Raw genomic sequence first — 252256 nt, forward strand, 5'->3', positions numbered from 1 at the left:
GAAGAACAAGCCTCTTAATATTAATGAATTAGATCTACATATTTGTAATAATAAATTCCTGGTCTCTGTTGACAATATCATCTCTAATTTTGATGACTACATCCCTGAATGTTAGGAAGAGTCAGTCCATTTCTCAAATATGAAACTGTTACCTAAACTGGATGACAAAAGTGCCGATGAAGACAGGGCCGAATTCTGCTAAGAAGATCGCATCACACTGTGGGAAGGAAGGAATGACAAAAGTATGCAAAATTACTGACATTCTCATCTGCTTGACAGTAAACACAACTTTAAACTATTATAGAGGGCCCAGATAAATGCTGAATAACACGAACAGTTCAACATTTTACTCACGAAGGTCACAATTGTTATCGCTAAAGTCGTGAATTCAGTGCTGTTTCGATCAGTGAGTTCCTCTACAAATGGTTCTGTAAAGGTGGCTACAAGATTCACAACTGCTGTGGGAGCTTCAGTTGTAGCCGATGTGGATTGGGCACTCGCAGTGGTGATAGTTGTTTGTACAGGAGTTGCAGCTGTGGTATTCGTTGTGGGTGCCACTGTTGTTGAATTTGATGAAGGATTACTTTCTGCAAAAGACATATATGGAAATCAACACTGTATAGTAAGGTACACTTCTGCTTTGGTTGTGTCATGATAATTGGGATTGCATGTGTTTTTTTGTCCACCCAGTAATTTGTTAACACATGCACACACAAAGGGATAAATCAGTAATAATTTAGACAGCAAACTCAAGAGTTGCGAATGGTATAGTAACAACCCCACAGACCCATTATGTATCAGGTCATGAAACTGGGATGGTCATTTTCAGATGATAATCATGAATTAAATAGTTCTGGTAACATATGTACTACAAGAGGATACTGTATTCTTGTTGACTAAGAAGAAAAAAGTTTTCTTGGATCCTTGGCTGCAAATTTGCCTCAACCATATCTGAAACAATTTGGAAAATTCTAGGTGGACTGTTGACTTACCGAAGACTTGGATGGAGCCAGGTACAATAGTGATATTGAAGGTGTTGTTGGTGTTGTTCACAGCTTCTACTAATGTGTTCTCAACACTACTAGTGTCTGGTACACCATCAGGGGAAGCAGTCTGGTTGAACTCAAGCCCCACCTCTGCTACAGTGCCATTTGCTTGTGTTGTGCCTTGAATTGCCGGTCTGCATCAAAGAAGAACAAGCCTCTTAATATTAATGAATTAGATCTACATATTTGTAATAATAAATTCCTGGTCTCTGTTGACAATATCATCTCTAATTTTGATGACTACATCCCTGAATGTTAGGAAGAGTCAGTCCATTTCTCAAATATGAAACTGTTACCTAAACTGGATGACAAAAGTGCCGATGAAGACAGGGCCGAATTCTGCTAAGAAGATCACATCACACTGTGGGAAGGAAGGAATGACAAAAGTATGCAAAATTACTGACATTCTCATCTGCTTGACAGTAAACACAACTTTAAACTATTATAGAGGGCCCAGATAAATGCTGAATAACACGAACAGTTCAACATTTTACTCACGAAGGTCACAATTGTTATCGCTAAAGTCGTGAATTCAGTGCTGTTTCGATCAGTGAGTTCCTCTACAAATGGTTCTGTAAAGGTGGCTACAAGATTCACAACTGCTGTGGGAGCTTCAGTTGTAGCCGATGTGGATTGGGCACTCGCAGTGGTGATAGTTGTTTGTACAGGAGTTGCAGCTGTGGTATTCGTTGTGGGTGCCACTGTTGTTGAATTTGATGAAGGATTACTTTCTGCAAAAGACATATATGGAAATCAACACTGTATAGTAAGGTACACTTCTGCTTTGGTTGTGTCATGATAATTGGGATTGCATGTGTTTTTTTGTCCACCCAGTAATTTGTTAACACATGCACACACAAAGGGATAAATCAGTAATAATTTAGACAGCAAACTCAAGAGTTGCGAATGGTATAGTAACAACCCCACAGACCCATTATGTATCAGGTCATGAAACTGGGATGGTCATTTTCAGATGATAATCATGAATTAAATAGTTCTGGTAACATATGTACTACAAGAGGATACTGTATTCTTGTTGACTAAGAAGAAAAAAGTTTTCTTGGATCCTTGGCTGCAAATTTGCCTCAACCATATCTGAAACAATTTGGAAAATTCTAGGTGGACTGTTGACTTACCGAAGACTTGGATGGAGCCAGGTACAATAGTGATATTGAAGGTGTTGTTGGTGTTGTTCACAGCTTCTACTAATGTGTTCTCAACACTACTAGTGTCTGGTACACCATCAGGGGAAGCAGTCTGGTTGAACTCAAGCCCCACCTCTGCTACAGTGCCATTTGCTTGTGTTGTGCCTTGAATTGCCGGTCTGCATCAAAGAAGAACAAGCCTCTTAATATTAATGAATTAGATCTACATATTTGTAATAATAAATTCCTGGTCTCTGTTGACAATATCATCTCTAATTTTGATGACTACATCCCTGAATGTTAGGAAGAGTCAGTCCATTTCTCAAATATGAAACTGTTACCTAAACTGGATGACAAAAGTGCCGATGAAGACAGGGCCGAATTCTGCTAAGAAGATCGCATCACACTGTGGGAAGGAAGGAATGACAAAAGTATGCAAAATTACTGACATTCTCATCTGCTTGACAGTAAACACAACTTTAAACTATTATAGAGGGCCCAGATAAATGCTGAATAACACGAACAGTTCAACATTTTACTCACGAAGGTCACAATTGTTATCGCTAAAGTCGTGAATTCAGTGCTGTTTCGATCAGTGAGTTCCTCTACAAATGGTTCTGTAAAGGTGGCTACAAGATTCACAACTGCTGTGGGAGCTTCAGTTGTAGCCGATGTGGATTGGGCACTCGCAGTGGTGATAGTTGTTTGTACAGGAGTTGCAGCTGTGGTATTCGTTGTGGGTGCCACTGTTGTTGAATTTGATGAAGGATTACTTTCTGCAAAAGACATATATGGAAATCAACACTGTATAGTAAGGTACACTTCTGCTTTGGTTGTGTCATGATAATTGGGATTGCATGTGTTTTTTTGTCCACCCAGTAATTTGTTAACACATGCACACACAAAGGGATAAATCAGTAATAATTTAGACAGCAAACTCAAGAGTTGCGAATGGTATAGTAACAACCCCACAGACCCATTATGTATCAGGTCATGAAACTGGGATGGTCATTTTCAGATGATAATCATGAATTAAATAGTTCTGGTAACATATGTACTACAAGAGGATACTGTATTCTTGTTGACTAAGAAGAAAAAAGTTTTCTTGGATCCTTGGCTGCAAATTTGCCTCAACCATATCTGAAACAATTTGGAAAATTCTAGGTGGACTGTTGACTTACCGAAGACTTGGATGGAGCCAGGTACAATAGTGATATTGAAGGTGTTGTTGGTGTTGTTCACAGCTTCTACTAATGTGTTCTCAACACTACTAGTGTCTGGTACACCATCAGGGGAAGCAGTCTGGTTGAACTCAAGCCCCACCTCTGCTACAGTGCCATTTGCTTGTGTTGTGCCTTGAATTGCCGGTCTGCATCAAAGAAGAACAAGCCTCTTAATATTAATGAATTAGATCTACATATTTGTAATAATAAATTCCTGGTCTCTGTTGACAATATCATCTCTAATTTTGATGACTACATCCCTGAATGTTAGGAAGAGTCAGTCCATTTCTCAAATATGAAACTGTTACCTAAACTGGATGACAAAAGTGCCGATGAAGACAGGGCCGAATTCTGCTAAGAAGATCACATCACACTGTGGGAAGGAAGGAATGACAAAAGTATGCAAAATTACTGACATTCTCATCTGCTTGACAGTAAACACAACTTTAAACTATTATAGAGGGCCCAGATAAATGCTGAATAACACGAACAGTTCAACATTTTACTCACGAAGGTCACAATTGTTATCGCTAAAGTCGTGAATTCAGTGCTGTTTCGATCAGTGAGTTCCTCTACAAATGGTTCTGTAAAGGTGGCTACAAGATTCACAACTGCTGTGGGAGCTTCAGTTGTAGCCGATGTGGATTGGGCACTCGCAGTGGTGATAGTTGTTTGTACAGGAGTTGCAGCTGTGGTATTCGTTGTGGGTGCCACTGTTGTTGAATTTGATGAAGGATTACTTTCTGCAAAAGACATATATGGAAATCAACACTGTATAGTAAGGTACACTTCTGCTTTGGTTGTGTCATGATAATTGGGATTGCATGTGTTTTTTTGTCCACCCAGTAATTTGTTAACACATGCACACACAAAGGGATAAATCAGTAATAATTTAGACAGCAAACTCAAGAGTTGCGAATGGTATAGTAACAACCCCACAGACCCATTATGTATCAGGTCATGAAACTGGGATGGTCATTTTCAGATGATAATCATGAATTAAATAGTTCTGGTAACATATGTACTACAAGAGGATACTGTATTCTTGTTGACTAAGAAGAAAAAAGTTTTCTTGGATCCTTGGCTGCAAATTTGCCTCAACCATATCTGAAACAATTTGGAAAATTCTAGGTGGACTGTTGACTTACCGAAGACTTGGATGGAGCCAGGTACAATAGTGATATTGAAGGTGTTGTTGGTGTTGTTCACAGCTTCTACTAATGTGTTCTCAACACTACTAGTGTCTGGTACACCATCAGGGGAAGCAGTCTGGTTGAACTCAAGCCCCACCTCTGCTACAGTGCCATTTGCTTGTGTTGTGCCTTGAATTGCCGGTCTGCATCAAAGAAGAACAAGCCTCTTAATATTAATGAATTAGATCTACATATTTGTAATAATAAATTCCTGGTCTCTGTTGACAATATCATCTCTAATTTTGATGACTACATCCCTGAATGTTAGGAAGAGTCAGTCCATTTCTCAAATATGAAACTGTTACCTAAACTGGATGACAAAAGTGCCGATGAAGACAGGGCCGAATTCTGCTAAGAAGATCACATCACACTGTGGGAAGGAAGGAATGACAAAAGTATGCAAAATTACTGACATTCTCATCTGCTTGACAGTAAACACAACTTTAAACTATTATAGAGGGCCCAGATAAATGCTGAATAACACGAACAGTTCAACATTTTACTCACGAAGGTCACAATTGTTATCGCTAAAGTCGTGAATTCAGTGCTGTTTCGATCAGTGAGTTCCTCTACAAATGGTTCTGTAAAGGTGGCTACAAGATTCACAACTGCTGTGGGAGCTGCAGTTGTAGCCGATGTGGATTGGGCACTCGCAGTGGTGATAGTTGTTTGTACAGGAGTTGCAGCTGTGGTATTCGTTGTGGGTGCCACTGTTGTTGAATTTGATGAAGGATTACTTTCTGCAAAAGACATATATGGAAATCAACACTGTATAGTAAGGTACACTTCTGCTTTGGTTGTGTCATGATAATTGGGATTGCATGTGTTTTTTTGTCCACCCAGTAATTTGTTAACACATGCACACACAAAGGGATAAATCAGTAATAATTTAGACAGCAAACTCAAGAGTTGCGAATGGTATAGTAACAACCCCACAGACCCATTATGTATCAGGTCATGAAACTGGGATGGTCATTTTCAGATGATAATCATGAATTAAATAGTTCTGGTAACATATGTACTACAAGAGGATACTGTATTCTTGTTGACTAAGAAGAAAAAAGTTTTCTTGGATCCTTGGCTGCAAATTTGCCTCAACCATATCTGAAACAATTTGGAAAATTCTAGGTGGACTGTTGACTTACCGAAGACTTGGATGGAGCCAGGTACAATAGTGATATTGAAGGTGTTGTTGGTGTTGTTCACAGCTTCTACTAATGTGTTCTCAACACTACTAGTGTCTGGTACACCATCAGGGGAAGCAGTCTGGTTGAACTCAAGCCCCACCTCTGCTACAGTGCCATTTGCTTGTGTTGTGCCTTGAATTGCCGGTCTGCATCAAAGAAGAACAAGCCTCTTAATATTAATGAATTAGATCTACATATGTGTAATAATGAATTCCTGGTCTCTGTTGACAATATCATCTCTAATTTTGATGACTACATCCCTGAATGTTAGGAAGAGTCAGTCCATTTCTCAAATATGAAACTGTTACCTAAACTGGATGACAAAAGTGCCGATGAAGACAGGGCCGAATTCTGCTAAGAAGATCGCATCACACTGTGGGAAGGAAGGAATGACAAAAGTATGCAAAATTACTGACATTCTCATCTGCTTGACAGTAAACACAACTTTAAACTATTATAGAGGGCCCAGATAAATGCTGAATAACACGAACAGTTCAACATTTTACTCACGAAGGTCACAATTGTTATCGCTAAAGTCGTGAATTCAGTGCTGTTTCGATCAGTGAGTTCCTCTACAAATGGTTCTGTAAAGGTGGCTACAAGATTCACAACTGCTGTGGGAGCTGCAGTTGTAGCCGATGTGGATTGGGCACTCGCAGTGGTGATAGTTGTTTGTACAGGAGTTGCAGCTGTGGTATTCGTTGTGGGTGCCACTGTTGTTGAATTTGATGAAGGATTACTTTCTGCAAAAGACATATATGGAAATCAACACTGTATAGTAAGGTACACTTCTGCTTTGGTTGTGTCATGATAATTGGGATTGCATGTGTTTTTTTGTCCACCCAGTAAATTGTTAACACATGCACACACAAAGGGATAAATCAGTAATAATTTAGACAGCAAACTCAAGAGTTGCGAATGGTATAGTAACAACCCCACAGACCCATTATGTATCAGGTCATGAAACTGGGATGGTCATTTTCAGATGATAATCATGAATTAAATAGTTCTGGTAACATATGTACTACAAGAGGATACTGTATTCTTGTTGACTAAGAAGAAAAAAGTTTTCTTGGATCCTTGGCTGCAAATTTGCCTCAACCATATCTGAAACAATTTGGAAAATTCTAGGTGGACTGTTGACTTACCGAAGACTTGGATGGAGCCAGGTACAATAGTGATATTGAAGGTGTTGTTGGTGTTGTTCACAGCTTCTACTAATGTGTTCTCAACACTACTAGTGTCTGGTACACCATCAGGGGAAGCAGTCTGGTTGAACTCAAGCCCCACCTCTGCTACAGTGCCATTTGCTTGTGTTGTGCCTTGAATTGCCGGTCTGCATCAAAGAAGAACAAGCCTCTTAATATTAATGAATTAGATCTACATATGTGTAATAATAAATTCCTGGTCTCTGTTGACAATATCATCTCTAATTTTGATGACTACATCCCTGAATGTTAGGAAGAGTCAGTCCATTTCTCAAATATGAAACTGTTACCTAAACTGGATGACAAAAGTGCCGATGAAGACAGGGCCGAATTCTGCTAAGAAGATCGCATCACACTGTGGGAAGGAAGGAATGACAAAAGTATGCAAAATTACTGACTTTCTCATCCGGTTGACAGTAAACACAACTTTAAGCTATTATAGAGGGCCCAGATAAATGCTGAATAACATGAACAGTTCAACATTTTACTCACGAAGGTCACAATTGTTATCGCTAAAGTCTTGAATTCAGTGCTGTTTCGATCAGTGAGTTCCTCTACAAATGGTTCTGTAAAGGTGGCTCCAAGAGTCAGAAGTGCTGTGGGAGCTGCAGTTGTAGCCGATGTGGATTGGGCACTCGCAGTGGTGATAGTTGTTTGTACAGGAGTTGCAGCTGTGGTATTCGTTGTGGGTGCCACTGTTGTTGAATTTGATGAAGGATTACTTTCTGCAAAAGACATATATGGAAATCAACACTGTATAGTAAGGTACACTTCTGCTTTGGTTGTGTCATGATAATTGGGATTGCATGTGTTTTTTTGTCCACCCAGTAATTTGTTAACACATGCACACACAAAGGGATAAATCAGTAATAATTTAGACAGCAAACTCAAGAGTTGTGAATGGTATAGTAACAACCCCACAGACCCATTATGTAGCAGGTCATGAAACTGGGATGGTCATTTTCAGATGATAATCATGAATTAAATCATTCTGGTAACATATGTACTACAAGAGGATACTGTATTCTTGTTGACTAAGAAGAAAAAAAGTTTTCTTGGATCCTTGGCTGCAAATTTGCCTCAACCATATCTGAAACAATTTGGAAAATTCTAGTTGGACTGTTGACTTACCGAGGACTTGGATGGAGCCAGGTACAATAGTGATATTGAAGGTGTTGTTGGTGTTGTTCACAGCTTCTACTAATGTGTTCTCAACACTACTAGTGTCTGGTACACCATCAGGGGAAGCAGTCTGGTTGAACTCAAGCCCCACCTCTGCTACAGTGCCATTTGCTTGTGTTGTGCCTTGAATTGCCGGTCTGCATCAAAGAAGAACAAGCCTCTTAATATTAATGAATTAGATCTACATATTTGTAATAATAAATTCCTGGTCTCTGTTGACAATATCATCTCTAATTTTGATGACTACATCCCTGAATGTTAGGAAGAGTCAGTCCATTTCTCAAATATGAAACTGTTACCTAAACTGGATGACAAAAGTGCCGATGAAGACAGGGCCGAATTCTGCTAAGAAGATCACATCACACTGTGGGAAGGAAGGAATGACAAAAGTATGCAAAATTACTGACATTCTCATCTGCTTGACAGTAAACACAACTTTAAACTATTATAGAGGGCCCAGATAAATGCTGAATAACACGAACAGTTCAACATTTTACTCACGAAGGTCACAATTGTTATCGCTAAAGTCGTGAATTCAGTGCTGTTTCGATCAGTGAGTTCCTCTACAAATGGTTCTGTAAAGGTGGCTACAAGATTCACAACTGCTGTGGGAGCTTCAGTTGTAGCCGATGTGGATTGGGCACTCGCAGTGGTGATAGTTGTTTGTACAGGAGTTGCAGCTGTGGTATTCGTTGTGGGTGCCACTGTTGTTGAATTTGATGAAGGATTACTTTCTGCAAAAGACATATATGGAAATCAACACTGTATAGTAAGGTACACTTCTGCTTTGGTTGTGTCATGATAATTGGGATTGCATGTGTTTTTTTGTCCACCCAGTAATTTGTTAACACATGCACACACAAAGGGATAAATCAGTAATAATTTAGACAGCAAACTCAAGAGTTGCGAATGGTATAGTAACAACCCCACAGACCCATTATGTATCAGGTCATGAAACTGGGATGGTCATTTTCAGATGATAATCATGAATTAAATAGTTCTGGTAACATATGTACTACAAGAGGATACTGTATTCTTGTTGACTAAGAAGAAAAAAGTTTTCTTGGATCCTTGGCTGCAAATTTGCCTCAACCATATCTGAAACAATTTGGAAAATTCTAGGTGGACTGTTGACTTACCGAAGACTTGGATGGAGCCAGGTACAATAGTGATATTGAAGGTGTTGTTGGTGTTGTTCACAGCTTCTACTAATGTGTTCTCAACACTACTAGTGTCTGGTACACCATCAGGGGAAGCAGTCTGGTTGAACTCAAGCCCCACCTCTGCTACAGTGCCATTTGCTTGTGTTGTGCCTTGAATTGCCGGTCTGCATCAAAGAAGAACAAGCCTCTTAATATTAATGAATTAGATCTACATATGTGTAATAATGAATTCCTGGTCTCTGTTGACAATATCATCTCTAATTTTGATGACTACATCCCTGAATGTTAGGAAGAGTCAGTCCATTTCTCAAATATGAAACTGTTACCTAAACTGGATGACAAAAGTGCCGATGAAGACAGGGCCGAATTCTGCTAAGAAGATCGCATCACACTGTGGGAAGGAAGGAATGACAAAAGTATGCAAAATTACTGACATTCTCATCTGCTTGACAGTAAACACAACTTTAAACTATTATAGAGGGCCCAGATAAATGCTGAATAACACGAACAGTTCAACATTTTACTCACGAAGGTCACAATTGTTATCGCTAAAGTCGTGAATTCAGTGCTGTTTCGATCAGTGAGTTCCTCTACAAATGGTTCTGTAAAGGTGGCTACAAGATTCACAACTGCTGTGGGAGCTGCAGTTGTAGCCGATGTGGATTGGGCACTCGCAGTGGTGATAGTTGTTTGTACAGGAGTTGCAGCTGTGGTATTCGTTGTGGGTGCCACTGTTGTTGAATTTGATGAAGGATTACTTTCTGCAAAAGACATATATGGAAATCAACACTGTATAGTAAGGTACACTTCTGCTTTGGTTGTGTCATGATAATTGGGATTGCATGTGTTTTTTTGTCCACCCAGTAAATTGTTAACACATGCACACACAAAGGGATAAATCAGTAATAATTTAGACAGCAAACTCAAGAGTTGCGAATGGTATAGTAACAACCCCACAGACCCATTATGTATCAGGTCATGAAACTGGGATGGTCATTTTCAGATGATAATCATGAATTAAATAGTTCTGGTAACATATGTACTACAAGAGGATACTGTATTCTTGTTGACTAAGAAGAAAAAAGTTTTCTTGGATCCTTGGCTGCAAATTTGCCTCAACCATATCTGAAACAATTTGGAAAATTCTAGGTGGACTGTTGACTTACCGAAGACTTGGATGGAGCCAGGTACAATAGTGATATTGAAGGTGTTGTTGGTGTTGTTCACAGCTTCTACTAATGTGTTCTCAACACTACTAGTGTCTGGTACACCATCAGGGGAAGCAGTCTGGTTGAACTCAAGCCCCACCTCTGCTACAGTGCCATTTGCTTGTGTTGTGCCTTGAATTGCCGGTCTGCATCAAAGAAGAACAAGCCTCTTAATATTAATGAATTAGATCTACATATGTGTAATAATAAATTCCTGGTCTCTGTTGACAATATCATCTCTAATTTTGATGACTACATCCCTGAATGTTAGGAAGAGTCAGTCCATTTCTCAAATATGAAACTGTTACCTAAACTGGATGACAAAAGTGCCGATGAAGACAGGGCCGAATTCTGCTAAGAAGATCGCATCACACTGTGGGAAGGAAGGAATGACAAAAGTATGCAAAATTACTGACTTTCTCATCCGGTTGACAGTAAACACAACTTTAAGCTATTATAGAGGGCCCAGATAAATGCTGAATAACATGAACAGTTCAACATTTTACTCACGAAGGTCACAATTGTTATCGCTAAAGTCTTGAATTCAGTGCTGTTTCGATCAGTGAGTTCCTCTACAAATGGTTCTGTAAAGGTGGCTCCAAGAGTCAGAAGTGCTGTGGGAGCTGCAGTTGTAGCCGATGTGGATTGGGCACTCGCAGTGGTGATAGTTGTTTGTACAGGAGTTGCAGCTGTGGTATTCGTTGTGGGTGCCACTGTTGTTGAATTTGATGAAGGATTACTTTCTGCAAAAGACATATATGGAAATCAACACTGTATAGTAAGGTACACTTCTGCTTTGGTTGTGTCATGATAATTGGGATTGCATGTGTTTTTTTGTCCACCCAGTAATTTGTTAACACATGCACACACAAAGGGATAAATCAGTAATAATTTAGACAGCAAACTCAAGAGTTGTGAATGGTATAGTAACAACCCCACAGACCCATTATGTAGCAGGTCATGAAACTGGGATGGTCATTTTCAGATGATAATCATGAATTAAATCATTCTGGTAACATATGTACTACAAGAGGATACTGTATTCTTGTTGACTAAGAACAAAAAAAGTTTTCTTGGATCCTTGGCTGCAAATTTGCCTCAACCATATCTGAAACAATTTGGAAAATTCTAGTTGGACTGTTGACTTACCGAGGACTTGGATGGAGCCAGGTACAATAGTGATATTGAAGGTGTTGTTGGTGTTGTTCACAGCTTCTACTAATGTGTTCTCAACACTACTAGCGTTTGGTACACCATCAGGGGAAGCAGTCTGGTTGAACTCAAGCCCCACCTCTGCTACAGTGCCATTTGCTTGTGTTGTGCCTTGAATTGCCGGTCTGCATCAAAGAAGAACAAGCCTCATAATATTAATGAATTAGATCTACATATGTGTAATAATGAATTCCTGGTCTCTGTTGACAATATCATCTCTAATTTTGATGACTACATCCCTGAATGTTAGGAAGAGTCAGTCCATTTCTCAAATATGAAACTGTTACCTAAACTGGATGACAAAAGTGCCGATGAAGACAGGGCCGAATTCTGCTAAGAAGATCGCATCACACTGTGGGAAGGAAGGAATGACAAAAGTATGCAAAATTACTGACATTCTCATCCGGTTGACAGTAAACACAACTTTAAGCTATTATAGAGGGCCCAGATAAATGATGACTAACATGAACAGTTCAACATTTTACTCACAAAGGTCACAATTGTTATCGCTAAGGTCTTGAATTCAGTGCTGTTTCGATCAGTGAGTTCCTCTACAAATGGTTCTGTAAAGGTGGCTCCAAGAGTCAGAAGTGCTGTGGGAGCTGCAGTTGTAGCCGATGTGGATTGGGCACTCGCAGTGGTGATAGTTGTTTGTACAGGAGTTGCAGCTGTGGTATTCGTTGTGGGTGCCACTGTTGTTGAATTTGATGAAGGATTACTTTCTGCAAAAGACATATATGGAAATCAACACTGTATAGTAAGGTACACTTCTGCTTTGGTTGTGTCATGATAATTGGGATTGTATGTGTTTTTTTGTCCACCCAGTAAATTGTTAACACATGCACACACAAAGGGATAAATCAGTAATAATTTAGACAGCAAACTCAAGAGTTGCGAATGGTATAGTAACAACCCCACAGACCCATTATGTATCAGGTCATGAAACTGGGATGGTCATTTTCAGATGATAATCATGAATTAAATAGTTCTGGTAACATATGTACTACAAGAGGATACTGTATTCTTGTTGACTAAGAAGAAAAAAGTTTTCTTGGATCCTTGGCTGCAAATTTGCCTCAACCATATCTGAAACAATTTGGAAAATTCTAGGTGGACTGTTGACTTACCGAAGACTTGGATGGAGCCAGGTACAATAGTGATATTGAAGGTGTTGTTGGTGTTGTTCACAGCTTCTACTAATGTGTTCTCAACACTACTAGTGTCTGGTACACCATCAGGGGAAGCAGTCTGGTTGAACTCAAGCCCCACCTCTGCTACAGTGCCATTTGCTTGTGTTGTGCCTTGAATTGCCGGTCTGCATCAAAGAAGAACAAGCCTCTTAATATTAATGAATTAGATCTACATATGTGTAATAATGAATTCCTGGTCTCTGTTGACAATATCATCTCTAATTTTGATGACTACATCCCTGAATGTTAGGAAGAGTCAGTCCATTTCTCAAATATGAAACTGTTACCTAAACTGGATGACAAAAGTGCCGATGAAGACAGGGCCGAATTCTGCTAAGAAGATCGCATCACACTGTGGGAAGGAAGGAATGACAAAAGTATGCAAAATTACTGACATTCTCATCTGCTTGACAGTAAACACAACTTTAAACTATTATAGAGGGCCCAGATAAATGCTGAATAACACGAACAGTTCAACATTTTACTCACGAAGGTCACAATTGTTATCGCTAAAGTCGTGAATTCAGTGCTGTTTCGATCAGTGAGTTCCTCTACAAATGGTTCTGTAAAGGTGGCTACAAGATTCACAACTGCTGTGGGAGCTGCAGTTGTAGCCGATGTGGATTGGGCACTCGCAGTGGTGATAGTTGTTTGTACAGGAGTTGCAGCTGTGGTATTCGTTGTGGGTGCCACTGTTGTTGAATTTGATGAAGGATTACTTTCTGCAAAAGACATATATGGAAATCAACACTGTATAGTAAGGTACACTTCTGCTTTGGTTGTGTCATGATAATTGGGATTGCATGTGTTTTTTTGTCCACCCAGTAAATTGTTAACACATGCACACACAAAGGGATAAATCAGTAATAATTTAGACAGCAAACTCAAGAGTTGCGAATGGTATAGTAACAACCCCACAGACCCATTATGTATCAGGTCATGAAACTGGGATGGTCATTTTCAGATGATAATCATGAATTAAATAGTTCTGGTAACATATGTACTACAAGAGGATACTGTATTCTTGTTGACTAAGAAGAAAAAAGTTTTCTTGGATCCTTGGCTGCAAATTTGCCTCAACCATATCTGAAACAATTTGGAAAATTCTAGGTGGACTGTTGACTTACCGAAGACTTGGATGGAGCCAGGTACAATAGTGATATTGAAGGTGTTGTTGGTGTTGTTCACAGCTTCTACTAATGTGTTCTCAACACTACTAGTGTCTGGTACACCATCAGGGGAAGCAGTCTGGTTGAACTCAAGCCCCACCTCTGCTACAGTGCCATTTGCTTGTGTTGTGCCTTGAATTGCCGGTCTGCATCAAAGAAGAACAAGCCTCTTAATATTAATGAATTAGATCTACATATGTGTAATAATAAATTCCTGGTCTCTGTTGACAATATCATCTCTAATTTTGATGACTACATCCCTGAATGTTAGGAAGAGTCAGTCCATTTCTCAAATATGAAACTGTTACCTAAACTGGATGACAAAAGTGCCGATGAAGACAGGGCCGAATTCTGCTAAGAAGATCGCATCACACTGTGGGAAGGAAGGAATGACAAAAGTATGCAAAATTACTGACTTTCTCATCCGGTTGACAGTAAACACAACTTTAAGCTATTATAGAGGGCCCAGATAAATGCTGAATAACATGAACAGTTCAACATTTTACTCACGAAGGTCACAATTGTTATCGCTAAAGTCTTGAATTCAGTGCTGTTTCGATCAGTGAGTTCCTCTACAAATGGTTCTGTAAAGGTGGCTCCAAGAGTCAGAAGTGCTGTGGGAGCTGCAGTTGTAGCCGATGTGGATTGGGCACTCGCAGTGGTGATAGTTGTTTGTACAGGAGTTGCAGCTGTGGTATTCGTTGTGGGTGCCACTGTTGTTGAATTTGATGAAGGATTACTTTCTGCAAAAGACATATATGGAAATCAACACTGTATAGTAAGGTACACTTCTGCTTTGGTTGTGTCATGATAATTGGGATTGCATGTGTTTTTTTGTCCACCCAGTAATTTGTTAACACATGCACACACAAAGGGATAAATCAGTAATAATTTAGACAGCAAACTCAAGAGTTGTGAATGGTATAGTAACAACCCCACAGACCCATTATGTAGCAGGTCATGAAACTGGGATGGTCATTTTCAGATGATAATCATGAATTAAATCATTCTGGTAACATATGTACTACAAGAGGATACTGTATTCTTGTTGACTAAGAACAAAAAAAGTTTTCTTGGATCCTTGGCTGCAAATTTGCCTCAACCATATCTGAAACAATTTGGAAAATTCTAGTTGGACTGTTGACTTACCGAGGACTTGGATGGAGCCAGGTACAATAGTGATATTGAAGGTGTTGTTGGTGTTGTTCACAGCTTCTACTAATGTGTTCTCAACACTACTAGCGTTTGGTACACCATCAGGGGAAGCAGTCTGGTTGAACTCAAGCCCCACCTCTGCTACAGTGCCATTTGCTTGTGTTGTGCCTTGAATTGCCGGTCTGCATCAAAGAAGAACAAGCCTCATAATATTAATGAATTAGATCTACATATGTGTAATAATGAATTCCTGGTCTCTGTTGACAATATCATCTCTAATTTTGATGACTACATCCCTGAATGTTAGGAAGAGTCAGTCCATTTCTCAAATATGAAACTGTTACCTAAACTGGATGACAAAAGTGCCGATGAAGACAGGGCCGAATTCTGCTAAGAAGATCGCATCACACTGTGGGAAGGAAGGAATGACAAAAGTATGCAAAATTACTGACATTCTCATCCGGTTGACAGTAAACACAACTTTAAGCTATTATAGAGGGCCCAGATAAATGATGACTAACATGAACAGTTCAACATTTTACTCACAAAGGTCACAATTGTTATCGCTAAGGTCTTGAATTCAGTGCTGTTTCGATCAGTGAGTTCCTCTACAAATGGTTCTGTAAAGGTGGCTCCAAGAGTCAGAAGTGCTGTGGGAGCTGCAGTTGTAGCCGATGTGGATTGGGCACTCGCAGTGGTGATAGTTGTTTGTACAGGAGTTGCAGCTGTGGTATTCGTTGTGGGTGCCACTGTTGTTGAATTTGATGAAGGATTACTTTCTGCAAAAGACATATATGGAAATCAACACTGTATAGTAAGGTACACTTCTGCTTTGGTTGTGTCATGATAATTGGGATTGCATGTGTTTTTTTGTCCACCCAGTAAATTGTTAACACATGCACACACAAAGGGATAAATCAGTAATAATTTAGACAGCAAACTCAAGAGTTGCGAATGGTATAGTAACAACCCCACAGACCCATTATGTATCAGGTCATGAAACTGGGATGGTCATTTTCAGATGATAATCATGAATTAAATAGTTCTGGTAACATATGTACTACAAGAGGATACTGTATTCTTGTTGACTAAGAAGAAAAAAGTTTTCTTGGATCCTTGGCTGCAAATTTGCCTCAACCATATCTGAAACAATTTGGAAAATTCTAGGTGGACTGTTGACTTACCGAAGACTTGGATGGAGCCAGGTACAATAGTGATGTTGAAGGTGTTGTTGGTGTTGTTCACAGCTTCTACTAATGTGTTCTCAACACTACTAGTGTCTGGTACACCATCAGGGGAAGCAGTCTGGTTGAACTCAAGCCCCACCTCTGCTACAGTGCCATTTGCTTGTGTTGTGCCTTGAATTGCCGGTCTGCATCAAAGAAGAACAAGCCTCTTAATATTAATGAATTAGACCTACATATATGTGTAATACTGAATTCCTGGTCTCTGTTGACAATATCATCTCTAATTTTGATGACTACATCCCTGAATGTTAGGAAGAGTCAGTCCATTTCTCAAATATGAAACTGTTACCTAAACTGGATGACAAAAGTGCCGATGAAGACAGGGCCGAATTCTGCTAAGAAGATCGCATCACACTGTGGGAAGGAAGGAATGACAAAAGTATGCAAAATTACTGACATTCTCATCTGCTTGACAGTAAACACAACTTTAAACTATTATAGAGGGCCCAGATAAATGCTGAATAACATGAACAGTTCAACATTTTACTCACGAAGGTCACAATTGTTATCGCTAAAGTCGTGAATTCAGTGCTGTTTCGATCAGTGAGTTCCTCTACAAATGGTTCTGTAAAGGTGGCTCCAAGAGTCAGAACTGCTGTGGGAGCTGCAGTTGTAGCCAATGTGGATTGGGCACTCGCAGTGGTGATAGTTGTTTGTACAGGAGTTGCAGCTGTGGTATTCGTTGTGGGTGCCACTGTTGTTGAATTTGATGAAGGATTACTTTCTGCAAAAGACATATATGGAAATCAACACTGTATAGTAAGGTACACTTCTGCTTTGGTTGTGTCATGATAATTGGGATTGCATGTGTTTTTTTGTCCACCCAGTAAATTGTTAACACATGCACACACAAAGGGATAAATCAGTAATAATTTAGACAGCAAACTCAAGAGTTGCAAATGGTATAGTAACAACCCCACAGACCCATTATGTATCAGGTCATGAAACTGGGATGGTCATTTTCAGATGATAATCATGAATTAAATAGTTCTGGTAACATATGTACTACAAGAGGATACTGTATTCTTGTTGACTAAGAAGAAAAAAGTTTTCTTGGATCCTTGGCTGCAAATTTGCCTCAACCATATCTGAAACAATTTGGAAAATTCTAGGTGGACTGTTGACTTACCGAAGACTTGGATGGAGCCAGGTACAATAGTGATATTGAAGGTGTTGTTGGTGTTGTTCACAGCTTCTACTAATGTGTTCTCAACACTACTAGTGTCTGGTACACCATCAGGGGAAGCAGTCTGGTTGAACTCAAGCCCCACCTCTGCTACAGTGCCATTTGCTTGTGTTGTGCCTTGAATTGCCGGTCTGCATCAAAGAAGAACAAGCCTCTTAATATTAATGAAGTAGACCTACATATGTGTAATACTGAATTCCTGGTCTCTGTTGACAATATCATCTCTAATTTTGATGACTACATCCCTGAATGTTAGGAAGAGTCAGTCCTATTCTCAAATATGAAACTGTTACCTAAACTGGATGACAAAAGTGCCGATGAAGACGGGGCCAAATTCTGCTAAGAAGATCGCATCACACTGTGGGAAGGAAGGAATGACAAAAGTATGCAAAATTACTGACATTCTCATCCGCTTGACAGTAAACACAACTTTAAACTATTATAGAGGGCCCAGATAAATGCTGAATATCATGAACAGTTCAACATTTTACTCACGAAGGTCACAATTGTTATCGCTAAAGTCTTGAATTCAGTGCTGTTTCGATCAATGAGTTCCTCTACAAATGGTTCTGTAAAGGTGGCTCCAAGAGTCAGAACTGCTGTGGGAGCTGCAGTTGTAGCCGATGTGGATTGGGCACTCGCAGTGGTGATAGTTGTTTGTACAGGAGTTGCAGCTGTGGTATTCGTTGTGGGTGCCACTGTTGTTGAATTTGATGAAGGATTACTTTCTGCAAAAGACATATATGGAAATCAACACTGTATAGTAAGGTACACTTCTGCTTTGGTTGTGTCATGATAATTGGGATTGCATGTGTTTTTTTTGTCCACCCAGTAATTTGTTAACACACACACATGCACACACAAAGGGATAAATCAGTAATAATTTAGACAGCAAACTCAAGAGTTGCGAATGGTATAGTAACAACCCCACAGACCCATTATGTATCAGGTCATGAAACTGGGATGGTCATTTTCAGATGATAATCATGAATTAAATAGTTCTGGTAACATATGTACTACAAGAGGATACTGTATTCTTGTTGACTAAGAAGAAAAAAGTTTTCTTGGATCCTTGGCTGCAAATTTGCCTCAACCATATCTGAAACAATTTGGAAAATTCTAGTTGGACTGTTGACTTACCGAAGACTTGGATGGAGCCAGGTACAATAGTGATATTGAAGGTGTTGTTGGTGTTGTTCACAGCTTCTACTAATGTGTTCTCAACACTACTAGTGTCTGGTAAACCATCAGGGGAAGCAGTCTGGTTGAACTCAAGCCCCACCTCTGCTACAGTGCCATTTGCTTGTGTTGTGCCTTGAATTGCCGGTCTGCATCAAAGAAGAACAAGCCTCTTAATATTAATGAATTAGATCTACATATGTGTAATAATGAATTCCTGGTCTCTGTTGACAATATCATCTCTAATTTTGATGACTACATCCCTGAATGTTAGGAAGAGTCAGTCCATTTCTCAAATATGAAACTGTTACCTAAACTGGATGACAAAAGTGCCGATGAAGACAGGGCCGAATTCTGCTAAGAAGATTGCATCACACTGTGGGAAGGAAGGAATGACAAAAGTATGCAAAATTACTGACATTCTCATCCGGTTGACAGTAAACACAACTTTAAGCTATTATAGAGGGCCCAGATAAATGCTGAATAACATGAACAGTTCAACATTTTACTCACGAAGGTCACAATTGTTATCGCTAAAGTCTTGAATTCAGTGCTGTTTCGATCAGTGAGTTCCTCTACAAATGGTTCTGTAAAGGTGGCTCCAAGAGTCAGAAGTGCTGTGGGAGCTGCAGTTGTAGCCGATGTGGATTGGGCACTCGCAGTGGTGATAGTTGTTTGTACAGGAGTTGCAGCTGTGGTATTCGTTGTGGGTGCCACTGTTGTTGAATTTGATGAAGGATTACTTTCTGCAAAAGACATATATGGAAATCAACACTGTATAGTAAGGTACACTTCTGCTTTGGTTGTGTCATGATAATTGGGATTGCATGTGTTTTTTTGTCCACCCAGTAATTTGTTAACACATGCACACACAAAGGGATAAATCAGTAATAATTTAGACAGCAAACTCAAGAGTTGTGAATGGTATAGTAACAACCCCACAGACCCATTATGTAGCAGGTCATGAAACTGGGATGGTCATTTTCAGATGATAATCATGAATTAAATCATTCTGGTAACATATGTACTACAAGAGGATACTGTATTCTTGTTGACTAACAACAAAAAAAGTTTTCTTGGATCCTTGGCTGAAAATTTGCCTCAACCATATCTGAAACAATTTGGAAAATTCTAGTTGGACTGTTGACTTACCGAGGACTTGGATGGAGCCAGGTACAATAGTGATATTGAAGGTGTTGTTGGTGTTGTTCACAGCTTCTACTAATGTGTTCTCAACACTACTAGTGTCTGGTACACCATCAGGGGAGGCAGTCTGGTTGAACTCAAGCCCCACCTCTGCTACAGTGCCATTTGCTTGTGTTGTGCCTTGAATTGCCGGTCTGCATCAAAGAAGAACAAGCCTCTTAATATTAATGAAGTAGACCTACATATGTGTAATACTGAATTCCTGGTCTCTGTTGACAATATCATCTCTAATTTTGATGACTACGTCCCTGAATGTTAGGAAGAGTCAGTCCTATTCTCAAATATGAAATTGTTACCTAAACTGGATGACAAAAGTGCCGATGAAGACGGGGCCAAATTCTGCTAAGAAGATCGCATCACACTGTGGGAAGGAAGGAATGACAAAAGTATGCAAAATTACTGACATTCTCATCCGCTTGACAGTAAACACAACTTTAAACTATTATAGAGGGCCCAGATAAATGCTGAATAACATGAACAGTTCAACATTTTACTCACGAAGGTCACAATTGTTATCGCTAAAGTCTTGAATTCAGTGCTGTTTCGATCAGTGAGTTCCTCTACAAATGGTTCTGTAAAGGTGGCTCCAAGAGTCAGAACTGCTGTGGGAGCTGCAGTTGTAGCCGATGTGGATTGGGCACTCGCAGTGGTGATAGTTGTTTGTACAGGAGTTGCAGCTGTGGTATTCGTTGTGGGTGCCACTGTTGTTGAATTTGATGAAGGATTACTTTCTGCAAAAGACATATATGGAAATCAACACTGTATAGTAAGGTACACTTCTGCTTTGGTTGTGTCATGATAATTGGGATTGCATGTGTTTTTTTTGTCCACCCAGTAATTTGTTAACACACACACATGCACACACAAAGGGATAAATCAGTAATAATTTAGACAGCAAACTCAAGACTTGCGAATGGTATAGTAACAACCCCACAGACCCATTATGTATCAGGTCATGAAACTGGGATGGTCATTTTCAGATGATAATCATGAATTAAATCATTCTGGTAACATATGTACTACAAGAGGATACTGCATTCTTGTTGACTAAGAAGAAAAAAGTTTTCTTGGATCCTTGGCTGCAAATTTGCCTCAACCATATCTGAAACAATTTGGAAAATTCTAGGTGGACTGTTGACTTACCGAGGACTTGGATGGAGCCAGGTACAATAGTGATATTGAAGGTGTTGTTGGTGTTGTTCACAGCTTCTACTAATGTGTTCTCAACACTACTAGTGTCTGGTACACCATCAGGGGAGGCAGTCTGGTTGAACTCAAGCCCCACCTCTGCTACAGTGCCATTTGCTTGTGTTGTGCCTTGAATTGCCGGTCTGCATCAAAGAAGAACAAGCCTCTTAATATTAATGAAGTAGACCTACATATGTGTAATACTGAATTCCTGGTCTCTGTTGACAATATCATCTCTAATTTTGATGACTACGTCCCTGAATGTTAGGAAGAGTCAGTCCTATTCTCAAATATGAAACTGTTACCTAAACTGGATGACAAAAGTGCCGATGAAGACGGGGCCAAATTCTGCTAAGAAGATCGCATCACACTGTGGGAAGGAAGGAATGACAAAAGTATGCAAAATTACTGACATTCTCATCCGCTTGACAGTAAACACAACTTTAAACTATTATAGAGGGCCCAGATAAATGCTGAATAACATGAACAGTTCAACATTTTACTCACGAAGGTCACAATTGTTATCGCTAAAGTCTTGAATTCAGTGCTGTTTCGATCAGTGAGTTCCTCTACAAATGGTTCTGTAAAGGTGGCTACAAGATTCACAACTGCTGTGGGAGCTTCAGTTGTAGCCGATGTGGATTGGGCACTCGCAGTGGTGATAGTTGTTTGTACAGGAGTTGCAGCTGTGGTATTCGTTGTGGGTGCCACTGTTGTTGAATTTGATGAAGGATTACTTTCTGCAAAAGACATATATGGAAATCAACACTGTATAGTAAGGTACACTTCTGCTTTGGTTCTGTCATGATAATTGGGATTGCATGTGTTTTTTTGTCCACCCAGTAATTTGTTAACACATGCACACACAAAGGGATAAATCAGTAATAATTTAGACAGCAAACTCAAGAATTGTGAATGGTATAGTGACAACCCCACAGACCCATTATGTATCAGGTCATGAAACTGGGATGGTCATTTTCAGATGATAATCATGAATTAAATCATTCTGGTAACATATGTACTACAAGAGGATACTGTATTCTTGTTGACTAAGAAGAAAAAAGTTTTCTTGGATCCTTGGCTGCAAATTTGCCTCAACCATATCTGAAACAATTTGGAAAATTCTAGGTGGACTGTTGACTTACCGAAGACTTGGATGGAGCCAGGTACAATAGTGATATTGAAGGTGTTGTTGGTGTTGTTCACAGCTTCTACTAATGTGTTCTCAACACTACTAGCGTTTGGTACACCATCAGGGGAAGCAGTCTGGTTGAACTCAAGCCCCACCTCTGCTACAGTGCCATTTGCTTGTGTTGTGCCTTGAATTGCCGGTCTGCATCAAAGAAGAACAAGCCTCTTAATTAATGAATTAGACCTACATATGTGTAATACTGAATTCCTGGTCTCTGTTGACAATATCATCTCTAATTTTGATGACTACGTCCCTGAATGTTAGGAAGAGTCAGTCCATTTCTCAAATATAAAACTGTTACCTAAACTGGATGACAAAAGTGCCGATGAAGACAGGGCCAAATTCTGTTAAGAAGATCGCATCACACTGTGGGAAGGAAGGAATGACAAAAGTATGCAAAATTACTGACATTCTCATCCGGTTGACAGTAAACACAACTTTAAGCTATTATAGAGGGCCCAGATAAATGCTGAATAACATGAGCAGTTCAATATTTTACTCACAAAGGTCACAATTGTTATCGCTAAAGTCTTGAATTCAGTGCTGTTTCGATCAGTGAGTTCCTCTACAAATGGTTCTGTAAAGGTGGCTCCAAGAGTCAGAAGTGCTGTGGGAGCAGCAGTTGTAGCCGATGTGGATTGGGCACTCGCAGTGGTGATAGTTGTTTGTACAGGAGTTGCAGCTGTGGTATTCGTTGTGGGTGCCACTGTTGTTGAATTTGATGAAGGATTAATTTCTGCAAAAGACATATATGGAAATCAACACTGTATAGTAAGGTACACTTCTGCTTTGGTTGTGTCATGATAATTGGGATTGCATGTGTTTTTTTGTCCACCCAGTAATTTGTTAACACATGCACACACAAAGGGATAAATCAGTAATAATTTGGACAGCAAACTCAAGAATTGTGAATGGTATAGAAACAACCCCACAGACACATTGGGCCCTAGTTTGCTGGCGCAGCGCAGGTGGCGCAAGGTAGCGCAGCTGGTCTAATGCAAGTTTCGACCAGCGCAGCCTAGCGCAAAGTCAGATTGGGAGATTTGTAGATCGCGCTGCGCTGAGATAGGCGTGGCCGCGCAGCAGGGGGAGGCGTCACAGATTCAGCTTGGTGCAGTGGAAGTTTTGTGCGAAAATGTCTCGCCGAGGTTGCGCTGAAAGCTCGCCACCTCCAACCAGGTCTACTCTCAGCGCAGGGCGGAGCGCAGCAGGTGCAGTGGAAGTTTGGCTGACTGACCTGCAGTGCACACACGTCACCAAGACCTCACAGGCAGATCTCCACAGTTCCAGACACATTTCAATGCAATAAATATCCACAATAACCACTATTTAATGCAACTAATGGAATCAACAGTGAATTTATATCTATATAGATTGTCCCGTCACATCTGACGTCAGATCAAAGCAGAGATCAAAGGCTGTCGGCGCGTAAAGGAAACTCCACCTGAATTAACACAGCAGGGACGAACTGGCACTGAAAAGCAGCTGTGGATGTCCCAAGCAGGACTGAGGGTGGATGACTGCATGTCGCTGCCGTGTTGAGATACCACTCTGCCCTTGTGATGATCGCTTTATTTATTTATTTATTTACTTAATAATTCATTAGAGCGAGCGACCGCATCACAGCCGTAATGAAAAACAAAACACAAATCATCATCTCTCTTAGTCCACCACAACAGCCTCTGTATCAGATAGTCAGTATATAGCCTACTACAGTACTCTCTATCACAGAAAAAAAAAGAGAAAAAAAGAGACGGACAGAGAGAGAGAGAGAGAGAGAGAGAGAGAGCGTCCTTTACGCTGATTTCATCCTGCATGGTGTTTGTTTATGTTGTGATTAGTGTAGCCTACACCTCTCATCTTGCTTACACAGAGTTTGAATAAATGTGAGTTTCTTTATTAGTTTATTAGTTGTTGTTTCTTACATTGGGCAGCCGTTCTCAGTGTATCAGATCAATCCTGGTTAAGTATATTAGTAAACTCATTATTGGTCACTCTGAGCTCGGACCTCCGGACCGCACAGCTGTTTCCTCCTGGGAGAGGTTCGGCCTCTGGCGTCGCTGTTTCCTCCGTCCATGTCCAAGTATAAAATGACAAACTTGCAGCGCACATCACCCGCCGCGCAGTTAAAGGTGAGGAGAGGAGCTCATTTGATTGGTGAAGATCTGACTCGGCTGTGTCAAACCCACTCCACGCCTTTCTCTCCTCCTCCTGTCTCCCTCCTGCCCTCTCTCCTCCCTCTTCGCCGTTTGCGCCGGTGGGAGGGACGAGGGGAGGGTTTACGCTGGTCTAAGTCTGACTGCGCGGCCCACCAATCTTGCGAAATGGACCTGGTCCACGCCCCGTTGACGTGGCGAAGCTGCGCTGAGCTTAGACTTCGCTCGGTCAAGGAAACTAGGGCCCATTATGTAGCAGATCATGAAACTGGGATGGTCATTTTCAGATGATAATCATGAATTAAATCATTCTGGTAACATATGTACTACAAGAGGATACTGTATTCTTGTTGACTAAGAAGAAAAAAAGTTTTCTTGGATCCTTGGCTGCAAAGTTGCCTCAATCATTTCTGAAACAATTTGGAAAATTCTAGGTGGACTGTTGACTTACCGAGGACTTGGATGGAGCCAGGTACAATAGTGATATTGAAGGTGTTGTTGGTGTTGTTCACAGCTTCTACTAATGTGTTCTCAACACTACTAGCGTTTGGTACACCATCAGGGGAAGCAGTCTGGTTGAACTCAAGCCCCACCTCTGCTACAGTGCCATTTTCTTGTGTTGTGCCTTGAATTGCTGGTCTGCATCAAAGAAGAACAAGCCTCTTAATTTTAATGAATTAGACCTACGAATATGCCATACTGAATTCCTGGTCTCTGTTGACAATATCATCTCTAATTTTAATGACTACATCCCTGAATGTTAGGAAGAGTCAGTCCATTTCTCAAGTATGAAACTGTTACCTAAACTGGATGACAAAAGTGCCGATGAAGACAGGGCCGAATTCTGCTAAGAAGATCGCATCACACTGTGAGAAGGAAGGAATGACAAAAGTATGCAAAATTACTGACATTCTCATCCGGTTGACAGTAAACACAACTTTAAGCTATTATAGAAGGCCCAGATAAATGATGACTAACATGTTTTTCAAAGGATGTTAAATCGAAAGCAACTGAACTTAGTTATTTGTCTAGGAAGACGTTTCACCTCTCATCCAAGAGGCTTCATCAGTTCATGTACGCAACTGACCAGGCTGGGACTGGTCCAACTATCTGGTGTGGAGACTCACTATTTAACCTCTTGTGTGGGCGTTCACAAGGGTGATGATGTCACTGGTTCCCTTTTGTGCTCCAAGTGCCAACGACAGTCGTTGGAGTGACAGTCGTTGGTGGGAAGTTGGTTTCGACTTCGTTAGTGCCCTATTGTGTTCTAACGACAGTCGTTGGAGTCACTTGCCACTTGTGAACAGTGGTTGTTCTTTGAGGCTAGATTGTTGTTCAATTTTCAACAATCTAGCCTCAAAGCACAAAAGGGAACCAGTGACATCATCACCCTTGTGAACGCCCACACAAGAGGTTAAATAGTGAGTCTCCACACCAGATAGTTGGACCAGTCCCAGCCTGGTCAGTTGCGTACATGAACTGATGAAGCCTCTTGGATGAGAGGTGAAACGTCTTCCTAGACAAATAACTAAGTCCAGTTGCCTTCGATTTAACCTCCTTTGAAATACTATGACCTGGGCAAATGAGAATATGCACCGGCTTGATGACTAACATGAACAATTCAACATTTTACTCACGAAGGTCACAACTGTTATCGCTAAAGTCTTGAATTCAGTGCTGTTTCGATCAGTGAGTTCCTCTACAAATGGTTCTGTAAAGGTGGCTCCAAGAGTCAGAGCTGCTGTGGGAGCTGCAGTTGTAGATTGGGCTGTCACAGTGGTGATAGTTGTTTGTACAGGAGTTGCAGCTGTGGTATTTGTTGTGGGTGCCACTGTTGTTGAATTTGATGAAGGATTACTTCCTGCAAAAGACATACAGTATATGTAAATCAACACCATATAGCAAGGTAGACTTTTGCTTTGGTTTTGTCATGATAATTGCGATTGCATGTGTTTTTTGTCCACCCAGTAATTTGTTAATACATGCACACACAAAGGGAAAAATCACTAATAATTTGGACAGCAAACTCAAGCATTGTGAATTGATAGAAACAACCCCACAGACCCATTACGTAGCAGGTCATGAAACTGGGATGGTCATTTTCAGATGATAATCATGAATTAAATCATTCTGGGAACATACTGTGTACTAAAAGAGGATACTGTATTCTTGTTGACTGAGAACACAAAGATTTGCAGCTGCAACTGTGGAATCTGTAGTGTGTGCCAGTGTTGTTGAATTTGATGTAGTATTTAATCCTGCACAAAATACGTATTGATCAAAATAGTAAAGACAAATTTAAAAGAACACAATATATCCAAATGTTCTTGCTTTTATCATATACATCACAATATGATGTTTGGATAGGTAGTATGTCACCCTCAAGTCTTGCTCCTTTTGTTTCATGATCATTAAAATTCTGTGTAGTGGTTAAAAAGTTATTAGTAGTAGTAATTTTGACTTACCATCTATTTGTATGGAGATAGATATAACAGTGACATTAAATGTGTTGTTTGGGTTATTTGCAACTTCCACGAATGTCGCTACAACAACATTAGCCTGTGGGATCTCTCCAGTTTCAGCATTTTGGTTAAACTCAATCCGGACCTCTGCCACAGTATTGTTTGCAGTTGAATGTTCTATATCTGGCCTGCATCAAAAGCACATAAATCATAACATTGACCATAGATGCAATTATTTGTACTTTGGGTTTCACTCAGAAATATAATTCTATTACCATATTGACCCGAATATAAGACGATATTTTTTCCGCCGAAAAAAGTCTGCAAAAGATGGGTCGTGATATTTATATATGCAAATCAGCAGGTGACACCAAACAAAGTCTGCCCAAGCAAGACAGAGCCAAGCAGGAAGTCACACAAAGAAACACGAGAAAATCCGGTCAACTTTCAAGATTAAAATTTTCAATATAAAACATCGCAATTGATGTCTGTGCGTTTATAGCCGATTTGTGTTTATTTAATCTAAACAGAGCACGAGAGAGATCAACACACACACACATACACAAAGGCTACACATTCACAATACACAATACACAACATGTACACACACACATACATACAAACACACACATACTGTAGCTGAGGGGCAGAAGCGCTTGTTGACCGGCACGGACAAATGCGTGCCTGGTGTGAACGGGAACATTTTTCTTTGATTTTGTCTTAAAAACCTACTTTTCCAAAAACAGGTCTTGAAAAAGGGTGGTCGTCTTATATTCGGGTCAATACGGTATTATTAGTTAATGCTTTGCTGTTCATCACCACGATCATGCAAGTGAAGCAAAGCCAAATGAACTCTGTAAGATGTCGGTAAATGTTACCTAAACAGTATGACAAAGGCGCCAACAAAAACTGTCCCAAATTGTGCTGCAAAGATGGTATCACACTGTGGGATGGAGGCAAATGGGGAAAAAAATTAAAAATATACTATTGACCATTAAAAATATAATATTGACTCATCGAGCTTCGGAACAACTTAAAAACACAGTCATCGGGAATTATACAGAGTAATATGATTGTTGTACTCACTGCTTTTACCACACTTGTTTCAAGCGTCTTGCATTCAGTGCTGTTATGATCAGTGAGTTCCTCTACAAATGGTTCCGTCAAGGTTACTGCAAGAACCACAACTGCTGCAGGAGCTGTAATATTAGTATTAGCAGTCGTTTTTGAACCTCCAGTTGTTGGTGAGTCAATTGGCGTTGATGCTTCAGTTTCTGTTGATGTAGCCGTTGTTGTATTTGTTTGTCTTACAGTTGTCATTTGTGCAGCTGCTGATGTAGTAGCCAGCCCAATGCCGACTACTACTAAAGATGAAAAAAAGTATGATTAAAGTAATGTTTTGTTTTTATTGACATTTTGTCACCTTTATTTCTGCATTATATTCACCACTTACTTACCTGTACATGCAAGTACAAGCAAACTTGCTAGGGTGGGTTCAAAACCCATTTTGCTTCCTCTGTAACCTGAAAAATTTAATAGGACAGGACCCAAAAATTATACAAAATTAAAACATTTTAAAATATGTATATACATATCTTGACATACAAAAATATGTGGGTTTTTTTCATACAGTAAATAAAATCACACACAAACATGTCTGTGTTGATTGCCTTTATTGTCCCTTGGTGGAAATAGATAGATAGATAGATAGATAGATAGATAGATAGATAGATAGATAGATAGATAGATAGATAGATAGATAGATAGATAGATAGATAGATAGATAGATAGATAGATAGATAGATAGATAGATAGATAGATAGATAGATAGATAGATAGATAGATAGATAGATACTGTAGACAGACAGACAGACAGACAGATTTTGTACTTCATGCCACAAAAAGAAAAGAAAAAGGACATTGGTCTGCTTTTCACCGCCAGTAGCCTGATAGCAATATAACATCACCAGAGGGGTGTACTGCGAAGCGAGTTTAGTGGGTTAGCGAGGTATATTGTGTTGTGTTTTGGAGTGGGGGGGGTTTCGGAACAGCAGTGTGTGAATGGAGAGCTGTCCCCCAACGGGGTGTGTTCAGGCGCACTTTGCAATTTTCGTGCACAGTACAGCCTGGCGTAAGCCTGCCTCCGTCCCTCCATCCCTCCGGCCCAAGTGGCAAAGAGGGAGGATATGGATAATCAGTAAAATTAATGATTTCACTTTGATGTGGCCAAATAGTAAATTGATTTCAGTGTTTCACCTGTAATATGGCAGTGTCACCCAAATGCAACTCTTGAATAGGCCTACGCTGTTTTCACATTTAAAAAGGTCTTTGTATTGTCTTTGGAATATAAGATTTTACAGCACCTAAAAAAAAACCACTGTAGCCTATTTGCATAAGCACACAGAGCCTTGCTTTCAATAAAACTCACATTCTATAATTGTGATATGAAAACAATATAAAACACAATTTAAAAATTACAGTTGTTGTTGCTCTAGTTTTTTTTTTGTTTAAATGGATAAAGCTTCATATTTAAAAGTAGCGCAATGTTCAGCTGTCAGAAATTAAAAGCAGCCTCCTCTCTTGTCATATTTGCAGCAACAGTGTTGCTTGAGGCTGCGATCGTGCTTTTTTGTATCGCAGAAGTACAATCATATGACACCAAGCGCCCCCTTTGATGTGAACGCTCACACAGCACAAAGCTGAGAGCCGGACTTACATTGTAACAAACCAAGTTGATATGAACTATGTTGAGCCTCCTTCGCAGTACAGAGGCCTGTACTGCTGTGTGCATGGCAGGATTAAAAAGTGCAAATTTACAAGAAAAGGATTTCTTTTCCTTTTCTTATTTTATATTAAAAACTCCAACCCAGTATTGGGAAAATTTGCCACGAAGTCATATTATACAAGTAACAAACACAAACACATACAATGCACTCACAATAAACAGAAAATAAATAAATATATCTAAATAAAACGGAGCACCAAAAAAAAGAAGGTAACGCTTTATATTAAGGTCTTTGTAATAATTGTAAGTTAATAGGTAACAAGGTCCTTATAAGATGCTTATTAGCATTATTTTGTGTTTATAAGACCATGTAAGTGTTAATAATGCTATTATAATATAGTTAATATCAGACTGTAAGAGATTTACAAGAACAAGCCTCATGAGTAAGTGTTCATAATAGTATTACAAACACATACTAACTCAATTAACCCACCCATTGTCTTTGTCACGCCTTTATTAATCTTTTTTTTGTTTACTTTAGTAATATTAAAATTACTTTAGTAACATTAAAATGTACTTTATTGCTCATCTATTATCAGTTAACTATCAGTTAACTATGCTGGAAACACTGGACTCTTCAGTTAGTGATATGCCTTGCCTTGCCCTGCCCTGCCCTGCCCTGCAGGTCGGTGGTGTCGCCCCGTGAAGTCACAACAGCACAGAGGCAGGGCTGTGCACATCTTTACAAAAAAAAAAAACGGAGTAGTTCCACACAATGAATTACTGCTCCTCTCTGACATTAAAGTTTCCATAGTGCTATGTTCAGCTGAGCCTGACGTGACACGTGACTAGAGCATAGTCATGTGTCACGCAGCCTATGCGATTTCGAAATCGTGTTTTATCATATCGCAATTTAATTGCAAATGCAATTAATCATTCAGCCCTAATATATAGAGGGTATGCGTTTACATCACATTGCCCTGGACAACGCTCCTTTCGTTCGGACTGAGTGGCCAATCAAACATCCCTCAACATGGTGAAGGAGCGGTGGACACAGAGAAACCGGGTAAAACATGTAGTATCAAAACAAATTGAGTTCAGAAGGACTCGACAATCCGTACATTACATTGTGTGTTTTAATTAATCCTGTAACACACACAGTGTGACCGCGGTATGCAGAGTGACAGACAGGCTCATTGTTCATGTACAGAGGGACGAGATTACAGCTGTTACTGTTGTCCCGACACTTAAAGGGATAGTTCAACATTTTTGAAAATTGGCCCATCGCCATGATCCCCCTAGTAATAGCAGTAGGTTCGTTACCTTTAATTGTTGGTCCAAGCTGCTTTTAGATCGGGGGAGAAGAATACCGAGCGGCGCAGCTACACTACGGAGGCTAATGGAATTTCTTGGTTTTGCTCATCAAACTCAGCAAATACACAACCAAAAAACTCAAAAACGCTGTGGTGGACAAGTTGTGACCTGCACATTCACCACGCTATGAGATAATAGCGGAAAGTTGCGAGATGGAGTTGTTTTAGAGGCAAAGTCGGACTTTACACTCTAGACAGCTGCTCGGCGGAGTGATTTCAAAAGCGCCTGTTTACTGCAGATACGTCCGTATACTACGGCACTGGCTGAGGTGCGCACACTGTGTCCCTCCGACCAGTGGTTCACTGAAGAAAGTAGTTCCGAGTATTTTCTTCACTTCTCTTAACTTTCCGCTATTATCTCATAGCGTGGTAAATGTGCAGGTCACAACAGATTGTCACAGAAAATAAAATAAAAATCATCACAAATAATAAAATGGAAAATTTAGATTTAGATTTAGAATTTTCGGTCGTATTTGACTGGTTACCTGCGTCATTACGTAGGTTTAAATGTGTCAGCATGTGTCAGGCAGCGGCCGTAGAAACCACTCGAAGTCTAGTTGTATTTCAGAGGAGAGGCAGCGAGTGTGGTGCTTTGCCTCTGTACGCCGAGGGAGGCTGAGGCTACGCTGCCTCACTGCCTCACTCTACTGAGTGTGAGCGGCACTTACGTTCAGTTGCTTTCGTGAATTGTAAACAAACAGTCGCCCCCTCGGTTTTAGCTTCCAGCAGTCTAGTGGCTAATTCAACAGCAGTGATGGATAACTGTACCGGAGAGGCTGAATAACTGCATGAGCTTCATTTGAGGAATAAACGGCAGCTTTTACCTGACGGACCGACGCCTGAGCTACGGTAGCTAACAGCTAACAGCTAGCAGGTTACAGACTTTCTCTTCCCTCCCTCTCTTTCTTTATACACGCACACACAGCCTGTCATGTTGTAAACCTTGTAATAACAGCTTGTTGAGTACAGTTAACACTATTGTTGCTTCGGTTTGAGTGTGGATTAATTGTTAACGGTTTGTTGTGTAATGTGAGCGGTGGTCATCGCGTCCTGATGAGTTGGGTTTTAATAACAGCTGATAACGGAACTGTGTAGATGGCGTGGATTGTGATGAGAAGGTGTTGCACATATTTTAAGACTTATCTGTGCAAACCATTGTGCAAAACCTGTTTGTTGTGACTTTTTGCGTGATAAGATGATTTGCCGAATTCTTCTTCCATTCCTGCAGCCTTTTGTCTCAATGTTAACGATGGCAAAATGTCGAGATATTTTATTACTTTATGAAAATAAATGTCTGTGAGTTAAAAAGATGTGGGCGCATTTCTGACTTGATTTGGCTTTTCGTGCATTTGGTTAAAGGAGTATTATCGCAAAATTCGGCCACTAGATGGAGCCAGGCGGAGCTTATCAGATATAAACAAGTGGGCAGCTGTCAGAGAGAGAGAGCAGCCTCGTTTAGTCCCCCCCGCCCCCCCTCCTTCTCCCTCCCCCCTCCTCCTCCCTCACCAGGCCGAATGAACGTGCAATCGCGGGAAAAAGAAAACTCGCTAGTGGAAGCGGCAGCTCTACGTCGCGCACAACCACAACAACGACAACAACAACTGAAACGTCCTCCTCCTTAATAACGCTGAGAGGACAGCTGAAGAAAGACACAGGGACGTGGAGACAAAGTGTTCTACCAGCGATTCAGTGACTGTGAGAACCCTAACACTGCTACATTACTTACTGTTGCATATTTGTCCGGTTCGGAGGTCGGATTTGCGAGTTCCGAGTGCATTTTAACGCAGCAAGCGCCGGGCCGGCTTGGATCATAACAAAGACAAATGCTGCATTTGCCCCACGGACACTATACTGTTGGCGATTTTTTTTGTAAATTTACTTATGGCTCCCCCCGACCCATCTTTTGCATATGTCAGCTTATTTTATGCTATTACTGCTGTATTTGCGATAATGCTCCTTTAAACACATATAAGTAACAGGAGAGAGAGAGAGAGACGAGGAGAGAGAGAGAGGTCCACTGGGTGAGCTAGATTAACTTTTAACGGGAGAGAGAGCGGCGCACCGCGCTGTCAAAGCTCGTCTCAGCAGAAATGTGTGCTTTCAATATAGACACGAACGAGTCATTCAGGAATAATTTCCAACTCTATGTATGTTAGTGTTATTTTTTCCTAAGTAGTGGCCCATCCAAAATTACTGTGGCCCGTCCAAAATTGAAATCCTGTCACCTGACACCTGTGTGAGCGCACATTCTCAGCGATGCAGCGGGTGCGCAACTGGATGAGGACAACTATGGCACAGCAGATACTGTCAACTGTGTCGCTTCTGTACATCGAGAGCAATAACCAGAGGTGTGGACTTGGACTAGAGACTTGAGACTTGACTTGGACTCGAGTCCCGATTTTGATGACTTAAGACTTGCTTGATCAAATCAAAAAAAGACTTGGACTCGCTTGGGACTTGATGCCATAGACTTGAGACTCTACTTGGACTTGAGAGCAAATACTTGAGACTCTACTTGGACTTGAGAGCAAAGACTTGAATTCAAGTCAAGTCACAAGCAGCACAAATATTAAAATATTTTAAAAAGTGTCACATCAATGTTATACTGCAGCAGCCAGCCAGAGACATTCCTATAGAACCCAGTCCTGTTATCAGTCTTGGCTGTATAATTAATGCCAACACACTAATGCCTACCACACATAAAGATAATCTGGCTGATTTTGCCCCGATTTTCCCCCTTCGGACCAAAGACAAAAATTGCCCGATTATCTTGGCTCTTAAGAGTATTTTATGAGATTCTCCTGTGGTGTGTGGTGTTTTAAGATTTAAATTCTCCGAACAATCGGCTTGTAAAACGGTCGGCGGCGACAATCGTAAATATTAAACATGTTCAGTATTTACAATTGTTGGTCCCAACAATTGTGACCGTTTGGATCAAAAATCGGCTTGTGTGTGGGGGAACCCGACAATCCTGAGTCACCGTCTCTGCTTCTTTATGTAACCAATAAAGAAGCAGCTGACTGCAGCACACGTAGCATAACAAACCAGTGTGGCTAACGGCTCCATGGCATGGATCTATATAATACATCCATGCACCATGGCTACCATCAACAGACTACGTCAGATCACGTTTGATCACGAAATTTCTGGCGTGTTACTGTACGTCAATTTTAAATAGCTTTATTGGCATGAGAAGGCAGTGCTTATATTGACAAAGCATATCACAATAGAATATTAATAAAAATAAACAGATGAATAAGTGGCAGAACATTAACAATAAAATATAAACAACTTAACAATTGAGGCGTGGTCATGATCTCTATGTATCATTAATTATAATCGATTTGTTTGGGACTCGAAACAAAAGTCTTAGGACTTGGTTGGGACTTGAAAAAAAATCTTAGGACTTGGTTGGGACTTGAAAAAAAATCTTAGGACTTGGTTGGGACTCGAAACAAAAATCTTAGGACTTGGTTGGGACTCGAAACAAAAATCTTAGGACTTGGACTTGACTTGGGACTTGAGAGCAAAGACTTGAGACTCTACTCGAGACTTGAGAGCAAAGACTTGAGACTCTACTTGGACTTGCAACATAGGGACTTTCTCCCACCTCTGGCAATAACTACGGTAAAAGGATTTAACCCTGAAGAAATAGTTGAGAAATATGACACAAACGCCCCGTGGCGTATGCTAAGAACATTGATTAATTGATTATGGGCTACTACACCAGCAAAAAACAAAAACAAAAAAAAACAAGTAGAGAATGAAAGGAATCATTCTACTGCATCTCATTTTGATGATAATCAAAATTTATATATCTGCCTATGGGTAAAAACTTTCTCTTTTTTTTTGTCCCTTAGCTTCCCCATTCCTACTGTCCTAGCGCCGCCTATGAAAGTACCTTTACCTTTACCTTACCTTTACCTTCCCATTTCCTGTCGTTGTGCTATTGAATAAAGGAAATAAAAAGCCAAAAAAATATACTTTGAAAAAATTTCAAATTTCAACTGTAAAGTGTTATTGCAGGATATCGAGACTTAGATTTTTTTTTAAATGTCATTATGAAAACATGTGATGTAAATGTCCTTATTCCTCATTCTCAGAATTTGAATTGCTTTTGATGCAAATGGACCAAGAGTGGAAAAGAGCAGCTGCATTGTAAACTGTTTAAATGTTTCAATGGAATTAAGAATTTAAAAAAAATTAAAGTGTACTTTTTTCCCCCCCAAATGCCTGTTCTAGGTGATTTTGATTTTTATACATTTTTAGTAAAATGTCTATTTACTCGACAGCCACAGCAATGAACAAAACAATTTTGGGCTTCACTGTTGAAACATTTGTATTATTATGCATTTTTTTCTTCACGTTTTATCAACCATGACCACAAATTGGTCATTACAGATGTGGAAGTTGTGAAAAACATTGTTAACCATTAATAAATGCATAATAAAATATTTATTAGACTTAATAAGGCATTGTTCTCGCTTTATATCTGGTAGCTGCAAAAAGCATAGTTAACTTTTTTAAAACAAAAAATTATTATTAAAGGTATAATAATGCATAATAAAATATTTATTAGCCTTAATAAGGCATTGTTCTCACCTTAATATAAAGCGTTACCAAAAAGAAATACTCAAGCATAAAATTACTTACTAGACAAAGTAATATCCAGTGTCCTCTTCTTGTGTGATGCCACCACTTTGCTGAGATCTTTTATACTTTGCTAAAGAATGAAAGAATGTGACAGTGACACATTTGATTGGTATGTTGTGATACACATACAAAACTGGGTGTTGTACCCACACTGATAAGTACAAATATTTCTGTACAGCAAATGTTTTCATGTAAGCTACATTTACACAACTTTAACATGCCCTAGAAAATAGTTGTCTCTAACAGTAAAAATACACCACCCTGGACGAGCAGTGTGATACTAAGGTTACACTGTTCTATTTTTTTTATTATGCAGTGACAACATAAATGAATTCACCTGTTTCTTTAGTCACACCTGGATGGAACCTAACCCTTGATAAATAAGACTGGTTAGTTTCTCAATACCCAAGTGTGAAGACAGTTTAGCGATTTTAGCGTCCCTGTTTTCTTCTTCTTTTTTTCTTTTCACTTTTTATACTTTACTACCTAGCTACATTTTAATGGACATTGTATTTTTTACATTATTTAGCCGATTAATTTCAATTTTGTTGTTAAACCTGTCGTGCATAATAAAATACAGAGTTGTCATAGATAAACCACTTCGTAGAACTGTAAATAGTTGGAATTAGCTCCGCCTTGGCCATCCAAAAAAACTTAAATGCTCTAGAGTTATGTATCAACAGTGGCAATGAATTAATAATATCTGTTTTGTTTTTTTGTAAAATTTCTTATATCATTAAATTCTAAGAAAAAATATCAATAAACCCTTCAATCAATTTGGAAATATCATGTTTAAAAGGATGGTTCAATCACAGCAAAAAAACAACAAATAATTTCTGGGACTCTCACCCAGCCCAACCACATAGTTATCATTTCAAAGGTTATTAAATATTTATTTTCACAGCCACACCTGGATTCTTATCCACCATTTTACCATACATCCTTGTACTTGTTATTATTTAAGCAATATGTCACGAAAGGCCGTGGTATGCTCATTATACCACGGCTAGGGTGCGTTCTTCTCGAAAATCCCCTTAGCGTGGTATAGCGTATATCACGGACTCAGGGGTTGCGTTAACCAAATATTTTCCATCACTGACCGTTTTTTTAAAAACGGTGACGGAAAAACCTGAAGGCCATCCGTCATTTTGACAGATTGCAATTCACACCTATGGCCATCTGGCCAATAGCATTTGTTTACAATGAAGCCAGCGGATAATCAATAAATGGAGCGGTGGATAACGTTATATAACATATACGATGTCACGAAGTCCTTATACGGTGAGAATTAGATTAAAAAAACTCACAGCTGGCTGGTGCCCTTTCAGTAGAAAACGCTGTAGTACTCCAGGCCTATGTGGCACTGTAGCGCTGCCACACATAAACACCAACAACAGAGAAGAAGACAGAAAGCGTCTTCGCAGTATTCAAACTCCAAACATTGGGCCTGTCCCATTTCTCCACACTTGGCTCAGTACGCACACACTTTGGTGACGTTTTGCCGGCGGAACGTATTTGCATATAGTGTGCAAGCATGGATTAAGTGGCCAAGCGTGTGGGGGGATATTTTAAAGCAATCGGGACATACTTGACAAGTGCAGCCTGTGCCATTGCGCACAGTAGCACAACTACGACACACACACACACACACAGCACAGCAACAGTTTTAATAAACAGTGCTGCTGGATCACAGTCTCATGATCTACTCCAAAAGTGTCTCTTTGCGTAAGATTCAAATCATAAATGTGTAAGACCAACTCTGTAAGTAAATAAAACAAACAAGAAAAACGAAAAAAATAAAATAAAAACATGAACAGAGTATGATGAATATAAAATATGACATTAAAAAGTCATAATTATGAGATAGAAAGTTCATTTCATTTTATTGAAATTAATTCAATCGCATTTCCTAAACGTGGCTTGTGGCTCCTGGTGATGGCGGACTTCACCGTGGTGCATTGTGGGATTTTTACTTGGCCAAATACCGCTCGGATGCGGTCTTACCTTAAAGCAGAAGTGAGTGATCCGGTCGTTTTCGCTAATGCTGCGTTCCAGGCAGGCTTTTGAAATCGTAAATTACAGCTTCAAGTCACAACTTACGACTTTGTAGCGTTCCAGGCAACCCAATCGTGTTTTTCCGACCTGTTTTACCGGTGAAAGTCACTATAACGGCCACTCGTAACTTCCGACCGGTGAACTCGTACCAGATCGAACTGGTACCACTTCACGGTCGGAAAAATACGAGTTTCCTTGAACGCACCATAACAGTCCTCGTCGCTACGTCACCACATTCACGGCGTTCCTTGGCTGCACACACAGCCCTGCATGCCGTTCTCTCTCCTCATTGGATAAAAACTGTAGGATACGATAAATGTTTTCTCTTCGGCTCAGAGCAGAGCAGAGGGACTGAGAGACCCGTGTTTCAGTCCAAACACTCTATGTAAGTTAAGATTAAGATGCTTTTATTGTCATTGTATATCATACAACGAAATTTCCATTTGAGGCATTCCCAGCTAAGTACCCGTAGCAGCATTTAAAATAATGTTAATAATAATAATAATTCATCCTAAAAGCCAAAGCAATAAATAATAACAACAATAAAAACAAGAAAACATACATAATATAAAGTGCAGTGTGTCAGTGTGTTGCCACAGTCCATCTCAGGCTTCCAGCAGGGCTTTCACTGCCCTGGGGAAGAAGCTGTTTCTCAGGCGATCAGTTCGTGCCCTCATGATCCTGAGTCTGCCAGAGGGGAGGGTGTCAAAGAGACATTGTCCTGGGTGTGTCATGTCAGACCTGATTTTTTCGGCTCGGTTCCTCAGCCGGGCCGAGTAGATCTGTTCCAGGGGTGGGAGGGGGGCGCCGATGACCTTTTGAGCTGTTCTGGTTATACGCTGCAGATCTCTCCTTTCCTCCATGGTGCAGCTGGAGAACCACACTGTGCAGCCATAACTTAACACACTCTGTATGGTGCACTGATAGAAGTTGGTGAGGAGCTTCTGTGGTAGTCCAGTTTTCTTGAGGGTGCGCAGAAAGAAAAGTCTCTGCTGGGCCTTTTTCACCAGCTCTTTGGTGTTTACTTTCCATGTCAGGTCCCTTGAAAGATGAACACCCAGATACTTGAAGCTCCCCACCTGTTCAACTTCTTCTCCACTAATCACCAGACTGGCATGTGTTACTGTTCTGTTGTTTTTCCTCCTGCAGTCCACAACCAGCTCCTTCGTTTTTGCAGTGTTGAGGAGCAGATCGTTGTTCTGACACCAGGATGTGAGGGCCTGGACCTCTTCTCTATAGGCTGCCTCATTGTTGTTGGTTATCAACCCCACCACTGCTGTGTCATCTGCAAATTTGTATATGTAATTTGTTTTAAGTAAGTGATTGCTGTCGGAAGATATAACTATTTAAGACTTATATTAACACAAATATATCACTCACTTCTGCTTTAAGTGTGGGTAAAGTGCAAATCAAGCGTGCTGCACTTTCAGTCGTTGGAGAAATGGGACACACTTGCGCACTGACACTAAGCCCATGAACGCGTACGTCAAGTGCCCAAGTGTGTAAGTGTGATCGAGTGTGCATATTGGGACAGGCCCAGAATAAGTGGATTAAGGGCCGGATTTACTAAGATCCCAGATAGCGGGCGCTATATTGTTTGCGCCCGCTATAATATTGCGAGTTTGGTAAAACAGGTGATCTACTAAGAGTAACCCGCTAAATGAAAACACGTGCAAACCGCAATATGTAAATGAGGGTTTTTCGCATGGTAATCGTTTCCGCCATGGAGAGAGTGGACAGAGAGCTGGACGGACGAAGGGACAGAATGACATTTGATCCGATGCATACAATGACAGCATGTGTTTTCATCTCTCTCGCGCTCTGTTTAGATAAATGAACACAAATCGCTACAGGGCCCAACTCGTCATATAGTGACGAACAGGCAGCAGCTGCAGCGACAATCACACACCTAATATGTGTGTGCCGCCCATGATCCAGTGGATTAATAGAGAGCTCAGGTGGGACACACGGATCTAAACGCTCTGACCACTGACCAGAGGGATCAAAGACGGGTGAAGGCAGCGATGACGTGTCTCAGTCCGGGACCGGGACTGAGAGACGGAGCTGAGCAGCCAGGTGAGAGGAGAGGAGAGGAGCGCACTGCAGGACAGACGTGCCCCGTGCGTAACGGTGCGTAAAAGACTTTTAACACGGCTGAAAAACTGTTAGAGAATTACCCAGACATGAGGAAATGCAGAGATGTAAGATCACGGGGCTCTGACAGGTATCAAATCAATAAACGCATACGTTTTGGCAAAGTTGTATCAATTAGTACATGGTTTTCAGACGTGGTGAATAAAGACGCAAAACAGCCACCGCAATCTCTTCCTGGTTTGGTAAATCACATTGCACGCGCTAAATAAATCTATTTGCATCTACTCCTCCCAGTATTTTGCACGTTCTGGCAGAAACGCCCATATTCATCAAGGCAAACACGCTAAATCGATCGCACGTGCTATTCTGCCCGTGTGAGGGACGCAATCCTCGGTGCGTCCGGTTAGTAGATCAGGTTCCACATGTGTTTGCGCGTGCAATCACGTTTGCACACGTTTTAATACACGCAAACCTTTAGTAAATCCGGCCCTAAGTGTTGACTGTGAGTCGTGTCAGTGCAAATATGGCGATCGATAATGATTTAACGGGCAAGATTCATCTGCAGTGTCCGAGGGGCTGACAGTAGTCAGCCGTTGTTGTCAAGTTACGTCCATAGACTGTAGCTGTAGGCTACATAGCGGTGTGTTTCAGTAGCCTACAGGTAGAGCGGTCGGGGGTATGACATCATCGTCTCAGAAAAGATCCGTTTTGATATGCAATGCTTAAAGCAGATATCAGTGGAATGTTTTTGTTAATATAAGTCCTAAATAGTCCTATTTTCCGTCAGCAATCACTTACATGAAGTATTTCAGCCTAAACACGAGTCTCTCCGTCACTCTGCTCTGCTGTAACCCGAGGAGAAAATTTTCCTTGTGGGATACAAGTGTTATCCAATGAGGAGAGAGAACGGCATGAAGGGCTGTGTGTGCAGCCAAGGGATGCGCGTGAATGTGGTGACGTAGCACGAGGACCAATTGATGCCTGACAAGGGCGGGGGCTGCTAACTCATGGTGCGTTCAAAGAAACTCGTACTTTGTGTTTTTCCTTCCTGTGAAGTCATACCAGTTCGATCTGGTACGAGTTCACGGGTCGGAAGTTACGAGTGGCCGTTATAGGGAACTTTCACAGACAACAGGATGGTAAAAACACGAGCTACGGGTTACCTGGAACGCTACCAAGTCGTAGTTGTGACTTGAAGCTGTAACTTACGGTTTCAAAAGCCTGCCTTGAACGCAGCATTAGCCGAAACGGCCGTGAAGCTGATATCTGCTTTAATAAAAGAAAGGTCTAGTTGCTTCAGCTGGCCTTTGAGACCTGAAAATGTACAACCCAGTGGAAAGAACTTAAATTTAGTGGCCACACTTGCCACATATAACTCTTCTAAAGGTAACATTATGCCTTCTTTTAACTCTTTCGCGACCATTGACGAGTAAACTCGTCACAGCCTGCCGAACGTTCACGACCATTGACGAGTAAACTCGTCAAAACCGTTTTTTTACAGATTACGATAATAGACACTCTGAGGTACCCTGTGTGTGAATATGGTAGTCCTCTGATATGTAAAACTGTTTTAAACTAAAACCAAAACATAATGTTTTTTATAAACTGTGTGATCTTGGTTTTGTTTGAGTAATCGGTCTCCTTGAATGCTGCTCTGTGGACAGCGTGCAGCGCTGTGCGGCTGTCGGCTACAGTGTTGCGACTTTCTCGCTGAATCTGGCGACTTTCCAAACCCTCTTTTGACAAAACCGACCAACGAAAAATCTGGCGACTTTTCCCGGTGCTTTTACAAACGTTTCTGGTTTGGAGACACGGATCTGAAAGCCCGTTATCACAGCTGTTTTCAACGTGCAGCAGCGGGCGCTGAGCAGCGGGGGCTGTGACCGGCCGCCCCCGCCCCAGAGCACTCAGCGCCGGCCAGTCACACAGCAGTGTCACGGAGCTGCTGCGCTGCAGCCAGAGACCCACACCGCTGCACCGCTGCACTCTACGCTGCCATCCCCCCCCCCAGATTTACCTACAAATATATTTATTTAGCCGTAGAAATGATTTGGGAGACGCCACACTGCAGAGTACCGGTAAAATGAGCAGATTGCCACTTGACACAAAAGTGCGTTTTTCTCTGAAACTAGAGCGGGAGCTCCGTTTTTGGAGAAACCCAGCTCTCTTCTTCTCCTTCGTACTCACGAACGAAACGGCGGAAAAACTCGCCGTTTTTTTGAGGAGCACGTTGTAAAGTCACTCTTCAACCACGTGAAAACCGTTTGTTTCTAGGTGATGTACAGAGTTCAGTTCGACGTGAGATAAAAGGTAAACAAATAGCCAAAAACATGTGGTCCTGAGCAGATGTGCTGAGGAATTAGTGTGGTCGCGAAAGAGTTAATGTATTTTGCCTGCCCTGGCATTGTTTTTAACACTTAAAGCTAAGTGTGGATTTGTCCTGTTTGAATTTATTCTGCGTCTGGCTGTGGGGGGGGTGACCCTCATTCCGAAGGACCGCCATTCCGAAAATTTCCAAAGTCCGTCATTCCGAATTTCCGAGGGGCCGCCATTCCGAAGGTGTCAATCGCGATGTTTTATTTTGAAGGGTCAGGGTTAGGACCGGATTCTCTTGTGTTTCTTTGCTTGACTTCCTTGCCCATCTTGACGTGATCGCTCACGGAAAATAGACCAGGGGCCGTATTCACAAAGCATTTTATCTTACCGCTAGGAGTGCTCCTAACTCGCACTAAAAGTTTTTATGTAGGAGTTTTTTCTTAAAAGCTATTCACAAAGCCGCTGAGACCTACTCTTACTAAGGATAAATCACTAAGAGCAAACTAAGAGTGACGCCCTGGTGACGCCCCGTTGCTATGGATTACGTCAATTCTCATGCACGAATTCGAGGCGCTCAACACGGTGATTGGTTGTTGAGTGCCGGCAGCAGCACCCCCCCACCCCCCCCCCCCCCCCCCACACACACACACACACACTTTTTTTTTTTTTTTTTGCCGTCAGGTCCGACGGGGCTTGCTTCGAGTCCAAACCACTCTCTCCGCTGCCAAGTTGGGCTCTGAACTTTCTGTCTTTCTCTCTGCCATCTGCATCTTTCTGCTACAGTTTTTGTCGCGTCTCACTTTCACTTTCAGCAGTGAGTGACGCTGTGCAACTGCAACTCCTATGAGGGCCAGTGCGCCCACTCGCAAAGCAGCCGCTGGTTTTTTTTCTTCCCACATTTGAATATTAATTTTCACATTCGTTAACAGCCCTAATATTATATGGTGATCATGATAATGATGAGAAAAGAAAATGCATTAGCCACATTTGTGGCCTATAGCAGGATTCAAACCCAGGCTGACAACAAGTTTAGTTTACGGAAGGAGCTGCCCTATCACGTGAGCTATTACTAGATGTATGTGTCTAGCTCACCCCCCAACTTTTTAAAAATATTTTTGGCTCACATCAGCATGACTGCATCGCAGCGGTCGCAGTTACCTCGGTCCGACCGTTGTGACGCCTATATTGGACAGTCCGTCACCGTCACTACTCCCGTTTTATAGCGAAAATGTTGTAGATGACAAAAAAAAAAAAAAAAAAACACCGACAAAAAGGCACTTTGGGCATCAATGGGCAAAGGGGCAGGTGCTGCTTACTAAGTTAGGAGTCCTCACGAGGACTTTTAAGCTCTCCCAGACTTAGGAGCTACTTTTAGGCCTAAAATACTTTGTGAATTACTCTTATTTTAAAAAACTAGGAGTCCTAAATTTAAGACTGACACGCCCACTTTTTTTAGGAGTTGCTCCTAAATTCGGCCCTTAGGAGCTACTTTGAACCTTAAGATTCTTTGTGAATACGGCCCCTGATGAAACGATTGCTGCAGGACGCGAGAGAATTTTGTCTGCATTCTGGTTCCGGTCTTCTAGCGTATCCGGAAATTCACCAAAGTAAAAGTGTTCACCAACATAAAACAATAAACTTGAACTACAACGAAAGAAAAAGGTTTACTTACTGGCTCGGGATTTTCTTGTAAATTATAGTCCTTAAATTAAAAAGTTTAACCGCATTTTATTAGCTTTGGTGCTTTTATTTTGACGGAAAGGCCTGGCGCCCTCGCCCTGGTTCCGGTTGCTTACCAAAACAGCGAGTCAACGGCCCCAGACTAGCACACGGTGTTGCGCCGGACAAAATTACCACTACGCCGGCTGCGCCGCCCAGCACCACCCTGCACTGCGCCACGAAATTAGAGCCCTTTGTGTGTATTTGACATAATACATCAAGGAATGAAAACCTTAACTGGACTGGTATTGAGACAGCAATGGAAAGTAGAGACAAATGCCTGGAAAAAGATAAATCCAAAGAAAAAAAAAAAATGTTTAACAAATTATTCATTTCAATAATGGCTTGAATTTGTTCCATCAACTATTACTTTATACTGTTTTATTTGTTTTATTTTATTTTTTTCATGGTTCGATGACAATACAAAAATCAAACATAGTTTCTATGTACTTCACCCTGCCTTACCACATAGTCATCATTAAGGAGTGCCCAATGTTTGTTTGTTTTTTCAGAGGCACACCTGGATCCTAATCTATGGTTACAGTCAATTCTGGTTTTCATTGCTATTTGTTATTGTTGTCATTACTTCTTACTTATTATTACTTATGAAACAATGGCACTTATTTATACAGTACAATTCATTAACTACTTTTACTTAGGGATCTGAATACTTCCAGCAGGTTGTGAGTAAACTGCAGTGAATCTGTAGGTAAGTGGACTATGGGCCGGGTTTACTAAGAGTGAGTATTCAACACCAGAAACACATCATTTTCTCACGGTTTATTAATAGCCTGCAGGCCATCTCCTCATGATGCAGGTTCTGAGACTCCTCCTCCTCTTTTATTGTGTTAAACAAAGTCACTAGATTTTGGTAATGTAAGGCACAATTAAGGGTAACGCTTTATAATAATGTCCTTGTAATAAGCATTAGTTATTATGTAAGAAGGCCCTTAGAAGTCCTTGTAGGATGCTTATTAACATTATTATGTGTTTATAAGACTATAGAAGTGTGAGATTTATGATACTACTACTACTAATAATAATAATTCAATTGATTTGTATAGCGCTTTTCAAGAAGAAGTAAGGCGGGAGTTGCAATAGACAGGAATTACAACTACTTGTGAAAATCACTGTTTTTTTGGGGGGGATTTTTTTGTAGCTGAAATACAAGAAACGGAGAAGATTGCTACTGGATTAAATCGAGAAGTTATTTAAGCCCATGAACGCGCACGTCAAGTGCCAAAGTGTGTAAGTGTGATCGAGTGTGCATATTGGGACAGGCCCAGAATAAGTGGATTAAGTGTTGACTGTGAGACGTGTCAGTGCAAATATGACGATCGATAATGATTTAACGGGCAAGATTCATCTGCAGTGTCCGAGGGGCTAATGTAATGTCCTCTCTGAAGAGGGAAATGTAAATGAAGAGACAGGACACGGTTGAACCCTTTGCCAGCTTCAATACAAGTGCAAAAACATAATATATACATTTTACATTCTCATGTATTCATTAATACACAACACTACACGAGAATAACCTTACTGATAAGTGATAATGTACACATACACAGTATTCTCTCAGACTTTTAACACACGCACACACAGTGTTTACTCAGACCTGAGAATCTGCTCCGGAAGCCACAGGTGGCTAGTTAGCTTAGCTACTCGACAATGCTACACCAGCGATACACAACAAAAGATACAGAATAACACTTTCAGCGACTCTCTACTTTCCGTCCGGGCACTCATGAGTTATAAACAAAATATACCTACGACCACATTACACAATTACCCTGTTTATCGTACCTGAAGAGGGAAATGTAAATGAAGAGACAGGACACGGTTGAACCCTTTGCCAGCTTCAATACAAGTGAAGCATCGAGCGGCAAGGGCTCCCCCTTCAGGCCTGTAGGCAAAACTAATCGATCATCGAAAACACATCCTCTTAACCTCACTGCACTGTTATGAGCTTTCTGCCTTTGAACATGTACTCTTAAACACATTTCTGTCAGGACCACTATGTCAAAATAATATTTATTTACTTGCACAGTTTAGTTTGGCGGTATGGTACTGTTCTGGGACCCCCTGCTCTTCCACGCGCTTGCGTGGAAAGCCTGAGGCAGGAAGAGCACCTTCCTGCCCTTCACGAGCCATCATGAACGGCATAAGCAGGGAGCGCAGCAGCAAAGAAAACCCAGACAGAGCAGAGCAACCAACAAGATACAATGACAGGAGGAGCTGGGGTGGAGGTGGGTTGCAAAAAAGCCGGCAGAGGAAGCAGCAGCAGCAGCAAGGGAGGTGATGTCGGGCTAGAGTAGTTTAAATAGCGCGCTCTGAATGCAGTTCCCCAATAGGAAGCAGCCACGGAGAGTCAGCTGAGCCATCAGCTGATCTGCACAGGTGAAGACAGTTAGGCTGTGCTGATTAAGAGCTTGACGTCATGGCCTGCCAGAACTAACGCTACGCTTAATTTCTGTCAGGACCACTATGTCAAAATAATATTTATTTACTTGCACAGTTTAGTTTGGCGGTATGGTACTGTTCTGGGACCCCCTGCTCTTCCACGCGCTTGCGTGGAAAGCCTGAGGCAGGAAGAGCACCTTCCTGCCCTTCACGAGCCATCATGAACGGCATAAGCAGGGAGCGCAGCAGCAAAGAAAACCCCCAAAACGACCACACCGGCAAATCCTGGAACCTCTGCTAAGAGATGCCAGGAAGCTATCTAGGATGGAATTAATTTTTGCCTATAAAATTTAATAGGGAATAAGCCACACGCTACCTCTTAATAATTATTATGAATAATAATAATTATAACAACATAGATGTAACCAATCATGACCATGAATGAATATTAAATCAATTTACAATGAGAGGCTCATGGCTTTTTGAGCATCTAGAATGACTCTATTGCCGGCCGCAGTAGCAAAGAAAATCCCCCAAAACGACCACGCTGGCAAATCCCTGACCCTCTTGCAACAAGAGATGCCAGGCTATCTCGGGTGGAAATAATTTTCCTGTAAAATTTAAAATAGGGAATAAGCCACACACAATAATAATAATTATTAACAACAACAGACTATAGAATCATGCCTATGAATGAATATTTATTAAGTCAATTATTTACAATGAGAGGCTCATGGCATGACCCCCTGCTCTTCCACGCGCTTGCGTGGAAAGCCTGAGGCAGGAAGAGCACCTCCCTGCCCTTCACGAGCCATCATAAACGGCATAAGCAGGGAGCGCAGCAGCAAAGAAAACCCCCCAGAACAACCACGCAGGCAAATCCCTGACCCTCTAACAATAAGAGATGTCAGGAGGCCATTTAAGTTGGAAATAAATGAAGCCCCTTTAAAAGGGAAATAGACAAAGAACCCCCCAAAACCCAAGAAGGGAGCTGTGTCGGTGAATAATTCCACGCAAAATATGATTTTGTATGATCGCTATGGAGGTCGAAACCCAGCGCAAATTAGGCAAGGCAAGGCAATTTTATTTGTATAGCCCGTTTTCACAAACAGTTTGTCTCAAAGGGCTCTACATGGCGTCGTAACAACATCCTCTGCCCTTAGACCCTCACATCGACTGAGGAAAAACTCCATGGAAAAACCCTTTTAACAGGGAAAAATCGGAGAAACCTCAGGGTGAGCAACAGAGGAGGGATCCCTCACCCAGGACGGACAGACGTGCAATAGATGTTGTTACAGACAACAGACAAATTAAGAATAAAGCAAACCGTTCCTTGTGTGACGCTCCGACCGCGTGGCAGCAACGCTCCACAGCCGTCGTCATCAATGGAACACCTGTGTGAGACGCCGTCCCCGCCTGCCAGGTGCAGCCCCGGCGGAGAGAGGGAGCCCCCCTCCCCCGCCGCCGCAGACGGCGTCCCCTGCCCCAGAGGTTCGCTGAAGCCCCACGACACGTCACCGGGCCAGCCGCCGCGGGTCCGCATCGCGGACGGGGGAGACGACATCGGGAGCAGCGGGGCGAGCACGAACACGAGCGGCGATCCTTCCCTCATGCAGGAGCCAGTCTTGCAAAAAAGCCGGCAGAGGAAGCAGCAGCAGCAGCAAGGGAGGTGATGTCGGGCTAGAGTAGTTTAAATAGCGCGCTCTGAATGCAGTTCCCCAATAGGAAGCAGCCACGGAGAGTCAGCTGAGCCATCAGCTGATCTGCACAGGTGAAGACAGTTAGGCTGTGCTGATTAAGAGCTTGACGTCATGGCCTGCCAGAACTAACGCTACGCTTAATTTTAATCACTTTTTTAACCCATGAACACATATTTTTAATACCTTAAATGAATTATGAGTTTTTAACCCTTTTTAATATCATTTTAACACGGCAATAATTGTAATGAACTGTTTTACCTCCTTTTACTCTAATTTCACTAACATATTTATTAGTATTTATTTATTTATTCTGTTTTTTAACCACACAATCACTCACATATGAATTCACACTATCACACTGACAGTAGTCAGCCGTTGTTGTCAAGTTACATCCATAGACTGTAGCTGTAGGCTACATAGCGGTGTGTCTCAGTACAGGTAGAGCGGTCAGGGGTATGACATCATCGTCTCAGAAAAGATCAGTTTTGGGTGTTTTCGGACCACAGATATGCAATGCTTAATAAAAGAGAGTTCCAGTTGCTTCAGCTGGCCTTTGAGACCCGAAAATGTACAACCCAGTGGAAAGAACTTAAATTTAGTGGCCACACTTGCCACATGTAACTCTTCTAAAGGTAACATTATGCCTTCTTTTAATGTATTTTGCCTGCCGTGGCATTGTTTATAACACTTAAAGCTAAGTGTGGATTTGTCCTCTTTGAATTTATTCTGCGTCTGGCTGTGGGGGGGTGACTTCATTCCGAAGGACCGCCATTCCGAAAATTTCCAAAGTCTGTCATTCCGAATTTCCGGGGGGCCGCCATTCCGAAGGTGTCAATCGCAATGTTTTATTTTGAAGGATCAGGGTTAGGACCGGATTCTCTTGTGTTTCTTTGTTTGACTTCCTTGCCCATCTTGACGTGATCGCTCGCGGAAAATAGACCAGATGAAACGATCGCTGCAGGACGCGAGCCGGCAGCGTGTCTGGTGTGTGTGAAGGACACAATCGGTTAACATGGGCCGTGGGAGTGGGTTTAACACAACCAAGTCAAATGTTCACCAATCAATAGAACTCCTCTCCTCGCCTTTAAATGCGCCGCGGACGAGGCACAGTGCAAGTTTCATTTCACCATGGAAGAAGGAGACAGCAGTGTTACAGCCAAACTTCTTCTTCTTACATTAAATAGTGGTTGTTGTGGTTGTTTATTGCATTTAAATGTGCCTGACATTCTGGAAACATGCCTGTGAGGTCTTGGTGACGTGTGCGCACTGTGCGCCGATCAGCTAAGTTACCGCTGCGCCACCTGCACTTGGCCTGCGCCGAGAGTAGACCAGGTTAGAGCTGGCGGGCTTTGGTGCACCTTTGGCACAAAATTGTCACTGCCCCAAGCTGAATCTGTCGATACCTCCCCCTGCTGCGCCGCCACATCCATCTCGGCGCAACTCGGTCTACCAAATTACCAAATTCACTGCACATGGTAGCCTCGCATCACCAGGCTCTTCACCAAAGTAAAAGTGTTCACCAACATAAAACAATAAACTTGAACTACAACGAAAGAAAAAGATTTACTTCCTGGCTCGGGATTTTCTTGTAAATTATAGTCCTTAAATTAAAAAGTTTCACCGCATTTTATTAGCTTTGGTGCTTTTATTTTGACGGAAAGGCCTGTCACCCTCACTCTGGTTCCAGTTGCTTACCAAAACAGCGAGTCAACGGCCCCAGACTAGCACACGGTGTTGCGCCGGACAAAATTACCACTACGCCGGCTGCGCCGCGCAGCATCACTCGGCACTGCGCCACGAAATTAGAGCCCTTTGTGTGTATTTGACATGATACATCAAGGAATGAAAACCTTAACTGGACTGGTATTGAGACAGCAATGGAAAGTAGAGACAAATGCCTGGAAAAAGATAAATCCAAAGAAAAAAAAAGAAATGTTTAACAAATTATTCATTTCAATAATGGGTTGAATTTGTTCCATCAACTATTACTTTATACTGTTTTATTTTATTTTTTTCATGGTTCGATGACAATACAAAAATCAAACATAGTTTCTATGTACTTCACCCTGCCTTACCACATAGTCATCATTAAGGAGTGCCCATTGTTTGTTTGTTTTTTCAGAGGCACACCTGGATCCTAATCTATGGTTACAGTCAATTCTGGTTTTCATTGCTATTTGTTATTGTTGTCATTACGTCTTACTTATTATTACTTATGAAACAATGGCACTTATTTATACAGTACAATTCATTAACTACTTTTACTTAGGGATCTGAATACTTCCAGCAGGTTGTGAGTAAACTGCAGTGAATCTGTAGGTAAGTGAACTATGGGCCGGGTTTACTAAGAGTGAGTATTCAACACCAGAAACACATCATTTTCTCACGGTTTATTAATAGCCTGCAGGCCATCTCCTCATGATGCAGGTTCCGAGACTCCTCCTCCTCTTTTATTGTGTTAAACAAAGTCACTAGATTTTGGTAATGTAAGGCACAATTAAGGGTAACGCTTCATAATAATGTCCTTGTTAAGCGTTAGTTATTATGTAAGAAGGCCCTTAGAAGTCCTTGTAGGATGCTTATTAACATTATTATGTGTTTATAAGACCATAGAAGTGTGAGATTTATGATACTACTACTACTACTACTAATAATAATAATTCAATTGATTTGTATAGCGCTTTTCAAGAAGAAGTAAGGCGGGAGTTGCAATAGACGGGAACTACAACTACTTGTGAAAATTACAGGGTTTTTTTTCTGGGGGGGGGGGTTTGTAGCTGAAATACAAGAAACGGAGAAGATTGCTACTGGATTAAATCGAGAAGTTATTTTAATTCCCACTGTTATACATCACTTTATTAAACCAACACTAAGTAACTTTTCAACCTTCATAAAATATTTTCATAACTTTTGTGATGATACATCGACTTACAACAAGTTGAATGACACCTCTATCGTGGTCTGAGGGGGTCTGTATCTCTTTCTCTGGCACTAAGCAGCTTTGAGGAGCATGGTAGGAACCCGGCTCTCACTTTACTTTCACTTTCACTTTTGCGAGTCACAACAAGGAGGGAACAGGCAAAACGGCAATTTAGCAATGGATTATGTTTGTGTTTTCACTTTGAAATGATCCACTGGAAACAGAAACTTAGTTTTGATGTCTTCTGTTAATTTTAATGCAGGATATTTACAGGGCTTCACGCTAGTGTTCATGGGAAATGGAGTCTTCCTTCAGGCAAAACACTACAGCTTTGGTCCACAGGCGCCGCCAAACTCAACCAAAACTGAAAGTTCTTTAGTACTGCTTTAAGTTTTATACATTTTCCATGCAAGAAAGTAACTGTTTAGATCCCCAATATGCAGTTAGTTGTGAAATTACCTCTCTCTGGAAAATTATTAATTAAGCGAAACTCACGGTGCGACGGTCCATCACCTGCCGGCTATGCAGCAAGGCTACCGCCGAACGAGCGGACACAGAGTCAGCAGCCGGGCTGCTGAGGTGGTCGGCCGGCTAACCTGCGTCGTCATCCTGGGGGAGAAAACGAGCACCTCAGTAACCCAGCTGCTCATTTATTTTAATTAATCTCTTCCATTAATAGATTCATCTTTTATATCTTGTGTGTTTTTGTCTAGCTAACAGAATACAATTGTATATTGTATGTGATATATATGTGATCTGATTAATCCAGGTGTGTCTGAGTAGTCACAATGGTCAGACACAACTGGATTAATCAGTTTGTCCAATAATGTAAGACAGGAAATAAAGGAGCAGCATTAAGTTCAGGAAGTAGTGGAGCTGTGCATAGAGCCCATAATTATGGATGCATATGGAATATTGGTTGATGTTTTTCATAATCAATAAATATGAATTAATGTGTCACAAGGAACATAATTGAAAAGAAAATAACATAGGCTACTAACAGCCATAGCCTCATCAACGCTTGAAAAAATGCCATTGTGAACATTATGAACACCACCACCACCTGCTGAACAGACAGAATATAGCAGAATATAGCCTAAACAAATGAACTGTCATTACTTCAAAAAAGTATGTCTGTGTGTGTGTGTGTGTGTGTGTGTGTGTGTGTGTGTGTGTGTGTGTGTGTGTGTGTGTGTGTGTGTGTGTGTGTGTGTGTGTGTGTGTGTGTGTGTGTGTGTGTGTGTGTGTGAGTGAGAGGGGGGGGTTGATTCTCTCTCTCCCTCTCACACACACACACACACACAGTGTATGTTCACAATGGCATTTTTTCAAGCGTTGATGAGGCTATGGCTGTTAGTAGCCTATGTTATTTTCTTTTCAATTATGTTCCTTCAATGAAGTTCTCTTTGGAGTTCAGTCGTGATTCTGTGTTGGTTTCTAAAAAGGAACATTTATCCACAAGTGTGTTCAGGAAGAAAACAGACACAAACTATTTTTTTGATTTTTCTAGTTATCACCCCCCAAGTCTTGGAAAGGTTTGCCCTTCAGCCAATTTTTACGCTTGAGAAGGATCTGCAGCACGAACGCCATTTTTGAAGAACAAGCTATGGACCCTTGCTCTCGTTTTAGAGCTAAAGGATAATGACCTTCTTGAAGAGTGCTTAGGCTACATAGAGCAAGGGGGATTGACAGGAAATCTTTGTTTTCACCAACACGCCCTAAATCTAATCTATCTCGACTCGTATGTGCTACCACCGAGGTTAAGAAATGCGTCACAAGACACTTTTAACCAGTGTAACTATTCCCTTTTACTGTCGCAGAAGAAGGAGGAACATGGACAGACTCATACAGCCATCAGAAAAGTTGTGTGAAACTCAAAGAAACTCAAGGTGCGGACTGTGATGAGAAGTGGTAGTCTACCGGAGAATATTGACATGTTTACGCCAGGAGAGGTGGCATCGTCCTTGTTTAGATGTGCTCTCTCATTACATGACGGTGCCGCTGTGATGTTCTCCAGTACCAATACAGGCCGTGATTTCATTTTTAAAGGAACTTGAGGCAAGATTTGTGAAGAAATACACAAAAACACAAGTTTTTTAGTGCTAATGGGTGATGAAGCGTTCAAAACCAAAAAGAATGAGCCCACTCACGTATCTCTCAGTTGCCTTGAACAGGCTGTGTGCTGCATAATGCGCTGCAATTCTGGGTCTGAATTTCCCGCGCTGTCCTGCGGATGTGATGTCAAATGCATGCGCGCCCTCTACGGCTTTGGCTTGCGATTGCTTGCGATTGCTTGCGACCAGCGGCGGTCGGCGGATGTCTTGCAGCCTAAACAGTGATGTGAGCAGCGAGTAAAGAAATAACGTCACTTTCTTAAGTTTTAATATTTTTTCATGCAAGTAAGTGACAGTTTAGATTCCCAATCTGTGGTCATTTTATCCAAATAACGGCTATAAGTAGATTTGCTCCGACGTTTTCGGAGAAGTGGAGAGCCACGGTGGGAGCAGCTGAGCAGCACCAGCCGTCACAGAGGCAGCAGCCTGCTGAGCTCATCGGCCAGTCAACCTCCGTCCTCGTCCCGGGGAAGAAAACAAGCTGGCAACTTTCGGAAACCGAAACTAGGAAATGCTTGGCGAGTCGACCACTAAATAATATAAAAATAACTATAAAGAAAAAATTATATATTTATCGAAAATGGACCCACTAACAAGTGTGGGTAATGTAGATTCATTCACATTATCATGATGAAAAAGTAAAGTTATGAGGAAAAAAACGAGAAAAAAAATGTATTTTTTATAAAAGCAAAAATGGGAAATAACAATGAAATGAAATACAAAACAGCCCAAATGTTTTTACTCGTACATAGTAAAATTGAAGAAAATGGGTTTACGGAGGAGTCTAACCTCCATCAGAGCCAGGTGTGTGCCCAAATAAAGGCAGAGCAATGTCAGTGCAGGTCAAATTTGCACATTGCTGCCACTCTCTTCCGCAGCCACTGCATGTGAGACAAAATTGAATGGGTTTGCTCACCAGCTGTGTGCTTGGTTGTGACAAAGTGAATAAGATTAAATCATTTACACAAGGAGCCCTCAGGTGTACTATTTTCTTGTGTGATTTTCACAATGTATTTAACCTTCCATCCTTCTCTTAAGCCTTCAAATACTTGTATATTATCTTGAATGACAAATCTGAATCACTGACCCTATTGAGAACAACTGACGGAGAAAGTCGGTTTGATGAAATGATGAGACAGGATCCAATTGGCTGTATAGATCATCAGTGCCTTTAATGGAAGTCTATTCCTTATACAGCAATACGTACATGTTTTCATATCCACTTAAAATTAGGTTTTTTTTTTATCATCTTGAAGATTTATCATTTCCTTCTAAATGTAAAATACATTACAAAAATACAGACAGGCTCACAGAATACACATACATTGGATAATTTTAAAACATATAAATAAGAAAGTGACTGGATTATAATACAGGACATTGTACAGACACTGTATGTTTCATCTTCATGTTAAATGTTTTCCTTACTGAAATTCTTCCTCTGTCAAAATACTACTTTTATTTGTATTATAAATGTTATAACTTTTTTTTTCTTTTTTTCTTTTTACAAAACATTGTGTTTAAACTGCATTTGTAATTTAAATAAGTAGCATCATGGTTTTATTTATCATTTCTCAAATTATTGGCCTATAAATTTGCTGATTTGATAATGTTTTCATTTCAGTAGATCAGATGTAGATCTCAGTTGTCTTTTTCATGTCTGATCGTTATGGACAATAGAAAAGGTTCTAGCAAAGGATCTTGCTGATTGACTCTCCTGTATTTGCTAATGCAATAAATCTCTGTCATGAAGGAGTGTGGTGACTTGTTAAATACAATATCTGGTTCTCTCTCATTCCAAACCATATAACATTTGTGATCCTCCTGGATCTTCAATGAGAACAATGTCCTTATTCATTCCAGTGATAGGAGTCATCTCCTAACTAGATTTCACCTGGACATCAGTGCCAACACTATTGCTGGCTTGATAACAGCCATGATGTCAGCACCAGGCAGAAAGCAGTGATGAGACTGACACTTTTGTGGCTGATTGCACCCGACACGTCTGTAAATCAAATGGAAATTTTAAAAAATTGCTTTAACAAATGGTTATGTGCATGATATAACATTTTGATAATTTATCATTCAATAGTACTTACCTGTGCCATCCACAGACACGGAAGAAGCCTCAACATTGAAGGCTGTGATATTTGAAGCTGCATTGATCAACACATTTCCAATCTGAGTGTTATTAGGAACAGATGTAGATGCAAAGCTAACATCCATGTTGTTTATGATGGATCCATTACTGCAAAAGAAAGTTTAACAAAATGCATTAATTCATTTGAATTAAGTTCAAACAAATTCACAGAGATTCAGTCAACAACAATTGCAAATTACCTGAATGACACCACAGTCAATGAGCGGAATGAAGAAAATGCTTGTTGGTAGAAGGGTTCAATCTGCAGACATAAAAATAGTTAATACATTTATTGTTTTTTTTGTGTGTAATATTTCCCATCCATTATGATCTTGCATGATCAGGAATAATTAATATTGCTGAATTGTAATTATGTTTGCATGAGACTAAATTGTTTTTGAAACAATGGCATACAGGCTACGTCCATGAATTGCTTTTCATTCAAGATGCAGACTTACCGTTGACTTTATCAGTGAGGCTCGAGTTGTAAATGCTGCAGATGTTGAAATCTCCAAGTCACTTGTAAATGTCTCTCCAACAGACCTGAAAGTCAACCGCCTTGTTGTGATTGCTTCAGCGGTCATTGCTGCAGGTGTGGTTGCGAGAGTTGTTGTGTTTGTAGACACAGCTGTAGTGTTCGATGGTGGCACTGCTGTAGTATTTGAAGTTGGTGCTTCTGTAGTGTTAGAAGTTGGGGCTGCTGCTGTTGTTGTTGTTGTTATTGTTATGTTCCTTGCTGTTCAAAACAGGAAAGCCAACAATTTTATGGCGTGTGAAAAATAATCCTGTAAACCCCTCCCTCTTATTGTCGTAGGACATACAACTAGCATGGCTATTTTCATATGAAATTCAGAATTATATCATGTTGTCCTAGGGGAATACAAATTAAGATACAAAAAACTCTTTGGATTGCTGACTTAAACAACAGAAATGTCAATTCTGTTGTAGCCCAATAATTTGTAATAACTATAAGAGTAAATTATTGTTCACTTACCAAGTACTTGGATGGACTCAGCTTCAACTGTGAGATTGAAGGTGTTGTTTGGGTTATTCACAGCTTCTACTAATGCTTCCGTAACAGCATCATTCTGAGGGATGTCTTCAGCTGAGGCAGTTTCGTTGAACTCAATCCCCACCTCTGCTTCAGTATTTTCCATTCGTGTTCTGGCTACAGCACGTCTGCATCAAAAAAAAAAGAAAGAAAAGAAGGAAATACCACTTTAGATTATTAAATTTACTCAATTTAAAATTATTCTATTTTTGGACAAGGAAAGTCTCCCAAACTTCTAAATGTTACCTAAATTCTATGACAAAGGTGCGGATGAAAAGAGTGCCAAATCTATCCCTGTAGATTACATCATACTGTAGAGAGGAAGACAAATAGACAAAATATTTCAATACAAATTAATAATATAATATACTTAAATTTAATAGAAATGGCAAAATTAGTTAATGCAGCATGAAAAGTTATGACTAATGTGACCATTTTAACAATACTTACAACTTGTACAATTCTTGCTTCAAGAGCCTGAAATTGTGGACTGCTTTTGTTGTTCAGTTCTTCTACGAATGGTTCTTCTATGGTTGCAGCAAGAACCACAACTGGTGGGGGAGCTGGCGCTGTATTGGTTGTTGGTGCTTCGGTTGCTGTGGATCCAATATTGGTTGTTGGTGATGCGCTTGCTGTGGATCCGCTATTGGTTGTTGATGCTGTGGTTGATGTGGATCCAGTATTTGTGGTTGCTGAGGCTGCTGTTGCTGTGGATCCAGTATTGGTTGTTGGCGCTGCGGTTGCTATTGATCCAGTATTGGTTGTTGGTGCTGTAGTATTTGAAGTTGGTGCTGCTGTAGTGTTCGAAATTGGGGCTGCTGTTGTTGCTGTTGTTATGTTTCTTGCTGTTCAAAATAGGAAAGCCAACAATTTTATGGCAAGTGAAAAAGAATCCTAGAAACCCCTCCCTCTTATTGTAGTAGGACATACAACTAGCATGGCTATTTTCATATGAAATTCAGAATTATATCACGTTGTCCTATATGGGAATAGATACAACTCTTTGAATTGCTGACAGAAATGTAAATTCTGTTGTTGCCAAACAATTTGTAATAACCATAAGAGTAAATTATTGTTCACTTACCAAGTACTTGGATGGAGTTAGTTTCAACTGTGAGATTGAAGGTGTTGTTTGGGTTATTCACAGCTTCTACTAATGCTTCCGTAATAGCATCATTCTGAGGGATGTCTTCAGCTGTGGCAGTTTCGTTGAACTCAATCCCCACCTCTGCTTCAATATTTTCTATTCGTGTTCTGGCAGCAGGTCTGCATCAAAAAAAGAAAAAAAAAGAAAAAGGAAATACCACTTTAGATTATTAAATTTACTCAATTTAAAATTATTCTATTTTTGGACAAGGAAAGTCTCCCAAACTTCTAAATGTTACCTAAATTCTATGACAAAGGTGCGGATGAAAAGAGTGCCAAATCTATCCCTGTAGATTACATCATACTGTAGAAAGGAAGACAAATACACAAATATTTTAGTACAAATTAATAATATGATATACTTCAAATTAACAGAAATGGCAAAATTCGTTAATGCAGAATGAATAATTATGACTAATGTGACCATTCTAACAATACTTACAATTTGTACAATTCTTGCTTCAAGATCCTGAAATTGTGGACTGCTTTTGTCGTTCAGTTCTTCTACGAATGGTTCTGCTATGGTTGCAGCAAGAACCACAAATGGTGGGGGAGCTGGCGCTGCTGTTGTGGGCTGAGTATTTGTGGTTGGCGCTGCAGTTGGTGTGGATACAGTGTTGGTTATTGGTGCTGCGATTGATGTGGATCCAGTATTGGTTGTTGAGCCTGCAGTTGCTGTTGATCCAGTATTGGTTGTTGAGGCTGTGATTGATGTTGATCCAGTATTGGTTGTTGGTGCTGCTGTTACTGTTAATCCAGTATTGGTTGTTGGCACTTCGGTAGCTGTTGATCCAGTATTGGTTGTTGGTGATGCGCTTGCTGTGGATCCACTATTGGTTGTTGACACTGCCGTTAATGTGGATTCAGTATTTGTGGTTGTTGACGCTGCAGTTTCTGTGGATCCAGTATTGGTTGTTGGCGCTGAGGTTGCCGTTGATCCAGTATTGGTTTTTGAGGCTGCTGTTGCTGTTGATCCAGTATTGGTTGTTCGTGCTGCGGTTGCTGTTGATCCAGTATTGGTTGTTGGCACTGCGGTTGCTGTGGATCCAGTATTGGTTGTTGGCGCTGCGGTTGCTGTGGATCCAGTATTGGTTGTTGAAGCTGCAGTTGATGTGAATCCAGTATTTGTGGTTGTTGAGGCTGCAGTTGCTGTGGATACGGTATTGGTTGTTGGCACTGCTGTTGCTGTTGATCCAGTACTGGTTGTGGAGGCTGCAGTTGCTGTGGGTCCAGTATTGGTTGTTAGCGCTGACATTGCTGTTGATCCAATATTGATTGTTGAGGATGCAATTGCTACTGATCCAGTATCGGTTGTTGGCGCTGCCGTTGCTGTGGATCCACTATTGGTTTGTGAGGCTGCAGTTGCTATGGATCCAGTATTGGTTGTTGAGGCTGTGGTTGCTGTTGATCCAGTATTGGTTGTTGGCGCTGTGGTTACTGTGGATCCAGTACTGGGTGTTGAGGCTGCTGTTGATGTAAATCCAGTATTTGTGGTTGCTGAGGCTGAGGTTGCTGTGGATCGAGTATTGGTTATTGGTGCTGCGGTTGATGTAAATCCAGTATTTGTGGTTGTTGAGGCTGCAGTTGCTGTGGATCCAGTATTGGTTGTTGGCACTGCGGTAGCTGTTGATCCAGTATTGGTTGTCGGCGATGCGCTTGCTGTTGATCCAGTATTGGTTGTTGGCACTGCAGTAGCTGTTGATCCAGTATTGGTTGTCGGCGCTGCCGTTGCTGTGGATCCGATATTGGTTGTTGGCACAGCGGGTGCTGTTGATCCAGTATTGGTTGTCGGCGATGCGCTTGCTGTTGATCCAGTATTGGTTGTTGGCACTGCAGTAGCTGTTGATCCAGTATTGATTGTTGGCGATGTGCTTGCTGTTGATCCAGTGTTGGTTGTTGGCACTGCGGTTGCTGTTGATCCAATATTGGTTGTCAGCGCTGCGGTAGCTGTTGATCCAGTATTGGTTGTTGGCGCTGTGGTTACTGTGGATCCAGTACTGGGTGTTGAGGCTGCTGTTGATGTAAATCCAGTATTTGTGGTTGCTGAGGCTAAGGTTACTGTGGATCGAGTATTGGTTATTGGTGCTGCGGTTGATGTAAATCCAGTATTTGTGGTTGTTGAGGCTGCAGTTGCTGTGGATCCAGTATTGGTTGTTGGAACTGCGGTAGCTGTTGATCCAGTATTGGTTGTCGGCGATGCGCTTGCTGTTGATCCAGTATTGGTTGTTGGCACTGCAGTAGCTGTTGATCCAGTATTGGTTGTCGGCGCTGCCGTTGCTGTGGGACCAGTATTGGTTGTTGGCACTGCGGTTGCTGTTGATCCAGTATTGGTTGTTGGCACTGCAGTAGCTGTTGATCCAGTATTGATTGTTGGCGATGTGCTTGCTGTTGATCCAGTGTTGGTTGTTGGCACTGCGGTTGCTGTTGATCCAATATTGGTTGTCAGCGCTGCGGTAGCTGTTGATCCAGTATTGGTTGTCGGCGCTGCGGTAGCTGTTGATCCAGTATTGGTTGTTGAGGCTGCGGTTGCTGTGGATCCAGTATTGGTTGTTGGTGCTGCAGTTGCTGTGGATCCAGTATTGGTTGTTGGCACTGCAGTAGCTGTTGATCCAGTATTGGTTGTCGGCGATGCGCTTGCTGTTGATCCTGTATTGGTTGTTGGCACTGCAGTAGCTGTTGATCCAGTATTGATTGTTGGCGATGTGCTTGCTGTTGATCCAGTGTTGGTTGTTGGCACTGCGGTTGCTGTTGATCCAATATTGGTTGACAGCGCTGCGGTAGCTGTTGATCCAGTATTGGTTGTCGGCGCTGCGGTTGCTGTGGATCCAGTATTGGTTGTTGAGGCTGCAGTTGCTGTTGATCCAGTATTGGTTGTTGGCGCTGCGGTAGCTGTTGATCCAGTATTGGTTGTCGGCGCTGCCGTTGCTGTGGGTCCAGTATTGGTTGTTGGCATTGCGGTTGCTGTTGATCCAGTATTGGTTGTCGGCGATGCGCTTGCTGTTGATCCAGTATTGGTTGTTGGCACTGCAGTAGCTGTTGATCCAGTATTGGTTGTCGGCGCTGCAGTTGCTGTTGATCCAGTATCGGTTATTGACACTGCCGTTGCTGTGGATCCAGTATTGGTTGTTGAGGCTGCGGTGGCTGTTGTTCCAGTATTGATTGTTGGCGATGCACTTGCTGTGGGTCCAGTATCGGTTGTTGACGCTGCCGTTGCTGTGGATCCAGTATAGGTTGTTGGTGCTGCAGTTGCTGTGGATCCAGTTTCGGTTGTTAGCGCTGCGGTAGCTGTTGATCCAGTATTGGTTGTCGGCGCTGCAGTTACTGTTGATCCAGTATTGGTTGTTGGCGCTGCGGTAGCTGTTGATCCAGTATTGGTTGTCGGCGCTGCAGTTGCTGTGGATCCAGTATCTGTTGTTGGCGCTGCGGTAGCTGTTGATCCAGTATTGGTTGTCGGCGCTGCAGTTGCTGTGGATCCAGTATCTGTTGTTGGCGCTGCGGTAGCTGTTGATCCAGTATTGGTTGTCGGCGCTGCAGTTGCTGTGGATCCAGTATCGGTTGTTGAGGCTGTGGTTGCTGTGGATCCGGTAAGGGTTGCTGGCGATGCGGTTGCTGTGGATCCAAAATTTGTGGTTGTTGAGGCTGCAGTTGCTGTGGATCCAGTATTGGTTGTTGGCACTGCGGTAGCTGTGGATCCAGTATTGGTTGTCGGCGCTGCGGTAGCTGTTGATGCAGTATTGGTTGTCGGCGCTGCGGTAGCTGTTGATCCAGTATTGGTTGTGGAGGCTTCAGATGCTGTGGGTCCAGTATTGGTTGTTGGTGAGGCGCTTTCTGTTGATCCAGTATTGGTTGTCGGTGCTGCAGTTGCTGTTGATCCAGTATTGGTTGTTGGCGCTGCCGTTGCTGTTGATCCAGTATTGGTTGTTGGCGCTGCCATTGCTGTTGATCCAGTATTGGTTGTTGGCGCTGCCGTTGCTGTTGATCCAGTATTGGTTGTTGGCGCTGCCGTTGCTGTTGATCCAGTATTGGTTGTCGCCGCTGCGGTAGCTGTTGATCCAGTATTGGTTGTCGCCGCTGCAGTTGCTGTTGATCCAGTATCGGTTATTGACGCTGCGGTTGCTGTGGGTCCAGTATCGGTTGTTGAGGCTGCAGTTGCTGTGGATCCAGAAAGGGTTGTTGGCGATGCGGTTGCTGTGGATCCAGTATTGGTTGTCAGCGCTGCGGTAGCTGTTGATCCAGTATTGGTTGTCGGCGCTGCGGTAGCCATTGATCCAGTATTGGTTGTCGGCGCTGCAGTTACTGTTGATCCAGTATCGGTTATTGACACTGCCGTTGCTGTGGATCCAGTATTTGTGGTTATTGAGGTTGGGGTTGATGTGGATCCAGTATTGGTTGTTGAGGCTGCAGTTGCTGTTGGTCCAGTATTGGTTGTTGGCGCTGCAGTTGCTGTTGATCCAGTATTGGTTGTTGGCGCTGCGGTAGCTGTTGATCCAGTATTGGTTGTCGGCGCTGCTATTGCTGTTGATCCAGTATTGGTTGTTGGCGCTGCCGTTGCTGTTGATCCAGTATTGGTTGTTGGCGCTGCGGTAGCTGTTGATCCAGTATTGGTCGTCGGCGCTGCAGTTGCTGTTGATCCAGTATCGGTTGTTGGCGCTGCGGTAGCTGTTGATCCAGTATCGGTTGTTGGCGCTGCGGTAGCTGTTGATCCAGTATTGATTGTCGGCGCTGCAGTTGCTGTTGATCCAGTATTGGTTGTTGGCGCTGCCGTTGCTGTTGATCCAGTATTGGTTGTTGGCGCTGCGGTAGCTATTGATCCAGTATTGGTTGTCGGCGCTGCAGTTGCTGTGGATCCAGTATCGGTTGTTGGTGAGGCGCTTACTGTTGATCCAGTAATGGTTGTTGGCGCTGCTGTTGCTGTTGATCCAGTATTGGTTGTTGGCGCTGCCATTGCTGTTGATCCAGTATTGGTTGTTGGCGCTGCCGTTGCTGTGGATCCAGTATTGGTTGTTGAGGCTGCGGTTGCTGTGGGTCCAGTATCGGTTGTCGCCGCTGCAGTAGCTGTTGATCCAGTATTGGTTGTCGGCGCTGCGGTAGCCGTTGATCCACTATTGGTTGTCGCCGCTGCAGTTGCTGTTGATCCAGTATCGGTTGTTGACGCTGCCGTTGCTGTGGATCCAGAAAGGGTTGTTGGCGATGCGGTTGCTGTGGATCCAGTATTGGTTGTCGGCGCTGCGGTAGCTGTTGATCCAATATTGGTTGTCGGCGCTGCAGTTGCTGTTGATCCAGTATCGGTTATTGACACTGCCGTTGCTGTGGATCCAGTATTTGTGGTTATTGAGGTTGGGGTTGATGTGGATCCAGTATCGGTTGTTGGCGCTGCGGTAGCTGTTGATCCAGTATTGGTTGTCGGCGCTGCAGTTGCTGTTGATCCAGTATTGGTTGTTGGCGCTGCCGTTGCTGTTGATCCAGTATTGGTTGTTGGCGCTGCGGTAGCTGTTGATCCAGTATTGGTTGTCGGCGCTGCAGTTGCTGTGGATCCAGTATCGGTTGTTGGCGCTGCGGTAGCTGTGGGTCCTGTATCGGTTGTTGAGGCTGTGGTTGCTGTGGATCCAAAATTTGTGGTTGTTGAGGCTGCAGTTGCTGTGGATCCAGTATTGGTTGTCGGCGCTGCAGTTGCTGTGGATCCAGTATTGGTTGTCGGCGCTGCGGTTGCTGTTGATCCAGTATTGGTTGTCGGCGCTGCGGTAGTTGTGGATCCAGTATTGGTTGTCGGCGCTGCAGTCGCTGTGGATCCAGTAATGGTTGTTGGTGATGTGGTTGATGTTGATCCAGTATTGGTGGTCGGAGCTGCGGTAGCTGTTGATCCAGTATTGGTTGTCGGCGCTGCAGTTACTGTTGATCCAGTATTGGTTGTTGGCGCTGCCGTTGCTGTTGATCCAGTATTGGTTGTCGGCGCTGCGGTAGCTGTTGATCCAGTATTGGTCGTCGGCGCTGCAGTTGCTGTTGATCCAGTATCGGTTGTTGGCGCTGCGGTAGCTGTTGATCCAGTATCGGTTGTTGGCGCTGCGGTAGCTGTTGATCCAGTATTGGTTGTCGGCGCTGCAGTTGCTGTTGATCCAGTATTGGTTGTTGGCGCTGCCGTTGCTGTTGATCCAGTATTGGTTGTTGGCGCTGCGGTAGCTGTTGATCCAGTATTGGTTGTCGGCGCTGCAGTTGCTGTGGATCCAGTATCGGTTGTTGGCGCTGCGGTAGCTGTGGGTCCTGTATCGGTTGTTGAGGCTGTGGTTGCTGTGGATCCAAAATTTGTGGTTGTTGAGGCTGCAGTTGCTGTGGATCCAGTATTGGTTGTCGGCGCTGCAGTTGCTGTGGATCCAGTATCGGTTGTTGGCGCTGCGGTTGCTGTTGATCCAGTATTGGTTGTGGAGGCTGCAGTTGCTGTGGGTCCAGTATTGGTTGTTGGCGCTGCCGTTGCTGTTGATCCAGTATTGGTTGTTGGCGCTGCCATTGCTGTTGATCCAGTATTGGTTGTTGGCGCTGCCGTTGCTGTGGATCCAGTAGTGGTTGTTGAGGCTGCGGTTGCTGTGGGTCCAGTATCGGTTGTCGCCGCTGCAGTAGCTGTTGATCCAGTATTGGTTGTCGGCGCTGCGGTATCCGTTGATCCACTATTGGTTGTCGCCGCTGCAGTTGCTGTTGATCCAGAAAGGGTTGTTGACGCTGCCGTTGCTGTGGATCCAGAAAGGGTTGTTGGCGATGCGGTTGCTGTGGATCCAGTATTGGTTGTCGGCGCTGCGGTAGCTGTTGATCCAGTATTTGTGGTTATTGAGGTTGGGGTTGCTGTGGATCCAGTATCAGTTATTGACACTGCCGTTGCTGTGGATCCAGTATTTGTGGTTATTGAGGTTGGGGTTGATGTGGATCCAGTATCGGTTGTTGGCGCTGCGGTAGCTGTTGATCCAGTATTGGTTGTAGGCGCTGCAGTTGCTGTGGATCCAGTATTGGTTGTTGGCGCTGCAGTTGCTGTGGGTCCAGTATCGGTTGTTGAGGCTGTGGTTGCTGTGGATCCAGTAAGGGTTGCTGGCAATGTGGTTGCTGTTGATCCAAAATTTGTGGTTGTTGAGGCTGCAGTTGCTGTGGATCCAGTATTGGTTGTCGGCGCTGCAGTTGCTGTGGATCCAGTATTTGTGGTTATTGAGGTTGGGGTTGATGTGGATCCAGTATCGGTTGTTGGCGCTGCGGTAGCTGTTGATCCAGTATTGGTTGTCGGCGCTGCAGTTGCTGTTGATCCAGTATTGGTTGTTGGCGCTGCCGTTGCTGTTGATCCAGTATTGGTTGTTGGCGCTGCGGTAGCTGTTGATCCAGTATTGGTTGTAGGCGCTGCAGTTGCTGTGGATCCAGTATTGGTTGTTGGCGCTGCAGTTGCTGTGGGTCCAGTATCGGTTGTTGAGGCTGTGGTTGCTGTGGATCCAGTAAGGGTTGCTGGCAATGTGGTTGCTGTTGATCCAAAATTTGTGGTTGTTGAGGCTGCAGTTGCTGTGGATCCAGTATTGATTGTCGGCGCTGCAGTTGCTGTGGATCCAGTATTTGTGGTTATTGAGGTTGGGGTTGATGTGGATCCAGTATCGGTTGTTGGCGCTGCGGTAGCTGTTGATCCAGTATTGGTTGTCGGCGCTGCAGTTGCTGTTGATCCAGTATTGGTTGTTGGCGCTGCCGTTGCTGTTGATCCAGTATTGGTTGTTGGCGCTGCGGTAGCTGTTGATCCAGTATTGGTTGTAGGCGCTGCAGTTGCTGTGGATCCAGTATTGGTTGTTGGCGCTGCAGTTGCTGTGGGTCCAGTATCGGTTGTTGAGGCTGTGGTTGCTGTGGATCCAGTAAGGGTTGCTGGCAATGTGGTTGCTGTTGATCCAAAATTTGTGGTTGTTGAGGCTGCAGTTGCTGTGGATCCAGTATTGGTTGTCGGCGCTGCAGTTGCTGTGGATCCAGTATTGGTTGTCGGCGCTGCGGTTGCTGTTGATCCAGTATTGGTTGTCGGCGCTGCGGTAGCTGTGGATCCAGTATTGGTTGTCGGCGCTGCAGTTGCTGTGGATCCAATATTGGTTGTTGGTGATGTGGTTGCTGTTGATCCAGTATTGGTGGTCGGAGCTGCGGTAGCTGTTGATCCAGTATTGGTTGTTGAGGCTGCGGTTGTTGTTGATCCAGTTAGGGTTGCTGGCGATGCGGTTGCTGTGGATCCAAAATGTGTGGTTGTTGAGGCTGCAGTTGCTGTTGATCCAGTATTGGTTGTCGGCGTTGCAGTTGCTGTTGATCCAGTATTGGTTGTCCGCGCTGCGGTAGCTGTTGATCCAGTATTGGTGGTTGGAGCTGCGGTAGCTGTTGATCCAGTATTGGTTGTCGGCGCTGCAGTTGCTGTTGATCCAGTATTGGTTGTCGGCGCTGCGGTTGCTGTTGATCCAGTATTGGTTGTCAGCGCTGCGGTTGCTGTTGATCCAATATTGGTTGTTGAGCCTGCAGTTGTTGTGGCAGTATTGGTTGTTGGTGCTTCGGTTGCTGTGGATCCAGTATTGGTTGTTGAGGCTGTGGTTGCTGTTGATTCAGTATTGGTTGCTGGCACTGTGGTTACTGTGGATCCAATATTGGTTGTTGAGACTATGGTTGCTGTGGATCCAGGATTTGTGGTTGTTGAGGCTGCAGTTGCTGTGGTTCCAGTATTGGTTGTTGGCGATGCGCTTGCTGTGGATCCAGTATTGGTTGTTGGCACTGCTGTTGCTGTTGATCCAGTATTGGTTGTTGAGACTGCGCTTGCTGTGGTTCCACTATTGGTTGTTGGTGCTGCGCTTGCTGTTGATCCAGTATTGGTTGTTGGCGCTGCCGTTGCTGTTGATCCAGTATTGGTTGTTGGCGCTGCGGTAGCTGTTGATCCAGTATTGGTTGTTGAGGCTACAGTTACTGTCGATCCAGTATTGGTTGTTGGCACTGCGGTTGCTGTTGATCCAGTATTGGTTGTTGAGACTGCAGTTGCTGTGGTTCCACTATTGGTTGTCGGTGCTGCGCTTGCTGTGGATCCAGTATTGGTTGTTGGCTCTGCCGTTGCTGTGGTTCCACTATTGGTTGTTGGCGCTGCTGTTGCTGTAGATCCAGTATTGGTTGTTGGCGATGCACTTGCTGTGGATCCAGTGTTGGTTGTTGAGGCTGCAGTTGCTGTGGATCCAGCATTGGTTGTTGGCACTGTGGCTGCTGTTGATCCAGTTGTCATTTCTGCAGCTGCTGGTGTAGTAGCCACCCCAATGGCGACTACTACTAAAGATGAAAAAGTATGTTAAAAAATAATGTGGGTGTTGTTGACAATTTATTATCTTCATTTCTGCATTGTATTCATCACTAACTTACCTGTACACGCAAGTACAAGCACACTTTGTAAGATGGGTTCAAAACCCATTGTGGTTCCTCTTTTACCTGTAATATTTGATATGACAGGACCAGAAAATGGTACAAAGTTTAGTCCCCAGAGTCTTACACAAAGAATCTTTGGCTGTATTATGATGTTCCAAACATTTCAAAGTTCAGCTTGTTATTTGCGAAATCTGTACCTAGTACCAGCAGCATACAATAACAGTGAGTTATGATTTCAATGTATAGATCAAAATAAGCAATAAATGGGGCGTCATATAGCTCACTGGCTGGGCTAGAAGCTATCGTCCTCCCTGCATCCGACCCCAGTTTGAATTCCCTGTCGGCCCAGGATGCATGTCATTCCCCCTGTCTCATTTCCTGTCTTTCTTTGCCTATCCTATCAATTAAAGGCATAAAAGTAGAAAATGTACTTAACTAATAAGTCACTGATTCTTGAGAGTCCCACATAGAAAAGTCTTATTTATATCGAAATTAATAAGGATTGACATACTCACAAAGTTAGATCTAAAGTAATTGTGAATACTGATGTTATGTTTTAGCATGGATAATTCCTTTTTGGGGGCGATATTTGTTTAATTGTATGACCAGTGGTTAGATGGCCCATGTTATTTCTCTTGTCATCAGCAATTGGTCACAATATTGTATTTGTATTATTACTCTAAAAACTGAACTGTAACCTGAATGCTGCTATTTTATAACATGTTTTTGTTTTTATTTATTGTATTATACTAGGGAACATCTAAGTATCTAAGTATAAAATCCGGCTTGTTTATGATTCTATATGATTCTGTTCATGAACTTGCACTGTCCCACCCAAATAAATTGAATTGAATTGAATATTCACCAGCCCCAAAAAACTTTAAAAACCTCTACAATTGTGAAAACATTATATCAAATCAAAGATAAGGGTTATAAATGTATAAAACAATGCATGCCATGAATATCTTAAAATATTTTCCGTAGAAATCTGCCCATCAAAGTTGTGTCCTCTGTTTCCGTCAACTCCGTCAGATCTTTTCATAAACCTCATTAAATCAGGCAATAGCATGGCCAGCGATCCCTTTTCATTCCCCTGGCTGTGGTGAATGCATCAATACCACACATGGTCTGGTAAATTTGACATTTTTTGATATTTTAGATGAACAATGTCAATTTTCCTATGGTCACAGCCGGAGCATGTCAACACCATCTTTCCCTTATGATACTTTTTTAAAACCATAGTGGATTCAATGAAAGTATTTTATTGAGATTATGGAGACAGCTAGCAATAGACAAAAAACTAGCTAGCTAGCTGCAGTGTTTTTTTCTGCACAAGGAAAAAAACATTCCAATTCGTCAACTCCATCAGGTTTTATGTCTGACGGAGTTGACGTTCATGTAAGTTTAACCGCTTAATGTACTAATATTATACTATTTTCGAACATAGTAAAGGAATATAATGTTATTTTAGGGTTTTATCTGCACATTTTTATAGGTACGTATATGCAATTACATTATTTTACAATATACTTATGATAAAGCATGGGCAGGCTGTGGTCTGCCTATTGAATCATTTTCTTCTCTTTTCTATCTGCTTATTATTGAATAACTTTCCATCACGTGTGTTATAGCACTTGTCTACATGATTGATTGATTGATTGATGTAAAATTTTAAAGGTGCAGTGTGTAGTTTTCACTATTGAAAATATACACACTTCTTATAGAGCGGGTAAGAAGTTCAATGTTGCTTTTTCAAATCAGTTTACTTGGACCATCATACCAAAAGTGCACCTGTGGTAATTTTGTCTTGATATATTTTAAGACATGCTCCATAGGATCCGTGTCCAGAATGCCACAGCATCCAGTCTCTTTGACTCAGGCAGTGTGCAAAACCTTTTGTTTTGTTTTGTTTACGTATGTAATAAAGGATCATCAGATCTAAATCCCCTTTAGTGGCAAAATAAAAGATAACGTTTTAGAAATCTATGTATTCTTAACAGTGTGAAATTAAGCCTTAAGTTTACATTTTATTGCATATCAGAGTAACTAAACACTATTAAAACATACATCAGAACTTAAGATTCTTGTTAGGCTATTATATACTTTTAGTGTGTCTGACGGAGTTGACACAAATCAAGTCCTTAAGGTAAACATGTGAATTTGTTAAAAATGTTTTTTAACCTCCAGCCTGCACCTTTACATGGTTAAATAGCACATATCTTTATATACATGAATATATAACTCTTTCAAAAAATGTTTTTCAGAACGCGTTTTGTCCCGACTCTCAAGAATCAGTGATGTATGTATCACTAATAAATAATAAGTAAACATAACTTATAAATACTGAGGTGCAGTGATTAAAGTGATATGTTAGACCGATGTGCTGTTCAGTGAGGAACAGCTCAAGCTCAAGCTGCATTTGAGCTTTGTTGTTCTGGAATTAATGATAGATGCTCTTGATAATGCACCAAAAAATAACAATACTGGAACAAAAGTGTTTTACTATTTCAATAACACTAGGTGGGAAAATGACAACTTCCAGTGGGTTGTTTTATACTAAAACTCCCAATCCACTATTGGGAAACTTGTTTACAATTCATTTTATTCAAGAAACAAACACAGATAATGCACTCACAGTAAAGAGTAAATAAATTGATGTATCTAAATAATTGTCAAATGATGCATAATATGCTATCAAAACAAATTATGGTCAATCATAAAATGTACTTACACAGAGCAATGTTCAAAATGTTTTAATAATATCCTCCCAAAGGCTTCATAAACTGTGCTCCAATCCCCTTCTTGTGTGATGCCACCTCTTTGCCGAGATCTTTTATAATTTGCCGAGGAGTGAAAGAATGTGATGTGACTGTGACACATTTGATTGGTTGTTGTGATACACACAAAAAAAACTGGGGGTTGTACCACTTACTTTGCTCCATTACATCCATCTGCCAGTTACATTTATACCCCACCAGATATTGTGCAGATTCATTGTAATATAGATGATATCATGCCATATGAAATACTTGGTAAACTGATAAAATATGGTTATACTACAGTAAACCACCCAGGATAAGAACAAGAGTGTGGTAATAAGGTTTTTTTTGTTTTTGTTTGTTTTTTTAGTATTCAACACAACAACAAAAAATGTGTTTTTGTGTATCTTACCTAATCTCACCACCGGTAGTTTCCATCCAGAAATGTCTAATGTTTGTGAAAAATTGTACTTTTTGTTTGACAGCTATGTCCTACTAGGCCTACTTGTTTTGCAGATAAAATGCCTTTTTGTTACAGTAAATTAAACCACCCAGTATTTTTAAAATGGTTAAAATCAGCTATTTATATATATTTACATCAGCAATGGTAATGATTCAGTAGGCTAGTATGTATTTTGGTTAGATTTCCTATTAACCAATGGCTTGTCTTACTTTTCTTTTTTCTTGATTCAGTAGCAGCACAGAAAAACAAGTTCTTGTGTAGGATTAGTTCCCACTTCCTTCATCTAACTCTACCACATTGTTATCATTCTAGTATCTAATCTAATCTCACTGCCACACCTCAATCCTTATCTATGGTTACAATCTACCATTTCTTTTTTTGCAACTTCCTTGTACTTACAATTATTATTATTCATTCTGCAATGGCTTTTCTATATTTTCAATGCAAATGGAATTATTTGTCATCGAGTAACCATAGACTGTAAAAAATATGGACGTAGCATCCGTGACGTCACCCATTGGTTTTGGGGAGTCGTTTTTGTGACTCAAATATGGCGGGCCTGAACAGTGCCATGTTGGATTGGCCGGCCGAGAACCCGCCCACTGGCCTCGGACCGCTCCGGACCTGTCACTCAACGTTTCCGCGCCCTAATTGGCCAGCATTTTAAACCTAATAATAGTAAAACGGTAGAGTTTAAAAAAAACTGAATGTGAATGTGAGTGTGTTTTTTTGGAATTATTGTCTAAGAAAATAATTGTTAAATTGAATTGATTTTGTATGCTGGATCCAGTCTCAAGCTTAAAACGAACTTGTGTGCTATAACTTCTGTGCAAAGGTGGTTAAAGGACAATTCCAGGCAAATTCAACTCGGGGGTGTATTTTCCTATATCATTTTAGGTCTAAAAGAAGGAATCTGAAGATTTTCAGTTTAATTGCTCCTGTTTTGCGGTAGTTGCGTCTGTCCCCGCATCGCCACGGCAGCAATGAATGGGAGTGGATGTAAGTTCCGCTGTTTAGGCTGTTTACAGCCCTCAAAGCCGCATTTTTTTTCCACAGACAGCGTCAGATGGCTACTCAAACATGCACCGAGAAGTTTATTTACTTCAAGCAAGCCGACATGTTTGTAAAACTAGATCTAATTCAAAGTCTCCCGGAGTCTCACGTGAACCCGAAGTTGCAGTGCTGGTGTATTCAGGCGCAGTGGGAGCTACCGTTTGTGTCATAAACACAGGAATATTAACTCTTGACTTGCTTCAAGTGTACATTTTTTTCCACAGACAGCGTCAGGTGGCTACTCAAACATGCGCCGAGAAGTTTTTTTTACTTGAAGCAAAACAGGAGCGATTAAACTGAAAATCTTCAGATTCCTTCTTTTAGACCTAAAATGATAGGAAAATACACCCCCGAGTTGAATTCGCCTGGAATTTTCCTTTATCAAAGGTGAAATTCCTGGGGTGGCGTTGTGGCAACTGGTAATTTCCTTATTTGCCATTTGATTAGATTGAAATCATTTTAATGGTAACTGACTAAATTATATTACATTATTATTATCTGCCCCTCTCACGGCCGCCACATTAGGATATGCAAAACATTTTATTGGAGCCTATGATGAATATGTTTAACCACTCCTTTGAATGAGGCACCCACCCACCATCACTAAGGCTTTATTAAGGGCCGTAATTCTTATAACAACATTAGAAGACTGCTAATTATCCAGTTATCTGAACAGCAGACAATAGATGGTCTTGTGATCTCCCTGGATGCAGAAGAAGCTTTTGACTGCGTTGAATGGTCTTATTTATTTTTTTACACTTGATCGGTTCAGCTTGACTGACTTTGTTCGATGTGTGAAGGTCCTATTTACAGAACAAATGGCTGCAGTTCTAACCAACGGATTTTGTAGTCCAGAGGGGCAGCAGACAGGGCGGTCCTCTGTCACCACTTTTATTTGCAGTGGCCATTGAGCCTTTAGCGGAAGCTATCAGGCGAGACCCTTTAATGGTTGGACTGGATGTGGGAGAAAAATCTCATCTCATCGTCTTATTCAGATTATTGATTGGTTTTCTGCCTTTTCCGAATCTCACTTATGAAAATGAATGTCCTTCCGCATCTGCTCTATCCAATACAAATGATTCCCATCTTATTCAATCATAAAATAGTGAAAAAACTGGTTGGTTTAGCTCATTTATTTGGATTAAACAAAGACCACGGATCAGGATGTCAGTGTTGCAGTCATCAAGTGCTATGGGCATGCTGGAACTCCCAGATATTAAGAGATATCAATTGAGTGCCCATTTAAGATTTAACATAGCTGATTGGATTAAAGATGATGCTTCCTCAATCTGGCTTGATATTGAGAAGTCCTTATCCAACTGTTGATGAAGGAAAAGATCTGTATTTGAGCCGTTGAGTTGTCCCACACCACTTAATAAAAATAAACTTTGAACTCAAAACGAAATGCTGGAAAAGATGGATCTGAAGTAGAGTTGTCTTTAATTCACTTAAGAACAAAGCAAAGGAAAAACAACCGGAGTTGCATATGTGGCAAGGTGAAGAGGGCCCAGGCAGGGATTGAACCCACACCTCCCGGGTAAGAGTCATGCCGCTTGCCAGTCACCCAAAGGGACATCCCTATGGCCAAGTAGCCAGGGCACATGATCAATTGGAGGCATAGTGACAGGAACCTCAACTGTCACACATACATAGACAAAAGATAAGAAAATAAAAGTAAGGAACTTCATGCAAGGCATCTACCCCCGGGTGGTGTCAAAAAATAACGTTTTGGGCCCAAAATTCAAACTTCTCCAAACTCGAATATATCTGGGGGGCCGAGTGGAGTCCAACGCAGAAGGTTTGGTTGAAATCGGGCCAGTAGTTTTGGAGAAAATTGAATTATTTTTTCCTTCTGTAATTTATAAGATAACTCAAACGAGAAAAACTTGTTCTCTATCCAGTCTGTCATTGTGTCAACAACTGCCATCTGTGCGCAGTGCTGGATTGATAAGCACCTTCATTCCAAACGTATCACATAGCCTACAGACGCTGTCAAAAGTCACTGTAGTTTACTTTCAAAGTTGTAATGTGTTTACTAAAACACATTAAAATGTGTTGTTCTTATACATACATTTTTACGCACACTAAACCTTCAGTAGATTAGACCTAATGAGACCTGACTTTTAGATAAGTTTGGACTACAACCCATTCACCTGTCTTCACCTTGTTGCAGGTGTGAGACCTGTTATATGTATGAGTTATGACAAAATGTGAGGGAAAAAATGAAGGGATCTGCTTAATATGTATTCTTTATGTAGATGTTAATTTTTTAAATAATAATTCATTTATTATATAGTTGCAGACAAACAATATATGGATAGTGTGAACAACCCCTGTTTAAGAATAATTCAGTAATTTAAGGTAGAGACTGTAGGTTTGTTCATTGCAGTTTGTAAACACAACATTCAAACTGAGACCCTCCTCTTGGGATCAACTTCACACGCCCCTGACAGCAGTTGGTAAGGACTGACCCATGTTCAACTACAGTCCGGGTGAAGCATTGGAGCGTCAGGCCCATACCTGGCCACCACTGGCAACGGGAGCCTCAAAGGCCATGAGTAGGAGGGCTGCTGTGGTAAGCACGGAAGCCCAGGGTGCGGGTGCTGTATTTCCTTTTCTTGCTGGTAAGTCTGTATCCACCATTTCTCCCAACTTGACGCCATCAAGGTAGCTATCCTGGTGGTAGTTCATATGCAAACCCATAGTGCCACACACACAACTGCGCTCTGTCATTGGCTTGGGAAAACATACCGAAATACAGACACCACCACACATGAGTAGGAGCCTATTGGTGATGATAAAGCAGGATTTCTTTATACAAGTTTATATTATTGTGACAGTTGAGGTTCCTGTCACTATGCCTCCAATTGATCATGTGCCCTGGCTACTTGGCCAAGGGGATGTCCCTTTGGGTGACTGGCAAGCGCGCATGACTCTTACCCGGGTGGTGTGGGTTCAATCCCCTCTTCACCTTGCCACATTCTGGCGTTGTTGGCAGGATCCATGTAGCACTAGGGGTGGGTCCATGGATTTCTAATGTGTGACCTAGGATTCCTAATGTATGGCAGCCTGCGCGGAAGCACGAGGACGTGCTTGTGAAAAGAGGGAGTGGTTGGGGCAGTTGAGGTTCCTGTCACTATGCCTCCAATTGATCATGTGCCCTGGCTACTTGGCCAAGGCAAGCACGCATGACTCTTACCCGGGAGGTGTGGGTTCAATCCCCGCCTGGGCCCTCTTCACCTTGCCACATTAGATTTTTAGGAAAATCCTACTCTACCTTTAAAGGGACTATGATGAGTTTCGGAAAGCTAAGTGTTTTCACACTACATTTCCCATGAGCCTCCGCACGCACTGTGAAATTCTTGGACCACCGCAAGACTGATGAAAGCCAAAGCATTCCCAAAAATGTTTTCATTAATCAAGAACAAAGGTCGCAGGAAGGAATTGAAAAGTTGTATAAGTATGTCTCAGTTTAAGAAAATGTTTAAAAAAGAAAAGATAAATGTCTACAAAAAAGAAGAAGGAGAAGAGAAAGAGAAAAAGAAGGGGAAAAAAAGAAAAGATGGATAGACAAGTGGTGTCCACTGCTATTTTGTTTGTTTTCTTGTTACTACTATGTTTCATCATCTTATATTTTGAAATAGAGTATAATATTGGTGTTGAAGTAAGCCAATGTAATTATAACAACAGAGAGGGGTAGGTACTATAAGTTTTCTTCATCCTGTTCCTTTTCATTCATGGTGACAATGTGTACATTATGTAAATATGTGGAACCCTGTGAAGAATGTATACCATGAATGGAATAAATCAAAATGAAATGAAATGAAATCAGACACCGTCGTAGTTCCAACCATAAGCGATGCCAACTAGCAATCCTGCGGCGTTATTCCCATGACCCGCCAGGCAGCGTCCGGGAAACCAAAACTAGGAAATGCTGGGCGAGTCGACCACTAAATACAGTAATAAAATCAAAATCGAAAATGGACCCATTAACATGTGTGGATAATGTAGATTCATCCACATTATCATAATGAAAAAGTAAAGGTATGAGGAAATATTTGCAATGCAGGCAGAACTTGGATAAAAACAAGAAAAATATATATTTTTTAAAAAGCCAAAATGGGAAATAACAATGAAATAAAATACGAAACAACAACAAACAGTTTTTACTCGTACACAGTAAGTTTGAAGAGAATAAAGTTTACGTAGGAGTCTAACCCCCATCAGAGCCCTGGATGTGGTTATTTGAATACCGTATGTTTAGACCTAGTTTGTTCATTAGTCAGGAGATAGGTGTGTGCCCATATAAAGGCAGAGCAATGTCAGTGCAGGTCAAATTTGCACATTGCTGCCACTCTCTTCCGCAGCCACTGCATGTGAGACAAAATTGAGTGGGTTTGCTCACCAGCTGTGTGCTTGGTTGTGACAAAGTGAATAAGATGAAATCAACAAATTTACACAAGGAGCGTTCAGGTGTATTATTTTCTTGTGTGATTTTCACAATTTATTTAACCTTCCATCCTTCTCTTAAGCCTTCAGATACATGTATATTATCTTGAATGACAAATCTGAATCACTGACCCTATTGAGAACAACTGACGGAGAAAGTTGGTTTGATGAAATGATGAGACAGGATCTAATTGGCTGTATATATCATCAGTGCCTTTAATGGAAGTCTATTCCTTATACAGCAATACATACATGTTTTCATATCCACTTCAAATTAAGTTTTCGTATCCTGATCATCTTGAAGATTTATCATTTCCTTCCAAAATTAAAATACATTACAAAAATACAGACAGGCTCACAGAATACACATACGTTGGATAATTTAAAAACATATAAATAAGAAAGTGACTGGATTATCATACAGGACGTTGTTCATACACTGTATGTTTCATCTTCATGTTCAGTGTTTTTCTTACTGAAATTCTTCCTCTGTCAAAAGACTGCTTTTATTTTTATTTTAAATGTTATAGTTACTAAATCACATTCTTTTTTTTCTTTTTGTTCTTTTTACAATACATTGTGTTTAAACTGCATTTGTAATTGGTTAAATAAGTAGCATCATGGTTTTATTTATAATTTCTCAAAATTTTGGCCTATAAATTTGCAGATTTGATCATGTTTTCAATTCAGTAGATCAGCTGTAGATCAGATCAGTTGTCTTTTTCATGTCCAATCTTTTTGGGCAATAGAAAAGGTTCTAGCAAAGGATCTTGCAATCAATCTTTGTCATGAAGGTGTGTGGTCACTTAAAATAAAAAATTAAAATACAATATCTGGTTCTCTCTCATTCCAAACCATATAACATTTGTGATCCTCCTGGATCTTCAATGAGAACAATGTCCTTATTCATTCCAGTGATAGCAGTCATCTCCTAACTGGATTTCACCTGGGCATCAGTGCCAACACTATTGCTGGCTTGATAGCAGCCATGATGTCAACACCAGGCAGAAAGCAGAGATGAGACTGACACTTTTGTGGCTGATTGCACCCGACACATCTGTAAATTAAATGGAAATTTAAAAAAATTGCTTTAACATATGATTATGTGCATGATATAACATTTTGATAAGTTCATTCAATAGTACTTACCGGTGCCCTCCACAGACACGGAAGAAGCCTCAACGTTGAAGGCTGTGATATTTGAAGCTGCATTGATCAACACATTTCCAATCTGAGTGTTATTAGGAACAGATGTAGATGCAAAGCCAACTTCCATGTTGTTTATGATGGATCCATTACTGCAAAAGAAAGTTTAACAAAATGCATTTATTTGAATGAAGTTCACACAAATATTGTTAAGATTCTGTCAACAACAGCAAATTACCTGAATGACAAGACAGTCAATGAGCGGAATGAAGAAAATGCTTGTTGGTAGAAGGGTTCAAGCTGCAGACATAAAAATAGTTAATACATTTATTGGTTTATTTATGTGCATTTGTGTGTAATATTTTCCATCCATTATGCTCTTGCATGATTAGGAGTTATTAATATTTACTCTTAAATGTTGAATTGTATTTATGTTTGCATGAGACTAAATTGTTTTTGAAATGATGGCATATTATACAGGCTATTGGTTTCCATTTAAGATGCAGACTTACCGTTGACCTAATCAGTGAGGCTCGAGTTGTAAATGCTGCAGATGTTGAATTCGCCAAGTCACTTGTAAATGTCTCTCCAACAGACGTGAAAGTCAACCGCCTTGTTGTGATTGCTTCAGCAGTCGTTGCTGCAGGTGTGGTTGCGAGAGTTGTTGTGTTTGTAGACACAGCTGTAGTGTTCGATGGTGGCACTGCTGTAGTATTTGAAGTCGGTGCTTCTGTAGTATTCGAAGTTGGTGCTGCTGTAGTATTCGAAATTGGGGCTGCTGTTGTTGCTGTTGTTATGTTCCTTGCTGTTCAAAACAGGAAAGCCAACAATTTTATGGTGAGTGAAAAAGAATCCTAGAAACCCCTCCCTCTTATTGCAGTAGGACATAACTATAAGAGTAAATGATTGTTTACTTACCAAGTACTTGGATGGAGTTAGTTTCAACTGTGAGATTGAAGGTGTTGTTTGGGTTACTCACAGCTTCTACTAATGCTCCCGTAACAGCTTCATTCTGAGGGATGTCTTCAGCTGAGGCAGTTTCGTTGAACTCAATCCCCACCTCTGCTTCAGTATTTTCCATTCGTGTTCTGGCTACAGCACGTCTGCATCAAAAAAAAAAGAAAAAAAAAAAAAGAAAAGAAGGAAATACCACTTTAGATTATTAAATTTGCTCAATTTAAAATTATTCTATTTTTGGTCAAGGAAAGTCTCCCAAACTTCTAAATGTTACCTAAATTCTATGACAAAGGTGCGGATGAAAAGAGTGCCAAATCTATCCCTGTAGATTACATCGTACTGTGGAAAGGAAGACAAATAGACAAATATTTTAGTACAAATTAATAATATGATATACTTCAAATTAACAGAAATAGCAAAATTAGTTAATGCAGCATGAAAAATTATCACAAATGTGACCATTTTAAAAATACTTACAACTTGTACAATTCTTGCTTCAAGAGCCTGAAATTGTGGACTGTCTTTGTCGTTCAGTTCTTCTACGAATGGTTCTGCTATGGTTGCAGCAAGAACCACAACTGGTGGAGGAGCTGGCGCAGCTGTTGGCGCAGCTGTTGGCGCTGCAGTTGGCGCAGCTGTTGGCGCAGCTGTTGGCGCAGCTGTTGGCGCTGCAGTTGGCGCTGCTGTTGCTGTGGATCCAGCGGTTGTTGTCGTGGCTCCAGTGGTTGTCGTGGCTCCAGTGGTGGTTGTGGCTCCAGTGGTTGTCGTGGCTCCAGTGGTGGTTGTGGCTCCAGTGGTTGTCGTGGCTCCAGTGGTTGTCGTGGCTCCAGTGGTGGTTGTGGCTCCAGTGGTTGTCGTGGCTCCAGTGGTTGTCGTGGCTCCAGTGGTGGTTGTGGCTCCAGTGGTGGTTGTGGCTCCAGTGGTTGTCGTGGCTCCAGTGGTTGTCGTGGCTCCAGTGGTGGTTGTGGCTCCAGTTGTTGTCGTGGCTCCAGTGGTTGTCGTGGCTCCAGTGGTTGTCGTGGCTCCAGTGGTGGTTGTGGCTCCAGTGGTTGTCATGGCTCCAGTGGTTGTCGTGGCTCCAGTGGTTGTCGTGGCTCCAGTGGTGGTCGTGGCTCCAGTGGTTGTCGTGGCTCCAGTTGTTGTCGTGGCTCCAGTGGTTGTCGTGGCTCCAGTGGTGGTTGTGGCTCCAGTGGTTGTCGTGGCTCCAGTGGTTGTCGTGGCTCCAGTGGTTGTCGTGGCTCCAGTGGTGGTCGTGGCTCCAGTTGTTGTCGTGGCTCCAGTGGTTGTCGTGGCTCCAGTGGTTGTCGTGGCTTCAGTGGTTGTCGTGGCTCCAGTGGTGGTCGTGGCTCCAGTGGTGGTCGTGGCTCCAGTGGTTGTCGTGGCTCCAGTGGTGGTTGTGGCTCCAGTGGTTGTTGTGGCTCCAGTGGTGGTTGTGGCTCCAGTGGTTGTCGTGGCTCCAGTGGTTGTCGTGGCTTCAGTGGTTGTCGTGGCTCCAGTGGTGGTTGTGGCTCCAGTGGTGGTTGTGGCTCCAGTGGTTGTCGTGGCTCCAGTGGTTGTCGTGGCTCCAGTGGTGGTTGTGGCTCCAGTGGTGGTTGTGGCTTCAGTGGTGGTTGTGGCTCCAGTGGTTGTCGTGGCTCCAGTGGTTGTCGTGGCTCCAGTGGTTGTCGTGGCTCCAGTGGTGGTTGTGGCTCCAGTGGTTGTTGTGGCTTCAGTGGTGGTTGTGGCTCCAGTGGTGGTCGTGGCTCCAGTGGTTGTCGTGGCTCCAGTGGTTGTCGTGGCTCCAGTGGTGGTTGTGGCTCCAGTGGTGGTTGTGGCTCCAGTGGTTGTCGTGGCTCCAGTGGTTGTCGTGGCTCCAGTGGTGGTTGTGGCTTCAGTGGTTGTTGTGGCTCCAGTGGTGGTCGTGGCTCCAGTGGTTGTCGTGGCTCCAGTGGTGGTTGTGGCTTCAGTGGTGGTTGTGGCTCCAGTGGTGGTCGTGGCTCCAGTGGTTGTCGTGGCTCCAGTGGTTGTCGTGGCTCCAGTGGTGGTTGTGGCTCCAGTGGTGGTCGTGGCTCCAGTGGTGGTTGTGGCTTCAGTGGTTGTCGTGGCTCCAGTGGTGGTCGTGGCTCCAGTGGTTGTCGTGGCTCCAGTGGTTGTCGTGGCTCCAGTGGTGGTTGTGGCTTCAGTGGTGGTTGTGGCTCCAGTGGTGGTCGTGGCTCCAGTGGTTGTCGTGGCTCCAGTGGTGGTTGTGGCTTCAGTGGTGGTTGTGGCTCCAGTGGTGGTCGTGGCTCCAGTGGTTGTCGTGGCTCCAGTGGTGGTCGTGGCTCCAGTGGTGGTTGTGGCTCCAGTGGTTGTCGTGGCTCCAGTGGTGGTCGTGGCTTCAGTGGTGGTCGTGGCTCCAGTGGTGGTTGTGGCTTCAGTGGTGGTTGTAGCTCCAGTGGTGGTTGTGGCTCCAGTGGTTGTCGTGGCTCCAGTGGTGGTTGTGGCTTCAGTGGTTGTCGTGGCTCCAGTGGTTGTCGTGGCTCCAGTGGTGGTCGTGGCTTCAGTGGTGGTCGTGGCTCCAGTGGTGGTTGTGGCTTCAGTGGTTGTCGTGGCTCCAGTGGTTGTCGTGGCTCCAGTGGTGGTTGTGGCTCCAGTGGTGGTTGTGGCTCCAGTGGTGGTTGTGGCTTCAGTGGTGGTCGTGGCTTCAGTGGTTGTCGTGGCTCCAGTGGTGGTTGTGGCTCCAGTGGTTGTCGTGGCTCCAGTGGTTGTCGTGGCTCCAGTGGTGGTTGTGGCTCCAGTGGTGGTTGTGGCTCCAGTGGTTGTCGTGGCTCCAGTGGTTGTCGTGGCTCCAGTGGTGGTTGTGGCTTCAGTGGTTGTTGTGGCTCCAGTGGTGGTTGTGGCTTCAGTGGTTGTCGTGGCTCCAGTGGTGGTTGTGGCTCCAGTGGTTGTCGTGGCTTCAGTGGTTGTTGTGGCTCCAGTGGTTGTCGTGGCTCCAGTGGTGGTTGTGGCGTCAGTGGTTGTTGTGGCTCCAGTGGTGGTTGTGGCTTCAGTGGTTGTCGTGGCTCCAGTGGTGGTTGTGGCTCCAGTGGTGGTCGTGGCTCCAGTGGTTGTCGTGGCTCCAGTGGTGGTTGTGGCTTCAGTGGTTGTCGTGGCTCCAGTGGTGGTTGTGGCTTCAGTGGTTGTCGTGGCTCCAGTGGTGGTTGTGGCTTCAGTGGTGGTTGTGGCTCCAGTGGTTGTCGTGGCTTGTGCAGTAGCAAGCTCAATGGCCACTGTTTTTAAAGAACAGAAGAATTAGTTTGTTTAAAGTAACCAAGCACCGTGAAAACCTTCACGTTATATTTCAAGGGTTTGCTTACCTGCAAGTATCAGCAAACTTGATAAAACTCGTCCAAAACCCATTGTGTCTGCTCTCCCTTTGACCTGAAATATTGGACAGGAGTCAGGACAGTTACTTTCTCACATTAACCAACTGGTTTAGCATAACACAAACACATGCACACCTACTAACATAATTTAAAGCATTAAAAGGGCTGCTAGCAAGTTCACAAACCCTGATGGAAAAAGCTTGTTCATCTTTAGCTTTAACAGTTGAAGGGGCTTTAGTTGCACATCAGCTTGAATGTGTTTAATAACTTATTATATCTAATGTTCAATTCATCATGACTATTTAAAATCCATGATGATTTTCCTATGCACATTATGCAAGTTGTTTTGCTGATTTATAATCTGTACAAGCTTTATTTGCACCTTTGTCACAGAGTTCAATTTCTGAAACACCTGCTCCTCCAAACATAGAATTTAATAATACATTATAATTTAGTGAAAGACCGCTTTACAGAAACATAATGTAGACCATAGATTTAGAATGTATTGCATCACACAAGTGCAATTTACCTTATCAATAGAGGTTAGGGTTAGGGTCACATACTGTATATTATCAGAGGGTGTAGGTATGGAACTCTTCTGTAGCTTTTACCGTTTAGTCCTATTTTGTAATATCATATTTTTCTGTGTGACTGATATTTTGTCACAGTATTTTGTAGCAATAATCACAAGTGTAATATAATGAATGATTATTTTTGATGTGGCAGTAAGCACTAGTGAGGAAGCATACCTGAGACCTGGATCCGGAAAAACTACTAACTGTTTGTTTTTCTGTTGAAAATTAATGAAAGCCAATGATCCAGTGGTTTGACATTGACTGAATAATTAAGATGTAAATCAAGCTATTTTGTCAGATAAAATATGAAACAATGTAATTCTGAAAATAAGATATATTATGGTCAATACTAAATTGTAATATAATATAATGATACTACAGCTTATGATAGGCATTAGTAATATATAGAATCCAGTATGTACCAAAGAAAGACACTTGCAAGAACCAGTCAGGTGAGTTTTCTTCAGACAGGGATATTCAAGCAATGAAGTGGTCACACCCTGTGCAATTATAAAATTATTTTATATTTTATAATCATGCATTTGCAAAAGTAATGATTTTATGTCATTTTTGTGCAAGACTACAAGTTATATTATTGCAATTGTAGATTAGGTTCACTGAAATGCACTGTAAAACAAATAATTTCTTGCCTGATTTGATTCTCAAAGATTGTAATTCAATAGAGTATTTTACTGTATAATATACTGAGGAACAGAATAATATTTATATGGGAGGATCATTAATGTTGCTCAAAAAAGGACGTTGAATGTGTATTATAATGTCAAAGCAAAGTTTAAGAATTGGTGTAAGGCCAAAAGTAGTCTCAGCATTGTAAACACTAGCCTACATTTACAGGCAAGAACAGGTTTATACATTTCAAAACATGTATCTAATAGATTAAGCAACAAGACTTCACAAAAATGGCAAAATAATGCACAATATACATAAAAAAAAACACGCTCAGTAAGTATTAATTAATCTATTTCATAAAATTAAAAGATACCTGTAAATGTATAATACTGTATAATTTGATGAGACAAAATGTACTCACCCCAAGTAATGGTCAAACTTCAAAATGAAAAATTCTCTTTGATCACGCTACCACAGAGCTCATCTTGTGTGTGTGTGAAGGTCTTATATATTGCTAGACTGAGAGGCAGGGTTACAAGAGGAGGTCACAAAATTTCTGGCAGTGTTTTAACACATCACTGAAAGGTGACAGAAAAAAAAACTGCCCAAACAGCCCTGTCTCTTGTCATACTTTAGACAGCACAATGCATTCCATCCATGTGACTTAAACTGTCTCTTAGTAGATCTACATGTTAATTATAAGATCCAATATTTTTCAACAAATGACATTAAGCGTTTCACCTGTATATTGATATAATCTGATTTTAAACATATTAAATTGCTACTAATCATGGATTGTAGTAGAAGATACACTTTTTTCTTTGATTACCACAGCAGCTACCTCAACTGAATGCCCTCCTCTACGTCATGAGCATGAGTGTCAAAGAATACAAAGATTGAGTAACAACGTCATGCTTTTAATAGCAGATTAAGCACTGACCCATCCCAGGTTCAGATTGTCATTCACAGATAGTGAAATTCCTTTTTGGTGAGCAGAGAACACGATTCATAGATTGGCTTCAACAAATCTTCAAGTAAAAGATCCTTCAAAGTCAATAGGACACTGAGTTCATAGTGTGTGCTCTTGGGTCAGTGGTAAAGAAATGCAAATACATACATAACAGGATGATAAAATAATGTAAGAAATATAAAGTAAGAAGATGAAAAATAATAAATAGGGGCACAGTATATTCAGGCATAAATAATCAAGTTTATTCAAGGTGTAGAAAGCTGCACTTAACAGCAGACGTATTTGTTTAAACATTTTGAAAAAGAAAATAAACAACAGTATTATCACATCACACACAAGTAGATAGGATAATGGAGCATTAAAAAAGTCAACAAACAAAACTCAACATGTAAGAAAAGGCGAGTCATGTCAAAATATGCAGAAGATTTGTGAAAGGGAAACGCCTTTAGAGAAGCATTATCTCCATCATTGTCATGAACTTTATTGTTAAAAACTATTTTATTGTTAGATAAAACTCTATTTGCCTGAGAATCATGATACTTCATAAAAGTAAAAATGAAAACCTTAACTGAACTGGGAAATAGATGGCAATGGAAACTTGAAACAAAAAACATGACATGACTCCCCAAAAAAAAGAAAAAAAGAAAGAAATGTATTTTTAAACAACTGATCTTTTATTTTTATTAGAATAGAATTGTTAACAGCAATTTCTTTTTTTTGTATTCAATCTACAACCTGACAGCTTTCCCATTGAGAGAATGTAGCATGACTGGCAAAACCACCACAAACAGGTTGGAGGAAACCTTACCGACAGCAGTCAGTGTGCAGCTTACTTTTGCATTCCTTGTTTTACCTGTCTGTGGCATTGGTAGCTGAGAGATCTATTTAGAGTTGTAAGCTGTGTCATTGACTATCTCATCATTTACACTATTGAACATTCTGGACAGCTGTGCTTAAAAAACATTCTGTGACATCATACGATAATCTGCTTATTTTCTGATAGAGACACAGTGAGAGTGAAGCAAACCCCATCATTTTTTTTTGTTTCATTTTGTTTTTTTTAACATGCTTTCCTCTTATGCAACGAACTAGGGTGTGGATTGGTGGCATGATTCCAAATGGCTTTATATAATCCATTAATTCTATACCTGATTCTTTTGGGTGTGACTTACAGCAAGCGTTGCTTGTGTAGCACAAATCACAACATTAGAATTTTTTCATATATGATGTGTGGATAAATTTTAAGGTCATCAGAAGACTGTGGTTGGACAAATTTGGGTGATAAAAAAGCCCCCCAATATATCGCACAATTGCTTTTGGCTTGCACAAGATAAGACAACAATGCATGGGCAGCATTGCCACAAGTCCCTTGAAATAGGCTACAGAGCTAGAGATGCCTTCCGAGTTTTAATAGAAAGACAATAAGTGCATTTGTCACTGTAATTTCAATACCAATAGGACATTACCTGATGACGGTTTTTGTGACCAAAACGTTGTAAGGCAAGGCAAGGCAAGGCAAGGCAATTTTATTTGTATAGCCCGTTTTTACAAACAGTTTGTCTCAAAGGGCTTTACATGGCATTGTAACAACATCCTCTGTCCTTAGACCCTCACATCAACTGAGGAAAAACTCCATGGAAACCCTTTTAACAGGGAAAAATCTGAGAAACCTCAGGGTGAGCAACAGAGGAGGGATCCCTCACCCAGGACGGACAGACGTGCAATAGATGTTGTTACAGACAAGAAAACAGTAAACAGTTTGTCACAGAATGTGCGAAATATGGAAATGCTAGCAGGAGTTGATGAAGGCAGTCTCTGCTGAGGGGGTTGTAACTTTTATTAAAACCATAATAAAGTTAGACAGTGTGCGGGAGTTTTCAAATAGGACAAATAGGTCTGAAAAGTTGGACATTAAGCTTGTTTCTTATGTCCGATAACAAAGCACTTCAGACGAGTGTCCGTCTTAGTATTTTCATGAAACCATGTTTCAAGTTAGGATTTATCACCACTGGCCTGTCACCTGGACTGTGCTTGTCGTGGTCCTACTGTGGCAGCCCTCCTTTATTATTCTACATGGAAGGTATAGCGACTCAGTGCAGCTCATTTTAACACCAACACACCCATGGACACTCCGATGGATACAAGTGTATTTGCTATTTAAACAACATAGTCACTCAATAAAATCACAACTTGTAGACAGATAGGTCTGAAACTTTGCACAGTTGCTTGCATTAAGGTGATTCTGATGATGTTGTTGATTCTACACTGCAAAAACTCAAAATCTTTCCAAGAATATTTGTCTTATTTCTTGTCAAAATGTCTCATTTCTAGTCAAAACTAAACTCTTTCCACTTAAAATAAGACTCATCACCTAAAAATCAACTTGTTTTTAGATCATTTTCACTTGTTTCAAACTAATTTCCACTTGAAATAAGTAGAAAAATCTGCCAGTGAAAGCAGGTTTTTTGTGCTTGTAATAAGAAAGAAAAACTTGCTCCACTATCAGATTATTTCAAGTGAAAATATGCTTGAAAGAAGTAAAAAGTGTCTAAAAACAAGGTACTTTTTAATGTGATGAGTCTTATTTTAAGTACAATGAGATTTGAGGCTAACGGTGGCACAGTGGTTAGCACTGTTGCCTCACAGCAAGAAGGTCCTGGGTTCGAATCCCCGGCCGCCCAGGTCCTTTCTGTGTGGAGTTTGCATGTTCTCCCCGTGCCTGCGTGGGTTTCCTCCGGGTGCTCCGGTTTCCCCCACCTCTAAAAACATGCCAGCTGTTCCAGGGGGACATGATCCTCCAGTCAGCGCCCCTGACCACTGGCTCATAATCTGGAGTTGGTCCCCGGGCGCTGCACCGTGGCTGCCCACTGCTCCTCAGGGATGGGTTAAATGCAGAGAAAGAATTTCACTGTACTAGCTGTATATGTGACAAATAAAGTACCTACCTACCTACCTACCTACCTGAGATTTGTTTTGACTAGAAATAACATTTTGACTAGAAATAAGACAAATATTCTTGGTAAGATTTTGAGTTTTTGCAGTGTACTGCTACAGATGCTGCAGTCTCAACAACAAATCAATGTTGTTGAGACTACAGCATCTGTTTTTGTCATGGCTCCTGTGCCCATGTACTGTAATATGATCGCTTTCTTGTTGCTTTTACAAATCCTCCGTCTGTGTATTGTTGTGACGATGTTGCTAGCAGTGTATCTGTCATATTGTGGGAGGTTAAATTTGGCTCCCCTCTGGAATTTCCAGGTAGATGTGCATCACTAGAGATCTGTTTCTTGATAAAGGTGGAATGCTGTTAGTCTGTGACGTCTGAGGTTTAGGTGTGGCTCTGGTTTGACATACAACTATGCTTATGGGTGGGTCAACAATGCGCACAAATGCCTACATGTCATTTATTATTGCTTTGCACTGCGTCCAGTCATATCGATCATGAAATGCTGTCACATTTTTAGCTGAGGAATCTTATATAGTCCTGGCACATTATTGCACATGTCAAATCCAACATAAATATTATCAAACTGGTTTTGATAGACTCGTCGAGTAATCGAGAGGAACAGAATGTGTGTACCGTATGCATATCACAGTCAGTTCTACTATTAAACTTTCCCTTGTTGATTTGCTGTTTATTTATTCATTCCACTGATTCTGATGTCTCCTCCTTGATATGATTTACAGATAACATCAATGATTCTCATACCATTTTGACTTCCCTGTTGCAGGTAGCTGGAGTACCTGTGTTTGTCTGCATGGGTACTGCAGTCTTCACAGCGTTATAAAATAACATTGCAAACGGCGCTACTTTTTTCAGTAATGAGTAATCAAAAAAGTTAGTGTTTCTCCTGTTATAACGCCATTAGTTACTGACAATAAAATGCGCTGTTGTCTGCCAACACTTGACTCAAGAAGTCCCCATCACAAAATAATACACCTGTTAAGTTTTTTTTTGTCCATTCAACAGAACATAATATATACGTACATAGGATTTCTATGTCCAGTAGGGCTGAAAAGGCATAGGCTGAAGCCACAGCTTATTTTGCCTACCCTATTAAAAAAAATGGTTTGTCAATTTGCCTCGTTTAAATAAAGCTTGGATTTTGTGGTTCAAAATTTAAAACCTTTGGCATCCTTAATGTTACTGGCCTCTTTGCATTTGAGCCTTTGTTTCTTATGTAACGTACCATGGTCTTCAAAGCATTTTTCAGTGAATTTAAGGATCTTTTGTACAGCCTATGATGCTCAAGTCAAGTGTGCAGGCAGTGTGCAAATTTAAATTTGAATTTAAATTTGAGTTAATTTCGAATCATTATTTTCTCACTTCTAAGCTTAAAAATGCATTAGAAACTCATTAACGTTTCTCGTAGCACTCCTGGCACCCGAGCTAGGAGTTGACATAGCTGTCGCTCAGATTTTAGTACTCTGGAACTCAACATTTGACAGCGTCATGAGGAAGAAAATTCTCATTGTTCTCATCATTCTCCTGCTTAACGTTTCGATCAAGTAAATGCCACTTGATAAACAGTATATCACTGCTCTCCGATTTCCTTTTCCTCTGTCTTATTTACATCTGGGGATCCTGTCTCAGATTAGTTTGATCATAGATGTTACACAGTTGAGCTTCTAAATGAAAAAAACCTCTTGTTCTTGACCCCCTGCCCCTTGCTCTGGGTCAGTCTGCTGACACTCGGCTCAAGGTATTCCAGCAGTAAACTCAGCCCACTACAGCAAACTGTGAATCTGATTTGTCTTTAACAGTCATTTAACAATTCTTATTAAGCTGCGTTCACACCGGACCTTTTGTTTTTCTCGCTGGAGATGAGTTTACATGTTAAGTCAATGCTAACGAGCGATTGAGCGTTTAATCGCTCAGGCGAGAAATCGCTGGGGCTCCGAGCAACAGCGATTTTTCGCTGAAGCCCCGACATGAGAAATTGTTCCGAAAAAAATTAAATAAGTCTATATTTTAAGCTTGTTTGTAGTGGAAGCTCCCAGTGTCTCAGTTCACAGCTCTTCCTGTGTCAGTGCAAATCTCGCATTATTTGCACTGACCGGCAGAACAATTTCTCATGTCGGGGCTTCAATACAAGAGGGACATTACAGACGAGCAGTATGGAGGTATTTGAATGTTTTTTGGTGTGTCTTTTTGGACGAAGAAAAGTGAGCACCATTCACCCTAACCCTAACCATTATATGGACCGCCCCGTAACTCAGAGAAGGCACGGAGGACTCTGAAAATCCTCCCAGCCCTTAGTCGACATGAGGGTGAGTAGATAATGAGTGAAATTTGAATTTTGGGTGAACTATCCCTTTAACAATACTTACTGCTTAGGTGACAGTCAAATCATCATTTCATGTGGACTTAACAGAAGAAGTGACATACAAACATAAACAGTGAAATACAACCTTAACCCCTCAATGCAACCCGCGAAGAGACATCTTAAATAACTAAGCACTGCACTTCACATTCACATGCTTTTCAGCATTGAGAGGCTAATAATAATACACCTAAATCATTTACTTGTTTAGCAGACATTTATTTCAGTTTAGGAGTGAAGGCCAACATGAAAGCTTCCCTGTAACACGTTTAGTGTGAGTACAAGTGCTAGGAGATCACGTGAATAAAAGTATGTTGAAAGTGCGTAGGCCTAGGCTACTAGTTAGGATGTTGGAGGTTTAAAAAAAGATAGAAAGGAAACATATTATCGTATTGTCTGTACTTTCTAGAGGCCTCTGTACATGTCTGACGTAAGGTGGGATATGCATGAAGTTAGTCATGTCATGGAACAGTTGACACCTGACAGACTTGTCAGTAGGCTTTAAATAAGTCCACAATTCCTGGTGGTAAGTGATCTGTATCCACGATCAGAAAGCATATCAGAGAACAATACAAAGTCGAAAAGAAACAGATTCGAGGCGTTTGTCGCTTATTGTTTGTGGCCCAGCAGGTTGTACCAACAACGGCATGTTACACATGTCATGAATACTTATGTCTGAGTAAGTGTGGTCTGTGTGTGGTACATATGCATGAGATAATGTGCTATAGATAACATTCTTTCCTTCACTTGGTCATTTGCACATCCGGCTTTTCAAAATGGAAGATGAATGTTACTTAAAGCAAATTTCAAAAGCATGCTGTGTATTTAAAACACAGCAACGACATGATATACTGGTGTGAATTATATTTTTGTGACAGATCAGTACTGCAAGAATCAGTATGCTCCATTGATGTATGAAATCCAAATAAACAACGAACAGTCATAACGGCGTATGATTTACGCCCCAGCTAATAAAATAAACAAAGGGACCAGAATGCAGGTAGAATGAATAATATTAGTTGACATGTGTTTATATTCAGGGTTTCCCGCAGCGCTTTCCTGTTAAGGCGGCCGCCTTAACAACAAAGAGCTGCCGCCTAAACTAACGTCTTAAAAAAATTAAAAATGTAGCGATATTCCCCCCCCCCCCCCCCCCCCCCCCCACCCCGTTGGACGAGCGCCTTCATTCATCCCCGTCAACAGGACAGACACCACCTTAACTAACACATTTTCTGGGGGAAACACTGATATTGTATCCAAACATGGTCAGAACAATAAATCCAGACTGATCTTCGTCATCATCACAGCAAAGGTAACCTGCTCCACTGATCCACTGACTCACAATAAACAGTCATTGAAAGGTGATCGAGGGTAATGCAGCGGAACCAAACATCCTTAATTCTATATTATTTTTCTTTCTTGTCAAAACCTGGTTCCTACATTACCCACAATGCAAGTCAAAATCTAACAATTCAGTGGTAGGCCTACATTTGGGTTTGCTATTTGAGTAGCCATAAGCCTCAAGCACAAGCCACAAAATAGTTTTTTACATTTTGTATATTGAAGAAGTTTTACTCAGATGATCCTAAAGCAGAAGTAAGCGATCCGGTCGTTTTGGCTAATGCTGCGTTCCAGGCAGGCTTTTGAAACCGTAAATTACAGCTTCAAGTCACGACTTACGACTTTGTAGCGTTCCAGGCAACCCACTCGTGTTTTTCCGACCTGTTTTACCTGTGAAAGTCACTATAACGGCCACTCGTTACTTCTGACCCGCAAACTCGTACCAGATCGAACTGGTACGACTTCACAGGTCGGAAAAACACGAGTTACGGGTTGCCCTGAACGCACCATAACGTCTTGTCAGCTGATGGAGTTAGCAGCCCCCGCCCTCGTCATGGATCTATTGGTCCTCGTCCCTACGTCACCACATTCAGGGGCATCCCTTGGCTGCACACACAGCCCTTTATGCCGTTCTCTCTCCTCATTGGATAAAACTTGTAGGATACGAGAAAAGTTTTCTCCTCGGCTCAGAGCAGAGCAGAGTGACTGCTCTATGTAAGTGATTGCTGTCGGAAGATATAACTATTTAAGACTTATATTAAAGGGATAGTTCACCCTAGAATGATATTTCGCTCATTATCTACTCACCCTCATGTTGACTAAGGGCTGGAAGAATTATCAGAGTCCACCGTCCCTTCTCTTAGTTACAGGGGGTCTTGGCGTAGCAGTGCATTTCAATGCAACGGTTGCAAAGGGACACCGGAGCTCTTCGTAAAAAAACACACACAAAAAACATCCAAATACCTCCATGATGCTCGTATGTAATGTCCGTCTTGTGCTGAAGCCCCAAATTGCGTAATTGTCCCGAAAAAAATTAAATAAGTCTATATTTTAAGCTTGTTTGTAGCGGAAGCTTCTCGTCTTCTTCTTCTTCTCCTCTTCCTGGTCCGTCCAAATATCGCGTGATTTGCGCCGGCGTCAGTGCGGTTACTGCGAATCACGCGATATTTGGGGGATGTTTGGGGCTTCAGCACAAGACGGACATTACATACGAGCATCATGGAGGTATTTGGATGTTTTTTGTGTGTGTTTTTTTACGAAGAGCTCCGGTGTCCCTTTGCAACCGTTGCATTGAAATGCACTGCTACGCCGAGACCCCCTGTAACTAAGAGAAGGGACGGTGGACTCTGATAATTCTTCCAGCCCTTAGTCAACATGAGGGTGAGTAGATAATGAGCGAAATATCATTCTAGGGTGAACTATCCCTTTAACACAAAAATATCGCTTACTTCTGCTTTAAGAGTTTTACTTCTCTCATCTGATCTCCTTTTGTCATATACCCAACTTTTATTTATTTTATCTAATTAAAGCAGAAGTAAGCGATATTTTAGTGTTAAAATAAGTCTTAAATAGTTATATCTTCCGACAGCAATCACTTACATAGAGTGTTTGGTCTGAAACACGGGTCTGTCAGTCCCTCTGCTCTGCTCTGAGCCGAGGAGAAAACTTTTCTCGTATCCTACAAGTTTTATCCAATGAGGAGAGAGAACGGCATGAAGGGCTGTGTCTGCAGCCAAGGGATGCGCCTGAATGTGGTGACGTAGGGACGAGGACCAATAGATCCATGACGAGGGCGGGGGCTGCTAACTCCATCGGCTGACAAGACGTTATGGTGCGTTCAGGGCAACTCGTGTTTTTTCGACCTGTGAAGTCGTACCAGTTCGATCTGGTACGAGTTCACGGGTCGGAAGTTACGAGTGGCCGTTATAGTGACTTTCACAGGTAAAACAGGTCGGAAAAACACGAGTGGGTTGCCTGGAACGCTACAAAGTCGTAAGTCGTGACTTGAAGCTGTAATTTACGGTTTCAAAAGCCTGCCTGGAACGCAGCATTAGCCAAAACGACCAGATCTCTTACTTCTGCTTTAAGTGGATCCTGCATTTTAGTATGTCTCCTGTTGGTCTCGATTTGTTGTTGAGTTCTTGTCTTTTTAAAGGTGCTATATAAGTAAAGTTATTAAGAGACAACAGCAAGAGTCCATGAGGGAAATTATGTTGTTACAGTGATTATTTTATGACAGTTTTGTTAATTGGTATATGTTCATAGTGGAAGGGGGCAGTTTGTAATTAAATTGTCAAAGCTTGACATATACTATTTGGAGAGCATGTTGCAGTGGTGCTACTGACATAGTTTTCTATCAAGAACCCTCAGGGCTTGTAATGAAAAGTAATATAATGACTTCCAGCTATTGTATTATAATCGTATTTCTTTGGAGTTTAACTTAAATTAACTTCCATCATCTGTCAATAAAACTTTTTTCTTGTTTCTAAATCCCTGTTTTGCTTTATCCTGACTTTCAAACTTTCATTAAAATTGCAAATCAGTATAGGTGTGGTGTTGTGGATCTATTACAAAGTGCCTTTGTGTAGCTACAACAAACTGCAGCATGTGATTACTGTGTGTGTGTTTTCTTTTTCCTTTTGACATGTTCCTGGTAGTGATGCCCTGACTGATGAGCTTCCTTGTTTACGCCTAAAATGAAATCTGATGTTGAGGAAAGTTGTTCTCATGAATGACTCAGTCATCGGTCACATCAAATCATGCTTTGTTTGAATGATCGACCAAAACCGCAGACTACCAACCAACTCCCTCCTCAGTGTCAATCTTTGCCAGAGATGACAAGACGAGGATTTTCTCAAGGGCTGAAGGTATCGACTTGACTTTGCAGTTGGTTCTGACTGGCCGGAATGCGCCTGCCCCTCCCTGTCTCTCTTTCACTCTTCATAAAACTGCTTTGTTTTCATAAACCTGTTTGGTTTTCTCTTCAAGCTATCAACATTAAAAAAAAAAGAAAGCAGATCTCACTTGTAGCACATGTGGACTCCACTGACATGATTTCAAGAATGTAGAATCATAAAATCTACACTTTAAACACCATCAATCAGATGTCTTGTGAGACTACAGAGATAAGCGTAACCAAAAGAACAGCCACTTTAAGATGTCTCAAGAAACCAGTTCTCCCATCTCCCCAAATCTGTTGATTGACATCTCTAATCTCCAGTTTAACCCTTTGTGTAGCTCCTTTCTTTGGGCTGACCTTATCAGATACCAAAAAGGATCCTCATAGTCACCCACAATGGGTGAATGAACTCAATGTACGCCATGAGAGAAGATCACAGGAGGAAACCCACAGAACCTGGCAAGGCTGAATTCACTTTTTAGAAATATAGCTGGGCAAATCTGCACTGCACCACAAAATTCTTCTTCTTCCACTTCTAATTTTATTGTAATTATTATGCTTTTTATTTGCTCTTCAACAATCATTTCCTTAATTGTTTCCTTATTTGTTAGGTTTTTGACATACTAAGCAGCCCCATGGCATGAAAAATATGATTTTGGTTATTTTTTCGTGCTTGGGGAGGTCTCTGGGCCACGTATATATTGCCCCATGCATCAAACTGGTCATAAACGGAGAAACACACACCGCCCATTTGTAGGAACATTCTCTTTAAGACGAGCAGATAACACTTCCTCCTTTCTGTGATGTCACACACAAGGTAACTCCGCCCACCGTGACCAGTTGTTATTTTTCGATTTTTATGAATGCAGCTTAGGTTTCAGTTACTTGCCTGTGATTGGCCCGACCACATGCCGCTCAAAAACAGTCAGCCAATCAGAGGAGAGGTTCTCATTCTCTCTTCTGATTGGCCAAATGACCTGTGCCTGCTAGAGCTCCAGAAAGAGGCAACAGAAAGGGGCAATATAAACCATATTAAGCAGATCACAGGTACTCAAAACCAATGATACATCTTGTCAGCAGGTAAATAAACCCAGAGAAAAGTGCACAGCATGGGGCCTTTAAACAATATTCAAAAGAATCTGTTGATTGAAACGTGATGCTGTCTTCTGATGATAGGGAATTTACATAAGATGGAAGATTTCAGAGTGTGCAAATAAATTATTTCTTGTAATTGCCAACAATTGGGTTTCATTTCTTTGCTTTTGTAAGTAGTTCACTTCGCAGGGAATCTGCCCTGATGCTAACAGATAATTGTCAGTAGATGCTCAGCAACAATCCATGCCTAATGGGGACACAATGTACCTTTTGACAGTATAGAATATCCAGTTACTAATCCACTTAACCCAGAAACACTCATCACCGACCTAATTATCTTGATCCAGGAGCAAAAAGTTGGACATACTTTACAGACTAAATGGAGTTTCTGGTGAGAAAAAAATGCACAGGTGTGTACATACTGTATGTAGCGTATGCACATGCACAGCTTTCAAAAAATGTGAACTATTTTGCATATGGTAAGAAACAAAGTGAACAAAAGACAATGTAGAAATACGTGTGATGAAACTCTGGAAGAAAAAGCTAGAAAAGATTATTAGAAACAGAAGTTGTTGCTGTTTGTTTATGGTACTGGGAACAGTGTCTACATTGAAAGCTAATAAATGTTATCAGTACCTATAATCAGAGGCAACCATGAATGAGTTCACTTCAGTTTCACGTGATTGTCAGTTAGAAAAAACATTTTACTGACCCGACCTGACACACACGCTCTGAAATGTTGATACAGATCACAGAGGGGAAAAAAACAATAATGAAACAAATTGGACAGTAGTCAATCTATGAAAAGTATACTAATGTGATTTGTCATAAATGAGCCAAAGTTTAGAAATAGATTTCAGGCATCTGAAACTGGAAAAAAAAAAGAAAAAGAATAAACCTCTGAGACAAGTTGCTTTCCATCACAGGAGGATGTGGTCAAACCTGAAAACCAAGAGCAGTTACATATTTTTCAGGGGTTTTTCCTTGCATTCGTTGGATGGACATGATAATTATAGTGTTAAAAGTGCCACAAAAGTGGTATAACGTCAGCAGCGCTCTGCTGTCATTCATTTTGCATGTCTTCTCCATCACACCTAGCATACTTGTTTTCATTCAGCTGAGCATTTCATCTGCCAGGCGTTGGCACTCAGCCACACCTGGATTATCACCTGCAGCATTGTGCACTATGAGAATTATTTTATAATTACTGTGTGGTAAACATACTAAACTGTATAACTGCATTACCGTTATACACAAACCACATAACGGTAAATGCACGCTACCTACGGTAATTATAGCTAACTATATAACCTACTATAATGTCCCACCTAATAGGCCCCCTATATGAGTATGTACGGAAGCGCGTCAGTCCAAAAGTGACAGTTCCGCGGTGCTCTGTTGCTGCTGCTGCTGCTGTTCTTAAAGGAGACGCATGTTTAACAGGCCAAGTCTCAGCCAAAGAAATAAGAGGTTTGCTATGGCTTTAAGAAGTAAATAACGCTCGGTGTTTGTAAAAATTATATTCCTCATACAACGTAACTTTTGTAAATAATAAGGTAGCTAATTGAATGCTCGCGTAGTGACGTATAATGTACTCCTGGTCGAGCTAACAAAACTTGGTCCCCACTTGGGCTTTCTACGTCCATCTTAACGTTAAATGATTTATTTTCACAACTAAATAATATCACAAGTCTGGGAGGGTCCATACAGTTAAATAAACGCGGCATGGACCCGGGGGAAGGCGACGTTTCTGTTACACGTTCCGGCTACTGCGACTCAAAGGAGGCCCCAAACTCATCCGCGCTCTCGGCTGAGCTGTCCAGCGGGAGAAGAGGGCGTAAGAGGCGGGGGGAGGCTGCAGTCACCTCCCCGGATTCCTGTGATTCCCGGCGGTCGAGCGCCGGACGTTGTTTGCGAGTTTTGCGAGCCAGAGGAGGGGAAGCCGGTGTGACTTCTGTGTCGAAGAGTTTGATTTGCGTGAAAAAACCCGACAGACCACTTCTCAGAGATGAACCACGCTCCAGAAAGCAACCGGACACGAGGTGAGTGCATGCACAGAGGAATGCAAAGTTACGTTACTGCACTATACATAACTGTGGGTCCCGCATAACCGCATTCCTCGCCTGGGGGGGTCTTGTTGGGAGATAATTTACAGTAAGTCTGTCCTGCAAGGGATGCTCGTAACGTAGCTGTTATTATCGGAAGTGTGTTTTCTCAGTGGAGTTTCTTAAAGCTATAGAATTACCAGAAGTGCAAACCACAGCAGATGAATTCCATGTTCTTGTAAATCCTGCCTTCGCTCACTGTTCAAAACAGTAGAGCTACCACTGTCTTGTGTATTAACCAGATTTATTTTGACTTCTATTTGACCATTATTTACTGTAAACCATCTTTTACACAGAACTGCCCCCAAGAAATCCACATTCAAAAAAGGTACGCACACTCCAAATGCGTGTCATCTATCTATGAGCAGGAATATTGTTCTTGTGATTTATGGTATACCGTATGTCACTAACACATTTGCATGCTGACTCCCTCAGCATCCAAACACACTCCTGCACCAAAGCTGTCCAAATCCAGAAGAAGCAAAGGAAGACCCTCAGCACGAGCCTTAACCACACCAGCAACGGCATGCAAGCCTGAAACGGAGACAGAGGCTTCATGTGGTGAGAAACAGGTTCTTTGTATTGCACGGTTGTTCAAATGTCCAAACAGTCATCCCCAAGCTTAAATGTATCACCTCTGTTTCTCAGGGGAGGACACAGGTGCTTTGAAAGGGTGCAATGACAAGTGAGTGTTACTCCACTTAAGGTCTAAGCGACACAGATACAATAATGTTACATTCCCCTTTGATAAGTCAAAGTGAATTTCATTGTGCTCGATGTCCACATTAGCGTTGCAGATGCAGATGCAGATGTGGATGCAGATGCGGCTCTCGACAAGGACCCTCCATCCAGACATGGCCCAGATGACTGCGAGCATAAACCCGGGACAAACACGTATGCTGAGCTCACAGCCTTTTTTTTTTTTCTTTTTTTTTCTGAGGAAGTTTGTTGGCTTCAGTAGTGACTTGTCCTCTCATTTACTAGGGAAAAGTCAAAGCAGCGGGCCATGGCGCAACAACAGGAAGTCAAAAAAGAGGAATCTGAAGAGGAAGAAGGAAGGAATGGTGTGAAAAGGTAAGAACCGGCAAGGTTGTTTTTGCACAAACAGGTCGGACTGGGTGATAACAACAACTATCATATGAAATTACAACACATGCTACTCTTACAGATGGTGTAACAATAAATTGTAGCTGATCCCAAAAACTGAACCGAGAACTTCTTTATTTGTCTTGATTTAGGCGAGGTAGGCAGCCCAAAGATGAAAAAGCCCCTAGGCAACCAAAACGCAGGTATACATCTCTTGTAATAATTATGACTAATAACTATGTCATTTGAAAAGAATGCGACTGTTGTAAGATTAAATCTCTTCTGGGGGCGGCAGTGGCTCAGGTGGTAGAGCGGGTCGTCCAATGATCAGAGGGTTGGCGGTTCGAACCCCGCTCTGTCCCAGTTGCTGCCGTAGTGTCCTTGGGCAAGACACCTTACCCACCTTGCTCCTGATGGGTCGTGGTTAGCGCCTTGCATGGCAGCTTCCGCCATCAGTGTGTGAATGTGTGTGTGAATGGGTGAATGTGATGTACTGTAAAGCGCTTTGGGTATCGTTCAGGTATAGTAAAAGCGCTATATAAATACAGGACCATTTACCATTTACCATTCTGTTGTAACAGGAAAAAGCCCCCAGTGCAGTATGTCCGCTGTGAAATGGAAGGCTGTGGGACTGTCTTAGCTCACCCACGCTACCTACAGGTATGTTACCCTTCAGCTGCAACCATTGCAAACCCAAATATTTTTAAGGGCGCTGCCTTAAGTTGTGCTCTCTAATTGTACTGTAATTTGTACTGTAATTTGAGTACTGGTTTACCCATTGACACATACTCTGCATACTATTCTAAATTTTCTCTCAAGCTTGATGTTACTGTTTCAATGATTAGAATAGTTTAGTCTGTGAAGGCTGTTAATGTATCCTCAACCAGCTGACACTTTCAATGTCATCTCTTTATTTCAGCATCATATAAAATACCAGCACCTGCTGAAAAAGAACTACGTGTGTGATCACCCTTCATGTGGGCGCTTATTTCGTCTTCAGAAGCAGTTGCTGCGTCATGCAAAACACCACACAGGTGGGCACAGGTTTTGTTTATCTTGTTTTGTGTTTTGTTTTTTTTGGCCCATTATGACTTTTTTTTCCAGATTCAAACCAATGGCTCCTGTAGCTAAGACTGAGCCTAGATGGTATGTTAGATATTTATAGACAGAGCATCTGGACTGGCAGTGTGCCATTATGTTTATTTGCTTTTCATCAAGCCGCTTCAATTCCCTACTTCTGCATGATAAGTGAAGAGAAGACATTAGATGGTTTATTTCATTTAAAGACTTGATTTTTCCTGTCATTAAGTCTAATTTCCACTCATCATTTGTCTTTCAGATCAAAGGGACTACATCTGTGAGTATTGTGCTCGTGCCTTTAAGAGTTCCCATAACCTGGCTGTGCACAGGATGATCCACACAGGAGAAAAGCCAATACAGTGAGTAGCCGTAACAGTTTTCTTATTTGTTTAGACTGATAAATATTCCTAGTATTGTTTGCGTGAAGAAACTCAAATTTGATGTGTTTTATGTTAGGCTAGATTTAAGTTGTTGTTTTTTTGACAGAATTAACATCTATTGTATCCCTTCCTGTCTCTGCAGTACTTATAAAGTATCTCTGTCAGTCCTCAGAGTTAAGAGTCTAATACATGTTGTATATTCCTCAGAATATCAAAGTAATTGAAGATGTAGACCAGTCTCCTTAGCTGTACCTGTTGATGTGACTGCATCATAATGACTGACATGATTTGAATAATGATACACATTTTCTTTTCTGTGATTATTTGGTAAAAGGTGTTTGTAGTTGTTTTGTTTGGATTCTGAACAGTTCAAGTGCTACTCAAAAGCTGTATGTAAATCCTATGGCGAAGTATTCTGCTTTACTTTAATTTCATTGCTTTGTACTCGTATAAGTAAACTGCAGTGAAACTAGAGGTAGAGTCTCAGATGAGCTCTGAGCTTCACATCAGTTTGTGTATAAGCTTTTCTCTGTCTCCACCCTGTGGCAGGTGTGAGATTTGTGGCTTCACCTGCCGTCAAAAGGCCTCCTTAAACTGGCATATGAAGAAACACGACGCAGAAGCCTCCTACCAGTTCTCTTGCTCCATTTGTGGCAAGAAGTTTGAGAAAAAGGACTCTGTTGTCGCCCACAAGGCCAAGAGCCACCCCGAGGTGCTCATAGCCGAAGCCTTAGCAGCTAATGGAGGTTCGGTAATAAGCAGCTCCGCCCCGGTTTCAGAGACTGTCCCTGTAGTCACCCAGCCTGACCGGCCCTCCCCTGTCAGCCAGGGGAGCGAGGAGAGGCAGGCGAGCAAGGAGAGCCAGGACATCATGGTGGATGGTGCTTTCACCCCACTGCAGCAGGTGGTGCTCCCGCTCGCCCCACAGTCTCAGATAGATGTATCCCAAGCCCAGTTCCTCCAACTGCCAGTGCATCACGTGGTGCAGCTAGACCACCAGCAGCAAGCCCACGCCTTACTCCACCTCACCACCGCTGCCCCCCCTCATCAGCTATCCAGCACCACCACCAGCCACCCCCAGCTCATCCAACTCCCGATCCTTCCCGCCGGCACCGTGGCATCCATGAACCCCCAGAGCACGCTCCTCACCCTGAGCTCCGTCGTCCCCGCCCTGGCTCCCCAGCAGGACGCCCAGTGGGGGAGGGAGGCTGACGTAGGCGCGCAGATACCCGGGGAGGGTGAGCTGTGGCAGAGGGTTATAGTGGACACGGGTCATGAGGAAGTCGGGGAAATGATGTGGGAGGGCAACAGGGAGAGGAGGAAGGAAGATGAGGGGATTGTTTGGGGTCGGGAAGGAGAGAGGCAGATTCTGTTACAGTGTGCTGAGATTCATGGAGATAATTTAATCTAGACTGAGAATGAGGAACTTCACAGAGGGTAAGATGACAAAAGAGGGACAAAATACTGAAGAAAATGTCAAGTAAATTAAATATTTGAAATAACAGATATTATTTCCATGCAGTATAACATAATAGTTGCATATAGTACTGATTACAGCGCTACTTCATATCAGGGAGTGTAATTTATAATATTATAAATTACAACTTACTTATTTTACCACTTGATGAATATGTAATAATTATGTTTTGTTTGTATATATGTATTTTCCCATAGCATCCCTGCTCTGTTTATATGCATCTTTTTTGTAAGGTGAATTTATAAGTGTAATTGAGTTACACAGGTTCACTTAAGTAGTTTCACTTATTTAAAACAACTACAGCCAGATGGTTCTGTGTAGAAGGATCTTAGTTGTTAGATAACACAAGACACTAAAATGTATTGAATTTTTTAGTCCATTCCTTGAGATACATAAATTAATCTGCCTTGAGTAGAAGTTTTATAGAGGATGGAATTATAGACAAAAGTAAGTCTTTTTTATTGATTATCAGTCTACTAATTTGACATGTCAAGCTGCCTCCCGGATGTTGTAAAGAAAACATTTAAATCACCTTCCTCATCTGATTGTATTTGTCAAGTTTTCACTTTCACTTTTTTTTTTGTCAATTTTTGTGTGTTGAAGCAATGTTAGATAATAAGATATACCTCTATAACCTGCCTCTACTACTGAGTACCCATAAGCTTTCAATCTTAATTTATCAAATGTTTCCAGAATTACTATAATAAACAATTAATATTCTGAAGTCTTTGGATGGTGTTTTTTTTTTGTCCAAATCCTGTATAAAAGGTGATAATTACTGATTCGTTAGAATCAACACATTCATCAATTAGTTACACTTAGTATGATGTATCAGGTGAATAAAAAGCAGCTTAGTTAAGTAATACAGATTGTACACAGCTGAAAAAGGACGTGAACAGTGTTCTCTGCTGGACAAAGTGTGTAACAAAAAAACTGCTTTAATTTATTCCAGTGAACTTTGATATATTTTTCACAAGGTACTTAGACCCATTCACTTTAGAGGCAGAGATATGTGAACAAAAGACAGAATGGCCAAAAGAAAATGGTGTCTTTAGATTTTTGCAAATTTAGTGAAAAATTAAAGAAAATAAATAAATGAACAAACAAAAACTAAATAACAGTTCTATTATTGTTTAATGAAAGTTTAGAGTGACTGCAGTCTAATAAAAGGAGTATGTCATTATGTGGATATACTATTTAGCTATTGAAAATAATTGAATAAACTTTATTTTATTTTATTTAACCAGGTTAGTCAATTGAGAACAATAACAACAGCTGCCATTTGCAATGATGACTTGGACTGGACATAGAATAGAAAATACTTTAGTCATCCCTAGGAGGGAAATTCAGATCGCCCAGCAGCTGGACATAGCCGATACTTACACCTTACTTCTCAGAGTGTAGAAACACAATTGTAATTAACTAATAACACATTTCATTTTCCACACATGTCCTTACATCAGAGATGATCAGACTGAGAGATTGTCATCAATTATGAATCTGGAAATACTTTTCCATTAAAAATTAATGAGTTCTCCATAGGGACAATGCAGAACGTATGGCAGAGCTTTTGTTCCCTCTTGCTTTGCAAAATGTGCACTTTTTTTTCAGATGAACACCCTATTTCCTCATCTGGTGTTTTTTCGAATGTTTTTTTATCATCTGTTGTTATTATTGTACTTGTTTTTATTGGAAAGTGTATTGAGACCATGGTGATTTTGCACAAGCTGAATTCCTTGTGGTTTTTCACATTAGCTTCCAGAGATGGGGTGGGAAAAAAACTACCCCAATAATGAGAGTTTTTATTATTTGCGGAAGGATGGGTGGGCCACACGGTGACGGTTTTGGGGAAAGAAAAAAATGTGCGTCCCCCTAAAACCGCCCCTGTGCTTGCGGAACCAATTAAATCCCCTCTGTTTGCGTGCGTGCCAACATGAACACCGACACAAACACGCTGCGCGGACGCTAGCTGCGGTGTGTGGACCTCTAACCGCTGAAGTATCAATAAGGGGGGGGAGACAAAACAAGAGTCTCGGTGTCAACATTTTCACGACCTTGGTGGGGGGGACAGGGAGTTATTCCTCCGCTCGGGCTTCATCCAGCTCGCGGCTATAACCCACCTATATAAACACGGGCTGGAGAGCAAATGGCAGAGCAGGAGGAGCAGACGGTCACCGTGCTGGACGCGCCGGTGCCCGGTCGGTCGCAGACCGGGAGAGCCGTGGCTCTCGCTCGGCTACTTCACCACGAATGTACCCAGCTGCTCCAGTTATACGTGAGTTTATCACTTTTTTGCACGCTTCGTTATGCTAAACATGAGACTGGTCAGGCGGTGAGGTAGGTAACTAGGTAGCACAACACTCCCCTGCCCCGTTAGTTACTGTATGTTGGGGCTTATTGGGAGCATGAAGCAGGCAGCTAGCTACCTGTCGCGTTTCAATGATATGTTGGACTTGAACTGGATATACTTTTGACATTCACCACTGTGCACTTGTGTGTTATTGAAGGGATACTGTGCCGCAGAGTGTAATTACACTAAAAGAGGCCCCCACCTTCTCCCATTTCCCAAGGGAGCCCTAATGGATAGAGTGCATTGGATTTTTTTTTTCTGCTGTCATGCTTCTGTCCCCCCATCTTTCATACAGAGTACCTTAAAATCAATGTGATTTTCTCTCCCAAGTTCAATTTGCAATCGATCAAGAACAGGATTGCAATGCCAGTAGCACCTTGTTATGTGTTTGGTTTACAGTCAGCACAGAAAAAAAAATCAATTTTTTCCCCCTCATCATTTCCAGAAAGACAAGGAGACCTTCTTGTCGGACCACACCCCAGACAGTGGGCGCATCGTGTCCCTGTCCCCAGACTCAGAGGAGCCCAGCGCGGGGGAGAAGGTGCAGTTGCTGCATTCAGCTCTGCGGCAGTGCTTGGGACTGCTCCACTGTGTCATCCAGAAGGAAGAGGAGGAGTGGGGTGAGCTGGAGGGCGACTATGAGGCCATGAGGAAGACCGTCCGAACTCGGCTGGAGCACTTGCTCCACAGCACCAAAGATCTGGTGGAGACCGAGGACCCGACCCCGGAAGTCACCCCTGACCACCAGTGTACTGAGGTAAAGTATAGGTGTCTAGTTAGCTCTTATGTCATATGATCACAAGAAAGTGTCATAAGTAAAATATAACATTCACCTTCCAATCACTCAGTTGTGGTTGCCAGTTAAATGCAGGGCTAATGACACATTTATGGAAAAAACTCAAACAAATTGAACACAAAATGGCAGAAGAAAGGGCATATTATAAGTATTTTGTAAAAAAAATTATTATTATGTAACAAATTATATAACGTTAACAAGAAATAGCGTAACTGCCACTAAAAAGGATAATAATGTAAATGTATAAAGCCAATGTATGTCTGTGAAATTAACTTTTATCACTTGCATGTGTAAGATACATTTATGTACCGTAATTATAATAGCTGAAGTACATCAGATATGACACAAGCATTCAATATAAAGGGACACACAAAGCAGGATATTTCTAAACTGTCACATCTCTGATATCATAACATTAGTTGTCAAATGGACAACTTTAAGGCTCAGCAAGGGTTTGACTTAATTGATTAGTTACATGATTAATACCATTATATGAATGTCGTTGATGTTAAGAAAAAAAGAAAGAATCATATCTTGTGATCAATCCACAGAGAATAATCACCCAGCTCTGTGTTTTTGCATCTTTGTCAACAGTTTTTTTGTGGTTCACTTTAGTTTTCATATACAGTATATTCAGTCCTTTTATGAAGGACACAGCTCCTGGGCGCCTCATGAGCAGGAAATAACAACAAACAAAAACACATCCCTCCCATGTTGTTGTTATTATTTGCAGCAGGCAGCAGTTTTCAACAAAAAGGCTCCGCAGGTCCATTATGTCCCACTGGCCCAGCACCAATCAGCGGAGAGATAAAGAGACTAAAGCTGGTGAACATGGTGGAGTTGTTAAAGACTAAAAATAGAGATAAAACAAATCAATATCACACCTATATACATTAAGATAGAGATTCATGGACACTCCCCTATCCGTCAAAGTTTAAACTTAGATGCCCATACACACACCTTATTGCTCTTTATTCCTTCGTACTGTGTCCTGCTGGCATTAAGGGTATTTGATGTTGACTTGTTCTCCTTTGTGTAGGAACCTGATGGAGCATTTGGGCTCAAAGTGTGGACCTACCGAGTGCTGATAGAGCTTATCCACTGGGCCGACCATGCAGCGCAGACCCTCCACGTCCTACACACGGAGAGGGAAGAACCTGGGGAGATCTAATTTTCTTTGTCTCAATCCAAAAACTATCTATGAATGAACTCACTTGACACTAACAGCCAGCTTTTTTCCCTTTTACTTATTCCAAAAATGAATATGAAGTAACGTGGAATATCGTCTGTGAAAATTAGAGGTTAAACATGTACTGCTTAACTAAAATCACAACTAAGCTCCTTTAACAAAGCGCAAAGTAAACGGCTTTTCCCAGACGTTGGTATTTCCCCAGCAAGTGCTAAAATGACCTCTGGTTTGCCACAGTTGCTATTTCCTTTGACAAAGAAATGAGTGCAGACTTTCAAAGTGTATGAAGGTTGAAGTGCTTTGTGCAGTGGCAGTTAGACTGTTTGAAGATGTCTTCTTTTGTATACAGTGTGTAATTTATTTTTATTTAAGTGGATTTACCTTTTGATGACTAAAATACCTGCTGTTCATAACACTCCAAAATCTGCTAACAGCTAGAATGTAGCCAGAAATACATGACTGATAAACTGTGACTGATGTGCAGCTGAATCTGTAACCGTTTGCTATTTTAAAAGTCCAACGTAGCTCTCAATGTACCACACTATTAACATACCTAATCCATATAATTCCATATCAAATTGAATGTTTCCATCATGTATTGACTGAATGCGTGTGTAGTTTGTTGTTTGGCACAATCCGTAATGGTCAAGTGTCATGTTTGCTGCTCTGATCACCAAGTTCTCTCCTGATGTTATACTTGAATGTGCTGCTACACTGTTCACAAGTTTGAACTATAAAGAGCACGTGGTTCTCCCACATTTTCTGCCTCACCGTCCTCTGGAGGGTGAAATAACGTCGGGAGAAACACTGTTAGACTAATATTTCCTGATTGTACTGTCTGTAGCCAAAAGTATCAAACACTCTGCACCACAACACATTCACTGTAGTGTTAAATACCTGACACAGCGTAAACTCACCTTGTGAATGAGTTGTGACTCACTGGAAGTGCTGGACTGCTGGAATGGTGAATTTCTAAATGCCATGCTTTTTTTTTTCTTTTACCTCTGTGATAAATAACTGGATGTTCACTGAAGATTAAAACACAGTCTTAACCCTTGTATTTTGTTGACATGGGTTTTACTTTCTCGTTATCTTATTTTGTTTTACACCTCACTGCAATGTAGAGATTGCCACTTTCTCCCTTTAATCACACCATAGCTCAGGGTGTTTTAGTGAGTGCTCAGGTCAACGCAGAAGAGCACAGCTTCCTGCAAAACATGACTATAAAAATAGGAAGTTACATTCCTGTTATCCTTGTATTTGGAGCTGGGTTACAGAATTATTTTTCAGGAAACTTAACAGGACGCTGTTAGGAAATAACTAACATGTTACCGAACATTTTTTCTTTCATTAAACTCGAAAGGCATCCAGAAGGATATGACAAAATACACACGCGTATAGGGTTTTGAAAGGATCTGACCATATTTGATAAGGATCAAACCAATGAGCTTGAGAAATCTGTGGCAGGTCAGCACAACAGTATTGTGAAAGGATCAGGGTCGGGAGATTGTGACAGTCAATAGTGATGAGGGCGAAAAGAGGAAATACATTTTTCCCTTATCAGTGCAAATAAAATCAGGTATTTAGTGGAGATATGTGTGTAGGATGAATGAATTTAATTTAAAACCTTCAGAAGAATCATCATCCTTTTACGCAGAAATAATATTTGGGAAGTGGTTAAGTGGACAAGAGAAGAAAGGTGATGATAGATACTATCAGCTGATTCTGGAAGGCAACAGTGAGATCTGACTAACACCCCATGGAGAGGTGACATCTGCTGTGCACTGTGAAGGAATTTAGGTGTGTTAGTGTCTGTGGTCCCTCCAGTATTTAATAATAACGCATCTGAAGTGAGAAAGTTACCAACAAGTTGGAAAGCGACAGTGATGATTCCTATCAGGAAACCATGTAGTTCAACTAACAATAGGCCAATAGCGCTGATGTCACATAAAGGAAAAATAATGGAGAGAATTGTTCCACAAAGACAGTATTGTATGGAAAGCAGAGGAATGCTATCACTTCATCAGAGTGGATGTAGGAGGGGTTGAAGAGAGTTTACAGAAAAAGAGATTACGGGTACAGTAAAAAGAAGAATCTGTAAAAGAATTTGTGTAGAAAAGGTAAATGCTGGGATTTGGAGGGAGGGGTTGTAATAGTAGGTAGAATATGTGGTTTATATTATATAATTTATAATAATGGTTTATAATATATTGGTTTGGAGATATTTTAGTCGATGTATTAATTTAAGTCAAATCAGATCAACCTGATCAGGAATATAAAATGATACTACATAGGGCAGTGTGAATACTCTTTTCCAGGATGATAAATTATTTTTTTTGTCAAGTTTTTTTTTCCTTATGTCATATTTGTAGGGAATTCAACCTACCAGTTGAAAAAAAAAAAGATTTCAGCAGGAGAGTTGTTGATTATTAGATAAACATGTATAGTATAGATCAAACAAGTAGAATTCATAAGATTCCTGGGGGTGTGGTTTCATATGACGTATTCCTAAGATCAACACTGAAAGTAGAATGATATTGAATATTGATTTGTAACATGGTCTGAATGGGCAGCAAGTTGCAATAAAAATATTTATCATGGGTGAATTTATGGTTCTGCAATAAACCTCATTTAAGAAGCGGGAAGTGGTGCAAGCCACAAGCCCTGAGACTCCATGCTTCAGGTTGATGTGGGTGAAATGCTGCTGCACATTTAGTGCAAAAAGTTTATGATGAGCTATTGTATTGGGAAAATCTCCAAAGGCATTTTGAAGCTCGGCATCCAGCAGCAATGGTACTTCACTTGTGTGTGGCGAGACAAAGGGCCAAATGGGAGCAGTGAGAAAGCTAGATATCACATTAAGTCTGAAAAGATGTATCCCCCTATTACCACTAACATCACCCTGGATGTTTCCCTCAGTGTCAATTGATTTCTATGTTGTGGAACAAATGCAGGTATTTTGCAAATATTGGAGGCTCGTTTGAAGGCAGACAGGGGCAGGTTTAAATTGAAAGGATCTCAATACTTATTACACCATTGGTTTTACAGATGCCATCTCTAATAGTCTTATCTAATCTGTGCTTTTGAAATGTAGGGTAATGATGGTTATTTGAATTAAACCTGACTTTTGCTATGGCTGGAAATGAATTATTTACAATAAGTTTAAGTTTATTAGGATCCCCATTAGGATCCTAATGGGGGTCCACACATAACATGTAAAACATCACAATAACCCAGACAGTTACAGGTCGATGACACTAAAATTGAAGTTTCAATATTCTTTGATTCAGACCTTTACATTCATAGAATTGAATCTCCACAGCCATTGTTTTCAGAAAATAGTTGGAAATATAATAACAAAAAAGTAAATTGAATTTAAAAAAAAAAGAAGTATTGCATTTAATCAGCTGATGACATGTTTTTAAATGCAAAAACTCGAAAATCTTAATTTAAAAAATGTAATTTAAGGCTAAAATTATCACATAACTATAGTGGGGTAAACAATAAAATATTTGCCCATGTAATCTAGTGAATTTACCGTAAATCAAATTAAGGATAAATATTCAAATCAATGTACTGGTCAGTAGGCCTACTTGAGTAAATGTGCTCAGTTTATTCCACTGCTTCATAGAAAAGCATTGATTTATTCACACTCCCACGTGATTGAATGAAATATCACTATTCTATGGGTGTGTAGATATAACAGCTTATGTGTGTATCCATTAATGATGAGGCTTGATGTTATAATAGGTCTCTCACTTTCCTCAGAGGTGGGTGCACCCCATTTTACCATTAGAACCCCAAAGGATGTTGTGTTGCACATGCGCGTTGTGCAACCTACCGGAGCGCCAGAGGTAGCGAAGTGGAGTCCTAATGGCGGAGAATGTACGGTCGCCTTTTGACTACCGGGAGCCACCGACCCTCGACAGCGACGGGGATGGGAGCAAGCCGCCGCCGCCACGGGGGTGAGTGGAGCACGGCGAGCCTCGGGGTTTAGCCTCCGCCGCGGCGCGGAGGATTTGTTTTCACCGGGATTTTTTTTTTGTGTTGTGTGTGTGTGAGCAAAATGCAAAGAGCCAGAGCTGCAAGCGTGCGCGTTTGTTTAGTTAACGTTAGGAGCCCTTTTATTCGCGTGCATGATTTCACCGTAATGTTGCAGAAAACGGAGCCCGGGGAAGGTGTTTCCTTCCGCCGCCGCCGCGTCCTACGAAGCCGAGCCTCGGCCGACTCGCCCCTCTTCGCGTTTTAATCGCCAGCCTTTTAAATTGTATGTTTTGACGGTCCACAAGTCCTAACATTAGCTGCTAGGGGCTAACGTGCTAGCCGCGGTGTAGCATTGATGTTAGCATGCACCCAGCAGCAGAAATCATCAACGTAACGTCGCTGAACGAGTGTCCCCGGTCAGTGGCCGTGCTCTCCTGTCGGTAATACCCGCCGTGTGTGTGCGTGTGTGTCCGTGATAAGCCCACACACCGCAGATCTGTGAACATATTATTCAACAATGTGAGTGAATTGAGGCTGTGGACGCTGCTGCTGCTGCTGCTGCTGCTGCTGCACATCATGACTCGTGGCTTGTTTGGCTTTGAGTAAACAAAGTTGCTGACCACGACCAAAAAAAGAAGAAATGCAACAACCTGAAAACAGAAGCGGCTGCCTGTCACCACGGGCTCAGTGAATTAGGCTCGCTTTGTTGTGATAATCACTCCTGTGTAAATGCAGTTATACACTATGACGTGATTGTAGAAAGGGGTGGGGCCATTTCTAATATTTTGATTAAAACATGATAACGATAACCCCCGAGATTCCTGAAATCATAGCTCTGACACGAGCTGTGCATTTTCAGGAGAAAGTGTCTCTTAATGATCATGGCCACCACATCTTTTCTTGTGTGTGGGACTTATTTACACCTGGATTGCCAGGTAAACTTTGTTGAGAGGACCGTGATCCAGAATAATGTTGTTCTCTTATGAATTATTCTGTAACTTCATGTAAAGTGAAGGAAGACTACACACAGCCAGTAGAATTTATTCAAAGCTGGAGCTGAAACAAGCTCTAGCTCTGCATGGACAAGTCGGTCAAAAGAAAAATAATCAGGATCTATTTTCTTAACTGATAATAATCTATGAATAATTTTCCAAGCAAGGATGCCAAACATTCCTGATTTGCTGCCTCGTCAAAGTTCATTTAAAAAAGCTGCAACATATTGGTTATTAGCTATAATTACTGGTTAATCTGCATTATGTTAATTGATGTTGTGTTTAGCCAAAAGTCAAATACCCAAGATTTTTTAGGCTACATGCAATCATCAAATCATAGAAAATGATTGTTTTCCAATTATTGTGTTATAAATCTGTCACATGGATAATGTAGTACTATAACTACTACTATTATTAATGTGAGCTGCTGTACGAGTGGATTTCCCCTGAGGCACAAACAAAGCATACTGTCTGTCTTAATCAACTGACTCCTAGTTTTAGCTTTAATTTCTGACATCTGCAAATGGTTTTGTCCTTCCTTCTCATATCAGGGGCATGTTATCTTTTTTTCATAAGTAGAAGAAAAAACTCCATGGTCGCCACTGCGAGTGGTTCATAGTGTTATTGTAACAGTGGATGAGTCATCCAGCTGATATAAATCAAATTGAAGGATCACTTGGCCACAGGTATCGCATGCCGCCCTTACTTGAGGGTGTCCTCCACTCGGATACCTCCTGGAGGAAAGTCTTAGGTGCTTTGTGTGAATGTGTCATTCAGCTAAATAATGCCCTGGTCTTGTCTTTACAGCCGCGTGTGTGGGAGAAAAAGGAAGGGGACACCTGTGAAGGTGTGTGACCGAGCGTATGTAACAGAAGATGAGGAGGAGGAGAGCATGTCGGAACACAGCTACAGCCCTGGTATATATAGAAACACACACACACACACACACACACACACACACACACACACACACATATATTTCTTATGATGTTGTTGGTGTGCCATGTTGTAGTAAGGAGGAACACCTTCTATCTTTGAAAACATACGGCGTGTGGTGGTTGAGGAAGCTGTTAAAATATGCTAGATTAACCAGTGTACCGTCTCCTAGGTGATGGCCAGTACCCGGAGGGTGCAGAGGACCGCCTCCCCCCGCCTGGCAGTCCCTATTACCTGCCTGATCCCACTCAGCTCTGGTAAAGTGGACTTGTTGTCACCATGCTCACTGTGATCTGCTGCTTTCCTTTTTTAATTTATAGACATGTATTTATTGAATTTTAACAGTTTACAGAATACAGTGCATATAACAGTCATACTATAAAAGAATCCACCCCCCCCCCACCCCAAAGGTTAAAATAAATAGTTAAAGAAAAAGCAGAGCTAAAAACAAAACAAAACTGGGTAATGACATTTCGTAATCATACACAGCCTAGCATCACATGGTTTAAGGTATCAACAGTTAGGGACATATCACCTTCAAGTTAGAGTTTCTTCATCTTCACAGTTCTCTAAAGATGCAAGAAAAGGATTCCAGATCTCTTTGAATTTGGCTGATTTCTTTTTCATTGTGTATGTTAACCTCTCTTTTTTCTTTTTCAATGTATTTATTGTTTTTCCTTTTACAAAGCATTTTATATTTATTATATAGCATTTTATTAAGTAAAACAACATGAACATGAGGTGTTTTCTGTCACAACACTACAGCAAAAAAAGTAACCAATCCAGTACATCTTGATTTAGAAAAAAACTTCAACAAATGAAGGGGCATTTCAGGGGAAATGGACATTTTCTTGCTTCCAGAAGTCATTGAGTTTAGATTGCTGAAGCCTAATTGAAAAAGCGATTCTTTCCATTACATAAACATGGTAAATAATATCATACCATTCATCTATAGATAGGATGCCTGGCTTAAGCCATTTCTTTGTAATTGCTTTTCTGGCAGCTAGACTCAGTATTAGACTCACATTAGCTGAGTGTACAAAATGTGTGTATGTTAACTTTTCAGTGTGCCGGAGTTGGGGGAGGAAGGGGCCAGTGGAGTTCGGGGGCCTGTGCTCTTTCATCCGCCACCAAACTGCCGGATTCGGGAGGTCCACTGTGGGACCCAAGTGCGTCTGGTTGTCATAGCAATCCGAGACATCGCCAAAGGGGAGGAGATAACAGTGGACTACAGTCTGACAGACTGGGGCGAGAATGCAATGGTGAGCAGCTAACTTTTATTATTTTAGTTTAGTTTATTTAGTTTATCGCAGGACAGCGTGACATTGATTATTCAAAGAAATAAAAAGATGGCTGCACCAGATTTAGCAAGAATTCTGATTTCCATCTGTAGTCCTTGACATAAAAACAGACATCATAAATAGATTGTAAGTACACTTTAAGATACACAATACAGGGTACATTAATACCAGCAATCATAAGACTAAGGGTTTTTTTGTGATGTTTATTTAACAAGAATACAAGTTACAACCAAAAAACATGACTCATTAATTGACAATAGAGACGGTACAAAATTGACTGTAACAACTACATCTCAAAATAATAATAGTAGACTATGGGTTGTTTTTTTAAAAAGAAAGAAAACCAAAAAAAACAAACCAAAAAAAGACTAAAGAAACGAAAAAAAAATAAAATTGTTAATAACATTTAACTTCAACCGACATATTGAACTTGGGTTTAATTGGGTTTGTTTTAATTTAAAATCTGTCTCTCACCAGGAGGACGAGGCCGGCCCCCACCCACTGTCCCTCTCTGTGTCCGATTATCTCACCCCCTCCTGGTCATTATCACCCTCCTCCTCCCCACTCACACACTCGGAGCCCAGTGACTCCGATCGCGAGGAGGACGAGGAGGAGGAAGACGACGACGACGACGACGACGACGAAGAGGAGGAAATTGAAGAGATACGCGGCCGGATGCTGCGCCGCCGCAAGAAGCGCAAGATGCCGGCCGCCGTCAATTCAAAGAAGAAGACCGCGGCGCCCCCCTCGTCTAGGGGACCCGGGCGCCCGTGCTCTTCCTTTTCCCGCCCGGCGCCCGTCACGCCCCCGGTCAGATCCCAGTCGCAGCCCCCGGTCAGCGCTCTGGCCCCGCCGACCACCAACATCAACAATAACATTAACATAAACATTGGCAGCTCCAGCGGCGCCACGGTGAGCCGGCGGCAGCACTGCCCGTACTGCGGCCGCCACTATCGCTCTCTGGCGCGGCACCTGGAGAAGCACCACGCCAACCAGCCGGAGGTCAGGACGGCCATGGAGCTGGCGCACCTCCACACGCACAACTCTTCCAACGGCAGCGCCTCGCACCCCCAGCCCTCGTCGTCGTCGTCCTCCTCCGCCGCCGCCGCCGCTGCCACCGCCGCCCCCCACAGTCATTCCTTCGCTGTCCCGCAGCCTTCCGCCCCCAACCCGGCGCCGCCCTCTCTCTTCTCCAGGGAGAGGGAGCCGCCGGCCACCCGCTCCAGCACGGGCGCCGTCTCCTTCTCCCTCTCGCTGTCGCCGCCTTCTTCGGCTCAACCCGCCGCCACCGCCGCCGCCTCCGCCAAGAAGGGGTCGAGCCTACCCGGCCCACCCGCCGCGAAACGCCCCGCACCCCCGGCGGTGACCAGGGTAAAGAGCCCGTCGCCGCCGCCCCCTCCGCCTACCCCTCGCAGGGGTCGGAGGATGAAGAGGGAAAAGCAGGAGGAGCAGCAGAAGGTGGAGGTGGAGAGCTCCAGGAGTCAAGAGGAGCTGGTCCCGCCTCCCACTCCGGAGCCCGACGTAGATCCAGATGAAGATCTGGAGCTTAGTGGAGAAGGGGAAGAAGATCCACCAGAGGAGAAGAACGGAGAGATTGTAAGGTGTGGTTGTCTTTTTTTTTTTACTCTGTTACATAGTTGGTAAAATGATTAGATGGTAGGGGTGGGAATCTTTTACTATCTCACGATTAGATTAGATTCTGATTTTTGGGGCGACGATTCGATTCAAAACGATTTGATTCATAATGATTTTGCTTCAGTCTATCGGCGTGCAAAGGATCCTCATGATCTCCTCCAGTCTGCTTTGCAAAACAGAATGACTAAAGTGTCTTTTTCACATTTATTGAGTTTTATACATTTACAGTATCCATGCTTAAATTGAATTGTTGAAACTGTTGCATACAAGCAATATCACATATTGCTTAATTAACAAAATTTAAAAAAATAGTGCAGTTAAACATGTTGCCTTTTAAATTCTAAGGAAACGGAGGCCGACAGCCAGCAGATTTGTTTCCTTTTTAAAAAAAATTTAAAATCGATTTTGGGACATTTTATATCGATTCTGAATCGTATTAAATGAGAATTACGATTCTTATGTGAATCGATTTTTTGGCACACCCCTATTAGATGGTGCATTGTGATTAGGGCTGGGCATTTCGAGTAATTTTCTAACCGAGTAACCTAACCTGGTCTTACTCGAGTAACTGACGGACAGAACTCATTACTGACACACAGCGTCGTCAGACAAAATATCAGGTGGATAATAAGAGCAGAGATTGGAGTTTAAGATGCACATATGGGGCATATGTGCATCTTTATGCCGGAGCATAAATGCGCTGAAATGCCCCGGCTGCCTCGGAGGGGAAAACTTCAGTCATTAGCGGTGCTTATTTATTAGTCCACACTACATTATGGCGACTACGCTCCTCTCTGCCTCGCATCGTCTCAGGAAATAACTCGGAAGGTTTCAGAATGTTGAACAGACTTGATGATACCTGTCGTCTCTACCCCAAGGGAACCACCACAAATTCTTGGAAAAGGTTTGAAAGTTCGAGGCTCGATCCAAAAATGCTTCCACACAGCAAAAAACCATGTTGCTTGATCCGAAACGGTTTAACACTATGAAAAACCTGAACCATGGCATGATGATGTAGTTTGATCCGACGCTAGACTGTGCTCTAACATGCCATTTTTTAAATCCTAGGTTAACTGCGTAATAATATGTAACCGATTAGCACATGCCTAATTGTGATAATAACTGCTATTTCTCTCTCTCTCTGTGTTTGCAGCACACACAGGCATCACATGTCGCCGCTGCTCTCCTCCCTCTCCTGTCTGGTCCTCTACCTCCGCCACCAGCAGCACTCCTCCTTCCTCTCTTTAACCCGCTCTCCTCACTCCGCCGAGGCCTGGCGCCTGCTCTGTCATTCCAGCCTCTCGCTACTGATCCTCTACAACCGCCACCGTGAGTGCGAGGTGGCCAAGCTCACTATTCAGGACTACCGCAGCCGCGTCTCCCCACCAAGCGGCCCCAGCACCGGCGCCCCCTCCGGCATGGAAGCCCTCTTGTCGCCTTTCGAGCGCCAGGTCCTGTGTAATCTCCCGCGGGCCGGCGTTTTAGGCAAGCGCGGTCGCATCCAGCCGCTTCTTCTCCCACCGCACTGTGAGTCCTGCCTGGACCTGCTCCTTCAAACTAGCCCGAACGTGGGCGTGGATCCGGAGAGCCCGTATGTCTTCTCCCGGCCGTACCACTCTCCTGCCACCCCGCTCCGGGGAACGGACCTCCTGAGAAACCTGGCCCGGACCAGCGGGGCCAAGAACCCCGGAGCACTGACGGCGACGCGAGTGCGGCGGCAAGTCGCCATCCTGACCCAGCTGCTACTGTTAGAGGAGGGTGAAGGCCAGGGCGCAGCTACCAAACGCCTGGAGGACTTCCTGGAGCGAGAGTACCACGTGACCCAGAACTGCTCCTCTATCATACGGGATCCAGCGCTCATGGGTCGCGTGGGTCGTGTCGTTCTTTACGGAGAGAAGGAAGGTGTGCTTTTCAGAGGGATGAGCCTGCAGCACATCTGCCTTGAGTTGGATGGTAAGATCGACGATCATATATTTTCTGTTTTCACTAGGAAACACAGACCACAGGGCCCAGGAGCAGGTATTTCCTGCCTGTGGTGTTTCTGCTGCTACGTTTGAACTCCAAACATCTGTTTTGAGTGATGTTAAGGGGGTTGCATGACTTCAGATTTTCTAAAGTCCACTCTAATGTTATAAAAGTCAAGTCGCTGATGACGTCATTCATATTTTTCACAGGAGGGAATGCTTTGCAACAATCTGTATTCACTGACAGACAGTTCATGCACATAAATTACAAGCAGTTTGACATTAAGGTAACACACACTCCCATATAAGTGCAAAAGAAAACACTATAGCCAGTGTTTTTCAACCTTGGGGTTGGGACCCCACATGGGGTCACCTGGAATTCAAATGGGGTCACCTGAAATGTCTAGTAATTGATAAAAGAAATTACTGATAAAAAATATTTTTTAATATTCTTTTTTAAATTATGATTAAAAACACCACACGCAATCTTAAACAACTGTATTCTATACTTTCACTTTTTTGAATATAAATTGAGTTGAAATAAAATGCAGCATATAAAAATAGCTGAGCTGGCGCATCTTGATTGACAGCCGTGATCACGTGACTGCATGTGATCGCCAGAAATTTGTGATGTCAAAATGGAGTCACGAGCCAATCACCATCACAGTCCTGCTCAGAGATTTTTTTTTTAATTGCCTGCTTATTCGGCTGCGGTGGTGCCTAGTGTTTTTTTTTTTTTTTTCAATGAAAAGCAATGCGCTAGTGTTACCATACTACCATACATGCACAACTTTTTTTTTTCATCAACAATCCGCGGAACACTTGCTCCATGGAGAGCAATCACGGATCAACAACTGATCCATTGCACCACTACTGGCTCTCCCTCACGATCATCCACGTCCTCACTTTGGACACCCTCACTTAGAATAAAATGAATAACCAGGTTTACCAAGGCTGTGCATTCAGCAATAGAAGACATTGACAATTTAAAATCAGTTAGGGTGACGGATTAGTTTCATTCAGCCACTCAGCTGTTGCTTCAAGCGGCTCTCCTCTTGTACTGCCAAAATCACGTGATCAGTGACTGGAGCAGGAAAGTCGACTAGTCTGTGCAACCCCTAATAAATATATATGTATGTGTGTATATATATATATATATATATATATATATATATATATATATATATATATATATATATATATATATATATATATATATAGTGTATATGATTTTTGGAAGAGACATTGTCATTTCTAGTTTTTCTACTTTCCAAAATGTGATTTGCATGTGTTTATTTTTTTTAAACAAAAAAATCTCAGCAGGCATTTCAAAAATGCAAATGAAACAAAACTCTGTATAGCATCTGAATTGATTAATTTCCTTCTGGTGTGCCCTGTAAAGTTAAAAAAAAAGCCATCACACTGTAACACACTCATGTTTGGGATATGGAATGTGACAAAATAGTGCAATTCCAGGACATTAATGTGGTCAATTGGATTTGATTTGATTTAGAGACATTTCATTTAAGAACAACAATTCTGCAGTTGATCCCGTTTCTTGGAAAATGTCAAGATGTATGTTAATTTGATTTGGGCTGACCACCTCATGTTTCATCTCCCGTCCCGCAGTGATGTCTGGGAACTCTGGAGACTCATTCTCAGAAGACTCTGAGCCAGAAGAGGAGAAGGAGGAGGTCAAAGAGAAGGTCGAGGTGTTGGTGAAGAAGAAAGGACCGGGTCGACCACCGAGGAAGAAGAGAGCACCCACTGCTTCTCCAGTTAGCCCATCAACACCCAACGTCCACAAGAGGCGATGTATTCCACCTAAATCAGGTAACAATCAGCCGATAACAGTCAGCGTCTTTCCAAGGAGCCTCATTAATTTGATGATGCACAGTATTAACATCCTGTATTTCACATAGGGAAGCGTGGAGTGCTGAAGCGTCCCTGGTCAGAGGCGGAGCGTGTAGCGGTGGAGACTCACCTGAAGAGAAACCTCATGGAGCTGCGCGTCCCCGCGAAGGCGGACTGCGAGCGCTGCCTCGAACTCTGCCCCCTGCTGGTCAGCAACCAGCGAGACTGGAGGTCGATCAAGTTTTACGTCCACAACCGGATCCAGCTGCTGAAGAAGCAGGGCAGGAGGGAAAGCGCCGCCGCCGTCTGCTAGAGCGAAAACAAAGAGGTGGCAGAGGACACGTACCATAATGTACAAAACCACCAGCAATCAACGATGAAGAGGAAAAAAACTCTCGGCCATGGTGGAGAGCCGCTTCTCCTCCTTATTTTTATCCGTGGATACAGTACCTGAAATTAGGTGCTTTCCCAGTCTCATCACTCTGGTCATAAGGGAGTAGTGTAATAAAAGTGACTAAGCTAAGAAATGGTCGGGTCGCTCCAGTTAAAGAATCATTCGTATTCAGTGTCGAGGATGTTTCCGAGATGTATTTTTAAGTGGTTGGACAAGATGTACTTGTAAGTGTGAAATATGAGTTCAGACACAGTGAACGCTGTTTTTTTTAAACGGTCATTTTTTAAATGTCATTTTTACTTACCGTATCGAGATACGTGACAGTGGAGTGGAGAGTGTTAGGGGGATGCTGGAGAGAGAAGGTGACGTGCAACAATTAAAACAGAGTCTGGAGTGATGCGGTATGTGCTTTAGACCTCTAGACCACCAGGACACGCTACAACAAATGGTCCTTCTAGTCTAGCATTTGCTTCCACGGAAGGCTGACGACCAAACATGAATGTGTAAAGCTTTGGAGGAAGAAACCAATGGTTGTGATGGTTAAAAATCCCCACAGTAAAAACTACTTGTCTTCAGGACTTAAACGTGTATGAACCTGTACAGTTTGTGTTTTAATATTGACTGGGCATTGTGGACCCCCCGAACCCATGGCACCCAACTGACGAGTGTATTTAAAAAAAAAGTATTCTTCAGAGTCTTGGACCATGATGCACCTGTGAATCGGTTCCTGCATACCTCTTATACCATGATCATAGTCAGACTAGTATGTTATCAAGGCACGCCTACTTGAATTTATTGCGTATCAGAATTTTTAAAAACAAATTTTATTTCAGAATCAACATATGGTCATATTCACAATGTAAATACTTCCTAATCTATGAAAAGTATACAGTAGTGATTACAAAGTTAGTATTGTGTTATGGTGTACATACTGTAAATACTATCTGTACTTATTAAAGTGTATGACATTTTGCTGTGTTTTCTTAAACTGGATTGTAAAGTGAGTTTTACACTGTGGACAGAGTGAAACAAAGAAAATAGAAACAACAAATAAATACAGTACCTGAGATTGATTTGAGTTGGTTTCAAAAAGTTCACAAATAGTCCTCCTCACAACACAACAGAATTATTGTTAAAAAAAAAAAGTATTGTAACTACCGTACATTAATGAACAGGACAATGAAACACAATTCTGTGTGATAATAAAGCTTAAAAATAACGTACAATACAACATGTACATGAACACTATGCACAACTGTAATTAATGGTAGTGCACTGCAATGGCAACATGGGTTTAGTTTTTGGGTTGAAAAATGGGAAACAATACAGTATAGTATGTTAGCTTCCTTTTTCTGCAGTTCAGGCATAAATATACACATGAATATGTGCAAGTGAATGCCATGCAAGAAAGAAATACTGCTACACAATTTAGATTCAGTGTATAGATGCATATACATAAGTTACAATTTATATGTGTTTGTAAAACTAAAACAATCACGTTTTAAACACACATGTGCAGACACGGGACAGGACTGTGTTTATGTAGTTAGTGAATTCTCACGTGAGTCTGTTGCGTCAAGGTAAAAGGCGAACGCGACAATGGGCCCGGAAATTATAAGATGCTGGCTTCAAAATAAAAGCGTAAACTTGGCGATTGTAAATTTAATAGTTATTGTTTACAGAACTGTTAGGCGCACATAGTACTAAATTAACAAAGACAGTTTTGTTATTCATTGAATGGCCAATTTTGATTTTAAATGACATTTTAATGTTTTCTGTAATTCCGATTTAATCTTATTTTGAAAAACAAAACCGGAAGTTTCCAATTTAACTCTATTTGACTTGATAATGTTTGAGACCAGCTGTTTTCGGTATCATAGTCCAGTTTTGTCGCTTTCAGGTGGTGTATACTGAAAGTTTATGGACTTTGGTTTGGTAATTACTCCACTAAACGCTATGCGTGGAGTTAGCAAGGCTGACGTTTATACAGTAATATGAAGTGTTAGTTTGAGTCGCTGACGTTAGCTGACGTTAGCTAGCTTCACAGGAGCCTTTTCGGGGAAATAGTAGTAGCTCGTGGTGCAGTTCACTGACCGTCTCCTGCTAAATGGCGACTTAACAACACGGTTTCACGTCTCCACGTTCAGGAGCGGCGTCTCAGTATTTCTGCGTTGTTGTTTTTAAAGTTAAAAAAAAGAAAGAAAATGTCACAACTTGTTGACTCCGACGAGGCCACTCCGTTGCTCAGGGATGATGCAAGCAGGTGAGTGCAGAGTTCAACAGCCACTGACTGGAGAAAGTAGCCACTTGATGAGTAAACACTGAACAGGGAGCTTTTTTTGCAAGAGCATTGTTTATTAGCAAACATATAACAGGAAGTCTAGTGCAGAAGCTTTGTAATAAAAGGGGATCTGTAAAGGTCATTTCTGATTGTGAACTGTACACCATCACAATACTGTATGTCGCCTAATCCAGGTAGTATGACTGGTTTGCTAGCCCAGTGGTGTAGTCTATGACGTGTGATACTCATATACCCACTGAAAATGCATTCATATTTCAGCATACCCACTACAACAAAACTAACTATAGTCTATGTGATACAGGTATGAACGGTGTACCCATCTAAAAAGCAGTATCCCAGCCTGAACTGTTCATCAAGCTCATGTAAATAACTTCAGCTCACCTGTGCTGTCTTGTCTCCTCACCCGTGCGCAGTGATGACTCCCAGGATGACGATTACAAGAGTCGGTGGAGGTCCATCCGAATCATGTACTTCACCATGTTTCTCAGCAGCGTAGGTGAGGACACCTGCGAGTTTAAGAGCAACTGTGACACTGTTGACACTGAAAGACAATTAGTAGGGTGACAAACTTGCTTCTGAGTGGGAGAATAATGATCAAGAGAAACTGATGACACTAAATCAGTGCCAGTTCAGTTGTGCTGTTCTGTAAATTAAACATGCATGCATGCTGCGGTCAACTCTGCACAAAAGATGCACAGCAAGTCTGACATTTCTGCATCTGATAAGACATGATATGATTCATAGGTCGTTGTTTGGTATTTGTATGAGCACTCAAATTATTCTATGTGCCCTTTCAGGTTTCACCATTGTCATCACATCACTGTGGCCCTATTTACAAAAGGTATGTATGACTCAGAGTTATTCTTGAGTTGTTTTTGCTATTCTTGGCAGGGTAAACAAGAAGTGAAAGAAGCTACAAAGAACACTTGGAAACTTTAATTTCCCTGTGCACTAGTTGCATCTACTTCTACACGGGTGCATCGTGTTTTTGTGTCAAACATAAAATAATGCATGCACCAATAATGTTTATTTTGCAGTGCAGCCACGTCACACAGATGCTTTTAATTTGTGTCCATCTTTGTTTTATACAGATTGATGGTACCACCAATGCTACCTTCCTGGGATGGGTGGTGGCGGCCTACAGTCTCGGTCAGATGCTGGCGTCGCCCGTTTTCGGCCTGTGGTCTAATCACCGACCACGCAGGGAACCCTTGGTGTGCTCCATCTTCATCAACCTGGCAGCCAATATATACTACGCCTATGCATATCTGCCCAAGACCCAGAACAAGTTCCACGTCCTCATATCCAGAGCCTTTGTGGGCTTTGGAGCAGGTGATGCTGAACTATACAATGAAGTGTTCAATGTCAAACATTTCCTAAAAAAATTAAACTTTATGGTTTTATTACAGGCAACGTTGCTGTGGTCAGGTCCTACGTTGCCGGAGCTACGTCACTGAAGGAGAGAACCAGTGCCATGGCAAACATGAGTGCCTGCCAGGCCCTTGGTTTCATCCTGGGACCAGGTGTGTTTTGTTCAGATTATAGAAAAGCGGGGAAAAGGAAGCAAGAAGTTGCAGATTTCATCTTTAACTTTTGCATATCCTCAGCTCTTCAGGCATGTCTGTCGTTCATCGGCGAGCAAGGTCTCACAGTGAAGTTCATAGACCTGCAGTTCAACATGTACACGGCTCCCGCTTTGCTGGCTGCAGTGTTTGGCCTCATCAACATCCTGCTGGTCGTCTTGGTGCTGAGGTGAGGCTTTCCCCCTGCACAAATGCACAATGCGTCTCTTTGTGCTTCTGCACTTTTGGAAACTTTGAGTACACCGAATTAAGACCGCCTTGTGTCTTTTAAAATCTATACATTTCATCTAGATGCACTTTCATCAGTGCTCACAAGTCATCTTCTAATTTTAACAATGATAATAATTAAAGGTTGCCTTGAATTTTTACAAACAGAGAACACCGCGTCGATGACCATGGAAGACACATTCGAGCCATCAACTACGCATCAGAAGGTATGTGTTGTCACTGTAACAGGATACCATTTTAAAAGTTATATTGGGATAATACACTTTTTTGACCCTTTCCTTGTACCATTTGTTCAATGTTGTAACAAGGTTGTAAAACTATGTATGGTAGAAACTTTAGAGTGTGGGTTCAGCATCCTTTAACTCCTGTGGCTGATTTTGTTACACTTAACATGGCACGAGACCATGTACGGGGTAGCTTTCAGGAAGTGACGTATGTTCCGCAGGTGCTGAAACATTGTGATATGTGAATATAATAATTATAATAAATTTAATGTGTAATTGTTATATATTATACAATATAAGCCAGCTCTTGTCTCAATGCCATTACGCTTTTCCCATTCTGGTGACTATGGCTGCTGCTGTTCGGGAACGTCCACTTGTAAAGTGTAATAAACCAGCAAGACGCTCATCTAGTTTGTCGAGTACTCAGTTTTCGAAATTCCCACAGCAAAGTCCACCTTTACAACTTGACCCACTTAGAGGACGAAGCTCCGATGAGAGTTGTGAGACAGGATGCTGTATATTTTTTCAGTGTTGCTTGCATTAAGCCTTTATTCCTCCCTCTCCTCAACCTGTAGATAGAGATGATATTAGCGAAGAATCAGAGGAGACCATCGACCAGGTCGCGGTCCTGACTTCCAACGCCCTCTTCTTCATCGTCATGTTCATCTTTGCCGTCTTTGAAACGTATGTGTTTCATCACAGAGTACAGAAACTGATGAATCAAAATGCAACAGACAGTTTTTTGATGTTATGTTTGGATCTTTATATGGACCTGCATAAGTTTTTGAGATCTGACTGTATATGTTTATGATTTTTCAGAATTGCAACCCCCTTGTCCATGGACATGTTCGCCTGGACAAGGAAGGAAGCTGTTTTCTACAATGGCATCATCATCTGCTGCATTGGATTTGAATCCATCCTTGTGTTTCTGGTTGTAAAAGTTGCTTCTCAAAGGTACCTAGAGTTATTAATCTGTTAAATGATAATACACTTCAACTAGCAAGAGTTTGGTTTAACACAGGGAATATTTCCTTCTTGCAGGGTAGGGGATCGTCCTGTGTTGCTGGCAGGCTTGGCCATTATATTCTGTGGCTTCTTCATCCTGCTTCCTTGGGGGAATCATTTCCCCAAAATACAGTGGGCAGGTATGGATTCTTTTAATTGTGCAAATTGTTTCAGTTTCCTCTGTTGGAATGATGAATTATTATAAATCTAGTGCCAGTTTAGCCTATTACTGTTTTTAATTGAAATAAAGCAGCTTATTTTTGATATTTAAAGACTGTGCAATAGCAAAACTCAAAATCATCAATAGTTGAAAATAAATATGTTTTAGAATTTAAATGCATGTTTTCTTTTTCTTCCAAAATACAGACCTCAAAAACCACTCATTGGTCAGTCAGATATCTAAAGCCACAATAGCCTCCAATGGCTCCCTGGAGCCTACAGGGTGTCCGTATGAACAAACCTGGTGTCAGTACACGCCCGCAATACACCTAGGTCAGTACATCTCATCTGACTTCCTGATCGGGGTGGGATACCCAGCCTGCAATGTGATGTCCTACACACTGTATTCCAAAATCCTCGGACCAAAGCCTCAGGTAGGAGAACAAATGGAACATCTGCCACAATTGTTTTGTATTGAAATGTAAAATAATTATTTCATGCATCATTTGAGAACCTGTGTTTATTGTTATCTTCCGCAGGGTGTGTACATGGGATGGTTGACTGCCTCTGGAAGCGGTGCAAGGACTTTGGGCCCTGTCTTTGTCTCCCAGGTATATACTCTCCTCGGGCCTCGGTGGGCCTTTAGCCTCATCTGTGGTATGGTGGTCATGGCTATCATCCTCCTCAGCTCTACTTACCACAGACTCATCGCATTTTCTGTACGCTACGGAAGGACTGTTGAATAACACTTGCCACTGGAGAGACTGATGGCAGTTTCCTACTTTTTTATTCTGAAATAATTTTGGCCAGAACTCTGGAAATTGTGACGTTTTTTGTTGTTGTTGTTACTCGCTTTCAAATGTGTCAACTGAGGAGCCTTTGACAGATTGTGACTCAGGGTGGACCTTTAAACTCTAAGCTGAAACGATAAGGCCGGGTTGTTCCTGATGACTTGACCAAAGATGGCTACTTCGCTTTGAGTTCAAAGGGTGTTAGAACTGCAGCTGCACTTTTACTCATTTGTGAAAGAGACCATGTGACACATACTCAAAATAATGGGATGCATTGCCTTGTATGAGGTGAGGTTATGATTTCAAACGGATTAAAGTTTTAAATCAATCATTTGTTACTGAAATACTGTAAAGTACAGCATTGTTGGTTTTAAGGTTAAATTAGTTCAAATATGAAAACAGAGCACAGCATTTACAAAACCTGAAATGGTTTTGAGTCTGTCTTTGCATCAAATCTTGCAATTGTTTTTTTTTGGAATACACAGGTTCATGGAAAAAAAAGACCTAATTGATGGTACTTTTAAGTATCAAATTGTGTTGTTTTTACTGACAGATAATGTGCTATTGAAATATGTTTGTTTCATTGAATGTGACATTCCTTGTATTGTATGTCCTTCTCCTTCAGAGTTGTCACTTTGCTGTTATAGTGAAGAGACAGACACAGGGCATACATTTCCAGTTAAACTGTTCCACATTGAACTGTTTTCCTCAAAGGGAAAATACTGACATTTTTCCTCTCTCTGTTAAAAGTTTTACCCGTGGCTTTACTGCAGACTGTTTTCTACCTGAAATAATTCAGAAGGGTACGTGTGAATGTGCATATGCTAATGATTAACTGAGTGATGCATTAAAGTTTTAATGTGACCTTATTTCATTTCAGTAATTTCATTAATATAGTCATTTTTAATCCCTTTTAATGCAGGATGGAAAATTATATAGAAGACTGTTACTGCAGCCTCTGGGAGTACAGAACCCACAACGGGCCAGAGGCTGCTCCTTCATTGGTGGCAGACTCTATTTCCCTCAGTTTTATGAAGCACAAACATTTCCCAAACTATTCCCATCAAAACTATAAGTATCTAGTTGCTGTAATTAAAAATATTTGTGTTGCTAATGCTTTGACATTGAAGACTTTCTCCTATAGTGGCAGGTACTGCAGCTCCAGACAGCAGTTGTGTATTCAAAATATAACCTATAATTACATTATTATAAGTGTGGTAAGATCTAATAACTCAAAATAATGAGAATCGAAGTCAAAGTAATGAGTTAGTACATCATTATTTTGAGTTAGTAAGTCAAAATAATGAGATACTTTCTCAAAATAATGAGATACTAAGTCAAAATAGAAGAAAGTATCTTATTATTTATTATCTCATTTATTTTTTTCCATCAACTGGCAGAAATGAAGAAAAAAAAACACGGTCCTGAAACAGCAACCTCTGGGTCCGCACCACCTGCGTACATCCAGCAGGGGGCACCAGCGAGAAGCAGCGCCGCAACGCGCATGCGTCAAATAAGAGTTACGTTCCGTGCGTGCGTAAGGAAATTCTCTGGTAAGGTTCACGCGCCGGTGCTTGTTGAGAGCGCGCAATCAACAATGTAGCAGAAGTTAGTAGCTGCTAACAGTTTAGTGTCAACGTAATGTAATTTAGTGCGAAATAAACTGGATTTGACGGGTACGTGAAGCCTCGGGGGGCATGTGGTGTTAAGCATGGAGATATACAATGACGAGACGGGTAAGAAATTCCTTGTTTCCTCCTTTGTAAAAAGTTGGCGAGTAGAAACAAGCTAGTTTGCTCGCACGCGTGGGAGTTGTTGCTAAATAACTTACAGATAAATCACTGATCCACCGTGTAGATTTTATTTAACGCTGAAACACAATTTTACATTGTTTGTCTCTGCTCTTATTTTTATTTTGTTTCTTTTGTTTTTTAGAGTTGCCGGATATCCACATGATCGTAAGTGCGCTCTCTTAAATGTCCCCCTTTGGTGATTGTTTATTCAAAAGCAGAGCCATTGAGTTATATTGACATCTGTAATTTGGAGTTGACGATGAGGTTATCAATGATTTGATGTTTTTTAAAGTCAGCATGGGAGTGTAGCGTCAGTGTTAGAGCAGCCGAGGTTCGTACGTGTACTTTAAGCTGCTGCTGAGTTCAACATACTCAACTTTTGATAAGAGCCGTGTGTTTTATTGACTCATTAAACAGGGCGCGTAGTCGTTTCCTGTGTATATCCTGCACTCCTGTCATTACAATGTGCGCAGCTGTTTCTCATGCAGAGCAATGAACAACACGACTTTATAATTAGCGTCAAATGAGCGTCGTGGCATTACTAAATAAGACATTGGACTGAGAACAGTGATATATTTAGGCCTAATTTAATCAGATAAATAGCTGCAGTAGCCTATTAACATTTGTTTCTAACAGGAATTTAGTCAAATGGCAACACTGCCGTAGCTACGGAAGTGGCACATAACCGAGATGTTTCACACTGTGATCTGAACATGCATTTAAAACTAAATGCAAAACACAAGAGACATTGTGTAAAATGTAACTGTAAAGTCCCATTTCCTCTCTGAGGAAGTCACGGGACTTTAGTCAAAACATTCCCATTATCATGTCTTCAGTAGTCAAACCAAACCACATAATCTGACACCAAAGAGGAACATGGTAGTTTTACAGTAATGTTTTTTTTTTGTAGGAGATTGACTCATTTAATAATAATAATAATAATAGTAATAACCTTTATTAAGAGCACTTATCAAATAAGAGTACAAAGTGCTTAACAGAAAACTAAGATAACAGTTAAACAAGGAAATCAATTCACAGGGGATAAAATTAAACATTAAAATGATAATAAAACTGGAAGGACTGTATAGAAACAAACAGGTAAATGACAGTGGGAAACAGAGGAAATCAGTAAATGCTAAACGAAATAAATGTGTCTGAAGTAGAGACTTAAAAGAAGACACTGATCCGACCACCTTATTTCCTCGGACAGGTCATCCCTCTCACAGCAAAGGCTTTGTCCCCTTTGGCTTTTAACCCGGTCTCCAGAATAGAAAGATGACCACTGCCAGAGGATCTCAAATTACGTTGGGGCACATAAGGGGTTAAAAGGTCAGAGATGTAATCAGGAGCCAGACCATGAAGAGCTTTAAAAGTAATCAATAAAAATCTTCAAATCAATCCTGAAAGTCAGTGTAAAAGACACTCAAACAGGTGAAATGTGTTCATACTTCTTGGTACCGGTTAAAAGCATAAGAATAATTAATATTCATAGCACATACAGTTTAATAAATGACATGCTTTCTGTTTCTGCCTGTGCAAATAAACTGGTGTTGAGTCAGAGCTCTGCATTGGTAAAGGAAAGTGAAACTTAAAAGGATCCAGTGCTTCAGTGGCAGTAAGCTGGCTGGCTGGCTGGCTTCAGTTCAGGGTCAGTACTGACGTTTGGATATACCCTTGGGAACGTGCCCAATCGCTCGGAGAGTACGGTGAGGAACAGATGTAGGAAAGTTACAGATTCAAGGCTGAAGGTAGCAGGCTTATCACAGTTGTCAAGTTGACTACGTGGAACTGATGTTGACTTTTCCGTCTCTCCTGTGCAGCAAACGTTTATGGGTATGTTTGAGGGACATCCTCGTTTTCAAAGGATAGTAAGATTTGGCCTTCTAGGTATGACAAACATCCTGCACATCTGCCACACACTGGAATATGTTTTCATTGTTATATTTGTGAAATTCTTTATTCTTATACATTGATTCTGCAAATTAGTTGGCGAAATAGTTTTTGGTTTTAACACATTTTTGTTCGTTGTAGGTATGGAATATGATGACGAGCTAGATGATACAGGTGAGGATGATTATGAAAGTGACAACTGGCCCCATGGTTACAGCAATTTCCATGGATACCCAAGGCTTTCTGATATGAGTAGTGATAGAGGATTTAGAGGCAACCATACAAGGTCGGCCAGCTCTATTTATCAGCCTCCGACGCATTACTTCACTCCAGCCGACCTTCCTCACCCAGCCTCTGTAAAAGTTCAGCCAAAGGAGAATGTAAGTTCCCTTTTTGTTGGATTGGTTCTTCCAATCTTGACGACTTTATTCATGATGTGAAGTGATTCTGTAGAGTTCGACGTTCGTTTTCCAAATCTTGCAGGATTCCGAAAGAAGGGCCAGGTTAGTGCAAGAGACGAAAAAAAGCAAAGGAAAGGCTGAGAAGAAGCGACTTAAGAAACAGGTTAATTCTGCTATTTCCACTAAGAGTTTGTGGCGGTAAATAAATGTCAGATTGTGTAAATCGAATCAAGTGTTTGTATATTCTTTCCAAACAGAAGCAGAAGGAGAAACGCCGTGAGAAGTTGGAGAAGGAGGAACAGAATGAGGTAAAAGGTGCTTCTGTGCAGTGTCTTTGAAAGGGAGCTCCGATGTGGAATGATAAAGAGTTGTTTTTGTTGTTTTTTCAGAGAAAAAACGACTCGGAGCAATCTAAAGAAGAGGAGAGTAAACCAGTTAACGACAAACCCAAAGACGATACAAATTCCAGCATTGAACAGTCGGCTTCAGCTAAAGATACAGACAGCAGCGACGATGACTCCAGTGATGAAAATGAGGATGGCAAGAATGACTCGTGTGACTCTGAGGTACCAAGTGCTCATGTTAAAGCAATTCATAAACCTTTGTAGAGCTCTGTTTTTAATATGGTTTTAACCACTCGGGCAGATGGATAATTTGTGGTTTTTGTGGTTTTGTTTTAGGAACTGGATATGACGAGTACTTTTGTGAGTAAAGCTGCTCTCATAGCCAGACGTAAAATGGAGCAGAAGCCCAAGTCTGAGAGGAAGGAGAAAAAAGTCCCAGTGAAGGAGCCTAAGAAACCGGTCCCTGACAAACCTAATGAAGACCCAGAGGAAGGAAAGAAGGTGAACTATCCTTATTTAGCTTTAAAAACACAAGTGTGTAGGATAAGGTTGCTCGTCTCATTCCTCTTTTTCTGTTTGAACAGGATTCTGCCTCCCCCACCATCCCTTCCATTGAAGATAATATTAAAATAAGTACTGAACTTGCAGGTAAAATCCGTCTTTCAGCCAAATGTGTTGACTATGATAACAGTTTAGTCACTATGTCAATCAGTGTGATTTTAATCCAAGTTTTTCTTTTCTCCTACAGTTATGGGAAATAACTTTGCCAGTTCTGGAGACTTTAATATGGCCGTGAAATATTTCACAGATGCAATTAGATATAACCCTAAAGAGTTTAAGTAAGAACGAGTCCTCTATTTGTGTCACAGTTCATTTATCCCATTGGGTTTTTTTTTAATGCAATATTTAAAGTGGTATTTCTGTTGCAGGTTGTTTGGAAATCGCTCCTTCTGTTTTGAAAAGATGCAAGAATATGAGAAGGCGCTGACCGACGCCGAGCTGTGTCTCAATATGTGCCCGGGCTGGGTTAAAGGCCTGTTTAGGAAAGGCAGAGCTCTGGCTGGTCTCAAGGTAATGCCCTCTACACACTGTGCGATTTTAGCAGTCTTATAAGACTGTTGCATGACACACTATGCGACGTGGAATTTACAATCTTTGCTACGACGTCAAGTTTGACGTGTGCAGACTGTACGATGATCGTTCTACTGAATCGCAGGTCGCCCGCTCCCCCTCCTCCCCCCCTCCCTCCCTCTCTCCCTCTTCACACACAGACACAAGTCACCGGCACCAGTGGAGCAGTACCGCCAGTTGTCCGTTATTTAAAAATGAAATCACGGCCTGTATTGGTAGGCTACTAGAGAACATCACAGCAGTAGGCTACCGTCACGTAATGAGAGCACATCTAAACGAGGACGAAGTCACCTCTCCCGGCGTAAACACGTCAATATTCTCCGGTAGGCGACCGCTTCTCATCATAGTCCGCACATGGGTTTTTTTTTTTTTTTTTTTGGACAGAGTTTCACCATGAGTTTCACACACAACTTTTCTGATGGCTGTATGAGTCTGTCCATGTTCCTCCTCTTTCTGCGACAGTAAAAAGGAATATACACCTCTCCAGACATGACAGGATTTATTCGTTTTTTAATTTAATGACTATTTACTCGAAAATCAGTGCTCGTCCCTGTCAGCTGCGCCACTGATAGACGTCCATCAGCTGATTAGTAGACGTAGGTCGTAGCAGTTTTCTGACACTGTCAGAATTTAATCGCAGGTCGTCTTTGGTCGCAAGACGCTGACAACGGCCGTCGTAGAGCCTGTCTCACTGTGCGACGTAAGACGGCCGATTTAGAGCTACGACCAAAGATTTCGCCACGATTCTCCTACGATCCGCCGTCTTTCGTCTGCGACGGCCAAAATCGCACAGTGTGTACAGGGCATAACAGCTATCAGACAGATATATGGATATAAAGTGGTTCAACAGTGCTGACACTACCACTGTTATGTTGAACTGTGGCCTTTAAATCTTTGTGTTGGTAGCTACTTCCTGAGATGAGCAGTTCCCCGAGTGTTTACATTGGGGTTTTTACACGTTAATTCAGGTTACAGTGACTTTGGGATCACTTTGGCCTTGTTGCGACACCACAGAATTAATTCAAAATGTCACTGAGCTGCACAGTCTAACATTATTTACTCAGGCTTGCTGTTGCTGTAAACATTAATAACTGAACTGATTAGTCGGGCAGAATGACAGCAAATGAGTCTGAGCTTTGATTTAGTCCCAAGGCAGAATGAGGAGAGCTAACCTTTTTTTTCTCTCTCTTTTTTTTTTTTTACTTCTTCCTCCAGAGGTATGAGGAGGCTGCCCGGGCCTTCAGGGATGTTCTGGCTCTGGAGAGTTCATATATGGAAGCCGCTCGGGAACTAATGCGGGTGCAGATGACACGTCTAATGGTGTGTGTCGGTAACTGTGTCGGGTTTATCGCTGTAACCATATCCACGTTTTTCTGTTTGTACAACACAATATTGCGTTTGAGCCACTTCATTGCCACTACTTTTCATTTGAGACTCTCAGTTTTCACACGCAAATGGCAATCGGTATCAATTTTCAACTATTCAGAGACACCAAAGTGAAGTGAGTTGAAGTTGTGTAAAGAAGTGGAGAGATAATTGTTCAATGAAGATGTTTTATTTTGTTTCAGGAGTATGGCTTCACTCGAGAACAGAGTGAAAATGCTTTACTAATTCATGGCACTCTCGAAAAAGCACTAGAGGCCTTGTCCAAATTAAACCCTCAATCAGGTGAGTGTCTCCCTCTGTGGAATTTCACGCGTCAAAGGAAATTAATAGTTTTGTATAGTTTTTTTTTTCTCTTAACTGTGTAGAGTTTATATCATAGATACTCATTTAACCGTCACTTCAGGTTTCACATGTCACTCACCAAAACACTCGTCTTGTGTGCAGGAGCCGCTCTCCCGCCAGCACAAGTAGTAAACATCACCGGAGTGTCTCCAGTCCTTTCGGCCATGACAAACCCTGCACACCCCCAGTCCCAGGACGCACCCAAAACATCCCATAAGAACAACCCGTTAGGCCAAGTCCAGAATACGTCCAATGTCCAGAGTCAACCGAAGCCTGCTCCCAATCAGGCCGTGAAGAGTAGCAATGAAAAAAGCCGACCACCACCGTGAGTAGAAATTATTAAAAGGGAGAAAAACAATCAAAACTCCAAAAACGAACAGTTCACCGTAGAATTTAATGATGTGTAAATGAGTATAATTGAAGGTTAATTTGATGATCCTTGATCAATTCTCATATTTGACAGGCTTCATTACCATGCAGAGAGCACACTTGATGGTTATTGGTGTTGCTCTACCTCTAATGAGGCAGTATATTCTAAGTGAGCAGAAAGTCATTGGATGCTTTTATGCACTTTAAACAGCGCGTTATGAACGATGGTGTTTTTATCTGCAGCGGTTTCTCGTAAAAAATAACAATGAAGATGTGGTGTGTGCAGGTTGTGTCGTGCTTATTGTGTTACCTTGGTTCTCTCTCTGCAGGGAGCTGTTTCCAATTTGGGTGGGGAACCTGATCTACCCAGTAACCGAGTCCGTTATAACCAACCTGTTTAACACGTAAGACAGCTCGGGCTTAATGTTCATTTTAATGAGAGAAACTATTTCATGTTATTGCTTTTTATTTTCTACATTTCAACCAATAACTCACCATTTACACAATAAACACTCACACTCTCCCTTCTCCTGCAGGGCTGGGGCTGTTTATAGTGTGAAGGTTCTGGGTCAAAAACGATGTGCCTTTGTTAATTATACTAAACAGGAGTATTGCGATGAAGCCATCCGGCGCTTTCATGTGAGTAACGTCCTGAACAGAGATGGTGTACAGTCACATTTGTAAACAAAATCACTTTGATCTGTTCTGTTGTTCAAGTTGTATTTCTTAATTCAGCCGCTACACTGGCTCTGCTGTCAGGGTCCAGTTGTTCAAAGGTAATTTGATTGGATATTGGATAATGGATTGGAATCAAATCTTGAAAACGGGTTGTTCAAAACTAAAAACAGATTCTGAGATTGGATTAGATCATGTAATCCAATATTGGTTTTAATCTGGATCAAACCTCCAGTTTGTGTTTTTAGCAGGATCAGGATCATTTTGATCAAAAAAATCTGGATTATTCTGATCCCAGCAGTTTGGTGGATTTCAGGAACAAAATGTGATTTTAAATTAAATTCAAACGGCTCAAATACTTGAAGTTTGAATTTGAAACTATTCAAATATTCACATTGTATTTCACCAATGTTGATTTATTTAAAACAGCCAGACCAGATAAGGTCTAGCTGTTTAAAAGACATTGAGGAAACAAAACGGCACAGAAAACAATGCACACACAAATAAATACACTTTGAGTGACCCCATGCAGCTTATTCTGCCTGTTTCTTACAGACCTACAGTAGTGGCCTTCAGTGTGATACAGTCCCATTTAGATCACTCATTATCTGGCTTTGGTAATCTTGAAAAGTTTGTATCTGGATCAGCCTGATCAGATTCAACTGTGCTTTGAACAACTGGGATTAAAGTAAAGCGGATACGTGATCCTGGATGACAAAACAAGGGATTTCAAAATCTGGATAATTTTGGTCCAGATTACTGGGCCCAGGTTCTCAAATTGTCACTTCATTCCCTTATGTGTGTATATAAATAAGAAAAAGGACAGAGCCAGGACAGGTTATCAGCCCTCTGCTAAGCCCCAGGAGTTTACTGCACCTGGAAATGACTGTTTTCTGTTCCCTTGTTCAGGGCTTTGAGCTGAACGGCATGAAGATCGCTGTGAGATACCCAGACAGGATTCCTCATGGCATGGGCATTTCAAGATCTGCCCTCAGAGCCGATGACCTGCAAGATGAAAATATCAAGTGAGTACTAGGTATCAGGTTTGCATTTCAGAGGATAGCGGCCCAACGTTATACACTCTGTTTCAGAGTGAGATGAAAAGCTTTAGACCACTGGTGACCTGGAGCAGGAGCCTGTTGGCTTGGTTCAACAGCTGGTCGTGGTTAGCGGCAGCCTGGTTCTCTGAATTTACTGAATTATGTGCTGCAGCTCTTGCTCTTGCATGTCGCTGCTCATGGCTGTTGTTTGTCCAAGCACAAATGATTGTTTTGATTTCTGTTTATATGCAGTGAAAAAAGTGAGTGTTAATTTCTGAGCCTTGAGTCATGGTGAAAGACTACTCACCAGGCTAGCTGTTTTCCCTCTGCTTCTAGTCTCAATGCTAAGATAACTGCCTTCACATTTGTTGCGGAAATTTTTAGGTCCGTCTGTGGAGTCAAAAAACAAGACCAATGAAATATCATGCCCAATGATTGAATTCTAGAGGGACACAAGGCAGTCTAGTAGCTCAGGGTTGTGCCCACTGAGCAGTGGTTGAAGCCCCTGCTTATACTCCATCCTATGTCTCTGGTTGTCTCATTCCCAGTCATAAGATGAGCTCTCCTAGGCAATAAAACAATCAGAGTGCAATTATCAACAGATGTGTGTCCCACAGGTGATGTTATGTTAACCCCATTTGTTGCTTTAACTAGGAATTTACAACACAGGATGAACTCTGTATAACCTTTTCTGAGACTGATCTGTTACCTCTCCCTCAAACAGAAGGTCCACCATACCAGGGTACAATACTATTTATTCTAACAGACTCCCACAGAATAAGACTCCATCTAAATTTCTACCACACATTTAATGCACAGACATGAGTATTGATATGTTCTTCTAACATTTAGAAGTAGAACTATTCCATTACATAATTAAGGGCAAGTTTGCATCAAAACAGTCCAAGATTGTGAACTTTAAATTAACTCCCTCTTACTTTTTCATATTGATGTATGAAATATTGACGGCTCACGACACGTCTGCTTACAGGCAAAGTGCTGTCGGAGGCAGAAGACCTGTTCGCCCTTTCAGACCCGTCTCAGGCCACAGAGAAGACCAGAAGCACTGAGAGATGACAGGACTCCTCCGAGCTGCCTCGGGTGTCATATCTCAATAAAAGAAGAATCGCTCAAACTGTCTAGTGCAGACTAATCAATGGAACCGACAGACTTTTCTAAGTTTCTACTTCCTCCTAAACTTAGTCCGTGTGTCTATAACAGACCACATAAATATTTGCCAAGGTTAGGATTCATCAGGTATTAACTAAAGCTTTGTGAAGATTGTCAAAGCCTCATGGTTAAAGTGAATGGCTATCAATATTTGTGTTTTTAAATGTCAGTATGAAGGAAAATCACAGCTTATAATTTAAATGATTCAACACGCTGCAGTACAGTTTAAATTTTCTTATTTGAGATGCAGGAATCATTACTTTACTCACCAGTGATGCGGAGCTTATTTACAAATTGTGAACTTTACAGTTAGGTATTAAGAGAAACTTTACGTGTATCTCAATGATCTACATTAATATCCACACAGAATTAAGTTTATTATTCACTATGCTTTTAAAACTTTTATCCTATTGTTCAATAAACAACCCTTACAGTTGTCTACGATACAACAGACACTTATTAAGTTGCATACCTAGTTAGTTTTAAATGGCTCACGGCTTATTGTGTTTCAAAAGACGACAGATCCTCAGTGGTTTATGCTGTGGCAGATTGTATGTTCTTTTATTCAGATGCCCTCAGTTATTATGGAGTTTTATCAAGTTCTTAATTCAAGAATTAAAGATTCCTTTATATTCTAAGTTTCTGTCTCTTTATTTAAACATGGCGCAGAGAATAGTAATACAGCATTATAGATTGGATTTGTTTAATTATAATGGATATACATGGAGAGATTGTGCAAGTAAGTCTGATTAAAACTGGATAAAGAGTATTAAGATGAGATTTTGACACTGGACCTCATTTAGGTGTAAGTTTTTTAGTCGGTGTGTGTTTTATGACTTCAGCTTTGGCAGACTGGTTACCTCGGAGTGGACCTGGGGCTTTCAAGGTCTCTGGGGACATTTGCCCCCATGTGTCCAGGCAGTAATCCAGCTTTGAACTCAAAAGTGATTGAATTTTCTAAATGTTTCCCTTGTGAGCCAATAGATGGCAGCACAAGCAAAGCGCTGGACCCGCGGTGAACTGGCAGGGAGGCTGAGATTGTTTGAAATGGATGTGGCGTTTGAAAATCATTCCCAGATGATGGAAACTAGAGCATAACTTTCTAATAAATGATGTACCTATTATAAACAGAGCAGTTTGGCAAACAGAGCTGAACTCCTGTGCAGGATACAAAGCACTTGATCTGCAGTATGTGGAACAATGGCACAAGCAGCATGAACATGGGTTTTCACTAGAATTTGATGTATAAAACAAATGAACAGTCACTGACAGGTCTGTGTACTTTGTGCAACTAAGTTGACAACTTTATGTAGCCCGTGTCATCTGAATCTAGGATAAATCACCTGTTTGTAGAGCATTTTATGCTGTAACATCAAGCATAAGGAGAGTTGTGGGTTGATCTGATATGATCTAAATATTTAAGTATAAGAAAGACTGGCATTGTCACACCACGGCTGTCTGAGCTGCACCTGAACACACCACATCTCATCAATTTGTACCACACAAACTTGCAGAAAAGTAACATCTCAAGATCATGAATGATTCTTTTTTGTTTAAAAATAAAATAAAGTTGTAGACAGGAAGTTTCCTTATCCAGGAGCGGCTAAATCTACAGTCAGTTTTAAAACCAATATGCATATAAAGACACAAATCCAAACCAGTAGCAATCTCTGAGGTCTAAGCATCAGCTGCCAGTTGGAACCAAATGAATGTTTCTGCATGATCAGAAATGCAAAAACAGAAGTGTTTAGCTAGCAGCAAAAATATCAATCTCCCTAATGTGAACTGATTATTGAGTTTTTGCAAGTCCTCCGCACCTTTCACCTGCCGTGCTCACTTTAAATGAGTATTACTGCTTTAGGAGGGGAGCACGGTTATTAGTTTGGAAATTTGATGTCTTCTAAAAATGCCCACCAGTCACACAAAAGTGCAGAACAACTCTTTCTCGGGCGCCGAGGACTCGTCCATCTCATCATCTTCTACTTCATTCTCGGATGTTTAATATGCTTCAAAGCATTGATTGATTTCAAAGAACGCAGATGCAGATGATTCTGACACATATTCATAACTCTTGATCAGCTGTCCTCCAGCACCTGCTGCTCCACAAGCCCTTCCCGCACGCTGTTTGAAAAATGAGATTAAAATACAAAAACCTACAGTGGCTCTTGCAGGAACACTGATCCCAGCTTTTGTGATGGCAACTTCGGGCTTAATTAAAGCCAGGAAAAACCTGTGATGCGCACCGGGCCGTGACAGTGCAGGCAGCAGGCTACAATAATATCTGCTCTTAGCCCTGCGTCTTAAAAAAAACAACTCTGCTCGGCCCGGGAGAGAAAAAAGACTTAAGCCTCGCTCCAGGTGTAATGCTGAGGCGTCAACGTTACAGTAACAGAGTGGATAATGAAATATACCAGGTAATAACATGTGTAGAATGTGGCTGTGATTCATTTCCACTCCTTTCTCAGCTTCTCTGAGCTGCAATCAGCTCATTTCTGTGTGCACAGCCTGTTCAATGCTAAATATCTCATTTAAAACGCTCCCTTTTTGTCTTTAATCTCTTAAAAAAACAACTCAATTTACATATCAACACTGACAGGCTTCGGTTTGATGGATAAATCTTTGATGTAAATTATATTGATTCACATCATTTGGCCGGTTTTGTTTTGAATAATGAACGTTCATTTCACCTTGATCATTTCACTGACTCTGATTCTCTTATTGTCATGCTTCACAGCCTCACTGCTCTCAGGGAGCAGCCAAAATGCACATTTAAAGCTGAAATTATAAATTGATTATCAAAACAGTTGGTGATTGATTTTGATAATATATTATTTAAGTAACTTTTTTGTAGCAAAAATGTCAAATTAACTGGTGGATGTGTATGTACCCTTTCAATAATTCAGTGTTCAGTACGATTTGAATGTGTCAGTTTGGGAAATCCTCATGGACACAATTTTAAAAATGTTATTAATTACAAATTATTAACTTAAAATAACATTTCTTTTTTTCTTTTTTCAGTGTCACATCAGCAGCCAGAACTGCTCAGTCTTGTAATGCAGCTTTGAATCAGTTGACAAAGCATGTAACAGTGGAACAGCAACTCTCCTGCTACACAGAGATAAATTATTAAGATGTTATAATATAATTCATTTTTTGTCTTCCATAATGTGTGACATCAGACATCACACAGTTTGAGCAAATGAGATGAATCTGCAGCATTTTAATTAACACTTCTCTGCTGTAGTCCCCACTTCGCTACTCAGGGTGATTATATGGTCATTTCACACACAAACAAAACATTCTCCATGGTGGATCCTTCAAAAAAACAAAAAAAAAAAAAACATGATGCCACTGGGGGGAAGAAACTTAATGAGCTGTTAGTTAGTGTGCAGGACAGCTGAGCTCTGAGCTGTCACACTGCGAGCACGGCTCTTCTTACCAAAACCCAGGCCGTCTCCGCCGGAGGACGATGGTGGAGGATGAGGAGGGTGCAGCGAGACTTTGCACTCCAGCGGGTCTTGCTGACACATGGCTGCCCGCCCCTCGGCTCTCAGCCGCAGCGCCAAGGTCAGCCAGACTCCTGAGTGGAACTCCACGGTGGGCCGCTGCGTCGGAGAGAGACACAGTTCACACACCGAGTAAGGTGGGGGTGGAGGTTGATGTGCAAGGGTTGCAATTAAAAACATTTTTGAAAGCCAACAACAAAAGATCCATCTGGTTACTGCTCTGGAGCTTCATCATCGCGATCTTCATCAGTATTTTGGAGGTGCCTCATCTGGTGAAGATCATGTAATATACACTGCAAAAACTCAAAATCTTTCCAAGAATATTTGTCTTATTTCTTGTCAAAATGTCTCGTTTCTAGTCAAAACTAAACTCTTTCCACTTAAAATAAGACTCATCACCTAAAAATCAACTTGTTTTTAGATCATTTTCACTTGTTTCAAACTAATTTTCACTTGAAATAAGTAGAAAAATCTGCCAGTGAAAGCAGGTTTTTTTGTGCTTGTAATAAAAAAGAAAAGCCTGCTCCACTATCAGATTATTTCAAGTGAAAATCTGCTTGAAAGAAGTAAAAAGTGTCGAAAAACAAGGTACTTTTTAATGTGATTAGTCTTATTTTAAGTACAATGAGATTTGTTTTGACTAGAAATAACATTTTGACTAGAAATAAGACAAATATTCTTGGTCAGATTTTGAGTTTTTGCAGTGTAGCTCAAGAACAGCTACTAAATGGACTGTGACTACTTTTCTCATGTTGTAAGATCAATATCATCTTGACAAATTAGAATATTTACCTTAAACTGGAGGAGTCCTGCCTTGTGAACCTTTTCCTGGACATTCAAAACAGCCATGTGTTGTTTCACTCGTCTTTATCAAGGCTAAACATCACGTACAATGTGTGCCACATAAAAACATGTTTAATTTCAAATTAAACAGCTGCTAACACAGTGGAAAAAAAACTAGAATATCTATCAAGAATACTCAAAATAAACAACTTTTTTTTTTCCAGGGGAGAAAACATGACATTATTGTGCTTACTACACTTTCTACCATCAACTTCAAACACAGATGGGTTCAAAATGACAACTGAAGGCACCTGTGTTTTTGTCTTCTCTTATTCTTTCTGAATCCTAAAGACAGTCACTGCGTCGACAAATGAGCCCAGAGTAGAAAAATAAAAGTTGTGTCCTCTGACTCTAATAGCAGTAGTGGAAATGTGAGATTCCTGATTTTGTAGAGCTGCTCCTCGGACACGGTCGGTGCCCAGTCCTGACCTCCAGCCGATCGCTGCAGGTGATCACGCTCAGGTGCCCTGTGGACTGATCTGAACTCAAAACGGCTCAGACAAGTGAGCGAAGAGTTTGAACTCCACCCAGGTGAGTCCCACTCTCGATCAAATGTTACCAAAATGAGTCTCAGTCTCTGTATCTGCTCCCAGGTCAGCTCCAGAGGCAGATGTTGCTCATGGCCTGGCAGGTGGAGCTGCTCTCTGCTGGGGACAGGTAGATCTTGCCGCTGGGGCAGACGCACACCTCGTATATGGTCTGTTCCTGGGCGGCCTGGCCGGGAGACGGCGTGTAGACGCCGAGAGGGAGGCTCCCGAGCTGTATGGTGTTGGCGTCTAAAAGAATCTGGGAGCAAAAAAGACAAAACATGAACAAAAAAAAAACCATCAGGCACATGCTGGGAGTCATTCAGATAACAACCAGGAATGCCCCGTCTGCTGAGTTGGGTCAAGCAGTTAATGGGGAGCTCCATCTGTCTATAAAATCACTGTTTGCCCGATGGTGGTGGGCTGTTTGCTCCAGACTGAAACGCCTCCCTGACTAGTGTTGGGCACCTTACTTTTAAAAAGTAATAAGTTATAGTTACTTGTTGCTTTGCCCAAAATATAACTGAATTACTACATTATAAAAGTAACGGTAACACTTTACTTGAATACGTGTTCATAAGATTGACATAATTCTGTCATAACCATGACATGACACCTGTCATAAACATCAATGAATACTTATGATAGCTGTCGTTAAGTGTCATTCGGCAAGTTACGTCACTTTTGATGCAAAGTTGACATTGTTTGAGATGTACTTGTTATGAGAACTTGACATAAAGACAACATAACCTGTCATAGCAGACCTAATTGCCAAAATTTCAAAATTATGTCAAGTTCTATTATTCATTCATGTATGTATTTTTCCTTACTTCCTTATATTTACTGTTCAATCACTTACTTTTCTACTTATTTTTCGTTATTGTTTAATTATTCCCTATGTTCTTGTTCAAATTTGGTTTTTGAATATGTGGGTGAGGTTTTCATTATAAGCCCTTTTGGGTTTCATACCTCCCCTTTGCACATCACAGTCATGATGATTGTTCATGCTGTTTTAAATGATAATGTTCGTGCAAAATAAATAAATAAATACAGTGCAGTCCTGGAGGAAAACCTGTTAGAGGCAGCAAAAGACATCTAACTGGGACGGAAGTTCACCTTCAAGCAGGACAACGAGCCTGAACATACAGCTACAGCTACAATGGACTGGTTTAGACGGCCCAGTCAAAGTCCAGACCTAAATCCTATTGGGAATCTGTGGCAAGACTTGAAAATTGCTGTTCCATCCAATCTGACTGAACTGGAGCTATTTTTGCACAGAAGAATGAGCAAGAATTGCAGTCTGTGTAGAGACATACCCCAAAAGACTCGGAGCTGTAATTGCAGCAAAAGGTGGTTCAACAAAGTATTGACTCAGGGGGGAATGAATACATATGCACGCCACACTTTTTAGATTATTATTTGTAACAATTTGTCACAATTATGCGCTACTTTGTGTTGGTTCACATAAAATCCCAATAAAATACATTGAAGTTTGTGGTTGTAACGTGACAAAATGTGGAAAAAGTTCAAGGGGTGTGAATACTTTTGCAAGGCACCGTAGCTTCAAGTGGCAGGTACAGTTTCACAGAGCTGGAAAAACAGATGCATCCACTGAGAATTGAATTAAAACATGGCGCTGGCTCAAGAGGCAAAGCGGTTTGTCTGCTAATGAGAGGGTCTGTGGTTTGATACCGGCTCCTCCAATCTGTCTGTCGACGTGTCCCTGGGCAAGATACCCAACACCTAATTGCTCCTGATGCACAAGAGTGTGTGTGTGTGGAGTGGTTGATTACAGCAGAAAAAGTACTCTATATGTGGAGTTTATTTGCACCTCTCTGATGTCTGTATTTTAAATGTGACGCTAGGTGGTGAGCCTAAATGGTGGTAATCCTCCTCACCTCTCCCTCCGTCGACTCCAGCTGGAGGTCCTTTCGCCCGGTGACCTTCAGCGGCCCCTGGGCGGCGCTGGCTTCGACCCCTCTGGGAGCCTCCATGGTCAGAGTCCGCGTCGGAGACTCCAGTCTGACAAGGAAAAGAGGAAGAAGAAGGAAAAAAAAAAAGCCCAAGCTCGAGAGATTTAGCGCATGAATTTTATCGATTTCTTCTGTTTATACTTTCAGGATGTTTGCATCATTAAAACTTTGCCTTTCAGTATGATTTGATAGCCGCAGACACAAGTTGCATTCAAGGTTAAATTGATTCTTATTCAGTTCATAGTTTATGAATGTGGCTGTGAAATAACTGGTTTAAGGCAGGTTGATGGAATTCAATCATGTTATTTGTTTCATAACAAACCCAGGGCAGCAAGGCATTTAAAAATTGACTCAAAATGTCTCCCATTTAATATAAAAATAAATAAACAAACCAGCTTATTGATATTTTTTTTTGACATCTGGTGCATAAATGTATTTCGGGGGGTTAGTTTTTACCAATGACTTCGCCACCTGTGGAGTATTAAAGCTGCTGCTCATGTTTAAATAGCTCTTCTCATTATTCTAATCCAGCATGGCTCCTAAACAGCCCATAATTGTATCAGCTGATTCTGACCTTCAGCAACACTGAGGCTAATGCAATTTGCATTTTCCTCCCGTGGACTATTTGTTTACACGGGGAAAGATAAGTGTGAGAGCCAATCAATGTGGAATTTGTTTTCATAACTCATAACCATTTCAAATTGATTTTCTGTCCCCATCTTCCCCAAATCTGTTTTCAATGAATTTTAAATGGAAGACTTTAAGGAGCCGACTTGAAATCGCTTAAATCTCCATACCCTCTGAAAGTGACACACATTTCGGATTATGCGCTAGTGGAATAAGGCGAGGAGAAAAAAAAAAGAAAGAAGAGCAAATGAATTTCATCTGCATTTGAAAAGCCTCTTTGACTTTAAATCAGCTTTCAGTAGATACAGTTTGGAGAGGATGTGTGAAATGTGCCTTTGACCTGGGACTGTTTGTGCCCTCCACCCGCGGGAATAAAGATAGACGTCGTCTGCTCGTTTGTTATTTTTACCAATCTACCGCTCATTTTCCTTTGTTCCCCTTGAAAAGCGGTTCAAACTGAGAGCAGATAATGTACAAGACGATAATGAGGTGTGTTTTTCTCGTCTGCATGTCTTGATCACAGCTGGAAACGCTGTCTTGTGTTTTATTGGAACTTTTTAGAGTTTTGATCATTTAATCGTATAGAATTTCAAATCTCCAATGGCAACGCGGAGCTGCCCGTTTCTACTCCGGAACCCGTACCGTTCATTAGCGGAAAACACCACAAGGATCCGTGTGTCCGTGCGAGTCGCTGCTCGGCTTCGTATGTTTCGATAATTATTTCTCAAGTATGCGCTGATTATCCGTGGCTTGGATGGATGAGTCATTAAAAGACCCATTAAAAACTCTGAGCTGAGCTGTGCAATGAGAAGTTAGTGATATGTGACGTGCGTGTGACATTTCCACTCTATTCAAAACAGTCACATACACACCCACACCCACACACACACACACATACTCAGGGCAATTCTGCCAGAAGACAAACTACTCAATTTCCAAGAGTGCTTGTTTCAGACACAGTCCAAAATAAAGCATTAAATGAATTACATTAAAAATGTCTGCTGGGTTTTTATAACCACCTCAAACTACTTCCAGTTCCATGTATAGGAACCTCGCAGTTTGGTTTGTGAGGCTCTAACAACAGGACGAACTCACATTTCACTTTACTGCTGACTGGTAAAAGCAGGAACCATTACTATTAATGAGATATAATTTAAAAAGCATTGACGGCTGCTCGCTGCTTCTACTCCTCATGGTAAATGACACCATTTTAACACCACTACCCTATGATTGCTGTGTTAAATGTAATGAATGAACTGGTACTTTCTTCCATTGCATGTGTAAGTTTCAGAAGCTCCACAAATTGTGGAGTCAGGTCCATGAGCTGGTTTTCAATTAAACATAAAGTGCTCAATGTTATAGATTTTCTGTGTGTTTCATTTCAACAGGTCTTACATAGCTGGAGAAAAGTAAACACAGTGTTGAATACATAGAATAGTAATTTCCAGATCATACATAGAGAATATTTCAGTTTTCTTGAGTTATGTTAGTAGATCTGAGCAGAAAGAAGAATCAATCCATGTGAAAAACAAAAATGAATGAATAATAATTCCCATGACCTTAAAAGTATGTATGACAATCTACATGTTCATTCATTAATTTCCAGGGAATGTGTTAAGAATGAGGTTTGATTAACGCCAAGTGAAGCTACTGGTGTTTGTTTTAAAATGATACAATGATACAGAAACCTTCAGATAAGTCTCCTGACAGGAAAAATAACCAAGGAGCTTTGTGTGCCCAGAATATTTCAGGGCTCCTGGGCCCCGTCCAGTAAACTGTAAACTGTAAAGCCCTCACTGCAGATAAGGTGTACGGTATTTGCAGTCATAAAGGCTGTTTGCATCAAGCTCTGTGGAAAAACCTGACCAGCTTTTCTCGCTGCTTTTTCGGGATGACCTTTACATCTCGGAGAAAGGTCACCGTATCGCAAAGCTACGGACAGGTGAGCGGCGGCTCTGACCTCGGCGCGCTGATGGCCGACGTCGATGTCACAGAGGAAGAGGTTGTTTTAAATACTGCGTATCTACTGTGTATGTTGAGGGGATTTCAAAAGGGTGAAAGTTACATTTACCTTAACCCTTTGATGCACAACATGGGTCTAAAGTGACCCGAGTGAGTTTTTTTGTGCTATATCTTTGCGAAAAATGTATTTCATCATATAGAATTCCAGGTATTCCTCAATTAACTTGTTTTTGATCATAATACATCCTTATTTTATTTTTTACTTTTTCACTTTTTTAATAAAAACACATTTTGTATCACTACCCCTCTAATGCGCAACATGGGTCTAAAATGACCCACATTCATTTCCAATGTGATTTCATGCTGAGTGATAGTTTCTTTGCTGTAACTTTTGAGATCTATCTATTTTATGATTGAATGTTCCAAGTATTATTTAATATATTGTTTTTTATTAGTGGGGTCATTATTTCCATTTTTCATTTCTTACTTGTGAACAAAAATGAACAAAAATGTCTCAGTGAGTGGACCAGTTGAAAAAACAAGTATAGCAAGAATACTTTAATTTTAGCATTCCCTCACTATCTATACCAACAACAGACCATTGTTTCCTTGATTACAATAATGACTAGTCATTACTTGTCCTTTTTCCCCATTAATAGCTCTGTTGACATATTCTACTGTGGTCAACAGCTAGCCATAGTTTATTCTATCTGAGTAGGCTATTTCAATGTTATATCTTTGAAATCACTGCACAGTATTTATCATTTTCTTCAGTAAATATTCTTTTTTAAGCACATATAATCATATTTACTTGTTTTACAATTATTCCAATTTACCTAAAGAAACATTTGATGACTCATTAAAGATAACTGTGCATAATTGATAAGGTTTTAGTTACCTTGAATAAGTAGCTACATTACTTGTCATAAAGGGAAATACCTCAATATTAGCAAGTTAGCTAACTGTTAACATGATGACATGTTCTAGCTGGTGACAACAATAGAATAATATTCTATTGTTGTCACCAGCTAGAACATGTCAACAGCTACCTAGCTAGCTAGCTGGTGACATGTTCTACTGTAGTTAACTAATACAGTAGAATGTAGAAATGTCAACTGCTAGCTAGCTAAATGGTCCACTCTCTGAGACTTTTTGTCTATTTGTTCATAAAATAAGAAAGTAAAAATGGAAATAACACCCTGTACTAATTAAAAACAAGATATTCAAATGATACTTGGAGGATTCAATCATAAAATATATTGATTTTAAAAGATACCACAAAGAAACACTCACCCAGCATGAATTCACATGGAAAATGAATGCGGGTCATTTTAGACCCATGTTGCGCATTAGAGGGGGTGTGCATATGTTGTGCATCAAAGGGTTAATAGGTCAGCATTAGCTTCACTTTTTACTCTACAGCAGTGTTTCAACCTTGGGGTAGAGACCCCATGTGGGGTCGCCTGGAATTCAAATGGGGTCGCCTAAAATGTCTAGTAGCTAATTGATTTAAAAAAAAAGGGAAAAAAAAACGTTTTAAACTAATTATTATTCTTTTAAAATTATGACTAAGAACACCACGCACAATCTTAAAGCAGAAGTAAGTGATCCGTCGTTTTGGCTAACTTCTTGTCAGCAGATGGAGTTAGCAGTCCCCGCCCTCGTCCCTACGTCACCACATTCACGCGCATCCCTTGGCTGCACACACAGAGAGGACCGCCCCTTTATGCCGTTCTCTCTCCTCATTGGATAAAGGATGTAGGATACAGGGAAAGTTTTCTCCTCGGCTCAGAGCAGAGCAGAGTGACTGACAGACCCGTGTTTCAGACCAAACACTCTATGTAAGTGATTGCTGTCGGAAGATATAACTATTTAAGACTTATATTAACACAAACATTCCGCTTACTTCTGCTTTAAGCTGCTGTTCAGTTTCCCTTCATATCATTAAGAGCTTTCTGTTTTGGTTTCCTGGGCTACAACTTTCAATGTTTTGGTTCACTTTAAAAATTCTTCTAAAAAGCAGCATATAAAAATATCTGAGCTGGCGCATCTTGATTGATGGAGGCGGGGTCGCCAGAAATTTGTAATGTCAAAATGGGGTCACGAGCCAAAAAAGGTTGGGAACCACTGCTCTACGGCCTCTCTACAACTTCCAACAACAGGAGGTAGTGGATGAAAATTTAAAAAAAAGATCGAAATAACCACCAACAGCCGATTAATTAACCTAACCTAATTAATTAACCTTACAATGACATTACTCAGAGAAAGACACAAATACACAAAACAGAGTCTCTCAAAAGGGAGGCCTTGAAGCCATAGACAGGCAACTTTTCCAATAAGCTTCGTATTTTCTAAAGCTCTTGTAAACAGACTCACTTCTGCAGGTCGCACACGTACAGTAAGTTCAAAGCCCAAACGATATCGACTACACACATATATATTCACACATGACTTTCAGAGTTGGATGCATAAATAAAATACCAGATGGTGAGACAAGCCACAAAATGCTACTGGAGCAAGGTCACCCCGACTCCATCTTCAAGAGCCTGTTGAGGACTCATCTCTTCTAAGAGCACCTTTTCCTCCTTAACATAAGTAATTAGCGCTCAATATGAACTTCATCTGATCTCCTTGTGCTTTCCCTTATTGAATAGGTTTAGTGTTTGACTCTGGGTCTCCACAACTGAAGCTTTTGTGTTGGTTCATCCGCAACATTCTTATGATCACAGCTGAAATTATTACAAATGTACAGCACGTCCTGTCACATCACAGGCAGGTACTGTAACGCTGGCAGTGGGCATGAGGTTTTTTTTGTTGCTAGGGCAAACCTGCCCTGTTGTAGCTTGGCAACCAATCGAAAAATGACAAACGACAGCACTGACGACCGTGACAGTGAGCAATGCAGAGGAGGAGGATGTGATGAGTGGAAAAAAATATGACTTCGACTTAAAACTATTGTCATTGAGAGGGAAATTCACCTTGGGAGCAAAAAAACAAACCAAAAAAAAACTGTTTATCAGCACAGGTTGCTTAGGTACGACCGCCAGGATACAAAACAGTGCATCAAGCCATCATCCAACTCGATCGTCAATGGTCCACATTTCGATCATCGCTGCCAATTCTGTACTCGAGGCGCTGCATCAGCTGACTCATCAGGAGCATTTTACAGTTTGATAGCATGAGAGATAAAATAATTTCTCGCTTGATAATCTCTAAATCTCCTCTGAGTTGAGAGGAGCTTAAACTCTCTACACGGAAAATATGATATAGATCAAGCAGTTAAACAGCCATTGTCTTTCTGGTCACTTAATGCGAGTTTCACTGGAGGCTGCGAAGGCTTGCAAGGCAATTATAGATGTTTATTTATATGCTGACAGATGGAGTGACTGAGCGTGTACATAGCTATACCTCCCCGCAAAAACAAATTTATTATCACTGTAGGCCCATATGCAGTATTCTCTGCTATCCAAACATTTCTCTCAGGGCCAAATATGCAACAACAAAAGACACATATTTCTTGCCTGCAGTCAAGACTGGGAAAAAAAAAAAAACACTCCTGAGGCACTACATCTCAATCCCACCAATCTGCTGGTAGGAAAGTCCAGACCAGAGCTAAGTGGGAGCAAGAAGAGTTGTTCTCTTCTGCCTTTATCTTCTTAATGAACCTGTCACTCTGGTGTGGACACTGCTACTGCTGAGACCGTCCCGAGGATCAACTGGAGAGCGGAACGTGGACAAACACAGACTTTAAACCTAAAGGACGAGGGGGAGGAGGAGGAGGAGGAGAGCTCGGGTATAGCAGAAAGTTGCACAGAAAAATCAAACCGAAAAGCCGCTTCCCTGCTCTCCGATGCTGTACCATGCAGGGCCGTTGCTAGGAATTCTGGGCCCCCTTAAAGAATACTAAAGTGGGCCCCTACCCCCTAACTTTTCCACTTTTTTTTCTTAGACTACGTATGTATTATCATTTTTTATTTAGCCTACTTTGTTTCGATGCTAATGCAGCATTACTATGAGTATTAGTCAGGGTCTTATGCAGAATAAATCAGTCGTACAAGGATTAGACTACTGGGGTTTTTTGTGCCCCTAGAATTATCATCACCTTTCTCCCCTATACAACGGCCCTGGTACCATGTGACGTCTGCCCCTGCAAGAAACCAGAGAACCTTCAAATCAAATCCTGTCTGGTCCGCTCCTGTCTTTATCGTCACACTTGTCTTAACAGATTCCCAGGTGCTTTTAAAAAAGCAGTTTTATTTACAGAGTGAAAAAAAAAACAATTGAAAAAGTCTGTCCTTGACACTGTTGAGACCTGGGGACTTTTTGTTGTATTGATCACACTCCTATCTACTATCTATTCTGAACAGATGTCAGGAGAATAGATGCTTTCATGAACAAACCGCATGACAGAACTATCACAGTGAAAACGATGTAAAAAGATTCTGCATCGCAAAACCAGCTTCAACTAGAGTTAATATCTGCTGGTGGATTTGAGGCATCACGAATAAAAAAAAAATGTGCATCAGGGATCAGAGCAGCTTCCTAAAATGATCCGATTATGTAATTAACAAATATTTTTAAATGTTGGTATTTTTCCGTTAATAACCAGCTTGTTTCTGGCCTCAAACTCAGCAGCAGCAGCAGTCAATTTGAGAGTGAAACTGAGCTGCAGAGGTGACGGTGAGGTGAAGGAGCTGATCAGACCCTGACAACAGCTATGACTGAAGGTAATGAAGCTGGTAGGCGAGAGCACGACATGACAAACTGACACATCTCTCCTGCAGGACCACATCCACTCTATAACAGCTCTCCCCTTGTTTTAGAGCCCTCAACATCAAGGTCTCTATTCCTGACAGGTCCTCAGCGCAGATAAACCTGTTTCCTAGTTTTTCTTTTTCTCTTTTTTTTATTTTTTATTTGGGGGGGGGGGGGGGGGGGGGGGGGGGGGGGGGGGCTGGCACACACAGATGACAGAGATGATGGACTGAGGGAGTAAAAAAAAACAGTGTGAAATAGGAGATCATCGGTGGCAGAGGACCAAAAGTAATGGACTATAAATTAATCATGCTATTTAGCTGTTGACCTTCTACTCTACAAACCTCACCAAAGCCTCAAGGATGAATCACTTCATTGATCTGCTCAGTGACAGACAAGTAATTACAAACTATTTTCATTATGGATTAATTTTTTTGGGGGGGGATCTACTACCTTTATGTTTTTAATCATTGTAAATGAAATATTTTAAGGGTTTTTGACTGCTGCCGAGACAAAGCCTGACACCTGAAGGTAAAAGCTTGAGCACAGGGAAATTGGGATGCATCGTCATTTACATGTCATAGAGTCAAGGTAATGATAATCATTAGTTGCCGCCCTAGACTTCACACGCTTTGTTTTTCCTGCTATAAGAGCAAAAAAGAAAGAAAAAAAACATGTTTCATGCTGCCACAAATCTTAAACTTGATTCTCCTTTTGGGTCAAGGACAAATTTTCTTTTGAATTTTTAATAGCAACTTTCTACCTTTTGAAAACCTTTTCTCACCTGGTGTATAAATGTATTTATATAGTGCCTTTTATTTTGTTCTTCATGCATGGTGCTGTGCATCTTTCCTGTGCTGCTGTGGCACCTGTGTAAATTTCCTCATGTGGGCTGAAGACAGGTTTTTCCCCCACCCTTTTTTCTTAAGGTTTATTTTTGGCCATTTTGCCTTTATTGATAGTGACAGTAGAGAGAAGGACAGGAAAGGTGAGGGGCAGAGGAGAGAGAGGGATGACATGCAGCAAAGAGCTCAGGCTGGACTCAGTCCTGACACATGGCTTCACGTGAGCTGCCGGAGCACGGAACGATTCAGTTCATCTTTAAAATTTAGCAGCCTAATAACAGTGTTCACACGAAACCCAAGTAAAATCATTCACATAAGTGAAATATATGAATATGAATAAAAAAAAATATGAATTCTGTTAATTTATGCCATGTTTTAACAACAAACAAATGTCATTTTTCAAAGCCAAATTATATTTTAGACTTTTTTTTTTTACATTTACTTGTGTATTTCAGCATAATAGTGGCATATGACAACAACCTCTTGTTTTTGATTTATTCTGTTCTGTATGACCCTCTTAACTGTTCTTGTGCAAAAGCATCCAGTAGAAGTACGAACTAGACATACAAAGCAGGTTGCATCTATACAAACTCTGATAAAGTCCAGTCCAGTAGACATTTTGATGAATTTCACAACTCTTCGATAAAAAAGATGTTATTAAACTGTATTTATTCTACGAGTTATATTCAATTATTTCAGCAGCAGCACATGGATGACAAATGAAGACAAACTCGAGTGTGTGTACACAGATAAAGCCCTCGGAGAAGAGAACAGATGCTTCAAAAAGGAGGAGGATCTCAGGTGGGTTTCTTTGATTTTTTTTTGTCTCGGTTCTGTTTTTCTCCCAGATTACCATTGGCTCGCGGTGAAACAAAACACATCACAAAAGAGAGTGATATTGCTTTACAGAGGAAAAAAAGAAGAGCGACGTGGAAGCGAGCCAAGCTCTGTCTTTATCATCCAGAGAGGTCTATACTGACAGGTGGCGAGTGGTTCGCAAAGAGGGTTTAACTTGTCACACTTTCAGAGAGAGGAGAAATTCATCATTGTGGATGAAAAACTCAAAGCCACACATACAAAAAAAAATCCCATCTAAATCCTCCCGAAAATTTCATTTGCTACTTTTCACACATATGTTGAATCACACACTTTGCTTTCTGTCAGATTCTTCACTCAGCTGAGTTTGGGGGCGATGTAGTAAAACAGAAGAGAGGAAAATGAGAAGGTGGGCGTGTGGGTGTCGAAGAATTTTTCATTTCAGCGCGTCAATCATTTCTGATCACTCTAATTATAGAGTGACAGTATAATGTCATCATATCAGATGATTAATTAGATTTACACATGTGTAATCAATCAACAGGCGATTCCGGCTCATAATTCACTGTGCAGCTGCATAATGAAAACGTGTCTGCTTTGGTACAATTAGAGCAACCAGTGCAGGGAGACTGAGTTACATCATAGCCAGTGCTTCTCTTCGGGTTCATTATGTTGTTGACTGGGTGTTTACATCAAACAGCAGTATGGACTTCGCTGCCGGAGCTGCTGGAGGAGTTGTGGTAATGTCAACTAAATTGTGGGGTGAGCCTGCTACCGCCATTTACTGTGTGCAAATGATATAAACTTTTTAAACGTTAGGATAAATTTTAGACTTTCTGTCTGTTTTGTTTTTTGTTTTTTAAGAAATACACAGACTTCACAGCCCTGGAGTCACTACTTTCATTTATGCAGCAAGGACAGGAAAGATATATGCGGATATGTTATGACTTTTTTTCTCTTTCTCTTAAGCAGTGATCAGAGAAATGTTTTTTTGTAAAAGCATAGATGTCTGGATTGTTCACTGCTGCCACTTGACCCTTGAAAAAGTCAGTCATCTGAAATTAATGTTAACAAAACTTTAGGGAGAAAAATGAACACCAACAGCACTTATTCCTAAAGGCTATATGTATAGTAATTAAGCCCTAGCCTGCTTTACTTTCCTTGCAAGCTAATGATCGCATCAACATACTTCTAATCTATGATTCATTGCTCTCCGACGAGAAACCCACTTTATTAAAGAACTGAAAGTACGACTACGCCAACTGCACAGCAGCTGATGTGGATGAGCTTCTGACTTTCCATGTGTGATCATTTTACAGGTAAATGTAGCTGAAAGATGAAGGTTTTGTCAGACGTTGTCATGGTTATAAAATCAGGATTTTAGTATCAGCCTGGAAGATAACATGTAGGCTTAACGGCCCATGTTTTGGTCTCTGTTTCATACTTGCTCCTTTTTTAGATCTTCATTGGGAAATCAGTTGTATTAAAGCAGAACGTATGAGCACAGAGAGCAGGGTAGAAAGAACCAGATGAAGGATTTATTCTGGCTGACACCGGGCAGAATGCAAATAGCCTATGAAGCGGTCCAAGCATGTACTCGTAGGTTCTGACCTCATCTTGTTTTTAAGAAATCTACATGTAATGGTTGTTTGACCAACCTCATCATTATGTCAACATGTCCTTAAAAATACTACCAATCATCTACTTACATACTTAGTCTACAGTCATTCTAGTGCCTAAAGAAAGAAAGAAAGAAAACTAGTAATAAAAATGTTTTCAGGCTTTAATTCCTGTCTCTAATGGCCTTCATTATTCACTTCTCTTCATTTCATTCTTACTAATGCATCATTCCTGTATGAAACTCTGATGTGACGATGTTTGGAAATATATTAGGTTTAAAAAACCAGGGGAATTTACAGAAAGGCCTGTTACAGTACGGTTTGTTTGGAAATATTTCATCTTGAAAAAGCGCCTGCAGAATGAACGGCTATTTGACAACGCATTATGTTTTTCAATTGAACCCCACAAACAGAACCCAACTTTGATCCCGTTTCTATTAAACAGCTTTGATCAGATGCATACAGGGGGGGAGGAAAGTCGGAAACCTGAAAGTCATGTTGCCGTTTCTCGTGTCTCAAACGTCTCCCGTTCGATTGCCTCTCGTTAAGATTTCGAACACATTGCAGATGGTCACCCCTGAGCTGAGCCTGTGTGTGTGTGTGTGTGCGTACGTACGTGTGTGTCTGTGTGTGCGCTTTAAAGTGGGACCTCATCAGTATTCCTCTCACTCTGGAAGAATTAGCTGCCAGAACACTGCTTTTTCTGCCAACTTTGATCCCAACCCTCCCTTCAGGACCAGTAAGGTGGACAACAAACCGCACTCGTTACAGCTCGTTAATGGACCGACACCGGGCCCAGAGCCTCAGGCGGGGTTCAGTGGGGATCACATGCTTGGGAGTGTACGAGTCTAATATACGCATCTCAACCTTGCCCCGCTTTCTCTGTGCTCTTGCGATGCTTTAATCAATTTCTGACTGCTATAGAGAATAACTAACAAATTACCTTACCCTTCGGCTGTGAAATTAATATAATGGTCAAATCTAGCTTTAAATATATGTGATAACAAGCCAACCACGAGATGCTTCAGTTTACAAGAGGGGTGCTTGAGAATAATGATGCTGGTGAATAATGGTTTCTGCCTTTTTTCTTTTTTTTTTTGCCTCTATGTTTTAATGCACACATCGACTTTGAAATGTCATGGAACATTTATCATCATTATTTAAAGATCGTCATTCTAATTGAACAGGATATGAACATGTGACATTAAGCTTTAATGAATGTCTGTAAAGTCAATTAATATGAGCTTACTTCAGGTCTTCAGAAGCCCTCGCCTGGATCAGGGGCGTTTCTACTGAATGTCCAAACACGGCGCCTTCGGAGCCTGTCGATGAAAAGTGCTTTTATAATTCACAGGAATTACATCTGACTGCCCGACCATCAATGTTTCTATGGTAAATTGTATCCCAAAAAAGAAAAAGAAAAACCTATAACACCTAATCTGTTGTTCGGCTCATTTAAGGAAGTGTAAGTGTTGTCAATCAAACTAGAGTACTGATCATTCCTTCAATAATGAACTTAACCACTGAATATATTTATGATGGATCACTTGGTAACCATGGCAACACATATCCAAGTCACCATGTGAGTCCAGGGGTTTTCCTTGATCTGCCAGAGAGTGAAGGAGTGCTGAGCCTGAGTGCTACTCTAAATGAAATGTGGCCACCGCAGTGTAATCCTCACCATAATATCACTGTACAAGGCGCCTCTCCATGTACCATCATATCATGAGGACGACATCAGCTCAACACACCTTTGTTTTGTTTGTTCCTGAAATCTGACACACCTGCTTGAGTTTTTTTTTTTTTATTAAAGCAAACTATTTAGGCCTGAAAATCTTCTGTACTCACTCCTCCATCAAACAGTCAAGCCAAATAGATCAATTCTAATAATGATTAGGGTTGCAAAATTCTGGGAATTTTCAAAGTTGGAAACTTTCCATGGGAATCAACAGGAATATATGGGAATTATCGGGAATAAATCCGAAGTTTACAAAATTGAAGGTTGGCCCTTAACAGAATAGGAAAATATATTGTAGCATAATCTTGGCTAAAACAACCAGATTTACTTTATTTTACTTTTTGATTGGGGGGTCATGTTTTTTAATTGTATTATTTTGCATGGATGTCTGCTTATGACAAAACAAAATATTTACATTTATGTTTGGATATGATACAGTTTGTTTAAATTACCCCCAATTTCAAATTAATTCCCATAAATTCCCAATAATTCCCATAAATTCCCATAATTCCCATAATTCCCATGGAAAGTTTCCAATTTGGAATATTTCCAAAATTCCCCAACTTAACTTCCCATGGAAATTTTCTGGAAATGTTCTGCCCCTTTGCAACCCTAATAATGATAGATGAGATCATCAACATTTTTGTCAATTTAAGACTTTAGATTTTCTTTCTGCAAAGTTCACGTCAGGCTTCTTGTGTTTGACTAAAACATGTTTTGGGACTGTAATGTTTATATTTCTCAAAATATGATAAAAAGTAGAGGAACTAGCTGGGTTTACAATGTCCAGTCGAAACATTTACCCTCTGCCCAGTTTTATATCCCTAATGTAGTCTATCAACACATTACAAGTTGAGAGTATAGATTTTTTTTTTTTTACCTGTGACAGTGAACTTTTCTGTTGTCATGACAACTTCCTCCTCATCTGCAGTGAAGAGCAGTCTCCCTCCGTCTCTATTCCGCACTTCCAGCCTCTGACACTGGGCCTCCACAGCCTCGGGTCCTGTAGAGAGACACGACAAGTTGGGGAATAAAAAGTAGCAAATCACAGTTGACAACATTAAAAACTAACTTTTAACTATGCAGGATTTTCACTTTAACTATGCTACATTTTTACTTTAATTAAACAGCTTCAGAGTAATTGATGGTAAAAAAAAATAACTTGTAACTTGTTACAAGGAGAATGGAGGCTCTCTGCCTTCCACCAAGCATCCCTTGGCCAAAAACCAACCTTACAAGATCAGCGCTTACACCCCAGAGTCCAAGATCTCATCTCGGCGGCACCACAACACAAACACGCCCCATAACCAATAATCTCTTGTTTATGATGGATAAAACTACACAAATGAACACATCATATATAATATATAACGTTATCCACCACCCCATGGAGTGCTTTCTCGCCGGCTTCGTTAAAAATGAATGCACATGGCCGGGAAGAGGGTTAGCAAAACAGCGGAAAAGAAACCAGACTTGCATAGTTCCCCTTTAAGTCAGATGAGAACAATTGTATCGTCGTGTTCTGTTGAATTGCTGTGATGTTTTATTAACAAACCTTTGCTATAGTTTGATAATTGGCCACAATGGAGGACAGATTTCCACACGAAATGCTTATTAGTCTGCAACTCTATTATTAATGTTTCCTCTGTTAGTTGCACTGACAAATAAGGTTGTCTTTTGTTCTTCTGTTCTCTCTAATCATTTTAGGGAATATGTTTTGGCAAGTAAGACCATTAGAAATCTGAGCTAATTTGTGTTTGTTCTGTAAATGAAAGAAACCCGACAAATGAGCCACGCTTTTTACAGGAAGTGCAGACAAATCAGTAACCTGTTCCACGGGTGAGATATATTAATGCCTGTTCTCCAGACTTTGGTGTCTCTCCATATGTGCATGCAGAAACTTTTAACATTTCTCTCCCCCTCTCTCTCCCTCCATCCTCATCTCTCTACCATTAATCCACAGACTGCGACGGCTGGGGAATTTAATTATTCTCGCCAAGTTTCTTCTCGTTTCAGACAAAAATGCACTTTCTACAAAAGCGGCCACTAAATTTTTTGGAGGAAGGTCAAGCGTGACGGAAAAGTGTCATATCACCAGTCTTGTCAAATCAGCATCAACTCTCAACTTATGTTGGCTAAGATCAATAGCTATTAATGTTAATAAGGAGGTCATTTGCTTTCCAGTGGTCATTAATCATGTAAATGACTTTGGTAATTTGGACTGACTGATGGCTGAACTTGATGATAATAAGAAGAATCCATTGCCCTTTCAATAAGTGCATCAAAGGTTAGTGTCTGGAAGAAACTACACTCTTTAACAGGCACAACGACAACTGAAAAGATGAATTGTTGGGCTAATGTTGATTAAAGTTATTAATTAGCAAGATTGATTGGGTAATTTACAGCCAGGGCCAGATCAATCTGATATCCCTTTTTAATAAGTTGTACATAGGGAGAGACAGATAGTCATAACTGTAAATAAACCCGTCTTCTTAATGACACCGGGACAGCAAACTGTTGCTCTACGTTTTAAACGACCATCAGGCCACACGCCTTGACAGCAGGTGTTTCCCACTACCTGTGTAACTTAACTTCCAGAGACAGTGGATGTGTACACAGTGGTAAGAGCTAAGGACTCACCCACTGTGAGCTGGCCGGTCAGCTGGCCGTGGTTGTTTCTGGCGTTCAGCGTCACGTTCTTTTCTGATCGCAAGACCAACAAGCTGTCCTAGAGGAAGCATACAGTGGGAGCAAGAGAGGAAAAAAGAAAAGAGGAAATCATGTCATGTTAGTATATTGAATATTGATTTAAAGGAGGCATATTATGCTCCTTTTCCACAAATCAAAATAGTTCCCAAGTGTCTTAAAGACATGTCTGTGACATGCTTTGGTCAAAATACCCCAAAGATAAAACATCACAGCTCTTTTCATCCTCTCAAAACAGCCCTGTTCAGAACGGCTGGTTTCAGTGCCTGTCCCTTTAAATGCAAATGAACCACTGCTTGCCCCGCCCCTTCTACTGGTCCCAGGTAGGGGTGGTATTATGCAAATTCAAAAACTAGTTACATCATTGCCAGACAACTGAGGGAACAGCTTGTAAAACCACATGGATTTCAACCTCATATTATTTCCAAAATATGTCCCCTTTAAGTTGCAGGCAGCTTCTATGTGGTTTTTTTTTTAATCATGATATCTGAAGAAATTAATTTAGGGGAATTGTGACTGGGTATAACTCATGATTGCTGGTTGAAATTATACACTGTAAATAAAGATGGATGTCGCCTTTGTGACATCACCCCCAGGTTTTTGAGGTGTAGTTTTGAAGATGGACCATTCCTGTCATCACCATCTTGCCCATACCAGACTCTACCAAAATGTTTTGTGTGAAGATGATGTTGGTGTGTGTGAGCAAGCATTTATTCACCTGTAACTCAAAGCGGCCGCAGCCTCAATAACAGGCAAATTTAAGCCTTGAAGAAATTTAAACAGATGAGTTAAATCAAAATTCACCACTTGTACAGTTGCCACACAAAAGGAAAATAGCAGAGACCAAAGGTAATTTTTTGTAGGAGGCTGTTAACATGGTTATTTCTGCTGTAAACCTTGAACATGGGAGTCTATGGGGACTGACTCATTTTTTTTGGAGCCAGGCAGTTATTGCCACTCCTGGGTTGGCTTCATTTTTCAGCCTAAGAGGTCTCTGCTTGATTGAGATCTGGAAAAAAATGGCACTGCCTCAGTAAAAGCAATACAAAACGAAAACAACACAACACAAGCAGCCAGAGCATCAGGTCCTCGAGACAGCTTGCAGGGTTTAGCTACTAAACTTTAGCATCTGAAATGTCAAAGTCCAGGCAGCTGTTCTGTAAACTGTGCTGCCTGGATGTTCACAACTATTTCACATTGGCCTTTGTTTGGCTGACTGGAGATTCTGTTTAGTTTCTGTACCGAGTCATCTGACTATTATTCCAACATAAGTGACTTTCCATTATCATACCAATGGAAAAACAAGAGGATGATGTTTGAAATAATAATTCAACAGGTTGTAAGATACCATCAAAACAACATTTCCAAGTGGCTATTTTCCTTAATGAAATGTCCTAAAATAAACCACATTAAAGCATTAGAGCACATTTAATGAAAACTAAAGCATTGAAGATGGGTGCTGAAGCCTAGGTAGGCAGACAGCGTTGTTGAGGTAAAGATGTGTGTTGGCTGTTTGCTTGGTGTATTCCGTTTCTGCTGCAGACATTGCGACTCCAGACTTGCTCAGCTTTCTGGCAGTTTTGCACTTTGCAACTTTATGGCTGTTTGACATTTGAATGATGGCACACGAATATGTCATTGTGTGCATGCTGAAAAGACTTCAGACTCTGTGCAACAGTTTTACCTCAGTTGTCAGCAATTCCTTGTAAAAGTTGAAACAGCTCATGATTCATTTATAATATGACTGCATTCCTTTGTCTTTGAAAAGTATCGGTCATGTAAGTAAGTATTTTTAACTCTCCAGATACTTGGACATTGTATTGTAGATACATGGCATTGATGGCAGTATTTTGAGGTACCACATAAAGCCACCATGCTGTCAGAGTATAACTGTGTGCAGAAGTGTTGGGTATATTGAAAGCATCACTTCTTCATATGGCTTGCTCTAGGTAAATGACAGGGAATACTGTATATTAAAGAAAATATAGTTTTCCATCAAAACAATACAATAACAGTCACTGCTAGTGGCCCTTCTTTAATTACAGTAATTTTACACAGTGAATAAAAAAATATTGATTGTAGTACAGTGCAGCTTTAACACAGTCAAATCAATGCTTCATACTCTTCACACACTTCTGTCTCATGACTGACTCCCAACTACTGCATCTCTTTTTTTCTCCATTTCAGACTCTCCCATCTGTTTTTCCAGAAAAGGTCAACACTGTCAAGAGAGTTTACATGTGTCAGCGTTCACTAAACCTGTACTTAACATGGAGGCACCTAATATATTGACTTTGCCTCTGCAAACAAAACCACAGACGGCTTGCAAAGCAAACACAACTTTTTATATCATATTATTTGCGCGCAAGTGACATTTTGAAGCTTTTTGTTTGACATTGAGCTAATAATTATTCTGTGATGTATCATCATACTCTAAAGAGGCGTCTAATTGCAGCAGTTCATCTCAAGTTTGTGCGGTGTGCAACTTTACAGAGGTCGTTCGGTTCATTTTCATTCCCTGCTTGCTCCTCCTCCGATATAAATGCGCATCATGAACAGAAGTTCTCGCAGAAGCACGGCATCATGAAGAAAATTTGACTTCTTGAATTGAAGTATCCCCTTTTAAGAGTTTATAGGTCTTAAACAGTTTCCTGAGGGGGCCGGTGCTGTTGTTCTCTTCAACACTTCTTTGGGATCACATAAAAGGCTTTTTAGTCACCGCGCCTGTTGAGGAAGGTCAAGTGCAGATCAGAGCGAATGCACATAAATGGAGCTTGTTGGTTTAGCCGCACTGGGCCCCATCAGACTGAAAAATTACCATTGCTGCTGCTGCTGCTGCTAAGGCAAAGGATGCTTTCCCGCATACAATGAATAACATCACAGCTGAGAGCAAGAGCACGGCACACTGCTTGGATGAAAACGGTTTAAAAACAAAAAGCAGCCTCGTATGACACCACTGCCTTTCTCCGGGTGATTCGGTATAAAATAAAAACGCAGGCCTTTAAAGCTCAGATCAAGAGCGCTGCTGTAATCCCAACCAAATATTTGCATAAATATATTTAAATTTTAATTATATTTGACTGTTGTGCCAGGAGCTAATTTGCATTCTGAGCTGAACAAGTAAATGTAAGGAGAGGGGGAAGAAAAAAAGTTGAAAAGGTACGCTTATTACGTCTTAATTTCCTCATTCAAACATAAAATCTCATAGCAGGCAGCCTCTTTGCATGCAGGGTACAGGCTGTTTGGGAACATGTTTGTAGGCATATTTAATATTTGTCATATTAAAAGGCCCGTGTATTTCAGTCTAATACGGTTGGCCAAATTAAATTGCTTCTTGCAAACTCAGTTTTAAGGATGTTCGGAGCTTTGAGGCACCGCTGCTGCTGCTGCTTCTGCGGTTTGCTACGAAAAGCTTTTGATTTGAAATAGCGAGAGTAAAAAAAAAAAAAAAAAAAAAAAAAAAAAAACAAGTGGACGGTTTCAGCCCTCATCTGCAGACTTGGATCCCAGAAATTGCTGCTTACAATCGACTCTGTCATGCTTATCCGGAGCAAGGTAGGTGAGACTCGGTGAGGGAGAAGTTTCACTCCAATAAAGATACACCTGCATCTGATGCTATTTATAGATCAGTCAGGGTCCCCGGAGACGATAACGAGAGCCAACAGTCTGAACAGCAGAGATTTTGATTAACTGTATCTGGGCAATGTGTTGCCTCGTCCCACACTGTTTTCAGACAGAGGCAGACAGTAGTAGTGACAACACATACATAACAATGACCATTAAGGCAGGTTTCTACACATATAAAATATCTTTCAAATATAACAACAAACTGCTCACATACCAAGAGGCTGTGGATAAGTATATTTTCATTTTTTCAGGGTGAAAGTCGACAATATAACTAGTGGTTGAAGCTGGAAAGCGTCATGAAAAAATGTACATATCTTAATGGACAATTGAACACTCAGATGTGCAGAAACCATTGCTACTGCACATTCCTGCCCTGGTGCTTCTCTTTACGTCCACCTACTATTCGCATCTGTGGGCTTTAATCGTGTGCATGTGAATCAAAGGCCATGGCTGCAGGCTAAACACTCAAGCAGTTGATGTTTTTATTTATTTTCCTCTGCGCATATTCCGGCGGACAGTAAGAACTAATGAGTGAAATCTGCTCATGTAGTTCATAATATGAATAAAATATTCTGTGTCTCAGTGGCCCTCCGTGATTTAAAATCCACCGGAACACAAATCTGAGTGGGCTGACCGCTCGGCTAAAAATATGTTAGCACTCAAATCTATTTTGACCTCTGTTGTCCTTGAGCAGCGGCAGACGGCATTACCCTAATGAATGTGAGAAAGAGGAGCTATTAAAAGACACAGCACTAATTCTAAAACTTGTCCCTTTTGTGTCCCCTTTTTCAAATGAGTGAACATGAATCTAAACACGTCAGCTCCATAAGATGATATGACCTTCGCAGAAATAAAATAATATAGAATTCTCACCAAAACAGAGGCTGAGTCTGCATGACTTGATACTTTTTGTCAAAAAGATGTAAAAATTTTGATGATGAAACTTTATTGGACAATTAAAATTTGGCTCAGGAAGCAAGAAAAAGGAAAACTGATCACAGAGCTGCAGTATAGTGACTCTTAAGTGTGTAGAATGTCTAAACCCAACTATTTAACGACAACAATTTTGACTGAAAACACAACCATTACCGCTAAATTGCCAGCAACCAAAATGTCCCCCCCCCCCCCCCTGGTGGATGCAACAGCAACACTTAAGGATCACAGACAACACACGACAAATAAGTTGTTTTCTTTGAGATTTCTGCATGACAGAAGAGAAAAGGGTGAGAAAATGTCTGGGTACAACTGTTTGGTGTCACTAACACAAAATTATGAACACAATGTTGTGTTGGCAGGTGTGACAGATTTCAAAAAGCCTGAAATTACACTCACTTTGTAGCTTTGAATTGGGTGAAATTTCCCATGTCAGACTGATCTCATGTGGTATCGTGGAATAGGAACTGTTGTGTGGCAATCGAACTGAAAATCTTAAAACATTTGATAGCAAAGTCTTGCTGAGGACTCTTTTTCATGCTCCTCGAGTCGACCTCTTTTTGCCATAACAATTCAAACGTGGCTGTGCCGAGCTGTCTGTAAAAACTGACAGGTGGACAGACGGATAGAGGGAAAGATGGATAGATAGGTATGCACGTTGGGAGCCCCAAGGGTGAGAAAAAAGAAATAATGTACAGAATATTTAATCCGTCAGCCTGTCAGGCTGTGACAGACACCTCGGCACCGGTGGCAGGTTAAAGCTGCAGCGATGGGTGGCCAGCATTAGACTCGCACATTAAAAACAATCATAACGTTGAAGGGCTGCACTCCATTTACACTTCACACAATTCCCATAATTTCACATGTGAAAGAAACAATAGGGCTCCGATTCTTAAAGGTATTGAGTGTTTAAAATCAACTCAACATTTGAAAGTGCGCCTACCTGAAACCCACTGTTTCCAAATCATAAGTGTGGAGAGGCAGGTGTGCGATACCACTGTGCACAGCGTTAACACCAAAGCGTGACACAAAGTCTGCATTTTACCACCATAATGTGGGAAATACTGTGATAATATTACAAGATGAAGTATCCAGTCTGTATATTGCATGATAGGTCTTTTATTGTGTAAAACATTAAAGGGATAGTTCACCCAAAATTCAAATTTCACTCATTATCTACTCACCCTCATGTCGACTAAGGGTTGGGAGAAGTTTCAGAGTCCTCCGTGCCTTCTCGGAGTTACAGGGGGTCTCCGTGCAGCACTGCATGTCCATATGACGGTAGCGAACGGGGCTCAATTTTCTTTGTCCAAAAAGACACACCAAAATCTTCCAAATCTTTGCACTGACGCCGATACAAATCGCGCGAGATTTGGACTGACCAGGAAGAGCAGTGCTGGGAGCTTCCGCTACAAACAAGCTTAAAATATACACTTATTTCATTTTTTCGGAACAATTTCTCATGTTGGGGCTTCAATACAAGAGGGACATTACAGACGAGCTGTGTGGAGGTATTTGGATGTTTTTTGGTGTGTCTTTTTGGACGTAGAAAAGTGAGCCCCATTCACAACCATCATATGGACAAATACTGCTGCGCGGACCCCCCCGTAACTCTGAGAAGGCACGGAGGACTCTGAAAATTCTCCCAGCCCTTAGTCGACACGAGGGTGAGTAGATAATGAGTGGAATTTGAATTTTGGGTGAACTATCCCTTTAATTCATAATACTCTGAGTACCACCAAGTGTGCTTGGTCAAACTAGTGAACAGTAACAGTGGACTCGTGGTTTGTAATCCTGTTTGATGAGAATAATACCATAAAAATCACATATATCTGATGCCCAACTTAGTTTGTCTTATTTTAGACATATTCATATTTCTCATTGTCAGACCTGGATTAATTGATTTTTATTTACCACTTGGGGGTAGCACCACAAGCTGGAAACACAACACTGACATATTATTACCTTGGAAAGGTCATGGCAAACTGTCAGAGGTAAACAGAGACACAGACTGACATTAGCATTCATTTGGAGTCATGTTTCTGGCCACCTGGCCAGAGTGAGTCTGATGTTCACTTTCTTTTTAAGTCTTGTTTTGGTCTCTTCTGGTGCCCCCCCCCCCCTGAGGGAAATACCTGGCACTTTAGCCACTAAATCGTGTTGACCAGCTAGTTGGTTTGCTGCTCAGCGCTGGACAGGTAGTGTTCTGGGGATTTTAAAACCTTTTCTCTGAAAGCAGTTGCCTGGAGCAGCTGGAGCGAAGCTGGTGGGAGATGTGAGAGTGAATCAAAATAGTAATGCTGGAAAACCAAAACCCCCTTTGAATGCTCTGTTAGAGCTACAGGATTATTATTACTAGAAACCCCTTATACACTTTATTTATAAATGATATATATTTGGTTTAATATATTTAGTAAATTTTAAATGTAATGAAATGCTTAGTCCTGATCATACAAATATGGCAAAAATCACAACAATAAAATATATGTTCAATGCAATGTAATGACACATTCATTAATGAATATATACGTATTTACCTATTTATTTCCAGCCATTATGGGATTATTTATCTATCACTGTCACATACAGAGTTTAAGCTTACAGTCTTTAGCTTGGTGAGCAACAGTGTCTTTGCTGTCTTCTCTCTCGTTGTGGGTGTATTTGTTGATCTCGGTGGCAAGCAGCTGCATGCAATTGCCAACGCAGTAGATAAGGGAAGATGAAATATTTGGCTAATTGGACTGAGCTGAACTGATAATACTCAAGTACGGCTACATACAACATTAACAATGCAGTGCTCTTTAATATTTGAAAGCAAATTACTAATTCGTCAAGAACTAGAATAACATTCAGTTGACCGACCTCCACCAAAGACAAACATTGTACAATGTCACAGATCAACACCATTAATATCCAGATCCAAACATTATCTCATGGGCAATTCAATAAAAGTAGAAAAAATGGCCCCATCTTGTAACGTTTGGTAAAATGACAAAGAATTCCTGGATCCAGACCAACATCCAATCAGCTCCTCCCTGGTCCATGCCCCATCGCTCCACCAAATTTGGTGTAAATCTGTTGAGCACTTTTATTTTTTTCTATAATCCTTCTGACAAACAAACAAACTCACAAACTCACAAACACAAGTGAAAACATAACCTCCTTGGCGGAGGCAAATACAAAACGCCGCAGCAGACATGCCTGTTCAAATAGTGTTTCATGAGAAATAAAACAACTCCAGGTTTTTATCTTCTGTCTTGCAAAACCCGACAAACACATTTGTTGTGTTTGTTATAAGTCTGGCCTGGATCGGCACCAATGTAAACTGTGTGCGCAAAGTTAACGGCGCTCGTTTCACAACGTGCTGCTGAAAGCGGCGATTTCAGAGGCTACTTAGCCTGGAATTTGGTGCCAGCTATTAGAGTTACTGCCAAAAAAACACTGCAGGAGACATTTCCACTTGGTATTCACAGATTACGGCTTCAGCTGTTGATGAAGATTCAAAGCACTGATTGATCCATGAGAAATAAAAACTAAATCTACTTTGAATTTTGCCATTTGTCTGTGCAGCAGCTTAGACTCTGAATATATATATTTTTAAACAGACTATATTTAACTAAAGATATCTTTGGTGCATTATTACATTCACTGCCGTTTGTAGTAATGGCTTATTGATCATTGGTGGTTATCTGACTGAGGAACAGCACTGCGCACTGTGGTGTAAACTCATTGGAGAGCCATAATCCCTGCTCTCTCGGTGCTTGACATATTTCCTCAGGTGAGAAATATTGAGTGACCCACAGAGATTTTTGTCCTGCAAATATCTCTGGTGCCAGTAGATAAGGGGCCCACCACACAGCCTGTCTGTAAAACAAGACAGTAAAAATGTCTGCAGGTGGTATTGCACCAGGGGGATGAAATACTGGCTTTGTCCAATGTTCGGCTTGTGCGTCTGCTATGGCCTTGAGGTGCTGGCTACTGCTAAGTGCACGAGTGTTATATTTAAATCGACATTTAGCTCCAACTAGAACATCAAAGGGCAAGAGTGGGCAATTCCAAGTTGTTTCTCAATCTGCTGTGGCAAATTGTGCCCACTATCGAAGCCACTTCCTCCATCGACGTCCCTCAGAAATCAAATTTACATGGAATCCCAGTTTCCAGTGCTTGAAATTGCTTTCTGCACCATGCCTAATCACTGAAAAAGTGGATGATCCAACTGAGCGTCTGTGATTCGTGTGGGAGAAGGATATTTGGATCAACTTTGCACTGGAGCTGTGTTGGTTAATCTACTAAACATCAAAGAGGAGAAAGGAGAGGGAGGAAGTAGAAGAGAGGGGGAATTTATCGCGTGGGCTTGATTGGAAATCCAGCAGGGGGACTCTGGTCCCTCTGTAATCGCCTGTAATCTCCTGTAGGGTTGTATGTGGCCTGAGAAGAGCCGAGAGGCAGCCTATTACCCATTTCCTGCTGATGGGAGGCCCTGATACCGCGATGTTGGGGGTGACAGGAAATGAGGCAGAGAAAGAGTGTGATTTCTCCTATCCAGGTACAAACACACCCTAACAAAGTATCACCAAGTTAAAGCTCGGAGAGAGAAGTTGCGCCTTTGTTGTAAATGAATTGATCACAACATCCTCAAAACTGAGGGATCAATATCAGCTTGTCTGCAGCAGACAGGAAAGATCTTTCTCTGTGAGAGCTTTTCACATGTGTTTCAGTCGATAGTAGTTATTCCTAGTCCATCAGTGCTGCAGAATACTGATCAACAAAGCAACTGGGAAGTTAGTGAGAAGAGCAAAGAGCCAAACTTACCCCTCTGGACTGGATCTCGTTCACATAGAGAGGCAGAAGAAACTCGGAGATTCCTTCCAGCCGGATCCCGTCCTGGTTCAAATGGAGCTTTCCCATCCCGTCCTGAAACACAAGCCAGATCATCAGTGATGGTTGTGGTGGTGAGCAGCGTTGGCTTTCCTGATTTGATTCAAAAGGATTAGAAAGCCTCCCAAAAAAAAGCATAAAAAATTGAATCCCCTGCTGTCGCCGGGCTGCATCAGACGGAGCGGTGGCTGATGCTGCTGCTGCTGCTGCTGCGCGCCAGACAGGCCTGGTGGACGGGCAGCGGCGCTGAGTGACAGGGAAGAAGTAGGACATGACATCGAGGTGACAATGCCACAGACACTCAGCTGTGACAGGGTGACAGGCCTGCATGCAGTGGGAGGCACGCTGAGGAGAGCCAGGCTAATCTGGCAGCTATAGATGGTGAATGTTGGGAGATTCATGAGAACGATAAAAAAGAACAAGATTTGCTATTGCTAAAGCTGGTTTAACACTAACATGAACATTACTATAATTATCATTAGCGGTGGCGGCGGTGGTGGTAGTAGTCGCAGTTGTCATAGTAATATTATTTCATGTTTTTCAGGCCCTCGGAGTGATTTACAGGGAGATAAAACAGCATGAGACAAAAGATAGAGCAGCGTAATAATGACAGCTGAGTTCAGTCACACAGTTCATTCAGAGCGCCACAGCGATACCTTGCCTCACGCTACCTTACATAAAAATGATCAAAACAAGATTGAGATTTGAGGAAATGAGAGTAATATCATATTTGGTAGTGATTAGTTCCTTGAGTGGGAGTATGGGAGTCGATATTGGAAAGATTGTTTAATTGCTTTAAAGCCTTAAAGGTACATTGTGTAGGAATTACTCCCATCTAGCATTGTGGTTGTATATCGCAAGCAACTCAATCGTATTTTTCATGCTGCATTCACGTGAAATTGGGCAGAGGGCAGACGGACAACAGCCGCTGCACGCAACGGCATAAACAAGCCTCTATGACAAACAAGTGGTCCGTCAGCACGAGGCAAAACAATACACATGACAATATGTTGTCATGGCGATGTTGTATTGTTACCGACGGCCGTCTGCCCGACTGCAGGTGAATGCAGCATCAGTGTTAACGCTCCATTCCTCCTCACTGCGTTACCTAGGTGACTTTTCACAGACGCCACCTCGACCTGAGCCGACAGCTCCGGTGAGTTTCCATGGTTTCCTACCATCACGCTGCCACTGAACGTAAAAACATGGCGACACGACATGGCAGCCAGCGCCGAGCTTACCCGCTCCATGTAGATATGAATGATATGAACGGCAAATTCAGAGCTGAAAGGAACACTTCAGTTTGTTGATGGGGGGGATTATTGATTAATGAAAAACATACTTTTGAACCAAATAATCGATTTTCATGAATAGATAACAGGAGAAGTTACACAATGTCCCTTTAAAGACCAGTTCCAGTATTTTTGGAGAGCAAACAGCAGAGCAGAGACCCTGAGATGGACACAGATCCAAGTGAAGCAAGGATGACCCAAGAGTTCTGGAGCTGACAACATAGTCGACAACTATCTGAAGTGCAATATAAATTAAAACAGAACCTTGTACTGTAGAACCATCTGTTCAACCTGTTCATATTTTCATCCATGCTTGACTTTGGGAGGATGAGCACACACACAGTTCAAATCCCTCTCCCAATTAGTCTTGTTTAACCAGTGTTATTTTGTGCTTATTATTTTTTTTAATGGTGCACAGTGAGATCAGTCACAAACGTAGAGGATTAACTTCATTTGTAAGTCTTGTCTATTCATTAGCAGAAAGAGCTTTTTAATATCTTTTGGCCTTATAGCGCTTAAATACTCTCATAAAAGCCATAAAGGCATCTGCTGCTACATTAGAATTTAGATTAAATAAGTGATGAGAGAATGTAAAGATCTGAATCTGAACTTATTGCCAGAGTGTCAATTATATTTTCCAGAGGAAAATTAATAAATCAACTATTTTACCAAATAGTTGATTAATCTTAACGATTAATTTTATAAATAGTTGATATCTGAAGTTGATTGATGAAAAGTAGTCATCAGGGCCAGCCTCGCATTTGTTATAATGGACACTTGTCAGCAGACTTTGTGTGTGCTTAAATATTCATCCTCTCAGCTCAGATTGTCTTTCTCTCAGAGGTAATAGCCCATTGTTTTACACTTAAATTGATCCCTCATCCTGTTTAAACAAAGAATACATCACATTAAGGCGATGAAAAATTGCAGAGACTGTATAAAACGAGGCGTGATTCTGCAGCTTTATGGCATATTTTTCACACCACATTTATTCGGGACCCGATTTTGGTGGTAGATAATTCTGTAGAAATTGGATAAGGTTATGCCTTGCCACAGCACGATGAGCAGAGTGAAGTTTGAGGGTAGCTTTGTGAGGATGTGTGTGAGCAGACGGGGCCCCGGAGCAGTGTGTTTAAAGAGTCCACATAGTGCTCGCAGCACAAATGGATGGAGACGGTGAATTACAAAGTCGGAGTAGAGAGGGGGAGAGCTCCATCATACGTGGTTAGAGAGAGAGAGAGCCGGGGCCGGGGACAGAGTCAGAGGAGTGGAGGAGGTGGGTGGTGGTGGTGGTGCAAGCTCTTTGTATGTCAGCAGCCAGACGTAGAAAGTCACTCCTGTGCTGGAGTCAAGGTGATGCAGTGGGCGGGAAGAGTTGAGTACATGCCGCAACCAGTCAGACGAGTAGGAGGGAGCCAAGACAAACAGGAGGGCGTTACAACAGTCCGGTCGTGACGTGCTGGAGCCGCGGATGAGCCCCTCGCCATCAGGGAAAGAAAGAAAACAAACAAGTGGAGACGATGCGGAAAAACACAGGGCAGTTTTTTGTTTGTAAGGTGGAGAGCACAAGGTGACTCCACTGTTAGTCCCATATGGGCACAGCCCTTAAAAAAAGCAGGAGACTCACTCCCAGCTGAGAAGATCATTTACTGTCAGTCCCACATTCTCTCTCCCTGTCTATTCTGTCAATGAAGGCACGAAAAAGCCCCGGAAAAATATAATCTGAAATAAAGAAGTTTGCTTTGAGAATGATGTGGATCCGCCTCGTCACCACTGAGCCGTACACGCCACCGAATGTCAGGACATCTCGCTTTTCTTCTGCACAGATTTTGACTTTCCCGTCTCCTGTAGTTCTCCAATCTTTACGGAAACTTGTTCAACTATTTCTCACTTGACATAATGGCGTACTTTTTGTCTTATAGTTTTTGCCGTTTTCCTCGCGAGCGTCGCAATTTGTGTCATAACATTTGCCTTTCAGATGAAAATTCCCCTCGACTCCCTTCAGTTTCAAGAACAACCTCATTGTCAAAAACAATGCCTCTGGGCTGTGGCCATCAAAACGATCGCTTGCCAGCAATGATGAGGTGCTGACATTTGATGTTGGCTTTGGGTGATAGTTGGTCGGCTACTTTATACCACAGTAAGATAGAGAATTGTTCTTCAATAGCCTTCTCACTTCAGTAAATGGCGAAAAAAAAATCAAACATACCATGACATACAATGGCTGCTAAAAACTGAATATAATCCCTGTAAAAAAAAAAAAAAGAAAGAAAAAGGTGGGGGAGGGTAGTTCAGCTTGTGTTTTCTTATTGAGCTTGCAGAGTCCTGAGAGATGGGGATCAGTGAAGTACATTTTCTGGAGCGACACCAACAGCGCTGATAAGGTCTTTTACTCATGACACAGATTGATGGGAGGCGAAGGAGTAGAGGAATGATAGCAATAGTCGGGGGACACATCCGTCACAGAGGGAGGATGCTGCCATTCGGAGTTTGTTGACAAAATGGTAAATTGTGTGCATTGTCCCTGAAAATGTCACGGGAGCTTGCGGCATCTGTCTGTTTGGTTTCCGTGCGAGATTAACACATTCTGTGTCAGCCGGCCGGCCCCTGCTGCCAAGTCTTTTCTAATTCTTTATCAAACCCAGATGAGACAAAGCGCGCGACATGAGAGATGGCGCCTGAAACACATTTCAAATTGGTCTGCATGAATAAAGACTTTCAAAGAAAGAAATGGAGAGACAAAGCACGAGGTTGCAACATATAAAAAGGTAGTAGAGTACTTTCTGAATGCTCTGTAACTTCACTCGCCCCACTGACTCAGCCTCATTTTGGACAAGGCCACGCTGTACTCACCACTGAGAAATTCATGACTTTTATGATCCAGACAGTGAGGGCCAGGTTAACTATCATGGTGACCAGGAGCAGCAGCAGAAAGAAATAGAGGCATCTTTTCCTCCAGCCGTACAGACCCACCGGGTAGACGGCATCACAGCCTGGTCTCTGGAGATGCAGGGACTGGGACGCGAGGATAAACTGCTCCTGGGTAATCTGGAAAAACAAAAATACGAACACACACAAAAACAGGAGGTTTTAAAGTTAGCTGGCTGCCAAGGATATATTCATTTCACAGAAGCAATTACACATTGTAAGTGGTTATTACCTCGCAAGCGCCACTAAAAATGACTGAGCGGAGGCACGGCTGTGGTATTGTACAATTTCTGAGAAGTGGTGCCACTACAAACAGGACAAAATGGTGCAGGCAGGCACACCATGAATGTCAGCTAGGCACATCCTGAAACATCGGTGCTTGGTAAATAAATTGAGTGAGAGGGAGATTTGAATTTGTAATACAATTATTTTGAGAAAACAATTACAATTTTCCGTTGCTAGTAACTATTTGCGATGACGCGCCCTGGGCCCGACGCACTTAAAGAAACTGAACCGGCAGCAGGGCAATCCATCAAGCTGCGCGCATTAAAGACAAGGTCATTTGGGTGACTTTATTTTATCGAGAGAGAGAGAGAGAGATACAAAATAAGAGTGCCCATTGTGTTTCATTCCACTGCAGGAAAGAGGAATCACCGCTCAAGATTCATTCTGACAAGTTAGTGATCAGTTGTGGGAATACAAGGCCCAGAAGTGGAAAAGCTCTTAAAACAGCAGTTTTTCATTTCCTTGTTAAGTCAAAGAGAAAACTGCTGCTGAATCTCGATATTATGAGCTAATCACGGTGATTAATTTAAGTTCTGGTAATGGAAAGCAAGGCGTTTGACATTTCTGCTTGTATTTATGCGTTTCACAATGAAAATTCATTTGTACGGGTTTAATTGCACGTCAGAGCTCTTTTTTCAGCGCTAATTACTTGTTGACATTTTGTCAAACCTGATCTCCGTGTTCACAAATGAAGTCGCCTTGACTGACGGCTCCTTGCGGCCCACCTGTTCACTGCTCCCTCGGGCCTTACATCTTTCACAACGTTGCTGCCCATCAGGCGTTCACAGGGAAGTGCTTCACATGCCACGCAGCACGCCAAGGACGCTTTATGGACTCATGTCCACTAGAGGACGTGAAACAGATAAAAGGGGGCTGTCACGGCAGTCAACCCGTAGCTAAAGTAATGGACAAGCTCCACATATGAAATTTCATTCTGCTTTTCATTACGTCAATTTCAGGCTTCAGTACAGTGGACTCGGGAAAAAACATGAGGTGAATGATGAGATGCCAGAAAACTGCTCTTTACTGTGGAGGCACTGAGGAACTAAGCGCCCTGCCAGCCACTGAGAAGCTGCTACACGCAGGCTCTGATCTGAGATCAGAGAGGATGATGTCTGTCAAGTGTGGCTGTCCAGGCTGGGCCGAGCGGGTTGCTGTTCTCCAGCCGATCGTGACCGGGAGCTGACAGTGTGAAACTCCTCATCACAGGTTGCGGGGCTGGCTGAGCTCTGAACTGTTCTGCTCAGCTGTTGTTGGGATGAATTTGCACCGAGGCAGCCTGCCATCCCACCGTCCTGCATAGATAATGAATAAAGCAAAGCGCCTGCTTGTACAAACCAAGATAAAAACGTCCAGCAGCAGCAGCAGCAGCAGCAGCAGCATAATGTTTTATTTTGCAAAAGTTTGTCAAGTTTTGAACACGTCGTCCACAGAAGCAGCTCTTAATTCATCATCAGTTAAAATACTTTAATTGCATAAAACGCACATCATTAACTGAGGCATACCTGAGCACAGTTTTCTCTTGAAGGACTCAAGAGGTGATCTATGCTCCACATTTTTTATTCACACTCAGCGTGTTATTAGCATAGGATGCTGTTGGCAGGTATCATTAGATTGTATGTTTTTTATGATGGCTTCTCATTAACCGTGTCAGAAGACTCCTTAGCTCAGCAAGCTTCAGACTTTACCACAGGACGAGCTAAATTACTTGACCAGGGTCTAATTAACTGCAAGGACACAGAATCCTAGCCTGTGGTGGTATTTATTATTGTTGCAATGCATCGATCTCTGTCAGTGATAATTATAAAACCACAGATACCGGATCCACTTCTGTAAATTGTATAACAACTGTGTGAACCAGGCAGTGTGTGGTGTATCAGCTGGCAAAGGGCTGGTGCCAGAAATAGGCATGTACCCTTCAAGCTTTCCAGGAATTCATAGAAACACCTGCTTTTTCAGGCACTTATCAGATGCAGGAGGCTTTGTGTTGTGTAATTATTTTCATGATTGATTCATTTGCTGACTGTGAATTAATCCATCAACCGCACTCCAAAGACTTAAGAATTGCAAGTGTGGCCATGAGGAGTAGCAGATGGGCTATTTAAGATGGAAATGTGAAAGGTTCAATCAAAGTTTTATATGTCTGTATAGAAAGCAACATGGGTGATTTGTTTCTTAATTACATTACCTGGCAATTACCTGGCATCATTAAACAATTACATGACTAATCCTTACAGATCTACTTTACAGAGATCCATAATTGAGCCGGGACATTAAGTTGATTAGCCAATCAGCAAAAAATATAATCTGCTAATTCTGTGATAAACCAATCATCACCTTGGGTTTTGTGCTGTCAATTAGACAGCTGATTCTGGAAGATAGCAAGCATTATTTACCATTTTTTCAGTGGATGAACTGTTCATTCAAATTATGTAATCACTGTTGCCAGTCAAAGTTGTGACAACCCTTTAGAAAAGATCAATAAAGAAAAACCCTACAATATTTGTAAGATATTTTCATCAAATATTTGCTGTCCCATTGCATTTACTAACCCACTGACATAGTCGCAAGAAAAAGTATGTGAACCCTGTGGAATTTCCTAGTTTTCTGCATTAATTGCTTTGTTTTCCATTGCAGGCCTGAAGTTTGTCACTCCACATCACTAATAGGAAAATGTTTTGTGGACTGATGAAACTAAGATTTTTTTCAATACATTTTGTTTTTGTATTTTTTGTATGTATGGTGTAAAAATGGCACTGCGTACCAGCATGTGAACATCATCTCAAAAGTGAAGAACAGTGGAGGGAGCATCATGGGTTGGGGCTGCTTTGTTGCCTCAAAGGGCCTGGATATCTTGCCATCATCGAGGGCAATGTGACTTCCAAAGTTTATCAAGGCTTCCAGGATAATGTCAGGGTGGCTGCCCACTAGCTGAAACTCAGTAGAAGTTGTGTGATGCAGCCTAAACATTGAAGTAAATCTACTATCTAGATAATCTAGAGTAGCTTCAAAAAAAAGAAAATCCACCTTTCGGAGTGGCCCAGTCAGAGCCCAGACCCTCCAATAGGGATGCTATGGAATGACCTCGAGAGAGCCATTCACACCGACATCCTAAGAACATGGCTGAGCTGAAGCAATTATGTGAGGACGAATTCATGGTAAATGGTAAATGGACTTGCACTTATGTAGCGCTTTTCTAGGCTCTTGAACCACTCAAAGCGCTTTACACTGTAGGTCACATTCACCCTTTCACACACATACAGTGCAGGTAACACATTCATACACCCAATGGACACATTGGGGGGCAAGTGTGGGTTCAGTGTCTTGCCCAGGAACACTTCGACATGTTGCCTGGAGGAGGAAATATTATAATTGTTTGTGTGGTATTAGGTTAAGCACATTGTATTTGTTTATACTTGTGAGTTAGATGTAGATCGGATCACATTAAATGGCCAATTAATGCAGAAAACTAAAAACTTCCAAAGGGTTCACATACTTTTTCTTGCAACTGTATGTTTTGGTTGTGCACTGAAGCCAGTATTTACATATCCTTCCCATTATTGACACCATTGCTTGGAAGAGCATGAGTAAATCTATCTCTGCAGTGGAAGAGAGTCTGCACGGCTTCATCGCTACTTCATCCATTCTTTAAGTGTCTGTTTGCTCAGAGGAGCAGCTTGGGTCACATCTGCAAGTGGTGGCAGATGCCTCACAAATGGATGTTGCGACTTTGCAGCAAATACAAATGACCCATATCACTGGCCTAGAAATGTCAGTGATTCCAATTTAACTGGCGATACAGCTGAGGGACAAGAGCGTTATGAGAGGTGCTTACACAGACGCTGAATACAAACTCTCAATGCAGTGTCACGGAGCACTTCTTCGCAACTACAACTTTTCCACGACGTAGGAAAGATGCTTTACACACAACCTGAGCTACTGCTGAGCAGACAAGAACTCTGAAAACATAAACATAAAGGATTGGAACCAAGCTAATATCTTACAGCCTGGCCCTAGTGGACAAATTAGCTCTATTTTAAATGATAAATTAACTCTGTCTTCATACTTGCCACATTCTCCCATGCACACACTCATACACTGATGTAACAGATATCAGCAGCAGCATGGGGTTCAGTATCTTGCCTAGGAACACATGGCCATGAGGAGGCGGCGATTGAACCACCAACCTCTTAATTAGGGGACGACCCGCTCTACCTCCGGAGCCAGAGCCGCCCCATGGTCTATTTTCAATCCGCTGTTGCTAGGGGAAACTTCAGCACTTGTAATTTCTATGGCAACCCACTGTTCCCAACACTAGTGGATCCTGTGATTTCTTTGCAAGAGTTTTAATGCATATATTACCCTGGTCGAGTCATGCCTCCTAAAGCTTGGTTATTCACCGAGCAAATGGAGGAGTGCATAGCGGCTGGCGTTTTGTCAATCTATCATTTCAGCATGCCGGTCACAGCTGACTCTCAAAAAACACTGTGGACTGGACTGATCAAGATGTCCAACTGCAGCGGCCGTGAGAAACTACTTTGACTTTTAGGAAACAAAACATTGATTACGAAGCAAACTGGGCAGGCATGTCACACTACACTGAGTCCCATTTATCACTTTATGTCAGCTGTAGGAGGCCTGACAGTTACCTCTTAATATGCAGAAGCGTGATAAAGCTGCACAGGTAGTGAAAAGTTTGTGCCCACGTTTCTGATAAATCCACTCCAAAACTGTATGAGTAATACATTTTTGCACTTCCAAATGCAGCAACTATAGAAACAGCTGATGGCCATAAGAAAAAGAGGAGCAGTATTCAGCTAAAGGGCACCGCAGGGACAGATGGTCAAAGTGGTGCGAGTGTCTGGGGCCTGACAAGAAACTTAAGTATAAATTTCTTGCTGACCTTCTATGGTTCGTGTTCACTCAAACTGCAATAAAAAAGTAAGATTGCTATGTGGTTAATGCAGAAAAGCTACATCAACCGATCACTTATCAAAGCATAATTTCAGACATGAAAATACAAGTCTCAGAAGAGAAAACATATCCTCTGTGCTTATTAAGGGGTCACAGGCAAAAGTTGTTCAGCACGATAGCACAACATAATGACTGCCGTCTGCGAAAAACTCTACTGAAGGCTGGAAGACTGAACCGAGGCCAGCCAGGCGTCTGTCACCCTGTTTCTCGTGTCAATAGATTATCACGAACAGATGGCTCTGAAATCTACTCAATGCTACGGATGGTTTACCACCTACAGTCATGATTACATGTAGTTTCTATTGATAGAAACCAAACACCTACACAGCAACTTGCTTCTCTAAGGTACAATAATAAAAACTGCTATCTCTAATGCACTGAGCTGGAAAGGTCCTTGTGGATTTGCTGCACGACCATATTTATCTTTTTACACACTTTGTATGTACTCCATCAACCGCTTTGAAGTTATCTGTCACTTTCATTTTTTGCTCGGGGGTGGGGGGGGGGGGGGGGGGGGGGGGGGGGTGGGGGGGGGGGGGTCCTTGGAGCTTTGACTAGAGACGCTACAGCTGGATCCAGCTAAAGCCAGCAATTACCCAGCAGTCCCTACCCACTGCCAGCACGCCTCATCTTCACCAATTAGCGTAGAGGGTGATATTCTACATGCTGTTTTGATCAAACAGTGACATGCTGCAGAGGCAGCAAAATGCAGCTGAGGAGCCTCTAATGAAAGAAAATGAGACGTTATTAATGCCTGATAATGTTAATCAGCAAATCGGAGAGCACTCTCTCACACAGCAGTGCCACAGGGAGTCCCACAGGGCCGCCTCAGCTGGAGGTACGAAAACATTTGAGATGCACTAATGACTGTAAAACTTGTACTCATCCATCCTGCATATGAACGCTGCACAATCGCTGAGGCAGCAGCAGGGGAAGCTAATGGACAAAATCATGCTACGAGCCTGACAAGCGATATTAAAGCACCTATTTATTTGGATTCTGTGAGGCCTTTTAGCTTGACAGAAAGTCCAATCAAAGAGACGGAGAAGTCTGAATGCATGATGGTAACTGGGAAAGCCAATTATATTTCTCAAATGTGCAACTCGATGCATTGATGGAACCATTTCACATTTTGTTGACGTGACAATCAAGCATGTGGGTGCTGTCAATAAGTCACTCCGCTTAGACGTGAAATCCGATTTTTGTGGCTCCATCATCCATGGCGGAGTAACAATATCGGTGGGGCTCGTCAATGTCTTCATCTTTTGTAGTCGACTCGCCGTTGCCCTTTCTTTGTGAATGGTTGGCAGGGCACTTCCTTCCAACTGAAAGCAACAAGGTAACTCCACTGTAAGCATGAGACCGGCAGGGATCAAAGATCTTCAATAAGTCTGGCACAACGAAAGGTCGAGGCTGTTCAATCACAGCGCACAGCCAACAAAGCCCCGAACATCACAGGGGCGTTTGAAGGGAGTTTTTCAGAGAGAAATTCCTTTTGCTGTTGCACGCCGCTCCGCTTTTTGAGGACACCTTCATGAAACGTTATTTGTACTTTTGCACAACACAAAAAGTCCGCAACAAAAACCTCATTGGCATTCTGCACTTCTGACCTTTGCATCATTTATTAATGTCGAGATCTGGTGTTTGTATAGAGGCTCAGATGTTTGCAGCTCTGTCAGTTCCCTCCTCAGTGTTGATGATGGCTCTGGCAAGAGCAGGGGGGGTGGTGGCAGTGGCGGTGGTGGTGGTGGGGTTGACAAACTGCTGATGTACACAGACAGACACTTCTCCACAGCGCACTAGCTTTACTTGCTAATCCCTATCAAATCCTTAGAGAGCCAACGGGGCCATTTTGGACAGCACCCCATAGGCGTCATTTGCATTCATCAGTCGAACGCACAGAAGGGGGGGCGGGGGGGAGTGCCAGCCTTGAACACAGCATAATCAAGAAAAATACTGTCACAAAGCTTCCTAAACAAAGCCTTCTGATTTCAATTGAGAAAATAGCTGATCCCACACTTTTAAGTCACCTTCCTAGAATTAAATTAATTTTTTTTTTTAAAGCATATGACTCACATTAAACAAGAAATTAGCAGAAAGTGACAAGTCTGCAAGTTTGTCTAAAGAGGGAAGTGCTGGATCAGCTCAGAGCCAGCGTGAGCAGGAGTGATTTCCTGACTGATACGCTTGACCCAACCACTAAGCCCAGAGCTGTGTGTATGTATGTGTGTGTGTGTTTTTGTATGTGTGTGCCGTTGTGTGTAGCAGACCAATGGATGGACTTGAGCGCCTGGGCCAAACAGAAGCTCTGCTGTATGAGTTTCTGACACTGAGCTGCTTCTTTTTTTTTTTCCTTCTTCTTCTTGCACTGCAGCAGCACAGAGACAAGATGCACATACTGTACCCAGAGGTTACTGCCTCCCCTTGCTAGACTGGAATGATAATGAGAAACCATGCAGGCAGAATATTCATAGGCTGTCACATTACTGTTTTTTTTCTTGAAGAGAGTGAATGCATAGAACATGAAGTATACTGTAAGGAGAGGGAGATAGTGAACTCCAGGCAGGGCCTCCTGAGCTGTTTGAAGCCCGGTCACTGGTTATTAATCATCATATTCCTGCCTGGAGAGAAATGCAACCACTGCAAGACTGTAGGAGCGCCCGGACACTTTCCATTCATCTTTAATTAGATGGCATTTGAGGAACAACTCAAGTGAAGCACCTGTTGCAGAGAGAAACTTGATTAGGTGGGGGGTAGGGGGGGTTTGCAGAGTAAAGACAACACAACAGCTGGATGAAATGAGTTGTTATTACATCCACACTTCTGTGCCGGTTTATCCGACGTTAAAACTCACTTTCCTGTTGCTACAGGAGACGGTAACTCGACTGTTTTGGGATACACATGATGACAAATAGGTTGTAAACTTACCTTCAGCGTCTCTATGTCGAGAGTAGCCGACTGGTCCATGTCACATTTAGTCTCATTTAAGTCCCACTTACATATTTACACAAAGTTCAAACAAGCTAAACGCAGCGATATCCAACCGTCACGAAGAGCGCGAGCTGCACTTCTTCACTCCCCATTCAGTCTAAAATACACATAACTGGCTGTTTTTCTTTCTTTTCTTTCTTCTTTTTTCCTTTTCTAAGTCTACATGTTAAAAGTACATCGTAAATATTATTTTAATCTTCAGCTGTGCCGTAGTAGCTACTAGAAGAAAAGAAAAAAAACGCTAATTGATACACGCCGACTCAGGTGCTCCGGTCCCCTCCTCACTTTACGTTCAGCGAGCCGATGAGACGAGTCGCTCTGCTTCAAAACTCACCGCCGTCAAGTCGCATACAGTGACGCTCTTCACTTCCGGTAGTGATTTCAAAAATAAGAGGACAAAACTAGTCCTATTTGTTGAGAAAAACATAGCCTCTATAGAAGACACTAGGCTACTTGTAATGAATGAAATGGGGGATCAGGAACAGCCTCAGATTTATTTTGAAAACAAGGACTGTACAATTTCCGATTTCATCGTAGTGAATTCTAGCTGACTTGGCAGAATTCAAATCTCACTTACCAGATGATGCTCTGAGTAATGGATTGTGTACAGCGAGATTCATGATGCCAGAGTTGGCGCTTACATTCAGCCACCAGTAGCCTATTAAGACATCAGGGAAACAACATCACTCTCTTTTATTGTACCATGTATGGGTCATTTGAGGATTACCGTTAGAAAATAGCCCCCAGACGAATATTATTATAATGGTATGATTTTCAATAATCTTCCCTTAGGCTACTGTTTCCTCCACAAAGGATAAATTGAACTGGATTATTCTGAAGATGAATCTGATCCCATGTAAAGGTAGTTATTGCACCCTGCAGGACATAAGATGACACTGCAAGCAGATATGAGAGTGTCAGTAGGTAGTAGGCTACTGTGTTATCTGTGTTTGATCAGTCTGAAATTCCTGTGGTTGGTTGATTTAATTTGTTTGGTCTGCATTGTTGTTAATGGTTGACAGTTATATTAACACAATACATTTAGAATAGAGAAAGAATAGGCTATAAACTGAATGTAAAAAAGAAAGATTCAACAGAACAGACGGAGTCCTTTAACCAGGCTTGTCATTATTAATCCCATCGGACACAAAAGTGACCATGTAAAGGAAAGAAAGAAAGAAAGAAAGAAAGAAAGAAAGAAAGAAAGAAAGAAAGAAAGAAAGAAAACATTAACATTATTTGTAACTTGCAGTATGGGCTTCTCACCAGTAGATGGCAGTAAAGTTTCAAACTCACATGTTTCCAGACAAACATAATCAAACCAGAGCTCCAACTCTGAACTAGGCTTTATAATCTATTGTGGATAAATCCATTACTTCATCGCAAGGATGTCAGACGCCACCAAGCAAATGATGGCACAGAAAAGGTACAACATTGCATTTGATCAGCGTTTACGTTTTACATTATGAGGTCAAATTCTGTTATAATGTCCGTAATAATAAACATGTAATTTCATCTTTTGGTAATCCTGCAGAATCACTGATGGCGACACCCATATTCGTGTAGTCAGTAATTATTGAGACACTGTAATTAGCGCACTGTGAGCCTAGAAATGATGGGATATCATCTGTGTATTCTGCGTGATATGTTGCGTATTTCGTGTTAACAGTGCATCACTGATTGGATTTTATTTTAATTTTATAATTTACATCTGCTATTGCAGTGTCAAAATTGCAGCTGGGGCTGTTGTCTGTGTTGAAAGCGAAGTAAGAGGAGATGTGACCATTGGTGAGAACTTCAATTTCAACCATAAGCGTCATTTTCATACATTTACATGTGAGACTGTAAAAAAAAAAAAAAAAAAAAAAAATCTTTATTTGTACATCTTCACAGGTGCTAGAACTGTCGTCCACCCTAAAGCAAGGATCATAGCAGAGGTAGGGCCTATTGTCATTGGAGAGGGAAATCTAATAGAGGAGCAGGCTCTTATTATTAACAGGTAGGTGTGTGTGTGGTGGTTGTGGTGGTGGTGGTGGTGGTGGTGGTGGTGGTGGGTGGGGGGGTGATGTTATCATAATTTCCCTGTGTGATCATTGCAGTTTGACATTACTGTATCTCATTTCTCTTGTTCATAGTTATCCAGAGAACATAATGCCAGACACAGAGGGAGTGGAGCCAAAGACCATGACTATTGGGGCCAATAATGTATTCGAGGTTGGATGTGGTATCCTTTTCAGATAGAAAAGCAGCAGTTGATAGTTTATCACAAATATAACACGAATATATCTGCATGTGAATCCATATTTTCTCTGTATAGAAACACAAAAAGCGTGTTGGAGATGTGTCTTGAGTAGAGATGCTGTCATGATGCAGTATGTCCACCAGAGAGCACTAACAACCATAAAATATCCCACAGTAGGCCTACAATTAGCTACCTGTTCACAAACAAAACTCCAACACTGACTCTAAAATTGATGTTATTAGCAGTAGTCTTTTGAAATGTTTTGTCAGTGTGCAGTGCATGTTAACTATTAAAATTTGCTCTTTATTGATGTAAATCCTTAACGATTCTGACACAGTCTCACAAGCTCTGAAAATTGGAGACAATAATGTGATTGAGTCAAAGGGTGAGTACTACAAACAGTTACAGAGTTTTTCTGGGTATGTACAACATTGGTAAAAAAAAATCTTATAAGATAATGTACATATAAAATTAAATGTATAGGCTATGTAAATATAATTTTGTAGTTGATATACAGTTTATTATGATAAAGCAGCTAGATTTTCTGGGAAGTGATAAAATAATCAAGCATTAATGTTTGTTCAGAGCAACAAACATAATCTCATTTATGCATAAGTTATATAATATTGCAATTAAGCAGTCCTGCTCATTGATTTCCTAACAATGGTCTAAATACCCCAGAGATATGAAAGGGATAGATACAGCATGCCAGAGCTGATCAATTTACATCTCAGTGTATCTCTTTATATGGCCCTGTCTTTCTTTCCATAGTCCTGTAGTGTATTTTTCTAATACATTTCTTTTCAAACATTGAATCCCAGCTGATCTTGGCAGAAATGTGATTCTGACCAGCGGCTGCATCATCGGCGCCTGCTGCCAGATCAACACCTGTGAGGCCGTGCCAGAGAACACGGTCGTGTACGGTTCAAACTGCATTAGGCGCGTGCAGAGTGAGAAGCCGCAGGTCAGTTCTCCACCGAAGGCTTGTTTGTGTCTGCATGTCACGGAGTTTTGCTGGCTCGTGCACAGATCTGTGTAACTGGATTGGATAGATTGTTTTTTTTTTTTCTTTTTATCTTCTACAGCCCCAGACTCTGCAGCTTGATTTCCTCATGAAGATTCTCCCCAACTACCATCACCTGAAGAAGACGACCAAGGGCGGCGGCACGCCTGTAAGAAACTGACGTGGATGTCCAAAAACTCCCCCTGCAACCCAAAGCGTCTGCACATACAGACACCACACACACACACATACACACACTCAGATTTCCACACATTTCCCTCCTCTTGCACTTGTCTTACACTTAAGCACTGTTTTTTGATGTCTGTCAGATTACCTCTAGCTTTGAAAATGACCATCGCACGCTACATTTCTCCCTGCTTGGGAGCAATGCCATCATTCTTTGACATATTTTACTGCCTTTGTCTGGTTTTGCCTTTTTGCTTTTAGATATATCAATATTATGACTATTTCTGATATATTTTTGTCCAAAAATAATGACATTTCCAGTGCCATTATAATATTAATCAATTTTAATCATCTATATTTATAATTGTCCCAATAAAGATGCATAAACAGTGCAATAGAGATACTAATAAAGATTCTATTTAAGTGTGTGGTCTGTCGGTTCATTATTTTCTATATTTTGTGGCCACAAGGAGGAACTGTTGAGAAACTAGGCTGTTTGTTCTGAAGGCTTTGTTTCATCAAGTGATAGAAAATATTATTTATTAATACTGTGGTTAAAAATATCTATATTATCACATTTTGTGCTAAAATAAAAGAGACATAAAGTCATGATTTGGGGATGGAAATAGTAGGCACAAATAGACGTGAACTGGTGATTAACCATTTAAAAGGTGCAATTACTGAGCAGAAGTGATGCTTAGAAAGATATCTGGGTGTGGTAGTCCCCATCTTGGATTCGGCGGGTTGCCAGTCCTGCTCCCTCCCACCAGAGGTTGCCAAATTGGTGCCGGGGGTACAGTGGGAATTCCACACAGAGCGTGGGTTATTGTAATTGACATGGGTGTGGTTGAAACTTGCATTTCCACTGCAGGATGGCTCCGAATAATGCCTGGTGCCCCCCCCCCCCCCTCCTGGTGTTTGCGCCCCTTGGGTTGTGCTCCCATCTGTGCCACGGATTTGGGTGTGGACGGAGGGACCAGTGTCTGCGACGTGTGTGTGTGTGTGTGTGTGTGTGCAGGGCCGTTGTATAGGGGAGAAAGGTGATGATAATTCTAGGGGCCCAGCGCCCAGTAGGGCCCACAAAAAACCCCAGTAGTCTAATCTTTGTGTGACTGATTTATTCTGCATAACATCCTGACTAAAATTCATAGTAATGCTGCATTAGCATCAAAACAAAGTAGGCTAAATAAAAAATGATAATACATACTGTACGTAGTCTAAGAAAAAAAAGTGGAAAAGTCAGGGGGTAGGGGCCCACTTTAGTATTCTTTCAGGGGGCCCAGAATTCCTAGCAACGGCCCTGTGTGTGTGTGTGTGTGTGTGTGTGTGTGTGTGTGTGTGTGTGTGTGTGTGTGTGTGTGTGTGTGTGTGTGTGTGTGTGTGTGTGTGTTGAAGTGAGCACAGTAACACATAAACTCCCTGAAACACCTGACATATACAAAATGCAGGTGTCACAGTTTACAGCTGAAGACTTCTCTTGTTGTAGCTGTAAAACAAGCTCAAGGCTGCCGCTCCATGCTCTTCAGACTCTAAAGGGTTGGTGTCATGCTGGATGGGGGCACAGTACAGCAGCTCCCTGTAGGAGGCCCACAGCTGGTGTCGCACACTGCCAATACTCATTTGAACATGTCATGGTGGAGTCCCACGAGAAGCCCACATCAACCAGGGGCTAATTATTTCAGTAGTGGAGTGCAGCCGGGGCCACGTCTAGGTTCCTCTCTGTTCTCACTTGTTCAGTTTTTTTCCACTACCATCATTTTTATTTTGGGGTGTTGCCAAAGCGTCAGTTTACTTTAATATGACAAGGAAGACAGATGCTGGGCACAGTTGCACGGATGTGTAGAGTGACAAGGACCTCATGGAGGGGGGGGCTTTTAATCTGCGGAGGGTTTTTACAGTGGCAAAATGGCTATGATGATAGCAACTCATGGCAGGAATTCGAGAGGAAGTTCAAATGTTGATCTATATTTGGAAACAGTTATTTATACCTCCCCCTTACTGTACTGTTGGGAAACTGAATTATCCAGACTCCGCTCATTTGTTAAAGCAGACTTTTGCACATCACAGTGGTATTTGCGTTTCTTTTCATAGGATTATCTGAAGTCAATATTTGGCCTTAGCTACAATATGCAGCATTCTCTGAAGAGTCAATAATATCTTATCATAAACAAAGAGGGAAGCATGAGATTTGAGTTTGTACTTCAGATGGATACTGCAGAGGCTGCTGTAAAAATGTGAGTGAAACTCACACCGCCACCCCTCCACCGTCTGAAAACATATCCAACTAGGACTAAACTATGACATTTTGCCACCAAGAAATAGAAATGAACATCACTTCTTCACTGTTATGGTCTCTGTTTTCAGCAGCGAATGCAGCTCAGGTCCTGGTGTGGTCCGCTGCAGTCAGTCATGTTCAAACAGGCCACCGGTTGGTTTGGGAGGATAAAGGCTTTCTGACAGCTGACCTTTGCAGCCAGGTCCACTCCACCTTTGAAAAGTCAAATGTGACCTATAGGCCACAGTGATTTCCATTGCAATCCCACAGAAATAATTAATTTCATCACAACAGGGACCCAGAACCACGCGATGTCATGACTTTTTTTAGCCAAGCCAACATCGTGACTATATGTGGACGGCAATATTGGACAGCTAGTTCGTCCAGCACTTCAGTCCACACTGAACTATTTCAGCAAATATATATATAAATCAGTTTATATAATACTTTTGCTAGTGACAAAATACTTTTCTCTTGCAAAAGTTAGCCTGTAGCAAATACATGCTAGGGTGTATGTGGTATGACATAAAACTACAGTATAAGTCATTGAGAATAAATAAATGATTAAAAGGATAGTTCACCCAAAATTCAAATTTCACTCATTAGCGCAGCACTGCATGTCCATATGACAGTTGCGAACGGAGCTCACTTTTCTTCGTCCAAAAAGACACACCAAAAAACATCCAAATGCCTCCATAGTGCTCATCTGTAATGTCCCTCTTGTATTGAAGCCCCAACATGAGAAATTGTTCCGAAAAAAAATTAATAAATCTATATTTTAAGCTTGTTTGTAGCGGAAGCTCCCAGTGTCTCAGTTCACTGCTTTGCCTGTATTGACACCCAGTTCACGGCTCCGCAAATCGCGCGAGATTCCGGCAGAGCAACACTGGGAGCTTCCGCTACAAACAAGCTTAAAACATAGATTTATTAAAAACATTTCAGAACAATTTCTCATGTTTGGGCTTCAATACAAGAGGTACATTACAGACGAGCACTATGGAGGTATTTGGATGTTTTTTGGTGTGTCTTTTTGGACGAAGAAAAGTGAGCTCCGTTCGCAACCGTCATATGGACATGCAGTGCTACGCCGAGCCCCCCTGTAACTCAGAGAAGGCACGGAGGACTCTGAAACTTCTCCCAGCCCTTAGTCGACATGAGGGTGAGTAGATAATGAGTGAAATTTGAATTTTGGGTGAACTATCCCTTTAAGTCAAAAAGAAAAAAACTATATGTCATTTGACAGTTAATTCAAAGTGTAAAAAATAAAGCACATGCATGGACAGCATTCATATACACAGATATCTTTGAATACTGCAGAACAACATGGACATGTTATGACAACCTCTGTGTTTTGTGTGGCTGCTTTCTGCTGGAGGTGGGTGTGGCAGAGGGGACATCTGCACCTGGCCCCCGGGTGTCAGCGCTCCTTTTAAAAACAATTTGATTCACAAATTAGATTTTTGGTTAAAGTTTGGTTTGTGCTGCTCAACCAACACCCTCCCGCTGTGCTGATTTGACTGATTTATCAATGCCATTGTTCATAAGTGTAAATAATCTGTTAATTAGCTTGGTTGTGCACATGTCCCTCTTCTGTCATAACATTTTGTGCAGCCATATGAATATAAAACTTAACAAAGCTATGCCACAGACACTTACAAGCGGAGGCAAAGAGAAACATAATGAATTAGATTAAACAGTAGAAGCAGATTTAAATTCATTGTAAGTAAAGGTCAATGTACAGAGGGATGCGGCTCAGTGCAAACTGCAGAAGGCAACTTTTTTCTCACATATACACGTTGTTCAATAAAGATTAAAAGGCGGTGGGAAAGACAAAGACCTCAGGAGCCGGGTTTTAGTTTAACCTTTTATTGGTTTCACTGCACAACAAAAGAGAAGATATAACTTCACATACTTCCCTTTGACCTGCTTTGAGACACTTCAGGCCCACTCAGCAGCATTCAAAGGGAACGTAATGCTCCATTACATAGACCTGTGTCAACATTTCGGAATTCAAGCCTGGGAGACATGCTTATTGTGGCCTCTCCTCTCACCTCACCCCTTCCTCTACCCACTGATTCATGAAAGCTCACAGTCTACTATTGTCATACTGTGCTCCTTTCTTGTGTTTCTGGTTCTCCACATAACTGCTTCTCCCATGTATGAACAGAAATGAAGGTGGTTTGATGAGTCACGGACTTGTTTTTTTGTCTGGAGCAGGTTTCTTTCTCGTAGTCGGCCTGATTTAACACACAGCGGCTCGTGACGACCCCGTCAATGCCCTTGAGGATAAACGCATGTTCTACCTCACTACTCAGTAATGCAACCTACTTAATCACAAGAGCTCTCGCATTCTCTTTCTGTGAGCCTGTCCAGCAAAAGGAAATATGATGAAAAACAACACTTACGATAAAGCTAAGTTTTCTCAGACCCAAATTTTTTCCAGACACCTGGATCATAACGACCAAACCTCGAATCAACTGTTGCTCCAACTAAGGTACCATGAACAAAGAGTTTGTAAGATGACACTTTCTCAAGGGATTATTTTCTGGCACCATCTTGCATTTCTTCCTGTGGGTATTCGGTGAGTGATAGTAGGCTAAGCATGGCATAACATAATGTGCACTCTGATATGAAGTCAATATTAGGGAGTCAGTCCACATTGAAATATTTTCAAAACTGTTGGATGAATGCTATGAAATATAATAGTGATATCACGTCCACTGCACGTTGTACAAATACCTTTGAGTTTGTTGATCCTCAGCTTTTCCTGTAAGAAGAACAATTTTAGAATAAAAAAAAAATTGCTGTAATTTGGTGCAAGTATTATCGTCCGTTTTAAGATGAATTAGAAAAACTGGCTCTCTCTGACTTTTACTTATCCTGCTATTTAAAATTTAGACTTTAACTAATTGCTGTGGATATGGTAAACTTACATCTCAGGTATGTTGCTGTTGTGAGCATGTCACTATAGCACTTGACTCTGTTTGGATTGAGACTGATTTTAGCCCAGAGCTGGTTGTCCCCCAATAATTGTAGAATCATCTGATTTCCTTTGAACACTTTCCCATGTGACCCCTGTCAAATAATCCAGTACTGTTGTGGCTTAAACTAAGGCCTTGAGTCTGTGCTGTATTAAAACTGAACTCTATGTTGTCTGCATCTTCTGTTATATTCATTGAAAAAAAAAAAAATACAGCATTTTTCTATTTTTGTCAGCATTGCTGAAGATGTAGTCATCTTTTTTTGTATGAACATTCTTGTAATTTTGAACGGACAAACCCGGCTGTAAGGCTGCATGCTTGTATTCAATGCAGAGCAGCTTTTGCCCAGTTAAATGTTCATCTTAAAAGAGCTGCTGGGGGCTGTAGATTCTATGTCTTTTTAAGATGCAAGAATTTATTGCAGCAAACCACACAAAGCTCTGCAGGGTGTGCAAGCACCATTTCTTTTAAAGAATGGAAATGAAACAGAACCTAGATGATTAAAAACAAAACTTCAAAAAGTGCCAGTATCGTCCTGTAATGTGATTTTTATGTCACACAGAGGTTGAGTAAACAGAGGGTTCGTTGCAGAGAAGCCACTGTAAAAGACTGAGCAAACTAAAACAAAGCACCAAGCCTCTCATGGCCAATTAGAGCAGGTCAATCTGACCACAAATTGCTCATTAGTGATCTTAGAGGAAGATCAAAGGGCACTAAGCATAAGTGAGGAACGCTGTGTATCAGTAAGTCAAAGGAATGGAATGGTCTGGCTCCGAGCCCAATGAGAGCCACTTACCCCACATCACTCAAGAGGGAGAAGTGTGTTGCTCTGCCAAACACAGAGCTGCTGTCAGGTCTACATGCTGTATTTTTTTCTCTTTTTTTTTTTACAGATGACCTCTAAAAGGTTTGCAACATTGTTCTCCCTCTGTTTTTTTCCTTTTTGGTTGTTTCAGAGGAAGTTAATAACCGTGGAATGCAGTGATAAGGAGTTTTATATGCTACCGAGTTGCAGGAATGCAGAGAGAGGGTGTAGGCCAGGCTACACCTTTTAGTTGTCTGACAGCCAACTGAGCGGATTGCAAGAACCGCAGGGGTCCTCCCTCGGGGATCCACCACTGGTCAATACATTGGCATTGTGTCATGATAGATTCTTGTTTCGGTGCTCATATCAAGCTGGCCTTTTAGCTATGAGTCAGTGATCCAGAAGATGATATTGGATAACCTGATTTATGTCTCAATCTTCAGTCCTGCCTTTGTTTCAGCAGACGTTCTTCGAATATAGTTGAAATGTTTATCTGGGAAAACAAAAGATCTCTGGCTCTGACATATTGGGAGATAGGCCTATTCTTTTTTTTTGTCAAGAGTTGGCTGAGAAGATCAATACACCTCAAAATATGAACTTGCTAGTTATAAGTCAGATCTGGGAATGATGTCACACCTGCACTGACTGCCTTCTAATATAATAACCAGTTTATTAGGCTATATTAGAATTGTTGCTTGTTGCTGTTAATGTCGCCATACAAATTGAATAAGGCTCATTATGTTGCAGCCTATTTTGTACATGCAAACATTGTTGGAACATACAATGAGAGAAATAAGGCAGAAGTGCTAAACCTAAATAATAAATACATAAATAAATACCATAACTTTAATTTCTGTTGATGTGCCGAGCAGCCATCTTGGATTTTGGAGAGTTTGGGGTTGTTGAAGTTCTTCTGATTTCCCAATTATGAGATCCAACTTCAAGAGGGCACTCCAGTTAAGATTTCTGATGGGTAACTGGGAAATTAATTTAAGGTCAATTCATCTTTAACATTGCTTGGCTATCTGTTAGCATTAGTCTTTCCAATCTGTGTTAAGGTTGCCAAGTGACAAGACCATCTCAGAAATTCCAACTTCGACATGAAATGATTCTTATCCGAGAGCAGTATGAAACTGAATCAGCTTTTAGTACATTTGGACTATGTTACATGAGTTTAGTTGTGTAACAGGTGAATTTATTTTTGTCCAAAAGCAGGCTAGTTTATCTTTATGCTAAGCTAAACAAGCTACACTTTGGCTTTAGCTTCGTGTAGCCTATAGGCATCACAGAGTGGCAACAAAGCAAAGAAATGACCATGCGTAGGCTACTCTTGTTCGTCTTTTCATTTATTCAAACCCAAATATCAAGGCTTCTTCAACTAGTTCAGCCAAAATTGTTGCATTTTCCTAAACCAGCAGTCCCTTAGATAACATAGAGATATCTTAATGTGAGGCTGGACCACGTCAAAGCTTGCTGACATGTTACCCAGGACACCGTGACCAGACTGTCTCCGAGCTGCTCTTCTGCCCTCCCCCCCGGTGTGTGTGTGTGTGTGTGTGTGTTTTTGTGGGGGGCCACCCTCCCTCTCTAAGCATCAGACCACACAGCTCAGCCCTGAGACCTGTCAAACACAGCTGGGACATCTCCCCCCCCCCCCCCTCTCTCCAGACTCCTATCCTTTCCTCCTTCTTCCTACCTCTCCTCCCCCTCCTTGCTCCCCAGACTCCAGCAGGAAGCTTTGATACAGGGGTGTTGAGCAGCAAGGGGAACATTTCCATTTTTATCTGCTTCGAAGACTCCAAGACCCTCCTCCCTCTCTCTTCATCCTGAACTGCTTCTTATCAGCATAAAAGAATCTGCCATGTCCCTTCTTCATTGTGTATGCTTCAGATGCCGTGTAATTGATATAGACATGATTGGGGAGGAGTAAGAGCACAAATCTCCGAGACCGATCCACGATGACTGTTTTTCCTTCTTTTGTTGCTTTTGAGGTGCAAGTTCAGCAAAAACGACTCACTCTGTTTTCCGCACTGGCTGTCACAGTCTGCGAGTCTGTCCTGTGCAATAAATTTCATGCAACATATAGTCAAAGTCTCCTCTGCCGAGCTACTGTCAGCTCTTGAACTTTTCATCGCGAAATACAAAGCGATGCAGTTGCTCAAAATAAATGTTTTGAAATGGGGGGGGGGGGGACGTTCAAGGCTGCCTTGTCACCTGATCGCTGCTTTTAAGGCTGTTTTGCATCCTGCACTGTAGACAATAATAGGTGTGCCAGTAAAGTTTTTAGTGTTTGCTCATCTCCACTGCTGTTGAGACATCACTTCCATGGCTCCAGGGTCTGGCTGTTTCCCCACACAAAGGTCGTAAATCAAATGGTCTTGGGTGAGCTCATAGCGGATCATTGCAACTTGTTATCATATTCCAATCTTGAGCAATTTACAGGTGTCGTCTCGAGTAGCTCTTTACATGCACAACCTTGTTTATCTACATCTGTCAGTGATGTCTGGGATAAACTATTTGCCTGAAATTACTAAACTACTGGAGGGCCTTATTGAAATAATCAACATGATGAATTTGAGCAGTCGGGTTGATAATTGTCCGTGTCTCCTGCTCTGCACGTCCTTACAGACGATGAATTATGCTGAGCATGCTCACCTTCTTGGGTAACATCATGTCATGTGCTGGATTTATGACGGAAACTGACAGTAGCCTATATTTAATACTTAGTTAAAGGTTAAACAGGTTAACGTATACAAAGCTGAGTGTCTCTTCAACTGTGCACATACTTGCATAAACACTGCCGATGAGAAAAATGTCCAAAGAACTTGTTTATTTCTAAGAAAGCAACCAGTCGAATACAAACAATTAATGATTAGTGCTTCAATTTGCATGGGAAAATTTACAACGAATGCCAAACCCTACAACAGAATGAGTCACATGTCCGGCATGACCTGTTGGCACCAACAACACTGCTGTGTATCTATAATTTGATTCATCCCACCAGTCTCAGATGTTTGCAATTTAGATGTAAATCATATTAATAGATGAAAGACCGTGCAATAATCGGATTGATACATTGATTTGTGAAGTTGGCTACTAATTTGAGAATAAAGAGAAAATATTGTTTTGTACCAAATTTAGCCCACCATTCACCATCTATATTCTCTCTTTTGAAGATCAACACCATGATGAATAAACAAGTGAATTTAAGACGCCACGATCACAGTTAAAGTGTGAAAAATAAAGCAGAAAAAATGGGCAAAAATCAAAACAACATGTTAGATCATTATGAACTGATTCGGGACATGATATTCAGGTCATGATATCTCTGTGTTTTATCATAGTTTGAGGAGTTATAGCAATGTGAAGGGAGTTTAAGTTCTGAAGAGAGAAAGCATTAATTAGACCACTACACTATTTTTAGATTTGCTACATCTAACACTGTCACCCATCTGTTGCTGTTTAATGCACACCTGGTAGACAGGTGCATAGGAAATTGAAATCATGTAAATGAGAGAATTGAATTCCCACCCGCTGATAGGTCCATTAGAAATGCAATGGATTGCCCGTGGATTGCATCAGCTGCCTGCCAAAGTGATGTTGCATTTTTATTTAATCTGTGCTCACAATGTGCAAGGATTCAACATCTCTTAAAATCTCTTTAATCTTTAAAAAATCCTTAAAATTGCGGAAATATGTTGATTCATCTACTTGCTAACAGTTACTTGACTACTCTTTTGTTTGTACTTTAAAGATAAAGCTGAAACTAGTTAGATTAGTTTACCATTGGCACAGGTGAAAATAGCTAACATAAGGTAACCGAGTAGCTATTCTGCTACCAGCACCTCATAAGTTACAGTTAACATATTGTACAGTAGGTCCTATTTTGTTTAATCTAGACAAAAAACAAAGAATAAAAGTGATAAAAATGTATTTTTTCTGGAGGCTGGCCTTTGTGTATTTAGGCTAGTTGTTTCCCCGTTTCCACTCTATGCTAAGTCTTTTCATAAAACTCATTGAAGCACGTTTCACAATTTGTTAACCAAATAAAAGCCTCATGGTAATGAGTGTAGATGTAAGGCTTTGAAACAGCATTAGGACATAGGCTACTGGGAAATCAAATGAAAGGAGGAGCTAGTTTGAAACTTAAATAAATGATATCAAGTACCTGCTGGAGATGGAAGATTTCCTCTTTTGCTATCTAATCAGACTCTTTTTTTTTTTTTTTTTTTTTTGCAGTAGGAAGGGGTAGAGTGGGTTCTGCATTTCTGAAGCCCCCACTGCAGCTTGTTGCAGCAGGGACTAAAATAAAACTCAGCTGGTCCTAAAAAGGCGATTGGCACTGATTTTCCACTGTCACTCCTCCAGCACCTGATAAACCTTGACAAAATCCAGCGGGCGCATCCCACCCACCCTGTAGCTACTACCCCACCCCACTAGACCCCACCCTCTCCCCCTCCTCCACCCCGCCCTCCCTCACGCGGAGATGGGAGAGAAGTTTGCCTGCGGCGCAGTCCAGATGAACAGTTACAGTATCTCATTTTGGGGAACAGCAACAAGAGCCTCCGGAGAAGCTTTCCAGGGAATGCTGAGGAATATCTGACAGCACAAAAACACCACCCACAGCCGAGTTTTTTCCTCCTCTTGTTTTTTTTTATTTAAAGAAAAACCACATTACTTATCATTGATGTCGCCAAAGTAGTAGTAAGGAAGCTCGGGTCAGTAGGACAGCGGCCGCACGCGGACTGTTGTCGGAGGTTTGCTGCTTGTGTTTTTTTTTTTTTTTTTTTTTTTCTTCTTTCAAATAACCAACAAATTTGGGGTCCTGGAGAGGAAGGACAGAACGAAGGAGAGGCGAGAGAAAGAAGAAGAAGACGGTCCAAGTGAAAGTGATAAGAGAGTCCGGCTCAGAATGAATAACAACAAAACCGAGAAAGAGAACGAGCAGAGTGAATTCACCAACCACGAAGAGGAGGTACGTATATACCCGCACGCGAGCACACACACCTGGTCCCCTCCGCTCGTTAACGGCGCCTTTGATGTTTAACGTGTCGAACCGTGACCCGTAACGACATTAACACGCCGATTCAGACGACACTCGCCGTCCGGAAAGCGAGTTTCTACCCACTACGGCGTATTAATATTATTATTTTTTATCACCTATCGTATCTCTGTAACGTTCCTGTAGTTGTGTATGTGTCTCGTGTTGTTATAATGTAGCATTTTTCACTGTTGTAGCCCCGTGTTTACCTTGTAAAAGTTGCTAGTGTTCCTGTTACATTACCAGCCCTACTGTAGCCTATGGCGCACTCATGACGTATTGTTGGCAGTATATCTTTCTTTACCTAATTTGTGCACCTGCCATCCATTTTCCTTCACTTTTGTTTCGGTGATACAGCCTTTGTTATGCTACAACAAAGTTGAAGACATGCTGAATGATGAGGACAGGAACAAGGCAGGACTTTTGTAGTCGATGCATCACTAATAAGTAGTTCCTGAAAAACTCTAAAGCCAGGACTACGTTGAAGATAATCATACCTTACTTGACAAAAGACTTAAGTGTTGCCAGCTCTGGCTTACTGTACCATGAAGCCAGACTCCACACAACAGTGAAACACAGCGGTAAAGGGAATTTCGAGCCAGGGTGAATTAGTTTTCACTGAAGCTGAGGGAGCAATTCAAGTTCTAACAACTGCTGCTGCAACATGTAGGCAATAAGTCTTTGTTACCCAGACCCACTGCATTACAGCCATGCAAGAGAAGAGAAGAGAAGCCCTCCCTAGTACGAACATAACTTCGTTACATCTTAACACACGAGAATGATATTGTGCGTCCAAAACTGTGAGGTAATCCATTTAGATTCTGGTGAAAATGTATTTCCTCTCCAAGATGCTGGATAACAGCCCAGTTTCTTCCCCTCTTCCTCTGTGTAAACATTGCACAATCTGGTTCCATAATCTCTCCTTTTTGGTTAATAGGTTTATAGCGGTTCTCTTTGCATGAGGTGATTTTCCCCGGCATGGAAATATTTCTATTCAGACGTCAGACTTGTTATTTCAGAGCTCCACACTCCACACAAAGTGATGTAAGAAAGGTATATTTGATTATATCTGATATTTCTTTTGGAGCAGTTTGATTAAGGTTCAATGTGTACTGTACAGTTCATCACTTTGTAACTGAATAGCCAAACATGCCCGGGCTGATGTAATACCATATTTGGTCGACTGCTGAGGTTACTATGGATGCAAAGAGTTACTGTAGCACCACACAGATGAGGTAGAGACTCAAGTACTGACTTCTTGGAAACTTAATGGAGAGTTTTGGTTTTAAGCTCCACTCAACTTTTGACCTTGTGTACTCAAAATCCAGTTCTGCAACAGAAATATTTCACAGGCTGTTTTTTGGACCAGCTCCTGACCATACAACTGCAACTGATGATTATTGTCATTATTGAATATTCACAAGTCCTTAAAGTGAAAGGTGACGTCTGAAAATGTTTGGTTTTGTATGACACAAGATACAAACACATATTCCCATATTTGAGTGCTGGAGCCAGCACCACGTGGCTCCACACATATTTGCGTCAATATCATTTTCATCATAGTTAATTATCTGGTTATTTTCCACTCCCTCAACACGGCATCGTTTTAGAGCTAACATGATTAGTCAATTAATCAGTGTTTCGGTCACTTTAGGCAACTGTTTTGTTAATTGACGATTCATTTCAGTATTCTTTTGAAGCAGAAATGCATAACATTTGTTGATTTCACTGTCTTAAATGTGAGGATTTGCCACACTGAGTTATCAGTCACAAAATAAGCAATCTATAAATGTCACCTTGGACTCTGTGGAGAAGTAACTCTGTCTTCTGACATTTCACAGTCCAAATAAGTAATTGATTAATGCAGATACAACTAGCATATTAGTCAAAAAGAGAATAATTGTTAGTTAATTTGCTGTTTGTCTCTTTGTTTGATAAATAAACCTAAGAAGATTCTTTGAATTCAAGCAGAGGAGACTGGACGAGGCTCTGTGTCTCTTGCATTGTGTAAAAGTCAGACATCAAGACAGAGAGAGAGAAATGGCCAGAGGAACCTAATGGTCGTGGAAATGTTTGGAAGCCATCCAGACCGGCAGGGACTTAAATTTACTCAGGTGAATTAACGTGAGTTTAGACAGCAGCACTTTATCTTTGCTGTAATGGCGTGTGTTGTATGCAGGGGAGCAAGGTCTCGGGGAGACTGTAGCACATTTACAATCACACTGCAATCACACAACATGCACTTTTGTACACAGGTGAGAGTGTATGCACAAAAACACACACAAATGGAAGAGGATGTGAGTTTGGCTTTTTCCATGATGACGCATCAACATCAAAGTTTAGTCTATCTTGTTACGAAAGAAGTGTTTAATTCAAGTGAGATATGACATTGTTTATCAGCGATGAAGTGACTTTAACTTCACATCTCTTTTTTCAACTTTTCCCTTCTTAACCCCTGAACCGAAACGTTCACCAAGTTCCTCTTTCCAAAACTAGTAAATGTAAAAATACCAAACAGCTTTGTGCTGAACAACACTAAAGTAACCATAAACTAAAGACCTTATGAGAGCCAAAGTTTAACAACCTTACTGGTATGACTCTCACATGCTGAACAACAGCAGCACCCCCCACCCACACACACTCACACACTCTCGCACAGTGTAGTATGTGACTCAATGGATCACTGATTCGCACCAGTAAAGCGCCGTAGCGAGCTTGGCTTCTCATGCCTGCTTCATTGCTCAACCTCACACGGCATCATCAGTGTACACCAAAGCTCGACGATGCTTAATGTTTATCTTCTGTGGACCACTGCTCACCAAACATGGTCTTGTTGCGGGCGAGGTATGCAGGTTTTTCAGGCCCCGGGCCGGCAGCATCTAATCTCGCGGACTGGTTTGATAAGCTTTATTTATCGGGTGTTCTGGATGCTCTCACATACTGTGGCACTCAACGGCTACTGATGCAGTCGAGGTGACACGCTGTCTCTTACGTGGTTAATGTCAAGCTGCGGATTCCAGGCCTTGTATGGAGATAGAAGAAGTGGAGTGTAGATTTGATTTTTCTTTAAAAAAAAAAAAAAAAATTGGAAGTCGCTGTCAGGAGAAGAGCTGAATATATTTTCTGTGGATGTTTTCTTCATTTTTTAACTGGAGAGACAGTCATAAGAAGTACAGTCATAAAGACTGAGGCGAGGTGACAAATTCCAGGCGCATTTGTGTTATCAGGAAGGTAACATATTATGACAAGAGCGCATGCAGTGAAGGAACAAACCCAGTGCTCCAAAAGTTGTTGTTTTTTTTAAAGCGAAAGCCTTTGGCTTATGGATTAGTGGTTAGAGAAAACAAACTATGTGAATACATCACCTTGGGCCTCAGACAGTGTCTCTATTTTAGATTTTAGACATCAAACTATTATTCAAGGACATAATCAGTAGATTAATCACCCACTGCAGTCCAAATTTTAAGTAATTAATCATTCCATTAATCATCTAAGTCGTTTATTAAGCAAAGACTGCCAAAGATTTGCTCCTTCCAGATTCTCAAATATAAGAATTTGCTTCTTTTCTCTTTTTATGGTATCTGTGAGTGAACTGAGACAAAACAGGCAAGACGATGCTCTGGAAAATTGATATGTCCTGTTTTGTAACGGTTTTCTTACATTTTACAGACCAAATAGGAAAAAAACAGCAGTTGAAGTGGCATAGTGATCATTTCATAGAGAAAACAGTGAAGACAAGCAGCACAGGTCGGGAGTAAATGGAATGCATCATAGCTAACCAAGTCACCCGACTGAGCTTGACCTTTAGCCTCTTTGCCGTCAGTTTCCCTCAAGCTAACTCATGTTTATTTAAGCCGAGACTTGCCCAGCCTTGCCAATGCAGGAGGTCCACTGTGAAACCGCAACTCATTTTTGACAAATGACTGAACGCAGAGTATCTATGCTTTTATTGTTTCCTCCACAGGATGGAACCGTTCCTCGACTTGAAACGAAAATTCACAATAAAACAGTTTTTCTTTCGTTAAACAGTCTTAGCACAGCTGGAGTTCGAACCTTGTCAGACATCTGTTTCATCGAGGTCTCGGTTGACCATAAACATGTAAGTGGATCTTTACAAGCGCCCCAAAGAGAAACAGAATATCATTCAAGCAGAGTTCAGCAAATGTGGCATATCTCCCTGGGGTGTAATTGGATTGTGGCTCGCTGGCTTCGGGGTTCCACCAGGTTCCTCTTCAGATAACAGGTCATGTGGCCGGCGTGACCTTTTCCATGGAGAGATGGTAGGTGGGGAGCTCCGCTGCTGGAGAAGCACTGTGAAGCAGAGGGAGGCCACGCTGGGCTGCAGCACAGTGGCGTGGGCGTATGTGTGTATATGTGTGTGCGTGTGTGTGGTCTCTACGTGTGCATGTATCTATGAAAAGGGCACGCAGATATATTAACGCTCTGTGACATGAAACGTTACCGGAGGGGAGCTTAGAAGGTAAAGTGGCCATGATAGGGCAAATGGGGAAAACATACAAAGAATCTAATCTCATGGATTGTTGAAGACACTGTTCACGTTGATTCACTCTAAATTAAGACTGTGGAGTGTAAAATAACATCATAAAAAACAACAACAACACAGCTATACCATGAAGTATTCAGTACAGACAAAAAAAAAAAAAAAACCTATACAGGCTTGCACATGCAGTAAAACCCTGTCCCATCTACCCGTCTGATAGGTTGGAGTTTATTTATAAAAGCGCCGGGGGAATTGTCATCTTATCTTAGCCATTTGTCAGCTGTGCGACAAGAGGTATTTGAAAAGACAACAACAAGGCTTAGCGTCAGGAACGGCTGGCAAAGGAGCCTGCTAAACTGATGTGAGAAGAAAAGAAAAAAGGCGGCGTTAAAGAATCGCACTGGATATTTAAATAAATGTCTGAAGCTATATATATACAGTATAAAACTACTAAAAGTGACCAGGAGTGAGGGAAAGAGGCGCTGTCTCCGTTAAAAAGGCCTCAGTTGTCAACTGGGAGTTTTCTTTGTAATTAATGATATACCGCGCGACGGAAGGAAATGTGAGCTATGTGCCTGGAGAGCGTCAGCCATCTTGTCTTGCTTTGTCATCCCGCATTTCTGTGCTTGTTCACTCACCTCCACTTAATATCGCTTACTCACAAGCTATAATTATCCACCTTACACTGATCACTATCTCACCTCTGTTTCTCTTTACACCTCCCTTCACACTCCTCTTAGGCTCTGCATGCTTTTCACTAATTCTAAAAATTCATCTCGTTTTTTGTGCTTTAACCCCCTCAGCTTTCCTCCTCCTCCTCTCATGCCCTCTCTCTCTCCATTTTTATCTCCCTTCCCCTTCATTTCCTTCCCTCCGTCCTTTCCTACGTCCCACCCTTTTTTTCTTCCTTCTCTCTCTTTATCTCGTTCTCATGCTATTTCCTCCCTTTTTCTCTCCCTCCACCCTGGCACTGCTTATGATTTGCTACTCTTCTTCTCCTCTTTCCTACCCCTCCCTTCTTTCTTTTCCTGCCCTCCCTCTCTCTTTCTCTCCCTCGCACCCATTTTAATCCCAGTGGACACTCCCTTATCGGCCCATACGTTGAAAGCGCGACCCTGAGATCTCTGAGCGCTAGAGCCGTTTATGGTCATACTGTAGGAAGAGAGAGCCCTTACGACGGAGGAGGCGAGCGAGGATGAATGGCAGCAAGGAGAAACGTGTCTGTCCGACAGCCCATCTGTGTGCCAATAGTCGTTCAAGTGGCTGGTCAGCGTTGGCTGTCCAAGGTCAGACTGCTCCAGACTCGTCTGAAAAGGTGGCACCAAGCTCCAAACTGAAAGAGTCTGAAGAGAGGCCTCAGTGAATTAGCCCTTAAATGCCCAAACTGGGGCAATTTTATTGTTACATCGCCCATTGAAGGCTGTAATATAAATCCCATGTGCAGAAAATTAAAAAATCCTTATTGTAGGAATTATATTCTTCCATTACAATACAGTACAGTTCGCCTGGAGCCAAAACAATTAGTCCAATTGACACTAATCAGATCCAAATGTGATAGGCTTCATTTAAAGCATTTACTAGTAAATCCAAACATTTGCTCTTCATCAGATATGAAGGTTTTATACTTTTCCTTATCACATATGACAGTACACTGAATCTTTGGGTTTAGGATGACCAATCAGACAAAACAAACCATGTGAAATGTCACTTAGGACTGTGGGAAACATGCACACAGAAAGATTGCACTTAATCGCTTACAATTTCACCTTTTCGAACTTAGAAAGGCTTGCTTTAAAAAAAACAAAAAACAAATCCTTGGATCACTGGACAAAAAAAAAAAAAAAAAAGTATCAAGCCAAACATGAAGAACATCTGCTGATCCCAGATTTGTTTATGTTTCTTTTCTCTGTTTCGTATTACTCTACTTAGTAGTTTTTTAGTAGAATTACACAATGGCAAGACATGAACATGAGCTACGGGAATTTTTTTTTTTTTTTTGCTTTTTTTTTTACATTTCATGATAGATTTATAGACTGATATACTGATAACACAATAATCACCATTGGCAACCCTGAACATGGGATCGTCAAGTGCTGTCTATGAAAAACACAAGAGAACAGCTGTATTATCCCATAAGGAAACAACATAGCAGCAGCAGCAGGCTTAGGTTTCCTCGTGGAGACACAAAGGATGACAGAGCACCCACTGTTTTCCATTTTTTTCCACTGGCACAGGACACTTACCCTCTGCCCACCCAACCTCAAAACCAAACAAGTTTAAGATGTCCACTTGGGCAAGCGGCAACAAAGGAGAGCCCAGGGAAGGCTGACACAGACTTAGCCGATTAGTTCACGTTAATGAACACTGGAATGTTAAGTACATTCATCAAGACTCATCAGATGAGAGACAGGAAGGAGAGAGGGGAAAAACTAGTATGTAAGACTGTGATGAACTCTTAAGCTGACAGCCAAGGAGTCAAACTGATGTGTAGCTGACAATCTGTGAATGGGTCGGCCTTCTCTCCCGTACGTCATCCAGATGACCTTCGGGCCTTTTTCTATTTTTTTTTTTTTGCTGAAGTCCGAAATGGCTGGTGAGAAAGAAAGAGCATGTATGTGTCATTAACTTTTCATTTTAGACAAAAGGAAACTGCTATAGAGAGAGAGAGAAAGGAAGAAACTACTCCTGAAGCAAGAGAAGGAAAAAACATTGCGTAGTGTGCACTTACTTGCTTTTCCTAGGTCATTTGTTTTAAATGTCTTTTAAAGGTTAACCCGTTGGAACATTTACAGACCCTTACCGAGACCGTAATTGTTGCTCAAAAGCACTTGTGCGAGCAGGGAGGGAAGGAGGGAGGGTGGGGGGAAAAACAAAGGAACTCTCCTTTCACGACTCGGCCGTGATGTTTGGAGTGTGCTCAACCTCACAGTTGACCTCTGACCTCCACAATAACGCGGCGGACTTAGCCTGCGACCTCTTCCCCCCCGAATGTGAAACTTGACCCTTCGAACCCCAGTGATTAACAGACAAATGTGGTCATCCATTTATGGGCATCCGACACCTCTCGGGCCCTGCGGTCTCTCACTCTTCACATTCTCCGACAAGGAAGATGCTGGAAAAATAAAGTAAAAAAACACTTGAGGGAATGATGGAAGGCCATGCCGACACAGATCAGCGACAACTAAGATAGCAAAGCAGTGTGGGAGTCTGTCAGCCAGACTGCTTTTAATAATGTGACACTCAACTGATGCAAGAAAACTCAGCTCGCCCTGAGCTCACATGCGCTTATAGGTAGACTTTGATTTTCACCCGGGCACAGTGAACGACTTGCGTGCGGATTTGAAGCTCACTAGTGCGAATGTACAAGGAACAGTTTCTTCTGAGCTTCTTTGTTTTGTTTTTTTTTTGGGGGGGGGGGGGGGGTTCATACACAGGTAATTGCAACATTGTGCAGCATTGTATACTGTGCATGCACTTGCTCTCCACTTTACTGTGTCTTTCAAGGCTTCAAGTTTAGAGCTGTGTCCTGTCCTGCCACATCTGGCTTGAAGGACTTGTATCTATTAACTTGGCTGTCGGACACACACATACACACACACACAGGGGGACGGAGAAAGAAACACATACTAATCTCACATCGCGCCAAGGTCGTGTCCCTCGTTCCTGCCGGAATGGACGGTCAAAAAAGCTCTCAATTAAAGTCCCAGCAAATATCAGAGAAAGTCGCAGTGCATTTCAGGCATTAGTTATATTAAATCTATAACGCAAGTTGAATATAAATGACACATGAGGAATTTACTACGTCATTTAATGTGACAGATCGAGCCACTTCCTAATGGCTGACAAACTGCAGGCTGCATTGGAGGAAATGTTGAATATTTAAGTTTTTAATGGTGTTCCAGTCACACATTGTTCCAGCTATCAAGAGGTTCTGGGATTACTTAAAGTTTTTTATTTTATTTATTTGAGCTTCTTGACATTTGATAGTGGAAAGGTGCTTTGGTGGAAAGATAGTCTCTTTGTTTCAGAGCCTAAGTGAGGTTTTTTTCCTCTTTGTGACATTTCATTTAAAAAGCTCTAAAACCATCACTCTGTATCTGGTATTTTTAATACCAGATGTTTTTGCTCCATACTAAATTTATCATCCTTTGTTATTTCTCTCCTTCATCTGGCTCATTTAAAGAACAGCGCCGGCTTATTACGGCTTGAACTTTGACAACGATTCTGTCGGTAGTTGTAACAAAGTTAATTGCTGAGATTTCAGAATCTCAGAATTAAACGACTCTGACGGAGCAGGAAACACAAGCGGTCACATGATCACGCAGGTGTGAACCGAACTTGCAGGTTCATCGAAGGTTAAAACAAAGGCCATCAATATGTTTATTGATGCCGCCCATCCATCATAAACCTCCATCAACTTCCTGATTCAACATACTCCCACTGAGGGATCATTGCACATTTTGGTGAGCTCACTTTTAGTTGTGCGTAACAGTGTCTCTTTATTCGCATTAAGGGTAGAAACAAGCCAGAAAAGATTGGATAACTACAATGTGTTTTTAATCAATTTCATCAAACGATGGCAATCTTTGCTTTTCTCAGTCATATGAGACATGATGGTAAACACAAGGTTTTTTTTTATTTTATAGACAAACTGATTAATTGCGAAAATAACAGAGATGAAACGCAGATGAAAACAATTGTTAGTTTTAGCTCCAGTTCCCACACCCCAATACTTACTTTGGTGAGCACAATGTTATCTCACCGGTAATAAACCACAATTATCCTTTATGATAACACCTCAACTGGAACTGTTGAGTATTGTTGCGAGCGCAGACCTCTGACCCCCCCATGCTTCTACAGTACAACCTTAGGTGGCACCGGGAAAAAAAACCTGCAAGGTGCAATGATAGAGTATCAATAGGGTGATGACCTCATCCGGGGGCTTGTGGAGTCAGGGCTGTTTGATAAGAGGTGCATTGATCCCCTGGGACTTGCTGCAGAAGTGGCCTTAATAGGATCTGATGTTTTTGGCCTGGGGCTCCACGCTCTGCTGTGCTCCGCTAAGGCGTTGCCAAGGAACTGCGCTGGTACGCCGGCTGTGAAGTACACAGCTGGCTTGTGATAGGTATAGGGACCGCTGTTTCTGATTGAAGCACTGTATTGCATGTTGGTGTGTGTGTGAGCACGCCATAAATGGTCAATGATTCAAAAGGGCCGTAACCGTCCACTCAACACTATGGAAATGAAGCTATAAGACTCACGAGAAACCAATAAAACAATGTCTCTAAAACCCAATAAAACAGTTGCAGAGGGTTTTATCTTTTTTTTTTACTTTTTACACATCTGCAGAATCCGCTCAACCTCCGGCTTTGACCTTCAGTTTAGTTTAGTTTACTACATCATGAAATCTTGATATCTCACTTCACCTGGTGGCAGTGCACTTATAACTCTCTGCGTCTTTTTTTTTCCAGCCTCATGCCTCAAAGCAACATAAATAACGACTGATACTGTAATCAACAGCAGATGTCTGCAACAGAGAGCTGTTGACACATTTGCCTGTGAATCATCCCCCCCCCGTATCCAGCATGTGCAGTCGACTCCACACCGGACACACGGCGAAAAACGATCATATATCACAACAGCTGACGTCAGGAAGTCTCAGGAATGAGGTGCGACGCGGCCAAGAATGTCCCATTGTTAGGAGCGCGCCGAGGACTCTCATTGTCGTGTGCGTTGATCCGGGTTCGTGCGGCACATCCACATCTCAAGTGTCTGTTCGGCTCGTGACATAAGACGGGAGCTAAATCCAAGATGGGGGGCTTCGATAGCTTGGCAAGGGGAAGGATGATTTTCTTAACATGTGCGCCTAAGTTGGGGAAAATATCAGCAATCAAGTTTCAGTCGACAGACATGATTGTATCCAAAAATACATCAATGCTACTATTATTATCACAACCTTAAATGAAAGTTTACACCCTGGATGTCTGTGTCTGGCTGTGATGACCTGATGTTAAGTTTCAAATTGTATCCACATGAAGTGAAGGAACAACACGTAAGGGTGAAATATAAATCTGTCAGCCAAGCAGCAGCAGCAGATCTTTCCCCTCTGATGTTGTTTTGGCCCGTTTTTGTGGTCATGTGCAGATTCGACAAGAGTTATGTCCACGATGACAAGAGCAGCCAAAACAACAGTGAAAGCAAAGCCTAAGTTAGAAATTAAAGAGAAATATTTTTAAAAAAATGACTTCTTTTCCTGTCTACTCCTCAAATACCTTTTGGATTTTTACTTTACAGCATCTTCTGAATCTTTCCCACCACACGTAGGTTTTTCAGCCTCAGCAGCTGTCAGTAACTGCCCTTGCTTTTGTCTGATTGATACCATCCTGCCCTGACTTCTTTGTTCCCTTGTTAAGTCCATATAAGGTGGCCCTCAGTGGAGTTTATTTAAACAGACCTGCCGCAGACAGAGCCCAGTGATGGGCCTGCAGGGTTCAGCTCGGCTCAGATAAGATAAGAGTGAAGGTGAGAAAGTCGCCGAGGTGAGATTTTTTTTGGCTGGATGGTCGGTTTGGCACTCAGCGGCTATTGCTCCCCCCCCCAGTTGCTAAGCTCCTTTGTTTGTGTGTTGCTCTGACTTTGGCATCAGTGGTGCGTATCAGGTTACATGTGGGAATGAGGTGTAGTGTTAGTTCAGCAGTTCCTTTGTCCCCGGAGTTGTGATTCCACTATCTAATGAATCTGGGTGCTCTGAATCCACTACGTGTAACTGCATACCTATGGTTTTATTCAGAATTCAGCTTTAAATAGTATTGGGTTAATAGTTAAAGCGCATATACATCCAAATCCACAATTGCAGTATTGATGTTGGTGCGAAAAGGTGGAGATAATGGTAGTAGGTCTGATGCACACAGTCTACTGTTCGATTTTGATGCCTCCTCTGCACTAAAGCAATTATTTTCCTGTACCAAGCCAACTTTAATTAGGTGATAATTCCAGGTAGGAGGCGTGATTAGGGCCTGTAGAGATAATACAATTGTGTAAACACATTTTAATCTATTATTATATCTGCCCCATCTCAGTGCTACAATACTGGAAAAAGAAATATTTTTTTTCATTGTTTTGTAAAGCTTTTAAGCACACGAAAAAAAGAAAAGAAAGAAAGCTGTTGTGTTAATAGGAGACACATGTTGGTTTATAGTTAGAAATACCTGTGTTAACAACTCTTTCCTGGAGTGGCCCTTTATTAAGGACAGACACATCTACAATTACATGCAACAAATAAAAATTTCCCGTTTTTTCGCCTGCAAAATGTAACCAGATCTGCATTCATGAGCTGTGACAGGGCATCTCAGCACCTGTGTCTTCCAGCGCAGCTACATCCGTGTTTATTAAGTGCTGGCGCTGGCGCTAATGTGTCTGCATACACTGAAAGATGTACCTGCTGTTCACCCAAAGCTTTTCAGACAGGACAGTCAGGTTACCAACAGAGTAGCATGAGGACTGACATGGCAAAAACTAGTGGCGTTAGAGCCAAAATTAACAGCTTTGCCCAATTACCTCAGTGAAAGAAGTGTTAAATGTAGCCTACTTGCATTGTTGAAATTCTTAGCCCTGTTTTCAGGCGTTTTCAGAAATAGCTTTAAGCCTCATGCTATTTTCAGTTTCTTTAAGAAATAGGAATGATTTTGGGGGGAAAAAACTTACAAAGATTTTATTTTTAGTTAGAAATAGAACTAGGCTATGAGGCTAAAGCTAGCAGCTTGTTAGCTAAAGTTAACACATTCAGGCAAGCATGGAATTCACTCGCTTTAGCTCCACAGGGTTTCATGCAGGATATAATGTGTTAATTGGACCACTCAAGAAGAGCTAATGGGTAGATTTTACAATCTCTACACACAACTAGGCTAGCTTTAACCCCTATATTTATGCTAAGTTCAGCCTAGTAGCTTTTGAATTCTTATTTATTGACAGATACTGTATCGGAGCTATTCAGGCATGCTTGATGGGCACATAAAAAAAAAAGTAAAATTTTATTTTCTAATTTTTTTCTTGGCCTAAAGTCTTTATTCGCACCATTGCATTGCCATTTAGACACTTGTTTTTGACACCTAAGTGACAGATCTTCAGAAACATGTTGCTGAACTGCACTCCTTCAGCTTAGCCCTCACTTATTGTCTTGTGCACTCTCTTGTACATTCTCCCCATAGTTTCCAAAGCAATAGTTCAAGTTCATCCCTTTTCTCGGCAGGCTACATGCAGTGCATAAGACGAGTTCGCTCTCACGGCACACCCACTGTCAGCTGTCTTCTTTCTGTTACTCACCAGTGGCATCTACCTTTTTCATCTTCACATTTTTCATCTCTCAGTGCTGACACTGAGGTTTTAGGTAACATATGCAGCTTATACTGTTGGCAAAGTAGCAGTGGACTGAGATTTCCTCGGAAAAACTTCTAAAATGTCCTTTTTATAAACCTAAAACTTTCACTGCACCCAGTGTTGTTACACAGCATTCATTTTACGTCTCTGTCAACACACATTGTAACATGACATAATAACCACTTCCTTGCCTGAAAGCACATTTGGAGCTACTCTCTTGTTACATCCCCATGTGGTCCCGCTCTCTGTGACTCAGTACAAACACTTAAATGTTCCTTTAGTCTTTCTTAGCAAACATATACATTGTAATTCCCCAGCAATGCCAGCTCGAGTTGCAAAGTTGAAGAGTTCAAATGTAAAACAGAGGCTAGAGCTGTGAGAGGGAGGATTGCCATAAAACACAGCTCAGGCAATAGATTAAACAGGAGAGAACAGTACACTTAGTGTAGGAACTGATAGGGTGTGTTTGCTGTGAAATACATATCATCTGAAAAGTCTCTTTCACTGTAAAAGCCAATCTAGGGAGCTATTCAACTTATACTCATTGTCCTTCCCTCATATCCTCATCCTTTACTGTCAGGTATGCAAGGTAGCTATTTATAACCAGTGGAGGTTAATGAAAAATACATGATCTCTTTCTTGTCTTCCTCAGGTCCGAACGCTATTTGTCAGTGGGCTTCCACTGGATATTAAGCCGCGGGAGCTCTACCTCCTGTTCAGACCATTTAAGGTATGTTTGTATGTTTTAAATGGATGGGCTGTAGCTATTCTTAGCCGCTTTTCTTTCCAACAGTCAATGGGACCTCCATTAATGGTGATGAAATAAACGGCAATGGAAACTCTCCCGCGAGGTTCAAGTGTCTGTGTTCCTAAAGCCGAGGTTCAATCACATCTTGATCCACGGGAAGCTTATGTGTGTGCGTGTCTCATGGAAAAATGGCCCGCTGCCTGTGATACAAAAACAGGGCTATTTTGCTTCACTTAAGAAACTTCACTTTGTGACAGCAGCAGAGTCCCAGAGTTGAGTTCAGGTGAATGTGTTTTGTATATTGCGAGCTCCCTGGACCATCAGATTAACAGAATAACGCACTTCAGCGGTGCCGAGCGGCACAGTTAAGGTGAATAATGGGACAGTTGCTATGCATCTAATCCCTCACTTAGATAATGCGCATGGTATGTACTCTGAGGAAATGGTTTATATCATGAGTGCTGAAAGCAGCAAATCTCCATTAATCAGGTAAGACATAACAATCCAGTCCATATGGTCTTCATAAGAACTCTTTGACCCATGAAAGAGCTCATCTTTGTCGTCAGTTGTGACTCTGCATTGCTAAAAAATACATGATTTTTAAAAAGTATATGCTTCTTTCTTTATTTATATAGCACTTTCCGCAGCACAAAGTCACAAAGTGCTTCATAAACATTTTAAAACACAGAATACAAATAGAAAACAGAGAAAAACAAAATAAAGCATCATAAGAGTGACAGTGGGCACAATAATTTAGTAACGTGCAATTCAAATGTATGTAGAAACAGGTGAGTTTTTAGCTGCACTTTGAAAACTTTGGCTGATGCAGAGGCTCTTAAATCCGGGGGAGAGCATTCCAGAGTCTGGGGGGCAGCGATTGAAAGGCTCAGCCACCTTTTGTCTTTAGTTTGGTCCGGGGAACAGCCAGGAGCCCCTGGTCTGGAAAAAAAATAGGTTATTATTCAATATTTTTGCATGAAATAATGTGTTGTGCAACATTTTCCTCACTAGAATCCTTTATATATCTTGTTCTATGCATCAAATTGCACTTTTGTCTTTGTCAGCAGACACTTTTTCACACTTCTGACATGTTCCTTTCTTGTTTCAGGGCTATGAAGGCTCCTTGATAAAACTCACCTCTAAACAGGTATGCCACAAGACACACTGAGCACTGTGTTTCCATACAAACTAATGAATGAAGCCATCAGTCTGTCTCTCATCATGCCGTTGCTGTTTGCATTACGCAATCCCTTTGCTCATCAACGCCTTCACGTCTTTGTCTTTCCTCTGTCCTATTTTTTTTTTACCCCCCTCCTTGGTGCTATCGGCTTTGTTGACGATGATGGATTAGCAGTCTTTGTTAGGAAGTACCTGGAATAGAAAGAAAAAAAAAAGTTTATTTGAGGGGGGAGGGGGAGGGAGAAAAGGGAAAAAAAAAAGTGTTGCACCAACTTGCCTTTGGCAGTGAGATAGTATGCTTGTAGTCGCAGACAGTCAACTCCAGCGGGACGTGCCGGGATGGGAAGGGAGACGGAAAAGAATTTTGAGGTGTCAAAGCGAGCGTTTTGACAAGAGCGGTACTGACGGTTGAGTTTTTTGCCCTCCAGGGGCGCAGGACTGAAAATGAGCTCAGCTGGCAGGTGTCCACATCCAGAGTTAAGCAATTTAGCTTCATGTCAGTGTACTTATTACCACATTACACTGTTTCCCATAAAGACATGACATGCTCATTAGAAGGGTTTAGCACGATTTAAATTGAATGTGCCGAGTGTAATACCTCTAAAACTCAGAACAAAGGGAAGCTCTCTTTTTTTTTCCCGGTAGTTAAATTTCTTCAGGAAGAGTGAAAATCCCATTGTGTGGTTGAGGATTTCCCCTTTTTGTGTTTCATTATGATTGCATCCTATCGAAACCTCATTACAAGTTTTAACAAATTTAGGTCCTGTTTTTTTTTCTTTTCTTTTTTTAAAGCTTTGTCAGTAACAGCTGTTGTAATCCTAATAATGTTAATGTAATGTTTATTGAGTTTTTTCTGAACCTTATGGGGTTGGACTGCGATTGCAAGTGTTTTTATTGATCCAGCTGTCAAATATTCTTTCAATTAGTTGATTATTCCTCCCAGTTACAATGTATGCAACAGAGAAAAAGCTGCAAATCCTCACATCGGAGAGAGTAGAGGGGTGTTCAGGTGTACTCCAGGACCCTGTGACATCACAGCTGGGAGCAGTTTGCTTTCAAAACATTTGCTGATTAATTCAGTGTTGATAAAATAACCCGTGTAAGTTTCTAGTCAAGTGCCTGAAACTTTTTTTTACACTTCAGTCCAAAAGCTACAGTACACTGACCCTTTCCTAACCCTAATCTAGAAAATGTGGTCTGTGCAGGTTTTGCATGTTTAATGAATACGTGAGACGCCCGCCACCTCTCCGTGCACTTTGCTCCTCTCTTTACAGAACTCTTAAAGCTTCATAATTGCCGACTTCGACGCGACGAACGTCAGCCGATACTTATGTTCAGTCAGTCAGGTCGCCGCGCCGGAGCACCAGTGCAGTGCAACATTCCTCGGGCTTTGTTTTGAGTGACTCCCCTCCCGACTAATGGCAATGACAGTGGCGACGTAAATCAATCGATCTCCCTCTCCCTTCCTGTCCAGAGAGCACGCAGTCATTTCCATATATAGCAAGAGCCAGATCTCAGACCCTTTCTATTTATATTCCCGTTACGCTTCCTCCTCCTGACGTCTTCACTTAGTCCATGTTTTTTTTTTTTTTCTGTGTGTGTATGTGTGTGTTTCTTCTTTTCTTTTTCCCCCTCCTCCTCCTCCTCCTCCTCCTCCTCCTCCTCTTCTTCACTCAACTTGTTCAAAATTCCCATAACCCGAGACTGCTTTTCCAGATCACACGCAGCAGCGCGACCTCATGGGAGCGACATGTTTAGAGATTTCGTTTTTTCTCCTCACTCCCCCCCCACCTCCTCCCAACATCCCCATCCACACAAACACACAAACACACAGATACATACACATACCGCAACAACAACAAAAAAAAAAGAGAAAAAAGTGTGTTCTTTGTTCACGTCTGCAGCAGCGGTTAGAAATCTGACAACTGAACCTGCATCCTTGTCTTTCGGCTGCTTTTCCCTCTTGCTCGACGTTCACCTTTACCATTGAGGGCACCGGCTCTCAAGTCGTGCCACCAGAATATAAACAAGCACCGCTGAAGAAGTAGATGTGAACAAGAATATATTGCACGGGTTTTCCTCTGACAGGCCTGTTCGGGAAGGTCTTAAAAACAATTTCTACCTCCCCCCCCCCTCACTTTCTTTCATTTTTATTCTCACCTTTAACCTCTAAATCCTGATTCTCAAGACCCCCCATTTTTCTTCTCCTCTTTCTCTCAATCTCTTCTCCTTTTTCAGCGCCCCCCCCCCCCCCCCCCCCATCTCCTCCCCTCTTCTCTTCTCTTCTCTCTCTGCCTCTCTTACACTCACTCACACGCACTTTCTTGCTCTCACATTGCCCGTATTTGGTCATAGGGGAGCCGAATGATGAACTCTCCTCGTACAAAGTAAGCATCCAGCCTCTATTCCTCTCTCTCTCCCCCCCTCTCTTCTTTCTCTCTATGTCGCCACAGCTTTATAAACAGAATGAGAGAGACAGAGAGGGTGGGGGTGGGTATGATAAGAAATAGAGGAAAAAAATATATATATATAAAAAAAGAACAACATGTCTATGTCACTCAGACAGAAATGCAGACTCAGTTTTCTGCCTTAAACCATGTTTCTTTCTTTTGTTCTGTCTTCTTGTCTCCCCAGCCAGTGGGGTTTGTCAGCTTTGACAGTCGATCAGAGGCGGAGGCTGCTAAGAATGCCTTGAACGTAAGTGTCATGCCCTCGCCGCGCTCCTCTCAAGCACCAGCTCAGCGCCAGTATATCTTGTGATGACTCGGATTCGGATCTTTTTTTGCTTTTCCGTGCATTTGATATCGGAGGGGTGGTGGGATCCAGACATTTCTACGTTACATTCACATCTAGAAAGAGAAGCTCTAAACACTGTATGTTTCAACATTTTGTCTTTAAGTAAATAAAGCATTATATATATATTTTTTTTTTCTCAAAGCTTTGCCGCTGATCCTGCAAGGTCAGGAGGAAAATGCGCTCTTCTTTCACATATAAATAGAAGATATTGATCTAGGGTTTAATTTTAATCTCACTTTTTTTCAGAATGGAGCTCAGAAGAAAGCCTTGATGAGGGAGATTCAAATATAAAACAGAGCCCATCCTCACAGGATTTTATTCAGCTCACTTGAAACAAAGTATAGATAGACTGTAATGAACACCAGCTCTCACACAGCTTTACCCCACCCATCCATCCACCCACCTATTTTTTTTATTTATTTTTTTCCCGTCTAGATACACACCACTCCTTCTATCGCTTCTTAAGTATTTGTTGATCTCGTTGTCGCAGGAAAAAGATCAGATTCATCACCCTCCTTAAAGTGGGTCCGTGGCAACGCGAGCACAGCCTTGTCAGCTCTCAGATGTGGAGATATTTGGTACACATCAAACGCCGAGCAGGAAAAAGTTGAAGAAAGGAAATAAAAAATTATCATCTTATTATGAGCCAACAATAGTCAGACTGTTTCCATAGAATCGCTCAGTCGGGGATGAGAATTGAACAGTGCTCTTGTTTTTCGGGGGAAAAGCAACATCCCAGGGGTCATATGGAGATAAGCCAGACTTGCAAACATCTATCTGCATATTGAAATATGGGAAAGACAGAAACTGTAGGAGAGAGGGATTTGTTTTTCTGTTGGGATAGTGCTGGTTACATTTCCACTCAAGTATCAACAGCCTGTATGAGAACACTTCTTGGTTCTTACTTTAACACCATTACTTTAGGTATAAACAATACAAAAGAAAGTGCAAAGGAAGTACTAAGAGGCTAAAAAAAAATAAAATAATACACACATTTCAAGGTAAAGATTTAACACGGTTCAAACAGAGATGCGCTCAGGCCTCATTATACCCATGTACCTTATTATACTCCTGCAGCCTCGACTGGCAGAAGCTGCGAGCGCACTGAGCCAAGGCAATCCTAGTTAATTCCCCTCTCCTTCATGAGAGGAGTCATCCCTCGCTTGTTTCAGCTCAGCTTTGCCCGAGCCTGCGGGGACGAGCCGAGAACCCCTTCCTCACATCTTCTCACTCTTGCGCTGCGGAGAACTTTTAACTCTTGACTGCTTTTCCTCCTCCATTGATCTGACCTGCATTTTTTTTTCTCCTGCTGGTCTCCTGCAGCCAATCAAATGAGGTTAATTAAAGGATTTTTTGCTGGTGAAATTCTTCCTTATATCGCAGCTTCTGAGGAAAACCAAACAAATAGCAGCTTTGTTTTTGCGAGAAGAAGACCTTTTTTTGTTTATGTCACGTTCCCCTGTTTTTTTTTCTTCTTCAGGGCGAGTTCAGGGAGTTTAGAAGAGAAATGACTTGGACTAGTGCACATGTGGAAATATTTGATGTAGATCTGGGAGAAAAGCAACCTTTACTCGGCTTGTCATGAGCGAAAGGTATGTCAGGGGGCTTTTAGCGTCGGTATCTGAAGAATTTACCCATATTTCTGGCTCACTTCAAGCAGTGATGCTTTCTGTATATCACAGGGAATGGGGGAGGAGGGGAAGGAGGGGAGGGGGGGTTTGATGTCATGATATTAAATTAGTCACAGAGTTCGGCGGAGAGCAGAGCGCATAAATGACATCATGCACTCGCCAGGTTTGTGTCATCAGGCGGTGCTTTTCAGTCGCCGGTCGTCATCACGTGCCGCCGAACCAGAATAACACCGCAATCCACACAGTCAGTTGTTTATAGCGAGCTTCAAAGTCTAAGCATCTGAAAATGTTCTCCTAAATTCTGTTGCGAAATAGCGAACGATAAAAAGTATACAGGGTGACAATTCCAGACTGCAGCCAGCTCCCTCTGGGCGTTTAAACAATGTACAGCACAGCAAGACTCAGGATGCAGGAGCGAAAAGGATGTGCGTAATACTCCCAACAACTCCTGAATGGTCTAAATTAGTCAGTTTCATCACTACTTCAAAGCACAAGACAGCAAATCACATAATTGCTTTTAATAATCTATAATGCCACTACTTCACTTCAGTGGTGAGCAAAATCATTTACCCATTCCAGGTGCTTATTAAAGCAAAGCCACATGACTTATAGTCACTTTGTTGTGAAATTTCACAAATAATCTTTACCAGCCTCTCAGAAAAACAAGGCAAATTTAAGAACTATATATAAACAGCTTTTCAGCATAGGTCATATTTGACTGAGATATGAACAGATACATATGTTGTTGCTGATTCAAACTTATTCAAACTTAAAAAAAAAACTCATAAAATATGCTTTAATCTTAAATACGTTAACCTCAATACCAGGGTTAAATAATGCAGTTGCTTGGATACCTGCAAAATAGCTTATTACAGGAGCCAAACTGATTTCTTGCCACCGAATATCATCCTCCTCTTATCTGTGGATGTTATGAAACTGCATATATACAAAGATTACAGTAAGGGGCGTCGTGTGGCGCAGTTGGTAAAGCAGGCGCCCCATATACAGAGGCTATACAGTCCTCGCTGCAGTCGGCCCCAGCTATACTATCCAATAAAGGCAAAAATGCCCAAAAAATGTACTTAGATTACAGTGGGGCCGAGGGGAGATTCAGAGAAACTCGAGAGAACTTCATGAAACCACACAGTCCGCAGTCCACACTAAAGAAATGGAGGTTGCAGCTCAGGGATGTTGTGAGTTTGATTGTTGAATGATGGTGCGCACCTTTACTGTACAAAGCACGATGCATCTCAGATATAAAATATGTATTTGCCATTTCAGATTTTGTCAAAAATACATACAGTTTTGATTATTTTGTTGTAGCTATTTTACTTTAAAAAGACAGAAAAGCTCTCTGTAGAACATTATTTTTCTGAGAAATCTTTCCATGCTATCTCAGGGGGTCAGGTTTGATCCAGAAATCCCCCAGACCCTGCGGCTGGAGTTCGCCAAAGCCAACACCAAGATGGCCAAGAACAAGTTGGTCGGCACTCCCAACCCCCCTCCGTCCCAGCAGAGCCCGGGGCCACAGTTCATCAGCAGAGACCCATGTGAGTAGACCGTCCGTCCCTGAACTCGTAATACTTTTTTTTTTGGGGGGGGGGGGGTGTTGTCTGTGCTGCTGCTTCCTTTTGCTGTTAGTTTCTCTTGTTTGAGGTGACTGGACAGCAGCTTGCTTTTTTTAAGGATTTTTTTTGTCATTAATTGAGTGTCTGCTAGATGTTGGACAGGAGCACATACGTACATGCAAATGTTGCTGACTGAGTGACGAAGTTACACCATTGGTCCTCTGGGCTAATGTTTCCCAGAGCGATCATTTTGCATCCAGATAGATACAAAATCACAGTAAGATTTTCTTTAATGGTCATTTTTTACTAGACAACATCTGGGTTATAAAATCGGGATGCAGAGCAGCAGCTTGGAAATGGCTTTGAATGTTTGAACATTTTAATGGGCAGTGTTTTGTTCACAATTTGATATTTGCTCAGAAACAGAAAAACATGTAAATTAGAACAAGCATCATGAAGAATATGAGCAGAGTAATTGAGAAGTTTATATTTAGAAGTTAAGATAAAGGACTGAAAGTAGTTGACACCAGGCAGAATGCAAATACAACGTGGTGCAGCGGCAGCCATATACTAAGATTTTATCCTGTCTTGTTTCTTTAACGATGTTGTGTTTGGTCCTCAATGCAACATTATCATCCTGCGCCGTGACATTTTTCTTGGTAATCTGTGAAAAAAAGTCTTTGAAATCAGATTTTGTCCACTTTTGGCATGATGAGTTAACCCGATTAGGGCTCTCCCCTAAATGACGCCTGTTCCCTGTTAGATAAACAGGACACGCTCACTGTTAGTGGTCGTCCAACAATTTGAACTCAAGGCCTTTGACTATCAGGCGTGTATGGAATTTGCGAATGTAGCTTTTCTCCTTTTTTTTTTCCTCCCTATTTCGTTTAATATTTTTCCAAGGAGTAGAGGATTTTGCAATAATCACTCATTGATAATTGAACATAGGCCAGCTGTGGTTGTACATTCTTCCTAAATGACTACACTGCTCTTATCTTGGATCTTTTTTTTTTTTTGTGCCAGAGAAAGGGTGTGTACTTGAGGCCCCAGTGGGAAATGGAAGGAAATAATTAATGAAACCATGACGTAATCATGTCGAGAGAGAAATTGCTGTCATTTTCTGATAAGAGATGTTCAAATCAGTCTTTTTCTTTTTCTTTTTTTGATCATGCTGCGATGAACAGTAACCAGGATACAGAGAGCATGGGGGGGAAATTCTCCTTAAATTACACAGCTATCTGATGTCTCTTCTACGAGTTGCTGTTTTTCTTTTTCTTTTTTTAAACTGTTCACACACTCTGTACCGCGCTGCACTGTCATCTATCTCTTCACTCATGCACTATGCTCTTTTTTCACAGCGACTTTACACTCGACTCAGTGAGTAAATCATCTCATCTGAGATGGTTTCCTCTCATTTTCTCCTGAAATAAGTCAGCTATAGTGATATTATGAAAGCATATCTGTTCTCCCAGGTGCTTCTGCTATTAGGCTTGTGAAGCTTTCACTTTCTTACATATTACACATGCAGTGTACAAAAGATAGAGGTGCCAGATTTACCCCCAAAGTAACTCTTCATTTCAGAAAGATGCTAGCTTACAGGGGTTACTAGCTAATTCAGCTAAAACTACAATGAAGCTTTAAAACAGTGTAAATCAGACTGTTTCACATATCTGTAGCAAACTCTATTGCTATCACTTCAATTTGTGTAGTATAGCAATGTATTTACACTGCTATTTACACCACTTTCATAAGCCAACGTGACAAGTTACAGTTGCTAAGCTACGTGGTGTCTTTTTTTGGGGGCGGGGTTTAGCTCACTCTCAGCCGATATAAAGAAATGAAATGAGAGGAAGTCACTTCAGATAACTAGATATTCACTAGATATTCACCTCTAGTGCACCTCCATCACCACCACCACTGCCATTCACCTCCACCCTGTCTTCTCTGTCCACCCACCCATCCACTGGCCACTCTCCTCACTCCACTCCTCCTCTTCTTCTTTCCACAGATGAGCTCACAGTGCCTGCTCTATATCCCAGCAGCCCAGACGTGTGGGCATCATACCCGCTGTACCCGGCGGAGCTGTCGCCGGCCCTCCCACCCGCTTTCACCTACCCCTCCTCGCTCCACGCTCAGGTAACCTGCAAAACCCACCCACCCCCTCCTCCTCGTCCTCCCTCACCACCATCACCATCACCACCACCACCCGCGGCGCCGCCCCACCTCCTCCCGTGCCCTCCGTACAAACAGCTGCTGCCGTCAGCCCCTCAAACCATTTGTCTGTTCCATCCACAGATGCACCCCAGAGCACACACACACACATATACACACACACCACCCAGTCACTGTCATTTGCAAATCTCACAAAAGAACCAATTGGCTGCAAAGCATAAGTGCAGTCAAATACCGAGTGGTTAGACTTGAATGGTTTTGAAGAGATAAATTGGTTTTGGGGGGAATTTTTTTATTATTCTTAAGAGTCTGCCACACATCTCCACACACATTACTGCGAATGGTGGTCCAAGCTTAATAAAGTGGGACGAGGTTGAAGCAAAGCAAAGCAAAGGAAAGTTCAGAGGAAGTTCAGAAATATTACCGTCTTTAAACTACCATTTTTAAAATACTTGTTTGTCATGTTCAACTTTGGACTATCGCAGCAGGAAAGGAATATTGATATAATTTCATTAGTTTATTGATAGTGAAATTAGTGACTTGATAAATATTTAATTTCAGGGTGTAGTCCATTTTTGCAAATGTGTAATGCTGTTTTACCCTTCTCCTGAGAGGAGCTGCTACCTGATCCCATTAACTTCCAGGAATTGAATTAAACTAAACTAATGGCACTGTTCACCAAACCGTTGCCCTTTCTTATGTCTCACTGTGCAGTTCAAGAGAAAGCATAAGAAAGGTGTCAGTGAGTTTGACTGAAACACAGATATAAATAATAAGATTACCTGAAAAAATGATGAATGATGATCCCATAAATTCAAAACGGTGTGGAAAATAAATTTAAATTGCAACCAGTCACTACTTTTATGACTCTGAGAACATAAATAAACGTCCCAAAATCACATTATCTTTGTAAGTGTGCAGGGGTTCCTGCTTTGGTTTTGAAATCTTGACAAATAAAAACATTCACTGTCATAATTTTAACTTTTTAGGAACTTACTTCAGCAGAGCAAATTCACCTTTTTGACCCAGCACCCAAACACTCAGCATATTGTTGTATATTGTTGTATAAGTTAATGTTTCGAGATCATGAAGCGTTTTAATGAAAAATCCGTCCAGGGTCGAACTTCACATACCACAACCTACAGTTTTCATGAATCAGTAACAGCTCATCATGTCATGTCACTATTGTTTATCCCAATTACTCAAACACACACACATACACTCACACTAATGAAAGCTTCAGCACTTTAAAAGGTTTGCATCATCATTTGATCATCACCTACTTCATTAATTAAATCCCCCTTTTTCCACCAAACATGATCCAGTTTATTGAGGTATTCTAATCTGCACAGCTCCACTGTGAGTTCACACAAGAATTCCTTATTGATCTCTTGAAGTTCTACTCATGCAGCCTGTTTGGTACCGGCTGACCCTGATAAGATCCCAGTATTAGGCCTAGATTCAGTATACTGTTTCTAGATATTTGTTTCCTTATTAGTTTTCAATCTTGCATTGATCCATCATCAGTAGGCCTACTTTGATGTATTTTAAGCTCAAAATGTTACGGTATTACAGTATATGTCTTGTAGGCTACCTCTGCTCAACAGTATGCAGACTATATTTCCATATATAATGCAGATGCTGAGGTTGTTTAAGTGCAAAGGCCCCTAGCAAAGACACTAAAGCAGAAGCTCAGATGATGTCAGAATTTGAAATGAGTGCAAGTTGAATCTGCCGAGCTGGCAGTTTTCCACATGCATCGGATATGTGAGCGCACACTGACACACTCAAAGAAAATCTGGCTCTGTGATTTCACTGGGGGGGTTGTGGCTTCGCTAGCATCTCGCAGCCTCTGCTGACCTAGTGCACATGCTGATGTAAGGCATATAAACAAGCACACACAATAGTAAATGATCAAATTCAATTTCAGTCCACATTAGCTCAGCTCTCCAGGTTTGTAAACTGCTGTCATCCTCTGGAGCGAGAGTAATGTTGGTTTGCTAGTAAAAGGTAGCAACTGAGATGTTTGCAAAGGAATAAATCAGGGAAGATAAAGTGAAGTAATTCAATTGTGTTAGCCTACATTTATTTTATTTGAATACAAAGCCGCGATTGTGCAGTGTGGAAATTTACAAGACGTCACAGCTGGTAATGAATAACTTTTTTATAGACAAACCAGTGTCTGCTATCAGAGCTATACTTCAACTTTCCCTTTTTTTTTGACTGTAGCAGCCTCATGCTGGTTCATGAACTGTGAGGCTACATCCAAAAGTCGGCTAGCTTAGTTTAGCTTAGTTTAGTTTAGCATACCTTAGCTTAGCTTAGCTTAGCATTTAAACCGAAGAGGAGCAGAAACTGTCTGGCAAATAAGCACCTGTTAAATCCAATATGTTGTCTTTTGTAGAAATTAAACTAATTATATGAAATATGTTAACTATGTAGCTCCTTAAATATTGAATTATGGATTTTGTTACCTTTGGACCGACCACAGTTAGATGCCTCCCTCTGTTTCCATCCGTCTGTCCAGTTGTTAAGCCAAGTGAATGATGTCACTCTTCTAACTCTCAACAACAAAGAGCCTATTTCTTAAGGTTTTCTTCTATTAATGTGCAATAAACAAATCCTTGATGTTTAAAAATGGTCATACAGAGAGATAGGCTACACACTTTAAGTCCAACAATTTGTTAATAAACTGAATATAATACAATACATTAGATCTTGTATGAATATAAACTGTATATAGTCCATATCATTTGTGTGCCTGTGCCTGTGCCTGTGTGTTAATGTATGTGTGATTGTGTTTGTTTAGATTCGCTGGCTCCCACCTGCAGATGGAACTCCTCAGGGATGGAAGTCCAGGCAGTTCTGCTGAAGTATGTGTGAGTAACGTCTTACACAAAACGCACACAGCCAGTCAGCCCTCTGCCCCCGCTATGACAAAGAAGTGTACATTGCGCCGCGCCGCGAAAATACTTTGGTAAATGTTATGACACCTTGTTTAAACAACCGCAGAGATATTCGCTAAACATACGTCGGGGGAATATCACTGGGTGTTACTTCCATGTGCATGTGGCGTGTGCGTCAAGCGAGCGCCCTCGGTTTGCCCTCGAACCTCACATGGAAAAAAACCTTCATCCAGCTGACGGCCGAACTAACCGACTAATTAGTGCACACTCCTCACTAACACAAAACAAATTAGCCTGTTAGATGTAAATGTGGGAGTGTTGAACCCAGTCAGTCAATAAAACAGCCGCATGTCACCGTAAGAGATGAAAGGTGCGATTTAAAGCGATACTCCATTATTATTTCCCCCCTCCCCGCTCAGGTCACGGGGTACAGAGGCTCGACTTTTACCCATTGAAGTGATGCTTGATCTCAGGCATCAAAGGCGGGCGAGTCAAACAGAATGTAAAACGAGCTCCGATGCTGATGTTTTAATAAAACAGACGGAGTAGCGCTCAGCAAATATGACTAAAATGCTAATATAGGCTGCTTTGATAGGTAAAGTGATTATAACCAGTGGTGAAAGTCACTCGGTATATGCTCAAGCACCAAGAGGCTGATATGCCAAGCAGAGCTGAGAGGAGCTGTAGAGCCTCCTGATCATTCTGTCCATAATTTCATTTCATTTCATTTAAAAAAGCAACTTTTAACCAAAGGATCTTAAAGAATACATTTCCCAAATGATCTTAAACCACTGAAACAAATGAATGTGAGTAAATTTAAAATTGCAAACACTGAGTAGTTTGGTGCAGGCTCAGAAGTTATTGGTGTGCTCCAGACGTACGTGTGATATTTATCGCTGTCGTACGTGAGGGGAAGTTTATTATTTTGTGCGCACTCCAAAAGAATTGCCATAATAAACACTGAATATTGTCCCATTACAGTGTTGGTACCACGCAGTGGATATTAGTGTGTGTTTGTCATTTTGTCAAACTCTGGCAGCATGAAATACATTTTTTAATTTAAAAAATCCCCATTCTGGCATTTCTGCGTTATGATAAAGCGCACAGCGGAGGGTTATGAAAAAGACGGGACAGAAAAGAGAGACGGAGGACGAGATGCTCCACGAGGCCGTTAAATGCGGAATATGCACCATGAACTGCCGAGGTACCTGGGTACTGCCGGAAGGGCCGTTTTTATGAATCTTTATTAAAAAAGAAGAAAAAACGATTAGCACGGGGCTTTATTTAAAATAAATTACAGATGAATTCATTTCAGTGGAGCTGCAGACAGTACACAACACAGCTGGTTTTCTAATAAGAGGGACACGAGTCCACCGTAACCGCTCATGAGCTCCGCAGCAGCACATGTTGTCTCGCCCTCTGGTTTCAGACAAACTGAACGCTGTTGTGCTTGCAGAAAAACAAAACCACAAAGCACAACAAATCCCCTGCTAGTCTGTGGATCTGTGTTGACTGACTGCGCGCATGTGTGTGTGTGTGTGTCTGCACTCGGCGCCAGTCACACTGTCACCAGAGCTCCCCTCCCTTCAATGTCTCAGGACAGGAAGAAACATGTTCTCCGGACCCCTTGGGGAGTCAATTGTGAGTGGATGGGTGGGTGCTGGTGGAGGCGTGGAGGCTAACATTCACTAGAACTGTTGATTAGTGCAAGTCCTCCGTCGTCTCCTTTCAACCTCGCAACATTGCTGACTCATCTACTACATCCACACACTTCAACAGACTGCATTAGGAAAGAAAAAAAAGAAAAAGCTGTTGGAGTAATTTGATGTTTTGGGGGATTTCATCTCTGTCGGGAGGGGGGCAAAAGAGGAAGGGAGTGGAGAAGGGAGGGGCTTGGAGGAAATAATTACTCCTCTATCAAACCAGGAGGAAGTCATTTGGTCGGTCAGGCTGCCCCAGTGGATATTAGCCCCTCAATGAAACAACAACATCCCAACATCCGGCTCACAGCGGAGGGTGAGGTGAAGTTGAGACATCCAGTCAGAATATTGTGATAATTACAGGCGACTACAGCAGATGCACACACGCACACACACACACACAAAACACACAATCCTAAAGTATATAGTGTGTGTGAGTAAGTGCATGTCCAAACATAAGACCATTCATAGGCAAATATACACAATAGTATACACACACAAACAAAACAAAAAAGTAGAGTTCACCCAAATTACACAAACTTTTTTCTTTTTTTTCCACATTTTTCTGTGTTGACAGTTTCCTCTGAGACTTGCGCTGCCGGCTCAGTACAATGGAGGTGAAAGGAATCTTGTTTTTAGTGCTCGGAGCATTGAGAAACTACATTTCTTTCCAGAAACTGTGACCTCACTGTGAGTTTTTTTTTTATTAGGAGGTAATAGTCCCTATGAATACTGTTTCTGGACAAATATATTGCAGTTGATTATTTTAAATGCCACAAACAAGCAGGCACGATCTACATTGTGTTGGGAAGGAGGCAGAAATCTTTATTTTACAAGACACATGGAAATGCACATAAAGAGAATATACAAAACGTATACTGTAAACACACAGCAATTTTATACAAGTTCTGCATTTTATCTCTTAAAGGTAACCATATCTACATTTAGTAGGTTTCTCTTTTTGGTGAGTTTTTAGGAGCGCTGGCCCTTTAAGAAAGTTTCTTCTCCTCCGTCCAGCAACACGCTCGGTTAATGTGAATTACTTTGAACAAGAGCATGACCTACAAGTCTGCGCCGCAATGGTGGACTGAGTTTAATCACTCTATGAAGCATATCTCCTCAGAAAGCGTGCTGATGCAGTAAAGAAAAATCACGGCTCACCATATCTCCTGTAATCACGACTTAAAAGGAGACGCCGGCCAATGGCCATTCCCCTCAACTAAACCGCCAGTGTCGAGTTAACTCTGTTCCCCCTGACATGGTGCAGCTCCGCAAACAAACATTTCATCCGTACCAAACCTGGTGCTATTTGTTAAATGGATGCAGCCGAGTTAGAAGAGCAATTACTTGATGTCTCCATGTCAGCCGCGTTCACTTATTTGTGCGATGCAAATTCACAAAAAAAGTGGGTTGTGATTGTGTGAAACACTTTGAAGCAATTTTAGCAGCGAGGCAACAAGAATAAACTTGAGGCGAGATTACAAAGGGAAGCTTTCTGTTGTACCGTTTGCTATTGATGTGTCATGTGCGCTGACAGAAAGAAAAAAAAAAAAAAAAAAAAAGTGGGCATTTGTGATTTGTTACTCATGCCAGAGGCGGCTGGTGACAGTAAACCTACATAGTGGGAATTCAGAGAAGCTTCCAGCTCGGCGGGCCTGGGAGGCCTGTGGTCGGTCAGTGGTTGTCTTGGCATCTAAAGGGGACGGGGCGTGGGGAGGGGAGGGGGACCGGGGGGCAGGGGGGGACGACCACTCACGGTCAGAGTATGTTGGCTCGCATTAGGAAGTGTCACCGTGGGATACTTCAATGTGTGTATGTGTGTGTGTGAACAGCTGAAAGCGAGGTAGCGTTCAGTGGTCTTTTAGTCACGGCTGGTAATGCCCCGTCCTGATCTCCTGGCATCCTGCTCTGTCAAGAGGAAGAACCCTTTTGAAAACTTTATTAAGGCGTGTTAAAACAGGTAGCTTACCCTGGGCTGACTTAAAAAAAAAAAAAAAAAAAAAAAATCTGTATTGTATTGTAAGGTTTTTGTTATTGCAATTCCACTGGGGGCTTAGCCTAGTCATTCATCTGGATGTTTGTGAGGCTGAATTATATTTGACATTCATGCTCTGGCACAGAGCTGGGTCCAAAGACAACCTAATAGTGGACATTAATGCCTAGTGAACTGGAGGGAAAGGTAATCCGGATTTTCCATCTGACAAGACATGGTGGGGGGAGTGTGGTGTGATGCGGTGTGCGTGCCCCTATCATGTGTGCTTGTGTGTGTGTGAGCTTGAGAGAGTCGAATGTGTGTGTGTTTGTAGTCTGGCTGCCTGCCCCGAGGACCTTTTTGGCCAATAGCCCGACAAAACCAATAGTTCCTGTGCAATGTTGGACTAACTCCCGCTGGAGAGCTGAGGGCCAGCTGGGGCCCCTTCTAATAAGGAAGTGGGACTTTCTTCTCTCACCCCCTACTGATTCATAACACACACATACACACACACACACACACACATGCATACAGTATAGCTTCATCCTTGCGCAGGGTCTTGGGAGCTAGAGACATGTCAGCAGCTGCATCCATCACCACCCAGCACTAGCAGCTACAGCCGGTATGTGAGAAACACAGTCAGGCCCTAAAGGCTTTTCTCAGGATTAAAGGGGCTTCAGACAGGGGCTCCTTTTCATGGCCGAGCAGCACAGGTATACATAGTTCTTAAAGGACCATAACTCCTCAGCTACAGATCAACTTTACTTTGCAGACTCCGGTTTTTACATTAGTGGATGTATTCCTCTCACACAACGCCGAGCAGCTACTGGTTTAGCATTCAGTCCTTATGACATGAAAATCAGTTCGGAGACTCTAAATACTTGTGCCGTGCAATCCATCACGATGAGCACCAAGCCCCTCTTTTTTTTGTCAACTTTGCATTAGTGTTGCATGATAATGCAGTTTTAAAGTGCAGTGATTTGATTTGTGCAGCTACCTGCGCTGCATTACCTTGCAGCGGTAATGCAATTTTGACCATGTCTCTACGGAAACTGCATTTTAAAATTTCATGCCTGTGTCTGAGCATCAAAAGAATTACAATATTTAAAAACATCCTACACATTCACAAAAGTCTTGCGTGCTGCATTAAAAGACTATACGTAGATGTTTGTGTTAAATTCAAACTAAATGAGTTTCAGTAAAGTTTAGTTTCCTTATTTATGAGTCTTCCAACTACTGTATTTTCTTGATTAACCATCACATGTTGTGTGATGAAGAGTTCAAAACCCGAGTTGTTAGAACAGTATCAATGAGAATTTAGAAAACCAACAGAAATTCACAAAACTGTGTCCAATCAATTTTCTGTCAATCATATAATCATTGAATCTATGGATTATTTCATCATACATAAGAGTTTCTAAAGTGAAACCATTTTGGCAACACATGATAATATGACTTATGTGTATATATTCAGAAATATATGAACATATTATGCATTTATTAATGGATAAGCAGCATTTTCGCTTTATTATTAACAAATATAAAGTACTATATTACTAAGAGTATGACTGCCAAATATCTGGCACATCTACCATCAGCCGATAAAATCTGCCACGCCTATTACCTCGGCCCTGACTTTGACGAGAACAAATTCAGGTTTGATGCTCACAGTAATGGATTACGCAGCTCAGTGGTCTGCTAATGATTCAGAAGTGAATGAAAACCAGGACTGCTCAGAAAAAAAAAGTATTTAAATCTCTAAAAGACAAAGCGCCAAGTGATTTACAGTACAGTAAGATTAACGATGGAGAACTAGATGGCTCCACCATCGGTCAGGAATCTCGAACAAGTCTTCTTTTCTCCTCTTCATCGGCAGCGCATGGATCAATAATCACCGATAACACACATAGGGACATTACACACGAAATGAAAACAAAAAACAGTGCACGCATTCACCGAGGAACCCGGTCGCCTCCCACGTCGTCAAACACCACTTGTTTACCTATCCCACGTCGTTTCGTCAGGGCCGAGTTACTGGATGTAACACATTAAGCCGGCGAATCATTAAACCTCTCCCTAATCCACTCAGACATGTTCAATGATCAACTCAATCTTTAACCTTGGCGTCTCAGCCAGAACAAATAGCGTGGTCTGGAAGTATGTGTCGCATCAGCTTAGCCAAGCGGCTGTATAACACATCGATTCCCTCATCCTTGATTGAACGCGCAACAGGGCATTAGCTAGGCCAGCCGTGCCCCCCCTTCCCTTCCACAAAACAGCCCCCCCCCCCATACACACTTTCCCTGCAACAGTCTGCCTGTCTCTCTTTTTTTTTTTTCTTTTAAGGTCATGTTTGGTTTGCTAATTGTTTATTGTTCCAAAGAGTTTCTCTCTCTTCCCCTGAACCCGAGTTACCACGGTCTCTAAGAGATGTCTATTTTTAGCGATACATCTGGGGGGGTGGGAGGGAGGGGGGCTGGGTTTCGGAAGGGTTGACCTTTCTCTCCGGTCCGACGGGTGGTTGGGAGCTGTGGTGGGGAGCGATTATGGGAGATGTGGTTGTTAGACGCAAGTTCAACTTAAGCATTCAAGACTATTGTCAGCTGACTTCCTGTTTGTCACAGCTGGACTTTGAGGTTGACAGATTTGGTTTACAACGGCCTCTTTTTTCTTTTTTCTTTTTTTTGAAAGTACACTCCACTAATTTTACATGTCAAAGTCAGTTTACAAGTCACATGGAGGGCCGCACATCCTGAGAAACCAGTTGTATAATGTCATGTGCGGCTCCGGAGGCGCCTCGGGTCTGGGAAAATAACATTGCTTAAGTAATCTCAGCGTGGGCTCAGAGACGTTTAAACCGAAAGCCTTTGCCTTGGTGGTGGTGTGAAGTTGGAAAGGTGTGGGAGGCGTTCACCAGAAAGAGATGCGTCTTAATGAAGGATGCTATCCAGTTACATTATGGGAAGAGTAGGATCCAGCGATTTTTTTTGGAGCTGGGTTTGTGAGAAATCAGGATAACTTGGCCTCTGCTGCGTCGATTTTGACCAAACACAGATGCACTTTGTCATAACAGCGACGAAGGAGATTTAAATCATAACATCCTGTCCGTGAGTGCAAGGTATTCGACGAAAACTGAGCAGTTCCTACCGTTAACCTTTTAAAAAATCATCCTAAGTAGGAGTGAATACAATAAGCAGAAGACTGTGGTGACAGTGGATCCTCAGGACGCTGGTGCAGCTCAGGACTGTGTCCCCTCTGCGTCCTACAGGTTCCTGATGTGTGATGGTGGCCGTGGCCGGCTGTGACGGGCGTTGCTGATTGCCTCTCGTGTCCAAATTAGAAAAACCTGGAGGACTGACCTGACCCCGGCACCCGGAGCAGCGTAACGTCGGTGAGTTTTATTTTTTATTTTTTATTTTTTACAGCTCAGCTATGGACTTAGCAATCCCCTGCAGGCGAAGGAGGAAAGGTGTAAATCTCACCTCGGCGACACAGCGGCATGCCCCCCCCCCCTCCTGATCTGATTTGAAAGTGTGGATTTGTTGGGGGGGAAAAAAGTTGTGAAAGGCCACTTTATTTATTTATTTTCTTTCTTTCTTTCTTTCTTTCTTTCTTTCTTTCTTTCTTTCTTTCTTTCTTTCTTTCTTTCTTTCTTTCCTTCTTTCTTTCTTTCTTTCTTTCTTTCTTTCTTTCTTTCTTGCTTGCTTGCTTTCTTGCTTGCTTGCTGTCTTTCTGTCTGTCTTTCGTTCTTTCTTTCTGTCTCTTTCTTTCTTTCTTTCTTTCTTTCTTTCTTTCTTTCTTTCTTTCTTTCTTTCTTTCTTTCTTTCTTTCTGTCTTTCTGTCTTTCTTTCTTCAATTTTGTTGGTGGGGGGCAAGAGGGTGAGATCTGCTGGAATGACCGTAACCGCACCGAGACACAGTGACAGCGTGTCAACTTCCATCTGCGCGTGTTTTAGCTTTTTTGCTCAGCGGGAAATGTTTTGGAAACAGACCCAAAATGGCAGCATTAGATATTTATGGGATAAAAGTGTGTGTGGTCTTGGCATCTTAAAGGCAAGTGCGAGAAATTGAGGAGAAAATGAGAAACATTTTGTGTGTATCTACCTTTGTTTGTGTGTATGTGTGTGTATTGGTTTTTATGGGTATCCGAATGTGTTTGTGCCTTGCAACAGTTCCACATGATCCCCAGTGTTTTCATTAGCGTACAAGGTTCGTGTGTGGTGACCATGACAACCTTACCCCTTCTCTTTGTCCCTCTCTCTCTCTCTCGCTCAGGCAGCAGCAGCCTCATGGGCCTCAGGACATACTAGACCCCAGCCTCCATCACACATCGAGCCACCCACCCCTTCGCCCCCACCCCTCCCTTCCCTTCAACCACCATCCTCAAAGTCCCTCCAACTCTTTTTTATACTGTTACATCTACTACGATTTACCGGCAGTGCTTTGGCCGCACCTCCTCCGACACCTCCCCGCAAAAAAGGTAATGGGCGTGCACGACAAAGGCGCACACACGCCCCTTTGTTTGACCGGTCACCTGTCTGACACTAGCAGCTTTGCGTTCTTGTATATGCAAGTGTAAAGACGAGCGCACCAAAGGAGTGCAAACACATTTTATGCAGCCACTTTGCAAGGCCAGATGTACGGAAGTGATGCTAAAGCACTGCTGGGTAATGTTATTATATTACTATAATTATTACTATTCTGTATATCATTCATATTAATGTTATTATGATTATTAAATACATGTTGAAGCATGACTTTGCAAAAAAAAAAGAAGAAAAAAAACAATGCTGTACATTTTTAGATATTTTAAAGAAATACAAAAAGGTATTTTTGTAATCAAGACAATGTTTGAAATGTTTTTTTTTCTTTGATTGATTTATGTTGTGTTAAAGCGTGTGAGGAACTTTCATATGTTTTTTTTGTTTGTTTCTTTCGCCCTTCCCGTTTGGTGCCATTATAAAATGGTAAGTCACCCTGCTATACCAAAGCAGACCTGTCGGTTGGCTCTCGTCTTTTCTTTACCGTGCAGATTCAGGTTTGCTCATGTTAGTAGTGTGCGTGTGGTTGTGTGTGTGTGTGTGTGTGGGCGTCTTTTCACCTGATGAGGCAGACATATTATTCCATCGTCTGACGTGCTTTAGTTAGCCGGTGACGAACAAACACGCTCCCGATCCAGCTCCTAATTCCGCAATGGGAAGGTAATCAAACGTGTTGCATTGACAGGAACAAGCCATCGGCGGTGAAGGTGGATTGACCCCCGGAGACTGCGATGCACGGCAAACTGAGCCCTGCTATTATTAGGAATTTGCCCCGTCGTTGTGTAGCAGGACAAGCAAGCACAGTATAGAGAAAATGAAAGACCAAAGGCATTTCTTTTTTACACTGGAGAGCTATCTAGGCTTGTGGAGTTATTCTGTTTTTTGACTGCTTTGAAGTCCTCGATCTGATTTCTTATGAAGTATGATATTATTTTTCGCTGCATGTCTCTTTCTGGTGTCACTCCAAAAAGAGTCTGAAAGGATATTCACTTAAAGCAATTTGTCTCCTTTGTCTATTTTTAGGGAGCCAATGTGATTCAACCTGTCTTTTGTAAATTTTTTTGAATTAACATAGTAACGATTGGAGTGGGGGGAGAAGAAGACGAAGAAAAAAAAAACTAAAAATCTTTTGTAATCTTGTGTATTCTTGGGCCTGCAATAACGTCTTTGCTGTATGACATATCATGGAGTGATAATGTTTTATTCTTGACGCCAAAAACTCTCGTTCATGTCACATCCGTACAAAGACGAACTGTCACCGTCGTCCCTCTCTGATGAAGCGAAGACGTCGCGTTGTCACAGTGGTGTGACAGACAAAACGTGAAGTGAGATAACAACAATCGTCCCTGTAATCTTTAGCCCAGGTGTGTACAATCATCATGTCGGACTGGTTGAATTATATAGTCAGTGTTTGTAATGAGAAATAATAATAATAATAATGATAATATGCACGCGCATCATATCGACTGGTTTTTCTGAAGCAGTTTTTGCTTTAAAAGACATTTTTTAAAGCCGACCGTGGCACCAAATTTACTAGAACAAGTATTTATAAGGTGTGTGTGTGTGGTTGCGTGTGTGTGTGTGTGTGTGTTTTTATGGGTATTATGTTTTTAAAGTTCATAGACGATGCCCATCATATAATTCATTGTAAGTATTATTGTAAGTTTAATTGTATATTCATTTGGTAATTTTTCTAGAGCTTCTTTTTTGTGTTTGTATCAGACTGATTGAAACATACTGTATGTGATATATGAATACTGTTTTATCTACATAATTCACTGTGAAATCCAGAGGAAAACATGCTCTTTGAACGAATGGATCTTTTTGTCTTTTGTCAGCAGTGCGGTACAGAAGCCCCCCCTTACCCCCCAACCTGAAATGAATATGATAGTCCCTCCCTCCTTTTGTCCAATGAAAACTACTCCTTCCTCGTTTCAGTATACCGTGTGCGTACCTGTGTGTTCTGTGCATGTTCACGGCATGTGTGTGTTCTTCTTTTTTCTTTTTCTTAATGCATACAGTACTGTTGATATTTATGTACTTTAGCCGCTGTAAGGAGAAACTGTATTTCGGTGAATTGCAGAGGTGTGTTTGTTTGAAACCAAAAAAAAGGAAAAAAAAAAAAAAAAAGAAGTGATCAAAATGAGAAGTTTTTATGAAAATGTTAAATGAAGACATTTCAGGCCATCTGCCATTAAAGATTGACGTCATCTCGGTGTCATGATTTACTTTTTTCTCTCCTTTTCTGAATGTTACTGTGTTGTGCTTTATGAACCATGCATGAAGTTTCTGCATAATTTTGTATCACACTGAGCACATATTAGGTGTGGAGCACCAAAACTGACTTAAGAAAATGCAAGAAAATGATCCAAAAAGTAACTAGTTGCATCATTTATTTACTTCATTGGGAGAAAAGAGATAGATAGATAGATAGATAGATAGATAGATAGATAGATAGATAGATAGATAGATAGATAGATAGATAGATAGATAGATGAGGAAAATGTTATGATGTTAAAAGTATGGCATCTAAAAAAATAAAATAAAGGAGATTAAAACACAACAACAAAAGGTATGGCATCTAAAAAAAACAACCCAGAAATGCTAATGTGCAGGCTATAGTCCTCAATGCAGCGGCCCCGGTTCGATTCCACTGATGGCCCTTTGCTGCATGTCATTCCCCCTCTCTCTGTCTCCCCCATTTCCTGTCTCTCCACAGCTGTCCTATCAATTAAAGGCATAAAAGGCCAAAAATTATATACTAGCCTACAAAAAAAAGAAAGAAGAAAAATGCTAATGTGGTGTGTATGGTTGCTATTGTTTTTCATTTAAGCTAGCAAGCCACCCACTCCCATGTACATGAATGCAAACTTCCCACAAGCTACTACACACTTGTCAGTTGCCCTGGACATTTTTCATAAAACTTTCATAGGAAATCACAGGAAAGTTAAATAACATTAAAAACAAAAAGAATAGTTTGAATTTATTTCATCTGACATCTTCCTCTTTTTTTTTGGTGGGTACCTTTTGTCAGGTGTGGGGCTCCGTATCCAAAGAGAACTCTAGACTAGATGTTGACATTTCCACTGCGTTTACCCGAATAGAAACCCACCTGCGTGAAGGCTCAATTTCCTCTTCCTCTCTCACACTTGTCATTGGATAACACCTCCCCCACAGTCCCAGGAGGCCATCAAAACATGATGTGGGCCTCCTATAAAGTGGTTTGTGTACCGGGGGAGCTGCGGACCTCTCGCTGCCCTCTATAAGAATAGCCCACCGGACCCAGGGGCTGGCCACTCCTGAGACAGAGGCCACATCCAATTTAGTTTCACTCTTGCCTGTCTCCGCTCTCCTCTGTCTGCTCAGTCACACCAGGTGGCACACACCAGCTTCTTACATGACACACACTCGTCCGTGCCTGGGGGTTATTCACGCAGGGTGTCAGAGCGGACTAAAGTGGGGGAATGAAAAAAAAACGCTTTGTGTGTACGTATGTGTGGGTGAGGGGATGTATTCATCTGGGAGTATGCATGCATGCATAAGCCCAACCTGCAACACTCTGTAATGGTGTGACTCCCTTTGACAAGTCCATTAAAGAGGTGTTTCTGTCCCCCTATCACTCACGTCCTCGCTGAGGAGAGTCTGTATTTTTCAAACAGTTGAAACTAGATGTTGAATTTTCTACATTACATTTCTGGAGCCTGTCTGGTGTTTTCACTACCTGATCAACTTGTGTTGCTTGGCTCGCTGCAGTAAAAACACTGACCGCCGCTGCCGCAGCTCACTGGAACAGGCAACCACATGTTATCACACGGGTCGGGCCTGCACGCTCCATTTGACCTCAGTTTAGCAGGATTAGCATGCTAATGTTTTGCACACACAAAACACAGCTGATCAGGAGGCAGGGGGGGGGGGGGCATTAATTTGACATTTGATTAAAAATGAAAGTAGGATAAACAGTTTGTTTTGGGGTTTTTTTTTACCCAATGATGGCGCTAGAGGAAAAGGCACCAATGTTCTTCATTTTCATCCTGTGGAAAACAAAATTTGCCAAATCGCTAATAGCGCTGGAAACATTTCACTCTGAACCGCAAAATGCGTTTAAGCTGATCCCGGCCATTCATCATCTGAGGACTATTGATTATACAAGATGATGATGATGATGATGCCAATCCTGTACAGTGGCATGAGTCCTAAATAATCCCCCCCCACCCCGACTGTCTGGGCTTACATACAGTACAGTGTTCGACACTGACTAACCGGTGACTCATCATTCAGCAGCTCTGCATAGTGTCTGCTAAAGTCTGCACAGTCATTGTCTAAACAGTGATAGGCCAAAAAAGGAGGGGGCCTGTTTCTTCTTGGAAGCATTACCCAACCAAAAGCCCTGACACTCCCCACTGCGCCGCCGCCACCACGGCCTCCGCCATCACCACAGCTGCTGCTGCTGCTGCCGGTGTCTTTTGTGATTGTTACTCTTTTCAGATAAGCTGACGACTTCAGAGTGAGTCAGTGAATTTGATTTCACAGCAGGGGGGGTGGGGCGGGTGATGCTTTTCTTTCCTGCACTGTCCTTTCCGCACTCACCTCATCCCCACTCTCACTCTTTTCTCTGTCCACCTCTCAATGTTTTCCCTCCTCCTCCTCTTCCTCCTCTCTCATCCACAGCTCCCACCTCCCTTGGGTGGGCCCCCTCGCCCTCAGTCTCACAGCAATCCAAACACACCGAGGGCTAACTCTCCCACCACTTTCCTGTTTCTCATTGATTTCATGTTTGTACAGTCCACTCTTTGATTCCAGATAAGTAACCGAGAGATATTTATTATTTTCATCATCCGAGTTGAGATCCAATAATCGCGTAGGTGTGTGCGAGTGTTTTTCTGAAATAATGGGGTGTGTGTGTGTGTGTCTGTGTCATATGATAACTTGACTCAGGATGACATCATAGAATGAGCAAGGCCCCATTTGTCTCAGACAATAAAGAGCTCCACATCGCTACCTAGTGGTCATGGAAAGACATTACAGCATGCAACTACACTGAATCACACCTCTCCCATAATTAGGCTGAAGTACACTGACCCTTTACTCTGGTAGAAGTAGAAATACCATACAGTACACAGTACAAATCAGCTACAAGTAGTTTAAGTCTTGCAATCAGAAATATGTAGATGCAGAAATTATTCATATGTATGATAAACTCCATCTGCCTTAAGTGTAAAATTAAAGGTGTAGTGTTGGAAGATAAAAAAAAATGTATCAGTGTTAAAACATATGTATCAGTGTTAAAACATATATTTAAAGTATCAAAAGTAAAAGTAGGCTACTCGTTGTGCAGAATTGCATATTTCAGTGCTATTTTATCATACTGTATACTATATGTCATTATAATGGTTGAGCAGTCTTCATTGGTGTACATAGTGAAAATGGAAAGCAGCGTCATGTTTGATGAACTCATCATCTTATGAGTGTAATATGAGTCTGTCACATGTCTCATTACTCTGAATGAAGCAGTGTAGAAATAAATAAACTATAAAGCAAATTCTCACATTGCATTTTAAGGTAGAATAATTTTTGTTGGGCTATATATCAGCCTACATGTATATGTATTAGTTTATAATGCTCAGACTGTAATTTTACCATCATACACTGACTAGACATAAAATTAGTTTTTCAGTTTTTCACTATAGTGGAAAACCCAGGGAAAAGATGTACTCCAACAACTCTACCAACTGTTCAATTGAAAACAAATATATTTTATAAAAAGTTGTACTCATTAAAAAAAAAGAAAGCATAAAAAATGAGTTTGAGTGCTGATACTTTCTCAAACAGAGGAGGTCCACTAACCTATTTGATCTAACTCTGAGAGCAGCTCAGGCTCCCACTCGTCGAGCCTGACTGTATCTGAGGGGTCTCGGAGGACTTCGCTCCCCTCAGTGGGTTTAAGGGCAAACTGGTGTTCAAAGCCACTGCGCCTCCACCAGATTAGCCCTGTGCATGCCTGGCTTATACCTCCATGAGAGGGGCTGCCACTCAGGGCTCAGCAGGGGGGGGGGACTTCTGATCTACCGGTGCTTAGACGTCATCTCAGGCTGGACCTGGTTTGGATGAGTCTGTGTAAGGCGATGCCTTCACTGTGTGTTGGTTATCAGATGTGTTTGGATGAGATTCAATGGTTTGTCATTGGTGATCTTGTACTAGAATCATATGATGAAAATATGGTTTTATCACAAAATTTGATCAAACAAAATGAGTTATTGAAGGATTAGTGTAGTGTAGTGATTATGGAAGAAAGCCTCACACTATTGTTATATACATTTCATTCCTAAAGAAAAGAAGTTAAAACCCTAGTCATAAGATAAATAATGTGCATATTATATTATATTATATTATATTATATTATATTAAATTCTATTATATTATTATATCATATTATATTGTGTCATGTCAGGTCATGCCATATGATATGATATGGTATGATATGATATGATATGATATGATATGATATGATATGATATGATATGATATGATATGATATGATATGATATGATATGATATGATGTTTAGTATTGCCTGACACTAACACAAAATATTAAACATATTGACAAAACTAAAACTATTTGTGTTCAAACCTCTTGTGGCAAACCCAAAATAGTTTTTAAATGATAAGAAATATATTCAGTTGTCAAAAGATGATAGCTCTCATGTAGCACTGAAGCATCAGTGCTGGTACACAGTGAAATATAGGCGCAGGTCGCCCTCTAGTGGTCAAAGAAGCTCAGTGCAGGTGTACGCTTCCTTTCTTTCCGTTTCCTGAACCAAACTTTCACCACTGAATGAATGTCATTATCCACAGTGGCTCTACAGCCCCATCATGTGAGAGACCCTCGCTTCCCTAATGGGTTTTTTCCTGCTGAAACAATTCAGACCCACTGCTGAGTAAACCACCTAAAGGCCAACAGCACATAGCACATGACAGCACAAGACCCTGTTGTCCTCATGTGATCAGACTGGAGTCCTGTAATGATGGTGTGATGCTGCGCTGGTCTGCTCCTCCCACAGAACCTTACTCTTTATCTTTATCAATATAGCAATTACAAACTTATGATACTCATAAAAAATAATCTCTGAGATGTGATCTTTGTTCTTGATCTTGATGGCTTGATAACTTTTGATACGATTGCCCTGTGAAACCAACAATTCATCAATACAAGGCAGAGATCCTCCGTTTGTCCAGATGTGTGAGAATGACTCAGCATTAGACTCACATGACACATGAAATTTGCTTTATTCTTACAAACTACATCAGAACCATTAGTGAGAAATGACTTTTTTCCGTTTGTTAAAAACACAAAAAATACATAAATCATATATTTCACGTTATGTGGAGTTGTTATTGAGCTGCTTCAGGCTGTTTCCCATCACAATGATGAAACCTAATGTGGGGTAAAAATGCTGTTGAAATGTAAGTCAAGTTAAAGTAAACTGTGGTCCACCACATTTAAAGGGCCGGTTCATGCAAGTTACAGAAAACACAGCGTCTCATTTACGTCTCGTTGTATCTAATCATGCAGATATTCTCATGTTTTTTTCTTTGCCCACATGTTGAATCATTCATTTCTGAGATGCTGCTGCCTCCACTCCAGTACAGTGGAGGAGGAGGAATCTCCACTGGCATCGCTCACAGCAATGAACATAAATTACATTGAAGGAATGAAACAGCCCGTCGTCACCTTGGATAACCCACAAACATATGTTCTGTGGGATATCAGGAGCAATGAGGGCATTGTTTTCTGGAAAGACATGGAACTGCTGATTTTGGTTAATGGACAATTGAAATCCCACTGGAGAGAAGCAATGGAGATCTATCTGAGCAAATAAATCCAAATCTATTCGCATAGGAAGAGCTGAATGAGAGCTATATATTTTGAAATTTAGATGAACCTTAAATTAATGCAGTTTCTTTTTAAATATTTCAAGGCACTTCAACGCTGTTCCTCCTTAGCTTGTTCCTCTCTGCTCAGGTGAACCAGCTGAGTCTAGTTTTCAAGTGTTCGCTGAGGGTGGTGTGCAGGTCTGTTTGGTCGTCATGCAAACCTGTCTCTCAGTTTTCATTGCTTTATTGATATCATAACAATGACAATGACTCTTATGAAAATACTAAACTTTTGAGGTATATTTAGTAGAATCCCATGAGAATATACACTTGACTTTACCAGAACTTCCTTTTTTATAAAAATAAAACCAAAAAAAAACAACATCACACAAATCTATATCATGTCATCTCTATAAAAATAAAATATGAACTTCAAACTCCAGGTTACTGCTTCTTGAAAATCCTCTTCGCATCCACTCCCTCGTAGTTGTAGCTCTGGCGAGAGGAGGAGACAGAGGTGTGTCACTTTATTGAAAGCAGACTGCAGTAATTAACATATCGCAAAATTGGAACCCAGTGAAGATCGATGGGTTCGCGCGTGGACCTACAGTACATGTATACTGACCTGTACGAGCTCTCCTCCCACCAGAGCTCTGGTGGTGGTCAGGACCTTGCTGTTGTCTTTCCTGGTGAATTTGCCCTTTAGCATGTCACCCTCCATCTCCCACGCACCCTGGGTAAAAAATATACACACAGCTCTTTATGCTCTTATTATGTTCTGTTACATTTGTCTGCATTAGCCAACTTTTATTGGCCATGTTTCTTTGTTTTGTTGATGAGTTTTCCCACATTCAGTCGACTCTCCTGCCAGCGACTACATAACCACTGCAGAGTAATTACTCACTGGAACTTTTCCACTGCTTTCAGCATTAGCATTGGCTTCATTTGCTCTTTCCAAATCCATCACTCCCCCCTAAAGCAAACTAGTTCTGCTTGCTTGTATTTTTTTACATTTACAAGGCAGAACCTGAACCGCGTGCAACCTGCACCACCACCACCACCATTACCACAGGTCAGGACACTCACTGAGACTTCGGTGCCATCGGCCAGGCTGTAGTCGAAAGCGACGCCCAGGGTGAAGTCGATGTCCTTGGTGCGGAAGGTGCTGACCTCCTTTATTTTGAACTGGTTACCGGTCTGCTCGATGGTGACCTTTAGGTTGTCATGTTCTGCCAGCTTGCGCTTCATGACATTAATACCTTATTGAGAAGAAAAAATAGAAATGTGAAAAATGAAAAATCAAAAATCAAAAATGAAAAATGAAAAATCATGCATTGGAAGTGTATTTGTACAGTAAGTGACAGGTTCTGCTCAGGGCTTTTATTTTGAAGTGCTCGCACTGTGTCCAAGTCCAGAGAAAGACCTTAATTTAGCTGCTGTTGCTATTATTAAAGGTAGAATCACCTCTAACTTATCAACACCTCACTGCAGTGGGTAACATTCATGCAGCAATGTCAAACTTTATGGAAACACCTGACACAGTCACATACATGAGGCCAGGCGCAGGAGAAAAAAATAGCTGAGGTTAACCATGATGACTTTGAGTGACACATTAATTGTGAACACACACACACACACACTCACCCATTTTCTCCATGAACTCTCCATAATTCTCGCTGCGGTCGACTTTCCAGGTCCCATTGAACGTCATGGCTGCAGGCTGGTTGGAGGTTTGAGGGGCAGCTGGTGGTGATGAAGAACTGTAAGCAGAAGCGTGGGATTGTGTCAATGCCCAGTGGCCTCCATTTATATCCAACCCTCCCCTCCCCTCCCTTCACACACACACACACACACACCCCCAAGCTGGCATGGAAGATGCTCTTCTTTATCTCACTGATTATCTGTCTGCTGATGTGGCCATTTAAAGGCTGTGTCAAATGTAGGGCGATGGCCGCGCGACCTCGAGGATACACTGATAAATAACCGGAGGGCAACTCCCCTTCAGTGAATCTGGCACGGATGAAACACTGTCGCACTGTTCTGTCAGAGAGGGGGGAAAAAAAGAAAAGAGTGGGCTTGTTTGCAGGGCACTCACTCAACTGAGCCCCTCTCTGTTCCCTCTGTCTTTTCTTTTGTCGCCCTGTTTGTGCCTGGCATGGAAATGAGATGTAAAGGACTTTGTATGTATGACACTGACAGCTTGAGTTGCCGTGGTTACAAAGAGTAGTGACCCAGAAGAGACAAATACTTGTGACTGGGAAAACCTCCCTATTTGTACAGTTTGCACAGTTTTAGCACCACAAAACATGTACAGTACCTCTAACATATATGTGCAACATTCACTGCCTTTGAAAAAGCATCAGAAATTTCAGTGTATTTTAACTTTACATGTCCAGGCAGCACTTTCTGTTTGGTTGGACACTTGGACCTTGTTTATACTGTGGATTACATAATCATTTAAATCAATGCAACCTGTGGTCATAAAGTAATGTGCATAGCTAGTTAAAGCGCACACTGTGTTTATTTCCTCAAGACAATCCAAACTTAAGCTAAGTGCGCTATCATGAAGTCTTCACCGCTGGATGGAGGCTGCTCAGTCACTGTGATGGATTTCTTGTTCTGCAAAGTGAACAACTCATTTTTTTTTTTCCCATGAGGAACTTGGAAAGAAATAGTTTGACATTTTGAGAAATGTGCTCATCTAAAGTTATCAGTTACTGTACAGTATTGTCTGCAGAATTTTAATTGAGATGTAAGGTACAGTTGATTTGTAGTGGGCCTATAGAGTAAAAAAAAAAAAAAACTTTTTAAAGTGCCAGCAGTTGTGATTCATTGTGTGTCCTTGGACAGTTGGACACTATAGCTGCATTCTTGGGAGGAAAAGTCGCGCACTCAGCGCTGAACTGTGAGATTATTATACGACATCATGGAGAAAACTGAATGCATTGTTCACACCTCGACAACTCCTCTCGGTCAGAATGAGATGCCACATCCATTATACTTATAACAGCATTACCCGTGGAGCGGTTTGGGAATGAGGCAGGTAAATGTAACAGAAAGACGCCTATAGATGAATATAACACCATCACCATCACAACAGTTCTCCAGAGCTGCTGCTGTTGTCATATTCATTACATGCTGTATGATTAAAAATACATTTGGGGATGGAAGCTATAGGATTAGCTGTGTATTTTGTCAAACATTGCATGTTGCTGTGCTGCTTGTAAGTGGATAAATCTATGTTTATCTGGTTGATGAGCATCCAATCAGTAGCACAGATTTAGGAAATAATAGCCACTGTTTTTCCAGCATCACAACAATATGCACTTTTTACAATAGTGTTTATCTTATAGTTTTAACTTAGAAAACATCACAACACCAGAGTGATTTTTTTATACATGTTGGAAGTGTTTTCCAAGTGTAACTCTAGATTTTAATTGGTAATATTATACGCATGAATGAGCTGAATCATTAAAGCTTGAGAACCAGCAAGCAATTAAATATATTTAAAATAGCAGTCTTGCATCACATTATGGTACACTTTGTTGCATAATATAAACACGTTTTTATAAGTATCATAATTGCAAAAAAAAAAAAAAAAGTAATGATCATATTGGGATTATCTGATTACAGCTGTGTCTGCTTTCCCATAATCCCTTTTTACTGCTGTCAATAAAGACAGTTTGTACTTTGCCTCAGCTGGTACACTGTGTACTATAGACTGTGGGTAAAATGTGTGTTTACCATAGTAAATCTCAACCATAATGCAATAAAGGCACATTATTATAGTGCAATATGCCTTTTTTTTTTTTTTTTTTAGATTGAAAACCCCCACCGGTCCTCCACTCTCCTCACCGTGTTGTTTATGACGATAAGTCTGTAGCGAACGCAGCCTGTGGAGACGTCTCTCTGCGTCTCTGGGGCTGATGTTGCACTTTGATGTCACAGCCTATATAATCTCACTAATGACGCCCTTTTCAAACATATAATTAGTCCAATGATTATTATGATTTTTTTTCCATGTCGCTGTGCCCCAGCGGTCTCACTAACTCTTATTAATGTTAACACCACACCTGGCGCTCTAAGTCATTCTGAAGTCAAACATCCCCATGGGGCCACACTATATATTCATATACCTTGTTACTTGTCTAATCATTGCATTAATTGATAATTAATCCTATTAGATTATTATGCCCTTCTTTTTGCTTGTTTTTCATCACCTTGAGCTTTGAGCACAGTTTAATTAGAAAAATGCATAACACAAAGGAATGAAAAGATACAGTTATTTTCTCAAACTCTGCTGAACGGCCTCACGGGGGTGGTGTAGGTGAGGTTTGATCAGAGAATAAAACCCTCAGCTGTCATGACATGATGATTCCAGTGCTGATAAATTATAAACAACATTCTATACTAACCAGGGTGAAAAAACTGGAGAATAAACCATGACTGCAACACAATTTTTGGAGATTTTGACAACGCAGGGCACTGTTGCTGAGAGAAAAAGATTTTTTATGACCTTTGATGTGAGGAACTGCTGCTTTATCTCTTTATAGTCATATAAATGTAATAGCTAAAGATGTAGGCTGTTGATTGGACGGGGCATGTCATTTATTTCCAATTATGTAATAATAACTATCAAAGGAGCAAGAATGAAAGCAGTTTCCAGCCCAACACTATGTTACTGCACTTTAAAATACACCATGTACATGTTTACACCGAGTTGCAAAACACGTTAAATGTCTCTTGATTCTGTTGTGTGATAAACTTTTTTATCAAGATTTTCACACAGAAAACTAAAAACACATCTTGATTGACTGACGTGACAGGTAATGGCACGTGAAAGTAAAAAAATAAAAAACAGAACACGAGGAAAAAGAAGGTCATGCAAAAATATAAACATTGCTATATTATCAGGGGCTACACTTGACTTCACAGTGGGAATGCAAACACTCTGCTTGTTTGCTTCCCTGATCCCATAATGTCATTAATAGCAGCACTGAAGGCTGCTGTGGCTGCGTAGTGCGCCATCTTGTGGACGGCTGCTGCAGCTGCTTCATCCCCTTGTTGGTAAACTTCACCTAGATGCTCTGTGGAAATTCAGATTTTGGTTACACCTTCCAGGAGTTGCACCGTCACTTTTTGCTCAATTATGCCTCACAATTTCTTTTTTCTTCTTCCTTTTTTTTTTTTTTTTTTTTTACAAATGCTCATTAGTATTTGAAGAATTTAGTCTCAAATGTCGCAAAAGCAGCTTTGTGAGATTTTCATTCCAGCGACTAAAAAACTGAAATCTCTGTCAGGCTCGGCTGGCATTTGATAGTGATTTCCACTTGTGCCTGCAGCATCTGACTGCAGTCCAGAAAAAACCCCAGATGCACATGTACTGTAAGAAGAAGAAGAAAAAAAAAACACAATCCTGCCCTAAATATATCCCCGGTGCCTCTGGAGAGTAAGTGAAAGTCAATATTATTGAGGCTCAGCAATGAGGCAATATTTGAATTTCAAATGAGCCTCAGACAGTGGAGAAAGCTCGCATTCAGTCACCCTGACAAGAGTGTACATGAATAGTGAAGAGGTGAGCACATGACACGGCGCTGACAAATAGCCGCTGCATTATGCTGAATGGGAAACAGTGTCTCACAGAGGGGGAAATGGGATAATTGATCCAAATTAGGAGAGAGTGACGTGGAGCACTTTGTGAGGCAGAATGTGAGCAGTGTTAATACAGCTTCTCCCAATGAAGTAGGGACTTGCATTCCTGCATGTATAAATACAGCGATTTATGCAGTCAAATAAAGGAAATCTGTGCATGTCCATTTGCTGGAGACGAACACTTTAATACAAGTGGTTTCCAACCTTTTCTAGCTCGTGAGCCCATTTTGACATCACAAATTTCTGGCAACCCCGTCAATAAAGATGCGCCAGCTCAGATATTTTTATATGCTGCATTTTATTTGAACTCGATTAAAATTCGAGAAAGTGAAAGCACAGAATACAGTTGTTTAGAATTATGTGTGGTGTTTTATCATAAGTTTAAAAGGAATAATAATTAGTTTAAAGAATATTTTTATCAGTAATTTTTTTGGGACATTTTAGGCGACCCCATTTGAATTCCAGGCGACCCCACATGGGGTCCCGACCCCAAGGTTGAACACCCTGCTTTAATAGAAAGAGTGAAATGATTTAAGTTCAGCAGGATTTTTCTTCTAACTGTTTCAATGTTTAAAAAAAAAAGTTCCCCCACTTCATGTTGAAAGTTGTAGTTCTTCAAATATCACTAAATACATTAAAACAAATCCCTGTCTTAATTGTTGGCGCTCTGCTTGGTAATAGCCCCCCCCCCCCCCCCCCCCCTCTATCTCCCACTTCCAGTGGTTCGCCCTTCCATATTTATTTTCCTGCACCGTCAGTGCGTTTCAACTCCGAGAGAGGGATTACACGCCTGGCTTGTCCTACATCCTACAGCCTCCTCTGCCGGGGACTGGAGCTGCCACCCACCGCAGGACCTCGCCTGCACCCGGGGAGGGTGGGTGGGTGGGGGGGCCTATACTATACCAGCATGGCCCGGCTGTGGGCTTGATAAATGACCCGGGACCAGGCGCCATGCGGTGTCACCCCTCGAGTGCACCCATGTAACAGCCCTGCTGGGCCTGTTCGCAGCACATGCACTCACACGGTTGGATGCCACCCCCCCCCCCCCACACACACACACGCACACACACACACCACCCCCCATCTTGAAATGCTCACACAAATTAGCTGCAACCCTCATGCTGCTATTTCTGCAGCATGTTGCACTGCCAAGCCTGAGTCTGACTGCAGAATCAGTGTGTCTGTATGTATGAATCACACTTACACTGAAAACAACTGATATAACAATGTGTGAGTAAAAAAAACTACATTTCCTGAATCAGATCTAGTCTCATTTTCCTGAAGCATCAACTCATTATCAGAGTGAGTTCACATTGGACGGGAGGTTGACAGCAGCAGGGATGAGATCTAAAGGCGGCCGTCCTCCAGCGTGGCGCAGTGTAGATAAACACAGTAAATATCACTGGTCATTACGTCTCTCACTGGGGGAGGAGCAGCTGACCTTATCTTCTCAGATTCAGCACTGAGTTTTGTAATTATCTCCAGTAATGATGCCAAGGCAATATATAGAGAGAGGACTTACTATGGGGGCAGCAGTGCGCCTATAACATGATGCTTCCCCCCGTGTCAACATCAGACTGCTGCTGCTCAGAGGGAGGCTTTCTACAAAAAGCCTTAGTTGTTCAATAAGAGTCAAAATTTCTATATCTTTCTTTTTTTCTGATTTGTATGAAATAAAAAAGTAAAGATAAAATGAAATCTATTTTTTTTTCTTATTTGTGGTGATGTGTAGTTGTTTTTCTTATGAAATACATGGGCGTGGTAGTGGGGGGAAAACGTTTTGGCAAATTGACCCAATGCCATAATCCCTGTAGTTTTAGGAGTGATTTGTTACCTTTAATTGTCGGTGAAAGCTATTTTTAGATCGGTGGAGATATGATATGAGATAATAACGGAACGTTACTAGTTGTTTTCGAGGTAAATGCAAAGCCAGTAAAGAGATTGCTTGCCGAAAAACTGCCCCAGACGGAAACGTGCTTTGGCAGATTTGTATAAATTTACCTCAAAAACAACTCTGCGCTTCATGCACTGGCATGGATAGAGATAGGGGCCCACTGACATTACGAGTGTACAGGGCCCAGAATTTGGTGCTACGCCCCTGATGAAACATAAAGCTATTTCTCCATACAACCAATACTTTGTGTCTTTAACGCATATGATAACACATTAAATCCTCACAGAAATGACATTTGATGACAATTGATATGAATTAATCACTGCCACTGTGCACCCTGTTGAGTTGAGCAGTTATAAAAGTTTTTGGTTCTCGGTCCTCAAGTGTCTACTGTACAATGTCTGTGTGTTAAATGATCTGTTAGCATCACCTGAGAAGGTCCTCAGAGTTCAGCGGTAAATATAAAACACGGAGCTGTAATTCCCACACTCCTGCCTGATTGAAGAGATGTTAATTACAATCATCTCGTCTCCTTTGGTTGATTTTAATTTGCTCTCAGTGCATTTGACCCAATTTTGTTTTAATGAAGTTGGCATTTTCAGCAAAGTTCAGAGGAAACTGAAATGTTCCAGCAGAGACAACTTCACTGTGGCCTCCGCTTCTACAAATTTCCTATTAGACTTTTTTTTTTTTTTTTTTTACTGTCTATTAAACAAACTGTTTAAAATCTAAATTCAAATTTTTTTCTGAATGTCATCACTACTTTCGTGGTTCCCGTGACAACTTAACACCTTCTCGTCCTCGGCAGATGTCCACGTATTAATTACTCAATCCGACATATGGGCGACCGAACAGAGGCTTGTTTCATGTTGTGTGTGTGTGTGTGTGTGTGTGACCGTGATGCGAACCTCCAACCCAAGTCGTTAAACTGCTCAATTGTCATCAATAGCCGCTAGTTCAAATCAAACCCTGCACAATTACTCTTCCACAGGGTATAAGGTGACTGTCCTCCAGCATCCTGTAAGTAATATTCTGTGACAAACGTCTTCATTCTCACACCTTTCTAATACCCTCGTAGTACTTCCCACCTAATCTTGACATTTCCTCTCCTCTCCTCGGTCGCAGAGAGAGGTTTTGTGCTCAGAGGACGGACTCTAAGCTCTTAATTGCAGGTGGTGTGTGTGTACTTCTTTTCCCAATCCTAACCCCTTTTGTTCGCAGCGCTGTGGGAGAAACAAAGGTTCCTTTTTTTTTTTCTAACTCCCTGCCTTGACTCTCAGAAGTAGTGTGGGGACGGAGCAAAAGATTAAGTCAACATTTCTCATGACCTCTGAGGGCCTGGGGTTGCAGAGGGGAGCCTGCATGGTGCTTTACAATAGGAAACTATTGGCAAGAGGTGTGTGTGTGTGAGAGAATTAACTTTTACTACGCCACAGTGGCAAAAAAAAAAGAAAAAAGAATACATAGCTGCAAATCCAAACCTCGAAACACTGCACAGACACACAATTTCATACTGTCTTTGGGAACCTATTAGCGTGGCTTATGTTCAGACATTTCCTCAAAACAGTAATCAAGTGCTAATATAATTCTGAACGGTGCTGCTCCAAAAAATCTCTCCCGCTGAGACTGAATGAGTCATAAAGCATGGAGCGGGCTGCTACAGTTAACTGTTGTTGTTCATTTGTTTCCCATTACAGAAGCTCCATTTTGGCTAATTAGTCTTGACAGTAACTTTTCCCTGCGGTGTTGATTAGATCTAATTAATGACTGCCGGCAAGATGGAGGACTGGTGCCCTGAAGGAGCCATTTTCATACACCCCTGGGTAATTGAAGGCGTCCTTCTTCGCTGCAAAGACAAAAAGTATTCTATTTTGTGGTTTTGTGTGTTTTCTTATGCTTATTGTTTCTATGTTTTTCATTAATAGCCTGTAAACAGTCACTGTAAATAGTTATACTGGTATTAAAGCATTATTTTGGGCATTGGTGATGATGATGTCAGCAGAGCTCTATTGATTTTTAGGTGATGTCACGTCCCCGTAGTCGAGTCGTGCCTTTGAGCAAAGCGCTGATCCCCCAACTTCGCTTAAATGCATGAATATGAAGCAGGCAGCGCTGGAAAAAGCAAACACCAGCAAACTTTCTCTGGATTAATCAAGTTTAAATGGAAATGGAAATCGACGACCGCAAGTATTATAATGTCGAGATGTGACTTTGTAAGAAAACAGAAGTTTTCCTACTACCATTTTGCTAGTAAGCACCTCTGCCCGAGGCCTATTTTTTTTTCCTTCCAACGTTGCATCATGCAATCATAATCGTTGCTTCGTAACTCATCCACAGCTGCCTGCCATCTCCCATCAGTCCTGCGGAGTGGAGAGCTTAGGGGGATTAGATCTGAGGTGAATGTCTCACAGGAATACACCATGCCAAACTATGCATGTTTCAGGGGAGCACATCGCCAGCGTGATCTGATTAACAGTGTGAAAACGTTCCTTATCTGCGATGACTTGAAACCTCCGTACAAAAGCAGCAACAGCCAGAAAGAGAGGGGGACAGGAGATGAGGTGATTAAGGTGGGAGATGGATTTGTCACGTATGTGCAACGTCTGCCAGCGAGTCACAGCAACAATGTTTCAGCTCTAAGAGCGGCAGGACTCATCATAAACTGTCTTTCAGACGACTTTTTGTCCATGTAAACAAGTAGGGAAGGTCAAAGTGGTTTATCTTTCTGCTAAAAATGCTGTCGACAGGCAATCATTTTAAATTAAACAATGTCATATCAGCATAATGCAAAAGACTTTCTAATTGTCAGAAAATCACAACTTTCAGACAAAAGTAAAATTTGAAGTATTTATCAGCAAAAAAGCTGAGTTTTTTTGTAAACCAGTATTTTTACAAAGCAAGTTTCAACATTTAGCAACATTAAAGTGGGGGAAACCATTATATTCTAACATAAGTAAAACAATTGAACATATAGTTTAAACATAACCATAATTGAATTACCATAAGTCTAACCTACTCTTGCATTATTGGATTTTTCTGCCATGTGGGTGTAACAAGTGTCAAGTGTGTTGCATTAAACACATACTAATCTTATAAAATAGAATTTAATTTTGTATCAATCTTATGTTTATTTTCCCATGTATAAGTGAGTATGTCTATATGTTATATTATATTGTTATTTCCTTGATGCTATTTTCAATTTTAATGTAGGTTACCAAGGTAACAACACATCTACATAAAGAGTTAAGGTTAGACTGTATTTACAGTAAATTGTATTGAACATGTTATATTGAGACTGGCCTAGCATCTCCCAGATCCCAAGTGTATATAAGCAAATAAAAATGTCTGCAGTTAACCAATTAACTGCCAGCTGTTAACTCCATTGCCATCTATGCAGATACAGGAAGAGTCATAATAGAAAAAATATATGGGATATTTTTAAAAATATATCCAGGGACAGACTAAACCCCTATTCCATCAGGATGGGTGCAAAATGTTATTTGGCAATGTAACTTTGTTTGGACAAGCTAACAAAGGCTTGTCTAGTGGAAGTGAGAATGACTCAGTGTTTCACTGGGTTCATTTAAAAGGAATTCATCACCGACTAGTTTGCAGACTTTCGGAATGATTATTCTTATGCTTTTATTTCTGTGTATTTCCACCAGCTCCTGTTTGGCGGTGGTGCAATGGCTGCCTGTTGCAGCTGGGACTAAGGTTGATAAGGGTGGCGAGACTGAATCAAAACCGTAACATTGCAGGGTGTGAAACCAAAACAAAGTGCTAAAAGACACTAAAACAAACCAGTGTGGTAAGAACTGTGGTTTGTCAGCGTGGGCGAGCACTTTAACATTATATGAAGGCATTAGATCCAGTTTTTCCCCAACAATCCATTGCCCTTGCACGCGTACTTTCAGATCTCAACTTGTCAAGAGCAGTTTTCCTTTTCAAACCAACAACAACTATATTACAATACTCATCTTTTCCATTAAAGCTGTTTGCCTCATTTGACTGAAACCACTTTGTTTCCATGCTGGTACGAGCTGTAACCCAGATTGAAGTACAGTATTTTTTTTTTATTTTTTTTTTATCAGACCCCTTGGGCTATAGGTATCCCATGCTGTCTGTAGTAGCACGGCATGCGGTGCGTAATGACTGTGTCCTTGTTGAGAGATATGGGGGCTCCCGGTGAGTGTTGCAGGGGCTGGTGTCAGTGTGTCTAACAGTTCCTGATGTTTATCTGGAGATACTCTGGAGTCTGATCACGGACTCTCCTTCTTCCATCGCCACCTGCTCGCAGAAATCCAAATAATTACCTGCGTGCTAATGTGGGTGGTGGTCCGTATCTGCAGCCGGTCGCAGCGAGGCATGATGGGACCGCCGCCATTGCTCATGGCGTTGCTTATTCCTTCCCAGTCGAAGAGGAGAGGGGAGCTCATTAAGGAGATGAATTCATTTGAATGGATTGTTAAAACTGCTGAAAACCAACAGAGAAGCTGTTGGATATTGTTCATTTTCGGCTGTATTTAATTCCATTTTATCATTTCACTTTGGCTTGTACGATGTTGCACTGATTGAGATTCAAATGATGAAATCTACACAGGCCTGATTTGACAAGTTGACAAGTCACAGATCCTAGTGTGGATTAACAAAAAGCCTCTGAGTGATGGAGACAAATTGGCTTGTTTCTGTTGGGAAATTTGTAGCATCCTGCCACTATAGCCTTGTTGACAGAACAGAGGAGGTGGTGAGTAATACTCTATATATTGTCTGTCTGGCAACCACTGATTTTAAGAGATAAAAGGTGTAACACTACCAGGAAAGGTGGTTCATTGTTTCGTTTTGTTTTTCCATGATAGTTGCTTAACTCAATGCGAATCTACTGATCAGTTTATGGTCTGTTGACCCGCCACCACACCAGAATATGTCAACAAATTGGTGATGGATTGACATTCATTATTCTAACAGACATCATTCATCAGCGTAGAAGGAGCTCTAATGACTCACCTTTCATTTATCATGGATTATCAGTGGATTGGACCAATATTTGGTAGATGCTCATGGTCTCCAGATGCTGAACCTTGCTGTGCTGGTTTAAAAGTAAGACCTGCAATTTTAAGAGAAATGCTTCAACAGATGTTAGTTAGATTCCCAAGAAACTGACATTTATGTTTATTTAACTTTGGTGGCCTTTTAACTTTTATCTTGTTGTTGTCATAAAGTCAGATTTTTCCTTTGATAACACCTATGTTTTATGGAACCTAGGAAGGAAGTAATAATGGTATCACACCACCAAGGTAGAGTCGTGTTGTGAAACAGGCTTTGAGTGAATCTATTGAACCACAGAAGAATTGGTTATTGAACAACAAATAAAACACAGGGTTTACTGGGCATATTGTATCGTTCCTCGGCTTTGTTTTCCTCTAGCGTAGCAAAACCTTAAAGGACCAGTCGGAGCCCATAAGTATTTCATTGGTACATGACTCGCTCAACAAAATTACGCCGTAAATCAAGGGCTACATTATATAGTGGTACACCAGAGACGTGCAAAAGGACTGACAGGTGTTACAGCTTCAGCATGGTAAACAGAGAATAAACATTTTGGTGTTGTTCCTCCTTGTTTCATGTAACACTGCAATCAAACATTTATATACGGTATTTCTGTCGTCTGAACATAAGTGTGATCCATTGGAGCAAACTCCAGGTTATTCCAATGACATTCACAGGAAACTGGCTCAGCCTCCTGAAGTATTGCTTCACCTGCTAACCTGCTCCTCCCACTGCTCTTAACGCCCAGCGTGAAATGCATACAACCAGCCGGGGCTCCCCTGGTCTCAAAGACCCTTCCTCAAACACCGGGGGGAAACATTTGGGGATTATGATGTTTTGTTTTTCAGAGTCAATCACCTAGAAAACACAGCCCCCGGAAAGGGTGCCCAAAAAAAAAAACCAATACACGGCCACTTAGGCTCAGAGGGCTGCCCAAAGAGCACAGTCAGGTGGAAGGAATACAGGCATGCTGGGAATTGAGAGTGTGAATTAAAACTCAACCATGGATAAAAAAAAAGTAGAACAACCTTTCTCACGTTTCCAGATCTATTCACAATAGCTGGTACAGTGGCATAAGTCAGCTGTTGCTTGGATATGCAGGAGCAAAAGAGGGGCGGGGTGGGGGGGGGGGCAAATAGTGGTAGTGAGTGATTTGCTTCCTAACACTCTCATTGTGCGGCTGCATACTTTTTCCACATTTGGATGCAGAGAATGATGAGGTTTACTCCACACAGACACTTCTGACGCTGATGAGTCTACTTACGCAATTACTCACACAAAGTTTTTTTTATTTTTTATCCGCCATCATTATTCTGCTGTAAATTATTCATGAGATTGGGATCTCTTGAGCATGTGGTGCCAGCAAACTTTAAAAAGGCGTTTTTGCATTTGTACACTTACCGCCAAGTCATGACATCACATGTATTGAGACGGATGGGAATTACTGTTCATCAGTGCTCAACAGACTCTATTCAAAAAATGACTGAGGACATGAATATTAAGGTCGAAACACTGTGTTGAACAACGTTGAATATTCAGCTTCGGATGTGTAGCTGTGTTTGAGTGAAGGTTGATTTTCTAATTGAGATTACCATTGTTTTATTGTTGTTATCTCGCGCCTCCACTAACACGCCTATACACTACTTAAACTGGGGAATGTGCTGCATTCTGACTCCCACACCTCACTGCAGCCCATTTAATAAACACTCATGTGCATGGCAAAATCTGATTACCCGAGGCAGTTTATTCCCTAAACCATAGGAATTTCACAGTGAGATCATGAACGTGGTATTTTGGAATTCTTTAATATAACATCCAGCCAAAGAATGTGGCGTGCACGGCTAACGTGTCCCCAAACAATTTTATACTGATGCAAAGATAGCCTATATAGCATTCTATGTGAATGAATGAAGTGTCTTGTAGCTATTATATATTAATAGATAAATAAAACATTAAATGTTAAAATGGTGTTTTATTTGTAAAATTAGCAAAATGCCAGTCATAATTTGAAATGCCACTGGTTTCATTAAAACAAGGACAATATCCAATACAAACAGATTTATAATATTATATGTAGGATATCCACATTGATATTGCATTGACCTTGAACAAGTGACTCTCAGAGAAACGATGACAGTGTCTGTGAGGAGCAGCGTTTATTCAAAGTGCCACCAAAAAAGGTCCTTGTTGAAGGAATTTCACACCTTATTAAGCTAAGCTTGTTCTTTGTAGTTCTCCTCAGATCAAAGGGCGATCATATTGCACACCGTCAGGCAAATCCACCTGTGGGCCGAGAACAACAAGTCTGCTGTTGTAAAAAAAAAAAGAAAAAGAAAAAAAGAAATCACCTTATTCCCAGCTGCACATTTGAAGCTGAAATACGTTAGATTCCCATATGTCAATGTCATATAGTGAATGTCTCCAAATCGGTTCAACGATGTAAATATGGTACACTCTGGGCAAAATACAGTATACCTGTAATGTGTAGTATGTGATCAGTTTTCAGTTTCATATTTAAAAAAAAACCCAAAAACCAATTAAATTAAAAACATTCACACATTCTGAGGTCATCGCTGCAGCACCAACGCTGCAGGAGGTGAAAGTTTTTTTAAACACACACTAATTAAGGGTATCACCGTATGGGAAAAGTTAGAAACACAAATAAACTGTAGCGCTTAACAGCAATGTGCTATTACCTGAAAACTCACCTGCATTTTTCTCAGTGGGTTCCCTCTAACAAATAGATGGGTTTTTTTTTTGTTTTCCCCCTGATGAAATCACACCTTGATATTTTTCCCTGTTGTTTTTGGCTTTTGTTACAGGCAGACAGCCCATCTTTATTCTGGGCTATAGGGTAGCGGGGCTTCAGAAGCCTTTCAAACCAACTATTTTCATGGTTTAAGGCTTTCATCTCATTTGCTGGTCGAGGAAGTGTCATGCTGCTTTGGAGTGGTGTGTTGTTTTGTTGTAAGGGGCAGCCTCAGCTTGCCGCCCTCATCGGGGGGTTAAAGCACCCTACTTTCTATAGGAAACCAGGCTGGCCTTAATAAGAAAGAAGTCCAGGCATTGATTTGACAAAATAGTATTAGGAATTAGATGTTGCAGTACAAGCAAATCACAGCTGGGGTAAAAACAATTCTCCCATCGGGGGGTGGTCATCCCTTTGAGGACTCCTGTACCCCCTGCCTACCTGAGAGGATCAAAGCCATGTCTTGGGGGAGAGAAAAATCTGTCAAATTTCAGGATGAAAACTAAATCCTTCTATTCAGAGAAGGGGGGCATGCATTAGTTTATTAGCTTAACAGGCTAAAGGCTAATTACAATAAACCTTCGCAGTGGAATCAAATGGACTGGTATTTAATAATTCAAGCTAAAAGACAAAGAAATGTATAAAATCTTAATTAAAGGACAGAGACTTAATTAGTTGGAGACGCCCTTTCACTACTCAGTTAACCCAATTTTTTACTGCTCCCTAATCAAATTTCCATCAGCAGATAAGGACTCTGGGATATTGAGGAGTAAAATCTAATCTAGTAAGTGGACCTTGAGTTTTAGATATTTTTCTATGTACAACATGTACTTCAAAAGATGAAATTCAACACTCAATAAAAACACGTTTGAACAAAGAAAACACAAGGTAACCTAAAAACAGATGTACTGAGGCCCGCCATTAAAACAGACACTTGCAAGAAAATGAATGAAGTTAATCGCACGTCAGGCGCAGGCTTGACAGGAATCAGACAAAAGCGTCACAGTGGAGGCACTTTGGTTTCAATGGGCCGCTCTCTCAGCGCTGGGGTGACATCAGAGGTCCTCTAAGCTGTCCTTTGTATCCTTTCCTTGTACGCCTCATCTCTGGGGGCCCGTCCCCCTCGTTCTCACCAGCAGGTTGTTTTCTCGTCCTCTCATTAAGCCCTGATCCCAAAATTAGAAGCTCCTCCAAAAACACCACATCTGAATGTGCTGTGACCCCGAGTGTCAGGGATAAGGCGCATGGGATGTGTTGGTGACAGGTATATGCGAGCATGTCAGCCAGTTCACATCCCTGAAACGGTTTTTGGTGGATGTGAGATTGTGGCCTGGATCACTGTTTGAGCAATAGAAACTTCTTCTTCCCATCCAAATGTTAGGTTCTTGAACTGTATTGAATTCAGGCTGTTAAATCAATTTGGTTGGGTTCATTTTTGGTAAAAATAAAAAATAAAAATTCATATTTTGCTACATTATGTATTTCACTCATATTTTTCATATTCACTATCTTTGAATTGCCAAAACATAAAAGAATGTCAAGAGTGGTGGCATGTATCCCCAGTGTCAACATCTGATACTTTCTGTTCATTAATGTATTTGCTGTTGCTGCCAACAAAAACACGGTATCCCACATATGTATATTTTGGAAAACCTGCCGGTAAATGCTGAAATTTTCATTGCATGAGTCTATGGATACATATACAGTACTTATGAGAAGACTTTTTAGCCATCTTTGAATGTCTGCATTTATATTGTTTAGTGTCTTGTTAGCCCATGTGGACAATAATGTGCATCATCCTAAATAAACAAATCAATCAATCAATCAATCATTCAGTGCTGTTGCAAATTATCCGTGTATCAGCATATTTCACTGAAACAGTCACAAGTGACACGTTCACAGTAAAACAACTGAACTAAATAACAATAATAACAAAGAAAAATGTTTTTTGGGTAAAATATTCTGATATTTGTAGACGACGCTTCATGATATATTAATGATTATATCAGTATATTCCTTCACCTGAATGCGATACATACTCTCTTTAAATTCCTCCGGTGGATGATAATTCCAGCCACTCACCTGATCCTGTACTTTCAATTCAAGAATGAGAAGATGATGATATTAAGCAGTTTTTGTTGCTGGGACACAAAACCCTGACACATACCACAGGCTCGTCTGACAGGAAACACTGGTGACTGTTAAATGCCTCGTGTCTAAATCCTTCCCAGCAGTCACTGAGGATTCTTCTAAAACCTTTCCGAAACAGTGATTACTCATTTGTGCTGATGGTGTTTATTTAACGTCTTATGCACCAATGCTACTGATTGCTACATCATGGTGGATTTACACAGGTCTATTCATGTA

The 252256-nt window shown here is 41.5% G+C and overlaps 9 protein-coding genes across 11 annotated transcripts; 7 read left to right on the forward strand and 2 right to left on the reverse strand.

Moving 5' to 3' along the window:
• The first annotated feature begins 95276 nt into the window (after nucleotides 1-95276).
• LOC311001650 (uncharacterized protein) lies at nucleotides 95277-100660 on the forward strand. The gene is made up of 11 exons (XM_083992761.1): nucleotides 95277-95913; nucleotides 96273-96304; nucleotides 96412-96537; nucleotides 96625-96661; nucleotides 96766-96870; nucleotides 96961-97050; nucleotides 97215-97265; nucleotides 97644-97722; nucleotides 97982-98096; nucleotides 98402-98501; nucleotides 99072-100660. Exons 1-11 carry the CDS (start codon nucleotides 95597-95599, stop codon nucleotides 99931-99933), a joined length of 1914 nt encoding a protein of 637 aa, XP_083848887.1. The 5' UTR covers nucleotides 95277-95596; the 3' UTR covers nucleotides 99934-100660.
• Nucleotides 100661-101951: 1291 nt separating this feature from the next.
• LOC311001712 (uncharacterized protein) lies at nucleotides 101952-105280 on the forward strand. Its single transcript, XM_083992831.1, has 3 exons — nucleotides 101952-102274; nucleotides 102795-103106; nucleotides 104185-105280. The coding sequence occupies exons 1-3, from the start codon at nucleotides 102146-102148 to the stop codon at nucleotides 104314-104316; spliced, it is 573 nt and encodes a 190-aa protein (XP_083848957.1). The 5' UTR covers nucleotides 101952-102145; the 3' UTR covers nucleotides 104317-105280.
• Nucleotides 105281-108182: 2902 nt separating this feature from the next.
• On the forward strand, nucleotides 108183-118431 carry LOC311001621 (uncharacterized protein). The gene is made up of 8 exons (XM_083992731.1): nucleotides 108183-108299; nucleotides 110118-110227; nucleotides 110419-110503; nucleotides 111313-111508; nucleotides 112025-113148; nucleotides 114336-115135; nucleotides 116776-116979; nucleotides 117069-118431. Exons 1-8 carry the CDS (start codon nucleotides 108208-108210, stop codon nucleotides 117311-117313), a joined length of 2856 nt encoding a protein of 951 aa, XP_083848857.1. The 5' UTR covers nucleotides 108183-108207; the 3' UTR covers nucleotides 117314-118431.
• Nucleotides 118432-119240: 809 nt separating this feature from the next.
• Nucleotides 119241-124555, forward strand: mfsd8 (major facilitator superfamily domain containing 8). The gene is made up of 12 exons (XM_083992341.1): nucleotides 119241-119657; nucleotides 120110-120192; nucleotides 120494-120537; nucleotides 120788-121028; nucleotides 121106-121219; nucleotides 121304-121448; nucleotides 121655-121713; nucleotides 122307-122415; nucleotides 122551-122685; nucleotides 122773-122876; nucleotides 123103-123329; nucleotides 123435-124555. The coding sequence occupies exons 1-12, from the start codon at nucleotides 119599-119601 to the stop codon at nucleotides 123639-123641; spliced, it is 1527 nt and encodes a 508-aa protein (XP_083848467.1). The 5' UTR covers nucleotides 119241-119598; the 3' UTR covers nucleotides 123642-124555.
• A 654-nt stretch (nucleotides 124556-125209) lies between these two features.
• LOC311001775 (uncharacterized protein) lies at nucleotides 125210-134663 on the forward strand. 2 transcript variants are annotated; one of them, XM_083992930.1, is made up of 18 exons: nucleotides 125210-125422; nucleotides 125622-125644; nucleotides 127300-127366; nucleotides 127511-127749; nucleotides 127853-127933; nucleotides 128028-128078; nucleotides 128160-128336; nucleotides 128451-128615; nucleotides 128699-128762; nucleotides 128863-128953; nucleotides 129044-129185; nucleotides 130461-130565; nucleotides 130814-130913; nucleotides 131076-131298; nucleotides 131672-131746; nucleotides 131879-131981; nucleotides 132927-133042; nucleotides 134049-134663. In XM_083992930.1, the coding sequence occupies exons 1-18, from the start codon at nucleotides 125398-125400 to the stop codon at nucleotides 134125-134127; spliced, it is 1926 nt and encodes a 641-aa protein (XP_083849056.1). In that variant the 5' UTR covers nucleotides 125210-125397; the 3' UTR covers nucleotides 134128-134663. The 2 variants fall into 2 exon arrangements, with proteins under 2 accessions (XP_083849056.1, XP_083849057.1); XM_083992931.1 differs by lacking the exons at nucleotides 127300-127366; nucleotides 127511-127749; nucleotides 127853-127933 and having other exon boundaries at nucleotides 125240-125422.
• A 4507-nt stretch (nucleotides 134664-139170) lies between these two features.
• On the reverse strand, nucleotides 139171-178028 carry LOC311001622 (zeta-sarcoglycan-like; the record flags this gene model as incomplete). Its single annotated transcript, XM_083992732.1, has 8 exons — nucleotides 139171-139362; nucleotides 141002-141125; nucleotides 152950-153022; nucleotides 154319-154441; nucleotides 156079-156166; nucleotides 165517-165618; nucleotides 169728-169922; nucleotides 177990-178028. 8 exons carry the CDS (start codon nucleotides 178026-178028, stop codon nucleotides 139171-139173), a joined length of 936 nt encoding a protein of 311 aa, XP_083848858.1.
• Nucleotides 178029-179425: 1397 nt separating this feature from the next.
• On the forward strand, nucleotides 179426-181478 carry LOC311001433 (dynactin subunit 6-like; the record flags this gene model as incomplete). Its single annotated transcript, XM_083992519.1, has 7 exons — nucleotides 179426-179478; nucleotides 179776-179840; nucleotides 179946-180051; nucleotides 180188-180276; nucleotides 180632-180679; nucleotides 181116-181258; nucleotides 181380-181478. The coding sequence occupies exons 1-7, from the start codon at nucleotides 179441-179443 to the stop codon at nucleotides 181476-181478; spliced, it is 588 nt and encodes a 195-aa protein (XP_083848645.1). The 5' UTR covers nucleotides 179426-179440.
• Nucleotides 181479-192058: 10580 nt separating this feature from the next.
• Nucleotides 192059-226557, forward strand: LOC311002084 (RNA-binding protein with multiple splicing-like). 2 transcript variants are annotated; one of them, XM_083993304.1, is made up of 9 exons: nucleotides 192059-192519; nucleotides 206115-206192; nucleotides 207319-207357; nucleotides 210024-210086; nucleotides 213216-213366; nucleotides 215393-215520; nucleotides 218366-218429; nucleotides 225403-225525; nucleotides 226410-226557. In XM_083993304.1, exons 1-7 carry the CDS (start codon nucleotides 192457-192459, stop codon nucleotides 218426-218428), a joined length of 585 nt encoding a protein of 194 aa, XP_083849430.1. In that variant the 5' UTR covers nucleotides 192059-192456; the 3' UTR covers nucleotide 218429; nucleotides 225403-225525; nucleotides 226410-226557. The 2 variants fall into 2 exon arrangements, with proteins under 2 accessions (XP_083849430.1, XP_083849429.1); XM_083993303.1 differs by having other exon boundaries at nucleotides 218366-218435; nucleotides 226410-226554.
• Nucleotides 226558-234054: 7497 nt separating this feature from the next.
• LOC311002195 (fatty acid-binding protein, intestinal-like) lies at nucleotides 234055-236346 on the reverse strand. Its single transcript, XM_083993465.1, has 4 exons — nucleotides 236193-236346; nucleotides 235635-235807; nucleotides 235174-235281; nucleotides 234055-235043 (listed from the first exon to the last, which is right to left on the reverse strand). The coding sequence occupies exons 1-4, from the start codon at nucleotides 236257-236259 to the stop codon at nucleotides 234993-234995; spliced, it is 399 nt and encodes a 132-aa protein (XP_083849591.1). The 5' UTR covers nucleotides 236260-236346; the 3' UTR covers nucleotides 234055-234992.
• Nucleotides 236347-252256: the final 15910 nt, after the last annotated feature.

The sequence above is a fragment of the Trachurus trachurus genome, assembly GCF_905171665.1.
Source record: "Trachurus trachurus genome assembly, chromosome: 18".
NCBI lineage: Eukaryota > Metazoa > Chordata > Actinopteri > Carangiformes > Carangidae > Trachurus > Trachurus trachurus.

What these genes read in the sequence shown, in the direction of transcription:
- LOC311001621 (XM_083992731.1), top strand. Translation starts at nt 108,208, where the DNA reads ATGGCGGAGAATGTACGGTCGCCTTTTGACTACCGGGAGCCACCGACC. An exon ending in AAGAACGGAGAGATTGTAAG is followed by an intron (nt 113,149 to 114,335) that starts GTGTGGTTGTCT and finishes CTGTGTTTGCAG; the next exon opens with CACACACAGGCATCACATGT. An exon ending in CATCTGCCTTGAGTTGGATG is followed by an intron (nt 115,136 to 116,775) that starts GTAAGATCGACG and finishes CCCGTCCCGCAG; the next exon opens with TGATGTCTGGGAACTCTGGA.
- LOC311001650 (XM_083992761.1), top strand. Translation starts at nt 95,597, where the DNA reads ATGGACCCGGGGGAAGGCGACGTTTCTGTTACACGTTCCGGCTACTGC. An exon ending in GGAAGGAATGGTGTGAAAAG is followed by an intron (nt 97,051 to 97,214) that starts GTAAGAACCGGC and finishes GTCTTGATTTAG; the next exon opens with GCGAGGTAGGCAGCCCAAAG. An exon ending in ACAGGAGAAAAGCCAATACA is followed by an intron (nt 98,502 to 99,071) that starts GTGAGTAGCCGT and finishes ACCCTGTGGCAG; the next exon opens with GTGTGAGATTTGTGGCTTCA.
- LOC311001712 (XM_083992831.1), top strand. Translation starts at nt 102,146, where the DNA reads ATGGCAGAGCAGGAGGAGCAGACGGTCACCGTGCTGGACGCGCCGGTG. An exon ending in CCCAGCTGCTCCAGTTATAC is followed by an intron (nt 102,275 to 102,794) that starts GTGAGTTTATCA and finishes CATCATTTCCAG; the next exon opens with AAAGACAAGGAGACCTTCTT. An exon ending in CTGACCACCAGTGTACTGAG is followed by an intron (nt 103,107 to 104,184) that starts GTAAAGTATAGG and finishes TCCTTTGTGTAG; the next exon opens with GAACCTGATGGAGCATTTGG.
- LOC311001775 (XM_083992930.1), top strand. Translation starts at nt 125,398, where the DNA reads ATGGAGATATACAATGACGAGACGG. An exon ending in CAAATTAAACCCTCAATCAG is followed by an intron (nt 130,914 to 131,075) that starts GTGAGTGTCTCC and finishes TCTTGTGTGCAG; the next exon opens with GAGCCGCTCTCCCGCCAGCA. An exon ending in ATAACCAACCTGTTTAACAC is followed by an intron (nt 131,747 to 131,878) that starts GTAAGACAGCTC and finishes CTTCTCCTGCAG; the next exon opens with GGCTGGGGCTGTTTATAGTG.
- LOC311002195 (XM_083993465.1), bottom strand. Translation starts at nt 236,259, where the DNA reads ATGACGTTCAATGGGACCTGGAAAGTCGACCGCAGCGAGAATTATGGA. An exon ending in AGAGTTCATGGAGAAAATGG is followed by an intron (nt 235,808 to 236,192) that starts GTGAGTGTGTGT and finishes CTTCTCAATAAG; the next exon opens with GTATTAATGTCATGAAGCGC. An exon ending in CCGATGGCACCGAAGTCTCA is followed by an intron (nt 235,282 to 235,634) that starts GTGAGTGTCCTG and finishes TTTTTTACCCAG; the next exon opens with GGTGCGTGGGAGATGGAGGG.
- LOC311002084 (XM_083993304.1), top strand. Translation starts at nt 192,457, where the DNA reads ATGAATAACAACAAAACCGAGAAAGAGAACGAGCAGAGTGAATTCACC. An exon ending in TCACCAACCACGAAGAGGAG is followed by an intron (nt 192,520 to 206,114) that starts GTACGTATATAC and finishes TGTCTTCCTCAG; the next exon opens with GTCCGAACGCTATTTGTCAG. An exon ending in CCTCCTCGCTCCACGCTCAG is followed by an intron (nt 215,521 to 218,365) that starts GTAACCTGCAAA and finishes GTGTTTGTTTAG; the next exon opens with ATTCGCTGGCTCCCACCTGC.
- mfsd8 (XM_083992341.1), top strand. Translation starts at nt 119,599, where the DNA reads ATGTCACAACTTGTTGACTCCGACGAGGCCACTCCGTTGCTCAGGGAT. An exon ending in CTCAGGGATGATGCAAGCAG is followed by an intron (nt 119,658 to 120,109) that starts GTGAGTGCAGAG and finishes ACCCGTGCGCAG; the next exon opens with TGATGACTCCCAGGATGACG. An exon ending in TCCTCGGACCAAAGCCTCAG is followed by an intron (nt 123,330 to 123,434) that starts GTAGGAGAACAA and finishes TATCTTCCGCAG; the next exon opens with GGTGTGTACATGGGATGGTT.